The 253,446-nt window shown below is 58.0% G+C and overlaps 4 protein-coding genes and 1 long non-coding RNA gene across 10 annotated transcripts; 1 reads left to right on the top strand and 4 right to left on the bottom strand.

Annotated features, from left to right (window-relative positions):
• Positions 11,501-23,286, bottom strand: DOK7 (docking protein 7). The gene is made up of 4 exons (XM_018049929.1): positions 23,127-23,286; positions 23,012-23,057; positions 13,801-14,031; positions 11,501-11,820 (listed from the first exon to the last, which is right to left on the bottom strand). The coding sequence occupies exons 1-4, from the start codon at positions 23,178-23,180 to the stop codon at positions 11,501-11,503; spliced, it is 651 nt and encodes a 216-aa protein (XP_017905418.1). The 5' UTR covers positions 23,181-23,286.
• Positions 30,934-39,124, bottom strand: HGFAC (HGF activator). Of its 4 annotated transcripts, none has more exons than XM_018049802.1 (14): positions 37,391-39,124; positions 36,717-36,885; positions 36,508-36,607; positions 36,210-36,289; positions 35,541-35,663; positions 35,324-35,455; positions 35,055-35,165; positions 34,806-34,980; positions 34,479-34,600; positions 33,603-33,867; positions 32,035-32,174; positions 31,620-31,760; positions 31,382-31,530; positions 30,934-31,195 (listed from the first exon to the last, which is right to left on the bottom strand). In XM_018049802.1, the coding sequence occupies exons 1-14, from the start codon at positions 38,261-38,263 to the stop codon at positions 31,013-31,015; spliced, it is 2,763 nt and encodes a 920-aa protein (XP_017905291.1). In that variant the 5' UTR covers positions 38,264-39,124; the 3' UTR covers positions 30,934-31,012. The 4 variants fall into 4 exon arrangements, with proteins under 4 accessions (XP_017905291.1, XP_017905293.1, XP_017905292.1 ...); XM_018049804.1 differs by having other exon boundaries at positions 34,515-34,600; XM_018049803.1 differs by having other exon boundaries at positions 36,508-36,604.
• LOC108636239 lies at positions 33,231-46,233 on the top strand. The gene is made up of 4 exons (XR_001918221.1): positions 33,231-33,433; positions 35,273-35,423; positions 36,536-36,597; positions 44,449-46,233. It is a non-coding gene; the product is annotated as an uncharacterized LOC108636239 (long non-coding RNA).
• Positions 39,217-161,562, bottom strand: RGS12 (regulator of G-protein signaling 12). 3 transcript variants are annotated; one of them, XM_018049799.1, is made up of 18 exons: positions 161,510-161,562; positions 129,957-131,900; positions 115,737-115,853; positions 94,346-94,367; positions 59,381-59,550; positions 58,902-58,994; positions 58,120-58,263; positions 56,944-57,123; positions 56,529-56,682; positions 54,834-54,910; positions 52,998-53,192; positions 52,693-52,766; positions 52,155-52,281; positions 50,051-50,147; positions 48,743-48,813; positions 48,281-48,434; positions 46,339-46,770; positions 39,217-39,698 (listed from the first exon to the last, which is right to left on the bottom strand). In XM_018049799.1, exons 2-18 carry the CDS (start codon positions 131,808-131,810, stop codon positions 39,472-39,474), a joined length of 4,188 nt encoding a protein of 1,395 aa, XP_017905288.1. In that variant the 5' UTR covers positions 131,811-131,900; positions 161,510-161,562; the 3' UTR covers positions 39,217-39,471. The 3 variants fall into 3 exon arrangements, with proteins under 3 accessions (XP_017905288.1, XP_017905289.1, XP_017905290.1); XM_018049800.1 differs by having other exon boundaries at positions 39,217-39,695; XM_018049801.1 differs by lacking the exons at positions 39,217-39,698; positions 48,281-48,434 and having other exon boundaries at positions 46,491-46,770.
• LRPAP1 (LDL receptor related protein associated protein 1) lies at positions 174,306-187,490 on the bottom strand. The gene is given in 9 exon segments (XM_018049797.1): positions 174,306-174,785; positions 176,768-176,944; positions 177,486-177,568; positions 178,344-178,502; positions 178,969-179,089; positions 180,026-180,150; positions 182,047-182,191; positions 187,263-187,420; positions 187,423-187,490. Coding segments are annotated over 9 exon segments (1,080 nt in total). The 5' UTR covers positions 187,472-187,490; the 3' UTR covers positions 174,306-174,722.

Raw genomic sequence — 253,446 nt, 5'->3', positions numbered from 1 at the left:
CCTTATCCGTGGCCCGTCATCGTGTCGGGGATGCGGCAGCTGAGTCAGGGAGGGGCCGTCCAGGCCTGGCACAGGCCCCCTCACCACATCCCCACCCAACCATCACTTCAGCATCTTCACGGCCACCGTGGACAGGCTTGGCACAGCTCGGTCCTTGTCGATGCAATGGCTCTGCCATGACCAGCCTGGCCGAAGAGCCCTCCCCAAGAGGCTTGGCCAGGGTGAGCCTGTGGCAGAAGCAGAAGAGCCGTGGAGCACACCTGCCTGCTTGAGGCCCTCTTCCAGGCAGCATGAGCGTCGGTGCCGCCGCCGCCTCCAGGAAGCCCTCCACACTCGCCCAGGCAGCCCTGCTAATGGGTAAAGGACACTACCCGCCTGACCTCTTGACTGTTGGGGCACTTTTCCAAGAGTGGGTCCCCCTCACCCATCTCAGAGGGGGCGTCCAGCCCCATATTCATCAGAGGCCTGCCTTGACTCCCATATTGAATTCAGTCAGGCCCGAGTGGGAACCCCTCCCCACTATGGGACCCCACCCTCTGTGCCCTCGCACCCGCACTGGGTCAGGGCCCCAGGCCTGCGCCACACGACTGACGGGCCGGGACTAGCCCACTTGGGGTCGGGCGGCAGCTCGAGCTCAGAGACGTTGGCCAGGTGGGGCCCTCGCCGAGGACAGCCGGGCGATGCGTTACCAGTGGCGTGTTGGAGCCATGGATGAGCTGGACTCCAAGAGACACCTGCTGGGTCGGCAGAGGCAGGTTGGTGCCACCGAGGCCAGGCAGCTAGGGCCCGCGAGTGCGGGCTCCCGCGGACCACATGCCCGAGAGGGACCTGACTTCTGCCCCTGTGGTGCTAAATGGAGGTTTTTAACATATTTTGCCCGGAGAAACCCGGCTCTACGGGGTGTACTGTGCAAGCGGTGAGGGCTCAGCCCACACCCTGATGTCCCTCAGACTTTACAGACGAGACACACTCAGGCGCCAGGGCAGCGGGCCGGGCAAGGGCACGGGCAGGCTCGGAACCTTTATCTACTTTCTGTTACCTGTCGCTTGAGCGGGAAGCGGGAGAGCCTTGTGCACCGCGGGCGAGCCCCAGGCCCTTCTTGGGGGGGCTCCGCAGGCGGTTAGAGCGTAATGGCGGCCACAGCCAGGATGAAGAGGAGGAAGCCCGAGCCCATAGCTGAGGATGCCCGCGAACACACCGCCAGCCTCACCGGCTTCCACCAGCTCCTCCTCGCGCTGCAAAAGACACAGGTGTCAGCGGCCTAGCGCAGCGTCGAGGGAGCCCGCGCACTGCCCAAGCCGGAGCCCGCGGGCACGGGTGGGGGGCCCAGGACCTGGGTACAGACCCCGCCCCCGGTGGGTTGGGGGAGTGCCAAGGCCTCGTTGAGTCTTTCAGCAGCCAGAAGTGCGGCAGCGCCACAAGGACGTAGACAGACCCAGGAAAGGAGAGCCCAGCAGAGCCAGCAGCACCCTCACCGCCCACCCGGGGAGGCGCCAGCACCACCGCATCAGCTGCCAGGGACCCCGCTGGGCGCGGGCGCTATCGGGGGGAGGGCCCGTCAGGCCCGAGACGAGGGCCGGCAGAACTTTGCCCGCACGCCGGTGTGGAACTGGCTGGAGGGCTCTGCAGTCCCCTGGCCTCCCCGGCGGCACTGGCGCGTCCCGAGCCCCAGAGGACAGAGCCGAGAGCGGCAGAAGCCCGATTACCTGTGTCAGCACCACCAGCCACGCAGAGTGATGGGAAAAACCCAGATAGAATTGCCCGCCAGACACGTGTTACTCCCCCCGCGTCCTCAAAGGTGAATTGCGCAAGGATAGAACCTCTAGCTCCTTGTCGTGGTGTTAGCGCCCGCCGTCTACAAAGAGAGAACAGAGCGCGATAGGAGAGCACCAAGAGCAGCCCATGGGCACCGCAGCCAAAGTCACTCGGCGCCGCTCCGGCCAGGCTGCAAGGAAAACGCCGCCGCCACCACCGCGACCGCCGCCACCGCGGCCCAGTGGCCTCTGCCCCGCGCGTCCACACGAGCCGAAGCCAGTCCCTCCACCGGCGAGTTCCTCTGTCCCAGGTGAGCCAGACGTTGTTGGCTTCAGCACAGCAGGCAGGTGGTGAGCGTGCACCGGGGGGAAAGGGGCAGGCGGGGAGCAGGGCGGCAGGGAGGAGCAACAAGGCCAGGCAGAAGTGAGCAGCCGTGGGAGCCGGGGCCAGAGAGAGGAGGGAACAGAGAGATGGACAGACAGAGAGAGACAGCGCGCGTGCTAGAGCAGCTGGGAGGCAGGCGCTCAGGCTCGGCCGGGCAAGGGCCGTCCGGGGGCACACACAAGGTGCAGGTGGGTCAGCGCAGGCGCCGCTGGGGGATCAGAGCAGGCGCGCACAACGGAGGCCGGGGGCGTCAAGCGTGCAGAGGCGGCCACCAGGAGCAGTGTGAGCCAGTAGGTGTGGGGTGGGAGTGGCGGGGCGTGCGGGTGGGCACAGGGCCAGGGCATCAGAGCTGGAGCTCGGCGTTGCCAGGCAGGCGTGGGACAGAGCTGTTACCTGCTGGCGGCCCGTGAACACGCAGCCAAAAAAGGCCTTCTCAGCCACGGCCATTGAAATTTGGAGCTCGACAGAGGTCTCGCCCCCGTCACGCCGACCATTGGCCAGGCGGAGGCGCGCGTCGCGCCTCCGCACTCTCACTGATCCACGGACTGCGGGGACAAGAGACCCGGCTCAGGCGCGGGCGGCCGCCGCGGACACACGGGCGTGACTGCCGAGGAGCTGGCCCTCGCAGCCGCCGAGGAACAGCCAGGAGGGCCTGCTGGAGGAGGGTGGAGACACCGCGGCGGGCGCTGTGCTCACACTGGACATGCTGCCCGTCACGCACCCCCGCGCCCGCTAACCCTCAGAGAGGTCCTCCTCGGAGCCGCTCAGGCCACCCACTCTGCGGTCCCCGCCCCAACGCTGCCAGGCCTGAGAGCTCCGGGTACTCCCCGCCTCCGAGTCTGTACTCCCGATCCCGCCCCTCAGCCCCATCGTGCTGCCTTAACAGATGTTTCTTTTGCGGCAGCAAATGTTCGCAATCGCTCCAGCTCGGGTGCCCCAACCCCGGGGGCCGTGGGAACACATCCTGCCGCTGAGGGCCCAGGGAGGCGCCGGGGCTGGCAGAGCCCCGCTCTGGGTCTGCAGGCAACGCGGACAGACGCCGCCCCCAGAGCGACCCCGCCTGCGTCTCTCCCAAGGCCCAGCCTGACGGGGCTCCGCCTGGTCTGCCCTCCCGCCCGGCCGGCCCGGGCGGCCGCCCACCTTGAGCACGGTGACGTAGGGCGTGCCGTCGGGCCCCACCTTGCTGCCGTTCACCTCCACGTGCTTCAGCCACTGGATTGTGGGGCTGGGCATCGCTGTACACCTTGCAGTGGAACTCCACGTCGCTGCCAGCACGGCGGTCTGGTTGGCGGGCAGCCCGCCTGGAGGATGGGCCGGGTGCGGAGAGCGCTCTGCGGGGGGCGCGGAGGGCTTCAGAGGCTGCCGGTCTGAGCGCCTCCTGGCCCCGCCCCGCCCCCGCCCGCACGCCCGCGGCCTCACCCAGCACGTCCAGGGTGTAGGTCTGCTGGATTCTGCCAAACTTGTTCTCCACGACGCACGTGTAGTTGCCGCGGTCCGAGGCACCACGCTCTCCATACCAGGCTCCACTGCTGGTGCCGCAGCTGCGGGTGGACTCGGGTGAGCGGACGGGCGGTTAGCTGGTCTGGGCGCCGCCTGGCCCGCCCCGCACCCCCAGCCACCGCGGGCCACCTTGATTCCTCCGATGCGGTGCTCGCCCGGAACTCCTTGCCGTTCTTCAGCCAGGTGATGGATGGCGTGGGTGTTGCCGGCAGCCGGCAGGCGCGAAGCGAACCTGTTGTGCGGCCGGCACCGCTAGCAGCTTCTTGTCCATCCGCTCGGGCCGCGTCCAGTAAGGGGCCCCTGCTGTCCGGGGAGGGAGGAAGGCTGTGGCAGGGTGGGGTGGGTAGAGGCTTGCCTGTCCCTCTCCAGCCTGCTTCCCGCTCGCGAGGGGATGTCAGCCTTTTGAAGACCCCCTCCCAGGGCTGGACGAGCTTCCAATAGCCTGAATGCCACCTCCGGTCACGCGCAAAAGCCAGGTCCCTCACCTTCCTCAAACACCAGCTCCCAGTCGGGGGGTCCAGGGCGCCGCACTGTGACCCCAGGACCAGAGGCGTCTCAGGATCACCACCCACCCAGGCGGGCCCATCAGGGGCGGGCCCACCAACTGGCACAGGGACCAGGCACACCCAGGTGAGGATGCCAGCTCGATGGATGGGCACCCACCTAGCCACCCAGAGAACCCGGAGCCTTGAGGCCGGCCAGGAGCCGCGGGCTTCTGCGAGACCCCAGGCCACGCCTCTGCCCCATGGGTGATAGGACGTCGGAAGGCCCTGCTCCCCACCCTGCCTTCCGAGACGGTCTACCCCCACCCTCACACCCAGCTGGTTTTCTCCTTTGGGGCTGGCAGCCCCACCAGCTGCCAGCTCTCCTGTGCCGCAGCCACAGGGGAAGACCACCCTAGAGTGGGCGGGACCCACCAGGGCGGAGAGAGACAGACAGGGCACCCACCGGGTCCCCACACCCCCAGCCCGCATCTCATGGCATTACAAACTCAGCTCCTCCAAAAGCAGACAGCCCGCCTCCCACGACCGCCGCGCCTCCACACCGGGCAAAGCCCCCTGCCACTTGCTGTTCTAGGCCCAGGTACCTGGGCACTGTCACCCACAAGCTGCCACCAGGAAACCACTAACGGCAGCCCCTTCCCAGTACATACACCTGCGCCCGACACCCACGTCCATGCTGGCACCCCGACACCCACAGCCACGCTGGCCACCACAGGCCACCCTGGCCACCCAGACACCCCGACACCCACGGCCACCCCTTCTGCCTAGGCGATCCCAGGTGTCTCCCACTTCCTGAACCCATCTGCTGCCCCTGCCCTGGTTCACGCACATGCAGCACTGACCACAGCCTGGCTCCCCCAGCCCTGGCCACACCAGTCCCGGGGTGCTCCTGGAGCCCCGGCCCCCGGCCCTGCCGCACACCCACCCCTCACCTGCCCCCAGAGCCCAGGGGTGGGCACCCATCGCCCCACAGAGAAGGAACCCCATGGAGGTGGTCCCCAGGCCTCGGTCTCATGGGGCGGGCGGGGCGGGGCCCCAGTGGGAGGCAGGCCCCAGTGGGAAGGCAGGCCCCCAGCGGGCACCCCTCGCACCTGGAGCCTGGTCTCACCTGTGTCCTCAGCCTCGTCGTCCCCATCTTCGTCATCCCCCGAGGACGGAGCGTCTGTAACGCAGGCAGCAGGGGCGGGCGATGCAGGGAGCGCCCTGCAGCCAAGCAGGACCCTCACGGCCCCGGGCTCCCCGTGCCGCCCGGCCGGAGCGCCGCGCCCTCGCCAGTACCTGTCACGCGCACGCTGAAGAGGCACAGCAGCCGCTGGAGAGGCGCTGGCGGCAGCTGTAGGCCCCGGCGTCCTCGTGGAGGCGTTGAGCACCTGTAGCCGCTGTGGCCCCACCAGGACGCGGTCCGAGGGCGCCAGGCCACGCCGTCTCATCCCAGATGGTGGGTTCCGTGGGCACCCCCGCCGGCGAGCGGCAGCTCAGCTCCACGGTGTCCCCGCTGCCAAAGGCCCGCTCCTGTGGGCTGGGCTCGGGGCCTGGGGCCTCTGCAGGCAAGATGGGGGTGTGAGGCGGGTGTCCCCACGCAGCACCAGACTCACACGGCCATCTGGGGCCTGGGCAGAGGCCGGGAAGCAGTCCTGCCAGCCGTCCTGTAGGGCGGGCCGGGGCGGGATGGCCGTCAGCGGTGCCAGGGCCAACTCTCCTATGTTGGCGACCCGAAGGAGACGGGTGGGGGCCACGCCAGTCAAACGCTGCGTGGACACGGGACACTCCGGAGTGTCGTGAAGTACTCCTCCTGCTTTTTTCCAACCACTTGGAAATGGGCTCAGCATGGCGGGAGGTGGGCGCGCAGTGCATGGCCGACCTCATGGGGACGTCAGGTGGGATGACATGCGGCAGGGGCAGGCGACCGATCCCAGGAGGGGGTGCCCCTCACCCCGGGACCTGAGAACAGGTACTGCCCAGCATAGAAGGGAGCATCCCAAACTTCCAGAACGTCTGGGCGCTAAGAAGACGGAGAAGGCAGCCTAGGGTGGAGGCCCTCGAGGGCCTGGCCGGTCTACACGCCAACCCAGAAGGGAACTGGGACCTAAACTAGGCTCGGCAGTGAGCACCAGAAAGGGTCAGAAATGACGCAAGTGTGGAACCGGGTCTGGCTGGTGGGGTGAAGGGACTGAGGACCCCACGTACAGACGGGGACGCGGAGGGGAGGAGGAGGAGGGCTCCAGGCTCGGCCGGGAGGGCCAACATAGGGGCCCCAGGCCAGGCGGGCAGCCCCGGCCCACCTCCCCAGCAGGTGCCAAGAAGCTGGGCTGGGGGGTCTTACGGATGTCCACTCGGCCCCCGGGCCCTCCCCCTGCCCAGCGCCCACCCAGATCCCATGGGGCCAACAAGGCCCAAGACCCAGGGGCTGACTGCCGCCCAGGTCTCGCTGCCAGGGCGGACAATTGCCTGGCAGCCTGGGCTTCGGCCCGGGACAGGGCTGGGTGGTCCACCGCGCAGACCCAGCTGGGTTCGCCGCACCTTACTTGTCATTCTGCCGACGCGTGGCCTAGATTCGAGGGGCCCAAGGCCTTTGACCTCACCTCGGCCACTCTACCAGGTCCCCACACACACTGTTCCTGCCACCAGCCACGCTAATGTCTGTCTGGAACCCCTTTTCTCTTCCCTCCACTATACCCTACCTTCAGCAGCCAGGCTCAGTTGAACTCCTATTCAACCTGCAGAGGCCCCACTCAAGCTCAGCCTGCAAGGGCCTCCCCAGCCTCCCCAGCCTGTGGCCCTTCCAGGCTCCCCTGCACCCCTGAGGACTCTGAACATCCTTGTCTTCTCACATGGCCTGAGTCTTCCCGGCGCAGCATGGGCTCTCCACTCCAACCCTGCACCCAGGGCGGCACACGGAGAATCCCCTGAATACATTCCCCCCTCCTCCAGACTCCCGGGCTGGAGACCACGGCTCCAGCAGCTCTAGCAGCTCCAGCAAGACCAGCATCTGGACCACAATGCCCACAAGAGGCGGGCGAGGGCTTCTCAGTGCTGGACATGTGAGCACGGTGGTCTCTCCCGCTCCGGAGCGCCACCCTTTGCTCAATTGTTTGCTCTTGTAGTTCAGTGGCTAAGTCACGCCCAGCTGTTTGTGGCCCCATGAAACTGTCCTCCACCATCTCCCGGAGCTTGCTCAGACTCATGTCCATCGAGTCAGAGATGCCATCCAACCATCTCATCCTTACCCAAACTTATGTCCATTGAGTCGGTGATGCCATCCAACCATCTCATCCTCTGTCGTCCCCTTCTCCTCCTGCCTTCAATCTTTCCCAGCATCAGGGTCTTTTCCAATGAGTTGGCTCTTCACATCAGGTGGCCAAAGTATTGGAGCTTCACTATACTCAGTTCCATATATATATTCACTATACTCACTTATATACCCACGAAGAATTGATGTTTTTGAGCTGTGGTTTTGGAGAAAACTCTTGAGAGTCCCTTGAACTGCAAGGAGATCCAACCAGTCCATCCTAAAGAAGATCAGTCCTGAATATTCACTGGAAGGACTGATGCTGAAGCTGAAACTCCAATACTTTGGCTACCTGATGCAGAGAACTGACTCATTAGAAAAGGCCCTGATGCTGGGAAGGATTGAGGGCGGGAGGAGAAGGGGACGATAGAGGATGAGATGGTTGGATGGCTTCACCACCTCAATGGACATGAGTTTGAGTAAGCTCCAGGAGTTGAAGATGGACAGGGAAGCCTGGCGTGCTGCAGTTCATGGGGTCACAAAAAGTCGGACATGACTGAATGACTGAACTGAACTGAACTGAACACTCACTTTGTGAAAATGACTTACAATGCTCGCTGCTCCCCAAGGGGCTGACGAGATGGGCTGGACCCCAGGAGCTGGGGAGGAGGAGAGGCGGAGCCGCAGTGGGCACCAGCCTTGGACTCCGCCGTCCACCACCCGTGGAGTCCCTCCGTAGTCAAGGACCCTGACCCTTGGGGCCACAGCCGGCTCATGGGGGAACACCTTAGAAGTGTCCTTGACAGGACCTGCCGACGTGAGAGATGGGGACTTCCCCTGGCTCCTGTCCTAGAAGCTTCCATTCCCCCTTAGGCCCTGTGCAAATGCCTCCCCAGACCTCCCCAAAGCCTTCCCGGCTGCGGCAGGACACCCGCCCCCTGCCCCAGGTCCACCACTCTCCCTGCGGCTGAGCCTGTCCTGGGCGAAGGGTGCCCCAAATCTCTGCACCACCCCCAATTGCCTGCCCTGCCCCTGCCCAGGAGCCCTAAACACGCTGCTGCGACCACCCCAGAGACAGTGATCTTGGCTGTCCATGTGGAGGCCACAGAGAGCACATGTCCACCCGTAGGGTGCCCAGAGCCACAGAGAGCCCCCTCCCCAACACCCAGAGGGCGCTGACCCCGCCCCCACACTCCCCAGGGCCCTCTCTTGGCAACCAGTCTCTGGTGTCTCAGTGTGGGTAAAGGGGCCAGTGTCCTGTTGCTGCTCTCCGGAGCGGTCTGAGGGCGTGGCTCTAGGGCCCAGGGGCCAGGCTGGGGCCTGCCCTGGGCAGGAGATGTTAATTCCTTCATCCAGAACCTTCCAGAGCCTTCTGGTGACTCTAACCCCCGCTCCAACTCAGGGCCCACAGACTCCCTGAGATCTGAATTCTGACGTCTTCAGAGTTGGGATGACCTTGTCATGGGCTGGATGGTGGCCCCAGAAGACAGGCTCACACCCTGGAGCCTGCGACTGGGCCCTTATCTGGAAAAGGCTCTCTGCAGGTGGGCCCAAGTGAAGGCTCTCAGACCCTCCTGAGTATCGAGGGGCCTTGACTCCACTGACCTGTGTCCCACGTGAAGTGGGACCTCGTGAAGCCAGAACAGACAGCAGGGATGTGGCCACAAGCCTGGGAACACCTGGGACCCCTGGGGACTGGAAGAGGCGGGGAGGACCCGCCCAGCCCCGGCCCGACCTTGATTTGGGCAGAACGGTGAAGGGGCAGGCTGCTGTTCTCAGGCAGGGATGCGCTCATTAGCTACGCGGCCCCTGGGCTGAACCAGCCACCCTCCGCCTAGGAGGCCTGCGTCCTGAGTGGCCTGCTGGCTCTGACCACACACACAGGGCTGCATGGTCCCTGCTCACCCCGCCCTGCGTCACCCGAGCTGGTGACCGTCTACAAACCAGCAGAGCCGCGGCCCCTGCCAGGGCCTGGAGGAGAACGGCGCCCCGTGGGACCCGCCGGGTGGCAGGGTGTCGGGAAAGGCTGGCCCAGCCACCCGCCGCGCCCACCGAGCTCTCTGGCCACCGCTGACCGGCCGGTGCTGGCCAGGGGCCTCCAGACAGTCTGCAGGGGAGAGGAGGACCCCCAAGAGGGACTTTCTGTGGGAGGGAGAACCCGCCCTGGAGCCCTCGGGTCCAGGCAGACCCGCTGGGCCCACCCAGAGCCCAAGGCCCAAACTCGGGCCTTGCACAGAAGCCCCAGCACGGCCGGCCACAGTTCACGCTGTTGGCCTGCCTGCCCGGGACAGGACTCAGCAGCTTGAGTTGCAGCTTCCGCCCTCCCAGGAAGCCCTGCGACTTCTGATGCCTGGAATCATCGACAGTCAGAGAAGGAGCCCACCCACACCAAGAGCTGGAATTTTAAACTCTGAGGTCTCTGGGGGAAAACATCCAGCGGACTCTATTACATTACGTCCGGGCAAATAAAACAGTCTCCAAGGAACCGGTCCTCCCGGCCGCCCCCACTTGAGGGCACACACCAGCGCCAGCCGTGGCCTGCGTCCCAGTCCTCACGGCAGCCACAGGCCACCCTGCCTGAGTCTCGGCCCCAGGAGTCCCACCGGTCCATCCAGGATGCTGGTCTCTGTCCCGCCAGGGCCCCAGCAGCTCCAGGGCCCCTCCGTTCTCAGGAGGGAAGGGCAGCCACACATACCAAGCACACTGCAGCCTGCTGCCCCCCACCGTCCATGCAAGGGAGGGGCCCCCCACCTGCCTGCTGCTCGCACCTCTAAGGTCCAGCAGAGAGGACTCTGGACGGCCTCCCGGGCAGGCCTTCCCCACCAGCTCCAGGCGGACCGGCCAACACCTGCGCTCACCTCTCCTTCCTGCTCGAAACCCCCCAGGCAGGAAAATGCACAGGCTGAGCCTCGTGCAAACTCCGGCTGTGGCGCCCCTGCCAGCCCCGGGGCTGAAGCACCCGCTCTCCCAGCCCGCCTGCACCTCCACTACGTCACCCCTGCCTGCCTTTCTCTGCAGCATCTCAGAGCTTCTAACCTCCCTGGCGCCCAGGACGAGCCATCAGCACGAAATCCAGGGGCTGCAGTCGGCCTGCTGTCTCAGCTGCAGCCCCAACCTGCTTGTTCACCTGTCTGCCCAGGTACTCAGCAGTTTGCGTCTCGTCCCGTCAAAGCCAGGGCCCGCGGACCTGTCCCGCCTCACACCACCCCCGCCCCTTGCGGAATGAGGGCCTCAGACCCAGCCTCCAGTATGACCATGTCCTCAAGCGCGTTCCCTGTGCCCAGAGAAATCCAGGTGCGATCAAGCTCCAGAGCGCAGGGGGGCGGGATGCGCTGGGCCCTGTGGGAGCCCCTGGCTGGCTCTGTCCTCTCCAGGGGCTGTGGGTTGGGGAGCGATCTGTGTTCCTCTAAGAGGGTGGGGAGGTAGCCTCCAGCTCGGAGCCCCGATCACCCTTCACACGAGGGAGGGATCCGTGACCCCCCACCTGCGTCTGGGGTCTCGGGCTGACCGGATTTGGGATGCACAGCCCCCACCCAGGCCGCACCCTCCAGCCCAGCACCTTCGTCATCGAGTCGGTCCAGCAGCAGGCACTTGGCCGGAAAACAGCCTGGGGCTGCAGACAGGCTCGGGCCCTCCAGACAGAGGAAGGGAGGGACTGTCCCCGCCCCCAACAGCAAGTGGAGGCCCACAGCAGCCCCCTTCACTGGGAGAACAGCGGGCTGGGGCACTGGAACATAGCCCCCTGCCGCCCTGCACCCCGAACTCTCCACCCGAGGGCCTGTGCATTCCCCCCGCCGAGCCTCTCCCAGCTGGAGGCTAGCTCCCTGCAGCGTTCACCCGGCCTCGGACACCACCTCAGCCCTGGGCACCACCCCGCTCACTGCTGGGCCCCTGTATTCAGCCCTCATTGCTGACGTCGGCCTGGGTGGGGGGCTCAGGGCCCAGGGAGCCGAAGTGTCCACTAAGCATAGACTCAGTGGACATATCTGTTCTCTTTCTTTCCCAGCTGAGCAGCTCTGAAGCCCTGTGACCGGGCCCTGAACCGCCCCCCGGGTGGCCCTGCACTGACTTCGTGTGGGAGGGTGCACGCTCGCAGCCCCAAGCCCCTGCCTCCGGCCGGGGCTGGGGGCTAAGCGCCAGCCTCTTTGAGACCGCAGGCAGCTGCGGGCCCAAGAGAGGCCAGGGCAAGTGGGATGCCCGGCTCTGGGGCCACGGCCCGGCCAGCAAGCCCACGGCCCACGTACTTACAGAATCCACACCTGGTCCCGCCTTCAAAGATGAACCCGTTGGGAACGGCCCCATAGCGCCGGAGGTCCGACAGCTTCCACTGCCCCGCCACGGCTGGGGGGACGTCCCTGGCCACCACGAGGATGTCGTTGCAGAGGTGCAGGGTGGCAGGGCCGCTCTCCAGCTTGGTGCCCGGAGCCACGATCACGGGGAACCTGTGCACTGGGGCAGGGCGGGGGCGACAGAGTGTTGCTGGGAGCAGACGCAGCCAGGAAGCAGGAGCCCAGGTGTCAGCTCCTGAGGGCAGGGCCACCCGGGGCCAGAGACCCGCCCTGTCCCGTCCTAAGGGGGCCCGCCCTGAGTGCCCCCACCTCTCACCCTAACAAGGCTGGACCAACCCCAGTAAGCTCCGGGAGAAACACACGAGCCCCGGCTGGCAAGTCCGAGGCCTCGGGCGCCTCCTCTGAGAAACCTCCACCCAGTGCAGCTGCTGTGGCCCCATTCCAAAGATGGGAACACGGAGGCCTAGGAGGCCCAGCTTCCGGCCCCTTCTGGAGAGTCCCAGCCCGGCTGCAGGGACACGCAGGAAACCGCAGGCCCTCCCCGCTCCAGTGAGAGGGTCTCCCTGGCACTGAGCATGACAGTTAGCTCCCCAAGACCTCCTCTCTGCCTCCGCTCAGCCCTTTGCCCCTGAAGCCCCTCAGGAGGGCGGTGGTGAGCTCTTCTCGCCTCACAAGCCCCGCCCCAGCCTCGGAAGGACCTTGGAAGAGGGGTGCATCCCAGAACATCCAGGCCTAGGAGCGGAGGGCGGCCTCCCGGCCTGTGCCCACCAGACTCGGGTCCACCCCGAAGCCGAGGGGCCAGCCCCAGCCCTGCCTCCTCCTCCCTCCCTGAGCCCACCCGAGCCCCCATGGTGGGCAGCAGGCCCTGGGCGAGGACCCTCACAGCCTGGCCCCGTGGGGCCGGGGGTCCACAACCCATCACCTCGTCCTGGTGATTTCTATTTAAGGTGCCAGGACAGGGCAGCGGCTGCCTCTGCACCAGGCCCCTGCCCTCTCCCCCACCCCCAACCCTAACAGAAGAGGAGTCACGCGCTGAGCCAGGCTGAACTGGCGGGAACCCCAACGGGAGAACTTTCTGGAAAGGGCTCTTCCCTCCTGCCCCTGCGCCCCCTCACTGGGCCGTCCACACGCATCCCCCACCCTAGATGCCTGGTCCGGGGGCTCCCGGAGGCGGGACAAGCCGCTGACCGCTAGCTGGGCTGGGCTGAGGTGAGCGAGGCCCCTTACTCAGGGTGCAAAACAGGTGCCAAGATCAGTGATATTTTAACGATGATTTAAACAACAAAAAAGTCAATGCATAAAGTCCATGGTGAGTGAAACAGCTTAAACAAAGCCCAGGCTGGCTGTGGCATCGGGGCAGATGCGGATGGGAAGGTTTAAAGACGGCTCACAGACCAGCTTCGCTTTAAGATTTTGACATTTCTGTTCATCATGGGCTTCGAGCTTTCATTTTTAACTGTTTAATAGTGTGTTAAAACACCGTGGCTTTTGAGATAACGCGGGGCTTTGGGATTAAACCGTACACACCGCTACGTGTACGTGAGGCAAGCAACATGGTCCTGCTGGACACACACAGGGAGCTACGCTCGGGGTCTTGCAGTAGCCTGTGCTGCACGAGGACCTGAAAGCAGACACACGTGTGCACACACGCACACGCGCACAGCCGAGCCACCCCGCCGCCTGCCCGGAGCTGACGCAGCCCTGTGAGCTAGCTGCACTTCGATAGAAGATGCCAGCCGTGGGTTCTGATGACTCAGCCGGGGGCCGGCGCGCCTCTGCTCGACCAGCCCGGTGGGCAGCTGGGGGGGCTGGGTCTTGCCCTTCTCCCAAGAGCACCCCATCCTGCACCCCGCACCCCCCCTTGTGGGGCTCAGGGGGGCTGGCTCCTCCTCCCCGGGGCTCTGGGGTCAGGCAGTCACCTGCCAGGGCTAAAGGCCCCCAGGTCACACGGATGTGGCCAAGTTCGGGAGCTCAAGAGGCATCTCCCCCATGAACCTACCATTGTCCCAATCACGGCCGACCAGAGGGCGCTCAACAGGCACTGGGAGTTGCGACCTGGCCTCTGCAGCCCAGCAGTGAGACCCCCTGAGACCCCTGAGGGCAGGCAGAGGCCATCCCCGTGGGCCCTGGGTGCACTCACCCTCACCCAGCGCGTAGCGGATCCGGGCGTCCCAGGCGCACATGGCCTCACGGCTGTCGAAGCCCAGCATGACGGCCTGAGACAGGCAGATGATGGCCAGTGTGTGGGCCAGGCCCTCGTAGGGCAGGCCGGGCTCCAGCCCGCAGATGTCCTCCAGCGTCAGGCTGCTACGCTCCCGAAGCCCCTTGGCACGCTCTGACTTGTCCTTGTAGGCCAGCATCAGCAGGCAGTCTGCAGGGGGTGCAGAGGTGGGGGTCAGTGCAGCCACCACCCCGAGTGCCCGGCACCACCCCCGCCACACCCCAGAAACCCAGGCTCCAGGCACGGCCTGCCCCCAGCAAGCTCTGGGCACCCTGAGCCTCCAGCCCCTCATGCGCAAAAGGTACCCCCACCCTACATGGCCACGGGCCACGCAGGCAGAAGTGGGCTCAGGACACTCCCTGGCAGGGACCCGCCCACCCGGCCCAGGGCCCCTGCATCCCTCCTGAGCACAGGCGTGCCCCGCCCGGCCACAGTCCGGTTTCTGCTGAGGGTGAGGGTCCTGGGCCTGATGTGAACACCTAGATGCTAGAGTGTGAGGTGGCCCCGAGCTCAGTGAACAAGCCCTCTTGTCGGGGCAGGAGAGGGCTGGGGGCAGGCACTGGAGGACCTCTCGGGTTGGAGCACTTCCCTGCCCCGCCCAACACTGGAAAACGCCTCCCTGCAGACCCGAGGGACACTCGGACCCCAGAGCCTGACTCCACACTCAGCTAGGCCAGCAGACGGAGAGCCTGCCGTCAACCCCTGCCCCGTGAAGACAGAGGGTGGACGGCGTGTCCTGGACGCACACTGCTGCGGTCAGGTGGGGGTGCAGCCACAGGCAGACTGGACACCAGCCTGCGGGACGGGCTGGCTCCGGCAAACTCCTGTTTACAAACCTCCAAGGCCTGGGATGGGGGCTCCGCTTCCTATCTGTGACCCTGTCCCTAGTGTTTGAAATGCTTATGTGAGGGAAAAAAAAAAAAAAAAAGGCAAGGCTGTTTTCATTCTCAGGAGAATATACAGAACCCCAGAGCCCACGGAAACCCACCTGCCACCCGAGGGTTCGGGCATGTTCTCTCCAGAACACAGCTTCCTTGGAAACGCGCGGCCCAGCCCAGAGAGAAATTAGTTACTCAGGAGGCATAAAGGGCACGTGTTGTTATGGAAATGCCCCCCAAGTGTCACCAGAGGCTCAAGAGGAGAAAGCCTGGGGAGGCCGTGAGCACAGAGAGACTCCCAGCAAAGAAGCGCGTGGACACCGGGGCAGCCGCGGACGGGAGCCCGGCGTGAGCACAGCCCTGCCACCCACACCAGGCTGCTCCCCAGACACGCCCAGCACCTCCTGCTCCTCCCCCCTGGCAAGGCCGGCCTCTCCCGCTGGTGTCGCTGTGTGGCTGGCTGTCCCGTCTCCCGTCACGCTCCCCACCCTGGAAGGCGAGCTCGCGAAGGCGGTCCTCTTCTGCTGTGACAGTCCGGCCACCCAGCACCGCTGAGGGTGAGGCCCTTCTATCCCAGGAAAGACTGTTTGCTTCAGTCGTGGCCTGACCAGCAAAGGCAGGGCAAGACTGTCACCTCCTTTGTTTCAGGAGTTATGCTCCCTATGATGTAGTCAAGAGCAGGGTCCGTAAACCTTCCTGGGAGAGGTCAGACAGTAACCATATTCCGCTGTGTGGCCCACGCAGTCTCTGTCACAGTTTTTTCTGTTCGTTATTTATTTATTTGGCTGTGCCGGGTCTTAGCTGCAGCCCTGGGGTTTCTGATCTTCCCAGTGGCAGGCAGGATCTCCGGGATCTTTCACTGCGGCCTGTGGGAGCTAGCTCCCCCATCAGGGATCGAACCTGCCCCTCCTGCGCTAGGAGTGTGGAGTCTTCGCTGCTCAGCCCCCGGGGAGGTCCCTGTCACAGCTTCTTAACTGCAAAAGCAGCCGGAGACCACACGCACGGGTACGGCTGTGTTCCGACAACACTTCATCACAGAAGCAAGAGACGGGGTGGATTTGGCTCAGGCCCCGGATTTGCTGATTCTCGGTCTGGAGTCCGGCTTGCCACAAGGGCCCCTGGGTTGCCCCACGGCTCCCTGATGCCTCCTGCTGTCACAGGGGGAGGTCGCCTGCCCTTGCAAGGCTGGTTTGGGGACCTGTGTGCCAGAGCCAACATGTGTCCCCGAGACCCTTCTCCCCCGGCCTATCCAGTCTCCCTGGATCCTGGCTCTGCCTAAAATCAGCTCACAGTCTGCTTCTTACAGAGATTTGAGAATAGACTCGTGCCCTCACCTGTCTGTGGTGGGGTAAATGGGGACGCCCTCAAAAAAATGTGTCCACGTCCTGACTCCCAGAACCTGCAGACACGCCCTCGTTTGGAGAAAGAGTCTGTGCAGATGTAGTCAGGTTAAGGATCTTGATGGATTGTCCAAGGGGGCCCCAAATCTAAAGATGAGAGTCCTCGTAAGAGACGGGAGGGGAGACACCGACACACAGAGGAGAGGCCACGAGAAGACAAGTCACGGAGCGACGTGCCCATGAGCCCAGGAGCCCAAGCAGGTGGGAGAGTGCACCCCAGCGCCTTCGCAGAAGCACGTGGCCCTGCCAACACCCTGAGTGTGGGCTTCCAGGCTTCAGGACAGGGAGAGAGCACATCTCTCTTGTTTCGAGCCCCTGGGTTTGCGACACTTTGTTACCTCAGCCCCAGGAAGCTGAGACACCAGGCGGGTCACTCGTATCCTTTTTCAATATGAACGTAAATGGTGGGGGAGCAGACATGGCTGTGCCGAGCCCCACCTTCTCCCCGGTGGTAGCCGCCCGAAGTCACAGCCTGGTGACGGTGGCGGCAGAGGAGTCACCCCCAGACCCCGCCGTGGTCTCCCACGAGCTGGGGCAGGACGCGGCCCAGGGGAAGGGTGGCAAGCTTGGGGCCAGGAGGGGCCCCGGCCCAGCAGCTGCCCCGCCCCCTCCCCATCGCTCCAGCCATAAAGGGATCCTATCTTTAAAACCCATCCTATAGAGAGTGCTGCTTAGTGAGAAGCTGCTGAAGCAACAGGCGCCAGGGAAACAGCAATTCTCAGGTCTGGGACCTGAGACAAAGCGGGTCTCAGCTGCTCTGCACCCAGGTGAGAGCGCCCGAGCCTCCAGGGGGCAGTGGCCCGACGGCCCGGGACACACGCGTGGAGGATGCAGGGGCCCACACAGGCTGCCCAGCCTGGCTGGGGACCCCCACCACGAGCACCCAGGGCCGCGCCCCTCACACTAGGCCAGCGAGCGAGGTCTCCCGGTCACCAGTGAGGGAGTGCCGCCAGCCTTCCCACCCTGCACCCAAGGTGCCCACTTCATCTCCATGCCAGGCCCCGTGGGCCCGAGGACCCCGCTTACAGCAGCCAGCCTCAGCCAGGCGGCCACCGGGCCTGGAGCCACCAGGACCCTGGGGGCAGGAGCTGAAGCTACCCACAGGGCCTGGAGGGCGGCCTGGAAGGGGCGGCCTGGAAGGGGCGGCCTGAAAGGGGTGGCTCAGGCAGGGGTGGAGTGGGCCGGGGTGGCGGTGCTAAAGGGAGGCAGAGAGGGGCCACCAGGGTGGGAAGATGAAACGAGGTGGTCCACACACAGACACACACACACTTGGTCGCGTGCGCCTGCGTGCTCACACACGCACACCTGCTTGCTCGCATGCACACATGCACACACACTCTGCGTGGGCACCGCGGTGGAGACCGCCTGACCAGTCCAAGCCCCTCGCCTGTAACCAGAGATAACCCCCTCTCCCCAGCTCATAGAGCCTCTACTTTCAAATGAGAACTCCGCAGAGTCGAGGCACTAACACAGCCTCGGCTGGGCATGCAGAGGCCCTCAGCCACAGGCCAGCCAGCAGGGACCATGGCCAGGAGCCAGGCACCGTCCCATCACCGCAAAACACTGGGGAGGGTCTGCCTGTGGACCATGCACGCCCACCCTGGCCTCCTACACCCGCCTGCGCTGAGCCCGGCCAGGGGCAGGGGGCAGGTTCCTGGTGCAGAAAAGGCAAAGGCCCAGCGGCCCTGCTCACCAAAAGGGCCGCTGAAAGATGCCCGCTGGGGCCCCTCGGAGCCCACCCCACCTCCTTTTCTGTGCCCCCCAGCGGCCTCCCTCGCAGCACTAAGTCCGGTTCACTCTGCTCATGAGTGGCCCAGGGACCTGGGGACACGGCCTGGCTTCTGTGCAGCCGAAACCCAAGAGGGGAGATGGGCAGAATGTGGAAAAGGTGGACAAAAAAGCAAACCCTGAGGACGTGCTCTTCAGGGGCCCATAGCGGGCACCTGACGCCAGCAGCTGTTCAGGGGGCCTCCCAGACGGGACACAGACTCCCGAGGGACAGCACGCAGGGAACAGCATTGTGCCAGAGGGAACAGCTAGTGCAGAAGCCCGGAGGCCAGCATGCAGGTGGGGAAGAGCCATCCGAGACGTAGGTGGGGTCCAGCCGGGTGGGTCTGCTGAGCCAGGCCGAGGCCTCATCCCAGCTCACGGGGGCCAGAGAGCTGTCACCAAACAGGCCCAGGCTGGCTGCGTGCGGAGAATGGGCACAGCGCAACAGCAAAGCTGTCCCGGCCAGGGGAGCTGCCGGCTAGGCTGGGCAGAGGAAAGGGGCCCAGGCTCTGCAGTAACCACGGTGACAGTGGGCAGGGCCTTCCCCCTGCCAGAGGCCGGCCAGCTTATGGGACCCCTTGTGGGCAGAGACAGGGTTGAGGGAAAGGAAAGAAGAGGATGATTCTGGATGGGGGCAGGGGGGTACCTGGGGAGAAGAGGGGGCAGCAAGGCGGGTGGGGTTTCTGTTGCAGACACACGAGCCCAAGAGGCCCAAGGGATGCCAGGCGGCCTGCACGCAGGCAGCTGGACACAGGCGCCTGAAGATGTAAAAATAACCATGGGAGTCATGGGCCCCCGGAGGCGTTTACGGCCCGGGGCTGAGCGCCTGGGGGGGCAGCCGGGAAGCTGTGGGCCTCGTGGGGGCGGGGGGCCGGCAGGGAGGACGGAACCGGCAGGGGAGACAGGCGGGCGCCCACCCACGGGGACACGGCCGGAGCAGTGCTGTGGGGTTCAGTCCTCACCGGTCATGGTGACCTTGGGCTGTGCCTTCCGCAGAGCCGCTGGGCAACGGACCCAGGGGCCGCCCGAGGGCTGGGGCTGGGGGCTGCTGACCAGGCCTGCCTGCCAGGGCCCCAGGCCGCCTGACCCACGGGCCTCCGGACACACAGGCCCAGGTCTGCTGCTGATTCAATTCAGGGGGAGAGTGCGCCCACCGTGTGCGTGTGTAGGGTGCCACGGGGCTTCACGGGGCTCCGGGGGGGGGGCTCCAGGGGGCTTCACGGGGCATCAGAGGGCTTCGCGGGGCTCCAGGGGCTTTGTGGGGCTCCAGGGGACTTCGTGGAACTCCAGGGGGCTTCGTGGGGCTCCGGGGAGCTTTGCGGGGCTCCGGGGGGCTTCACGGGGCTCCAGGGGGCTTCGTGGGCTCCAGAGGACTTTGTGGACTCAGGGGGCTTTGTGGGCTCTGGGGGGCTTTGCGGACCCCGGGGGACTTCGTGGGCTCCAGGGGGCTTCGCAGGGCTCCAGGGGGCTTCAAGGGGCTCCAGGGGGCTTCAAGTGCCCCACGGGTCTTCGTGGGGTGCAAGGGGGCTTCACGGGGCTCCAGGGGGCTTCGTGGGGCTCCAGGGGGCTTCGTGGGGTGCAAGGGGGCTTCGTGGGCTCCAGGAGGCTTTGCGGGCTCAGCATACGGGCAGCAGCAGGAGCGGTCAGGGCCCTGGGCCCCCTGCAAACCCACTGCCCATCCACCCTCTGCAGGGATTACCTTGCAAGCTCAGTGAGGACTCACTCTCGTCATGCAATTGGTCAGAGCAGAAGCCAGACCTGATCCGGGGTACTCTGACTCCTGGGTGGACCCAGGGGCTGCAGGAAGCCTGGTCCTCTGTGTCAAGAGTCCATGGGGACCAGAGGGCTGGTCTCTACTCTCAGCCCATGCTTGGGGGCTGGCCCAACCCCAGGACTGAGATAGGACACCCATTCCCGGGGGACACGGCTGGTCCCAGGCCAGAAGGTGGGGCCAGAGCAGGACCCTCTTGGGCGTCACCACCTGGGAGCACCCTCTCCCTCCCTCCCCCACCCCCCCTCACCCCCCGACCCCCCTCTCTTGAAATGTGCCCGCCTCAGCGGGGCTGCCACTGCATGGGGTGGGGTGGAGGCTGGTGGGATGGAAGCTCAGGGGGCTTAGGGAGCACGTGCCCCAAGGACCCTGTTCCTGTGCTTGTCCGCAGGACCCAGGTGTTGCTGAGAGCAGCTGGGCTCCCAGCCTGTGTCCTCTGGCAGGCCCCAGCCCCAGCATCACCTGTGAGACTGAGTCAGGGCCCCTGCCCTCCAGGAACTCAGCACCAGGAGGGAGCGTAGATAGCAGCCCTCCCCAGGACAGGAGCGGCATGGACACCCTGCTGGCCGAAGGGCGGAGCACACAGTGGGGGGCGGGGGAGGAGTCAGGAGACCACACCCACTCAGCTAGGGCCAGAGCCCTTGGGTCACCAGCTCTCAGCCCCGCTGTCTGTAAGGCCCTGCCCGCTCCAGGACTCAGGGTCCCTCCTGCCGGCTTTTCTGGGCAGAATAACGCGGCCCCGGCAGTGCACACGGGAGTCCCTGCAGCAGGGCCTTCGGAGCCAGTGCCCGGGGAGCTGCCTTGGCTGCTCGAAGCCCTTTGCATGCCTCGCCCATGGGTGGGCCACCCTCCAGAGCCCAACCACGGGAGAGCATCTCCCAGCATCCTGAGCCTCGACCCAGGGAGGTGCAGAGAGAGGCTGCCCAGGGCCAGCCGGGGTGGGCCACACCACCCTCCTCTCATGGGGGCCTGGCCCGGGGAAAGGACCCAGACAGGAATCCTCGGTCCAGGACAGAGATGGGGACCCCTGGGGGCAGTTCTCACTGAAGCTTCAGTAAAGACCGTCCCCTCTGCCCATAGTAGTTCCCCTCCCTCTGATTACCTAAACTTTATTATGAGCATAAGTGGTCTTGATTAAAACAAAGCGCAAACAGCAGAGAAGGGACCAAGTGGAGAGGGGCACTCTGTGTCCCCCACCTGCCCAGAGTCTCCAACACCCTCTACTGCTCCCCTTGGGCCCACCTGGGAGGGAAATGATTTCTAAAAGCAAGAGCCCTGGGGTCTTCACGAACAGCAGGCAGGGCGGCCCCTCCTCTCGTTCCCAGGCTCCCCTCTGCTGCAGCTGGGATCTAGGGAGTCTCCGCAGTGAGACCCCAACATGCATGGGCCTGCCCCCCACCCAGGTCCACCGAGGGAGCCAGTCTTCAGGATAAGGGGGACCAGGCAGCTGCACCGCTCACAGCCAGGCCCCCAGCAAGCCGGAGAGGGGCCGGCTCATCGGCTAAGGGCCGGGAGGAGAGACAGGGGAGTGGGGACAGATCCTTGGACCGGATGGGGGACCACAGTGGGGGTCCCAAGACTCTGGGGACCAGGACGTGGGGCGCAGGGCTCACGACGGACAGCAACCCAGAGGGGCACATGGACTCTCCTCCAGCCCAGTCCCCTCCCGCCCAGTCCCCAGGCCAGGTCCTGCCTGGAGCGCCTAACCCTCTTCTCTGGGCACATCCCCTCCAGCCCCGCCACCCTGGCGCCCTGGAGAGGCGGCTCTTCCCTCCGCTTAGGCCCGTGGCAAGTTCCCCTCCCGCAGGGCTGCGTGTGGAAAGACCCAAGAAAGGCTCGACAGCCACAAGTCCACTTATAGACTCAAAATCTGTGGCGGTGAGGAGCCGGTGCCAGAGGGCCCCGGCGTACAGGTGTGTCTGCGGGGCCTGGCCAGGGCACAGCCCTCACCCAGCTCTCTAGGATACAGACACGACACCCACCACCAGGGGCTGCACATCACCACCCGCCCCAGCAAGGGGGACGAGGCCCGCCTGGGGCTGCGCTCCGGTGGGTCACCTTCCCCAGAGGCCCGCACAGGCCCTAGCTCATCAGCCTCCCTGCAAGCAGCCCCCGCCCCGGGCCCCAGCCAGCCCCTGCCCACTCCGTCAACACCGCCTGCACCCCACCTTGACCATGCACAGCCTGGCCAGTGCGGGGATCCCACTGCCTCCTGGCCCCTAGCCCCGCCAGGCTTCCCTGAGCTCCCTGGGACTAGGGTCCCCCAGCACCAGGCACGGGGCTGGGCCTGCGAGACAGGTGAGCTCAGTGAAGCGGGTGCAGGGCTCAGGCCCCTTGGCGGGGACGCTGAGTTCCAGGTAGGAGGAGACTGTGTCCAAGGCCAAACACAGGCCATTGCTCCGCAACCGCAACCGTGCAGCTCCCAGAGCCAGCTCGGCCAACGGATGAGGAGGGGAGCTCCTTGGGAACTGCCAGACACCCCCAGGCGTGCCGGAAGACCGACAGCCTCGCACGTGTGAGGCAGCGTGCACGCACACCCCCAGCAGTGCACACAGACCCCTGGGGGCCTGGGCCAGCTCCAGGGCACCTGTCTCCGGGAACAGCTGCAGCCAACCGGCCCAGAGCCTCCGGGTCGCCGCCGCTCGCTGAGGACCGAGGCTGGAGATGCCCAGCTCCACGTGCCCGTCCAGCCTCCTCCCAGGGGGCACGCTGGCCCTGGGCGGGAGCTGGGACTGGGGGGGGGGGTCCCAGGACACATCCCCAGAGAAGGTCTCTTTCCCCACTCTCTGTTCCAGGGCGGTCAGGCCTCAGCTCCACCTGGGCAAGGGGAGGGGGTGGCGCCTGGGGTCAATCTGGCCGGACACCCCATCTGGATTTGGGGTCAGTGACACAGCTCAGTCCCCACTGGGCGGGGACTTTCTGGGATGCTCCCTGCGTCGCAATGGGGGAGGGGGCCAGAACAGGCTCATGCCCTTTCAGCCCTCTGGTTTCCCAACCCCCTCAACCCCACCAGGTCCCTCTGAGGTCTGGTCAGCCCTCCTGCCAAGGCGGGGTCGGCCGAGGGATCTGGGGTCTGAGACGACGTCGGGGCTCCGGGCCGAGTCGGGGTGCCGGGAGGGTCCCCGCAGGCCGAGGCCGGGGCGCTCTCCGGTTACAGCCCTCGCCCCGGGGCGCCCGCCGCCGGCTATTTCGGGCGAGCTGGCCGGCGCTCCGGGCCTACCGGGCGCACGCAGGAGGCCGCCGGCGGCCGATCGCGCGCGCGCGCGGGCCCCCCCGCCCCGACCCCGCGCCGGCGCCCCGCGCCCGCTCACCTGCCACCGGCGAAGGCTTGCGCAGCACCAGCCACCTAGTCTTCCACTGCGGGGACAGAGGGAGCGTGAGCCGCCGCCCGCGCCCGCCCCGCCCCGCGCCCGCCGCGGCCCCGACCTTCTTGCCGTCCCGCAGCTTGACCTGGCCCTCCACCAGCGCCGCCTCGGTCATCTTCTGTCATGGTCCCCGCGCCCCGCCGCGCCTCTCCCCGCCGCCCCGCGGGCCGCCCAGCCCAGGGTCACTTTCAAAATAGCTCCGCGAGCGCCGTGCGCCGGCCGGCGGGGCGGCGGGCGGGGCGGCGCACGCGGCGGGCGGGGCCGAGGTGCCAGCCCGCCGGTCCTGCCCCACCCGCGCCCGGCCTGGGCGATGCGCCCCCCGCGGCACCTGGGGCCACCTGAGCGCCCTGCCCTCTGGGACTGCGCGCTGCCGAGGCTCGGATCCTGGGGCTCCGACGCTGCTCACCCCAGTGGGGTTGGCTGGGGAGGGGGGCCCCCCTTCCGAAAGCAAAGGAAACGACCCCCGGAAGAGGCATCCGCCCCCGGCGGGCCCCCGTTTGCCAGTGTGCCTCCCTCTAAGCTGGCTTCACCCTCGCGCACCTGTCCCTCCCACCACCACTGAACTGTCACCGGACACCACGGACCGCAGTCAGCTCTGGCCAGGACGTCGCCTCACCCCAACCCGGCTCTCCTGCCTGCTCCCTGCTCCCTTCCAGCCCCTCAGACCACCCCTGCTCCGTAGGCAGGAGGATGGGGGGGTTCATTCCTGTCCCCTGGCAGCAAGGACCTTGGTGCAGACTGCTCCCGGCGGTTAGTGGGGCCACAGTGCCCCAGTCTGAGTCTGGTCCCAGACCTGCACGCCCCGCCACTGGCTGCTAGGGTTGGGGAGGTCCGTCCCTCCAGGCTGCTCCGTAAAAGCCCGCGAGAGCCCCCACTGCAGCGGGGGAGCTCTGAGCCTCGGGTTTCCCATCCTTCGGCCCACATCCCCTGGTCAGCTGCCCAGGTTCTTTGGGAACCCAGGTGGGTCCACTTCTCAGACTTCAGCCCCCGTTTCTGAGACGACCTCCAACACTCACGCCTTTAGGAGCATCGACGAGGCCCCGGGGCCAGTGGCAAAGATAGGCCGGCACTCTGAAAAGCAAAGAGAAGCAGTGTGCCCCAGCCGGGGTCCCACCCTGAGGCGGCTGAGGATCTGGTTGGGAGGAAGGGGGAAGGCTCTGCGGTGTCCTGTTACCCTGAAGTCTGCACGGATAGGAACGCGGATGCGTGTCGTCATCCCATCCAGGTCTTGCCTCTCACAGAGGAGGATCTAACACTCAGAACCGCAGGCACCTCCAGGACTGACCCCAGTTGGCTGAGCCCTGAGCAGAGTATGGGGGCCGCACGGGCGGGAAGACCGCTGGGCTGGGGTCCCAGCTCAGCAACCACCATGCTGCGCACAGAGAGGGCCAAGTCCGTCCTCTCTGTGCACCCCCATCCCTGTTGTCCCTGGGAATGTGAGAAGGCAGGGCCCTGGGTGGGGGCGATGAGCTCAGTTTGAATGTCCTGGGAATGCGTGCCCAGGGTGCGATGCGGAGCAGGGTCATCCCAGGCCCAGGAGGCGCCTCGCTCTCCCCTCCTCCAGGGGCACCGCCTCTGCAGGGCAGCTGCCCGCTCATCTCAGGCCCCCCAGCCGCTGGCCCAGGACAGCCGGCAGTGAGCCGAGCGGCGCTGGGGGCCACCAGCACATCTGCCGCCCCAGGCGCCTGGCACGTGCTCATCTCCGCCGGGAGGGGCGGTGCCCTGCCGCATTCCGCAGCACTGGCCCCAACCCAGGCTCCTGCCACGCCCGGCAGCTGCACCTGCTCCCACACGGGCCCCAGAAAACGCGGGCTGCCGTGGGAACAGACACCGCCCACCGCCCGCTGCCCCCCACCCAACGCCAGCGACTGAGAGGCGGGACCGCCTTCCAGCCTGGCTCGCTCTGGACCTGGGGCGGGGGGACCCTGGCCTCTCGTTGCTAAGCTCCTGCTGTGAATCATGCTTGTGTCCCCAGCCCCCAAATTCACGCTGAAGCCCAACCCCAAGGGGATGGTACGAAGAAGCAGGGTCTTTGGGGGGTGATAAGGTCGTGAGGGAGGAGTGCCCAGGACAGGATTAGAGTCCTCGTGAGAAGACGTGATCTTTCTCCCCACCCACCCTGAGGACACAGCCAGAGGCAGCCATCTGCACGCCCGGAAGAGGGCCCCCACCCCAGACCCCAACCAGGCTGGCACCCTGATCTCTGACTTCCGGCCTCAGCAGCTGTTGAGAACCGCATCTGTTGTTTCTGTCATAGCTGCCTAAGCAGACTCAGACAGTTCCCTCAGCTGTGGCACCAGAGTCGCTGGTAGCAAGCGGCAGAAGCTGACTCTGGTCACTGAGGTGGGAAGGAATCTGTGGGAAGATCGTCAGGCCTCAGGTGGAACCCAGGGCAGGCAGGGATCAGCAGCAGGAGCTGCAGGAGGCGGGGGGCACAGCCATGCTCCAGAGACCCGACACCACCCCAGCTCTGCACCACTGCCTGGCCGGCCTCCACAGCCATAGGCCACGGCTGCTGCCTTCCAAGAAGCCCACCACCACCGTGGGGCAGAGCCGGCTGATCACACAGCCGCGGGCGCTGCTGCTGGACGTCACTGCCGAGGACACTGCCACCACGGCCGGACCCCGTGGCCACAGGGCACGGTCACCCCACCAGTGGCTCTGCAGCCGCGGGACCTGACGTCCGACGTGGCACCTGACACTCGTCAGCCAAGTGAACTTTAACCGTCGCACGACTTCTCTGGCCTGTTTCCTCTCCCGGCCCGACGTTGTGATGATGGGCTCCTAAAGGACCCCTGGTGGCTCAAGGATCTGCCTGCAGTGCAGGAGGCCCAGGGTCAATCCCTGGGTCGGGAAGATCCCCTCGAGACGGGAATGGCAGCTCACGCCAGTATTCTTGCCTGGAGAATCCCATGGACAGGGGAGCCTGGCGGGCTGCAGTTCACCGGCTGGCAAAGAGTCAGACACGACTAAGCAGCTGAGCACACGCCTGAATGAGGGGACGTGTGTGAGCGTCTTTCAGGGTGATCGTGAGGTTTACAAACACGAGAGGACGTGGGGACCGGGGACGGGCTGCCTCGCCTCGTGTCTCCAGCTGCTCGGTGAGGCTGGAGAAAAACACGCAGCAGCTGATCGTGGCAAACACTCCCCGACTCCACCCTGGCGACTCCCTGAGTCGCCCCTGCAGGTCCCAGCTCCCCTCAGGTAGGTGGGGCCACATGAAGGAGTTGTGGCCAGCGGAGTGTGGGCGGGAGTGATGACCGCCACCTCCCAGCCCCGCAGTCTCCTACACTCCTCATTCACCACGTGGTGAGACAGGGTGTTATGGACCCACCTATGTGCCCACTGATCCACCTGCCGAGGCCCTGGCTCAAGGTGACTGTGTTGGGAGCTGGGATCTCTAAGGAGGCAACAAAGGTCAAATGAGGTCCTAAGGGTGGGGCCCTGATCCCACAGGACTGCGGCCTCTTAAGTAGAGGGAGAAGCTCTCTCTCTCTCTTTCTGTGTGTGTCTCAGCACGTGCACAGGGCAAGGCCATGTGAGGACAACAGCAGGAAGGCGTGGAGGGGAGTCTCCCCAGAAACCCACCTCACTGGATCGTGAATTCACCCCCAGAACCACGAGAAAATAAGCTCCCCCACCTGTGGCCTTCTGTCACAGCAGTCCCAGCAGACGGGTACAGAGAGCATGGAAGATGAAAACACTACAGCGTCTCTGGCCTGCATGCCCCTTGACATGTGACCTCCTTCCACTGAGAGCTGGGGTGCGTCTGTCTACCCCAGCTTGGACGAGTGAAAGGCAACGGGGACACTCACATCCACTCTTTCTTTTGAGCCCGGCCTCCACCACGTGAATGGGCCCAAGGTAGCCTGCCAGATGACAGGAGATGTGTGTCCCAGTCACCCTGCCACCCCAGCCAAAAGCCAGTCAGCTGCCACGGGCAGAACCACCTAAGACCCACTGATGACCCACATACAATCCGGGCCACGAGAACCACCCCGTGAGCAAAGCCAGGGACCGACAGGCCCAGCATCGTGAGCTGAGTACATGGCTGCCTATGTGTCATGAGTTTGGGTATCATTTGTGACACTCTCGAGAGCCACTTGGACTGCAGAGATCCAACCAGTCCATCCTAAAGGAGATCAGTCCTGGGTGTTCATTGGAAGGACTGATGCTAAAGCTGAAACTCCAGTACTTTGGCCACCTGATGTGAAGAGCTGAGTCATTTGAAAAGACCCTGATGCTGGGAAAGATTGAGGGCAGGAGGAGAAGGGGACGACAGAGGATGAGATGGTTGGATGGCATCACTGACTCAATGGACATGAGTCTGAGCAAGCGCTGGGAGTTGGTGATGGACAGGGAGGCCTGGCGTGCTGCAGTCCATGGGGTCCCAAATAGTCGGACATGACTGAGCGACTGAAGTGAACTGAGCCGTGACACCAGAGCAGTCTGATACCGAGTGTCTGTGGCAGACTCCAAGCCTCGTGCGGCCCTGGAAGCTCTGCAGAGGAGGAGCCTGGACCCCGAGTTACCACGGCCAAGGGCACCAGCAAGCGTCCAAGCTGAGCAGGGGTCGGCACACAGCAGGCACGAGGAGACAGAGAGAGGCCCCCCCGCGCATCCCGAGTGAGAGCACAGACGAACACTCAAGCGCTGAGCATCACAGGGGAAAGTGATGTCAGAAGAAACAGAATCCACAATTCGATTTTTTCTTTTTTGGCCACATGGATTGTATGATCTTACTTTCACAACCAGGGAGGGAGCCTGTGCCCCCTGCATTGGAAACGCAGAGTCCTAACCACCGGACAGCCAGGGACGTCCCCACGATTTCATTTAAAGCAGATTTCCCAACAGTAGGAACAGAAGCCAGCGGAATACCTTCCAAGTGCTGACAGGAAATAGCTAACGATACATGTGAGATGACACGCCGAGAGCACAGCATGAATGATGTCGTGGCGATGAACGTGGACACGCGGACAGAAACTCACCAAAGTGCAGCCTCCTAGGCTAGCTCAAGAAGAAACAGAATTCCCAGCAAGCCCCAGACTATGAAAAAAATGATTCAGTAGATAAACATCATCCCGTAAATAACACACCGGGGGACTTCCCTGGCGGCCGAGTGGTAAAGGCTCCGCCTGCCAGCGCAGGAGACATGGGTCCCATCCCTGATCTGGGAAGATCCCACTCGTCACAGAGCAGCGGAGCCCGGGAACCGCAACTACTAAGCCCGTGCTTTAGAGCCCGGGGACCACAGCCAGAGAAGAGCCCTCGAAGCAACAAAGACCCAGCAGAGCCCATAAAGAAAGAAGAAAGAGAACAGGGCCAGGGATCTCAGGAGATGCTACCAAACTCTGGGGGAACGGACGACTGGCTGTCTACAGCCCTCCGGTGGACCGGAAAGAAGGGGCAGCCTCTTAAACTCACTCTGTGAGGTCTGAGGGAAGCCCTGCAGACAGTCATTCAAACAGCGTAAGAAAGGAAAATTACAGGCCAATCTCACTCGAAAACATAAATGCAAAACGCTAAACACAATAAAAGCAAATTCTGAAGAAGCTGCTAAAAAGGTCAGTGTGTGTCAGCCAGGGTCCCAGCTGCTGACGTGTTAGGACAATTCAGAGAGGATCTGTTTACAAAGCTGTGGCCTTGGAGGGAACCACCAGCGGTGGTGACTGTATGTGTGTGTGTGTGAGTCGCTCGGTTGTGTCCGACTCTTTGCAATCCCATGGACTGTAGCCCGCCAGGCTCCTCTGTCCATGGGATTCTCCAGGCAGGAATACTGGAGTGGGTTGCCATTCCTTTCTCCAGGAGATTTTCCTGACACAGGGATTGAACCCGCGTCTCTTGCATCGCAGGCAGATTCCTTACCGTATGAGCCACCAGGGAAGCCCGCTGTGATTGTGTAGCCCTGGGCTAGTTAGAGAGACGGGCAACTGCCTCAAGACCTGGGGGTGGGGTCCCTGAACCACGTAGGAGCGTGATCTACACCTTGCGACCTTCAGGTAAGGGATCTGGGTGTACCCTTTGCTGGGATACAGAACAAAACACCACAGCTGCTGCTGCTGCTGCTAAGTCACTTCAGTCGTGTCCGACTCTGTGCAGCTCCATAGACGGCAGCCCACCAGGCTCCTCTGTCCCTGGGATTCTTCAGGCAAGAACACCGGAGTGGGTTGCCATTTCCTACTCCAAAAAGCACCATAGACTGGGGCTTTAACCAACAGAAATTGTCTACTGTCCTGGAGGCCCGAAGTCCAACATGAGGATGTTAGCAGGGCTGGGTCCTTCCTGCCATTGTGAGGACTTGCTCGGGCCTCCGGCCTCACCCGTGGATGGCCGTCTCCCCCTTGCTTCTCTTCACATCACCTTCCTCCCATGTGTGTCTCTGTGAGCATGACTTCCCTTCTTACGGGAACACAGTCATATTGGATCAGGGCCTACTGCGACGATCTCATCTTAACGTGACCCCCTCTCCGAAGACCCTCTTTCCAAATCAGGTCACATTCTGAGGTCCTGGGGGTTCGGACTCCAGTCTATGAACCTGGGGAGGACACAATCCAACCTGTAACACTGAGATCATACCAGAAGAGGGAGCCAGGGAAACCAGCAGCCCAATCTCACGCTCCCCTCTCCCCTGATCTCCTGCTGGGCTCCCCCCACCCAAGGGCACAGGAGCCCACTGATGCAGCCCATCGGGGTCAGCGGACGGGGCACAGCGCGACGTGGGGAGAAGTCCGGAGCAGCCCACAGAAGGTAGCTGGCTCCCTCCCTGACTCAGCACAGCTCGCTCCAAGAATGTAAGGCTGGCTTGACGTCGGACTATCTATAGACGCACGTCACCTCTTTAACGGCTCCACACTCCACACCCGCAGGGAACAGGGTTGGGGAGAGCTCACACCAAGCAAAGGTCTGGGGGCACTGAAGCCACAGCATTCCTGGAGGCCGAGAATGGGCGGTCAGAGGCCCCAGGTCCACCAGTGGGAGCTGCTGTGCCTTCCAGGGGCTGGGGTGCCAGCACTGGCCTCTACCACCCCAGCTGTGGCCCACACGAGTTCCAGTCCACTGAAGGCTCTAAGCCCCACCCACACGCTGGGGCAGCAGGCACCCACTGTGGTCATCTCTATTCCTCTGGCTTTGCCAGGGGGCCAGGCGCCATCCTGGTAATGTCTGATCTTGTCCCGACAACTCTGTTCCCTGCCCTCCCAGCCTCCCCAGCAGCTGGGTGTGGCCATGAGACCCTATTCGGGCAGACATAGCGAAACACAAAATCTGCTGGAGGAGGGGTCCCTGCGGAAACCCGTCCTCTCCTGATAAAGGGGCTGTGGCTGACCACTGGACTTCCTGCTATGGGAGCGAAGCAAAGGTCTCCAGCCCCATCAGTCAGGTCTGAACGCAGTCCTGACTGAGACGGGGCAGAGAGGGGAGGGGTCTGTGCCTACCTGTGTGTGTGACGTCGGGGAGGAACTGGAAAGGACCTCCCCAGGCCTCCACCAGGCCTCCTAGTACGTCAAAAGGCTGAGTGGAGGGGGAGGGGCAGCACGGGACAGAATGTTCTAGGCAATAGTAGGAGCAGGGTGAGCAAGGGGCCTGCTCAGTTTCATGAACACAGGGAGGCCGGGGTGGCCGGAGCAGTTTGGGGGTCAGGGCAGGGCAGAGGAGGGTCTGAGAGCAGTCTGGCTGGGAAGTCTACAGGCCGTGGGGCCAGACCCCTCCCGGTGGGGTCGCAGGCTCCCTTCTCCACTGAGAAAGGGCAGCTGGGGGCTGGCTCGGGGGGACCCCAGCCCCGAGGGCCCGTCATCCACAAAGCTGGGTGGGGGGTCATGGCCTGGGAGGAAAGGCAGGGCTGGGGGGCTTGGGCAGAGGGGCCGGCAGTGTGTGGGGGGGTCTTGGAAACATCTTTATTGGCAGCAAGGAGGGAACAGCAGGACACAAGGCCCCGGGGTAGAGGGGGGCTCAGGAGGGACTCGCGGGTCGCTTGTGGGGGCGAATCCGGTCGTTGATCCAGTCCACGTAGTTGGCCACGCGGGTGTAGACGCCAGGCTTGTTGAGCCTCCCACAGCCGTCGCCCCAGCTGATGATGCCATACAGGTAGGCCACGCCGTTCTTCTCGCAGGCCAGTGGCCCGCCGGAGTCCCCCTGTGCAGAGCGGCCCGTTAGGGCCTGAGACCCACCCAGAAACCGCCCACTCCCCCTCACCCCAGCCTCCCACACCCCAACCCTGAAAGTGCCTCCCCAGGGGTCCAGAGCTGCCCTGGGATGCAGATTCTCAAGGTGGACCCCTTTCGGCTCCAAGCTCCGAGTTGGCGGGCTGTCCAGGCTAACCTGGCAGGCGTCCGACCTGCAGTCGAAGTAGCCGGCACACAGCATGTTGGGGCTGATGTCGGCCCCATACACCTCAGGGCTGCTGCACTTGTGGTCCGCGACCAAGGGGACCAGCGCCTCCCGAAGCGAAGGGGAGTAGCCGCTCACGTCTGCAGGCCGACACGGGGTGTGGGGGTGCTCAGGCTGGGTTGGGCCACCGCTCCTGGGGGCATGACCCTGGCCCCCTGCCCGAACTCACTCTCATCCTGGTGGCCCCAGCCCGCTATCTGGCATTTGTGTCCCGCAGGGAAGGGGCTGCTGGGCTCGGGCAGGCAGATGGGCTGGACGAACTGGGAGCGGACGGCGCAGCGCTCCCCTTTCTTCTCCAGCCGGATCAGGACTGGGTGGGAGAGAGGTCGGAGGTTAGCCTGCCGCGCAGGGGCCGTGACAGCCGAAGGTAGCCACGGAGTCACACGGGTACAGCCCGCGGGGCCGTGGGGCTGTGTCCTGGGAGGCCCGAGGGAACTGCAGACAACCTTCCCCCTCTTCCTCACCTTCTCCCTCCCTCCGCCCTCCCCCAGCCCCTATCTCTCTCATCCCTCCTGGGAGAGTCTGAGGACTCCCCCAGGCCAGCCTGGTGCGGCTCCCCGCACACGGCCCGGGCGGAGCCTCACCGAGGTCGTGGTCACTGGGGTTGAACACCGAGTACAGCGGGTACGGGATGTACTTCTCGATGCCAAATGTCTGTGTCACGTCCGTCGTGCGGTTGAAGAAGTGCTGGCCCAAAACCACGGAGACGCTCTCCCTGGGGGGGCTGTGCAGCAGGGGGCTGGTGGCTGCACGACCCTCGACCCTGAGGCCGGCTCGCCCCTCCTCCAACACTGTGCAGGGCCCCCGCCCCCAAACCCTGGGGAGACCTGAGCAGGGGTGCAGCGGGCTGTAGTGTGGTGGGGCGTGGCGAGCTACGGCCACACCCACAGTCCTGGCAGCACCACCTCTAAGAAGCCAAGGCCTGCGTGAGCCAGGGGCCTCTCATGTGTCCAGGTGGGCTCGGTGCTGAACGGGGCCCAAGTTGGTGCAGGTCCAGGCTGGGGCACGGTTCTGCCCGGTGCCCCTGGCCTGGAAGCAGGGCTTCCTATGACGTCACCCAGGGGTCCAGGAGCCTGAGCACTCCTCTCACCCGCTGGCCCCCATCACACCTGCCCATGAGCACCCTGCTGCAGCCACCTGCTTGGCCCAGGCCTGGGACCACTGCTCTGGGCCCCCACCCGCAGAGGGTGGGTACCTTCACCCGCTGGGCCCCTCCCCTGATGTAAGGAGAGATGCTGGCTCGCGTCCTCCAGTGTGTTAACCACTCCCATCCCACTGCCCACAGGGGAGGCTCCAGGGGGCCTTCCACAGGTCCAGCGGGGAAGGGAGTGGCCCAGGCCACAAGCACTCAGCACAGGGCTGGTGTCAACTGCACACCCCCGCGGTGTAGTCCTTAGGGTGACTGGGGGGGGGTGCTCATTTCGGACTCTCACGCAGCCAGACCCCAGCATGCCACAAGCCCCTGACCCCTGGGATGACACTGGACCCTTCCCCCCGCCCCGAGAGAGCCCCTTCCCCTCAAGGCAGAGAATTTAGGAGCAGTGGATGGGCAGGCTTTTCCCGGCTCTGAGCTCGCTGCTCCTACCCCTGGGTTGTGGTCGTGGGCCTCACACCCTTGACCCCGACCCTGGACGCCAGCCCAGCCGTCCTCCCCGGGCCCCTACATGGGGCCACCTGCTCCTTCTGGGCAGAGGAGGGGCCGGAAGGGGCGGGGACTCAGGGCAGGCCACGCCCACCGCCCCGCCGCGCAGGCGCGCCACCCCGCCCCGCCCCGCCCCACCCCGCCCCGCCGCGCTCCAAGCTCCAGACCAGGGAGCTCCCGGGAGAGGACCGGCCACCTGGACAGACTGGGAACCGCGCCCCGGGGCAGGAGCGCGGCTGGCTCCCGCAGTCTCCCGGCCCAGCACCGAGCTGAGCGCGGAGCCCCACCTGAGTCAGAGGGGCTACGGGGAGCGGAGGGACCGAAGGCCGGGGCTTACACGGGTAAGGCGGGGACGCGCGGGTGATGCTTAGGAGCAGCGGGCGTGTGCGCGGATGGCTGGCGGTGGAGCCGGGACGCAGCGTGTAGGGCCGGGCGGGCGGGCGGAAAGGTGGATGGTTGGAGGCGGGACACCGAGATGGATCGTGGACACTGGGACCCAGGGGCGCTCACCTGTTAGAGAAGCAGTGGGCGGCAGACACCACCCAGCAGGTGTGGACGAGGCTCCCCGCGCAGAAGTTGTTCCCGATGTAGATGGCGGCCAGCCAGGGATGGGAGCCGGGCAGCGAGGAGGAGCCGCCGATAATGCGGGGCCGCAGGAAGGTCCTCTTCTTGTGCCTCTTGCCGCAGGTCTGGCGTCCAGCTGGTCCAGCGGCTTCGGGCCCAGGCAGGGTCAGCAGGGCCTCGGTGGGCGGGGGCTGAATCCTGGCAAGGGATTCTGTGGACACAGATCACTGGATCACGCCGCAGGTCCTGGCTGTGTCCAGGATTCTCTAGGCCTCCAGTGGTTCACCTGCCTCCAGCCCCAGCCTAGGCAGCTCCTCTGAAAGAAGAGCCCTGCTCAGGCCCAGCTCTGCCCTTGGGGGGGTGGGCACAGGACTTACTCTGAGCCTGTTTTTCTCATCTGCAGGATGAGAACTGTGCCTGATCACAGGCTTTGCAGAGCCAGGGTGGCCCAGCAGGCCTGGCAGGGGTTCCTGTCCCTTCCAGCAGCCTGGGACCCCAGAGCCAACCCTGGATGGGTCAGAGAGCCCTGGGGCAATGGGGCCAGAGGGCAGGCTGGCCTCTTGGAGCCGCCTACCCTCCAGGGGCTGACCTCAGGGACACCCAGCTATCCGTGTCCATGGGGACCGTCCGGGCACAGTGCAGAATGCCTGGGCCCCCTGACCTCTGGTGCCGACCCACTGCGTGGCCTTGGTCCAGCCCTGCTGTGGTGAGCCTCAGTCTCCCCATCTCTCAGATGTGCCCGTGGTCCTCTGGGGAGAGGTGGCTGCGCATGGGGGTGGAGTGAGAAGGCCCCAGTGGGGGTGGGGCCAGCCCGGTGCCCACCCTGCGCCTCCCGGGACCACCTCCAGCTGCGCGCACCGCAGGCCGCCAGGCGGCAGTACTCCCAGGAGAGGGCGCTGTCCTTCACCACGTAGCACCAGGGCCTCTCGTCCTTGTCTGGGTTCCTGGTGGACAGGGACAAGTGGGTGGGCGGGGGTCAGAGCCCCTCAGAGGCAAGGGGCGAAGATGGGGATGCCTGCTGGGCGGGGGGTCCTGACCCCCCCACCAGCAGCCTCTGCTCCTGCAGGCGGCTCTGAGCCCCGGCCCCAGGCTCCGCTCCCTGGGCGGCCTCCCGAGCAGAGGGGTCAGGGCCATGGGGACAGTGCTGACCGGCAGTAGGCATGGGGGCCCAGGCCCAGGAGGGCCGCGGCACCCACGGAGTCCACGTGCAGCTCCTGGTAGAGCAGGTCGGAGTTCCAGGGCAGGCATCCGAGGCCTGAGGCCGCCGTGCTGGCCACGCCTCGGTACTCGGTGCCGGTCCCCACGAAGCAGCGTTGGGCAGGCACTGTGGGTGGCGGGAGTGCTGTGAGCCTGGGCCGTGGCCGTGGGGCCCACACCGCTCCAGGCTGGGTGACTCACCAATGTTGCAGAGCCGCCCGGCGTAGCCTGGGGGGCAGGCGCAGACGGTGGTCCCGGTGGCCACGATCAGGTGGCAGGAGCCGCCGTTCAGGCAGGGGCTGCTCAGACAAGCTGGGGGGAGCACTTGGGAGCTAGGCCTCAGCCCCGAGCCGGGGGCGGGGGTGGGGTGTCTAGGCCTGGTTCCCCCGCCAGTGCCCCTCTCTGGTGGCCCTTCCCAGAGCGCAGGCTCAGTGACGTGGCCCGCCCCGCTGGGCCGCACCCTCGAGTACCTGTGTGGCGGGTCCCCTCACAGTGGACCTGGCCCCCCGCGCACTTGCACTGTTCCACGCGGCCCTGGTGCACGCGGGCCCAACGATCGCCCGGCTCCAGGTACTCGTAGCGGCTCTCATCAAAGCACTTTGCTGGGGCGGGGGGGCCAGGAGGGGGCACAGTGAGCCGCTGCTCCCGCCTGTGGCCAGCGCCCTGCCGCCCCGCCACCCCGCTCACCTGTGCCGCAGTCCTGGCCGGTGAAGGCCTCAGGGCAGGTGCAGTGGTGTGACTCGGGGTCCTGTGTGCTGGAGCATGAGCCTCCGTGGAGGCAGGGGCCAGAGGCACAGGGGTCCCGGGGGGCTGGGCACACGCGCAAGGGAGGGGGCCGTCTCAGAGTCCCGCAGGCTTTGGGCCCCCACCCACACCGTGATACTCCCTGCTTGCCAAGGGCCTGCCGCCTTCAAGATGCCCCTTCTAAGGCTCCTCGGGGCGTGTGTGCCCTGCAGGCCTCTGCCCTCCCCACTCCACCCCTGCCCAGCTCTCAAAGCCTGGGCAGGCAGGCCTCTGGCTCCGCATCCAACACCCCAAGAGCTGGACCCCGACAAGCAGCACGCTGGCCCTGGAGCGCCCTGCACGGGGACCTGCGGGGCCCAGCCTGACCAGCAGGGGGCGGCGAGGCCCCAGCAATAGCCAGAGCAGCTCTGTGGCCCCCAGAGAGGGCGGGACCCTGCCTTGTGGGTGGGCGGGTGTTCCCCACTCCTGCAGGCCCCAGGCTGATGGCTCCTCCAGCGCCCAGGCCTGCAGTAGGATGAGCCGCAGACAGGACAGGAGCCCCTACCCCAGCTCAGCTCCGACTCCCCACAGGAGATCACGCCCACCCCCGGCTTCAGACCCCCAGGCACCCACCTGGGCCCCCCTGGGGAGCGGGGTCCTGCACACAGTAGCCCCAGGCCCTGTCCCGGTCATAGTTGTGAGTCGTGGCACACCTGGGGGTGAGGCGGGTGCTGATGGGGGAGGGCACCCAGAGACCAGCTCGTCCCGACCCCGACTCAGGCTGGCTGGCTGGCCGCTCTGGAGCGCTCTCCCGCTCAGGCCCTCACTCGTTCACTCCACCTGCTGCGTGCTGGGCTCAGGCCGGAGTCGGGAGGGCAGAGGGCGGGAGGGCCTCCAGGGTGGACTCGGGGGCGCAGGGACCGGGACCCACCACTTCCTGTGGGCGCTTCCCTCTGCAGTGCAAGAGTGCAGCATGCGGCCGCCGTAGCGGAATGGGAACCTGCAGGGCTGCCCGGCCTCGGTGAGCACTGCTGGGGGGGACATGGGGGTCAACGGCTCCTGCGCCGGACGCCTCCCTGCCCCCATCACCCACCCCACTCCACCCCCCGCCGCCTCCTCCAAGAAGCCCTCCTAACGCACCTGTGCCCCTAGGGCCGTTGGAGGGGGCTCCCCAGGGCAGGGGGGTGAGCCCTCCACCAGGGGGCCCCTCTGTCTGGGATGCTCCCACGGCTGCAGTGCTGGGGGTCACTGAGGTTACAGGGGTCACAGGAGTTACTGTGGCGTTGTGTCCTGGGGGCTCCCCTTGGCTCTGGGAAGGGCCGAGAGGGCTGTGATGGGGGGTGTGGGGCGGGCCCCTCACACGAGGACCTGCCTCAATTTGCATGTCAGCGTCCTCAGGCCTTGGAGCGGGGACCAGGGGACACAGGCCTCAGCTGAATACTGTCCCCTCCCCATCCGCCCAGTCCAAGGAGCCAGGACACCAGCATCACTACCACCCGGGCTTGAATCCTGGGGTTGGGGTCAGACGAGAGCAGCTGTGTGGCTTTCAGAGCCCCCCATAACCTCAGACACGTGGACCCAACAGGCCCAGAGGGCAGGGACCAGCCCCTGAGCCCCCAGGCGGGGGACCAGCAAGTTGGAGCCCCCGGCCTCCTGTCCCCCAGGCCCAGCCAACACGCCCACCTCGGCCCTGAAGGTCCACTTTCCCCATGGTGGGCCCCTCACCCCATCCACACCCAGCCTTGACCTCACCCTAGGACCCAGAGTGGGCCCGGGGGAGCCTGTGGTCACAGAGCCGCGGGGTCAGCGCTCACCCTGGCAGCCTGGGGCTGTGCCCCGCGAGGCAGCAGCAGTAGCAGCAGCAACAGCAGGGCTGGCCTGGGCGGGGGGCAGGGGCTGGCGACCCAGGCCCAGCACCCCATGGCTCCTCCTGGGCTGGCGTGAGGAGCGGCGGGACGCGGGAGCAGGGTGAGGGTCAAGGCCGCCGGCAAATGATTAACCCTGGCTGCCTCCCGTGCCGGGAGGCCCGCACGTCTGCCGTATCTGCCGCCCGGCTCACCCTGCCTGGGCCAGCAGTCCCCTCTTGCCTCCGCCATGCTCTTCCTGGTCCTGACCGCGTCCTCCAGGCTCAGCATAGACGCCTCCTCCAGGAAGTCTTCCAGGATGACGTGGAAGGAAGAGGCCTGGAGCCCCCCAACCCCAGCTTCCGGTCCCCACCCAGCCAGAGGGCTGGCCACTGTGTACTTATGAGCTGTACTACCCAGAGCAGCTGTACGTGCTGGGCCCTTTGGCACGGCCCCATGGCAGGCAGGAGGCCAGGCGCAGGGGAGCGTATGCGCACTGGGGTGGGAGTTAAGGACAAGGCCCCGGACAGGGACCTCCGCCGCCGCCCTCCACAGCGTTTCCATCTGTCCCCTCCCAAGGTGAGCCTGGGGTGGGGCCCCCGTGCAAGGGGAGCAGGGAGGAGGCCTCTCCCCAGCCCCCTGCCCTCCACTGCTCCTGGACCCACAGGGACGCCGCCTCAGGAAGCCCAGGACCAGGACCACCCGCGCCGTCTTGCCTCCCCCATCCCGAGCCCCTGGCCAGGCATCTGGGCCCACTGAGACCCTGCTTGGGGCCCTGCCCTGGTCTGGGGGCACTTCGCTCCCTGACCCATGAACAGGGATGGGGTGTTGCGCCCCAGACATGGAGTTGTTGCGCCAGGCGACCTGTGGCTTGTGACTGCAGCCGTGGGCAGAGCTGCTCGGGGACCCTCTTCGTCAGTTTGAGGGGGTCACGGAGGCCAGGGGGCCCCGATCCCTGTGAGCCGGCTCAGCTGCCGACACGGGGTAGAGGGAAGGGCTGGCCCAGGGTGGGGTTGGCCTGGCGCTGCAGCCGCCTTGCTGGGCACCCCAGATCGCCCTCTCTGGGCCCTCATTTGCCCTCTGTGCAGACAGGAAGCGCAGAAACGGGGGGCACCCAGCTTGGATGTGGTAGGTGCTGGGCCCTCTTCCATGTGGGTGCCCTTGGGCTCAGCTCAGGGCACAGCCCCATGGCCCCGGGGGCACTGAGGCTTAGGGCCCTTCTGCAAGCCTGGAGGGCGTCTCTGTGGGCAGGGCTTTCCACACGGGCTCCGTCCACCTAGGACCTGGGCCCGTGTCACCATCTCTGCCTCCCTCCACCCCGTGCCCTGCCCCCTGGCCTGGCTGCCACTCCCACCCCTCCGGATCCCTGCCTCAGGGCCTTTGCACAGGCTGCCACCCTTTCCCAGGCTTTCTTGGGCAGGCAGGGCTACCCCGACACAGTCACTGCACAGACTGGCCTTGCCAGACCACTTGTCTGAATGAGGCCAGGGTCAGGGTGGCCTGAGGGGTCCCCAGGCAGAGCGCCACCCCCACTGGTGGCCACCCTGAGAGGACGACCCTGCGGGGCCCCTGGCAGATGGTGTGAAGCAGACAAGACATGGCCTGGACGGGGCAGGACCTCAGCCGGCCGCCCACACGCTGGGCCCCGCGCCTCCTTCTGGTCAGCCTTGTCTCCCTGCCCGCCTCTGACCTCGCCCCCTTGAGCTGGCCCCCCGTGACATGCCGGGGCCACAGGGGCCACAGCTCCCTGGGGGAAGGCCTGTGCCCCAGGACCCAGCACGAGGCCGACAGTCGGGTCCGCTCTGACACTTTATTGCGGGAAGGCTGGGCGCCAAGCAGCGGGGGCAGGGCCACCAGCCCTCTGAGCCGGCCCTGGTGGGCATCTGAGGCCAGGCCGCCAGGGGTGGCTGACCTGGCCTGTCCGAGGCCCCCGAGAGGGGCTCAGCTGCCCTCCCTCAAGACCACTGCTCTCCATGCGTGTGTCCCGGCCGGCAGCCCAGGTGCACGGTCCACAGGGTTGGCCGGCAGGGACGGGCCAGCGGGCGGCAGCCTCAGACAAAGGTGGCATGGTGCGGGCTGGCCTTGGGCTTGGCGGGCCCCCCGGGGACGGGGCTTGGGGCGGGGCGTGCCGACGTAGGGGCCCCGCTGGCCCGTGGCCTCCAGGGGGCCGTCCGCACCCCCGGGATGCTGCCGGCTGGCCCCGGTGGCTCGCCAGCGACTCGGTCCACGTCCACGACTGTGCTGACTGGGGGGCGTCGGCTGCCTCGGGCCCCACCTGCTGTCACGGGGAGAAGAGAGAGGCTATCACCCGCCTGTGCGCCCTGGCGGGAGACCCCGGCCACCCTCCTCACTCAGACCCTGCCAAGGGGTTCCCGCACCACCACCCCCTCCACCCCGTGCGTCCTGGGGCCCCTTGGCCTGTGCTCCGGGGAGCACTCAGCAGGTACCCTGAGGAGGGTCCCAGGCCGAGGGGGACAGTGGGCTCTGGGGAGCGGGCAGGGTGAGGGCAGCTGTGGTCCTCAGTGCTGGGGGCGGGGTCTGGGGGTGCCCAGCCTGGGGGGCTTGGTGTGCTGGGACCAGCGGGGCCCCTCGTCTGGCAAGGGGACGCCCAGGGCTCCCTGCCTGGGTCCAGGAGACTGGGAACGGCCCACCTGGCGGGGGCCCCTCCGGGAGGAGCTCAGAGGCAGGGCAGCTCTCCTCTGCCCCACCCTCGCCCCCTTGTTCTCCTTCCCTGGGGGGGCTGTCTGCGGGGCACTGGGCAGGCGGTCGTGACGGGGGCTCCCGGGAGCGCAGAGCACCGGGTGGGGCTGTTGCGATGGGCTGGACCCTGGGAGCAAGGCCCTCCGCAGGCACTCGGGGTCTGCACCCACGGGCAGCGCTGCTGGCTCCTCAGGGCCGTGGCCCCCCTGGCCAGGGCGGGACAGGGGGCCCCCAGGGCCCTCCCGACCTGGCCCCGCCGTGGTCCACCTACCGGGGGCTGACTGGGGGCGTCTCAGCCTCCCAGACCCCGAGCCCCTTCGGGCCCACCTCCACGCTCTCCCGCTCCGCCAGCAAGACCGCAGGCCGAGCGCCCCTTCCTCCAGCCTGCCTGCTGCGCAGAGCAGCCAGGCCCTGACTCCAAGTACCCGCCTCACCCCCAGGAGCTCCAGGCTGCCTGGGACTGCCTTGGAAGCTTCCAGACGCTGCGCTGGGCAGCCACACCTCCCAGCCCACCACCCCTGGTGGTCATCACTGCCCTGTCCCCTTGGCTGGTCCTGGGTGGGGCCCTGGCGGGGCAGAGGTGTGGTCCCCGGAGTCAGGCGGGTGTGGGGAGGGCACAGGGCACTGGGTGGGCGCCTCAGCCTCAGTCCCGACACGGGGCTCCCCAGGTTCACCCCCAGGACGGGCGCCAGGCTCAGGGCCACAGGCGGGACTCCAGGCCCCGGTCGGGCCAGGTGTAGGCGGGGCACAGTGTGTCTGGGGTGGTCTCGGTGAGTCTGAGCCAAGGGCCCGCTGATGTCTGGGGTCTGGGGAAGGTGCCCCGGCCCGGCCCCCAGTGGACAGGCTGGAGGAGGGGGCTCCAGCCCAGGAACACGGGGTCCGGCTCCCCTGACCGCCTCTCCCGGCCTGTGGCGAAGTGGCAGGAGGGGCCCCCATGGCGGGTCAGCATCACACCTCCCAGGGGTGCTGCCCGGCCACAAGTGTCCCACTCGGGCAGTGTGACAAGGTAGGGGTGGAAAGCGGAGACGTTTGCGAGGAAAGCAGCCTGTCTAGGGCTCCCAGGGTCCACTCGGAGCAGCCAGGACTGGAAACTCCTCCCAGACAATCAGTCCTTTGGTCATTCAACAAACATTCCGTTTGGGCCTGTCCCGTGCTTGCCAGTCGGCCCCCAGAGCCAGGAAGCCATGGGGTGGGGCTGGTCTGCCCCTGGATCTGGAGCAGTGGGGAGGGGCAGAGCTGCGCTCCTCAGTTGCTGGCCCCCATTTGGGGCACCTGTCTGGAGCGTTAAGAGGCCTGTGAGCCCACACACACCGTGGGGCACGGCCTGCTCCTGTCAAGCCCTACTCAGACCCTCCAGGAGGACAGAGGCTGGTGAGTGGGGTGGCCCCAGCTGCAGGCCCTCTGGCACCCAGGCAGCTCGCGAGCTTGGGACGGGCACGTCTCAGGAGGGTGGCCGCAGTCCAGGTTCCTCCTGCCGCCCGGACTTGCTCCTCGGAGGCAGCGGCAGCCCCAGGCCTGTGACTCAGTGTCCGGGGCCCAGCCCGAGTGGTGGGCGGGCAGGTGTCACGCCCTCTGTGCCAGGGCCTGCCTGTGGTGACTGCTCTCCTGGCCTCCCCATGACCCTCCTGGCCTCCCCATGACCCTCCTGGCAGGGGCAGAGCACAGAGGACCCCCCACCCCCAGAGCTCGAGGGCCGCTGCTTCCAAGGGAGCCAGGCTGCCCTGTACACGACACTCGCTCCTGGCACCAGCTGGCCCCAGTCGTCTGTCCCATGTCCTCCAGACCGTGCATGTGGGGCCGGAGCCGGAACCCCAGTGCCCACCCCTCAATGCCCTGGGGATCACAGGCCCAGCCCCCGGCCGACTGGATTCTGTGATTCTGACCGGCACAGCCAGCTCCTCCCTGGGGGCACCCTGTTGGAGCCCTCACGGCAGCTGGGACCCAAAAGCCCCTCCCAGGACCCTCCAGGCAGACCCCGGCCAGTGGCTGGTCTGCTCTGGCCCTCGAGGCTCCACATCAGCAGAAGGACCCTCCTTTGGGGGGCCGTCAGGGCTCCCAACGGCCCTGGTGCAGCCTGACCCCTCGGCCACCCCCAGGGTCACTGTCCGGCCTCAGCCTCTGGACCTGCTGGGCCTTCACAAGGCCCCTGCCAGTCCTGGGAACCCCATCCCACTCGGCGCCCTTCTGTGGAGGCTGCCTGGGCCCCCAAGGGCAAGTCAGGGGACAGCCCAACCGAAGCCTTGGTTCGCCCGCAGTCCCCCCAACCCTGGCACCCCACGTGTGTCTGCGATGGGGGGGGGAGGGTGCCGGCTCAAAGCCCCTCTGCAGATCTACTGAGCACCTGCTGGGTTCCAGGACTCCAGCCCATGGCAGCACAGGCAGAGTTGGGGAGGGCCACGCGGAACCCAGGCAGGCAGACCTGCGGGCAGGGCTGCCCTGGCAGAGGTGGCGGGGGTCGTACTACCAGCCACCAGCGGCCCGTGGCTTCCACTGGGAGACATCCAGAGGTCAGGTGGCATGGACCACCTGTGGGGCACTCAGGAGAGACACGGAGAAGGGGACGCAAGGGGGATGGACACGCAGCAGAGACCCAGGGCCAGAGGCCAGGAGGCTGGAGTTGTCCTCACCCATGCCAGGGCCTGGGGACGGGTGTTGGGCCAGCTCGGTCAGCCCCAGGGAGGCCGGGGAGCTGGCTGGGTGGAGACGGGAGCCCGAGACATCTTGCGGGAGGTCCGCTCAGGTCCACCCTGCCCAGGGAAAGGCCAGGGTGCTGTGCTAGAAGGGGGGATCTGGAGAGAGCCCTGGCTGAGGGCTGCCCTCCCGGGACCCCCGAGCACCCACGTGCCCCTGAGAAAGTCCAGCAGCCGCCCTGTCTGCCCAGGAAGCTAGGTGAGCACGGTGGGGGTGCCCCTCTGCAGCCCGGACGGAAGGGCCAAGCTACTGCTGGAGAGGGGACAGCTGAATGGACAGTGCAAAGGAGGTGGCCGGGGCGGGGAGGCACCTGCAGCAGGCACGTGGGGCTGGGGTCCGGGCTGGGGAGACCTGCACAGCCATCCCAGGCAGCAGCCCGCTATGGAGCCAGGCGGGCTTCCCTGGGGGTCCCTGGCCCGGGGCTCCCGCCTCACCTGGGCTATAGCAGGTGAGACACGCCAAGGCTGTAGCTGAGGGGCGGACGGACAGGGGCAGAGGGGCTCCTGGGACTCGGGGCCACCCCGAGGGCTCGCGGTCTGGCCTCTGCACTGCCCAGTGGAGGGCGTGGCCCTGGTGTGGGCCTGTCAGCCTGGGTGACTCGCCTCTGGTTTCCATAGAAGCCGAGTTACTACGCCACAGCGACCCCTGGAGAAGTGACTGCAGGCCCCTCCCACTCTGGGGACTGGATGTGCCTTGGGGGGCCCTGCACTCGGTGCAGGGCGGTACGAGTCCCCAGGGCCGGGGGCTTCCGTCCCGTCCAGTGCTCCTTGGGCTGAGCCCCCAGCGGGGCCAGGATGGTGGCGAGGGCTCCTCGGGGAGGGTAAGACAGAGGCTCGACCAGGACCATGACCCAGGCCCCACCGCCCAGCGCGGCCAGGCAACAGGAGGGGGAAGCCTGCCCAGCGCCTAGCTGGGGGATGGGGGCGGAGGGACACACTTCTCTTAGCCCAGCGCCCGGCTGCAGGTGCCACAGGGTCAAGCCTGCACCCAGGTTATGGCACCCTGCTGAGCGCTCAGCCGGGGGCAAGGCCAGGACCCACCCTGCCCGACACCTGGGGGCGATGGGGTGCTGGGCCCGGCCCCACCACCACCAGTCGGCACTGCAACGGCTCCTCTGCCTGGCCTTGAACACCTTGCTCTCTCCCTGGGAACACAGGGCCCTTCCAGGTGACTCCCACGCCCTTGCCACACCCACCCACGTGGACAGGGACATCTCAGCCCCCTGGCTGAGTGAGCCCTGAGCCCTCTGCAGGGCCCTGGACGCTGTCCTTGGACCTGACACTCGCTCTGTCAGGGCCAAGGACTCACACCCACACCCAGCCAGTGCTCCCCGGGGCAGGACGTGCCCACCAACGCCCAGGGTTTTGCTGGATACCAAAGAGGTTAACAGGACCAAATCCACGGCAGGCCGAGCGGGAAGGCTGTGCCCTGCACGGGCACGCGTCCGCCCAAAGGCCTCCAGCCCTGAGGCCCTGACAGGCTTCTGAACGTGGGCGCTGGGGGCCGAGGCCCACCACGATGGGACCCTCTCCTCGGGGTGGCGCAGAGCTGGCAGCCTGGGCTCCGCCTCTCACAACCTGGCGGCATGGGCATGCTCTCTCACCCTGGACAGAAGGGTCTCGGTGGCCACCCTCTAGGAAGCAGCTCACAGCACCTAGAACTGGGGACGCGCTGCAAACCTGCCAGGGGACCCCAAGAAGAAGCGCACCGGCCTACGGTGTCCGCAGTGCCCCACTGGCTGGGGAGCCCCCGGTGCTGTTGGGAAGCCCCAAGGTGAGTCCGAGGCTCATGGGAGGAGCACCGCCTAGGACACCCGAGGAGGCAAGCATCCAGGGCTACCACCTCAGTGGGGATTGGGGGGCGGTGGGGGTGGCTGCGGTGGTCAGAAGCTACTGCCAGCGCTGGCATGACCCGGGTTCCTCCCCACCAGTGCACTGGGGCGGGTGGGGCGGACGGGGCTCAGATGGCCCTAGCAGTGTGCTGGGAGACGCAGGGACCCACCAGTAACCCTGCCCAGGCTCTGGAGCGAGGAGCAGAAGACAGAGGTCGCACTGGGAAAACCGCGTGGGCTCGACGCCTGAGCGGAGTGTGGAGCCGGGGAGGACGTGGCTGGACCACAGGCAGCCAGCAGGCCTGCGCTCCGGGTTCACGGGGGACGAGGTGGAAGGATCCGTCCGCCTCACGCAGCAGCGCCGGCACCCCCCCACCTTCAGCCATCCGACCGCTAACCCCCGGGCTCAAGGAGGGGAGAGCCATGCTCCCCGCGTGCTGTGTCTGCGCGTCCAGCACCGCCCCTCCCCCCCATCCTGCCCTTATGCAGCTCCGTCTGCAGACACACCCGCGGCGCCCAAGTGTATCTAGAGTGGTCTATTTTCAAAAGCCAGTATATTAAATAATGAATTACACGGAAATGTGCAGTGTTTGCCATGGATTAAAATACATCTATCGTTTTCCAAGGAGAAAATGGGTTTTCGAATGGAGGAGGAAAGAGTTTCCAAGCAGTCCGATGGTCAGACGTAGGGTTTATTTCTCCTGGAGGAGCACAGATGCAGCCGCGCAGGTATGCAGGGGAGACAGGGTCGCAGAGCAGGCCACATGCGAGGAGGCGCCCACCCACACGGCCGGTCCTCCAGAGCCACCCCGCGCACCGAGGCGGCCCACCGCGGCCCGGGGGCCCCAGAGATGCGGCTGCGGGTCCCGGAGGACCCGGCCCAGGCAGGACTCAGGCAAAGGGGGCCTTCCTGGAGCAGCCCACAGGGAAGGTCCGTGCACCCCAGGAGGCGAGGAGCCGCCCCGCGGGCGTGGCCCTCTGCAGGCGGAGCGATGTGCCCCCTGAGCCCCTTCTCCAGGAGGCCGGGGGCCTCGAAATCTAACATTCATGCGTCTCGGGACCGGCTCACGTAACACGTCCACGCTTCCATTTGGCGGAACCGTGCTGACCTCCCGGGTGAGGGAACTCCAGGCCCGCGGGCCCCCACGTGCTCTGACCGATGTGCAGAGGGGGAGCAGTCCCCCGCGGCCGGACCTGGGGGTCACCGTGGGCCTCGGGCTCTAAGCCACACAGGGCTTGCTCAAGACAAATTTTTTTTTCAGTCTTGAGATTAAAATACTGAAAGTGCTAGTGATCTAGATTGTAAAAATAACACACATTTTTCAGAAATCCCCAGGGCCTTGCTTGGTGGTGGCATTACCGCCCCGGACTGGGGAGAGGAGCAGGGGAGCGCCAGGGCCCGGTGGGGGCGCCACTCACGAGCGAGTGCCCGCTGCCCCCTCCCGCCGTCCTGGCCACTCTCCGACCTCAGCGGCGCTGGGTCCTCAGAGAGGGCGGGGCAGCCAGGACAAGCACGTCACCGAGGAGGAAGCACGCTGCACCCTCCCTCGAGAGACTCCGGGCGGGGGGTTCACTTCCCACCGCCCTCTCGTTTTAATTGGAAACTGTGTGGACAACGCCAGCGCCAGGCGGACGGCGTGGGGCCAGCGGGAGGAGGGCAGTCAAAGGGGAGCAGGGGCGGCGCGCCCGGAAGTACCTGGTCTCGGAGGTGCGGCCGCGTCCCGCGGGGCGGGGGGCGGCGGCAGGAACGAGCTGTTGGGGCTGCTGATGTCCCCCTCCCCCGTGAGCGTCAGGTCGGCCACGTGCTCGCCCTCCTCGGTCTGGACGCTGCCGGCCTCCACTTCCTGTGCTGGCGGGCTGGGGGTCCCGGGGGCACCGAGGGGCAGGCTGTCGCCGGAGCCCGGGCTGCTGGCCGGGCTTTCTCGGGGCCGGGGTGCCCGCTCCTCGCCGTGACCCGTCACGGTTCTCGGGCCGAAGGTCTTGGCAGCGGCTGAAGGGGAGGGGGCGAGCCCTGGGGGGCTGGGGGGCAGACGCAGGAACTCGGGCAGCACGAGGTCCTCCTTCCTCAACAGCCCGCGCTGGTCGTCTGCTCTGCTGCTCTGAGCTTTGGAAATGAGCTCAAAAAACTCTGGCAAGAAATCCCACATTGACCAGGTTTTAGAGCGGGTCCCCTCTGGCCCAATGCAAGAGCGTGTCTAGAAAGTTCTGTCCCACTGCCCCGGGGCCTCCCCACCTTCTAGCCTCCACCCAGAGCCCGGGAGGCTGCAGGCCGCGGGCACGGTTCTGGCCCTCCCTGGACCGGCTCTGGGCGCCGGGGCAGCAGCCACCTGGTTCCCTTCTGAGCAGGGGGAAGCCGCTGACCATACACCACGGCCTGACAGAGCCAGGAGCCCAGGTGTCTGGCGCCGGTGAACTTGTGTGCGGGCGTCCTTGGGCACCACTTGGGCCGGTGAGCGATGCCTGGCCCTCGACCCCCTCCTGCAGCCCCGGCACCCCTGGCCAGGTACTGTACCTTCCTGGATGCCCCCAGAACCTTTCCTGTTCTTGAAAGTGGAAGTGTTAGTCGCTCAGTCGTGTCCGACTCTTGGTGACCCCATGGACTGTAGCCCCCCAGGCTCCTGTCCATGGGATTCTCCAGGGAAGAATACTGGAGTCGGGTGCCATGCGTTCCTCCAGATTGTCCCCACCCAGGGGTCGAGCCACGTCTCTTGTGTCTCCTGCACTGCCGGTGGGTTCTTTTAACGGCTAGCTCCACCTGGGAAGCCTGTTCTTACCGGGGTGGGTTCTCAGCTGTAACTCGAGTCCACCATCCCAGGTAGATGGTGTCTACACTGAGTCTTCTTGGGGTTAGCTTAGCTAAGGTTACAGTCTTAGCTTCTGACCAACAAGGAGCCTGAAACCTCACACCTGAGGGCGCTCAGAAGGCGGGCGCTTCGGCGCAGGCGCGGCCGGGCAGCGCAGGAGCTGCGACGAGCCAGCCGAGCGGAAGCGCTGCCGGGTTCAGCCGTTACAGGGCAGCTCAGAGCGGGGCTGCTCCTAGCGCTTCTCTGTGTTACAGGCTTCTGGAGAGAAAGCTTCCCGCCTCCCTGCCTCTCATGCGCTGCCCTCCTTCGTCCTGCGGTCCGGGGTCAGCGTGGGCGGCCAGCCCAAAGGCCCGACACACAGCGTCTCCCCCCGGCCTCTGAACAGGGCGGTCAGCGCAGCCAGGGCTCCGCCTCACCTGGGGCCCGCCCCCGCGAGGGCCCGCCCCCTGGCAAAGGCCCGCCCCCTGGCAGGACCCGCCCCCTGACAGTATCCTCCCCTCGCGAGGGCCCGCCCCCCGCGAGGGCCCGCCCCCTGACGAGGGCCCGCCCCCTGACGAGGGCCCGCCCCAGGGACTCTGAGCCCGACCGCGCTGTGAGGGGGACACAGAGACCACCACCTGTTGCAGCCCCAAGCGGGGGCTCCCTACGCACGAAGGGCCCGGCCCTCGGTCTGAAAACCGGGGCTTTAGTAAGGATACACCGACAGCTGCAGGCCCAAGCGGGTGACTTCTCAGTGTGAAGGGGTCACAGTCACCCCAGTGGCATAACCCAGAGAAGGTTCTAGGGATCCTACGCATTCATGAAAAACGTGCAAGTTTTAAAAAGTACACGTACCCTCTGCTTCGTCCAAATTAATTTTCTGATATTTTTTTTTCCCAATCTTTGCAATAGATTCTTCTCTCTTTGAAAGCCGGGGCTCCCTAGCATTCTTCCCATTTTCTCCTTTAATTTTAATAGAATTAGACTTGCCTAGCGTCCTCTCCTCTCCCTGTGTCAGAAGGAAAGTCAAAGTTCCACTCACGTTGCAGACACGACAGCACGTTCATCAGTTACATAACAGGGGACTTGGAAACAGACTGCGCGGATTTGGACTTTACATGAGTTGCAGAAGTCAATTGCAATAAAGACTTCGTGTGAGGCACACACACCCACCCAGCAATTCCCAGGCCAGTGGGAGCGGGCAGCACAAAGGCGCCCTAGAAGAACCCCCCACCCTGGGGCGCAGGCCCAACTGGAGCAGAGAGCCGCGGGGGCCACCACCCCGAGCATTGCAGGTGCGGGGCGAGGGGAAATTACCGTAGCCGAGTGATTCCTGGAGCTGGCATTTACAGCTGTGCTCTGTCTGACCGGCGCACTTCTCTGTTTATCTGTGGACGCCGAACACAGTTGAGATAGACTTTATACTGCAGTGAACTGCAAACCCATCTCCAGATCAATACAATGACATTTATACATCCTTGAGAGCAAAGCTGCACGGAAGCCAAAAAGGGCCTCTGAAAGGGCCTCCTGGGGACTGTTTGGCACGTGCACCTTTACAAAGTGGGAGGCTCTCACATTCATTACGTGTTTTCAACCAAGGCCACTGCCCCAAGTCAGGGCCACAGGCTGGCCCCCAGCCCTCCCGGTACATGGCCGCTGCTCTGGACCAGGACGGGCCGGCGCAGACCTGCCATCCCATCTGCAGGCAGCATTCCGCACACACCTGCCTGCGGCTGCACCTTCAGACTTACCTGTGCACACAGGCCAGGGGGTCTGACCACATCAGACCCTGGAGGGGGCGCTGAGCACCCGCACCCTGCTCAGGCCACTCGCCCCCAAGACCAGCCGCCGGGCAAAGGGAGAGCGCACTGGACTCTCAGAACCCAGATGGGCCCAGAGGGGTCGAGGGGCTGCGCTGGAGCCCCAAGGGCAGAGAGGCCAGCACAGCGCACGTCACCCAGGGAGTGACCAGCGCCCCACTTCAGAGCTGGGTCAGCCCGGGAAAAGGATGGGGCAGCTCCTGGCACGGCCCTCCGCTTGCCCTGTTCAGTGGACTCCAGGGGGTCCCTGCAGGAGACACGGCCCCGCTACCCTCCGCCTGGGAGGGGCTGAGTGCTCCAGGGAGTGCCGGTCCCTCCAGGTAACCTGACAGCGGGGATCACTCTCCCTGAGAAGCCGCACGGTCAAGGTCAAGGCCAAGGCCAAGGCAGCGAGTGTGGGGAGAGCTCCGCAAACCACTGCCGCCTGGTGCACAGGCCCTCGTCACCGCCCCACCAAGCCCCACCTCAGCCACCGCTGGGCCCGGAGCAACAGCAACGCCCTAGGGTCCCGGGCCCTTGTGCAGAGGATGGGGGGCCCCAGGAGCAGAGCACGTTCCAGGGCGCACTGGGGTGCCCCGGGCAGTCCCGGGGTCTCGGCAGGTCTTGTCGCCCTTCTCCCAGCAGAGGAGACTTGCTCAGCGAGGCCCCAGCGCTCCTGCCCACAGTCAGACGCCCGTCAGGCTTGAGCTCAGCCATGGCGGGGAGCTGCCGGGCCCCGGGAGACCCTAAAGCCATGAGCACCCCTCTGCGGAGGCACGCTGAGACCCGGACAGCAGAGCCCGGGACCCGGCATCTCTCCGCTCACCTTTCCCTCGGGAGGGGTCCTTCTCCTCCAAGATGACCCGCTGTCCATCCAGACTCGAGATGGGGGCCCCAAGGTCCAGGGGCTCCTTCTCTCCACTCTAGAGGCAGAGACGGTGTAATGAGCAGCCCACGCAGGCTGGAGCTCTCCCGAACAACCACATGTGGTCCTTCTGCCAGCAAGACCACCCCAGGCTTGATGGAGTCACACAGGCCTGCTGACCCCAGGTCCTGCCACCTCGGCAGGGCTGCCCGCAGACTCCTGACGTGGAGTGACACGGATCCCAAGCGCTGGCAGGCCTGCCCAAGTGCAGGCACCCTGAGGAACCCACGTGAATGGAGCTACCACCCAGAGCCAGCTGCGGGCTACACCGAGTCGGGTTGAAGACTCGGGGGTGGGGGTCACGTGGTGGCACCACTAACAGCTGTGTCCCCAAGTCAAGCTGGCCGAAGCCTCAGGACCACTCTCAGCCTGGAGGGGGCGACCCCCAGCCCACCTCGCTGGTCCTCAGTGTGCCAGGAAGCGCGTGTGGGGCTTCTTGCCCCTCCCTGAGAGCAGGAAGCAGGCGGGTCTGAGGCCCAGGGTCCTGCCCTTCTCCCCTGGGAGACTGTTTTGTTGTTCGAGTCCCGCAGCTTCTGTCAAAAAACAATCTGAACGTGCAGTCACCCAGCCAAAGCTCCAGCCAAGTGGGAAGCAGACAAGTGGTCCAGGTGGCTCACAACCTCCTGGCCTCGGCAGCCCACAGCTGGGTCCGAGAGAGGTTCCCAGGGCAGCCGTAGCCTCGCATTCTGCCCTCCCCAGTTCCCCCGGCCCCTCCCCTGCAGCGGCTGGACTGCCCTTCTGGCTCAGGCCCCAGCAGGAAGGAGCCCTGCCCACCAGCCAGCCCCCCGGGACAGAAGCCCCACAGCGACCCCATGAGCAAGCTGCCCTGACTCCCCCACTTTACAGACGGCTACAGGCACAAAGCGTTAGCTACGGCTTAGGGCCACAGACAAGGGAGGGCAGGGGGGCCACGTGGCACCCAGGCCGTGCCCTCTCCATCGAGCATACGCTAGACTCTAGATTCTGGGGCAGCGCTCCCCCATCCCCTCCCCCACTGTCCCAAGCTGGTGGGGGGAGCCCTGGGTTCCCCTCAGGACTGGTCCTCTGGCTCACTCCAAAATTTCCAAACAATTGTGGAGCTCATCTCAGAGAAAATAAAAATCCTAAAAATACTTGCAACTGTAGTTCTGATATAGGATATTTTGTAAAGAAAGGAGAACACAGGCCAATGGGCCACAGGTGCGTGCTCAGTCGCTTCAATGTGTCCGACTCTTCGTGACCCCATGGACTGTAGCCCACCGGGTTCCTCTATGCATGGGATTCTCCAGGCAAGAAGTGGTTTGCCATTCCTCCTGGAGCGGGTTGCCACTTCCTCCTCCAGGGGATCTTCCCTACCCAGGGACCTGTGTCTCCTGTGACTCCTACGTTGCAGGCGCATTCTTTACCGCTGAGTCATGGGAAAGCCCCCAGTGGGTCCCGAGTCACATCTCAAAGCAAACACGTGGCGCGTGTGGGGACAGGTCCGAGCCTGCTGGCCCCAGTCTCCCCAGACACCCTCCGGCAACACGGTGGGGCTCTGCCCTGTCCCTCCTTAATTCGCTCACTAAGTAACCCGACGGCCGGCTGGGAAATGCCAGAGCACCAGCAAGCCCTCGGCGTGTGGGCAGCCGGGCAGTTAGCAGGCACGTGAGGGGCTGGTGTGGATGGATCGGGCAGCTCCCGCCCTTGAACTGAGGTCTGGTCAGGTGTGCAAATGGCGGGAGGCTGCAGGATTTCCCTTTGTTTCTTTTCTTGGCCTCCTTGGGCCAAAACCCCCAAATCTCAACCCAAGCCCAGAGGGCACAATGGAGGTACAAACAGCGAGTGTTTCCACTGCAGGGTGAGAAGCAGGTGGGCGCGGGTGGCGACCTCCCAGGGCTCCGGGCACTGCCAGCCACTCCTCACCCCCCTTGCGATGCCGCAGCTCTGTGGACGACTGGGGGCAAACTGCGTCCCGGCAGGCAGGCGCTCGTGGGCAGCTTGGTACACAGAGGGCCCTGGGTCCCTGGTCAGCCTGGTCACTCACCAGCCGGGCCACCAGCTCATTCAGGCGCAGGCCATACTTGGCCGCCACGGGACGCAGCACCTCCGTGACGGGCTTGCTGGGCTTCGCCTTGAGTCCCACCGATCGGTTAATCGGCACCAGATCCAGCCTGGGCAGAGGGGGAGAAACAAGCACACCTCTGCCACGTGTGCGTGCAACCCTCACGCCGACGCTCTCCGTCGAGAGCACAGCAGCACCCACGGTGTCGCCATCACCAGGGAGGCCCAGGTTCCACAGGGAGAGCCTGCGGGGGGCTTCTCCAGGGCCTGGGGGCTGCCAGGGCGGTCACAGCCAGCAAGGAGCGGCCACCCCACGGGATGGCCCTGTGCTGGTGCAGCCCGACGGGGGTCACTGGCAGGGAGCGTGACCCTCTGGCCCCGGGCGCTCCTGCCCCTTCCAAGCTCACAGTGGGGGTGTTGGCCTTCCAGTCCCAGCAGAGTGGAGGCCAGCAGAGCAAGTGGTCAGAAATGGCCCTGTGGCTCCGGAAACCTTATGGAACCAGCAGCTGCGCTTCTCTTACCGGAATAAAGTGCGTTTTTCTAGGCGCAGGTCCCGGGACTCCAAGATGCTGCTGTCCTGGTGCAGCACGAGAGGCTTCGCGCACACGGAAGGGACAGAGAGGGCCGTCAGCGGGGCCGGGCGCTCTGCCGCGGGGGCATGGCGCCGCTGCCGAGCCCGGAGAGGGCTGCCTGCAGAGGCAGCTCACAGCCGGGCCGGGCTCCCGGCCGGGCCTCCGGCAGAGGCGAGTGGACAGACAGGGGTGGGCCGGCCCCCCACGGGACAGGCCCCCCCCCAGAGAAAGGCCCGAGGTCCCCGCAGCCGCACCTTGTCCCCGCCCGCCAGGAAGAGGTCCACGGCAGCCCCGTTGATGCCGTGCCGCTCGCAGAGCCCGGCCAGCACGTCCTTGATGGAGAGCCCGGCCCTGACCAGCACCACGCAGGCCGTCCCATCAGGCAGCTGGATGCTGCAGTGCTTGGCCGGCTTGTCCCGCTCGGGTGCGAGGGTCCTGCAGGCCTCTGGCTGGGGGCAGGGAGACACGGGGGTGGGCACAGGGCGGGGTGCTCGGGCAGGGCGGGCGCTGCTTGCGCATGCGGGCAGGGCAGCAGGGCGCCCCCCGTGCACACCCAGCTCCAGCACACGCGCACACGGCCCGTTCTGACAAATGCACACTACGTCCCCGGGCCTCCAGCCGACACGGGAGGGAGCCAGCACCTCTCTCAACCTCGGGCGCCGGCCAGACAGGCCAACCCTCCAACCTCTGGGTCTAACTCTCACAAGGGTTAGGCTGACAGCTAACCGCATGGCTTTCCTGCTCAGAACAGGACAGGTCTTTCCACTGTGGTTTCTTGGGGCCGGTGGTGGCCTCCCTGACCCACAAGCGCATGGAGCCCCCTCTGGAGCCCCGGGGGGCCACTTGGGGACCACGAGCTGCTCTGCCTGCCTGCCGCTCAGTCTGGGGGCCGCGGACACGAGGCAGGCTGGACCAGCGCTGAGGGCCTGCGGCCCAACCCCTGCTGCTTCTGGTCCCTTTTCTGGATCTTTCTGCCCGACCTCCCAGGACAGGAGGCCTTTCTGGGAGGGGCGGGCTGACGGACAGCAGGGCGAGGTGCGACGGCCTGGCCGAGGCTCAGGGGCAGCAGCACTCGTCCGAGGTCAGAGGAGCATGTGGGGGGAGGCGGCGTCGGGTAACAAGGGCCCCAGGCCCTTCCTCCGGGTGGGAGGCTGGGGGCTGCAGCCTGCGGGGCCCATGGCCCGGGCCCCATGGCGGGGAGCCCTGTCTGCCAGTGGAAGGGGCCGGGGCAGAGCAGGGCTGCGGTGTCTGCGTGGTGCGGAAGAGGCGAGCCCGGGTGCACTCAGAGCCGGGTCGCAGGGCAGGGCAGGAGCCATCCAGCGGCCTAGCTCCCCGGGCAGACCCCAGGTCCCTCCGAGATGCTCCTCCGGGTCCCTGAGCCACAGGAGCCCCACCTGCTGGAAGGGGCTCCCCACACACATCCTCCTAAGGTCTGACCTACCCTGCTCCTCAGGTTCGTAACACACTCTCCTCCTGGGGTCGGAAAATCCCTTTCACCCAAATGGAAAACTAGTCTGTAGGTGGCAGACGGATAGAAAATGGCCCCCGAGTGCCCTCCTCAGATGCACGTGTGACACAGCGGCCCTCTGAAGCCACTGGGCTGCGAGTGCATGGGCTACCTGACAACTCTACCCGGTGCTGCCTCAGCTGGAGAAGGGCGCATCCTACGTTGACCGCTGCCTGACCATTTCAAGAGACTAGGCTCCTGACAACAGGGTTTTCCAAAGCTGGCGTTAGACAGCAGCTAAGAAGCCAGCCGGTCCGCCGACGCCTCCTCCATGTCACTGGAAGTGGGGGCCTGGCGGGCGGCTCAGCAGGGTGAGGGGCGTGGGGCCGGGCAGGTCGGGCACCACTCCCTGTGTATGGGCACGGCCGCGGGGCATCGGAGCTCACGGCCCTGCGGGCGTGCAGACGCCAGGACAAGGACGAGCACCTGCTGCTCCCGTGGGCGTCCAAAGACACGTGCCCGCGAGAACAAAGGCTGGGAAATAAAGCCCGAGATATTCTCGGTGCTCCAGGGCGCCCTCCCACCCATCCCCGCTCCTCCCAGAAGCCCCATGGACAAGGGCGGCAGCCCTGCAGGCACTCACCAGGTCCAGGCTCCCGGCCGAGGACACAGAGCCCTGTGACTCCCGGCGGCCCAGGCCCCCGTTGGCGTGCAGGACGTCTGTGGGGACACGGGCACTCAGGACACGCGACTGCACCGGCCGCACACCTCCTCACTTAACACAGCCACCCCCCGAGCACCCCACACCCCCAGTGGCTCAGGCTGGACAGACGTGCTCGGAGGACAGGAGCCTGGCACCTAGCAGAGCCGGGAGCCCGACCCAGGCCTCTGCTCTGTCTGCGGCCCTGCGCCCCCCACCCCCTACCCCTGCCCCTGCCTCACAGTCCAACACGCAAGCAAGTGCAGGGCCTTGCAGCCCCTCACTCATCCGCAATTGTTAGCTCTGCACGGGCTTAACATGCAGCGGGTCACTGCAGCTTCACCGTCAGCTCCCGGGAAGTCCTGAACCAGCGATGGTCGCACTGTCTGATGTCACTAACGGAGCTAATTATGGTCTGGAAGTTGCAACTACTCTGTCACTGAAAGGCCCTTCCAGAGCACAGCGCCGACTCCCGGATCAGGCCTCTGTGCAGGGCCCTGGGGCTGAGCAGGGGCCCGACTAGACGGAGGCCCCCAGGGTCCATCGACCACCTTCCTAAAGCAAACAGTCAGGCGACCGAGTCAGAACTCCTGGGGAGGGCCCTGGACTCAGGGTTTAGTGCCTTTCCAGGTGGCTCTCTGAATGTCGGGGTGTGGGGGCCCCGGCCTCCTGGGGTCCTGCCTGGGGGCACAGCCCTAGAGAGGCAGGCACGCCCCCATCTCGGGTCCTCGGGGGTCCCTGACCCCACTGACCACGGCGCCCCCATCCCCCAGTCGTCTGCCCTTCCTTATGGTAGGACTGCTGTCCCCGCGGCTCCGGCCGGCCCGGAGCCTGAGGGCCCCACCAGGCGCGCAGCCTCCCCCAGCCCTCCGTAAAAGGGCCGCAAGGCCTGATTCGCGGGCTGCTCCAAGGAGGCGAGCGCACTCTACACACCGCCCAGCACAGCGCAGGCCACCGGCCGCGGGGGCGCCACCTCCACCCCATCCTCAGCTGCTCCCTGTCCGAGCCCCCGATGGGCTCCAGGTCTAAGCCCGGGGACCAGGCCTGAAGCCTCCAGGTTACGTGCTGCAAAATAACCCGCTCACGGCAGTCTGTGGAAGCGGCCCCATCCTCTGCTGCCCTGCCACCTCCTCCCAGCAACACCCCCGCCCCCCTCACCCTCTCTTCTCAGCCACACATGAGAAAGAAGCATGGGGGAAAAGCTCTAGAATGCTGACCTTTAAGAACTGCAATAATAAAGTGACGATTTTGAAAATGCCTGATAACCGAGCTATGGTGTCACATTTTCTTTAAAAAATGACAAAGGCCCACGGACCCCGGCACACCGCAGGAAAGCAAGAGCTGTCTGGGTGGACGGAAGGCAGACGCCTGTGTTTCCCTCTTTTCCCCTGCCTGTATCCTCCAAACTTTCTACAAAGAGCGTCTATGATGGCCCGGGCAAGACGGGGATTGAGTGGCAGGCACGAGGCCCCCGCAGGGCACCCAGGCTGGGGGGCAGGGGCGGGACACACCCCGTGCCTCTCAGAGGACCTGGAGCCGCCCCACGGCCCCGGCTGGCCGCCCCTCGGGCCAGCTCACAGCACAGCCCGTGCTGGCTCCTCCGCGCCCCTGCCCCCCCGCACAGGACACACCACGAACCGTTCGGACGGTCGCCGTGGTCCTTCTTCTTCTGGGAGCGCCCGGTGCTCCTGGTCCGCGACCACGAGAAGAACGCGGCTTTCCGCTTCCTCTCGCTGTCCTCGTCCCCCAGCTCTTCGTTCAGGGACCGTCCTGATTTCGATTTTCCGCTCAACTGCCGTCAAAGGGAAAGCGCTATTAAAACAGTGTGATGCTGCTGTGCTGTTGCAGGAGACACAGGGGAAGGGAAGCAGGGCGGAACGCCCAGGGGGGGCTGCCGAGGGAGGTGCAGCCCCCGCCAGCCCCTCCAGACCGGCAGCTGGCGCCCGCCCCGCCCGGAGCCGCGGGAGCACAGCCAGAGCGCGCAGACGCCAACAGGGACGTCTGCTGTCTGCAGAGCGCCCTCCCAGGGAAGGCCGGCGCACGGGACGGGCACCTTCTTGGGCGTGGACGTGTTGGAGTGGTCCGAGCTGGCGCTGTGCTTGGAGGCGGGGCTGCTGGGGACCTGCTGCGCGTCGGGCAACGGGCGGCCCTCCACCTCCGCCAGGATGCACTCTTGGTACAGCGGGGATTTCAGGAACCGCGTGTAGCTGTCGAACTTCATCAGGTTGAAAATCTACTGGGAAGACACGGCACCATCCCGTCACACACAGAACCGGACCCTCAGGCCCAAGGGGCAGGCCTCTTCCCAGAGCCCCTCGTCTCCTCTGGAAGGGTCGCCTAGGCTCCTCAACATGTGATCACCCTTCTCATAACACACCAGCCCCTGGGGTCACGCTTACAACCAGCCCGTTCCAACACCTACATGAAGCCAGCGCCTGAGGGGACTCAGGACAGCCAAGGACAGTCGTGAAGAACCTTGACTTTGTTAAATAAGAACGAAACCAAAGGCAACGGGAACTTAAAGGAAGTGAGACCTGCCGTGAAGATACCTTCCTCCGGGGCTTCCCTGGTGGCCCAGCGGCTAAGGCTCCAGGGTTCCAACGCAGGAGGCTCGGGTTCAACCCCCAGTCAAGGAACTAGATCCCACATGCTGCAGCTAAGGCCCGGTGCAGCCAAATATATAAGTACATATGAAAAAAGAAAACACCTTTCTCCATTTGTTTTCACCTTTGTGACTAGGCAACAGAAGGAACCTCTGCTGAGGCCAGTGGACAAGTTCTCTGACAGCAGGTCCGCGTGGACGCGGGCTCTGACAGTGGGTCTGCATGGACGCGGCCTCTGACACCGGGGTCCGCGTGGACGCGGCCTCTGACACCGGGTCCGTGTGGACGCGGCCTCTGACATCGGGTCCGCGTGGACGCAGGCTCTAACACTACGTCCCCCACACACTTCTCATCATCGTGATGTCCTAAAGCTGAAAAGATCCAAACACCTAGGAGCTCTGTGTATGTCGATGCCCATGAACCTGTGATCGCGTGCAGATGCGTACAGAGAGGAGCCAACAGACAGGGACACGGTGACGGGTCTTCCTGCTCCAGGTCCTGCTGAACCCTGGCCCTGCGATGGGAGCCCAGTGTGGGGAGGGCACCACTACACTTCCTGCAGGGGGCTGGCACCTGCGGGGGCGACCCTCCAGGACCCCACCCTCCGCCCCCGCCGGGGCCATCACCTGGAGCTGCTGCTCCTTGAACATGTCGGGGTGGGGGGCGCTGAGGATGTCGTCCGCCAGCTGGGCCTGGCTGTCGATGTTGACCGGCGTGGTGGCCTTGCTGCTCAGGAACTTACTGAAGATCTCGCGGGCCCTGTAGGAGAGCTGACGGGGCAGCGTGTGAGCCGGACACACAGACCACACGTGTCTTTCGGGCCTGCCCACTGCTGCAGCCCCAGCAGCTGACATGGCTGCAGGCCCTGGAGACACATCTTGGGACCTGACGACCATCTCTTGGTTGAAATCTGACTGAAAGTGCCAGCTGGCACGAGACTTTCCAGTAAATCGGCTCCTCTCCAAGTTCTGTCCAAGGGCAATCCGAATGCTCGGAAGACCTGGGCTGGGGCTCCTGTCGCGTGGCCCCCGCGGCACTGAGCGTGGGGGGCAGGCCACCTCAAGGCAGGTCGCGCCGGGACCCCGCCCGCCCCACGCGGCCTGCACATGGCCGCCTAGACGGAAGCTCCTGGAAGGCGCCCCCACCCCCAGATTCTCTCCCAGCTCCCCTTCCACACTGGGCAGAAGGCAGCACATGTGCTGAGGAAGCGTCAGGGCTCCAAGCGTTTATGCAAAAGCTAAGTTTAGGCAAAATTAAATATCACATATATTAAGAAACACTCTGAAAGAGGCATTTTTTTAATGGTGTGAAAGTATTTGTGCGTGGACTTTTCAGACCACACTAGGTGTGAACCTCCACTGAAAACACCCGCCCCCAAACCCCCAACGTCCCCGCCTGAGGAACCTACCTCCTTTTTGTCGTGCGCGGGAACATGGTTAAAGTATTCGCAGGCCTGCCAGAACAAAATGTTTTCTTCACTGAACTCCTTCCTTAGAAAATCCTAAGGAAAACACCATTGATTAACCGTCACACAGTCGTCAGAAGAGGGCCAGTCAGTGGCGGGGGGACCTCCCCGTCCTGTGCTATCTCTTCCCCAGTTTACTCTGATTTTCCTCCTTTCACAGAAACCAGAGGTGCCAAGTGCCTCTCCAGAGTTTCCCTAAAGATAAACCAAAAGGCTGGGGAAGCCCGAGGAGCTGAGCATCCCTCCCGAAGGCCAGCCCGGCTGGCAGGCAGCTGCTGAGGGTTCACGGAGGCCCTGACGCAGCAGAGAGAGGCTCCCTCTGACCCTGGAACTGAGTGTCCGGGGCTGAGGCAGGAGGAGGAGACGCCTGCCCTGCCTGCCCAGTCCTGCTGGAGGGGGTGCCTGCTGCCCGTCAGACTCACGGAGAAGTAGCGGACGCCGAGTGGGTCCTGCAGAAGGCGCTCGAAGGACACGGCCCAGCTGGCCACTCTCCGCTCGCGCAGACGCCGGCAGCTCTGCACGCTGGGCAGGCTGGCATTGCTGCTCAGGCTGTGGTTGCTCACGCAGTCCTTCAGGTCGGCGCCGGTCAGCTCTGCGGGCCACACACACCTCGCTCACTGCGGCCCCTGCCCTCCCGCCCGCTGCCTCCCTGAGCCGTGCCCTCTGGGTGGGGGGGAGGCCCACGCTGCCGCTATGCTGTCCGGGCACCCGGGGACGAGACGGAACGCGCCTCCTGCGGCAGAGGCGCACCCCGACAAGGGCACCCCTGGGTCACGGCCGACCTGGCTGCGGGCACCACAGGGAGGGAGCACTGAGTCTGCCGGGGTCCCGAGGCACCTGGAGCCGGGGCCGGCTGATGGTGGGCAGAGCAGAGGGCAGGGGCACAGGCGGGTTCGCAGGACCCGGAGAGGCATGCACGTCACTCAGCGCTCCACGGTGCCCAGCAGGGAGCAGGGCCCACGCACACAACCGCCCGGACCTGCTCTGCTGGAGCCCGACACACAGAACCCCAAAAGGAGAGCTCTGCTTCTGCGTGCACTGACCAGAAACACTCTCGTCACACACGCTGACACACTCACAGGCCGGCTCACACACACACACTGACACACTCCCAGGCCAGCTCACGCACACACGCTGACACACTCACAGGCCGGCTCACATACACACACTAACACACTCACATGCCAGCTCACATACACACTGACACACTCACAGGCCGGCTCACACGCGCACACAGACACACTCACAGGCCGGCTCACGCACACACACTGACACACAGGCCAGCTCACACACACACATTGACAGGCCGGCTCACACACACACACTGACACACTCACAGGCCAGCTCACACACACACGCTGACACACAGGCCGGCTCACGCACACACACTAACACACTCACAGGCCGGCTCACACACACACACTGACACATTCACAGGCCGGCTCACGCACACACACTAACACACTCACAGGCCGGCTCACACACACACGCTCACACACTCACAGGCCGGCTCACGCACACACGCTGACACACTCACAGGCCGGCTCACACACTGACACACTCACAGGCCGGCTCACACACACTGGCACACTCACAGGCCGGCTCACACACTGACACACTGACAGGCCGGCTCACACACACTGGCACACTCACAGGCCGGCTCACATATACACACTAACACACTCACAGGCCGGCTCACACACACACTGACACACAGGCCGGTTCATGCATACACACTGACACACTGACAGGCCGGCTCACACAATGAACACAGGCCGGTTCATGCACACACACTGACACACTCACAGGCCGGCTCACACACACACACTGACACACTGACAGGCCGGCTCACACACAATGACACACAGGCCGGTTCATGCACACACACTGACACACTCACAGGCCAACTCACACACACACGCTGACACACAGGCCGGCTCACACACACACACTAACACACAGGCCGATTCATGCATACACACTGACACACTCACAGGCCAGCTCACACACACGCTGACACACTCACAGGCCGGCTCACACACACACACTCCCCTCCCTCCCTGGGTCTGGGGTCTTGGAAGACCCCATGGTTCCACGGTTGACTGAACCCCAGAGAAGCTCACCCCCCGAGCCAACCTCTGCTCCTGATACACTTCCCCACGTGTGCTTCATCAGATCTGGACAAAACCGAGTGTGGAGGTCCATGGGGACAACTACACAAGACAGAGGCAGCCCACCCCACCCGGCACCAGACCTGCTGCCCCGGGGCGGGCGGCGCTGCTGCGGAGCACCACTGCCGTCACCGCGCAGCGGGGCTGGCCGAGCCAGGGGCGCTGCTAGCTGACAGGACAGCATCCCACCTGCACACCCCCCGGTCACCAGGGGGCGCTGCGGGCCAGCGGTGGCTGCCTGGACAGTAACGGGGCAGGGCTCTCCCAGCGCACTCCAGAACAAACTCCACGTGGCCCAAAGATTCAGGCATGAACGGTGAAGGCAGAGAAACACTGGCAGGGAGCACAGGAGAGCCCCCGAAATGCCGAGTGGGCACACCCAGAGTGGGGGAAAGACTCGGAGTCTCCGTGTGGGAGCACAGGCAGTGTGGTGCCAGGGCTGGCAGCGTGGGTGGGGGGCCCGAGGGCACGAGCAACAGTCCCAAGGTGAGCCGTCCCTGAGGCGGGACGCACAGAGTGCAGTCAACTCCGCGTCTGAGAGCGCGGCTGCGAGAGCAGACCGTGACAAGCTCTCCCTGCGCGGGCACTCAGTGTGTCCAAGCCTGTGGCCCTGCCGTCTGTAGCCCGCCAGGCTCTCCTGTCCGTGGGATTCTCCAGGCAGGGATACTGGAGGGGGTTGCCATGCCCTCCTCCGGGCATCTTCCTGGCCCAGGGATCGAACCTGTGTCTCTTACGTCTCCTGCAATGGCAAGTGGGTTCTTCACCACTAGCGCCCCCTGGGAAGCCCCACAACTTCTCATCTCGAAAGTTCCGCAACGCGTGTGGTGATTCTTTTACAATATATACACATTCTGAACCATCGTTGTACACCTGAAACGAAGCTGTCTGTCAACTACACCTCAACAAAATAAAGTAAATCTCAGTATGTAAAAAACACTGCAAGCAAAGTCAAAAGACAAGCAAGAAGCTGGAAAATACATGTAACATGACACAGTTGAAGGACTAGTTTTCTGTATCTTTAAGAGCAACTAAACATCGTAAGAAAAAAGATCGGGAAGCCAAAGAAAAGCGGGAGAAGAGTGCGGTCAGTTACCAGGCAGGGGCTTGGGAGGACCCCACCCCGTGAGGCCACAGCGATGGGAACCGAGAGCCAGCGTCGGGGCGCGGGGGCTGAGCCAGGAGGCTCTCCTGCCACACTCCACATTGAGAAACGGCTGTCCTCACGAGACAAGCAGTCTTCCTGAAAACACCACGGACTGTGAGCACCGAGAGGCTCTCCAGCTTTCCTCCCTTGAGGGCACGTGGCTGAACTGAGAGCTGAGGGGTGCACTTCAGAAGGTAACCGACCTGAGAAAAGCCTTCCATGAGGACGAGCACGTGAGGACACACGGCTCACAGCTGGGGTGGCTGGGTGCCCGAGCGGCAGGACGGCCCCCAAGGCAGGGCCAGCGGGGCCGGGTGGCGGACACCCGAGCTGTGTGGGCTTCACCCTGGGGGGCAACGATAAGCAAGGGAAGGGCAAGATGGGAGAAAATATTTCCAAACAAGGCAGACGGCAAGGCTTAATCTCCAAAATAGAGAAGCACCTCACACAACTCAACAACAAACACCCGGACCGGAAAATGAACAGAGGCCTAAAGAGACGTTTCCCCAAAGGTGATCTACAGACGGCCTACAGCACATAACGAGATGCTCGGCACCACCAACCACTAGGGAGCTGCAAACCAAGCTTACAAGGAGGCATTACCGCACCCCAGGCGGAACGGCCACCATCAAAACGTCCACGAATGGTGAGCGCGGGGGCAGGTGTGCGGAGAGCGGTGAGCGCGGGGCGGGTGTGCGGAGAACGGTGAGCGCGGGGCGGGTGTGCGGAGAACGGTGAGCACCGGGGAGGGTGTGCGGAGAGCGGTGAGCGCCGGGCGGGTGTGCGGAGAACGGTGAGCGCTGGGGAGGGTGTGCGGAGAGCGGTGAGCGCGGGGGGCGGGTGTGCGGAGAGCGGTGAGCGCGGGGCGGGTGTGCGGAGAACGGTGAGCGCGGGGGGTGGGTGTGCGGAGAACGGTGAGCGCTGGGGGAGGGTGTGCGGAGAACGGTGAGCGCTGGGGAGGGTGTGCGGAGAACGGTGAGCGCGGGGGCGGGTGTGCGGAGAACGGTGAGCGCTGGGGAGCGGGTGTGCGGAGAATGGTGAGCGCGGGGCGGGTGTGCGGAGAACGGTGAGCGCGGGGGGGGTGGGGGCGGGGCGGAGGGTGGTGTGCGGAGAACGGTGAGCGCGGGGGCGGGTGTGCGGAGAATGGTGAGCGCTGGGGAGGGTGTGCGGAGAGGGTGTGTTTGTTGGTGGGAATGTGAGCCGGCGCTAACGTTATGGAGAACAGACTGAACTCTGATTGAAAAGGCAGGTGTGCCCCGATGTTCACAGCACCCAAGACATGGGGGCTGCCCGGGTGTCCTCTGACAGGCGAGCGGGCAGAGAGGATGTGGCGCACACACGCAGTGGAGTTTTATTCGGCCCGTGAAAACAGCAAGACAGTGTCATCTGCAGCAGCACGGACGGACCCAGAGATCGCGGCACTAAGAGACGCAGACGAGACAAAGACAGACGCCACGTGCACTCACCCGTGGAATCCAAAGTACGACACAAACGGGCTTGCCCACGGAACAGACGGACACACAGACACGGAGGACAGTCTTGTGGCTGCCAAGGGGGAGCAGACGCAGCTATTACGCACAGAACATACAACAGACATGACACAAAGCGCTGCACCCAACATGCCAGCAAACCTGGAAACTCAGCCGTGGCCACAGGCCTGGAGAAAGCCAGCTTCCATTCCCAAGGCCAAAGAATGTCCAAGCTACCGCACACTTGCACTCGTCTCACACGCTAGCAAAGCAGTGCTCAAAATTCTCCAAGCGAGGCTTCAACAGTACGTGAACCAAGAACTTCCAGATGTTCAAGCTGGATTTAGAAAAGGCAAAGGAACCAGACTGCCAACACCAGTTGGATCATAGAAAAGGCAAGAAATTTTCAGAAAAACATCTACTTCTGCTTCACTGACTATGCTAAAGCTTTTGACTGTGTGGTTCACAACAAACTGGAAAATTCTTAAAAAGATGAGAATACCAGACCACCTGACCTGCCTCCTGAGAAATCTGTAAGAGGGACAAGAAGCAACAGATACAACCAGACATGGAACAACAGACTGGTTCCAAATTAGGAAAGGAGTACATCAAGGCTCAAGGCTGTATATTGTTACTCTGCTTATTTAACTTATATGAGTACATCACGTGAAATGCCAGGCTGGAAGAAGCACAAGCTGAAATCAAGATTGTTAGGAGAAATATCAGTAATGTCAGATATGCAGATGACACCACCCTTATGGCAGAAAGCAAAGAGGAACTAACGAGCCTCTTAATGAAAGTGAAAGAAGAGAGTGAAAAAGCTGGCTTAAAACTCAACATTCAAAAAACGAAGATCATGGCATCTCGTTGCCTCACTTCACGGCAAATAGATGGGGAAACAATGGAAACAGTGACAGATACTATTTTCTTGGGCTCCAAAATCACTGCAGGTAGTGACTGCAGTCATGAAATTAAAAGACACTTGCTCCTTGGAAGAAAAGCTATGACAAACCTAGACAGCATATTAAAAAGCAGAGACATTTCTTTGCCAACAAAGGTCTGCAGGGTCAAAGCTATGGTTTTTCCAGTACTCATGTATGGATGTGAGGGGTGGACCATAAAGAAAGCCAAGCACCAAAGAATTGATGCTTTTGAACTGTGGTGTTGGAGGAGACTCTTGAGAGCCCCTTGGACTGCAAGGAGATCCAACCAGTCCATCCTAAAGGAAATCAGTCCTGCATATTCATTGGAAGGACTGATGCTGAAGCTGAAGCTCCAACACTTTGGCCTCCTGATGCAAAAAGAGCCAGATGCTGGGGAAGATTGAGGGCAGGAGGAGAAGGGACGACAGAGGATGAGGTGGCTGGATGGCATCACCGACTCGATGGACATGCGTTTGAGCCAGCTCCGGGAGATGGTATAGGACTGGGAAGCCTGCTGTGCTGCAGTCCATGGGGCTGCAAAGAGTCGGACACGCCTGAGTGACTGCATAACCGTCACTGAACAACTGAATAACAACGAACGTATCGAATGGATCAGCAGCGCGGTCCTACTGTCCCGCGCAGAGAGCTATACTCAATATCCTGTGAGAAACCAGCGAACAAGAATATTTCTTAAGAAGAATGGACACGTGTGTGTGTGTGTGTGCGTGTGCGTGTGTGTACATGCTGGTGTGCAACTGGACTGCTTTGCTGTACAGCAGAAATCAGTGCAACACTGCAAATGAACTGCACGTCAATAAAAATACTGGAAAAAAGCATCACATCTACGTTAAAAAATAAGACAAGTAATAATAATAATGGTAACAGAAGGGACCTGGTCCTCCTGGCTGCCGTGGAGAGGCACCTTGAGTGCTGCCCTGGCAGAGGTGCAGCTGAGGGCATGGGTAGCCTGGAAGGTGGGGGGTAGGGGGGCGCAGGCGGGGCTGAGAGGCCTGCAGGCTTGGACCATGGGGAGGGGGAAGAGCTGGGCAGCAAGCCGCAGACCAAGCAGCTGAACCTTTCGAGGGAGTGAGAGCTTCTGCTTGTCAAACGCGAGACGTCTGGATTCCAACACGGAGCAGGCACGGAGCAGGCACACAGGGCGGGAGGGAGACGGGTGCGGGGCCCACACTGCAGGTTTGTGGAGGGACTGGGGGAAGGCGAGGATGAACGCTGAATACATGTTTTAGGGAAATGTGACCCGTACACTGACTCGTTTCTGTTAAGACTCGGCAAATACGAATCGCTTTCCAGGGCTCACAGATCAACAGCTGTCACTTTAAAAGTCTCATCGAGGGCTTCCCTGGTCGCCCAGAGGTAAAGAATCCAGCTGTCAACGCAGGAGACACACGCTGCGTCCCAGACGGGAAGACCCACGTGCCTCAGAGCAGCCGCAGAGCCTGAGGTCCAGAGCCTGGGGCCACAGTTACCGAGCCCACGTGCGGCTCATCGCAAGGAGAGAAAGGCCGGCAGCCACGAAGACGCAGCACAGCCAAAAATGGCTAAGATTCTTTTTAAACTTCTCATCGATAAAGACCTTTACAGTCAGAATAAAAGGAACCTCCTGGCTCCTTGGTGCGGGCTCTGTGGGTCCGCCTTGACGGACTCCTGGCGGGAGCGGGGCAGCCCCCGCGTGAGTCTTAGGGGCACTGCCATTCCGCACCGGAAGATGGGGTAGGGGAGGGGTCGGGGAGGCTGGGGGGCTCCGCCTGCAGACAGAGACCCCCCCGGGAGTCGCTTCGGCTGAAAACTGCTGCTCGCCCGGGGGGTGTAGGGACCCACAAGGTCAGAAAGGGGCCCCATGCCCGCACCGCCCCCACGAGCCCCTTCTCTGTCTGCAGGAGACACCCCCGCGCTGTGGGTTCTGGGACCCGAATGCCTGCTCCCTGGGTCTCAACTCCGGCACCGGGGCTTGGAGGGTGGACGGCAGAGACCCTGCAGAAGCACCCCAGGCCAGGGCACGCCGCCCCCGTGTGCGGACCTCAGCCAGATCTCAGGGAGCCCGCACCCGCTTCAGAGGGGAGACTGAGAGACGCCCGGGAGACACAGCATGTGTGTGCGGGTCTTGTCTCCGTAAGACCTCCTGGTGAGCCTTCACGTGGGACCCGCCGGGCGGGCGCAGAGCCCCTCAAACGACAAAACCCGACAAAACGGACGACAAAACCCGAGCGTGTCCGTGTCCACAACACACACGGAAGATCCCCTGGCCTTTGACATCCATTGTCAAATTCTGAATTTCATAATTCACAGCACCTTTCAGCCCTCAACACACGGAAAACGACGCATATTTGTGGAAGGACTGCCCTTGAACACAAGTGAAATTCCTCCCAGGGCCAGGGTCCCACCCCAACTCCAAGGCCAGTACAGTCTCCAGGGTGTCCGGTATTTGGAAAACCCACAGGCATCCCTCAACCTAAGAGGAAGACTCTGTGGAAGACCCCACCGCCCACCTCCCAGCTTCGCTTTAGAGACGCTTCCTGGCTTCGGTTGGCACTTGTTTTTTTTTCTCCCTTTCAATCAGTTTGAGTCAAAGAAACGCTTTCCTGGTGAGAAAGTTTATGAGGTCTGTCAAATTTGCTGAGAACGGGAATGCCAAGACCCCTACATCGGCTGGTCGAACGTGCAGGTTACGCTCTGGCAAGTTCCTTGAGGCCTGCCCCTGTATGAAAGTTTTGTGGATAATTCTGTAACTCCAGGCCCCCTCCCATCATTATCTCACCAGAACATCTCAGCCACCATAACCTCCAGCACTGTAAAGACTTAAGTCCCAATTCACGGCCACCTGCCTGGGAGCCGACCCCCACCCCGCACACGTACCTGGGACCCGCGCGGTCGGCCTGCCCCCGCCAACCACGACGGGGCGCAGACCAGAGGGACTTTACCTGGGCAGAGCTGGTAAGAGCCACTGTGAGGCCACTTAACCAGATACTTCCAACCATTCACCGCAAACCACCCCTCTGAATCCATACCAGGCTCAGCCGGCACAGCCCCCGGGGCCCCGGGCAAAGGCTGAGGCCACACACGGAGACATTGCTCCTGAGCTCGGCTCCCCGAGGAGGCAAGTTACTGCACTTTCTCCAGAGATGCCCGGCCCCGGGCTGACAAGGGCGAGTCTCTCCCTTCAGCGCAGGGAGAAGGAGGCGCAGTGCACTTACCACAAAGCCTCACAAAGACACATCCATAATTCAGAGCAGACCTTTGGTCCGCGGCTGCGAGGAGCCTGAATTATTCAGCAGGCGGAGCAGCTCCAGGGCTGGAGCTGAAGCCCTGGGGCTTCGGGGAATCCTTTCTGTTAAACCAGCAGTGGTGAAGGGAAAACAGACGTTTCACGATAAAACTCTTATTTCCCTATTAACAAAATTTCAGTCCCATAAACACGAAACCTGTCTGTAATGAGAAGGTGACCACCCAAAGCTCACAGAGTCAGGAATAAGCCTTCACTAGGTGATAAGCAGCCAGCCCAGACCAAACCACTTCTAAACCGTGAGGAGTACTGTGAGGTCAAAGCAAAGCACACATGTGACTGCAGAGAAGGCTCTGTTTACCAACACGGGGGCGGGGGGTCTGCTCCGGACTCTCGGATGGACGCTGAGGCATAAACTGGCTGACAGCCCTGTTATCAAGATGTCAAATCAATCTCAGCGTCCTCCAAGGGAACGATTCGGGGAGAGGCTAGAAGGCCGCAGCCCAGCCCCCGGGGGGCCACCTTCCCAGCACAGCCTTTCTGATCTCACGTTTCCAAGGCGCGGCCATGTGCCAGAGAGGAGGCGGCGGAGCTCAGGAGGGCAGGCGCCCAGTCGGGCCGTGCCCGCCACTTGCCCAGGGGCTCGGCCACGGGTACGGCTGGCACCCCCGGGGACAGGACGCTGACCGAAGCGCAGAAACACCTCCCCTGGCACCCCTCCCTTAGGGCCACCGGTGCCACCCTGTGCGGGCAAAGTTTCCTTCTGGTATAAATTAAAACTTGCAGAGAGTTACAAAGACAGTGAAAGGGCCCTTCTTATACCCTTCACCCCGACTCAGCGGTGTCCACTCCTTCCCTGGTGGCTGTGTGACCTCTCCCCGCTCCTGCTCATTCCCCTCCCCTTATCTGAACACAAACGCTGGTAACTCTTCCCAAACCAGAGATTAAGCTGGAGACAGCGTACCTCTGGGCCCCTGAACACTTCAGTGTGAATTTCTAAAGAGCAGGACATTCCCTTTCATAGCCAGAGCACAGCCATCAAAACTGGGGAAAGTCACACAGCGTGAGAGCCTGTTTCATCAGGGCCCTTTCTGGCTACTTCCCGGTCCAGGGTCCAAGTCAGTATTGCTCAGGGCTCGTGCCTCTTTGAAAGCTGCCGGCCCCTCTGTTCCCGAGAAGCAGACGTGGGCCTGTTACGTGTGCACGCCCCTCAGTCTGGGCCGCCTGGTGTCCCCTGCTGACCTGGCCGGTGCCCCGCGTGGGTTCTCCTTGTGTGTCTCTGCAGGAGAGTGGGGGTCAGCCCATCGCAGGTGGTGCTGCTGCTGCTGGTCAGGGAGCCAGGCTTCTCCACGGTGGAGGCTCTCACGTGGTGGACAGAGCCTGCTCCTGCATTTCAGCATCCAGGGGAGACTTCCTGAGGTCGCCGGTCCTCGTCCACTCAGCTCTGCGAGAGCGTCCCTTCTCCCCACTTGCTACAAGCTCGTTCATCTACAGCATGCACTCAGCGGGCCTGTTTCACCCAACAGCGCATAATCCACAAACACCGGACCTGTTTTTCTTTAATGCTCGGCCTTCCTTCGAGCTGGTGCTTGGTCCTTCTGGTAAGTCCTCAGCATGCACTGAGCGCCTCCTTCTTTTCTGGTAGAAGACACATGTACAGGGCTCATTTTGTACTTTGCCTGCTCCAGCCCAGGAAATCAGTCTTTGCTCCAAGGAACCCAGTTCCTTTCACTGAGGAGTGGTGTTTAGACACCAAGATCTGGACACAAGGGCTACTCATTGCTGCTGGGGAGTTTCATTGCTTCCTGGTCCTTCCAGCAGACAGAGCTAAGAAATACTAACCACATACCCACACGTGCCTATGATACACAGTTCAGTTCAGTTCAGGTCAGTCACTCAATCGTGTCCAACTCTTTGTGACCCCATGGACTGCAGCACACCAGGCTTCCCTGTCCATCACCAACTCCCAGAGTTTACTCAAACTCATGTCCATCAAGTTTGGTGATGCCATCCAACCATCTCATCCTCTGTCGTCCCCTTCTCCTCCCACCTTCAGTCTTTCCCAGTATCAGGGTCTTTTCCAATGAGTCAGGTCTTCCCCTCAAGTGGCCAAAGTATTGGAGTTTCAGCTTCAGCATCAGTCCTTCCAATGAATATTCAGGACTGATTTCCTTTAGGATGGACTGGTTGGATCTCCTTGCAGTCAAGGGTCTCTCAAGAGTCTTCTCCAGCACCCCAGTTCAAAATCATCAGTTCTTCGGTGCTCAGCTTTCTTCACAGTCCAACTCTCACATCCATACATGACTACCGGAAAAACCATAGCCTTGACTAGATGGACCTTTGTTGGCAAAGTAACGTCTCTGTTTTTTAACATGCTGTCTAGGGTAGTCACAGCTTGCCTTCTGGGTGAGCACACAGGTGCACATCTATCTACCCGTCTCTACGTGCTCACACCCACTGAAGCCACGAGTTCACAGCGGCAGCTCAAGCTCCGACCCGACCCCAGGACATTCTTCTTCTCCAGCTCTGTAACTCTGTCCCAGCAGCGGAGAGCTGGGCTCCCGTGATTCTTGGTGTATGTACTCATTTGCTGGAGCACACAAAACGTACTTTAAGAACCGATAAACACACACTTGCCAAAAACAAAACCACTAATGAGAGCTGGGTCTTTCTCTACAGTGTTTGAGATAAGACCCACATACAGTGAAATGTACAATCTCGGGTGCAGGACTCTGAGAGTTTTAACGTCACATCATTTACTTTTTAAAGCCTGTGCTTGCCAGTGAACTGATCCACCCTCCACACCGACCAGACCTTGAGAATACCTGCCACACGGTCCCTGCAACGGTGCAACTTGGCTCTGGGGGGACCCAGGGGCAGACTCGCACCCACGCTGGCCACTGTGGCTCTGGGCGGTATCGCGTGATACGCGGCATGGACTTGAGTATCGTGATGCCTTAGTTTCCCTTATTAGGGAAAAAGTGAACAACTACAGGGCTTGGGCCAAGAGTGGATCTTTACACCGTGCATCCAGATATTGAGAATGTGTCAAAGAAGCTAACGCACTGTTAGTAAGACTCTTCAGACGACCTGGAAGGCCAGCGTGGACTCAGAATTCTGGGCCGTGCCCGAGTCCCGCACCACGAGGCAGAGGCCCAGGAGGGCTGCCGGCCCTCAGCCCAGCCCTCCCTCCCCCGGCCCATCCTCATCAGCCGTGTGCCCGCGTCTGCCCCATCCTGCCCAGGCCCTGCAGCAGTCACCCAGAGCGTGTTCGCTTCAGTCCCCAGCTGCAGCCCTGGTATGCTTTACAGATGTAAAGATGCAGCCCTTCTTTCCTCGAAGAAGCCGCACAGGCAACCTCCGTGAGTGGCCGGGTCACTGGGGAGAAGAGGACACGGGTAAGAACGGGCGGGACAGACCTCAGGTGGCGTCCTGCTTGACCTGATACAGCCTCGGCCAGGCGGCCCAGCTCCTCCCGGTGAAAGGCCTGCCCCTGCTCAGAGCCCTGCTGACGGTCAGAAGGCGTGCACCATCCTTGCGTGCAGCCCCGAGGGCCACCAGACACGTGCGCCCACACAGGAGAAGCCTACGTCTGAGTCCCTCCTGGGGTCAGCATCAGAAAAGTCGAGTTATAACTATTCTGGCAGAGCAAAGCCGCACAAACTCCCTGGGTCTGAAATGACACAAGTCCTTCTGGAGACTGAAATGCCAAGCAGATGGGGGTGAGACGCTGGGAGAGCTCGCGAGGCCGCGAGTGGGCAGAACGGCAACCAAAAAGGGGCAGTGTGGGAAGTGGGGCGACACGCGGAGGGGACGCTGTCGCTTGTCACGTTGAGGGCCCAGGACGCAAGGCTTGGAGATAGCAGCCAGGGCCGCACGTGGCTCCCCACTAACCAGCACCTGACCACAGACGGCCCCCGGGACTCGCCCACAAGAGACAGGGGACGCTTTTCAAAGATGAGCCCTAAGCAACTTCGTTGATTTGAATGGAAAAACTTACATTATTCACTTATAAATTCTTTTGTGAAGTTAATGCATTTCATTTCAGTGATTAAAATCATACACTCCATGAAGACCTCCTTTCATTCAGGTGCCAAGGGCCACACGCGAAGCTCAGACCCCCCTGCTGTGGCCTGACCCTGTCTGCAGGCCACCGCTCAGTGCAGAAGCCCAGGGACCCCAAGTGGGGGCTCCACAAGGGAGACTCAAGCCGGGCGCTGACCCCGCGCTCAGCCGAGGCACAGAGGTCACAGCCACGCCTGGGCCCGGGTCTGCATGGAGATCACGTCACCAGGCACCAGGTGCCCCCAGGACAGGGGCCGGAGGGCCGGCCAGCAGAGAGGGAAAAGGGTGCAGGCCGTGGGCTCACCCGGGTACCCAGGGCAGGTGCCGCCCCTGGCCCCCGCAGGGAGGGCGCTGAGTGCAGAGGAGCCACGCTGAGGCAAGGAGAGGCCGGCTCCTGTCTCAGGTGCAGCCTGTGACGCTGACCTGGGCTCTGGGACAGTTAGATTTCACAAAGCCTCAATAATGAAGGCAGTACGTCAGGTGCAAAACTAGACCACGCTCGCGGCTTTTATGTGATTTTCAGATAAAGCAATCAAATTCAAAAAGTCATTTACCCAGGCTCACAAAATCTGGTCACCAGGCTGGCTCCTGTTCCATGGGGTCTTCAGGCCCCATGTCCCGCTCCCCCCGCCCCCAACCCGGGGAGGCAGGCAGCTCTCCTGCCCCTCCTCCTGCGCGAGGTGGTGCTGACGACGTGTGAGCATCCCAAAGCCCCCGCCAGCCCCCGCCAGCGGCCTGGCTGTCTCCAGTGGGCGGAGCTAAGGCAGAGGTGACCCACACTGAGGTAGCACCTACGAAGGGAGCGGTCTGCAGTCTTCAAAAGCAGCAGGAGTGTGGAAAGCAAGGGCAGGAGGAGGAACTCTTCTCCTGGAGGAGACAGAATAGCCATGGCAACTGAGAGCAAAGCCTGGTTCTGAACCGGATCCTTTCACTGAGAGTTGAAATTTACCACGAATTGGTGAAATGAACAGACTGAGGACAAGACCACAGTAACGTATTGGCATTAAGTTCACAATTTCGACAGTTGTATTTTGATTTTGCAAGAAAATGTATTCCTCTGGAAGAAACTGACTCTAAAGTATTGAAGATGGTAAGCGTATCATGTCAGCAACTTACTTTCAAATGGTATAGGAGTTCTTTGTGCTACAGCTGCAAATTTTGAGTCTAATATAGTTTCTTACTAAAAAATAATTTACATGGTGCAAAAAAGTAAAGGCTAAAGTGCCCACGTGGCAGGCATGCCTTCTCTCCCCGCACCGGCCCTGGGGGTCACTCAAGCCTAACTCGTCCGTGGAATAAGTCAAAATCAGGGCTCTACTACACCAGGAACCAACCATTCTTCACACTGTTGTCCTAAAACTAGACAGGACACTAAGATGGACATTTCAACATATATTTGTTGAAAGTCTGCTTTGTGGCAAGCTCCATCTGAGGAGCAGGAGCCTCCAGCCCAGCTCTGCCTGACACAGGTGAGCCCTGGACGAAGCACCCCCACTCCTCCTGGCTGGGCAGGGCGCCCTTCCTTCTGTTAACACTGCAGTCCTCAGCCGGCTCAGTCGCTCAGCCGTGTCCGACTCTTTGTGACCCCATGGGCTACAGCACGCCAGGCTTCCCTGTCCACCACTGACTCCCGGAGTTCACTCAAACTCATGTCCATCGAGTCAGTGACGCCATCCAACCATCTTATCCTCTGTCATCCCCCTCTCCTCCTGCCTTTAATCTTTCCCAGAGTCAGAGTCTTCTCTAATAAGTTGGCTCTTTGCATCAGGTGGCCGAAGTATTAGAGCTTCAGCATCAATCCTTCCAGTGAATATTCAGGACTGATTTCCTTTAGGATTAACTGGTTTGATCTCCTTGCTGTCCAAGGGACTCTCAAGGATCTTCTCCAACATAATTCGAAAGCATCAATTCTTCGGCACTCAGCTTTCTTTATGGTCCAATTCTCACATTCACACATGACTACTGGAAAAACCATAGCTTTGACTCTACAGACCTTTGTTGGCAAAGAAATATCTCTGCTTTTTATTATGCTGTCTAGGTTTGTCATAGCTTTTCTTCCAAGGAGCAAGTGTCTTTTGATTTCATGGCTGCAGTCACCACCTGCAGTGATTTTGGAGCCCAAGAAAATAAAATCTGTCACTGTTTCCATTGTTTCCCCATCTATTTGCCATGAAGTGATGGGACCAGATGCCATGGTCTTAGTTTTTTGAATGCTGAGTTTTAAGGCACTTTTTTCACTCTCCTCTTTCACCTTCATCAAGAGGATTTTCAGTTCTTCGCTTTCTGCCATAAGGGCTGTGTCATCTGCGTGTCTGAGGTTACTGGTATTGCTCCCGGCAATCTTGCTTCCAGCCTGTGCTTCCTCCAGCCCGGCATCTTGCATGACTTCCCTGGTGGCTCAGACGGTAAAGCGTCTGTCTACGATGTGGGAGACCCGGGTTCGATTCCTGGGTTGGGAAGATCCCTTGAAGAAGGAAATGGCAATCCACTCTAGTACTCTTGCCTGGAAAACCCCATGGACAGAGGAGCCTGGTGGGCTACAGTCCATGGGGTCACGAAGAGGTGGACATGACTGAGCGACTTCACGTTCACTCTGCACAGAAGCAGGGTGACAATATACAGCCTTGATGCACTCCTTTCTCAATTTGGAACTAGTCCGCTGTTCCATGTCTGCTTCTAACTGTTGATTCTTGACCTGCATACAGGTTTCTCAGGAGGCAGGTAAGATGGTCTTTTATTCCCATCTCTTGAAGAATCTTCCACAGTTTGTTGTGATCTGCACAGTCAAAAGCTTTGGCATAGTCAATGAAGAAGTAAACGTTTTTCTGGAACTCTCTTGCTTTTTCGATGATCCAGCGGATGTTGGCAATTTGATCTCTGGTTCCTCTGCCTTTTCTAAATCCAACTTGAACTTCTGGAAGTTCACGGCTCACATATTGCTGAAGCCTAATTTGGAGAATTTTGAGCATCACTTTGCTAGCATGTGAGATGAGTGCAATTGTGCAGTAGTTTGAGCATTCTTTGGCATTGCCTTTCTAGGGATTGGAATGAAAACTGACTGTTTCTAGTTCTGTGGCCACTGCTGGGTTTTCCAATTTGCTGGCATATTGAGTGCAGCACTTTCACAGTATCATCTTTCAGGATCTGAAATAGCTCAACTGGAATTCCATCACCTCCACTAGCTTTGTTCGTAGTGATGCTTTCTAAGGCCCACTTGACTTCACATTCCAGGATGTCTGCCTCTAGGTGAGTGATCACACCATCGTGATTATCCGGGTCGTGAAGATCTTTTTTGTACAGTTCTTCTGTGTATTCTTGACACCCCTTCTTAATATCTTCTGCTTCTGTTACGTCCATACCATTTCTGTCTTTTATTGTGCCCATCTTTGTATGAAACGTTCCCTTGGTATCTCTGATTTCCTTGAAGAGATCTCTAGTCTTTCCCATTCTATTGTTTTCCTCTATTTCTTTGCACTGATCTCTTAGGAAGGCTCTCTTATCTCTCCTTGCTATTCTCTGGAACTCTGCATTCAGATGGATGTATCTTTCCTTTTCTCCTTTGCCTTTTCCTCTCTTCTTTTCTCAGCTGTTTGTAAGGCCTCCCCAGACAGCCATTCTGCCTTTTTGCATTTCTTTTCTTGGGGATGGTTTCGATCACAGCCTCCTGTACCACGTTACGAACCTCCATCCATAACTGGGTACTAATGGCATAGGATGCTGCCAAGACTCCTCACCCAAGTCACTTGACCATTCTGTAGACCCACAGCAGTCACTGTATACAGCATCATAAGAATACTGCGACAAGGGTCTTCCCTGGTGGTCCAGTGGTTAAGACTGTGCCTTGTGGAAAACAAGGGAATTCCAGAAAAACATCTGCTTCTACTTCACTGACTCCACTAAAGCCTTTGATTGTGTGGATCACAATAAACTGTGGAAAATTCTTAGAGACAGGAATACCAGACCAGCGTACCTGCCTCCTGAGAAAACTGCACAGAAGCAACTGAAGTGTACATGGAACAACAGACTTGCTGAAAACTGGGAAAGGAGCACCAGGCTGTACACCGTCCCGCTGCTCATTCAACTCACACGCAGAGCAAATCATGCAAAACATCAGCTGGATGAAGCAGAAGCCGCAGCCCAGACGCAAGAAATATCAGCAACCTCAGGTACGCAGATGACACCACTCTAATGCAGAAAGCACAGAGGAGCTAAAGAGCCTCTTGATGAGGGTGAAAGGAGAGAGTGAAAAAGCTGGTTTAAACTCAACATTCAAAAAAAAAAAAAACTAAGATCACGGCATCCAGTCCCATCACTTCATGGCAAATAAATGGGAAAAAAGTGGAAAGAGTGACAGATTTTCTTGGGCTCCAAAATCACTGCAGATGGTGACTGCAGTCATGAAATTAAGACACACACTCCAAGAAGGAAAGCTATGAGAAATCTAGACAGCGTATTGAAAAGCAGAGACATCACTTTGCCAACCAAGGTCTGTAGAGTCAAAGCTGTGTTCTTTTCAGTGGTCATGTACGGATGTGAGGGCTGGACCATAGAGAAGGCTGAGCACCAAAGAATTGATGCTTTTGAACTGTGGTTGCAGAAGACTCTTGAGAGTCCCTTGGACTGCAAGGAGATCCAACCAGTCCATCCGAAAGGAAATCAGTCCTGAATATTCACTAGAAGGACTGATGCTGAAGCCGAAGCTCCAATACTTTGGCCACCTGACAGGAAGAGCTGACTCACTGGAAAAGACCCTGATGCTGGGCAAGATTAAAGGCAGGAGAAGAAGGGGAAGACAGAGGATGAGATGGTTGGATGGCATCACTGACTCAATGGACATGAGTTTGAGCAAAGTCCAGGAGATGGTACAGGAGAGGGAAGCCTGGTGTGCTGCCGTCCATGGGGTCCCAGAGAGTCAGACACGACTGAGTAACTGAACAACAGGATACTATGTACAACACAGGATACAACCAATGCTTTGTAATGACTATAAACGGTGTATATCCTTTAAAAATTATGAATGAGTGTATTGTACACCTGCAATATATAATACTGTAAATGAACTATATTTCAATTTAAAAAGCAGAACGGGGGCTTAGTTTTATCAGATACTCCCTTTAGTCTCTATTGTGATAGTCATATAGTCTTACCCCTTTAATCTATTCATTCAACATAATCTGCCTATGTGACTGTGATACTACCTTGAAAGTTTAAAGTTGAGTTGAAAGTTTAGTCGCTCAGTCGTGTCCGACTCTTTGCGACCCCGTGGACTGTAGCCCACCAGGGTACAGTGTCCATGGGATTCTCCAGGCAAGAGTACTGGAGTGGGGTGCCATTTCCTTCTCCAGGGGATCTTCCCGACCCAGGGATCGCACCCGGGTCTCCCGCACTGCAGGCGGACGCTTTACCCTCTGGGCCACCAGGGAAGCCCGTGTGGTATTACCTTACTGAAACGTAAATCCCATGAAGGCAGGGCCTTTGTTTTGGTCACCAATATATCCCCAGTGCACAAAACAGTTTTTAGAAGAAAGTAGGAGCTCTAAAAATAACTTTGAATGGATGAATCAGATGCATTCATAATCAGGTGCATTAGTATAAAGTTATTCATAGAATTTTCTTGTAACTTTACTTCTCTGTTGTATTTGATGTTATTTTTGGCTTCTTTCTTCTTCATTCTTGATATAGTCTGCCTCTTTCACTTGGTCATACTTACTGAAGACTTCTTTTTTTTGGCTAATCAGTTATATACTGTTTGTTTTGTTTGCCATTTTGTTAATTTCTAATTTATCCTTATTATTTCCTTAATCTTAATTTGAGTTTGTTATGCTTTCCCCACCTTATGTTTTTATGTTGAAAGCTTATTTCCTATATCTTCCAACTTTTCTTCTTTATAATATATATATTTAATACTACAAAATTTTCTCTGAAAACCACTTTGACTATATTCAATGGTGTTAATGTATAGAACTATAATTATTAAACAGTTCTAAACTGTATTATAATTTCCATTTTAATTTTCTCCTTGACCCATGGATCATTTGGAAATATAGTTTTAAACTTTGAAACATTACAGATTATTTTATATTGCCTTTTTTTTTCAACTGGCTTCTGTTTAATTACTGGAGAAGGCAATGGCAACCCACTCCAGTGCTCTTGCCTGGAAAATCCCATGGATGGAGGAGCCTGGCAGGCCGCAGTCGATGGGGTTGCTAAGAGTCGGACATGACTGAGCGATTTCACTTTCACTTTTCACTTTCATGCATTGAAGAAAATGGCAACCCACTCCAGTGTTCTTGCCTTGAGAATCCCAGGGATGTGGGAGCCTGGTGGGCTACCACCTATGGGGTCGCCCAGAGTCGGACACGACTGAAGCAACTTAGCAGCAGCAGCTGTTTAATTACACTGCTGATGGTGGATGTGACCTGTATGCTATAAACATATTTTTAATTTGTAGGAACTGCAGTTCTGGAGTAGAGTATTGTCCACTTTGGTAGATACTCCATGCACCTTTGGAGGAAAAAGTGTATTCTCTACTGGGTGTAATATGTGTGTGTGTGTGTGTGTGTGTGTGTGTGTGTGTGTATAAAATGTAATATATGTATATGTATATACACATGTAATATAAGTTGTCCGAAACACTCTGTGGTCTATTTCTTAGTTTCTGGAAAAGGTATAGTATAGCCTTCCCCTAAGAATACTTGTCCACGCTTATTGCAGTCCACCTAACTTTGTTGATAAATGAGAGACTCTTATTTTTGGTGCATATTGCCTGCCTTTTTCTTTTTATAAGTTTTTAACTTGAATTATTTTGTGTGATGTTATTATCGCCATACCAATATTCTCTTTTCTTAGAATCTACCCAGGAAAAAGATTAATTTCATTTAATTTTTTCAATCTTCCTGTGTGTTTTAATTTTGAATTTTAAACAATCTAAACAGAGAGCTTTTCTCCTCTGATGCCGTCTCCTCCTTCCATTTGCTCTGTGTCCCGTCCTGGGTTCTTCGCTCTGCCTGGTCCTTCTAGGAAGCTTTGTCCCCTCCTAGAGCCACTTCTCCCGGAGGGGCAGTGGAAACAGTAGCAGGGACGCAAGCATGCACCCAGCAACTCTTAATCACGTGTGAGCCACGTGCTGCTCCGAGGGCGTCACAGCGCCCACAGTGACTCTGCACCGCGGGTCCCCGCGCCCACATCACGGAGGCCTGAGCCGCCCGCACTTGAGCCCCGCCGCGCGGCCCAGCGCCTCTCACGACACCATCCCCAGCCGTCCTCCGCTGCCCACCGATCGCGCAGGTTTGGGCCTCGTCTTTTCTCATGACCTCCCACCACTCAAGCCTCCCACAGCACTAAACCCGCCCGCCGACTGAAGACCCCCAGCTCACACGTCCAGGCCTGACCGCTCCCAGCATCCGCACTCACTCACCCCGCTCTCGACAACACTCCCATCTGGAGCCTGAGAAGTACCTCGAGAGTCACAGGTCCAGAGCAGAGCGTGTCTTCCTGCCCTGTTGCCCGTTTCTCCCGGCCCTGCCCCTCTCGCCCCGCCGACGCGGTGACCGTCGCCCGTGGAGCTCTCTTCGCGGGCACAGCACCATCCTCTCCAGGGCTCCACGGCCCCAGCAGCTCCTTCTCGGCGTCTTCCTGGCTCCTCCCACCCCCCAGACTCACATGAGGGTCCCCTCAGTCCACCAGCTGGGGCTCGGCTCCGCTCCCACATGCAGGCCTCTGGTCCGACCAGGCCCTGCCGCCCGGCTCGGCGAGTCCCCAGAGCCTGTGGGCAGCACAGCCTGCTCCGACCAGCCCAGCCGTCAGCAGAGGCAGACACGGCCTGTCCACTGGCCTCTGTCGGATCGGTCACCTTATGCAAAGTCCCCACAAAGCCTTATACGCTACAAGACCCTCCCTCCCTCCTCTGAACAACCGCGTGTCTGAGGGCGACACACGGGCCTGAAGTCAGCTCACTTCATGCCGGTTTTAGATCCTGATAGAGGCTACCTCATCTAAAAGGGACGGCTTTTTAAAGGCAAACAAACCCAGCCAGATTTGGTATCTACTCCTGGGGGAATGACCCGAAGATCTTTACAGAACAAGACATAATGGAGATCACAAAGGTACAGTCACAAAACATAAACCCCGGCTGTCCCAACATCAGCGTGGCTTGTGCCGCCATTTCCAGCGAAAGCATCACACACAAATCCCAAAAGTCCTGTGTCTCCACCAGCTCACACAGAAGAAAGGTGACTCTGGAAAACCGCCAGCAACCCACTAATGGCTCCAAAACGTGCAAATAAATGCCAAGCCATCTCAAGACTACACAAGCAGACCGCCAAGTGCAGACAGAACGACAGCAACCACGGCAGAAGGCGCTGATCCAACGACAAAGCAGCCAGCGGGACAGGACAGAGGCCAGAAGCAGGCCCGCACATATGTGACTGCCTGAGACAGGCGCTGCGCCTGTCCAGCGGGGAAGCACCGCCTTTCCAACAGATGGAGCTGGGCCACCAGGCTTCACAGTCACCATCAGTCCTTCCAGTGAACAGTCAGCGTTGATTTCCTTTAGGATGGACTGGTTGGATCTCCTTGCAGTCCAAGGGACTCTCAAGAGTCTTCTCCAACACCACAGTTCAAAAGCATCAGTTCTTCAGCACTCAGCTTTCTTTATGGTCCAACTCTCACATCCATACATGACCACTGGAAAAACCATAGCTTTGACTCTGCAGACTTTGTTGGCAAAGTGATGTCTCTGCTTTTTAATACACTGTCTAGGCTTGTCACAGCTGTTCTTCCAAGCAGCCAGCGTCTTTTAATTTCACGGCTGCGGTCACCGTCTGCAGTGACGTTGGAGCCCAAGAAAATAAGGCCTGTTGCTGCTTGCACCTTTTCTCCTCTCTGCCATGAAGTGACGCATGTAAACGGCAACTGTGTGATATTTAATCACCCGGCTGTCAGATACACTCCTTTCTAGATGTGTTACCGACATCTGATAAATCCAAACCGGCCCAGCTGGCGTCTCAGGTCACGAGTGAGGGCGCCCTGCGTGTGTGCCCTGAGCTGCTGAGGTCGGTGGGGGTGCTACGCAGACCCTGACCTGTCCATGAGGGGCTGGCGCTGCCCCGAGGAGGGGGACGGAGCCTGGAGCAGGCAGGGGCGCTGGCCACGTGCCCCGCAGCCTCCTGCCAGCAGCAGGGCACACGCCGGGAGCCTGGCCAGGCCTGTCCGCCCCACGTTCAGCCACATCTCACGGTCGGCTCCTGATGGGAACTCGTCGCTGGTGTCGGCAGATTGGAAGACACAGGAAACCACGTCAGGGTTATCAGGCTTTGCTGCTCTGAAACCTTCGAATGGAAGCTCTGAGCGGCTCACACGGGGATGGGAAAGAGGACCAGCTCTCTCCTGGGCCAGGAGGAGCCACACGCCCGCAGGGCTCCAGGCCGCAGTGAGGAAGCAGGATGATGGGGTGTGAGGTGTCCTGGGAGCTCGTGACCACAGCCTGGGATCGCTGGAGTCCTCACACCTCAGCATCACCACCCACAGACCAGCCCAGCACCTAACTACGCCTCTGCTCTCTCCACATGGTGCTGGACAAGCCAGAACCCCCCCGAGGGGGCAGGCCCCCAGTCCCCTCCCATCAGAGGAAGGGCACTTCCTGGGCCCCCTGGGGTCTCTGGAGAGACCACGCCTCGGTATTCTGGGAGACTTCAGCGCTCACTGTGAAAGTCACAGCAACAGCACGAACGAGCGGGCTGCAGGCCGGGCAGCTGCCCTGACTACCAGGAGCTGAAGGCCTGCAGTCGTCCTGGGCTGCGCCCGAGCTCTGCCTCCGGGAGGGCGACACTGCGGCTCGCCGGCGGCGGTCCGCAGAAGCTCAGAGCGCGCGGGGCTCCGGGGCCGGGCGTGTGCTCATCGCGGGCTGCTCCGTGCCACGCTGGGCGGTGGACACGCCAAGGACGGGCTGTGGGTACGAGCCTGGGCTCTCTGGGTGGCAAGGCTCGCTCTGACACTACAGGTAACGGGAAGTCACTGACGCTCTTTGTGCAAGGAAGCGTCATGACCTGAGGTTTGCTCTGAATTTTACAGGCTGTCATGAGAACTCTGTATCTGGCTAAGACAGAGTAACTGAGACAGGACTTCCCCTCCTGCCGGTGACACGTCACTACAAAACGAGGCAAGACACGCGCAGCAATGGCTTTCCAAGTCTGGACTCTGGTTTCTGGTGGAAATCAACATGGCAAGCCCTGAGCTACCCAGCTGTGTGCCAGGAGGCGCTTTCCACACGTCTGCACAGGGAAGGGGAACTCACGGAGATCACAGCTCTTCACTCAGCAGAAGAGACCAGACAGTAGGGTTAGGCCAGGCCAGGGTTGCTGGATTCGCAGGTGCCAGTAGGAAACAGGCAGTGGAGAAAGCAATCTGGGAGACGCGAGTCTGTTGCTGAATTCTAAGGCGTGCACACACAGGGTGCAACCCTGGGAGGCTGAGAACAGCAAAGCTGGGAGCTGCAGGCTTTGTGCTCCCAGAACTCGCCCAGGGTTGTGAGATTTCTGAGTCCCCAGTAGCTCTGGCTGAATACCTGGCCTTCGAAGGAGACTCCACGTGTGTCAGCCGTAAGTAGTGGGGCTAAGCTTAGAGTGAAAGCTACTTTAGAGCTGTCCTTTTAAAAAGCCTAAAAGCAGTCCTCAAAGGGATAAAGCCAATCCCCAAGTAGCCTGACAGCCAGCTAAATCAAACCCCCACACTCTTCAAAGGAGGATAACAAAATCAAACACCCACTGGAAAATCACTAGCCAAGGAAAGATGCAGAAATGAGAGCCACGCCCAGGGGAGAAATCAGTCAGCAGAACAGACCCACGAAGGACAGCAAGGATGAGTCAGCAGATACAGACCTGAAGACACTCCGAGATGCTGTAAACTTGCTCAGGAGTTCAAAGGAGAGCATGAGCGTATGCGGAGAGAAGTGAAGGGTCACACAAGGTCAGAGAGGGGCTGCTGGAGACAGAAAGCAAACCTCTGAAGTGAGAGTCCACAGGATGGGACCAATGGCATATTAAACACGGCAGAAGAAGAGATCGGTGAACCAACAGCAAAAGAAACTGTGAGACGCGAAGCATATGGAGAAGCGAAAGGGCTGAAAACGAGCAAGCCCCAGTGGCCTGCAGGAAAAGCCCGAGCCCCAAAGTGGGACAGGAATGAACCGTCTCTGACCCTCCATGCCCCCCAAGTGGCAGGCACACAGGACCCACCCAAGGCTTCATAGTCAAGCTGCTGAAGGCCAGCTCGAGAGAAAGCCTTACACGTAGAGAAGGCAGAGCCGGAGGCACTCGCCTCTCTCCTCGCAACCACGGAAGCGCCAACAGAGAGCCCGGGGACGAGCCGCCGGGCCCTCCCCAACCTCAGGGCCAGCTGTTAGATCTCTCCCCCTCGATGGCTTGGGCAAATCAGATTTCCAACCCAATCTGTGTGATACTTCCTCTCAGCAACGCCATATGCATTCTCCTGAGAGTGAATCTAATAAAACCGTCAGACCACGTTGAAGGTTCTTGGGTAGAAACCTTCAAGCATTTAAACCAACATTAATTATTTTAGTAAACTCTTCACTGAAGTGGAACATGTACCCCAAAAGGACACAAACCCTGAGCGAACGCTCATGTAAGGGGGGAACTCGGGCTGCGTGCGGTGGGAGGGCTGCAGGGTGACCGCTCCTGACGGGACACGTGGCCACTAAGCCGTCGTCACACTCTCCAAGCCATGGCTCCCTAGGAGACGCCGCCGCTCGGGAATCAAACGGACCATCCCTTGGATCAGAAGGACACACCCGTGTCCAGGTAGGGCCTCCAAGGAAAGACAGGGAGTGGACAGGAGGGACACAGAGGGGACCACCTCCACGGTGACTGCAGTGCCGCGCAAGGAAGGCCTCAGGCAAACACACCCAAGTGTCAGCCAGCATGGTTTCGGGGGCAAAGTATGAGGTCACTGGTTTATGACTTCTGAACTTCGGTTTGCTGGGAACAGTATAAATAATTACTAATAAAAACTCTCTAGCAGAACTGGAAAGAAATAAGCACATTGCAAAGAATCTTGGCAGAAATCAAGATTCCATGTTTCTAAAAACGAAAATCTAAGTCTGACTCGTGTTTACAAAATGCTTAGTACTTCAAACCCTATAAATACACTATGTTACTCTGGGTATAATTTTTAGGTTCAAAGCAAACCATAAGGAATGTGACATATTAAACCAAAATAAAGACGTCTGCTTTAAACAACCCCTCTCACACAGCAAATTACAAATTACCATTCCATCTCTACTATTTAGCAAACATTTTTGAAAACGAGCAATTAGGCTGCACTGTTTTTCTGACGAGGAAAATATGAGCTCCCCAGGATTCTACACAAATCCTACCACGGCACTACCCTGAAATCTCACATTAGTTTTCCTCTTTTGCAGTGTTAGGGAATGCAAATTCACTTGCAAAAACACGAGAGGCTGCAGTACCTGACGTTCTGAAGAAGGGGGCAGTTTAACTCCCTCAGTTATTAACAGGCATGCGGGCCTCGCTTCCAGGCCTGCCACAAGAGGCCAGGACGCGGCCTGGCCAAAGGGCTCGCTGCTACCTGCCACCCACCCGGCGGGGCAGGAGAGCCAAGACACCGACGGAGGCTCCAGCCTGTGAGCTTCCCTCAGGTGCGGGAACGCTGCTCGCTGTGTCACCGGGCTGGGGCACAGGCGGCCCACCAAGGAGCTGCGGGGGAGTCGGCCCTTTCCAGCAAATGACCAACGGCACCAGGAGCTCCTCTGTGCGCTGACCTGGTGTCTCACACGCGACAGTGCTAAAGGAAGGACCCTCTAGCCCAGCACCCGAAATAATGAGCCCCTTCTGGAAATCAGAGTTTGCTGTGAATTTAAGGCACAGGGGGAGCGGGGGGAGGGCTGGGGCTGGACTCGGGCAGGTGGCGGGAAGCACCCCCAGCCTGGAGGTGGGGAACAGGGACCCTCAGTCGGATCTGACCCAGATTCTGCTCAGCTCAGTTCCCTGGGTGTCCAGCAGGTCAGGGAGAGGGCAGAACCCTGGCAGACGGGGCCCAGCAGCCAGGCCCCTGAGCTGGGTGCAGTCCCGGCCAAGCGCGTACAAGCTCTCTGGGGAGGACCTAGGCCCTGCAAGCGCTCGACGCGGACACTCACCGCGTGGCTCCTAGAGGAGCGGGAGGACAGGAGGACCGGGAGCACCACCCGTGACCACCCACTGTCCTCTTCCGCTTCCTACTAAACGTCCTTTCAAGACAAGACCAAACAAGCCAGCAGCCAGCAGCCCCCCGGGTGAGTGTGGGCACCTGAAGAAGAGCCAGACTGCTTCCCGGCGGCCAGCACCGGTGGGCCGGAGCACAGGGACTGCAGATCAGCCACCGATCTAGCAAAACAGCCAAAACAGAGGGCATGGTCTGAGGCCATTAGCTGCAAACAGTGAAAAGAGAAAAGGGGAAAATGCCAAGGAAAGGAAAAACATAAGAAGGTGCTGACAGGCTCTGCGTCTGACCCATCCCCGAGCCCCTGGCAGGCGTCCTGGGGAGCAAGGCACACCAACAAAACCCTAAGCATTCCAATCACGGCGAGAGAACAGGAATGATGGGGAAAGTCAAGGACACACCTTTGTGTGCAGAGCCCAGCTGTGCTGAGGGGCTGGCAGAGGCAGGAAAGACAGCAGCTCAGCGCTGTGGTCTCTCTGGGCTCAAGAATGTCTGTGCCAGAAAGCACAGAGACAGGGGCTGTGGGGCCTGCTCACACCCACAGACGGGAGGACGGGCTGACAGACGGGTGACAGGTGGGTGGACAGGTGGATGGATGGATGGATGGGAGAATGGATGGATGGATAAGTGGATGGATGATGGATGGGTAAGTGGACAGATGGATGGATGAGTAAGTGGATGGATGGATGGGTAAGCGGATGGATGGGTGGATGGATGGATGGATAAGTGGATGGATGGATGGGTAAGTGGATGGATGGGTGGATGGATGGATCGATAAGTGGATGGATGGATCGATAAGTAGATGGATGGATGGATGGATGGATGGGTGAGCCGACAGATAAAAGAAGGTATATAATATGCAAAAAGCAAACACAAAGTCTGGTCTGGAAGAAAACATAGCCTAAAGAACTTTAGAAATTTTTAAAGAGACAAGGAATACCAGACCACCTTACCTGTCTCCTGAGAAACCTATATATGGGTCAAGAAGCAACAGTTAGAACTGAACATGGATCAGTGGACTGGCTCAAAATTGGGAAAAGAGTATGACAAGGCTGTATATTGTCACCCTGTTTATTTAACTTCTATGCCAAGTTCATCATGCAAAATGCCGGGCTTGATGAATCACAAGCTGGAATCCAGATTTCTGGGAGAAATGTCAATAATCTCAGATATGTAGATGATATCACTTTAACGGTAAAAAGAGGAACTAAAGAGCCTCTTGAAGAGGGTGAAAGAGGAAAGTGAAAAACCAGCTTACAGCATAGCATTTAAAAAGCTAAGATCATGGCGTCCAGTCCCAGCACTTCCTGCAGAAGGGAAAGCGTATTGGAAAGACAGCATATTAAAGAGCAGAGACAGCATTTTCTGTCAACAAAGTTCCGTCTAGTCAAAGCGATAGTCCTCCAGTGGTCATGCATGGATGTGAGGGGTGGACCGTGAAGAAGGCTGAGCACCAACAAATCGATGCTTTTGAACTGTGGTGTTGGAGAAGATTCTAGAGAGTCCCTTGGACTGCAAGGAGATCCAACAAGCCAATCCTAAAGGAAATCAGCCCTGAGTGTTCACTGGAAGGACTGATGCTGAAGGTGAAGCTCCAATACTTTGGCCACCTGATGCGAAGAGCCAACTCAGGAGAAAGACCCTGAGCTGGGAAAGACTGAAGGCAGGAGGAGAAAGGGGCAACAGAGGATGAGATGGCTGGGTGGCGTCACCCACTCGACGGACATGAATTTGAGCAGGCTCTGGGAGACGGTGAAGGACAGGGGAGCCTGGTGAGCTGCAGTCCAGGGGTCACAAAGAGTCAAGACATGACTGAGCGAGTGAGCGACAGCGAAAGCAAAGGGAAAACGCGCTCTGCGAGGGGAAGGGGGAAACCGGAGACGACGGGACGAAGCGGGGGAGAGTCAGTGCTGCTGCAAAGCAACTGAAAAGCTAAATAAGGGGGGGCAAGGTGCGCCTGAACAAGCAGACTAACGGCACGGAAACCACGTCTACAGCAGAGCTGCCTTTCAGTTCACATTTGGGAACGCGTGTAAGGATTAAAGATTTAAAAAAAAAAAGAGAAAAAGAAAAAAAAGATAAAAAAAAAAAGAACTGCCTTTCAGTGCAGCTGACGCACCTCCCTGAAGAAGAAGGAGCACAGCACTCTCGGCTCCCAGGAGCTGGCCCCGGGCGGCGGGGCGGGGGGGGGAACAGAGCAGAGCAGCTGAGCGTCTGAACTGCTTCACGGTGGCAGCGCGGCCAGGATTTGGCTGACGTACCTTCCCAAAGAAGCACCACACTCTTGGGCTCCCAGGAGCTGGCCCCGGGGGGGACGCAGCAGAGCAGCTGAGCGTCTGAACTGCTTCACGGTCGTAGCGCAGCCAGGATTTGTCGGAGTCCAGCTCCAGCAGCCAGGGATTCAGCCTGAAGGGGTGAGCGGTGTCGGCCAGAAACCGTGGCAGCCTCTCGGTGCTTCTGGACTGCCTGTTCATTTCAAGCCTATGATTCTCTTTTATACTTTTACAAAAGCATTAGGTCAGAGGTTTGACATTTTCAGTTCCCACTGACTCAGATTTGTTGTCTCCATAAATCACTGTTGCCCCTCAAAAGGAGTGTCTGCCTCAGCGATTCTCTTATCTACTTTTTTTTATGTGTCTTTGTGAATACACTGTAACTCCTGCTAATGTCCGGGCTGTATACCACATTCCTCAGTTTATTTCTTATCTTTCTAAGTCCTGTTTGCCCCTAGTATCCTAAGCTCACTATTTTTTAGAAAGGGCTTCTAGCTAATAATATCTCAAAAGTCCCTAATTTTTATAAGCTATAGTAGAATATGTTAACATTACAACATTCTTTAAATCTTTAGCTTCTGCTCGGACGGTAAAAGCGTCTGCCTATGATGCGGGAGACCCGGGTGCGATCCCTGGGCAGGGCAGATCCTCTGGAGAAGGAAATGGCACCCCACTCCAGCACTCTTGCCTGGAGAATCCCATGGAAGGAGGAGCCTGATAGGCTATAGTCCATGGGGTCGTGAAGAGTCGGGCACGACTGAGCGACTTCACTAAGCCCTAAATTCAGCAAACTCCTTTGCCGTAAACACTTCCCTCACAAATAGGCGTCAGGTAGCAATCCCTCCCACGGCCTCAAGCTGTGGCCTGCGTGCTCACCCTGGAACACTCTTTTGTAAAAAGAGTGCTGAACAAATGTCAGTGATTAATTTTATGAATTATTCTCTGAGCACAGCTGCAGAAGGCTTTGTACTTTCTCATGCTCCTCTCAAGAACAATAAGCATCTTAATATTTTTTTCAGTCAACTCAGTCGAGGAAAGGAAAAAACAAGTCAGAATCACAAAGCTTAACTCCTTCATCCCGGGTCCGTGCCAGCGGAACAAAGAGAGGGGGTTACGGCCGTGCCTTCGTTTTGTCAGTAATGCCTAACGCGGCTCCCGACAAGGATTCCTTCTGGAGGCTTGCAAACCTATCTGGAAAAAGATTAGTATCCAAAATATACAAGGAACTCATACAACTCAATAACAAAAACCCAAATAATCAGGTTAACAATGAGCAGAAAACCTGAGTTGAACATATACTCCAACAAACAAGACACACACATGGGCAACACGTGCAGGCAGAGACGCGCGACGCCAGCAGTCTCGAGGAGACGTAAAGCGGAACCGCCACGAGGCGCCACTCACAGCCATTAGTGGGCAGCCGTGTCTGTTATCAAGCAGACCAGAGATAGATGCTGAAGAGGGTGTGGAGGAAAGGGGACCCCCAACACTGCTGCGGGGAAGGGCGCGGGTGCAGCGCGGGGAAACAGTCGCGAAGTTCCTCAAAAAACTCAGAACTAGAACGAGTATGCGATCCAGAAATTCCATTCCTGGGCATCCACTCAAACGAAACAGAATCTCAAAAGCTATATCACCACGCTCACTGCAGCATTACTCACAACAGTCAAGATACGGAAACAACTTCAGTGTCCACGCGTGAATGGGTGAGGAGATGACGGCGTCATAACACTCCTTCCCAATATTCCATGAAAGGAATGTTATTCAGTCTTCAAAAAGTAGGGAATCCTGCCTGTGCAACAGCGTAGATAAATCTGGAGGACATGCTACAATACAGCTCCAACACGGAAGGACGCATGCTGCACGCTAACTACACCACTCAAGTCCACGGAAGCAGCGGGCAGGACGGCGGTTGCCAGGGGCTGGGGCGGGGGACGCGGAGATGCGGGCCGCGGGATCAGAGTTTCCGCTGTGAGAGGAGGACCTGCGGCGCGGTGGCTACAAATAACCACGGTGCTTTGTACACTTGTCTGCAAGGACGGCCGGCCTCCGCGGGCCCGCGTCACACACAGCAGGTACCGCGTGCGGCAGCAAGGGTGTCAATCAGCTTCATCGCAGTCATTCTGCCGCCACGTGTATGTGTATCAACATATAACATCATACACCTAAACACACCATCTTTTATCAATTATACCCCTGTAAAGCTGGAAAAAAGCAAAATAAAACAATTTTTAAAAGGGAAAAAGAAAGCCTTGTGCAGGAAGAGGCTGCTGGTATCAAAGGCGAGTCAAGATGACGTGCACGGGCGGGCAGCGAGCAGGATGCAGGGCGCTGAGATCACCCCAACCTGCTTGTCTCCAAGGGCATCTCACAGCCCAGGTTTACGACAGGGTCCTGGTTACCGAAAGCATCGTCGGCTTAACCCGATACACCCAGCCACACTCCACATGGACCACGACCACCAACGATCCTAACCAGCTAGCACAGCGCTCAGCCACCAGGTCCGAAGGAACGGGTCAGCACGCGGTGCCCCCAGACCTCGGCCCCTCCCCGCGTCCTGGGCCCCTGGACCACGCCGGCTCAGGCCAGGCCTAGCTCACGGGGCCAACGCCGGTGCCCCTCGCTGGGCGACACCCCGGGCTGGGCGGCCAGACTCCTCGGATGCCGGGGGCCACGGAGCCCCGTGGGGCGGCCTTCTCGGCCTCTTCTAACCTGCCAGCCTCTTCCTCACTCCCTGCCACTTGACCAAAGCTGCGCTTCGTTGGAAAGAGGCAGATGGAGAGGGCAGGGCAGGGGGTACACACAAACTCAAAGAATGTCTCCGCTCAGAAAACAAACAAGAGCTGGAGGACGCACGTCTCTGCTCTCGGGTATTCTTCCTGATTTCTGAAGGCCCAGTTTCTGTTAGAACAATAATCAGAAATGTTACAAAGTACTGCTGATTCGTTTATGGCACGGAGCTCACAATCTACCCCGAAACTATTCGTCTGTTAATCAGAGGTGGTAAACTGCGGCTTCTGGAGAAAGCCAAAGGAAACTGCAGGCGTCCCCGTGGAAGCCGGCTGCCTCGGGTCCCCTGGCCTTGGAAGCCGGAGTATCACCAGAGGGTGGGCTACACCCTGCGAGTCCAGAGGACCCGTCTGCTGTTGCGTTTACAGAACAGATTCTACCGAGCTTGCCTGGTTTTATAAAAGGATATTACTAAGAAGGCCACCATCCTAACGGCCTAGTGGCTGCGGCAGCCATGCAGTAAACACCTTAACTGCACGCTCACTCGACAGACACTTCCTGTGTGACTGCTGTGCTGGGGGCCGAGGACAGCCCTGAAGCCACCGCACAGAGGTCTCCGTCTCCGGGTGGAGGGAGCAAACAGCGACACAGACAAGCCACTAAACGACAGGACCTGGTCAGCAGTGTCGCAAGGGGCGGCAGCCCGGGCTGACCCTCAAGCGAGGGCTGGGTGGCCAGCACAGCACGTGGGGGGCTCCCCCGGCTGGGGAGACACCGGCAGCAGATGGCGCTGTGCGAGGCCCCCGAGGCCCCCGTGTGTCCGAGCACCAGGGGAGTCCTGGGGAGGAGGCCTGCCCACCGGGTGGGCAGCGCCCAGGTCAGCCGTGAGGTGGGCTGAACCGGGGAAGGAAGTGGGAGGCGCCAGGCTGCAAGAGGCAGAGACAGAGAAAGGTGGGGAGACCCTGGGACCGGTGTACTTGGAGGCCAGAAAGGTCAGGCCGGCATGTCTGCAGCAGCTGGAGAGGACACGCTGTGTGGACGTGTCCCCAGGTGCCAGAGCCACGTCCCCAGGGTCACAGCCAGACCCGTGCCTGCAGATGGGCACATCCACACGAAAGCTCCCGAAAGCCCCCAACTGCCCAGCCTCAAGGGGCAGGTCCTGGGACGGCAGGGACAGTCAGCCCTTCCAGGACGTGGGAGCAGGGTGGGGGGCATCCCGGCAAAGCCCCTCAGTCCAAAGTAGGACAAGAAAGAAAGAAAGCAGGAGAATGAGCTTCTGCTGCAACAAGGCTGCCTTGCAGCAAAGCCCAGGTCCAGGCGCTACAAGGCTCCTTCCCCCACGCGGGAAGGCTTCTCCCCTCCGCCCAAGCTTCTGCCTGCCCCGGCGCTGGGGGCCCCATCGCCGCCTGCCCCGGCGCTGGGGGCCCCATCGCCGCCTGCCCCGGCGCTGGGGGTCCCATCGCCGCCTGCCCCGGCGCTGGGGGTCCCATCGCTGCCTGCCCCGGTGCTGGGGGCGGCAGTGTGGATACACGTTTGGATGATTTGCACACAAGGCAGATCTTTGCATTTTTAAACCTCGCTCAAGGGCTAGAATGTTCTTCCTGATCTAGAGGCAGAATCTGCCTCCTTGACTCAGCCCAGGTCCTGGTTTGCCCTCCACAGAGACTGACCTCTAACCCTCCATACAGGGTGGTCTCGGGCTTTGGGCCCCTCTCCTCCAGAGAAAGTGAAGACACACTTCAGGTTGACAAAGACTGCAAACACAGCATTGTCCAACCTCCTTAAAATAAAGCCACGAAACGAACAATATGCCAACAACAGACACAGTAAAATCACAACGTGTGAAATGAGCCCAACAGGCAAGTAAGCCCAGTGATCTCACCAACAAGGCTGGCTGAACACAAAACATGAAGTGTTGACTTATTAGTCACTCACACCAGACAGGATGACTAGGTGGGGGCCGTCCCAGCCTGTGAAAAGGCCGCTCCCCAAAGCCGGCTCCTGAGTCAGGGCAGGACACGTTTCCCACGGTAACTGTGTGCTCCTGGAGCGCCAGGCCCCAGAGCCGGAATCTCCTGCTCGGCATGAACGTGAGACGTCTCTGCGTGGAGACACGTCCGAAGCTCCAGCCTGGATCCTCTCACTAGCCACCGACCACACAGGGGAAGACGACCCCAGGAAGCAGGTGTCGGGAAGTGAAGGGTCCCGGGTGGGGCTGGGACGTTCGGATGGGAGGGGAGACCCCAGACCCTGACCCCCGCCTCTTAACTCGGTGTCTGTGGGACCCTCTTTCTGCCCAGCTGCTTTTACTTGAAAAGATGGCAGAACATATTTAGCAATACATACTTCCTAGGATGGACATGTAAAATGAATGAGATCACTTTTTCTCCTTATTTATGATCAGAAAAGAAACTAAAGGTGGGAAATAATAAAAGTGGGGGAAAACTCATCAGAACACATATACTCGACTGTCACCTGCAGCCCCTGAACCTGAAGGCGGCCTTGCCTGGCCCTGCTCTCCACAGAGGGGCTCACGGAGCGGGGGCCGTCCCGAGCAGCACCGGGCCTGAGTTACGGGAAGAATGATGGCGGGGAGGGGAGCCCCCAGGGCGGGGGCCACGGCCACCAGCCGGGACCCCACTTCCTTACAGAGGACATGGGGCCGTGAGTCTGGGGCTCCCACACTGAGCAAGTTTGGACTTCCAAAGACTGTAAAAGGCAGTAAATAATAAAACGCTACAGGGTTCCTGTGTCTAATGCTGACAGGAGAAATTTTAACAGATGAATAACGCTTAACATGTATGGTTAAACTGAACATACTAAATAAACTTCTCAAACGAATACATTTCCTGCAGAAATGAATGCCTTCTTCCGGAAAAGCTGATGAGCACACAGGAGGAAGGCTATCGTGAACAGAGCGCTGCAGGGGCCACTCGCTGCAGGGGCCACTCGCTGCTACCCTGGGTCTGGTGACGCCCTATTTCCTTTCATTAAGGACGGTTTCCCACTCCTAGCTTAAGTCGATTAAATGACAAGACTATCAGCATGCATTCGGCAGGTTAACATAATTCCTTTTGCTGGAAAAATAAATCTACAACCTTTAGGACCCATCTGGTCTCGGCGTCAGGTGTCAGCGCGTTTCTCGTACTTCCCACGGCTGGACGGACCCTGACAGGCAGAGCGAGGCCGGTGGCACTTCCTGGTGGCTCTGCGCCCACCCGCCTTCTACCCACCAGCCACCCTTTCTAAGGCCCGGGACTGAAGTCAGCAGTTGTTGGACAATAGAAACCGAGAAAACTTGGTTTCTCTTCAGCTCACAATAAAGAGAGTAAACCTGACCCCAGGACTCCCCAGCTCTGGCACTTCTTCGCCCCCAAAGTTGGCATATAAATGAAAATAATATGCTGATACATTTTACATTTTAACAACCTGTAAGATTCAACTCTCAATAGACAGAATAAAGTCGTTGAAAACACGTAAAAAGAAACAAGCCTGTGAGCATAAGGGCTTTTACAAGCGCTGTAAGTAACAAGGGACTTTCGGGAGAAAGCCTCCAGGTCCGTCTGGAGAGTTCTTTAAAACTCACTGAGCCGAAGGGACGCGGGTTACATCAGAGGAGTGACTCGAGTGAGACAGGAAGCCGCTGGCCGCCTCCTTTCAGGCCAGTCCTAGCAGGAGAACCCCCTGAACGGAATCACTTAAAGGCGGAAAGAAAGCTCTTTCCTCTTTGTCCCACAGGTTCCAGTCACCTACTGAACTTTTCCTAAGAAACGGGAATTCAGCCACTGGGCGTCTCGCCGAGCTTCCAGAGCCGCCCCAGGCGGGCGAGCGCTCTGAAGCCCGGCTCGCTGGTCCACAGGCGGCTCCGCCACGCGGGCGGCAGGTCTCTTCTTGCCCCCACGGGATGCGTGGGGACGAGCCTGACGCTGTCAGGACAGCACGTCCTCAACAGACGGCTTCCCAACCACGGTCGTGGGCCCGGGGGTGACGGCCCCCCAGCGGGCCCCGGTGAACCACCCCCCATCCCCCAGAGGTGGAGACGCCGAGAAGATGACGTTAGAGTGGGTCAACAGCAAATACACTCCACATTTGAAACTTCGTTAAAAATAATAAAAAGTAGACATTAGAAATTGTGACTTACCACCATCGGACACAGTTGCAGACTGAAAGAAAAGAGAGAGAGACATGAGTTAATTGGGCCTCATGACCGGTCAGAAGACAGCACGTCCACGTGAGGAGTGAAGCCAGCCTCTGGCCGAGCCCGTTCTGGGAGCAGGTGCCTGGGCACGGCCGCCTCCCGGGGCGTGGCCCTCTGCTTCCTGGGTGAGCCCCGCCCCACCCCCCGGGCCAGGACAGGGGCCGGGCGACCGTCCCCTTCCTCCCTGGAGAACAGATCCTGGCACGCCTGACACCGCAGGCTTCGTAACCACCTCGGAGCAGCCTTAGAGGTCGGGCTCACCAGCCCGGGCTTGAGTCTGCCAGGCACACCCAGGCCCAGGAGGCAGGCCTGCCCTCTGTCCATCCAGGGCGAGGCGCGGCCCAGGGCACCTGGCGGTCCTGCTCCACGCTCTCACCCCAGGCCCACCCAGGGGCAGATCCGCCCTGGTGGTGTTGGCAGAGGGGTGCTGGCTTGCAGCCAGCCTGGACCTCTGACCCAGCCACCCTGGGCAGGCAGGTGGGGACAAGCCAGGCCTGGAGGGAGGAGGTGGCGGAGAGAGGTCCTGGGACAACACGCAGGGTCCCGAGAGCTCCAAGCAATTGAGCAATTCTCTGATGGGGACGGCTGAGCAAGTCCTCCTGAGAACGCAGTTCTGAGGCTGCGACCTAGGGAGGGTGCCTGGGATCGTGGAAGGAGGGCCTCCAGAGAAGTCAGGAGAGGGGAAGGGGCCTGGGGAGGCAGCACAGACACCAGGGAGCCTCCCCGCGGGAAGGCAGTGGGTGAGCACCTCTGTGACGAGTCCTGGTCACAGCCCAGGCACAGCCTGGCAGGCCAGAGGCAGGCAGGGCCCCACGGCAGCCACGCAGGGCCTGCAGGCCTTGGGGCAGCCAGCACCCCCGGCATCTCGGCCCCGCAGTCGTGCCCTGAGAAGAAGCCTGCTGCAGAAGCCGCAGGCCTCGCACGCCTTCCTCTCTACAGAGCAAGGGGAGACCAGAGAGGAGGACGTGGAGACAGGGGGACCCTTCCCAGGTCCGGGGCCTCCCTAGTCAGCGGGGGTCACGTCTCAAGACCTCCAAGGCCAAGAGCAAACAGGTGAGGAGGAGGTGCCAGACCACTGCTTCCAGGGACAGCCCCAACCTGGGGCTAAAAGCCGGTGTTCATGGCCGAACTGTGGAAGGAGTGTCAACTGCACACCCTACACGCTGTCTGGCCTCCCTGTCCCCGGTACCACCACCCCCCACCTGGAGGACGGGGGCCCTCACCTCCAGGGGCTCACCCCTGCCCAGCCCGGTGAGCCGCCCTCCTCCACCTGGGGGCTGTCCTCCAGGACCCTGCCCTAAGATCGGGTTCATCATGGCTTCACACCATCTTGAGTCCTGGGTCACAAACACTGCACAGGCTATGGTGGATCCAGCTTTTAAACCTTCAAGACCCCAGGGAGCCAGCAGCCCCTGCACAGCAGGGTCTGTTCTCACTGGAAAAGTGGGGGGCCCCTCCCCAGGGTGAATGAGGGCTCACGGACGCTGTCCTCCTGCCCATGCTCACCACAGTCACCTACAATCCTGGGAAAACTCAATAATATCAAAGGCAACTCACTCCCTGAGACTGCGAGAGGAAACTGCAAGGCCACACACAAAAGCAGAAACACCATCAATAATAACTTCTGAAAAGCAAGTCAGAAAATGTAAAATCCACCAACGTGAAGGACGTGGTTCACTCCATGTATAAAGTGAAAGTGAAGTCGCTCAGTCATGTCTAACTCTTTGCAACCCCATGGACTGTAGCCCACCAGGCTCCTCCCTCCTTGGGGTTCTCCAGGCAAGAGTACTGGAGTGGGGTGCCATTTCCTTCTCCAGGGGATCTTCCTGACCCAAGGATCGAACCCAGGTCTCCCACATTCCAGGCAGACGCTTTAACCTCTGAGCGCTAAAGCTGAAGTCTCAGGCTTTAGCAGACTGGACAAAATGCAGTAAAAAAAATCTCTACACACATCCCCCAAATGCACGAAGATCCCGGAGAGAAGAGTGTCCCTGAAGCTGAGAAGGTGGCCGGGGAGCACAGGCTGTCCATGGGGAGGCTGGGCCGGCTGGGCAGCGGGGACAGGGCCAGCAGGGCAGGCCCGTGGCTGCAGAGGCTCCGGAGGGGGGCCCTCTGGTACAGGGTGAGCAGATCCAGGTAAAGGTCCCCAAACGTGCTTTAGAGCAGCTTTCGATTTACAGAAACATTGTGAAGCGAGCATAGAAACACATCTGCTTTCTAACACAACACTGCTCCAAAGGAAGCAAGGGCCCCCTGCAGGAGGAGCGGGGAGGAAACGGAGGCCCGCAGGGCTGAGGGGTGCATGTCCCCTCACTTGGACGCTCCCAGGGTGAAAAGCCCCAGCTCCACAGCCACAAACACAAACGATCTGGGAAGAAGCGGCCCGGCAAGGCCCACAGGAGCTCCAAGAGCATGAGCCCACCTGGAAATGAGCTCAAAACGCCCCCAAGCCCAAGGGAAAACCCCCTGAGAAAGAGCCAGCAGAAACAGCAATGAACAGAATCTCAGATACTGCAAAGGGCAATGCAGATGTCGAACGACTATGAAACTGTGAAGACACAAAGGTTTCAATAAAAAAGGGAGAAGCAGGGTGGTAGATTTAAAAATAATCCTACAGGATGATTGACAATGAAATCTACAATTGTTGAAATTGCAGAGAGGTGCTCCGCAGAAGGGTTGCCAGAGATCGGAGACTGGAGAGAAAACCTGGGAACTCAAAGACGACCGGACAGAAGTGCCCTGACGGCAGCGCAGAGGCGGCCGAGAGGGGGCCCGCCGGGGCGAAGCTCTGCTGCGGACCTGCGCCCAGCGCCGCGGGCCGGCCCCACCCCGGCCCAGGGCTCCCCCAGGACGCCCACCGGGAACAGGCTTCCTGGTCCAAGTCTCAGTTGCTCAGCATTTTCCAGGAGGGGCTCAGAGTCTGTAAGCCACAGCCTCAGATTACGTACTTCCTTCCCTTTCTGAACTTTGGGCAACTGTGCCGAGAGGACTTCCCAAGCACTTGGCACCTGAGGAGTCACAGCTGGTGGCCCGTGTGTGTGTGTGGTAGGTGTGTGTGTGGTAGGTGTGTGTGTGGTAGGTGTGTGTGTGGTGGGTGTGTGTGTGTCTGTGTGTGGAGTGTGGTGTGTGTGTGTGTGTGCTGTGCGCTGTGTATGTGATGTGCGTGTGTGTGGTATGGTGTGTGTGTGGTCTGTGTGGTGTGTGTGTGTGTGTGTGTGTGTGTGGTATGTATGCGTGGTGTGTGTATAGTGTGTGTATGTGTGTATGCTCTGTGTGGTGTGTGTGTGATGTGTGTGGTGTGTGTGGGGGGGTGAAGGTGTGTGTGTGTGGTGTATATATGGTGTGTGTAGTGTGTGTGGTGTATGGTGTGGTGTGTGTGTGTGGGGTGTGTGTGTGTCTGTGTATATGTGTGTGTGTGTGGGGTGTGTGTTGTGATGTGTGTGGTGTGTGTGGTGTATGGTGTGGTGTGTGTGTGTGTGTGGGGTGTGTGGTATCTGTGGTGTGGTGTGTGTGTGTCTGTGTATATGTGTGTGTGTGGTGTCTGTGGTGTGTGTGGTGTGTATGGTGTGTGTAGTGTGTGTGGTGTATGGTGTGGTATGTTTTTGTGGGGTGTGTGTGTGTGGTGAGTGTGGTCTGTGTGTGTGTGTGGTCTGGGTGTGGTCTGTGTGTGCGGTGTGTGTGCGGTCTGCGTATGGTGTGTGCGTGTGTGTGATCTGGGTGTGGTGTGTGTGTGGTGTGTGTGTGGTCTGTGTGTGGTGAGGGTGGTCTGTGTGTGTGTGTGGTCTGTGTGTGGTGTGGTCTGTGTGTGTCTGTGTGTGCGGTGTGTGTGTGCGTGCGGTGTGTGTGCGGTCTGCGTATGGTGTGTGCGTGTGTGTGATCTGGGTGTGGTGTGTGTGTATGTGTGTGTGTGGTGCGTGTGGTGTGTGTGTGTGTGTGATCTGGGTGTGGTGTGTGTGTATGTGTGTGTGTGGTGCGTGTGGTGTGTGCAGTGTGTGTGTGGTCTGGGTGTGGTGTGTGTGGTGTGTGTGGTCTGTGTGTGCGGTGTGTGTGTGCGTGCGGTGTGTGTGCGGTCTGCGTATGGTGTGTGCGTGTGTGTGATCTGGGTGTGGTGTGTGTGTATGTGTGTGTGTGGTGCGTGTGGTGTGTGCAGTGTGTGTGTGGCCTGTGTGTGGTGTGTATGTGCGGTCTGTGTGTGTGCGCGGTCTGCGTATGGTGTGTGTGTGTGTGTGTGATCTGGGTGTGGTGTGTGTGTCTGGTGTACACTCAGGGCCCCCCGGCAGGGGCTGGCATCCCCGCCCATGCTGGCCTCTGCCCCGGGCCCCTGAGGAGAGGCAGGCTCCCCGGGGTGGCCCCTGGCAGCACGCGCTGGAGGGCTGGCCGGGAAGCAGCCGCACAGCCCCCTCCTCACCGCCTCCCGCCGTCTGCTCACGACTTGCTAACCTGGCGACTGTTTCCGCCCCCCTGGACGGAAAGCCTCGGCCTCCTCCAGGTTTCACACTCCTGGAGAAGCAGGTGACGACGCCCTCCAGACCACCTGCCGTCTAGCCTCTGCTCTGCCCACCAGCACACACCTGGAAGGCGCGGCCGGGACACCTCTGAACCGACATCTGACGCCCGGAAGGGGCCTCTGGGTCCCTTGTCGGCGCCTGAGCCCCGGCTCTCTCGAGAAGGACGCAGAAGCAGGCTACGGAGCGGGCACGGGGCTTCATTATGACCGGAGACGAGGCTGGAAGAGATGACACAGGCCCGCACGGGCGACAGGCGCCCTCGCGGGGGGCAGGTGGCCAGCGCCCCACGTAGGAACGGATGAGGAGGTGCAGGCCCGCATCTTGCCGCAACAGCCGGGGGAATGCAGCGAACCCCCAAGTCGTTTCTATTGGCCTTGGGACTGACATGCCCAATTCTGACCAAATCACCCTTTTCAAGCCTCGCTTGCAACACTTCAGCACTTCTGAAGTGAGGCACCCCCAAGTTTCCTGGCATTCTTAAACACTTTCACAAATTAAAACTTCGCACTGTGAAGCTGAAGTTGAAGCTGGCTGGCGGTGTTCTGCTAGGCAGCATAATCTGTATTAATGACGTGTTTTCATTAGCCTGTCCTTGCGTTCTTCCCACACTCCCATGTCGGCATGCTATTCTCATAACAAGGGCAGCCGCAAACAAGAAAAAGCCGCTAGCTAAAAGGTTTGAGAAAGTGAGCATTTTTCTGTGCTTAAGATTTAAACACAAACCATAACTAAACAGCTCTGAAAAGGTCTGTGGCTCCCCAAGCCTGGAGTTTACAGTAATGTAAATACATTTGTTTTTAAAAACTTTAAAGTATTTTAGATAAGTAATTTAAGTTCAAACAATTTCTATTTCTCAGGTCAGCCTGACAGTTCAGTGCTAACTGATTGGGATTTATTCCCAGCAGGAAATTCATCTGGACCACACACACACGTGGATATTTTATTCTGAATTAACGTTTTGAAAGTTTCAAATTATTTCCATGAAGAATGCTGATTTATCAAGGCTGATTCTGTTAGTAACATTCGGACAATAGCAGTTATTAAAATATATCATTTCATAACTACTTAGTATATAGGAATACAAAGTTGTATACATTTTCAATTGTGAGCCAATGAAAAAATTTCCTACCTTGGGCGTAAGAAATATTAAACACCCATCTCTGACTCTTAAATAAGAGACAAAGGCCTGCAACTTGCCCAACGGTACCAAACATTTTGAGAAAAAGAAAAGAAATTCAAATAATCCCAATGAAAAAAAACCTTAAGAATTCAACAATCCAATCTGCATCTAATTTATATTCATTTTGCCTTTGAAAGGCTTGCTCAACTAAGCTTTAAGACAATTCCCTGCTGGACAGAGCACAGAAGAGAGCAGGGCATGGGCTGGGGGACAGGGAAGACCCCCAGGGGTGGGACAGAGGGGCATTGAACCAGGGGGGCCCCTCTGCTGGTCCCCCCCAGGCGCCCGCCTGCCCTCTGCGCCTTGAGCGCAGGGGTCTCCACACTCGGCCACGACACTCAAAGGAGCCGTGAAATCAGTTCAGTGGGTTGTAAGCAGCATTTGTGGGAAAAATGGGGTAAGATGGACTAGACCAACATGAAAGGCTCACGTGCAGGCCAAGAAGAGGCACTTAGTTCAAACCCCGACTCTACCACAGGGGGTGCCCGTGACCCAGAGGCCGCGGCGACAACAGCCACGGCGCCACGGGTGCATTCAGCGCTGCCCAGCGACAGGCGGAGCGGCCGGGCACAGGGCGGCGCGGGGACAGGCAGGGAGGCCTGCGGTCAGAAGAGGCAGCGCCCAGCTCAGAACGGGCTCTGAGCCTCCCCTCAGTGTGCGCGTGTGTCCCAAAGAGCTCTTCAAGCCCCAATAAAATCAAGAGAAATTGAAAACCCACAATCACAGCATTTTCCTAAGAATTTAACAGCTAGTATTTCTGCCCTGCCCTTGGAAAAGCCCCAGATCACTCATTACAAAACCTTTAAAAGTCCAGAGTCACACGGACGAAGAGGCCCGCGGGTGCCACGTGAACGCTGCGGGCTGGGGGCAGCATCCGACTTTACACGAGGACCCTCTGGCCTTCCTGCCACATGAGGACAGAGACCTTCCCCACCAGCTGGCCTGGCTGCAGGAAGACCCGCGCCCCACTGCATGGCCAGGGCGGGCATCACAGAGGGCACGTCCCTACAGACAGCAGGACACCCACAGCTTGGGTCAGCATACACACAGGCCCGGCGGGTGAGCTGGCACCGCACAGCCTGGGGCAGACCTGCTCGTCAGAAGCACCTTTGGCATCAGCAGCCACTGACTGCGGCTAGAGACCAGGGCCCCTGGCAGCTGAACTCGAAGCCCAGCTTCACGACATGCTCTCATGAAGGCGAGACCCAGTCATGGGGCAGGGGTGGGGGTTGGGTGGGGGCGCTGGCCCTGGGTCAGGGGCACAGGAAGTGGGGGGATTGCTGGGACACCTTCCACTGCTCAGCCAAGCCCAGGCTCCTACAGACACGGGGTGCCCACCGCTGGAAACCTTCCGCTCGGGCACTCGTGCCCAGACTGGAAACCAACCCAGCAAGTTAAGGCCCTGCCATCCAGGGCGGGGCGGGGGGGCCGGAGTGCCCCAAAGCGCATGGCATGGAATTAGGGGCCCCAGAGCCCCAGGCAGGCGAGCAGCGTGAGGTCAGATGGACTCAGAGGGTCTCGGAGGGTCGCGCCCAGGGGCCCGCTGACCTCCGGGGTCGGGCCTGAGGCAGGAGCAGGCTCATCCTGCAGGGGCACATCCTCGTCTTGGGGTCTGCAGAGGCAGTTGGGAAGGGCGGCCCCTGGGTGGCAGTTGGGACACAACTGCCAGACGAGGTGAGCCCGGCCTCCACGTCTGCCCGACAACAACTGCTGTGGGCAGGAGGGGAGAGAGGAGCCGCCTGCGGGCACGCAAGCAGACCAGAGGCACGACAGCGCAGTCTCCACGGGAGCGGCGCAGGGAGAGCCCAGCTCAGGGTGACCGCCTCTGAGACAGAAAGGGGAAGACGTGGAGAAAGGGGAAGACAGCAGCTCCCCTCAGCCTTCCTCTCACGGGGACCAGAGCCTTAAAAGGTAAGAAAGGCGTCTGTGCAGCCCACAGACCAAGGGGCAAAGCAGCCGGTCCGGACGGACGGACATCTCCCCACCCCGGGCAGCTCTGGGGTGGAGAGGCCTGGGGCGGGTGGGCCCGAGCCGCTGGGGTGCCCTGCTCGAGGGGCTGCCTGCTGGAGCAGCCCCCTGACCCACAGCCCCCTGACCCACAGCGCTCTCTTCCCAGCGCTGCCCGGAAAGGCCCCGGGCCACCTGGAAGAGACGCCAGTCCTGTTTCTCACCATGCAGCCTTCTCAGTCCACGTGCCACCCAGAGCCCAGCACGCAGAAGCACAGCTGGCCGGGGAGAGGGCCACACATGCTCGTCACGTCCGACCCTTGCACAGGCCGCCTGAGTGACAAGCCCGCCGCTGCACGACGTGGCCCAACTGTCTTCATGCCCAGGATCCATGGGACTGACTGACCTTCCAGCCCAGCCTGGCCACCCGAGTGGGCACCCCAGGGGCTTGGACGTCTCCGCCCGGCGGGCACAGAGGACGCTGACTGCGGGTCTGGCCGAGTGAGAGCAGAGTGGGGTCAGGTCAAAGAGGGCAGTGCCCAGGCGGTGCCTTGGGGCCCAGACCTTGAGAGGGGGGCCTGCCCCTGTATCCCAGTGGACAGTGAGAAACCCACCAGCGGCGGCAGTGCCCGGGTCCTGGAACTCGACAGCCCTGCATAGCATGGGCTCGGGGCCCCAGACCGCTTGGGCCGGGCAAGTTCTGTCCCCGCCTCCTGGACAGCAGCCTGGCCACAGTGCGGACGGCCACGGCCCCGCCCCAGCAAGCTGGTCAGACACGGCAGGGGGCTCCAAGGTGTCCACGGAGAAAGCCCACCTAAGCTCTCTTTCTTCCTGCAGCAAATCCTCCTGACCCGAGGCTCGACAGGCACGTCCCCCTGTGCAGTGGTTGAAATACGGTGGATTGCCTGGGACTGGCAAATGGGCAGGTCCTAGAGTCCAAAGTCGGCTCCACTGCACCTCGTGCCTACAAGACGGGGACACCGACGGGCTGATGGCAGTGAGAGCCTCGGGTCACACCCCGAGCGCATTTCAAGTGGTCCTGGGAGACGCCTCCTCTCAAGGCCCACGGGTCCTCCTCTCCAAGGTGAAAGACGCTTCCAAGTCACAGTCCTTCATAGTCACGGCTTTCCTTGGGCAGGACAGGGCACCCCCGCTGTGACGACGGACAATCTGAGGCTCAGAGCCGCCAAGGGCAGGGGCCCCTCCCACACGGCCACCCCAGACCACTGCCCTTCACCTTGAGACTTCTCTCTCGAGGACTGAGCTGGAGGCCACAGCACTTTCTGTCCCCTGCCCCCTGCCCCTGGCCCACGGGCAGAGCCAGCCAGCCCCTCAGGACCGCCCGCCACCCCACCACCTTCCTGAAATTTTCTGTTGCTTAAAATAGGACCACACCAACCAGACTCGTTCACACCCTCTGCAAACAACTTATTCGCTGGGTTGAGCATTTGCAAAATTTCAAAATGAATCCAAATCATTTATGCAGGCAAATAAAAGGCAGATTTCTAGTAATTTTTCTTTCACTCAAAATAAAAAAACAACCTTTTCTAAAACTTGCCTCTATATACTACGGGAATGGAAAAGCAGCTTGCATGTAATACGAATTAGTAACTGGTTAACCAGTACGTGTGTATGGGACCCAGTATTTCCAAAGTTCACGTTCCAGAGAGACAGGAGTGGCAAACAGGAGCCCAGCACTGCTCCTGCGGGGACGGCCAGAGGCAGCAAGCAGCAGGCACGCCCGTAAGCATCAAAGCAGCTCCCCACCCTCTCGAGGGAGCCTTATTAGCACAGAGTTCTCAAAATACACATGAAAAGTATTTTTAAAATCCATTCACACCTGCCCTTCCTTCATAGGCACAACTCTGGACCTGTCCAGCAGACCTACTTCTATTTCCTATCTGAAAAGCCGACACAGTCATGTTCCTAAACCCAGCATCCCACCCAGGCACCTCTGAGAGAGCAGCTTCTCCTCTCCTCTCTACAGAAGGTTCTAATGAGATGTCCGGAGATCACGCTAAGATGAAACAGCTCTCAGCAAAGGATGAATTTAAACTGGTCCCCGGTAACTAGGGACAATCTCCCGTAAACAATCGGAACGTAGTTTCGCCTTTACATCAACACAACGCAGCCAGAGAGAAAGGTAAAGTGTATTCTTCCCACTCTCAAAGCTTTTAAAAACGTTTTACAGTAAGCTCACGTTTATAAGCTCAGATGCCAATCAATCAGCAAATAGGCTTGCCAGTAGTTTCCTGTGCACGCATGTGAAGAACCAGCTCGTCCCATTTTAAAATACTACATACACCACCAAGTCACTGGGCTGTACACCTGGAACTAACCCACTGCAAATCAATTTTCTAGAAAAAGAAAACTATACTTCAACTCTTAAAAAAGAAAAAAAAAATGTTATAAAACAGCAATTTAAAAAGTAAAGATGATTGTAATACAGCTATGTCGTCGAAATCTAAGTTCACTCATCTTCCAGGTCTGTTCCGGTCACTATGGTGAGGACGACAGACTGCCGCTGCTTCACGTAAAGAGGTTGAGGGGACTCAGCGTGAGGGACTCCCAACCCAGCCTCACTCGGGGTGCGGGTCTGTGGCCCCAGGGCTGGGCTTTTATCACCTCCATGGGACACACTCCAAGCTCTGCGATGCAGACACGAGAAAACCTTTTTCAAAGTTCACACTTAAAAGCCACCATTCACTATCAGGCTGAAAATAAAGCTGTAACCAAGACGCCAGGCTACCTCAACAATTCTGTAAGCGACAAAAACATCTGGAGTGGCCTACCTGCTGGCTGTTTAAAACGTGGGTCTCCTCCAGCGACCCTTTCTCCGAATTCATCCTAAGACCGGAGGACTTCCTACCCACTCCAGGCACGCAGCTCTGAAACACAGCACTCAGCCTCGCCGCACGCCTGTGCACGTCAGAAAGTTTAAAGGCATTTCAGATGAAGTTCCATCCGCTCCCTCCGTCGCCCTGGCAACGGGACACTGCAGGAAGCCGCGGTCTGCCGGGATTCAGGCTCTATCTCAATTGTCTCACACAAAGAAAAAAAAAAGCCATTTACATAAATCATGCCATGAGATCATTTTTAAAGTATTTCCTCTCCCAAATCAGAAGAATAAAACTTCAGCTGATAGGGGCAATTTCTCAGTCAGCACAGCAGCTGCAGAGAATTTGTTTTCTAGCCGCGTGGTGCAGGGTGCAGCCTTAATTACAGCCGCCGACGGGTCTATTATCAGCTCCACGTGCAGGCGAGCGTGGGCCCAGCCCTGAACGGTGGGCTCCTGAGACCTGGCCCCAGGCGGGCCCCGGCTCCACCTCCGGCTTGGTCTGCTCCCACCACCCCACACGGCCTCAAAGTGAGGGAGCCACGGCAGGTCCTGTTTTAACTTAAAAGGGAAGCAGGAAGAGAAAGAGCCCTGTGTCCAGAAGCGAGGGAGCCCTGCAGAGCACCTGCTCGTCTCTGGACGTGCGGGCACCAGGGGCCTCATCCAAGGGGCTCTGGGGGCACCCTGCCCAGAGCTGCGGGTGGGCGGTGGGGGGGCGGCCTGGGGCTCCACCGTGCTCGACCTTGGGGGGAGAGCGGGAGTGTCCAGTGCACAGACTCCACGACGCCCGCCGTGTTTACTGCAGAAGCGCAGGGCGCGGCCCAGACGGCTCGCAGACAACAGGCTGCTCCGGCCTGGCCTCCTCGGCGGTTCTCACATGATAAACACACGGAAGCGGGAGTGGGGAGCAAGCTGAGGCCGCCACCGCCACCCGCTCCGCCTCAGGGAGCACGGGAGGGCAGCCTCTAGCAGGGAGGACACTGGGGGCCGTGAGGGCCAGCGAGGAGGCGGAGGGAGCAGGGAGCTGGGGGGCAGGGAGGGCACGGCTGCCCCGCCCAGGAAGGGGGCCCCGAGTGCCTGCCGGCCTAGAGGGGCCTCAGAGCCTTTCCTGGGCAGGGCCCCGTCTCTAAGGAAAGGGGGTGCCCTCCGGCCCGCCGAGGTCCCCTTCACGCCCGTGGTGGCAGGGCTGAGACACAGAGTGGGACACGGTGATCTCCTTTGCACTCCCTGGCCTCCCCTTCCAGCACGCACACACACACCACACACGTCCACAGCCACACGCGCAGAGGAAACCCACGGGAGGGTTCTAGGGGGTGACCCTGCGGTTTTCATGGGGATCAGCCGAGCCCCTGACTTGGTGACCCTAACTGTCCTCCTCGCTGACTTCCGAGGGCCATGCACTAATTCACAGGGTTTGGGGGAAGGCAGTGACCCCTCGCCAGAGCAGAGGACAGCAGTCTGCAAAGGCCCCCAGGCAGAGCCTAGCCAGACTAACAGGGACCAAGAAGGAAAAGAAACTATGGGACAGGCCCCGCCCACAGGCACAACCTCCTGGGACAGGCCCCGCCCACAGGCACAACCTCCTGGGACAGGCCCCGCCCACAGGCACAACCTCCTGGGACAGGCCCCGCCCACAGGCACAACCTGGTAACAGCGTCCGGAGCTCCGCCGCTCAGGTCCCCACTTGGTCTGTATTTTCACTGTCTTGCACAGACGTCCCTGTGAGCCTGCACAAGCAGCAAGGCGTCACTTCACACGTCTTTTTATCACATTCAGCCCGAAAGGTGGCCCAGCCCTGCCAGGTCCACGTGGAGCTGTGCGCTCTGGGCTCCTCTGTCTCTCTGGGGCTCTTTCTGTCTCCCCTTTGGCTATCAGTTCGCCCCTCCTCTGCTGTCCACAGGGCAAAGAGAGGAAGAGAAGAGGTGAGAATCGGGCCACAATGCCCCTCTGCCAGGCGGCACCCTGGGTGGCAGAGCCTGGCGGGCCTCCTGGAGCTACTGGAGCAAGGGACCAGACATTCTGGGCACCCACCACACTCACCACCGCGTCCTGGTGGTGTCGACCCATCGCCAGATGGGGGTGGGCTCAGAGACGGGGTGAGAAGTCCAGCACAGCCCCTAAGAAGCCTGGCAAGTGCCAGTGGCATGGAGCTGTCCAGCTTGGTCAAGAGGACAAGGATGGACAACCTCAGAGAGGCCCCTGGCTCCCACCCCTCCCAGAGGAGGCGGGCCCCTAACCTGAACCAGGAGGAGACCAGCGAAGGTCAGACCACCCACTCTGGGGGATGCCCAAAACTTCCCGAGGAAGAGGAGGGCCGTCCGCAGTGACCATGGTGACCATCGGGGGAGGTGCCCGGGAAACCAGCCTCGCCCGCCCCCAGCTCCTCCCCGCAGGCCTCCTGCAGCCACCTGGGCTCAGCTGTGAGCCCCGGGTGAGATTCTCCAGTCTGAGTTGAGACACCTGACCATTCGCCGTCTACTGGCCCAAGCCCCCCACTCCCCAAGCCCTCCCCTCACCCAGACCACCGTGTGGCCCCAAACGTAATCCTAAGGGCCCCTTCCTGCCCCAACGTCCCTCCTGTTTACTCTTGGCAAAGCAACCGAGGGATCCTTTCTAAAGCCGACTGCCACCCCTCGCGTCCACCCATCCGGCCGGGAAGCCAGTCCTCCGCGGCAGGGTTGGCAGCAGTTTCGCGCAGGGCTGTCCACACCCAGTCGACGTTCCATAAACAGTCCCTGAAGGAGGAGACAAGGCCCTGGGAGGCCCTAGCGTGTGCCCCTAAGTCAAGAGGATCTCAGCGAGAGGAAAGATGGCTTCCTACGTAAAGAATTTAAAGAGTATGCTAGCACGGACAGACCAAAATAAGCAAAATCCCAAGTTGAATTTTCCTAGAAAGAGCAAAGCAGCAAAAGTAAGAAATAGGTAAAACGAGCTTGTTTCGAAATGTCTGGGGAGATTTCACCCCAGACCATGTGAACTCTAAATTGCCCAGAGTGCCCCAGAGGTGAGCCAGGGGCTGGAAGGTTGAACCTCTCCGTCAGTCTCAGATCTGAGGTCCAGCTCGGGGTCCCCTGCCTTTGTTTTGGGGGTCATCCCCACAGAGCTCACGTGAAGCAACTCACTCGACCTCAACACCGGCATCGGAGGGACCACGGAGAGCCACCCTCCTCCCAAAGTGCCCCTACCCGGCTCCCCCGCGGGGAGTCTGGACTCGCTGCCCCGGGAGGGAAACGCATGGCCTCAGCGCCCCCTGCTGTCCAGACTGGGCACTGCCAGTCCTGTCACAGCTCCTGGATCCACTCACAGGCGGCCCTTGGCGGAGGGAGCAGGCGCAGAGACTCCTGCCCGCGGTCAGCAGAGGCCCACCCGGATCCACACACAGCACGGCTCAGTGGGGACGGGAGGGCCGGCTCCTGGGGGCTGGGCTCCAGAGCCGCTCCCCCACGCCTGCACTGCTCAGCTCTGATCCCCACACCTGGCGCCCCCTTCAAGGCCCTGGGCACCTTGAAGATGTCACACAGAGGCGAGGACCTCCCTCCGAGGCCGGCTGTACACCTGCGGGCAGGGGCGGGCCTCTGCTGACCCAGTCTCCTGCCCCACCTCTCAGGTCCCCGTCTCTCGGTGACCGTCTGCCGTGGTCAGGACCACAACATACAGAAACTCACCTGTTGCTTCCACACCTCCTGTCTCAGGATCCCCCCAGGGGGAACCCCATACACCCCCACCGGCCAGCAGCACCTCTCCTCTCCCTGGCCCCACCCTCCTGCACACCCCCCTGAGGCTCCCGACCCCTCCTGCACATCCATCTGAGGCTCCCTCCTGGCCCCACCCTCCTGCAAACCCTCCTGAGGCTCCCTCCCTGTCCCCTCCTGCACACCCCTCTGAGGCTCAAGGGCTGCACTGCCCACTCAGCACTCACACGCCCAGAGGACACACGATCGTGCATGTGGCACTCCCGGGAAGCTACCCGTTCAGAACAGAGAACAAGCAGAGCCAGCGTGAAGCCCACGCGGCCCCACAGGTCACAGGGAAAAGTGTCATCGGTGCCCACTTCTCTCTATGGTTCTGCACTGGACATGCCACCCCGGGCCACAGCTACACGGACGGAGCGTGCAGAGAGTTCTGCAGTGCCTGCCCGCCCCGCGGCACCTGCCTGTCCATCCCGAGGTGGCTGGGGCATCAGCCCAGCCATGCTGCAGTGGAGAGGCGGCCTGTGGCGATGCTGCCTTGAGTTGCTGCCTGCCCCTTGATCCACAGGCTGTCGTCTCAGAAGGCAGGGACTCTTGTGCCTTCAATGTCGCTGCGAACAGCGGACACTCACGCCCACTAGGCAAGAGTCCGGCTGCTTCACATCCACACCAGCATGTGCACGGGCCACGGGTCTTTCCATGTCGGACACTCTGCAGTGTGGACCTCACGGACTGCCGTTCGCTTCCCTGACAACTTCTGTGGTTGGATCCACCAGAGCTGGGCTTGCCCCTGGGAGTCATCTCTCATCAAAGGCCGGTGTGCATCTCTTTCCGGCTTTGCTCTGCTTGCTGGGCGTCATGGGGACACAGGGCCTCTGAGGGTTGCCGCACTCGTGCCCCCATGCACCCTAGGGATGGGGTGCTGGGATGAAGGTAGGTTCTGAGCACTCCTGGGTCAGAGTCCATCTCGGCATTTACAGTTTGTGTCCAGCTTAGAAAGTCTTTCCCTCCCCAGCACCACAAAGATGAGCGTCTACTTAATCCTCCACTGACTCTCGCTTTGCCCTTCCCAGGAAGATTTCCGACACAGCTGGATTAACTCTGTCTGCACAGCACGGGAGAGAATCCAGCTTCCCTTTCTTTCCCTCTTTTTCCACGTAGACCTGTCCTCACCGCAGCACCACTGAAAGACCACGCCGTCCCGGCTCTGCACACAGCCGGCATGTCCACAGGCGTGAGTCTGTCTCTTGCCCTCTCTGCTGCTCCGCTGTCTGTCTCTCTGTGTACTGACACTCACACGGTCTTCCCCGACTCTAAGTTCATAAGTTCTGGAGGCTGATAGAGGACGTCTTCCTAACATTCCTCTTCACCAATGTCTTGGCTACTACACTTGACCATCTGCATTTCAACAAATTTTTTAGAATTATCTTCTTAAGCTCAACAAAATCACCTGTTGGGATTCTGATTAAAATTACATCCAATCTATACATCATTTTCTAACTGTATCTACAACTGACTTTTTACATTTTTTTAATTGACTGAGGGCCTTCTTTGCTGCTCATGGGCTTGCTCCAGCTGCAGCGAGCAGGGGCCGCTCTCTCGTTGCGCAGGCTCCAGCATGCATGGGGTTAGCCGTGGCGCACGGGCTTAGCTGCCCTGTGGCACGGTCCTTCCACACGCCACAAGGGATGGCACCCACGTCCCCTGCACTGGCAGATGGATCCTTACCCACTGGGCCACCACGCAAGTCCCACACAGCTGACTTCTGTATGTTGATCATTTATCCAGCAATCTTCCTAAATCACTCATTAATTTCAGAATGAACCCATAGATTGTTTCAGATTTTCCATGTCACAACCTCATCATGCGAGAATGATAACATTGTCATTTTCCTTTGCAAGGTTTTAAACTTCAGTTGTGCTACACCAACCAGGACTTGCAGAAAACATTTAAACTGAAATGGGAGTGACAGATATCCTTCCTCATTCCTGCTCCCAAACGGAAAGCTCAAGTCTGAAGCATGCCATGGTTTTTTTAATACCCTTATCAAATTAAGGAAGTTCCCCGTAATCCCTATTTTGTTAAGGGTTTTTTTTCCTTACCCACGAACAGATATTGAATTTTACCAAATGCCTTTCCTGCTTCTGTTAAGATGATACATGATTTTTCTCCTCTACTCTGTTAATGTGGTAAATTACATGACTGATTTGCAAATGTTAAAAACACCATGTCCTTAGAACAAGCATGAGGCTGGACCAGGTGACGTGCCGCTGAGGACCCTCCGCGTCTCTCACCGGTGAGCTGCCCCGTAGCTCTCCTTTCCTCTGTCTGTCAGGTTTGGGTTCACGGCTTTGGCGGCCTCGCACAGTGAGCTGGGAAGTGACCCCTCTTGACCAATCCTTCTGTTGGTGTCTGCTAGCTTCCCGCTCCGTTCATTTCTGCCTTGACTTTCATCGTTGTCCAGCTTCTACTGCCTTTGTGTCTGTGTTTTCCTAAGCTCCTGACATACTTCCCACTATTCTTCATTTCTAACATATGCAATGAAAAGCTATGAATGCTCCTCTAAGTACACTTTTAGCTACATCCCACAGGCTTAGACGTATCTTCCTTATCACTCAAAATATACTCTAATTTCCAAACTGGTTCTTTTCTAAACTCTGGACCTCATGACGAGCGTGAGGCACCTTCCCTTTGTTGCCGGTTTCCGCCACACCTATCTGTGGCCGAGCACAGGCTCCAAGTGAAGAGACGTCCACGTCTGCTGAGACTTGCTTTCCGGCCCAGCACCCGGTCAGCTTCACGACACGTTCCCGGGGGGAGGACACCTTTGCTGGGTGCCTCACACACACAGGCACTGCGGGCCATGCTGGTCAGACCCTCTACTTACTGAGTGCTCCCTGCTCACCGCGCCACTCACTGAGCAGGGAGGGCGAACGCCTGCTCTGGCACAGACTCGGCCGGTTCTGCTCCTACTTCTGTGGGTTTCTGCTGCAGAGGTGTGGAGACTGTGTAACAGAATGCACATGAAATTTACAAGGGCAGCTCCCTGCGCCCGCCGCGATGACGCCCGCCGCGATGACGGCTCCTTATCTGTCTAAGAGCGGCTTTGAGGTCACTACAGCTCCACTACCCTGCTTCTGCTCAGTACCATGGGCATCTCCTCTCCCGCCCTTTCCCTCACATTTCTCTCCTAAGTGTTAGGGCTGCCCCTCGGAAGCAGATGACCAGATTTCTGATGCTGCCGCGCAGTCTCTCCTTCCTAGCTGAGCTGTGTGACCCAGCAGCAGCATGCCTGGACTGAGCCACCCGCCGGGGCTGTCTGTCAGCCCTTCCTGCTCTCTGCCCTTTGTCTCCCGTTTCCTCCTGGCTCACCTGCTTTCACATTCAATATTTTCCATTATTCCATGCTTTCCTTCTGCTGACGTAAACTGCGTTCATCACCTTGCTGTCTTACATTGCCCTGGGGGTCACGTGCACCCTCACCTTGTGCAAATCAAATTCTGATCGCCCCCCATCCTCTTCCTAGAGGAGTGGGCACCCAGAAACACCTGACCTCCATTCACCTCCCAGCGCTCAGCCTGCTATGCTGTAATTTAATTTCACATATTTTCAAACCAAACACAGCTATTCTTGCTTTACGTGGTCACTGCTCATTTGAACGGGCCTATACTTTCACCGTTTTATCGCTCTATCCTGAGCGATCCCTCCTGGGTCGTCCTCCTCACCCCAGCGTTTAGACAGCCTTCTGTCGGCCTCTCCCAGCAGACCCAGCCCAAGACACTGGAGTCCTGAGGGTCTGGAAGTGGACCTGGACCTGGCCTTGTGTGGAGGAGCCGGGCCGGTGGCAGACATCACAGAGGCCCTGGTGGGGCTTCTAACGTGCCCAGGGTGCTTAGGACCCAGGGGCAAGAGGCGAAAGCCAGTGCCCCTGGGGAGGAGCCAAACAAGGCTGGGAGGCCGGAAGCAGACGCAGAAGCAGACAGTCCCAAGGCTGCCCGGCTCACCCACCGAGAGGTATGGGGCAGAGGGGAGGATAGACAGACAGGATTCCTTTGAAACAGCCTGACCAACGTCATTCCTACACTTTGAAGTCTTCAGGCAGAAAGGTGCAAAGATTCAATCCTGTCTCTAACGCACCAATGGGACAAGAATAAGAGGTCCAGAAGTGGGGGGAGACCGCAAGCTCCGCGCCCCGGAACCTAAATTTAGAACTCTCTCCCTGCACCTGGGCTCTCATCTGTGAACCGGGACAATCAGAGGGCAAGGGCGGCCCTCGGTCAGCCACGCGGACGCCGGCCGGCCCCTGGACGTTCATCGAGAAGAGTGAGCACTGACCACAGGGCCCACACTGCTTCCGCATGTCCAGAAGCGGAACCTGCGCCACCCCAAGCCGCTCCGCTGGCTCCTGGCCCCGGGGGCTCAGGCCCCTGCAGAGACCGTTCTCCCAGGACGATGCAGAGACAACGCCTGGCCAAAACCCCCGAAGGGAGAATGCAGGCTCAGTGGAGGGGCCCCTTCTCAGGACCCCGGAGCCCCGAGGCCCTGCCCTGGGGCCTGTCCCAGCCTCGGGGCCTCACAGGGCCGCCCCACAGCTGCTCTGCTCCGACCGCCCAGTACCAAGTGCCGACCACCTTGCAGCCCCCCGCTGCCCCCAAAGACCTCCAGAATCAGTCCCTCTCTCATCTGGACAACAAGATGATGTCCAGGCCCTTTCCAGCTCTAACAGCCAAAGATTCCAGCTTCCGCATCAGAACACAAATTAACTTTCTGTTTTAAGCAAAAAGAAACCCCATAGACAATTTATTCCAGATAACTATTATTGAGTTTGTAAGAAATTATCTTGCAGTCTATTTTTAAAACATCACTGAGCTCAAATAGACAGCTGCGTGCTCATATTCATAACATCACTGGCCGCATTAATCAAAGATGGGAGCAACCCCAGGGGCCTTCGTCAGAAGGATGGATAAACACAAAGTGTCTGTCCACACAGTGGGACGTTATTCAGCCTCAAAAAGGAAAAACATTCTGATGCCTGCTGCATGGATGGGTGAACCGTGAAGATGCTAGGCTAAGTGAAATAAACCAGACACAAAAGTCAATTCCTGGAGGCAGAAAGCAGGCAGGAGTGGGTGCCAGGGGCTGGGAGGAAGGGGGGCTGAGTGAGTCATGGGCACGTTCAAAATGAAGTGAGTGCTTACTGCCTTGAGCTGCACACTTAAAATGGCAAATTCAATGTTCTTTTCTACCACAATTAAAATACACACATATACACACATGTATACACACGCTAAACAAAGGTGGAAAAAAGTCACAAAGATATTTTCAAAACATTTATCTGACAAAGGATGTGTCCCCAAAATGTAAAGAACTGCTGCAAAATCTATTTTTAAAACAATTAAATAAATAAAATAGAAATTTAAAAACTAGGAGGACATGAATAGGCTACTAATTGAAAACAGGGAAAACTCTTATAGCCAAAGAGCCCATGTTGGAATGCTCAGCCTCTCTCACAGTCAGTGAAATGCCAATTAAAATGAGCTGGCATTTTATTGGCACAGGAAGACTTCAGTTCGACAGTCCCAGGCGTCAGTGAGCAGCAGGGACACGTACCGCTGGTAAGCAGACCCTGGATGGGCTCTGATACCCGTCACAGCCACCTGATACCCGGAACGCCTGCCGCCCACCGTCCACTGACGACCTGTTCAGAGAAGCCTGTCCCGACCTTGCGTGGAGGGCCCGGCAGCAGCAGAGTGGAATAAAAATCGCTCATAACGGAATGTCGCATAACCAGCAAAATGAACCAAAACTACAAGGCAAAGCTTGGAAACATGGCAGTGTTTTAAAACTGGCAGAATAAGATATGCAGTGAATTACATTTGTGAAAAATTTTAAAACACACAAAATGAGCCAGTTAAAGGACCATGCTGCCAGGGCTGAGGGCAAGCAGGGAGGGGTGAGCAGGTGGAGCACGTGGGGCTCAGGGCAGAGCGGCTGCTCCGTGTGGCACTCTGATGGTGACCGCGTGCCCTCTCCACCCGGCCAAACCTGGATGACGGCACCAGGGGCGGGCTCCACGCAAGCCTGAACTGAAGCTAAAGGTCACAGACCCCGCACAGCACGCACGCGGAACTCTCAGTACTTCCTGCTAAACTTCTCTGTAAACCGAGAACTGCTCAAGGGGCAAGTCTCTCCTTTTTTCAGTGTCACAGATCAAAGAGAAGAGCCACACAAGGGGACACCGTCAGGACCTGTGGCGTAGAGCCAAATCTTTAAAAGGGGGTACGAAAGGGAGCAGGGTCCCTAGAGGCCTTCCTGAGACACACCCTCGTGTGCCCCCACCTCCTGTTTGTAGAAAAGCTTTCGCCTCCTGGCTTTCCCCTAGTCCCAAAGAGCAGATTCAACCGGAGAAGTGAGAAAGCTCAAAAATGAAAGAGAGCCGTCAAGCAGAACAAAATAGCAACAGGTTAGCCATAAAGCGGAGTCAAGGGCCTTCAGCTTTTCCTCAGGGCTGCAGCTAATATCCTGAGCCATGTCCTTGAGCTGTTTTGCAGATACTGAAACCCTCGCCAGGAGGAAGATGTGAACTGCATGCTGCCCCCCAGCACCTAGACCCCAGACCAGCTGGAAGCAGAAGGCGGATGGCTGAGATTCCCATAACATCACCTAGTTACCTCACCACCAACCAACCGGAGAGCTGCCCGTGAGCTGATCAAGTGCCCCGTGAGCCCCTCCCCTGAGCCCAGCAGGAGTCCAGGCCTTCTGAGCATGAGACGCCCGCTCCCCTCGTCTGGGGCCACAGTAAAGGCTGTGCGGTCCTTCCCCACAACCCAAGTCAGTGGATGAGCTTTCCTGTGCATCATGCAAATGGACCCAAGTTTGGCTGAGTAACAGGTCACGACAGGGCCCAGAGGGCTCGTGTGTCTAGAACACTGTGCCCGGCACGCAGAGGGCACAGGCCTTATCATGACTCTGCTGAGGAGCAGAGGAGAGGCCGGGAAGGGCTGAGTGAGGAGGGCTGAGGCGGGGAGGGGCTGGGTGTGAACGAATGCTCGCCTTGAAGATCAAGGTTATGGGAGAGGGCGGGGGCAAGGGAAGGGTGGGAGTCAATGGAGATTCAGATGCATCATTTCTGAAAACCTGGAGAATAAAGAAAGAAACACTCAAGTCACGTTACCTCAAGATCATCGAGGGAGCGGGTGATGCTCAGCCTCCGGGACCTCCCGAAGGACCTCCGGCTGGAGGCGCGCGGAGCTGGGGGCACGAGTCCAGTGCCCCGCCCGAACTTGGAGCCCTGGAACAAAGACAAAGACCTGTTACCTGCTTGGGAGAAGACCTTGGTTCCGCCCAAAGCAGGGCGCCGCCTGGAGAGATAAGAGGAGGGGAGGCCTCCAGGTCAATCTCATTGTACCTGAGTCACCACAACCGGGAACACACAGTGGGAAAGGGTCACCCAGAGGCCCCGAGTGCTCACTCGGCCGCCTGCAGCTATGCGTCCAGAGGACGACCCCAGCCTCAGCCCCAGGCCCACGGGCAAGGGAAAAACACAACGCGCGTGTCAGGGAAAGCTCGGGCAGGTGGAGAAGTCGTTAGTGATACAGCCTGGTTTTCGGCAAGTTTGTGCTTGCACATAATTTTATAAGCGTTTTAGGAAATTAGAAAGTCTCAGGACGTTCAGCTGGTGTCTGAAGACCAAACCAGCCCCGTGGCATGAAACAACCAACCATTAACACATCTCATCCTTTCTCTGGGAAATGACCAGAATTAATTCACTGCCATTATGCCAGACATCTTCCCAAATGTGGCTCAGCAAATAAGCCGTCACGTTTTAAACATAAAAAGCATCACAGCTGAAAACCTCCGATTTCCTGGGTGCGCGAAATCCTAAGTGACTAGCTTCAGGCACAGAAGGAGCTGCAAGTTTCTAAACACGTCGAAACCTCGGGTGCTCCGCTCCGCACCTGCGCAGGGACCCCAGGCATCCTGAGCAAAGACAACACGCGAGACTTCCTTGAAGCCCTCTGCGCTGAGTTTCTGCACCACCAACCTTGCAGACGCACTCGTGCCCTGCTGAACGCATCTCTACCGGGGACAGAGGTCCAAGCAAGGCCGTGCTGCAGACACTGAGCAGTGAAGGCTCAGAAAAGCCACCCAGAGCGGAGCGTGTGAGCTGGAGCGAGAGGAAATCCTGAACTAAATGGAAAGAGAGAGGAGGGAGGGAGACAGAGAGGGAGACAGAGGCAGAGAGAGGACGGAGCTGACTCAGGGAGAGGAGATGCAGAGACGACCAGGACTCCTTGGACTCATCGTCACCAGCAGCAAAGGGGTCCCCGGGGCAGTAACGCGGCACCACGCGCTCCTCAGCCCCCGCGTCCCAGCAAGAGCCCGGGAGTGGACACGTCCCCGCAAGCGCGTCCTCATCTCTACGCCTGCACTCCAGGCGGGGTTGTGCCGCCAGCCTGCCCGCCAAGGTCCCTGGGCGATATGATGCCCACGGGACCGCCGGGCACGGGCCTCAGGGCAGCGGGGGGCAGGGAAGCGGGCCGTGAGGGTCCCGGGCCAGAGCCAGACCCTCGAGGGCCCGGGACTGTCACCCTGAAAGGGAGCGGCCACGGAGCCATGAAGAAGTGAGGCTGCACGGGGCGGGGCTCGGCCTCTAAGGAGCCAAGTTGCCCAGAAGACCTCCTTGTCCCCAGACGGGCCTGGGACCCACCACGCTGCCTCCTGGAGGCCCGAGTGTGCTCGGGGGCCTGGTCTCCAAGACCCTCCGCCACCCACCAGCCAGGGGTGAGCCTGTGCTCCCACCCGCGCTTTGCTCCAGGGGACAGGCACTGGGCCGGCCCAGCGGGGCTCTGTGACGCTGACGGACCCTTTCGGGCTCTTCCCTTCGTCCCGAAGGCCCCTCCTCCCCCCCACCTCCCTCTCCCACCCCAGCAGCACCCCGGTTCTCTGCTGGGCCTTGCCAGCAAGTTACTGACATACTCTTGAGCAATATTTGTCTAACCTTTTCAGAAAATAGGCCCCGAGCTGAGTCTGTGTGTGAGATGTATTGGAATCCAGCGACCCCTTTGCAGACCCATGCCCGCTCCCCGGCCCCGGCCCAACCCCCTGCCCGAGTACGGCGCACCCTTTCGAGAACCTCCTTCAGCCCTGTTTTCCATAAACAGGCCCCCCTGGGGGAGGCGGTCCTGAAACCACAGGCCCCCAGCGCGCCCACCTCCCCAGCAGGGGCTGCGGGGCCTCTGCTCTCCGTGCTCCCTTCAGGCCTGCGGGCCTGTGAGGGGAGGCACACTGACTGAAGCCGCCCACCCTGGCCAGGCACCATCGTAACCATCTGCATGAGCTGTTTTATGACAGGACATCCTGATAAGGAATACGGAACTAATAAGCCACCACCAACCGGAAGAGTTCGGGAAAGGCCTAAAGGAGACCCCGCATGTCCGTCCACTTCCCAGAATCCCTCTCGCTAGCATCCACCTTGGCTGAGCGACGCGTGCGCCACCAGGAAAGACGCTGAATTAGAGTGATTGGCCAAAGACCACCCGGAAACTAATCCCATCACCACAGAACCCGAGACTGTGAGCCACGCGGCAGAGCAGTTCTCCTGGGCTCCCTCACCCTGCTGCTCTCCCCCGGGTGCCCTTTCCCAATAAAATCTCTTGCTTTGTCAACACATGTGTCTCCTCAGACAATTCATTTCTGAGTGTTAGACAAGAGCCCAGTTTCAGGCCCTGGAAGGGGTCCCCCTTCCTGCAACAGGCTGAGGGCCGCCCCAGCCTCAGCTGACGTTTGGTGACCTCAGCACAGTCCCCCAAGGGCCACCTTCACATCCAGATGGGGTCCAGAGCAGATGGGGCCCAGAGCAGGGAGACAGCCGGCAGGGTGAGGGCAGAACCCGGCTGCCGCCCACCCGCCGCCCGCGGAGGGGCCTCTCGTAGCCCACGCAGTGAGCCGGCCTGTCCAGCCTCCTTGGCTTGCAGGTGAGAAGCCGCAGGCAGAGAAGGGCCCGCTCAGAACCGCAGGGGCCAAACCGGCTCTTGTCTCGACGGTCAGAGCCAGGAACGCCCAACAGAAGGGTGGAGACACGAGGCCAGCAGCCCCGGGGGGCAGGGCTGGCTCCCCACTCGACAGTGCTGGGCACGTGGCGGGCGTTCCGTCCGGGAGCACTTGGGGAACAAACCCCAGCACACGGGGCCATCTAGCTTTCAGCAGAGGCCAGGTCCGATGAAGGTTCCCCAGGAGACCCTGAGGAGCGAGGTTTCCAGCTGACGCACCTCTCTTGCTGAATCAGGCAGCGTCCAGTCAGAAAGCAAAGCCACCCCGACTGCCTCACAGAGCATCCCCGTAAAGAACCGCCAGGCAGGCAGCAGAGAACCAAGCGGGCAAAAGGGACCCACGGTGCCAGGAGGCCGGGGCAGCACAGGAAGAGGAGCTGTCGGAGCCCGTGGGCAGACGCGGGGTGGGTGCGGCAGGACCCCGGCCTCGCACTCGGGCCCTCGGGGGCACGGCGACAGCTGGTGTCGGGCAGAGAGGCCCGAGGAGGCGGGGAACCGCACACTGGACACGGGCAGCGGAGAGCACTGCAGGCCCCCAGCTGCTGCAACCAGAGCCGGGCAGCGAGCCAGCTGACCCGGGGGGAGGGCGCAGAGCCCCTCCCCGAGCCCAGCACAGGAGGAGGCCCCGGGGCCGAGGGACGAGAGCCGAACGGGGCTCCTACAAACTCCACCGTCAGGAAGAAGTCTGAGCCCAATATCCAATCAACTTTAGAACCAACAGAACTGCATTTCCAACATGGCCCTGGGCAAACATGCAGAGGTGAAGTCGGGGGATGTGAGAGCTGAGGAAGGGCCCCTCTTCCCTGCAAAGCACCTTCTCAAGAAAGAAACTGAGACTGGGTCTCCTGCTCAAGAAAGAAAAGAGCAAATGTGCTTCTTCTTGTTCAGTCGCTCAGTCGTGTCCGACTCTGTGCGACCCCATGGATGGCAGCCCCTCAGGCTCCCCCATCCCTGGGATTCTCAAGGCAAGACGTGTCCTACTCTTTGTGACCCCATGGACGGCAGCACACCAGGCTCCCCTGTCCTTCACTCTCTCGAGGACTTTGCTCAAACTCACGTTCATTGAGTTGGTGATGCCATCCAACCTCTCCATCTCATTCTCCAGCCACCTCCTCTCCTTTCGCCTTTAACCTCTCCCAGCACCAGGGTCCACCTGTAGACAATCCTTAGATGGGAATACCTGACCACCTTACCTGTCTCCTGAGAAACCTGCTTGCAGGTCAAGAAACAACAGTTAGAAAGTGCACAAAAGGACAGTCAAATACAGACAGAAAATTAAGGAATATGCTTTGTTTAGTCAATGAGGTCTAAGAGGCAGTCATCAAGAGTGAAAACAGACACTTGTTTAAAAGAGAACCACGGCGTGTGTCAGAGCTTCCAAGCCAATAAAGGAGGTGATGAAGGAAGCAAGGAGGCCAACAACAGCCTTGAAAACAAAACACAAACCAGGCAGGGAAGGAGAAGCCAAGACTCACAGACAGCACAGGGCGACGCCACGGAGCCAAGACCACACACGGCAGCGATCTCGCTCGCGCCAATCTTACTCCTGAGCCTTGGAACATCACACTGCATCAGGGTGAACACCCAACCACCTGCCACTCATAGTAACAATCCTAACACATGAGAAAAAGGAAAAGTTTATCAAAGACAGAAAATGCTGACTCAGAGGAGGCTTGTGTAGCTATGTAAAACAGACAAAACAGGTTTCACCTCCAACAGAGGTTTTTAGATAGAAGATTCAATACACCAAAAAGAAGGGAGGAAAATGCCACCATTGGTTTTATGACTTTGTGAGGTTTGAATAAACTTGACACCAAAACTAAACAACGAGAGAAGGGAAAACTGCAAGACAGTCTCAGTCTAAAGCGCCGGCGCGGAATCCCACAAGAGCTCCAGCAGCCAGAGCCCGCAGTGGAGAGAGACAAGCCCAAGCGAGGCTTACCTCAGGGACGCACGCTGCGCTCAACATGTAAACTCTATCACTATACTATAGCATATCAGCATTTTAAATGAGGAAGCCCATTTGATTGTCTCAATGAGTGCAGAAGAACCGAAAAAGAAAGACTAAAACTCAGCACCCATCCATGATGACAAGTATTAACAGGCAGGAACAGAAGCAGCCCCGGCAAGGCAGCCGCACATACAAAGAAGCAAACCCACTGTGCTGTGAAACGTCGCCAACGATGACACGTACAACTTTTATGCATGTACCGTTAATAACAGCGACAAAATATACAAGGTGTCTAGAAATAAGTCTGGTCAAATACTCTAAGAATAATGCAGTCAACAATGTTTATGAAGGCAACTATAAGATTTTACTGAAAGAAAATAAAATCTAAATAAACGACAAGAGACACCACTTTCATGGATAGGATAGGACACAGGATATTTCATCCTGGGCATGCTGTCCCAATAAAACAATCAGTAGCAAATTTTTTTTTGGAGAAGTTATTAGCTGATTATAAAATCTGCATAAAAGAGCAAGGCTCAAGCAATGCCAAGATCAAATAGGCACATCAGATACAAAGCTACGATTCTGAAAGAACACTGCGGCTGAGGTACCGACAGCGGAGGTCAGAGAACCGAGACCCACACGTATGTGGGCACGTGGCACACGGCACAGGGCGCCACGGGGCCTCCCGAGAGCATGAATTCGGTGCTCCAACCAGGCGTCCACACAGAGGAAGAAATTAACTTGTCACCCACTTTCTGTGCCATGCACAAAAATCAACTCCATAAAATGTTAGGGGAAAAAAAGGAGAAAATCTTTCAGAGCTCAAGACAGTAGTGAATGTGTTAAATCAAAAGTGCAAGAGAAAGGTGACAAGCTGGAGAACAGCAAAGTCAAGGACTTCTGTTCATCAAGGCGACAGAGCGCATGGAACACTGAGAGAGCATTCAGGGACCGTGCGTAGCTGGCAGAGGTTAGCAGCCAGAACCTGTAACTCCTGCCAATCAGAGAAGACGACCCAGCAGCAAAATGGGCCACGTTTTCAGCAGGCCCCTTAGCAAAGACGAAACCACACCTTTGTGATCGAGGGAATGCAAACTGAAGCCACAACAAGGTGCCACTTTACAACTAATAGGTTGACAGAACGTGGAGGAGCCTCACAAAGGCGAGCTTCGGCAAGCACGCGGGCAACCTGAGCTCTTAGAGGAGTGGGCGCAGGGATGTCGGGAAGACAGCGTGCTTCTGCGTGGTGAGGGCATTCCAGCCAACTCTACTGAGCTCCTGGACCCGTCTGGGGGCGTGCAGGACACCGGACGCGGTCCTCACCGCTCCGGCCCGGGGCAAGGACTGGGCACTGCAGCCACACCAGCAGCGCGTCCGTCAGTGATTCCATCCGCGCCTGCCCCGGCGGCCGTCTACAGCCGACACGGAGGAGCAGAGACCAAGCTCACCACTCGGCCCTGCTGCAAAGCTCCAAAGCCGCCCTTCCGTTCTCTGGACGACCCCGAGAAATGCCTTCATATGCACACCTGGAGACGTGTCCAGGGATGTTCACCAAAGCGCTGTCTGTCACTCTGCTAATGGCTGTGTGTGTTTGAGTGTGTGTGTGGGTGAGTGACTGTGTGAGTGTGTGTATGTGAGAGTGTGTGTGTGTGTCTGTGTGTAGTGGTGGTGGAATACTCACACAATGGGTTATTTTATAGCTAACATGACGAACTGCAGGTGAAGATACTATGGAGTGATATGCAGTATTAGGAAACAAGTTACAGAGCACTGTGTCATAAAGCCACTTTAAGCTTCAGTTCAGTTCAGTCGCTCAGTCGTGTCCGACTCTTTGTGACCCCATGAATCACAGCACGCCAGGCCTCCCTGTCCATCACCAACTCCCAGAGTCCACCCAAACCCATGTGCATCAAGTCAGTGATGCCATCCAGCCATCTCATCCTCGGTCGTCCCCTTCTCCTCCTGCCCCCAATCCCTCCCAGCATCAGAGTCTTTTCCAATAAGTCAACTCTTTGCATGAGATGGCCAAAGTATTGGAGTTTTAGGCTCAGCATCATTCCTTCCAATGAACACCCAGGACTGGTCTCCTTTAGGATGGACTGGTTGGATCTCCTTGCAGTCCAAGGGACTCTCAAGAGTCTTCTCCAATACCACAGTTCAAAAGCATCAATTCTTCGGCGCTCAGCTCTCTTCACAGTCCAACTCTCACATCCATACATGACCACTGGAAAAACCATAGCCTTGACTAGACAGGCCTTTTTTGGCAAAGTAATATCTCTGCTTTTTAATATGCTATCTAGGTTGGTCACAACTCTCCTTCCAAGGAGCAAGCGTTTTTTAATTTCCTGGCTGCAATCACCATCTGCAGTGATTTTGGAGCCCCCCCAAAATAAAGTCTGACACTGTTTCCACCGTTTCTCCATCTACTTCCCATGAAATGATGGGACCGGATGTCATGATCTTAGTTTTCTGAATGTTGAGCTTTAAGCCAACTTTTTCACTCTCTGCTTTCACTTTCATCAAGAGGCTTTTTAAAGCTTAAGAAAAGCAAAATTAATCAATCTGGGATTCAAGCACTTCAAACCCTTCTGATTCTGGCCACCTAGCTGGGAACACTTTCCCTTCTCCTGTCTAAAGCCGAAAAACAGGAGGCGGCGGCCCTGCTATGTGCCGGCTCCCTTGATGCCCGTCCGCTCCACCTGGGTGTCCTCCCGTCTCTGCGCTCCACACGGCGTCCAGCTCCTCTGGAAGCCAGGTCCAGGAGGGGCCGAGCGCTTCTACCCCCAGCGGGGAGCACGGGCTGCATGAGGTCGGAAGGACCACCTCCAGCGGGACGAGCGGGCGTGGGAAGCCAAGGGGCCCAGCATCCCATACCGGCGTGCTGTCCCGGCATCCCGCCGCCGCGTCCCTGCGTCCCAGCATGCCATCCCCAAGTGCCATCCCTGCATCCCGTCCCGGTGTCTCCGCGTCCCCAAGTCCCATCGCCGTATCCCATGACCGCGTCCCCGCGTCCCATCCCAGCATCCTTGCGTCCCGTCCCTGCGTCCCGTTGCCACATCTCATCCTGGCGTCCCCACGACCCCACGTCCTTCCCGGGGCAGGGCACGTCCACCAGTGGGCAGGCAGGGCGGGACGGGCCCTGTTATCTCCCAGACCAGCTGACTCTCCCCATCGTTGTCGGCTTCCTCCACCACTGACTCTCAGAGAGCCAGGCGACGCTGAGCAAGTGTGCTGTTTACAAGGCGGGGAGATCAAAGCTGCTCTTTTTAGAGGCAGTTAAATCACCGGGCCTCGCCTGGCCTTTTCAGTATTCTCTAGATTTTTTTTTTTTTATATAGTCTATTTTAAAACTTCCTCTCATTGTACTAGAAGAGAGGTCAGTCTGCTGAATCCCATACTGTCCTCCCGGGAGGACGGATGAGCCTGTCCTCAGCAAAGCCCCAGGAGTACCGATACTGCTTCTAGCACCAATCCTCACTTTGATCTTAATAAATAAAGAATTACTAAAATAATTTTAAGTTTTTTCTTCAAATGCATTCTTTTTAGTTAAGTAAAACATGTTCAGATTCCCATAATACAAAATCAAAACAACAAAAAAATAAAATTCTAGTGTCCGGAACCCTTCCCAGTTTTCACCTACTGCCCTGGGTAACCGGTACTAAGTGTCTCCTTTCAGTTTCTTCTATATGTTTACATATAAACATGTGTACGCTTTAAAATGCACAGGTTTATTTGGGGGGTATTGAAATGCTTTACACAAAAGCAGGACCATGTTAAACGCGCGTGTGTGCCCGGCTTTCCTGTTCCCTGCACCGTGAGGGCTATCCCCATGGTGGCGCTCCCCCCACCCACCTCCCACCCGGCTGCACACCCGCCTCCCGTGTAGCAGGGGCAGCCACGTGATGAGGCCAGGCCCATGAGGAGCAGCATGAGGGTCCCCAGCCTGGCCTCCACGCCCCCCGCCCCCCTCCCCCCTCCTCAGACCCCCCTCCCGCCCCCCACTCCTGCAGACCCCCCACCCCTTACTCCTGCAGACCCCCCTCCCCTACTCCTGCAGACCCCCCTCCCCTCAATCCTGCAGACACCCCCACCCCTGCAGACACCCCACCCCTGCAGACCCCCCTCCCCCCCACTCCTGCAGACCCCCCTCCCCCAATCCTGCAGATCCCCACCCCTGCAGACTTCCCTCCCTCCCCCCCAACTCCTGCAGACCCCCCTCCCACCCCCTACTCTGTCCCCCTGCAGGCTGGAATGTGGACAGGCGCTGTCTCACCCCTGCGCAGCGGCTGTCTTCAACCTCAAGTTCAAGCACAGGCACACGGGGGACCACAGAAACTACACGCCTGGAGGAACATGGCTCCTACTGACGGCGGCGCCTCCATGCCGGCCCTGGGCAGCCCTCCCAGGCCAACCAGCGGAGAGCACAGCTCCGCGGGTTCAGGCCACGTGAAGTCCTGTGTAACAGACTGAGACTCGTCACTTGTACATGAGCGCATGACAGGGGAGCCTGGTGGGCTACCGTCTCTGGGGTCGCAGAGTCGGACACGAGCGAAGTGACTTAGCAGTAGCAGCAGCAGCCTACCGCATGAAAACACACCCGTCTTCACTCCACTGCCAATAAGCACGTTTTATTCACTCATATTTCGGTGATGACCACTGCTGCCCGTTTGGAAATGACTCACCCTTGAAAGCCTCCCCTCCTGCATCGCCCGAGCCTCTCTGGGGCAGCTGACCTCAGACACTGGCCTCAGGACACCTGAGAGGTGTCTGCCTGCACAGGCAACAGTCAGAAATGCTTTCCCTCCAGGCTTCACAGCAGAAAGGGTCCCAGAAAGCCAAGGTCTGGACTGAGCCAGCGTACACAGGACAAGGAGACAGCGACAAAGCCCGGGTAGAGGCGCGTAGTGAAGGGAGGGCCGTCTGGGCCCAGAGGCGACAGGCCTTGGGGGCCAACTGGTGACCGAAGGCGGTGATGAGAGTCCTGCTAACAGCTGGCTTCCTTCACGCACACAGAATAGAAAGGCTGTGTGCCAGGAGATCCAACGGGAACATTTAACACAGAGAGCTGTTGAGCATGCATGGAGGCAACCATGAGCACCCGAGGGTGGAGGGGAGAAAGAGACAGAGCGCGCGCCCCTCGAGGGCCCCTCCCAGCCTGGGGTCAGGCCTGCTTGCCCCCACTGGTCACAGGCTACCCACTCAGGGGCACAATCGGCCGAGGCGGCTGAAAAGAAGCTGGTGAGAAGTCCCCTGGGGCATGCAGAGCTCCTCGGGGCCCTGGAGGGCCGTGCCCGCCTGGAGCTGTGCTGGCAGAGCAGAGCCCACCTGTCAGGAGCAAAGGCCCAGGCAGGTGACAGGTGCCCGGCTGAGTGACGGAGGCTCCACGCGCCCCGGGCCCCTCTGCGAAGACCGAGACTGACCAGCTCCAGGCACGCGGGAGAACCTATGCGCGGTCAGCCGCTCACCTCTAAGTGAAACAGGCCAAGGCCTCGAGGCCACATACAACAAAGAAGGCCCTGGACCGAATTCGCTCGGAAAAGCCACTTCACGAACATCAGCAAACACAAGGACTCTGCATGGGGACGGTGTGGAGGGGAGGGCAGCAGAGGGCCCAGGGGCGGGTGGGGCCGGCGTCCCAGGCTCTCCCTCCCAGCACTGAGCACTCAGCGCCTTCGGGGGCGTCAGACGCTGGAGCTGGGCTGTACGGACAGCACTCTGCCTACAGGGCAGTGCTGGTTCCCGCGGTGCCAGCGTGGCCACGTTCTCCCAGGGCCCTCGCCCAGGGGCAGCCTGCTCCCCAGCAGCCAGCGCCGCCCCCCAGCCCGCTGCCCCGCGGGCCTGCCCCTCGGGGCACTGAGTCCCTGCCCTCGCCCCCTCCACTGCTGCCTCCGCAGGGTTCCATTCACACTCCCTTGGCGGTGGGCCAGCTCTCGTCTGGTTCTTCCTGGTAACTTCTTCCTGTCCAACCTGCAGGCGTGCTTGCTGTCTCCGGGCCGGACCCGGAGGACACAGCCTGACTCTGCACAGAGTAAGACACTGAAGCCACAGTTTCCACGGAGAGGAACTGACAGCGATTCCGGGCACCGCCTACCCAACCTCCGCCATCTCTGGCATCTCTCCCTCCCACGCCTACCGCCTCTTCCTCTTGGCACTTCTGGCACTTCCGGCCTCCATCCCTTCCTGGCCTGTCCTCTGCTGATGCAGACAAGCCTCACGCCAGCTCAGGCCAGACCAGGAGGGACACCAGGAGCCCCAGCTTAGGACCCTGGAAGCTTCACTACATTTTTGTTCAAAGTGAAAGAACATTAAAAAGAAGTCCAAGACCCTCCTAAGTACAGACCACTGATCCCTGACAAAGGGTCAAAGATAATACGAGAGAACAGTGACAGTCTTTTCTACAAAGGGTGCTGGAGCAACAGGCATCCACAGCCAGAAACTGAATCTAGAAAATTAACCCCTTCAGAAATCAACTCCAAGTGGATCACAGACGTTGGTGTAAAACAAAAAATCAAAAAACTCCTAGAAGATGGCACAGGAGAAAACCTAGATGACCGTGGGTTCAGTGATGTGTTTGGCACAGCACCAAAAACACGATCCATCAAAGAAAGAATTGATAAGCCGCTGGACTTCACCAAAATAAAGCACTTTTACTCTGTGAAACATGGTATCAAGAGAATGAAGACAACTCACAGAAAGGGAAAAAATATTTGCAAAGGACACATATTATGAAGGACCATTATCCAAAACAAAGAAACAACTCTTAAAACTCTACGGTAAGAAAACAATCCACCCAGGACTCAGGGCTCCCCCGGCAGCCCAGTGGTTAAGACTGCACGCTTCCAGTGCAGAGGGCGTGGGTCTGATCCCTGGTCGAGAGAGACTAAGACCCCATGTGCCACGCAGTGTGGCCAAACAATCTGATACAAAATGGGGCAAAGGCCTTAACTGACACCTCACCAAAGATACCCGGGTGACAAGTAAGCACAGGAAAAGACATTCCACATCACATGCGTCACGGAGATGCAAGTCAAAACAATGAGAAACCACTACACAAGTGTCAGAACGGCAAAAATGCCGAACACTGACATGCAATCGGGGCCAGAACACGAGGTGACAGAAACTTTCATCCTTGCTGGCAGAAACGCAAAATGGTGCAGCCAGTTTGGAAGATACTTTCTTACGAAGCAGAACACACCCTGAGCCCACAGTTCAGCAGTCTCACTGCCTTGGCGCTTACCCACAGGAGTTAAAAACTTACACCCACACAGAAGCCTCACACAGGTGTTTAGATCAGCTTTATTCAGAGCTGCCAGAACCTGGAAGCAACCAGTGTGCTTCAGGAGGGCAACGGATAAATACGATGCCTCCAGACTACGGAGTATTGTTGGTGCTAAAGGAAAATGAGCTGGCGTGCCATGGAAAGACAAGGCTTTTACTTAAAGGCACGTCACTGAGTGAAAGAAGCACTCTGAAAAACCTATCGGCCGTGTGCTGTGCTGGCATTCCCAGAGAGCGGGCAGTGCAGCCGGTACAAGCCTGCGCGATGGCCCGGGGCCAACAGGAGGGAGGGAGGGGCAGGCAGAGCACGAGGGGATTCAAGGCAGTGCAAACACTCTGCATGACCCACAGTGGTGAAGACACGGCCTTATACATTTGCGCAAGCCCACAGAATACACACCACAGGAGGGGCCCCAGGAGAAACTGTGGGGTCCGGGTCTGCTGATGATGACAAGGTCCCCCCTGTAGGTTTTTCAGAGTGCTTCTTTCACTCAGTGACGTGCCTTTAACTAAAAGCCTTGTCTTTCCATGGCACGCCAGCTCATTTTCCTTTAGCACCAACGGGGACGGAGGAGAGGCTGTGTGCCTTTGAGGACAGAGGAAATGCCACACCTTCCCCTCACCTTCATTACAAACCTAGATCGGCTCTAAAAGACAGTCTCTTGAAAAACAGAAAGAAGCCCAAGGTTTGAATCATGAACCTGCTTCATCCTGATGGCTGACCTCAGACAAGTCCTTAGCCCCTGCAGGACCAGTCACCTGCCTGGACAAGCACAGCACCACTGGCTCCAGGTCCCTGAGGTCAGACCCCGGTCCCAGAGGAGCTGAGACCGCATGGAGAAGGACGGGGCCGGCGGGCACTTCCCACCAAGTGGAGAAATATCAATAACCTCAGATATGCAGATGACACCACCCATATGGCAGAAAGTGAAGAGGACCTAAAAAGCCTCTTGAGCAAAGAGGCAGAGAGTGAAAAAGTTGGCTTAAAGCTCAACATTCAGAAAACGAAGATCATGGCATCCAGTCCCATCACTTCAGGGGAAATAGATGGGGAAACAGTAGAAACAGTGTCAGACTTTGTTTTTTGGGGGCTCCCAAATCACTGCAGATGGTGACTGCAGCCATGAAATTAAAAGACGCTTACTCCTTGGAAGGAAAGTTATGACCAACCTAGATAGCATATTCAAAAGCAGAGAAATTACTTTGCCTACTAAGGTCCATCTAGTCAAGGCTATGGTTTTTCCAGTAGTCATGTATGGATGTGAGAGCTGGACTGTGAAGAGAGCTGAGCGCCGAAGAATTGATGCTATTGAACTGTGGTGTTGGAGAAGACTCTTGCGAGTCCCTTGGACTGCAAGCAGATCCAACCAGTCCATTCTGAAGGAGATCAGCCCTGGGATTTCTTTGGAAGGAATGATGCTGAAGCTGAAACTCCAATACTCTGGCCACCTCATGCGAAGAGTTGACTCATTGGAAAATACTCTGATGTTGGGAGGCACTGGGGGCAGGAGGAGAAGGGGATGACAGAGGATGAGATGGCTGGATGGCATCAGTGACTCGATGGACGTTGAGTCTGAGCGAACTTCGGGAGATGGTGATGGACAGGGAGGCCTGGCGTGCTGCGATTCATGGGGTCGCAAAGAGTCGGACACGACTGAGCAACTGAACTGAACTGAACTGAAGGGACTCACACACACACACAGTCCAAGCCTGCCCTGAGCTGTCTGTGGCCCACTTCAGCTGGCATTTTCTCGTAGCAGCACCTCCTGGGTGGAGGAAATGCTGCGGGGAAGCTCCCCATCCTGAAGGGAGCAGGCTGAGCATCCAGAACCTGCTCCCGTGGCACCCGCCCCAGCAGGAAAGGGTGGGAAGCGGGGAGAAGGGCCTCACCCCGACCGGACACTCACCGCCCCTCCACCGCCACCTGTCCCACCCGACAGCCGCCTGGGCCCCACCCAAAGCCTGGGTGAACCCAAGGGAGGTGCCATGAGGCCGCCAGAGGCCACCCGGGCTGGGCGGGAGGAAGTGGGCCGCACAGGTGCCGGCGTCCGTCAGTGACTGACCGAGTCGGGAGCCATGCTCGCCTCCCTGCCCCTCCCTCCAGGCTCACCTTCTTGTCCTCCTTGGTCTTCCTGGCACTTCGACGGGGGCCGAGGATGCTCTGCACGCCAAGGGCCTTCCTGGCCCAGTCCCTGTGCTGGGCGCTGGGCGGGGGCTGGGCTGGGCTGCCCTCCACGCGGTAGCGGTCGGCGGGAATCTTGCTCATGGGCGGGGGCAGCGTGCCGCAGTTGACGCTGGACCAGCCGTCCGTGGAGTCGGTGTAAGACTCCTGGTCGCTGACGTGCCCACACTGCCACTGCCGCAGCACGTGGCCCGGGAGCCACCGCTGGCCGGAGCCACTGCTAGGGCCCACAGCGCCCCTCCGGGAGGGCGGCACTGGGCACCTCAGGGGGGCAGGGGGGCCCTCCGCGTGCGGGGCGGGCCCCAGGTGCTTACTGAGGTCCCGGCACCTGTCAGCCTGCGGGGTGGCCTCGAACGGGGCCCCCTCGGGGTCAAGACAGAAGGCCCCATTCCAGGGGGCGGCCCAGGGCTGGGGGCCCCTCCCGCCCGTGCCCTCCCAGACGCCGCTGCTGGGGCCGTGCCTGCTGGAGGCAGCGCCCAGGTCCACCACGAGCACGCGGCTGCTCCTGTCCTCGGGGCTGAAGTTCCCGATACCGCTGTCGCTGTTGCTGCTGGTGCTGGTGTTCTGGTGGGCGTCGGCGTCCCCGTCGGCGAAGGCCCGGGCCCGCATGCCCTCGATCAGCTCGCCCATGTCGCGGTAGAGCACCGAGATGAACTGCAGCACCGGCAGCGAGGACGCAGGGAACTCCAGGCAGCCGTTGGTGTCGGGGTCGGCCGTGCACTCAAACCCGAAACGCCGGGCGATGCCCTGGTGGATCTTGTGGCTAAACAGGTCGGGGTCCACCATGAACACGTGGCAGGACGTCCGCAGGACGCCGTCCTCCTCCTGCGCCAGGCTCCCGTCGTCGCCCGCCTGAGTGGTCACCAGCCCGAAAAACCTCCTGTCGTCTGGGCACACGGCGCTGAAGGCCAGCCTCTCGGCCGGGTAGCGGGCCAGCACGGCCGCCTTGTCCGTGCACAGCTGCACACAGTCGTGCATGACCTGCATGGCCACCAGCGAGTGGATCTTCTGCTCGGCCCGCAGGCGCCGCAGGCAGCCCCGGATGGCCTGCACGCTGTCCGACTCCAGGCTGCAGCCGGCGGACGGCAGCTCGATGGAGCCCAGGTAGCCCACGACCATGGCCACGTTGAGAATGCTTGCATCCAGCCCAAAGTCCTCAGGAGCCTCCAGCCCGGAGCCGAAAGCAGAGCCGTGGTTCCCTGCTTTGGGCGTCTCCTCCTTAGAAGGCAGGCTGGGATGCAGATTACCTGCACTCTCGTGTGCAAGGTCACACCGGCCGGCGGCCGACTCTGAAAGCGACCTCTGCTTCAGCTTCAGGGGCTCAGAGCTGCTGGCTCGAAGGCCAGGGTTTTCAAAGATCATGTTGAAAATCCCTCCCGACTGCATCTCCTCAACAACCCTCTCTGCCCTGTTTATTCCTAAAGCCTTAGAGTCGAGCTTGGGCTTCAGCCAGCCTCTTCCTTCGTAAAAGCCGACCTCCTCGTCACTGGAGCAGGACTCCAGGTGGCCGCCGCCCTCCGCGATCGCCATGTGCAGGACCCCGGAGCATTTCCCGATTAGCTTCACCACGTCTTCGTGGGACGCTTTCTTCACGTTGATCTCGTTGACGGCCAGGATCTGGTCGCCGGCGCGGAGGCCCACCAGGTCGGCGGGGCTGCCCCTCAGGACGCAGCTGAGCACGCAGGGCGCCTGGCCCGAGAGCGTGAAGCCGTAGCCGGCGCGGCCGCGGGCCACCTCCACGCTGCGCAGGCGCGGGGGCGCCGGGTCCCCCGCTCGGAGCATGGCCGCCGCGCCCGGCGCATCGCTCACCCTGCCGGCCGGCCCATGGCGCGAGGCTGCCGCCAGGCAGCGCGGTCTCCTCGGAGGGGCGCCCTGCGGAGGAAGAAGAAGAGAGAGCTGGTTGTTGAAGACCGCACCCTGTTCGGCGTGCTCGCTTAATCACGAACGCACAGCTCCCAGCGCAGCCGCCGTGGGGCCAGTGCGCAGGAGGGGCACGGTCGCTGTGCAGCCCAAGGGCCCCCTTGAGGGGCAGGCCTGCTGTCCTTCCGACCCCCACCTCGGCCCACCCCACTCCCGGTGTGAGGAGCAGAAGACTCCAGCAGAAGCTGCCCCCTCGGGTCTGGACGCGGAGAGGCGCGTCCTGGGACCCCCAGCGCTCCAGTGGGCCCCCACCCTGCCCTGGGGGTCGGTGCAGAGCCCAGGGCAGAGCAGCCGCCCTTAGTCCAGCCTGGCCTCCGTCACCACTGCCGTCCACACCAAGTCCGCCCCCAGGAAGGGCCGTCCGCTGGTTCTCTCGTCCGCAGCCCTCTCTCCAGTAATCGATTTGGAACAAGGCGTGGTGTGGAGAGAATACCCCGGTCTGAAACAAGTCCTGCAGGATGGAGGCCACTCCGCGGAACAGACGGGACAGCGCGGAGAGCACAGCCATCTGCACGCCACTGTCCCACGGGGACGACTGCACGGTGAAAAGGGCTGGCTGTCACCAGAAACAAACCCGGGTCGGGGTCCCCAAGGCCACCCCGGGCTCCAGCAGGAGGACGCGCGGACCGGGCACATGGGTCCTCTCGGCTCCGATCCATCACAGCCAGAAGCTGCGAAGCAGAACCAGCGGGGGACGGCGTGGGGTCCAGGGGCGACGGGCCCCAGCTTCCAGAACCCCGTCCCGAGGACACACACGGACCCACAGAGACACATGTCCCCAGGGAAGCTTGTCACAGACTCAGAGCCGGCGTTCTTCCTGGGGGCCGGCCCTGCGGGCCCCTCTGCTGGGCAGACACTCAGTCCAGCCCCAGGGGGGAGGGTGTGAGCACAGACGGAGCAGGCAGGCACTGCCACAGTGGGTGGTGGGGGTGCTGGGGGCCCTCCCGACACCCCAGCTCCTGGACGCCAGCCCACACGTGGGCCTCTCGGAGGACGGCAGTCAGGGCTGCTGGGAGGACCCCTCTCCTCACAAAACGCTTTAAAGATCACTTCCAAAAGCAACGCACTGAGTAAATTATACTGTGAAGATCCAAGACATAATAGAACATGTTTTTTTAAAGAGTGTATGTTTTTTAAACAATTGTTTTAACATTGTCAGAAGAAATTCTCAGGTCTCGGGAAACAGGTTCCAGCAGCAGAAGCCTAACACAAGGTAACTGAAGCGTCCACACCAGACAAGTGAAAGAGCTGGGCAGAATGGAAAGCACGGTATCACAGGACGGGAGGCGCAGCTTCAAGGGTGACGGAACAATGGTCTGCAAGACGGGTGTTTACCTATTCTATGATGAACAAAGCATAATTTATTTCTAAAGTGAAAGTCGCTCAGTTGTGTCTGACTCTTTGTGAACCCATGAATCGCAGCACACCAGGCCGCCCTGTCCATCACCAACTCCCGGAGTTCACAGAGACTCGCATCCATCGAGTCCGTGATGCCATCCAGCCATCTCATCCTGGGTCATCCCCTTCTCCTCCTGCCCCCAATCCCTCCCAGCATCGAAGTATTTTCCAATGAGGCAACTCTTCGCATCAGGTGGCCAAACTACTGGAGTTTCAGCTTTAGCGTCATTCCTTCCAAAGAGATCCCAGGGCTGATCTCCTTCAGAATGGACTGGTTGGATCTCCTTGCAGTCCAAGGGACTCGCAAGAGTCTTCTCCAACACCACAGTTCAAACGCATCAATTCTTTGGTGCTCAGCCTTCTTCACAGTCCAGCTCTCACATCCATACATGACCACTGGGAAAACCGTAGCCTTGACTAGATGGACCTTAGTAGGCAAAGTAACGTCTCTGCTTTTGAATATGCTATCTAGGTTGGTCATAACTTTTCTTGCAAGGAGTAAGCGTCTTTTAATTTCATGGCTGCAGTCACCATCTGTGGTGATTTTGGAGCCCCCAAAAATAAAGTCTGACACTGTCTCCACTGTTTCCCCATCTATTTCCCATGAAGTGATGGGACTGGATGCCATGATCTTCGTTTTCTGAATGTTGAGCTTTAAGCCAACTTTTTCCACTCTCCTCTTTCACTTTCATCAAGAGGCTTTTTAGTTGCTCTTCACTTTCTGCCATAAGGGTAGTGTCATCTGCATATCTGAGGTGATTGATATTTCTCCTGGCAATCTTGATTCCAGCTTGTGCTTCTTCCAGTCCAGCGTTTCTCATGATGTACTCTGCATAGAAGTTAAATAAGCAGGGTGACAATATACAGCCTTGACGTACTCCTTTTCCTATTTGGAACCAGCCTGTTGTTTCATGTCCAGTTCTAACTGTTGCTTCCTGACCTGCATACAGGTTTCTCAAGAGGCAGGTCAGGTGGTCTGCTATTCCCATCTCTTCCAAAATTCTCCACAGTTTATTGTGATCCACACAGTCAGAGGCTTTGGCATAGTCAATAAAGCAGAAATATATGTTTTTCTGGAACTCTCTTGCTTTTTTCATGATCCAGCGGATGTTGGCAATTTGATCTCTGGTTTCTCTGCCTTTTCTCAAACCAGCTTGAACATCAGGAAGTTCACGGTTCACGTATTGCTAAAGCCTGGCTTGGAGAATTTTGAGCATTACTTTACTAGCGTGTGAGATGAGTGCAATTGTGTGGTAGTTTGAGCATTCTTTGGCATTGCCTTTCTTTGGAAGTGGAATGAAAACTGACCTTTGCTGGTCCTGTGGCCACTGCTGAGTTTTCCAAATTTGCTGGCATATTGAGTGCAGCACTTTCACAGCATCATCTTCAGGATTTGAAATCGCTCAACTGGAATTCCATCACCTCCACTAGCTTTGTTCATAGTGATGCTTTCTAAGGCCCACTTGACTTCACATTCATGTCTGACTCTAGCTGAGTGATCCCACCATCGTGATTATCCGGGTCATGAAGATCTTTTTTGTACAGGTCTTCTGTGTATTCTTGCCACCTCTTGTCAATATCTTCTGCTTCTGTTAGGTCCATACCATTTCTGTCCTTTATCGAGCCCATCTTTGCATGAAATGTTCCCTTGGTATCTCTAATTTTCTGAAGAGATCCCTAGTCTTTCCCATTCTGTTCTTTTCCTCTATTTCTTTGCACTGATCGCTGAGGAGGGCTTTCTTATCTCTTCTTGCTATTCTCTGGAACTCTGCATTCAGATGCTTATATCTTTCCTTTTCTCCTTTGCTTTTCGCCTCTCTTCTTTTCACAGCTATTTGTAAGGCCTCCCCAGACAGCCATTTTGCTTTTTTGCATTTCTTTTCCACGGGGATGGTCTTGATCCCTGTCTCCTGTACAATGTCACGAACATGGCAAAGGTCATGAGGAAGGAGCCTTCAGCATACGCAAAGGCAGGATCGAGCCTCAGGAAACCCCCTGTTCCCGAGCATCTACCCCCAAAACCAGAGTCTGCCTACTTTACTGTTTTATGCTCTCACCTACACCTCTGACTTTACCGGGGGCTCTCCCCCATCACCTCTCTCGGAGAAGGAGTTAACCTACAGCTCCAGTTAATAAAAATTCCTGGGCGTGACAAGAGTGTTTCAACTTACGAACTCCTCTGAAGGTTACGTAGCCTGCCTGTACAGGTTCGTCCGGCCACATGTGATTCTTTACAGCCTCCCACCCTTGAAAGGCACGAGATGTTTTAGACTTACTAAAGGCAGATTCTTTTAGGAAGTTAGAAATTATTAGTATAGTGGGTTGATTAGGAATTATATTGGTGAAGGGTTTTTTCATTTATTGGGCCAATGTTTGCTGCTAAATCCCCTGCCCTTATACATGTTAATAAATATATAACTAGCATATAGGAGAAATAAATATTAACATTTAAATTAATCATGTTAACCTTAGGTAAGTAAATTCCTTTCTCAGTTGTAACCCACTACACCCTCACCCTATAGGAATGCAACTGATCTGGTACTTTTGGAGGGTGGTGCCTGGTTTAAGAAAAATCACTCCTGAAAAGTAAGTTTTTGGTTATCAGAAAGAAAGGATCATAAAATGTCAGCAGGCCTCATGGCCAGAAGATGATGTAAAACCCCTAAAGACCTTTATGTATACTTTTATATGAAGCACCTGATTTTGATAAAGGTAAGGACTGCTGACCCCCGCGTGACTTAAAATTTCCATTTGTCTCTATGTGTAACAAAAGGTATATAAGCAAACCTAAAAATAAAGAAATCGGATCAGTTTCTGGAAAGACTGATTTCCCCGTGTGGTCGTTTCTTTCCCCTTCTGGCTGAATTCCCATCTGGAGCGTGGATACTCGGCAAACTCCTTGTCTTGGAGTTTTATTGGTATTCCACGTAAACCAAGTTATTCAGCCTCTTTTCCTCCAGTAATATTTCCTACTACACTGTCCTTTTCTAATCTCTCTTTGTATCTGTAATTAAATAAGTTTTTTCCTAGGACGCCAATTCCATCTCCCCTTGGAACTACCCTGGATCCACCAGGGCTGGACCCTGGCAGGAATCGAAGCAGGGTCACCTGCACTGCAGGTGGATTCTTTACCGACTGAGCTATGAGGGAAGCCCCAAACCACCACATTATTTAATATCTAAGTGATGCCAAATTAATCATTCACATATGACTGGAATTAATACCCATCACTGAAGGGGTGTTTCTCAGTCTGCCGTGCACGGGGCTCCGCTCTCCCCACCGGGTCTCCTGAAGGGGTGTGGGCTGAAGCACGCCCCAGGGGTCTCCTAAAGGGGTGTGGGCTGAAGCACACCCCAGGGGCCTCCTAAAGGGGTGTGGGCTGAAGCACGCCCCAGAGCCCCCCACATCCGGATCCTGGAACCTGTCACCTCACGAGGCCAAGGGGACCCTGCAGATGTGAAGAGGGGAAGGGTCCCGGGAGGGAGGTGCCCCTGGATTCACGGGGTGGGGGAGGATGTGACCACAGGGTCGTCGTCAGAGGGAAGCAGGAGGTGGGAGTCAGAGAGAGGCCTTGATGAGGGCAGCAGAGAGCAGAGCGCTGGGCCTGGAAGGTGGAGGTGGGCCCCTGGGGGCCTCCAGGAGGGAGCAGCCCCTCCCCCACGCGGGCTTCCCCAGAGACACTGATTCTGGACTCCTGGCAGCACTGTTCTGAGAACTTTATAGTTGGGAAGGCATGTGTGTAAGATGTCACTGTGATGTAGGTGTGACTGTTATTCCCATTTTGCAGATGAGGAAACAAAGGCACAAAGAAGTAACTTGTCTTCAGCTGCAGAACTACTCAGCGTCAGAGGTGGGCTTGAACCTGCTGCTCTGGGCTTCCCCGCTCCCCACACAAAGGGCTTCCTAGAGGAAGCGGAGCAGTGCTGGGAGGAGACCACCAGCAGACCCCTGCACCTCAAACTCACCCCCAACGCCACCGTTTCCCAGCAGGGACCTCCAGCCACCACCCTGGCTGCTGACGCCAACACCTGCCAGGCACCGCCTCCCCCAGACACCCCCCAGGGACACACACACACACACAGCCCCGGAAACACACCAGATGCACGCTGACCGCCCTGTCCCCCAGCCGCTCGCCCCCCAGTCCATTCCAGCCCTGCTCCACGGCCACTCCCACGCACCTGCCTCCCCCAGCCGCAGGGCCTGAACCGCCCGGGAGGACCACAGGCAGCTGTGCTCATCGAGGCCACCACCCAGCAGCGCCCTCGCCCAGCTTTCACCCTGAAAGGGCCCCTTTCCATGCCCGCTGGTGTCAGTAAGGCCTGTCACCTGTACATCGGTGTCACCAGCAGCCTGCCACGCACTGGACGGGGCCAGACACAGGGCTGTCAGAAGGGAAGTTCCCTTCCTGCAAAGAGCCCTGGTCAGGGGTCGAGGAACCAGAGGCCCCCATAGGAGCAGCTTCTGAGGGTGTCTGCAGCCCCACCGGCAGCTCCCGGGGGACCCGGGAGGCATCCCCCCCCCCCGACATCACGCTCCCTGCAGATCGCTGCTGCCGGCTCCCCGTCCCTGTCCCCTCTCCCTGAGGACCCGCTTCCTCTCTGAACACAAAGCCCCCACGTGGGTGACCCCATGGCCTGACTGCCTGCTGAACTCTCTCCTAAGCGCCAACCCCATTTCCTGAGCTCTCAGCCACCTGTCACCCAAACACAAACCTGCCCCTGCGCCCACCCAGCCACCCAGGCCGTCCCTCGTGCCCAGCCCTTTCGTCCCCCTGATGCCCCACTCTGGGCCTTCTCCACGCCTCTGCTTGCGCCTGCAGCCCTGCTCAAGGTCACGCATGTCCACCCACTCCTCCTTGGCCTCACGCTGACCCTGCACCCCGGAGATCCCGCTACAGGGACCCCCCGGCCACCCTGCCTCTCCTACCCACAGCCGCTCCCGCCGCCCTGCCTGCCGCGCCCACTCCAGTCCACCGGGCGTGAGCCTAGGAACGCTCCTGCCCGCCATGCTCCTCTCCGAAGGCACACTCGCAGTCCTAGGGCCCTCAGCACCCCTGTCAACCCTGACACTCTCCCCCAGCCATTCACGACCACCCAAACCCACTCGGGGGCCCAGCTCTCCCCTCCCTGTGGCCTGTCTCTTCCTTTACGGAGAAGACAAACCCCACCAGCCCACCCCGCGCCGACCAGCCCTCCCCCGGCAGGGCGCACCCTTCCCTATCCTTCAGGCCAGCATCTCCCCTGGACCCTCAACACCGTCCCCACACCTCTGGGTGGGGGACGGACACCACCTGCTGGGGTCTGAAAATGCCCAAACCTCTCTAAACACGGAAGGAGTAAAGGCCTCCTTCCCCGGGGCCACGCTGCCACTCCCCTGGGCAGCTTCTTAAGGGCTCGTCCGTACTGGGGTCCCAGCCCTTGGTGCCTCTGAGCACCTCTCACACCGGCCACCGAGGACCACACGAGCCAGCCCAGCAGACACGCTGGGTCCTCTCCCCCAACCGCTCAGCAGATTCAGCGTGCGCACGTCCCACCAGGCTCCTCCACGTGGCTTCTCTCCCCTCCCCCGGCAATCACGCCCACCCCAGGGAGGGTCTCCCACCTTCTGCTCTCCACCCGCAACTCTTGGGCAAGCTCAAGGGCACCACAAACTCACCAGTCAAAGCAAACCCCCTTCCCCAAACCCACCCCCGCTCCGTGACTGGCCTGCCACCAGCTCAGTCGCATAGCAGGGGGGGAAGCAGGGTGGCCAACACAAGTGGGGGCTCCAGAAAGACTCTCAAGACCCCGATCAGGACTGGAGATTCACACAGATGCATTTTCAACTGCAGAGGAAGGGACTCTTCTGAATGCATTCTATGAACCAGTACCGCCCTGATACCAAAACCAGACAACTATATCACAAGAATAAAAAAGGCCAATATCACTGATGAATATAAATGCAAAAACCCTCAACAAAATATTAGCAAACTGAATCCAACAACACATTAAAAGGGATCGTACACCATGATCGAGTGGGATTTACCCCAGGGATGCAAGGATTTTCCAGTGTCTGCAAGTCAATCGTTGTGATAGACCACATTTACAAATTGAAGGATAAAAACAATATGACCATTTCAATAGACACAGAAAAAGCTTCTGACAAAATTCAACATTATTTATGATTAAAAAAAAAACTCTCCAGAAAGTAGGCATAGAGAGAACCCACCTCGACATAATAAAGGTCATACATGACAAACTCACAGCGAAGATCGTACTCAGTGGTGAAAAGCTGAAAGCATTCCCTCTAAGATCAGGAACAACGTAAGGATGCCCACTCTCACCCCTTTTATTCAACACTGGCTTGGAAGTCCCAGCCACAGCAATCAGAGAAGAAAAAGAAATAAAAGGAATCCAAACGGGAAACGAAGAAGTGAAACTTTTATACTGAGAAAATTCTAAAGACACCACCAGAAAACTAGAGCTCATCAATGAATTTGATAAAGCTGCAGCATACAGAATTAACACACAGAAACCTGTTGCATTACTATTCACTGACGATGAACTATCAGAAAGAGAAACTAAGGAAACAATCTCATTTATACGTCACATCAGAAGGAATAAATAGTTATCAATAAACCTACCTAAGGAGGTAAAAGACCTGTACTCAGAAAACTATAGACACCAATGGAAGAAAAGGAAGACGACACAGACAGATGGAAACAGGTACCATGTTCACAGACTGGAGGAGCAAACACTGTGGACATCCCCACGCTACACAAAGCAACCTACAGCTTCAGTGCAACCCCTACTAAAAGGCCAAAGGCGTTTTTCACAGAAGTTAAACAAGCTTAAATTTTCTGTTGAAACAGACAAGACCCTGAATACCCGAAACAATCTTGAGAAAGAACAACAGAGCTGGAGGAATCACACTCCCTGACTTCAGACTAGACCACAAAGCTCCAGGAGTCGAAACAGCACGGTCCTGGCACAGAAGCTCACACACAGATCAGTGGAGCAGAACAGCAAGCCCCGAAATAGCCACACACACTCATGGCCACAGCAAAGGAGGGACGGACACACAGGGGAGAAGAGAATCCCTTCAGCGGGGCTGAAATAACTGGAGAGCTTCAGTGGGTGAAATTAGAACATTCTCTAACACCACATACAAAAATAAACTCCAAAAGGATTAAAACCCTAAGTGTAAGGCCAGAAACCATGAGGCTCCTACATGAAAACACGGGCAGAACACTCTTTGACATAAATCACAGCAATATTTTTAATCTGTTTCCTTAGCAGAGGAAACAAAAGCAAAAATAAACAAATGGAGCCTAATTAAATTTAGAAGCTTTTGCACAGCAAAGGAAACTATCGACAAAATGAAAAGATAACCTACTGAATGGGAGAAACTATTTGCAAACGATGTGACCTGTAAGGGGTTAATATCCAAAATATACAAACAGCTACTATAACAACATCAAAAAAAAAAAAATCTGATTAGAAAAGCAGGTGGAAGACCTGAATAGACATTTTTCCAAAGAAGAAGTGCAGATGGCCAACAGGCACATGAAAAGGCGCTCAGCACCGCTAGCCATTAGGGAAATGCAAGTCAAAGCCACAGTGAGATGCCACCTCACACCTGTCAGAATGGCCATCATAAAAAAAGGACACGAATAACAAATGTTGGCGAAGACGGGGCGGAAAGGGAGCCCCCTGCACTGTTGGTCACAGCGTGGATTGGTGCGGCCACTGTGGGAAAGAGCATGGAGGCTGCTCAAGACACGAAGCATTGAATCATCGTGTGACCCGCCCCCCCCTCCTGGGCATGCGAAGGCGAAAGCGGCGCAGTCGTGCCCCACTCTGCGCCCCCATGGACTGCCCTTGGGGTTCTCCAGGCCAGAATCCTGGAGCGGGGAGCCTTTCCCTCCTCCAGGGGATCTCCCCGACCCAGGCATTGAACCCAGGTCTCCTGCGTTGCAGGCGGATTCTCTACCAACTGAGCTAGCAGGGAAGCCCTCCTGGGTATATAACCCCCCCAAAAAAAAAACTCTAGCTCAAAAAGACACATGCACGCCAATGTTCACAGCAGCACTGTTTACAAGAGCCGGAACACAGAAGCAAACCAAGTGTCCAACAACAGACAGACAGATAAGGAAGATGTGAATGAGGGAAATCCCGCCATTTGCAACAACATGGGTGGCCTTGGAGAGAGACAAGTACTTGTCACCTACATGTGGAATACATTTACATTACAATGTCACTATATGTGGAACCTAAAACCTGCAATAACCAGTGACTATAACGAAAAAGCAGCAGACACAGAGAATGAAACAGTGGTTCCTAGCGAGGACAGGAATGGGGAGGGGCGACACAGAGGCGGAGGGCTGGGAGGCACAGAGCGTTATGCACAGAATGAACTACAAAGACGCATCGTACAGCACAGGAACACACCCCGTATTTTACAAGAACTATGAATGGAATACCACCTTTAAAACTGGGACTCACTGTACTGTACACCTGCAACTTACATGACCTTGTACATCAGTTATACTTTGACTAAATTAACAATTTGCCCCGCAAAAAGCAAAACAAGAAAGATGCAGCCTCAAGCAAAGGTCGTCACGGACAAGGAGCAACCGTGCAGAGTCCGCAAAAATCCACAAATAGCCCAGGGCGGGAGGACAGTCCAGGGCCACGTCCACAGTGGAGCGGGGCACCGTGGGAAGGGGAGAGGCCGGGAGGACGGGCCCCGGGGAGCCGGGAATGCGCTCAGCGACAAGCCTCTCTGCTCGTCGGTCACTGCGGGGCCCGTAAGGCAGCCTGGAAGGGGTTCCCAAATGTGTAGTGTGTGTTTGGGGTTGGATGACTTAAATTGTAGATTATGTAGAAACACAAAATTATCCCTGGAGAACCTTAGACAGAGCTGAAATCAAAGCCAGGCTTTAGCGTTTGGTGGGATGTTTGACCTCATTTGACTTAAAAAAAAAGAGTGGGAAAGGAAAGAAACTGGAAGAAATAGCAGAGGGATCCTATAGGAGTTGCTCGGCGGTTCATCACAAGTGCCAAGCCACAGCTTACGCCACATCTCCAGGGGTGCCTGCACCAGGCTGCTCCGGCACCAGCAGCTGGTTACCACAGTGCCAGGGAACACTGCTCCAGTTGCGGGTGGACGGGTGGAGGGCTGGAGGGAAGGACGGATGGGGAACGGGGAGGTGGACGGGAGAATGCAGGGATGGCTGGGGAGGACGGGGGAACGGATGGGGAAGAACGGGTGGGGCCACTGCTGGCAGAATGGAAGGATAAGTGGGCGTGTGACGGACGGAGGAACGGGTGGAGGAGGAGAGGATGGATGGGGACACGGATGAATACGTGGATGTGTGGTGGATGGCGGACAGAGGAGTGGATGGGGGAGGAGTAAATGGATGTATGGATAGAGGGATGGATGGGGAGACGGATGAGTAAATGGACGCATGATGGGTAGGGGATGGAAGACGGATGGAGAATGAGAAGACGCGTGGGGACACGGATGAGTGAGTGGACGTGTGGACAGAGGGATGGACGGGGGACGGAGGACTGGATGCATAAGCGGGTGGACACAGGATCGGAGAGCGGGTGAGCAGGGGGTGGAGAGCGGGTGGTGCAGGGACTGACTGAGTTCATTGGTGGTGGCCACAGTTTGCCCAATAACACCTGCTTGCCTCGTTGGTCCAAAAATTAATGGACCTTTTCCCAGAGCTACAGACAGACAAGAACCTTCCCATTCAAAGGGCCCACGAAGCGCTAAGCAGGGTAAGTGGAAAAGTCCCCCCAAACCTGCAGAGAGAAAGGTCTTGCGCGAAGCATGAGACCCTGCCAGCAGGTGTCTGAGGACAGCAGAGCCCACCCTCCAGGTGCTAGGCCCCCATACGCGGGCCAGCAGGCAAGTGGAGGCCGCGGCTGGGCGTTCAGCCCGGGGCACACCGAGGCTTCGTGATAGCTGTGCTATCGCCGCCCTCCGCCAGGACTTCAACCTGTGGCAGCTGTGAAAGGTGAGGCGGTCAGAAAAGGCGGATGCCCAGCATGGCCACTTGAGTGTTACGGTCGAGCACGGGGAGGAATGTGAGCCTGCGGCCGCCCGCACCGGCCATCAGGAGGGGCCCCGCCAGGAGCAGAGGCCGCTCTCAGCAGGGCTGGGCCCAGGCCCCACGCACACGCTGCCAGAGGCACAGACTGAATCCGCCAGACAGACGGAGTGCTGCGGGCAGTGCCCCCAGACCCACCGTCCGCTCTCTGGCCGGCGGCCACAGCTGGGGCCTGCCGGGCTCCCCATCCCCACCCCGAAGGACTTCTCAGCCTCTGCAGCAAAGAAGGAAGGACTCTTTTTAAAAGGCCCTCTGGTCAGGCAGTATCTCCTGAGTGCAGAGTTTCACCCCTCCCCTGAAAGCCAGAGGTGCTAAAATAGCCCTACTGATGGGTGACTGCCCACGTTCACCCCACATCCGCCCCACAAACTCGTAGGAGGCCTTTGCCGGGCAGATCTGTTCTAGGAAGTGGAAGAGAGACATGGGTCTCTGCCGGGGGCCAGCGTGAGGAGCTCCGCCCATGGCAAAGGTCATGAGGAAGGAGGCTTGGCATACGCAAAGGCGTGCAGGAAACCCCGTTCCCAAGCATTTACCCCAAAACCAGAGTCTGTTTTATGCTCTCACCTACACCTCTGATTTTACAGGGGGCTCTCCCCCATCACCATTTGTCTCGGAGAAGGAGTTAACGTGCAGCTCCAAGTCAGTAAAAATTCCTGGGCGTGACAAGAGTGTTTCAGCTTACGGACTCCTCTGAAGGTTATCTAGCCCACCTGTACAGGTTCGTCCAGCCACATGTGACTGTTTACAGTCTCCCAACCTGAGAGGCACGAGATGTTTTAGACTTACTAAAGGCAAATTCTTTTGGGGAGTTGGAAATTATTAGTATAGTGGGTTGGTTAGGAATTATATTGGTGAAGGGTTTTTCATTTGTTGTGTCAATAATTGCTGCTAATTCCCTGCCCTGGGTGGGACTAGTGTGTCTCAGGTCAAACCTCTCTGCTGACAGACTAGCTTGTGTGACAGGATTATCCATACTCCTGCCACTAGCACATGATTGTTTACTACCTCTCAACCATAAACAGCACAGAGAGTTTGGAGTATTTTGAGAGTCTTAATTAGCATAGGGCTTTTCTCATTGTTGAGTCAATGATTGCCGCCAGGCCTCCATATCCTTAGGCACCTGGGAATATATTAATCAATGTATTTGGAATATAGAAAAGGAAATATAGTAGTTTTTGATGTTAGCAATACAAGACTTTTTGAGTTAATGAATTTTCTCTTTTATAATAGATCACTGTACTTTGTTATAAATCACTGTGTCCTTGCTATGTAAAAATGTAACTTTATCACTATCTTAAGACTAAATAGATCTTAAGGGGAACATTGGTGAAAGGATTTTCATTTGTTGGGTTGATGTTTGCTGCTAAATCTCCATGTTCCCTATGCTTATAATGAATATAACTAGCATATAGGAGAAATAAGCATTAACCTTTAAGATTAATCATGTTAACCTTGGGTTAAATAAATTCCTTTCTTGATTGTAACTCACTACACCCTCACCCTATAGGAATGTAACTGTATTTGGAGGGTGGTGCCTGGTTTAAGAAAAAACACCCTTGGAAGAAATAAGTTTTTTGGCTATCAGAAAGAAAGGATCATAATATGTCAGCAGGTCTCACTCATGGCCAGAAGATGATGTAATACTCCTAAGACCTTTTTATGTGAAGCACCTGATTTTGATAAAGGTCAGGACTGCTGACCCCCGTGTGACTCTGTATTCATCCCTATGTGTAACAAAAGGTATATAAGCAAACCCAAAAATAAAGAAATTGGATCAGTTTCCGGAAAGACTGATTCCCCCATGTCGTTTCTTTCTTGCTCCCCATTTTTCTGGCTGAATTCCCACCTGGAGCATGGATGCTATTCCACATAAACCAAGTTATTCAGCCTCTTTTTCTCCACTAATTTTCCTACTACACTACCCGTTTCTAATCTCTCTTTATATCCGTGATTAAACATATATTTTTCCAAGGACGCCGACTCCATCCCCACCTTCCAATCACCCTGGATCCACCGGGGCTGGACCCCGGCAGGACTCAGCCAGGGGAAGCCCGTCCTGGGGAACCCATTTTTTAGAGGGGAGCCTGTCCTGGGGGAGCCATCCTGGGGGTCCACCTTCTGGCTGTACCAAACAGCTGAGACAGCACAGCAGGCCGCTCCAGTCAGGGCCCTGGACTGTGGAGCTGGATGCTGGGGGCCCAGCCAGGCCATGTCCTGTACAATGGAGACCCCAGAGCACCTTTCCTGGGGGGCAAGTGAAGGCCAGGCTCACTCTAAGTCTTCCACCGTCTGAGGAGCCACAGGGCCTGGTGGATAACAGGGGACCCACACAGCTCCCCAAGGGCAACAACTGGCTTGGGCCCCTCACCCCTACACCAGCCTCGCCTGCACCCTCCACTCTGGAATGTCCCTCCCAGACCACCCGCCCTCCACAGGGCCCAGCACCAGCCCAGAAGGCAGGTGCTGTGCGGGTGTGGGGACCTGCGGCTGTGCGGATATGCAGGTGTGTGGGCGTGGGTATGCGGATGTGCAGGAGTGGGGACACGTGGGCTTGTGGAGGTGCGGGTGTGTGGACGTGCAGGTGTGCAGGAGTGGGGACGTGTGAATTTGGGGACATGTGGGTATGCGGATGTGCAGGAGTGTGGATGTGCGGGTGTGGGGGCGAGCGGGTGTGGGGACGCAAGGTGTGGGGATGTGCGGGTGTGCGGGAGTGGGGACGTGTGGGTATGCGGATGTGCAGGAGTGTGGATGTGCAGGAGTGCAGATGTGCGGGTGTGGGGGCGTGCCAGTGTCCAGATGTGCGGGTGTGGGGACGCAAGGTGTGGGGATGTGCGGGTGTGGGGGCGTGCGCGTGTGGGGGCGTGCAGGTGTGGGGACGCGTGAATGTGGGGGCGTGCGGGTGTGCAGATGCAGTGGGAGGGCTCTCCGTCCAGGTCCTGTGCCCCCTGGAGTGGGAGGAAGTGCTCGGCCAGCCCCCGCAGAGCCGGGAGCAGTCCAGGACTGGCAGCACTCAGTATTAGGATTTAATGACTTCAGTCCACAAAAGCTAAGTTTTCTACAAAGAACAGATATGACCTTTGCCGTGAGGAAAACAGCTGACTGAAAAGGGCCCGGGTTTTGATGCGCAGGCCCCATCCTCAGCCACACCCAGCCCCCAGACGCACACAAAGGAAGGCGGCTTCTCTGCAGCCCCAGGTCGGTCCTGACCCACCAAGGCTCGGGAACCCGCCCTGCTGTGGGGTCTCAGGAGACACTGCGTGAGCTGGGGGTCGCAGGAAAGCAGGTGCCAGGGCAGGGGGTGGGCTGCCCCCTCACGCCTGTCAACCGCAGGCTGGACCAGCACCAACTCAGAAAGGAGGGGGAGGGAGCGGCGGGCACCACGCAGGAAAAACCTGGAGGAAGCCCGCTCGGGCACGTTCCCAGGCCCCCGAGAGGGAAGTGGCAGCCCACCTCACTCCGTCCCCAGACCCCAGCACCTCATCACCCCGGCGCCCCGAGCCAACCTGATAGCCCCAACGGCTGCCAGCCCAGCCGCCCAGCCAGGTGGGCCTCATGGAGCCCCCCGCCCCAGGGTCCCTGCAATCATCCAAACCGAGAGCCGCAGGGGCCATGCAGGGGGCCAGGGCCACGCGCCCCTCTCCGCTCAGGTCACCTGCCTCTTCCGAGTCCTGACCTGGACCCTGAGGGGTGTCCTGAGGCTCAAGGGCCAGAGCAGGCGGACACGCCCCCGCCTCTTCTGTGCACGACCCAGGCCTGGCGCACGGGGTGTCCGCTCAAAGCCGCCGCGTGTGGGGACAGCTGTAGAAGACGGGCTGGCTGTCCCTCGCCGACAGGAGCCCACGCAGAGGAGGGCTGGCCTCAGCGAGCTCTGCTGGAGACAACACCGCGGAGGTGTCATGGGAGACCCCCAGAGGTCTCAAGCAAGCGCTGTCCGCGGAAACCCGGCAGTGAGAGCTGAGTCACAGGGAGGACAGGATGAAAGCAGGGTGCCAGCCCCCCAGATCCCACCAGCGGGAGGCAGGCTGAGGAAGCAACTCAACCGCAAACGTGTGCGATCCTCGTGAGGCAGGAAGGCGGAGCGCCAGTGTCCCCAGACCTTCGGATGGGGGAGCTTCCAGCACGTCGGGGCTGTGCCCCAGGACGCCTGCACGTCGCTTTTGAGGAGCATCTAGGAGCTCATCCCCTGTCTGTCCCAACACCGCTTACTGCTGAGGGGCAGGGGCTGGGCGCCGATCTCTTCAGCACAGGTCTAGGGAGGAGAGGAGGGGCGCCCCGAAGCGGCACGCAAGGAGCCACCACTGGAGAGCCTCCTACCTAAGTCTTGGGGGCGTGTGTCCTGCCTGTGGGAGGGATGAGTCACTGAGGCTGGACAGACAGGCGGCCTCCCAGGGGCCCCAGTGATCCTGCCCACGGTCGCCCGCTCTTGGCAGGCCCCTTCCCCAAGGGCAGGCTCCACGAGGGCCCCCTTCAAACCAACTGAACATGCAGATGTGAGGCAAGGTCGCTTTCAAAGGCTCCCTTGCTCACCCCTCCCTCACTTGCTCCGAGGAAGGTCAGCTGCCAGGCGCTGAGCTGCCCTCAGAAGCCGCCCACGCAGCAAAGAAGGCCTCTCGTGCCAGCCAGCAAGGCCGTGAGGCCGGCCAGCAGTCACACGAGTGACTGGGGACACGGATGCTCCGAGGCCACCAAGCATCGTGATGGTGAGCTTGGTCCTCCGCCCCGCTCCCGGCCGTCACCCCGACGCCAACCTCGTGAGACCCGGCATGGAGCAGTCAGCTCAGCTGCAGCGGGCTCCTGACCAAAGGGACTGGGCGACATAAAACACTAGTCTGTTGGGGGTGGTCTGTCACAGGCAGCAATAACTGACGTGCTACCTAATCCAGTAACTGATGTGCTACCTAACTCCAAATCAGGAAAGGAGTACATCAGGGCTGTATATTGTCACCCTGCTTATTTAACTTCTATGCAGAGAAACACTGGACTGGATGAGACACAAGCTGGAATTAAGATGGCCAGGAGAAATGTCAATAACCTCAGATATGCAGATGACACCACCCTTATGGCAGAAAGTGAAGAACTAGAGCCTCTTGATGAAAGTGAAAGAGGAGAGTGAAGAAGTTGGCTTAAAATTCAACATTCATAAAATTAAGATCATGGCATCCAGTCCCATCACTTCATGGTAAATAGGTGGGGAAACAATGGAAACAGTGTCAGACTATTTTTTTGGGCTCCAAAATCACTGCAGATGGTGACTGCTACCATGAAATTAAAAGACGCTTGCTCCTTGGAAGAAAAGTTATATCCAACTTAGGCAGCATATTCAAAAGCAGAGACATTACTTTGCCTACTAAGGTCCATCTAGTCAAAGCTATGGTTTTTCCAGTAGTCATGTATGGATGTGAAAGTTGGACCATAAAGAAAGCTGAGCACCAAAGAATGATGCTTCTGAACTGTGGTGTTGGAGAAGACTCTTGAGAGTCCCTTGGACTGCAAGGAAATCAAACCAGTCCATCCTAAAGGAAATCAGTCCTGAATATTCATTGGAAGGACTGATGCTGAAGTGGAAGCTCCCAATACTTCGGCCACCTGATGCAAAGAAAACTGACTCATTTGAAAAGACCCTGATGGGGGGAAAGACTGAAGGCGGGAGGAGAAGGGGCGACAGAGGATGAGCTGGTTGGATGGCATCACCGACTCAATAGACATGAGTCTGAGCAAGCTCCGGGAGTTGGTGAAGGACAGGGAGGCCTGGCGTGCTGCAGTCCGTGGGTCGCAGAGAGTCGGACACGCCTGAGCGACTGACCTGAATCCGATGCATGGATGCTGTCGCTTGTTTTTCCCCATTCCTGCTGCAAACGCTGATCTCTAAGCAGCAACGCACTGATTAAGCATTCTTCCCTCAATTCTAATCTGGGAGGAGCTGATTAAGGGAGTCATGCTGCATAAACCGAGATGAACTGACTGGAAATGGGGGGATTGGCTAATAAAAGCTGTTACTATCAGATGACCTGGCCAATCGGCGTCTCACAGTCCCAGCTCACCGAGGAAGAAACCAAGGCTCGGGCTCCTCGCCTACAACCATGACCAAAGACGAGAGTTAGGGTTCAGCTCGGGGGGACTGACTTCAGTTTGGGCTCTTGACCCTGGCTGCCCCCCCTTTTTACATCAGCATGCGAGCAAATACCAGTGTAGAAGCTGACCTCCCCTGAAGCATTCTTGCTAACAACAATTATCCACCTGCTTCTCAAACGGCCTGTCTCGATTCCTAGGGAGCTTCATCTCCCACGTTGGAACATTAAGTCCAGGAAGCAGGACAGCAGCTCCCCAGATGACTGGGATGCACGGCTGTTGAATAATTTACAATGGAGTGAACAGCATGCAACGTGTAAAGCGCCCGGCTTTGCGTTTGGTGATCATGCAGGCTTTTTTGTGAGGGTTCCTTTTAAAGGTCAGTTTTTAAGGTTTTAATACTTTAAGCCCAGAGATACCAAGAGGCCAGGCTGCAGAGACGCGGAGCAGATGCCCTGGGTCGGTCCTTGGGGGGCATGTCCATCTCAGCTCAGCAAGAGCCAGGTCACAGCAAGGCAGCCATGTGCCCACAAGGGATGGAGATGCACCTATGGCTGAGTGCTTGGCAGAAAACAACAGAATTCCGTGAAGCAGTTATCCCTCAAAGAAAACAAACCCGTGAAACAGTGAAGTAGCTCTTGGAATCAGGAGATAGAGCAAATATAAACAATCAGGAAAGAGGAGAAAAAGAGAGGAAACGAAAGACTGCACACTTAAGAATACAAAACACCTCAGGAAAACGGGAACACAATTACTACTCTCGGTCGGATACTGCTAAAAGGACGTGGAATTCCAGAAGTAAGGCAAAGTTGAAGACCTACAGCGACGCTGATGCCATACTTACCGCCTAAAGAGAGCCTAAGACACCAGCTTTAAACTCATCCAGCTCCACTTCCCTCCACGAGAAGACACCGCAGGGCCTCTGCCTCACACTGTGCTTCCTCCTCCCTCCGAGGGACGGGCGAGCGCGGCTCAGCTACAGAGGAGGGGGCCACCAAGCCTGCGCGCCCCCGCAGCACGCAGAGCAGAAGGGCCCCGGAACCGGACACCTCCCGGGCGGCCTGAATATTTCATCGCCGTCCCCGGCGCCCCTGCTACGCCAGGCCTCACCCAAGCAGCCCCGCTCGCCAGCCCTCTGCCTTTTCTCCAAGCGGAGAAGAGAGTCTGGACTTAGCAGAAGAGACACTTCTAAATCACAAAGGTCCATGTTACTCGCTCAGATGTATTAGTGTTACGCCTTTCTGATTCTGATGCTATATAAAGTTTACATTGTGAAAAATCCACATGGTAACCAATGAAGAGAAGCAAATGTTTGTGATCTCTCTCATCTAAAAGAAAAACAATAAAAGTGTAAAACACTGCAAATCAGCTATGCCTCAACAAAAAATTTAAGTTAAAAAACAATTATTTTTTAAACCTAAGACCTCTGACGAGCAGGTGCCCCTGGATGGGTTGGCACAGGCACTGAGGGGCCAGACTCCTGCAGCTCAGGGGACACGAAGATCCCATGCTGTGGCCAGGTATCCATGTCCATAGATACTGCTCCCGAAAACACGGGCGTCACTGGGGACCAGGGACTCTCGCTAGCCCTGGGCATTGCGCTCCCGAGCACACGGGTGTCACTGCAGACCAGGGACCTTCTGCTAGCCTGGGCATCATGCTCCTGAGCACACGGGTTTCACTGTGGACCAGGGACCCTCTGCTAGCCCTGGGCATCGTGCTCCCAAGCACACGGGTGTCACTGTGGACCAGGGACCTTCTGCTAGCCTGGGCATCGCGCTCCTGAGCACATGGGCGTCACGGGACCAGGGGCCCTCTGGTAGCCCCGGGTACCACGCTCCCGAGCACACGGGCGTCACTGGGGACCAGGGACCCTCTGCTAGCCCCAGGCACCATGCTCCTGAGCACACGGGCGTCACAGGACCAGGGGCCCTCTGCTAGCCCTGGGCATCGCGCTCCCGAGCACACGGGCGTCACAGGACCAGGGGCCCTCTGCTAGCCCCGGGCACCGCGCCCCCGTGTGCCGGGCGTGATGGGGACGCGGGGATGCGTGCGCTCTGGACTAAGTCTTTGACTCCTGTCACAACAAAAACACTCTCTACACACGAAGGAATTTCATAAAGGTCTCAATTAAGGAAAGAAGCAGCTTCGCAGAAGGCAGGCAGCCAGGCGGCCAGACAGGTGGGAGCCGGCAGGGCTGATCGCGGCCAAGGTGGGGGCGGGGCTGCTGGCACCTGCAGGAGCTCACACCTGCGGGCCCCACCCCAGATGCCCCCAGGGCCCCGCCCAGGCCTCAGTGCCACCTGAGCAGGCCTAGCGTCAGCACCCATGACCATCCTGCACGCTCACTGGCTCGTCCACCCAGGAACCGGCCAGGGGCCGCTGCGGCGGCAGTATGCATAGTCAAGTGACCAGTGATGGCCTGTCCTCCAGGGCCGGCCACCCTGTGGGGCAACAGGCCAGTGCGACCGCACTCGGATGCTGGGAGCACAGGAGGCCCCGTAGCCCTGACCCCATCTGCTTTAAAAGCTGCTCTTTCCGGAACCTGTCCCCCCACCTCCCTCCGCCGCTCCCTGGCTCAGTCTGCCCCGTTCCCCACCTGCCCCAGACCCCTCAAGCCTGCCCGCCCACCACGCGACAGTCGCAAGAAGCAGCAGAAACATCAGCTTGGGCCCATGAGCCACAAGGTCAGGACACATGGAGGCCGTGAACCCAGAGGCCTTGACGGTCCAGAAGCACTATGCCAACCAGGAGGCCCCTCGCTCCTACCCAGCCCCTCACCCGGCCCCCCACGGCCAGGCCTGAGTGGGAGGCGGGTCCAAAAGCGGGTGCCGAGCTCCTCCAGCCGTCGGAGGGCAGACCCCACCCGCCAGCTCCGGGCTGGCTCTGGGCACCAGCCTGGCCGAAACCGGCTGGGGAAAGCAAGCAGGACAGGCGGAAGCCACAGCGTCTCAGGGTCCACAGCTGATGGGACTTCAGGGACATTTCTGACTCCAAAAACAAAATCTGCTTCAATAACCTTGAACCACTGCAGCTTACACCGCCTCAGATTCCCTTCCCATTAGTCTTTGACGTTCCCTTTTTATCTCTAGTAGTTTGCCGCTCAGTCGTGTCCGAGCCTTTGCGACCCCATGGACTGTAGCCCACCAGGCTCCTCCCTCCGTGGGATTCTCCAGGCAAGAGTACTGGAGTGGGTTGCCATTTCCTTCTCCAGGGATCTTCCCGACCCAGGGATCGAACCCGGGTCTCCCGCATTGCAAGCAGACGCTTTAACCTCTGAGCTACCAGGGAAGCCCGGTATTTATTTCTGTTTGTGGTTTTTAAACCTGGCAAAGGAAGGATATAAATGAAGTTACTGGGTTTAGCAAACAAATATAAAGGACATTCCGTTAAATTTGAATTTCAGATAAAAAGACAAATAACTTTTTACTCAAAGTAGGCCCCAAATATTGCCTGGCAGGTTTTATCTGACAAATCTAAGTACGAAGACGGCCCCGTTTCAGGCCTCCTACAGGACACTGCCCCCCGCCTGCTGCATGACGCAAGAGGGAAAAGCCGCGGAGCGCTGCACTGTCCTGACTCCGTTTTCTTCAGAGGGGCGGACGGGGGGCTTCTGCAGCCTGCATCTCCCTCTGGCGCTCTCAGGGAGACACGGGGTCCCCAGTGCCCACGGGAACCCACCCAGGAGGCACGGGCGCAGCAGGGCACGTGGCGGGAGGCACGTGTCCACCTTCCTCCGCCCCCACCCACCCCTGCCCGCAACCCCACAGGGCTCCTCATGTTCCAGGTCCACGGTGTGCTGGGCTGACAGTGGCCCCAAAGTCGTCAGGTCTAATGCGCAGAGCCTGGAAGTGCCCCGGTGGGGAAAGGGCCCTGCAGACGGGCCTGCAGGCAGGTTCTGAGAGAAGGAGGCCGTGCTGGCTACCCACGGGCCTCCGTCCATCACACGCGTCCTTGTAAGGGGGAGCAGAGGGAAAGGGGGCCCGGGGAGGCCATGTGAAGACGGAGGTGGGCCCTGGGGCCCCAGGAGCCTCCGGAGGGCGTGGGCACGGGTGCGGGCGGGCCCTGCCCACACTTCAGGCAGGGATCTGCATCCAGAAGAGAGAAAAAACCTCCACATCTGAGGCCCCCAGTTGGTGGTACTTTGTTACGACAGCCGCAGGGCTCAGGGGCCTCTCCAGCCCCCGCCGCTCAGCCCCATGGTGCGGAGCAGCCTGGCTCCTCAGGCCCATCCCTCTGGGCCAGACTCCAGGCCTCAGGGGCAGACGGCGGTCTGGGCACCTCATGCTGCCCAAGTACCTCCAGGTAAAATGTGTCCCAGGCCGGGCTCTGTGGAGCCACAGGCTGGCACCAAGTAGGGGCTGGACGCAGATGCGCCACGGGTGCCCACCCGCTCAGAGCAGCCAGGCCAAGGGCACCAGCAACGTCCCGCAGGCCACATGGCCACCGGCGTCTCACACTCGCTCCCCTAGCTCACCCGCACGGCAGTCTCTGCACTAACCACGCTTCACAGACGGAAACTGGCACAGAAGGGCAGTGCTGAGGCCGGGCCGGACAGCAGGGCGGGTGAAGGGCGGGCACCCAGGGCAGCGATCTGGGCTGGGCCGCTCAGCCCACAGCAGCAGAACCGACCCGTCAGAGGTCAGCGGACAGACGCCCTCCTGACCCTCGGCGACCTCACCGGAGGGGGACAGTGAGCGGCACACAGGGCCACCGCGCTCACCGCGCCATCTGCACCCCAGGCAGGTGCGTGGGGAGCGCAGCCCTGGGCGTCCACCGGCCCTGGAGGGCTTTCTCCTGGGCTACAGTGGTCACTCCCTGGCTCCCCACTTCTCCAGACCAGCAACAGTTCAGCTCCGAGGGCAACGCCCAGACCCGCAGGTCCCCCAGTGAAGGGAGAGCCTCACACGGCCTCCTGGCCCGGCTGGGACACGCTACACAACCCAACCACCGCGGGGGCTGAGCGCAAGGGGGCGGGTGGACACCGGGGGTGCTGTTCCCTGCAGGAAGAGGGCCGTGTGGGGTGCGGAAGGGCACTGGTGTCTGGGCACATCCGGGGCTCAGCCGGACGCTGCACTCCTCCAACTTCGGGCACAGCACTCCTCCAGCTTCGGGCACAGGACCGAGTTGGGCCCGGAGGCGGCTGCAAAGGGAGGGGCATCTCAGTATCTCAGACAGGAGGGAGCTGGAGAGAGGACGACCCGAAACCTGGGGGTAAACTCTTCCAGGCCCTGGGGAGCCCTGAGCCCCCCGGGCCGGGAGACTATGAGGGGCCAGCAGCCCCAGCACCCCAGAGACCACGGCGGAGCCGCCTGGGTCCTCACAAGTCAACCCGCAGGACAGACCAACGCCTTCAGGACAGAGAGCCACTCCTGCGGATGCTGTGATGCCCAGCGCACAACCTCGTACTAGAGGCTCAGGGAAACAGGAAGGCATGACCCAGTCAAGAGACAAAGAGGCCAGGGGAGCTGATCCTGAGATAAGCCAAGAGCTGAAGTCACAGGTCAGGACTTTGAAGCAGCTAGGACAGTGTGTTCAAGGATGCAGTGGGGACACAACCACAGTAAACAGGTGGCCTATTTCAGTAGAGAAGTGGAAACTATTAAGAAAAAAGAAGCAAGTGGAAACTCTAGAAATTAACCCTACAGTAATTGAAATTTTACAACTCATTGAAATGGACTTAATTTGGATTGCAGATGGAAGAAAAAAGAAAAAGAAACAAAAAATTTTAAAATTGGAACCAGGCCTGAGTGCCCTGGGAGACAATAACAGACACGTAATACAAGCACCAGGAGGAGAGAAGCGGGGCGGGGGAAGCATCTGAATACACCATGACGAAATCTTCCCCAAGTTTGGTAAAACAAAATCACAGACTTATTTATCTAAGAAGCTCAACCAACCCTGAACAGGATCAAGTCAGAGAAAACCTTCCCAAGGACATCACAGTCCAAGCACTGGGGGTCAAAGACACAGACAAGAGCTGGCGGCAGTGTCCCCACGTGACACACGGCGGTTACGACGGGCTTGACACGACGGCTGACTCCACCACAAGACGGAGCGGACCAGTCAGAGGGCCGGGAAGAGAACCTGGACTCCAAGCCAGCAAAAAGGTCCTTTAAAGTGGAACAGAAATGAGCACGCTTCAGATAAACCCAAACTGGGAGGATTTGTCACCAACAGGCAAGAAATGCTAAAGGAGTGTTCCAAGCTGAAGAAAAATGATACCAGATGGAAAGTCAAACCTATACGGAGGAAGGGAGCACAACAGAGACGGCGAACACTGGGTAAACGTTTTAAAACTATGATCTTCCCTCTTTCAATCTCTTTAAAGTGCACATGACTTTTTAAAGCAAAAACTGTAACAGTGTCTCACGGCTTAGAGCACGTGCAGATGTAAGACGGACGAGGACAAGTCGCTCAAAGGCGGCACAAAGGGAGCGTGCGTTACTGCCGCAGCACACGGCACTTACATTTCAGCTAACGTGTTGCAAAATTAACCCGAAACAGACGGCAAAAAGTTAGGATAGGCGTTTCAGACCACTAAAATGATGCCAAGACGCAGTACTAGAAAACACGTGTGTACTCATTACAGACACACACACACTTGGTACACGCACCCACAGATACAAACGTGCCTCCCTGTGTGAGCACACACAGACACACATGCACTCAATTAACCCAAAACAAGATAGAAAAGGGAAAGCAGCAACAGCAAGAAAAACGTAGGGCAAACGGAAGCAAAGTGACCCGAGTCGGCCCTGTTAATATCCACGTGGAACAGAGCGAAGGGAGAGTGAGGGGCAGGCGGAGTCAAGAGGAGGCCGGAAAGGCGGGCCAGACGCCACAGGCCCTTACAGGTGAGCGACAACCACCTGGGCGCGCCTCATTCTTCTGTTTACTCTGTCTGTAGCCTCATATCTTCCACAAGCAACACTTTTTAATTAGTATTAATAGTGTTCCAAATATTATCTATAATCAAGTGGGCCTTAGGAAGCATCACTACGAACAAAGCTAGTGGGGATCGTGGAATTCCAGCTGAGCTATTTGAAATCCTAAAAGATGGTGCTGTTAAAGTGCTGCACTCAGTACGTCAGCAGATTTGGAAAACTCAGCAGTGGCCACAGGACTGGAAAAGGTTACTTTTCACTGCAATCCCAAAGAAAGGCAATGCCAGAGAATGTTCACACTAGTATACAATTGTGTTCATTTCATATGCTAGCAAGGTAATGCTCAAAATCCTTCAATCTAGGCTTCAACAATACACGAACTGAGAACTTTCACGTGTACAAGCTGGATTTTTAAAAGGCAGAAGAACCAGAGACTGGTTGTGTCCGACTCTGCAACCCCACGGACAACAGCCTGCCAGGCTCCTCTGTCCGTGGGATTCTTCAGGCAAGAGCACTGGAGTGGCTGCGTTTCCTCCCCCAGGGGACCTTCCCGACCCAGGGGTGGAACCCGCACCCCCCACCTCCCCTGCGCTGGCAGGCAGGCTCTTCTCTGCTCGCGCCTCGAGCGGGGCAGGCATCAAGCAGGTCAACAAGAGGAGGAGGGGGACCAAGGCTTAGGCCAGCCCCAGAGTTCCAGCCTCTGAATAAAGGGGGTTCCAGGGAGAGCCCGGCACTGAAACAGAGCAAAGCACAGGGAACAGGCCCAGCCTAGGCTGAGCAGGCTGCCTCGCCCACTCGCGATGGGGGCACGCCGTCGTGCTCTGACGGTCCAGAGCTCAGGGAGCAAGGGCTGCTCCTGGGGGCCTCCTGGAGCCAGATCACAGAGAGTCGCCAGGGCGTCTGCTTCCCACCAGAGCTGGCAAAGTGCCACGGACCGCACAGCAGCGGCTTCGACATTCTGAGAAAACACGCCTCGGGGGAATTCTATACCCAGCTAAACTACAAGTTAGCTGAAAAGCAATTTTCAAAATCAAGAGCAAAGGAAAATTCCAGATGAGGCTTCTTGGCTATCATGAACATGCGCTTCCACAGAGCCAGGGTGAGCCCAGACTGGGAAGAGAGGTCCTGAGCGCAGACACCTGTGGGCACGCCGGGGCCAGGACAGAGCAGGGCAGGAAGCCGGACCCGGAGGCCAGGGGCCACCACAAGCGGGGAGCCATAGGCCTGCACAGGAAAGGGCCTGTGCTCCGGCAGCTCGCTCCAGAACAGACGGGCGAGCAGCAGACGCTGGTGTAACCAGTGGTGCAGCGACTGAGCCAGGAAATGAGGGAGGGAGCGTCACCGCCTCGGAGGGGAGAGCCCGGGTCCCGCACCTTCTAGAGAACTCACACACACAGACCAAGACAGCAGCTTAGCTGGCAGGAAATGCCTGAGGAGACGGGAGCTGGGGTGCCTGCCCAGGAGATGCGGACAGCAAGACAGGAGAGCGCCTGGCGTCTTCATTCTTTAATCAGTAGGCTTAGCTCCCCATCTAAGTGTCCTAGAAGGGTGGCCAAGACCACAGCAAGGGACAAAAATGAGACGTAGGGAAAAATAAATACATAGCAGCGTGTGTCAAAAAAAAAAGAAAGTCAAGGAGGGACACGTGGGATATCACCTGATGCCAGGGCTGGGGATGGAGGAGGGAGGGAGGCCACAGGAAGGACAAGCCGGGCATCTCCTTTGCCTCGAGCCCACGGTCTCGGGGTTGAATCTGCTGAACCCCCAGGAACCACAGGGAAGCTTGCTTGTTAAAACTGAACGTGCCCGTGGTTTGAGCGTACTTCGGGGACTACAGCTTTTATTTTCTTTTTCTTACATTATTTATTTATTTATGTAGGCCGCACCGAGCAGCATGCAGGATCTTGGCTCCCCGATCAGGGATGGGACCCAGGCCCCCTGCAGTGGAAGAGCACAGTCCTAACTGCTGGACCACCAGAGAAGTCCCTGGATGGCCAAAGGAGCAGGTAACCACCACCCCTAAAAGTAAACATGAGCGATCCGCCAGCCGGGAGCACCAAGCCAGGCTCATCTCCTCCCAGGGACTGCTGCGGCCTCTCCTCCAGCGCTGGGCAGGGATGCACGAGGCGGCAGCAGCAGCGTCCCCTTGGGGGCGGGGGGCAGGGCAGGGTGCGAGACAGCTGCTCCCCAGACCACGACAGGAGAGACCCCAGTTCTTGCAAGAGTGGCCAGGGCAGTCCACAAGGACACCAGGCCAGAGGCCCTGGAGCTGTGAACGCCCCCGCACAGGCAACAGGGCCTTGGCAGGCGTGATGCCGCTCAAGTGCCTGTGCAGGGAGAGGGCCCAGGTTCCACATGCAGGCGTGACCATGCGTGTCCTCTCGGGAGGGACGCAGAGCGAGGAGCCAGGACAGAAAGAGGGAAGCAGGAGGCAGGGAAGGATGGCGCGGGCTGGGTGTAAGGGTGTCCCCGCGAGCCGAGAGGACGGCCGTTTCTGCTTTTAAGCCACTAGGCTGTGGTCCTTTGTTGCAGCTGCCACGGGAAACTCATACAGGTGTTAACCAGAAAGTAAAATGTTTCTGTGAATTCCACCAAATTCAAAGGAAACGCAACACGCCATGGCTTCACTGTGTTCGGGTACTCGCTGGACAGCCTGTGTCGAGTCTTAATGATAACACTGTTCTTCCTTCATCCTGACTCTCGCTTGACCCACTTCAGAGAAAGGCAAGCGTCTAAAGGCAGTGTAATCAGAAAGCGCCTGTGCTCTCTGCTGCAGGAGCCCTGGACCTCCCCGCCTCCCCCGCCCAGCGCGCCCTGCAGGCTAGCTGCCTCCTCGGACAAGGCCAGCCGGTCCTGGCCTCCCAGCCTGCAGCTGCTCTTCTGCCTGGTCGCTGGCCCTTTCCTGGACGCCCTCCTCCTAGAAGAGGGGGAAAGGAGCCTGCCCTGAAGCCTGGGGTGCCGGCCCACCCAGCAACCGCTGCTCACCTCCTGACCCCGCACAGGATGCCACCACCCACCCCGCCCCAGGTCTGCTCCACACGCCAGCCCACGTTCCCCTCTCCCAGAGGCGGTCACCCAGCACCGGGGTGGACACCTCAGCAATGGGCTTGTCCTCGTCTGAGGAGCATCCCTGAGGCCCAGGCCGCGTCTCCAACCCACAGCCAGGACCTCTAGGCTCAAGAGCACCGGGTTGGAGGACATTCTGATGAAACGTCCCACTGCGACGATGAGTCCCTAAGGCAGGGTTTTAAACACCTTCTCTCTTCTTGCTCATTGCCTGCTGCCCAACGCCTATCCAGGCACTTGTCTCAGACCTGGGGTGGGGGGTCTCCGGAGGAGCAGTTCCCTCTCTGCCAGCCTCACAATCCGTCTGAGGGTCCCACGGCCTCACAGGCGCCCTTTAACCACAGCACGTGACACTGATGGACACTGACCACTCAGATCCACTCACAATCCTGAGCAACCCCATGGTTACAGGCAGGTCCTGCTACAAACCCAGCTCTGCAACAGGGAAGCCGAGGCACAGAGCGTGGTCGCCTGCCCTAGGGTCTGTCTTCACCCACAACTCCAGGGCATTCCGTCTACACCCGCAGCTCTGGGCCACTCCGTCTACACCCACAGCTCCAGGCCATTCTGTCTGCACCCGCAGCTCCCGGCCACTCCGTCTACACTCTATACCCACGGCTCCGGGCCACTCCGTCTACACCCGCAGCTCTGGGCCACTCCATCTACGCCCACAGCTCCGGGCCATTGTGTCTACACTCTACACCCACGGGTCCGGGCCACTCCGTCTACACCCGCAGCTCCAGGCCACTCCGTCTACACTGTACACCCACAGCTCTAGGCCACTTCGTCTACACCCGCAGCTCTGGGCCACTCCGTCTACACCCGCAGCTCCAGGCCATTCTGTCTACACTCTACACCCACGGCTCCGGGCCACTCCGTCTACACCCGCAGCTCCGGGCCATTCTGTCTACACTCTACACCCACGGCTCCTGGCCACTCCATGACACCGCAGCTCCAGGCCATTCCGTCTACACCCGCAGCTCCGGGCCACTCCGTCTACACCCGCAGCTCCAGGCCATTCTGTCTACACTCTACACCCACGGCTCCTGGGCCACTCCATCGACACCCGCAGCTCCAGGCCACTCCGTCTACACCCGCAGCTCCGGGCCACTCCGTCTACACCGCAGCCCAGCATTCTGTCTACACTCTACACCCCGGCTCCTGGCCACCCATCGACACCCGCAGCTCTGCCACTTCGTCTACACCCGCAGCTCTGGGCCACTCCGTCTACACCCGCAGCTCCAGGCCATTCTGTCTCCTCTACACCCACCTCCGGGCCACTCCGTCTACACCCGCGCTCCAGCCATTCTGTCACACTCTACACCCGCTCCTGGCCACTCCCGACACCAGCTCCGGCCATTCCGTCTACACCGCAGCTCCGGCACTCCTCTACACCGCAGCTCCGGCCACTCCAGTCTACCACTCCGGGCACAACTTCAGGTTCTACACTCCACAACTCCAGGACCATCTTCTGTTCACACTCACAACTCCAGGACCATTCTGCACACCATCTCCGGCCACATTCCTCACACCCAAAACTCCGGGCCACCCCGCCTGCGCCCGCAGCTCCGGGGCCTCGCAGCGTCCCCAGCCCCTGCCCTGGGCCGCAGCTCGGAGCCCGCACCGGGAAGCCAGCACAAGGCTGCGTCGCGGCGCCGCATTCCCAGAGCTGGGGTCTCGGGAGGCGGCCTCTGGTCAGACAATGCGGCCGCTCGGGAGGTCGGACAGGAAACTCGGGAGCCCGTGAGGACTCGGCCCGCGGCGCCCGCCGTCGGTGGGCGTCGCAGGCCCGCGCGCTCGGCCCTGCCTCGATCCCGAGCCCTCGGGTCCCGCGGCCGCCCCTCCGCCCGGCCGGAGTCGCGCTGGGGAACAAAAGGAGGGCGGCGGCGGCCGGGCGGCCCGGAGGAGTAGGACCCCGAGGCGCCGGCCGCCCCCGGCACTCTCCGCTCGGCCGGGCGGAGCGGGCCGCGGAGGCCGCGAGCGCGCGCCCCTCAGAAGAAAGAAAGCGGAGGCGGGGCGCCGGCGCCCGGCCTGCAACCTACCGGCCGCTCGCTCTCCGGCCGCGATCCGCTCCGCCAGCGCGCGCAACGGCCACAGCCGCCGTAGCCCGGGGCCGGGAGGGGCGGGGCCGATGAGAGGGCGGGGAACCTGCGTGGGCGTGGTCGAAGTGGGGGCGGGACTTGTGGGCGGGGCCTTTGAAGAGGTGGTCCATCCTTGGTGGGCGGGGCTGTCCTTGTCTGGACCAATGAAGGGAGAGGTCGAGTAGGGCGTCGCGGTGGGCGGGGCCTTGGCATGTCCGTGAAGGAGCTGGACCTCCAGGAAGGGAGTGGGGCGGGCTTGGCCTCCAAGGCTGTGGGCGGCTCTCAGGACGCGGCCGGTGTGCGCGGTCTACTGGGCGGGGATGGGGCGTCCAGTGGACAGCATGAGGGAGGAAGGTGGAAAAAACCGAGGACGGAGCCCGAAGGGGCAGATCTGGAGGGGCGGGGACGCCCCCCAGAACTGGGGCGGGACTTCCGCTGCCCGCGCGAGGTGGAGGGTCCGGCTCTGGCTGTAGACGCCCTGCGCCCCCCCCAGCCAGCGCCGCCCGTATCCCTCCCGCCCCGGGTGCCCTCCTACGCCCTCCACCCGGTTTCCGAAGGCGCGCTGACACTTCTGCGCCCCACATCTCGGGGTCCCCGCCCCCTCCTCTCGACAGCCTTCCGCAACCTTGAGGCTCACCAGACCCTATTCTGCCTGGGACATCATTTTATTTTTGAGGAAGGGAAGCGGAACGGAGTGTGGTGTCCCCAACAGCACTCAGCCACCCCCTAGTCCCCCAACAAGAGGGAGTGGGCAGGCAGGCCAAGCAGGTGCCCAGCTCCACCCCGCTGTCCTGGAGGTCCCAGGGGCACCTGCTCCCTCCTCTCTTCCTGAACCCGGCTTGTTCCCAGGAGGACCATCCAGGGTTACCGTCCCTCCCACATCCCGTTGTCTTCCTCCTCAGCAATCACTCCTTTGGAAATTCCGATTACCGCTAGTCACTGACCTGATAGCGACCTGCCAGAGCATTTGCAGGAAACAGTCGGCTGGGCATTTACTGTACAAGCCAAGAGTAGGAAAGATTTAAGCTCAGGACTCCTGGCTGGTCAGACCTTGACTCTCAGTTGTTAGGCTGGCCTCAAACCTGGCCAGAGCCTCCTCGCTTGTAGGATAAATCATCGCAGACAGATATTAATACACCAGACATCGCACTTCAAGCCCTTTCACTCACGGTAGAAAATCAGAAAATCTTACCTGATGCTTCGTCCTCCCTTCAGTGTTCCCAAAGCGGCAGCAAAGGGTAAACTTGGCACTGCCTGGCTTGTTGTCGGACATGTCTTCCCCTTATATTTGCAAATGAAATTCCTCAGACAGAATCCTGGATGTGACCTGTGTCGGCAGGAGTGTGTTGACCAGTGGGAGGGACGAGCTCTGCCCAGCAGAGGGCAGGAAGCGTGAGCTTTCAGGCACTGAGGCCAATGGTCTCTACAACAGCACAGCTACGGACCATATCCCCCCAAAATTCACGTGTTGAAGCTTGTCCCCGAATGTGACGGTATTTGCGGTGATGAGGTCATGAACATGGAGTCCCGTGAACAAGATTAGTGGCACATACAAGAGAGACCCTAGAGAGCACCCTCATCCCCATGGGCCACAAGAGAATACAGACCAGAGACACCTGTCTGTGAATTAGGAAGCAAGTCCTCACCTGACAATGGATTTGCGCACGACTTGACCATAGAATTCTACCCTCCAAAGGGTAGAACTGAGGTAGAAACCTCTGCTGTTTCTGGCCACCAGTCTGTAGTATCATTGGGTAGCAGTTAGCGGGGTGGATGTATGATCTTCCAGAAACGCCTAGATTCGCTTGGCCAACCTGTTCACTGAGCCAGCAGGGAGCACCAGGTGCCACTTGTCAGCTGGGGCTGTTATGACAGACACCACAGACTGGGGGCTGAGACAGCAAGTGTTTATTTCTCACATTTTTGGAGCCTGAAGTTCCAAGATCAAGGTGCAGACGGATCCGCGTCTGTTGAGGGCCCTCTCCCTGGTTTACAGACAGCTGTCTTCTCAGAAGGTGGAGATCAGAGAGAGAGGACAAAAGCTCATATCCCTTCCTGTGCCGTTCTTGGTCGCTTAGTGGTGTCGGACTCTTTGCAACCCCATGGATTGCAACCCTCCAGCTCCTCTGTCCATGGGATTCTCCAGGCAAGAATACTGGAGTGGGTTGCCATGCCTCCTCCAGGAATCTTCCCAACCAGAGATCGAACTCAGGTCTCCCCAGTTGCAGGCAGATTCTTTACCAGCTGAGCCTCCAGGGAAGCCCGTCCCTTCCTGTAAGGGCACTAATCCTGCTCGTGGGGACTCCTCTCTCATGGCCCGATCACCTCACTAAGGACCGCCCCCAACACCATCAGCCTGGGGTCAGGGTTTTAACACCTGAATGGGGTGGGAGCGACAGTCCAGAGAGCACAGCTGCAGCTCTGACAGCCTGCATTGGCCAGGCCAGCCTCGCAAAAGGCTGGGCAGCTGAGCCAGACAGTTCTGCAGCACAGACCCTACACCCAGCCCAGAGGATGATCTCGCCCTGGCGTGGGTCCTGGCTCCACTCCAGCCTTCCAAGGCTGATGACTGGGCAATGAGAGGCCTGAGAAAGAAGGTCCTGGGTTTCGCTTCTCATCCCTTCACCAGGTCAGATTGCTCCAAGTGAAGCTGTTCACAGGCAGCCCAGAGACGACCTGCATCACTGGGCAGAAAGCCAGGCACTGTGCCAGCTCTGGGGACAGCCTTGTGTGCCCCTCCCGGCCTGCTTTCAACCGCCCTCCCACAGGCTCTGTGCTCTAGGGAGCCCTGGCTGAGGCTAGCAGGTCAAGTATAACCCTTCCAGAAGGCAGGCCGCCACTAAGGATTTTGGAACTGCATGCCCACCCTGTGTGAAGGACCCTGCTGCTGGTGTGAGTGATGTGAGGGCAGGACTCAAGTCCATGGAGACCACTAATGCCTTTATTCATGGTCACTGGGCCAAGATGCAGGCAAGGCAGTGCCGGGATGTGTGAAAATTAACAAAGGGAAATCTCACTTAAAACAGAGCTGGGGGAGCTCCCTGGTGGTCCAGTGGTTATATCACTGAAAGGTATGCACGGGGGCCCGGCTGCTCGCTGCACAAAAGCCAGTAAACAGGCCAGGTTGGTGGAAATGAAAGTTTGCTTTATTTCAGATGCCAGCAACTGGGCAGGAGGCTGGTGGACATCTATCCAAAGGCTGACTCCCCAGACCCCCTGACAAGCAGGGGGTGAGTGCATTTAGAGACAGAGTAGGGGGGGCGGTTATATGCAGAAACAGCAGTCAACTCTAACAGTTCAGATCAGTTCAGTTGCTCAGTCGTGTCCGACTCTTTGAAAACCCATGAATCGCAGCACGCCAGGCCTCCCTGTCGATCACCAACTCCCGGAGTTCACACAGACTCGGGTCCATCGAGTCCGTGATGCCATCCAGCCATCTCATCCTCTGTCATCCTCTTCTCCTCCTGCCCCCAATCCCTCCCAGCATCAGAGTCTTTTCCAATGAGTCACCTCTTCGCATGAGGTGGCCAAAAGTACTGGAGTTTCAGCTTCAGCATCATTTCCTTCCAAAGAAATCCCAGGGCTGATCTCCTTTAGAATGGATTGGTTGGATCTCCTTGCAGTCCAAGGGACTCTCAAGAGTCTTCTCCAATCACAGTTCAAACACATCAATTCTTTGGTGCTCAGCCTTCTTCACAGTCCAACTCTCACATCCATACATGACACAGGAAAAACCATAGCCTTGACTAGACGGACCTTAGTCGGCAAAGTAATGTCTCTGCTTTTGAATATGCTGTCTAGGTTGGTCATAACTTTCCTTCCAATGAGTAAGCATCTTTTAATTTCATGGCTGCAGTCGCCATCTGCAGTGATTTTGAAGCCCCCCAAAATAAAGTCTGACACTGTTTCCACTGTTTCCCCATCTATTTCCCATGAAGTGATGGGACCGGATGCCATGATCTTCATTTTCTGAATGTTGAGTTTAGGCCAACTTTTTCACTCTCCTCTTTCACTTTCATCAAGAGGCTTTTTCGTTCCTCTTCACTTTCTGCCATAAGGATGGTGTCATCTGCATATCTGAGGTGATTGATATTTCTCCCAGCAGTCTTGATTCCAGCTTGTGTTTCTTCCAGTCCAGCGTTTCTCATGATGTACTCTGCATAGAAGTTAAATAAGCAGGGTGACAATATACAGCCTTGACGTACTCCTTTTCCTATTTGGAACCAGTCTGTTGTTCCATGTTCAGTTCTAACTGTTGCTTCCTGACCTGCATACAGATTTCTCAAGAGGCAGGTCAGGTGGTCTGGTATTCCCATCTCTCTCAGAATTTTCCACAGTTTATTGTGATCCACACAGTCAAAGGCTTTGGCATAGTCAATAAAGCAGAAATAGTTGTTTTTCTGGCACTCCCTTGCTTTTTCCATGATCCAGCAGATGTTGGCAATTTGATCTCTGGTTCCTCTGCCTTTTCTAAATACAGCTTGAACATCTGGAAGTTCACGGTTCACGTATTGCTGAAGCCTGGCTTGGAGAATTTTGAGCATTACTTTACTGGTGTGTGAGATGAATGCAATTGTGCAGTAGTTTGAGCATTCTTTGGCATTGCCTTTCTTTGGGATTGGAATGAAAACTGACCTTTTCCAGTCCTGTGGCCACTGCTGAGTTTTTCCAAATTGGCTGGCATATTGAGTGCAGCACTTTCACAGCATCATCTTTTAGGATTTGAAATAGCTCAACTGGAATTCCATCACCTCCACTAGCTTTGTTGGTAGTGATGCTTTCTAAGGCCCACTTGACTTCACATTCCAGGTTGTCTGGCTCTAGATGAGTGATCACACCATCGTGATTATCTGGGTGGTGAAGATCTTTTTTGTACAGTTCTTCTGTGTATTCTTGCCACTTCTTCTTAATATCTTCTGCTTTTGTTAGGTCCAGACCATTTCTGTCCTTTACTGAGCCCATCTTTGCATGAAATGTTCCCTTGGTATCTCTAATTTTCTTGAAGAGATCTCTAGTCTTTCCCATTCTGTTGTTTTCCTCTGTTTCTTTGCATTGATCACTGAAGAAGGCTTTCTTATCTCTTCTTGCTATTCTTTGGAACTCTGCATTCAGATGCTTATATCTTTCCTTTTCTCCTTTGCTTTTTGCTTCACTTCTTTTCACAGCTATTTGTGAGGCCTCCTCAGACAGCCATTTTGCTTTTTTGCATTTCTTTTCCATGGGGATGGTCTTGATCCCTGTCTTCTGTACAAATGTCACGAATCTCATTCCATAGTTCATCAGGCACTCTAGATCTGATCAGATCTAGTGCCTTAGAATCTATGTCATCACTTCGCACATGTACAATCATGAAGGGATCAAGACCATCCCCATGGAAAAGAAATGCAAAAAAGCAAAATGGCTGTCTGAGGAGGCCTCACAAATAGCTGTGAAAAGAAGTGAAGCAAAAAGCCAAGGAGAAAAGGAAAGATATAAGCATCTGAATGCAGAGTTCCAAAGAATAGCAAGAAGAGATAAGAAAGCCTTCTTCAGTGATCAATGCAAAGAAACAGAGGAAAAACAACAGAATGGGAAAGACTAGAGATCTCTTCAAGAAAATTAGAGATACCAAGGGAACATTTCATGCAAAGATGGGCTCAGTAAAGGACAGAAATGGTCTGGACCTAACAAAAGCAGAAGATATTAAGAAGAAGTGGCAAGAATACACAGAAGAACTGTACAAAAAAGATCTTCACCACCCAGATAATCACGATGGTGTGATCACTCATCTAGAGCCAGACAACCTGGAATGTGAAGTCAAGTGGGCCTTAGAAAGCATCACTACCAACAAAGCTAGTGGAGGTGATGGAATTCCAGTTGAGCTATTTCAAATCCTAAAAGATGATGCTGTGAAAGTGCTGCACTCAATATGCCAGCCAATTTGGAAAACTCAGCAGTGGCCACAGGACTGGAAAAGGTCAGTTTTCATTCCAATCCCAAAGAAAGGCAATGCCAAAGAATGCTCAAACTACTGCACAATTGCATTCATCTCACACACCAGTAAAGTAATGCTCAAAATTCTCCAAGCCAGGCTTCAGCAATACGTGAACCGTGAACTTCCAGATGTTCAAGCTGGTTTTAAAAGGCAGAGGAACAGAAATCAAATTGCAACATCCGTTGCATACCTGCACAGCTGCCTTGATCCCTCTTGGATCGCCAGCTTCCTCGTCTCTTTCTCACCTCTGGCAACCAGGTTCATCTGTTCCACACGTTCAGTTTTTTTTAAGATTGAACATATATATGAGACCATATGGCTTTCTCTCTGTCCAATGCCCTCTTAGGTAGTCCAAGTTGTCACCAATGGCAGGGTTTCATTTCTTAATGGCCGAGTACTATTCCACTTAGGACTAAGCTTCCCTGGCGGCTCTGGTGAAGAATCCGCCTGCAATGCACGAGACCTGGGTTGGGCAGACCCCCTGGAGAAGGGAAAGGCTACCCGCTCCCAGTGTTTCTGGCCTGGAGAATCCTCTGGACTGCATAGTTGCAAGAGTCGGACATGGACTGAGCGACTTTCACTTAGGAGGCTGCACCCATTGACAGCAGTGCACAAGGGTGGTCTTTCTCCACACCCTTGCCGGCCTTTGGTATCTGTTGTCTTTTATACGATTTTATTTTTAAATTTTTGGCTGCACGGGTCTTCTCTGCTGCAGGGACTTCTCCCTGGAGGGGCTGCCCTCGGCTTCTGGTGCCTGGACTTCTCATTGCAGTGGCTTCCCTGTTGCTTAGCACGTCTCCTGGGAGCGCAGGTTTCCGTAGTTGCGGGGCTCAGGCGTTGTGGCCGCCGGTCTTAGTTGCTGCGTGGCACGTGGGATCTTCCCAGACCAGGGATGGAACCCATCTCCTGCATTGGCAGGCCGATTCTTTGCCCCTGAGCTGTCAGGGAAACCCTGTTGTTTTTTTAGTAATAGTGCTTGTGATATGCGCCAGGTGACGTCTCATGGTCTTGTCTCATTGCCTTCAGAGAAGGCAATGGCACCCCACTCCAGTACTCTTGCCTGGCAAATCCCATGGACGGAGGAGCCTGGTAAGCTGCAGTCCATGGAGTCGCTAGGAGTCAGACATGACTGAGCGACTTCACTTTCACTTTTCACTTTCACCCACTGGAGAAGGAAATGGCAACCCACTCCAGTGTTCTTGCTTGGAGAATCCCAGGGACGGGGGAGCCTGGTGGGCTGCCGTCTCTGGGGTCGCACAGAGTCGGACACGACTGAAGCGACTTAGCAGCAGCAGCAATGGTTAGCCTTAAATTGAAGAAAGTAGGGAAAACCACTAGACCATTCAGGTATGACCTAAATCAAATCCCTTATGACTATACAGTGGGAGTGAGAAATAGATTTAAGGAACTAGATCTGATAGACAGAGTGCCTGATGAATTATGGACGGAGGTTCCTGACATTGTACAGGAGACGGGAATCAAGACCATCCCCACGGAAAAGAAATGCAAAAAAGCAAAATGGCTGTCTGAGGAGGCCTTGCAAATAGCTGTGAAAAGAAGAGAGGCGAAAAGCAAAGGAGAAAAGGAAAGATATAAGCATCTGAAGGCAAAGTTCCAGAGAATAGCAAGAAGAGATAAGAAAGACTTCTTTAGCGATCAATGCAAAGAAATAGAGGAAAACAACAGTATGAGAAAGACTAGAGATCTCTTCAAGAAAATTAGAGATACCAAGGGAACATTTCATGCAAAGATGGGCTTGATAGAGGACAGAAATGCTATGAACCTAACAGAAGCAGAAGATATTAAGAAGAGGTGGCAAGAATACACAGAAGAACTGTACAAAAAAGATCTTCACGACCAAGATAATCACGATGGTGTGATCACTCACCTAGAGCCAGACATCCTGGAATGTGAAGCCAAGTGGCCTTAGAAAGCATCACTACAAACAAAGCTAGTGGAGGTGATGGAATTCCAGTGGAGCGATTTCAGATCTTGAAAGATGATGCTGTGAAAGTGCTGCACTCAATATGCCAGCAAATTTGGAAAACTCAGCAGTGGCCACAGGACTAGAAAAGGTCAGCTTTCATTCCAATCCCAAAGAAAGGCAATGCCAAAGAATGCTCAAACTACCACACAATTGCACTCATTTCACACACTAGCAAAGTAATGCTCAAAATTCTCCAAGCCAGGCTTCAGCAATATGTGAACCATGAACTTCCAGATGTTCAAGCTGGTTTTAGAAAAGGCAGAGGAACCAGAGATCAAATTGCCAACATCCATTGGATCATCGAAAAAGCAAGAGTTCCAGAAAAACATCTATTTCTGCTTTAGTGACTATGCCAAAGCCTTTGACTGTGTGGATCACAGTAAACTGTGGAAAATTCTGAAAGAGATGGGAATACCAGACCACCTGACCTGCCTCTTGAGAAATCTGTATGCAGGTCAGGAAGCAACAGTTAGAACTGGACATGAAACAACAGGCTGGTTCCAAACAGGAAAAGGAGTATGTCAAGGCTGTATACTGTCACCCTGCTTATTTAACTTATATGCAGAGTACATCATGAGAAACGCTGGGCTGGAAGAAGCACAAGCTGGAATCAAGATTGCTGGGAGAAAACATCAATAACCTCAGATATGCAGATGACACCACCCTTATGGCAGAAACTGAAGAGGAGCTAAAGAGCCTCTTCATAAGAGTAAGAGGAGAGTGAAAAAGTTGGCTTAAAGCTCAACATTCAAAAAACGAAGATCATGGCATCTGGTCCCATCATTTCATGGGAAATAGATGGGGAAACAGTGGCTGACTTAATTTTTCGGGGCTCCAAAAATCACTGGATGGTGATTGCAGCCATGAAATTAAAAGATGCTTACTCCTTGGAAGGAAAGTTATGACCAACCTAGATAGCATGTTGAAAAGCAGAGACATTACTTTGCCAACAAAGGTCCATCTAGTCAAGGTTATGGTTTTTCCAGTGGTCATGTATGGATGTGAGAGTTGGACTGTGAAGAGGGCTGAGCGCCGAAGAATTGATGCTTTTGAACTGTGGTGTTGGAGAAGACTCTTGAGAGTCCCTTGGACTGCAAGGAGATCCAATCAGTCCATTCTGAAGGAGATCAGTCCTGGGTGTTCTTTGGAAGGACTGATGCTAAAACTGAAACTCCAATACTTTGGCCACCTGATGCGAAGAGCTGACTCATTGGAAAAGACTCTGATGCTGGGAGGGATTGGGGGCAGGAGGAGAAGGGGATGACCGAGGATGAGATGGCTGGATGGCATCACCGACTTGATGGAGGTGAGTCTGGGTGAGCTCCGGGAGTTGGTGATGGACAGGGCGGCCTGGCGTGCTGCAGTCCATGGGGTCGCAAAGAGTCAGACACGACTGAGCGACTGAGCTGAAGTGAATGGTTAGTGATGTTGAGCATCTTGTTGTTGCTTCTTTCACTGCTGAGTAATACGAGTTCACACGTTTTGGACATTAACCCCTTCTCAGGTGCGTGGCTCGCCGCTCTCTCCTCCCATCCTCAGGCTGTCTTTTCCCTGTTAGTGGCCCCCTTGCTGTGCAGCAGCATTTTGGTTTGGTGTAGTCCCACTTATTTACTGTTGCTTTTGGCGTCAGGTCCAAAACATTATCACCAAGACCGACGTCAGGGAGCTTACTGGCTGGGTTTTCTTTTAGGAGTTTTATGGTTTCGAGTCTGGCATTCTTTAATGCATTTTGAGTTGATTTTTGTACCTGGTGTAAGACGTGTGCTGACTCGCTTCATTTGCATCCAACTCTGTGACCCCGTGGCCTGTGCCCACCAGGCTCCTCTTGTCTCCAGGCAAGAACACTGGAGTGGCTTGCCATGCTCTCCCCCGGGGAATCTTCCCGACTCAGGGATCAAACCCACGTCTCTCACCACCTGTGGCCCAGTTTTCCCAGCGCCATTTATCGAAGGGGTGATCCTTGCCCCACTGTGCATTCTTGGCTCCTTTGTCACAAATTGACTGACCACCTAAGTGGGGTCTGTTTCTGACCTCTGTTCTGTTCCACTGATCTGTGTGTCTGTTTTACACCAGGCTCCCTGGTGGCTCAGGGGTTAAAGCGTCTGCCTCCAATGTCAGGAAGATCCCCTGGAGAAGGAAATGGCAACCCACTCCAGTATTCTTGCGTGGAGAATCCCATGGATGGGGGAGCCGGGTGGGCTACAGTCCACAGGGTCGCAAAGAGTTGGACACGACCGAGCGACTTCACTTTCTTTCACTTTCTATACCAGTACCATTATTGTTGCTAAGTTGTGTCCGGCTCTTTGTGACCCCATGGACTGCAGCACGCCAGGCTTCCCTGTCCTTCACTATCTCCTGAGTTTCCTCAAACTCTTGTCCGTCGAGTCAGTGATGCCATCCAACCATCTCATCCTCTGTCGTCCCGTTCTCCTCCCGCCTTCAATCTTAACCCAGCATCAGGGTCTTTTCCAATGAGTCAGCTCTTCGCATCAGGTGGCCAAAGTATTGGAGTTTCAGGTTCAGCATCAGTCCTTCCAATGAATATTCAGGACTGATTTCCTTTAGGATGGACTGGTTGGATCTCCTTGCAGTCCAAGGGACTCTCAAGAGTCTTCTCCAACACCACAGTTCAAAAACATCAATTCTTCGGCGCTCAGCCTTCTTCACAGTCCAACTCTCACATCCATTTATGACCACTGGAAAAACCATAGCCTTGACTAGACGGACCTTTGTCAGAAAAGTGCTAACTCTGCTTTTCGATATGCTGTCTAGGTTGGTCATAACTTTCCTTCCAAGAAGTAAGCATCTTAATTTCATGGCTGCAATCACCATTCAGTGATTTTGGGAGCCCAGAAAAATAAAGTCAGCCACTGTTTCCCCATCTATTTCCCATGAAATGATGGGACCAAATGCCATGATCTTCGTTTTTTGAATGTTGAGTTTTAAACCAGCTTTTTCACTCTCCTCTTTCACTTTCATCTAGAGGCTCTTTAGTTCCTCTTCCCTTTCTGCCATAAGGGTGGTGCCATCTGCATATCTGAGATTATTGATACCTCTCCCAGCAACCTTGATTCCAGCTTCTGCTTCATCCAGCCCAGAATTTTGCATGATGTACTTGGCATGTAAGTTAATAAACGGGTCTTGTCATACTCCTTTCCCAGTTTGGAACCAGTCCATTGTTCCACGTCTGGTTCTAAGTATCCATCGGCAGGAACATGTTTAAAGCACCTGAGAAAAGCCCGAGAGAGGCAAGTAAGGAGCTGGGTGTGGGGATGGGCCCGGCCCGGTAGCCTTCTGTGGGCTCACACGCGAGCACCCTTGGCCAGGGCCCGGGTCCGAGAGCTGGGTGTCGGGAGGAGCGAAGTGTCACCGTGATGCAGGCCCACTGTAACCGAAAAACCCCATGGGGGGAGGGGGGGCGGGGGCAGCGCTTAAACAGCATTTACTTCCAGTTCTGGAGATTGGAAGGAGAGGTCAGCTGCGGGAGGTCTGGTGGGGCCAGCCTCCTCTTCCTCACTGTGTTCTCACGTTGGAGGAGACCAGGGTGCTCCCCGAGGTCTCTCCTGTAAAGGCACTGTTGCCCTTCATAAGGACCCCACCTTGTGACCTGATCACCTCCCCAAGGCCCCGCCTCTGGGTACCATCACCTTGGGGGTTAGGTTCCAACATGGAGGTTTTGGGGACACCCTAAGTGGCTTGCTTTAGGAAAGGAGTGCTGGGGGGCCCTGCACTTGGTGAGCTGGCACGGGTCCCCGGCACTCGTGGGGAGCCCGCCGAGCCGCAGGCACATTCTTTGCTCGGTATGAACACTGTCTGCCCCAGATGGTCATCGCGAAGCCACGGTTGCACAGAGCAGCCGCTGTCCGACCAGGGCCTTCACCTCACCCACGGCCTCCAGGGCAACAGCGACGGGAGGGCCCGGTGCTCCTCTGGCACGTCTGAGCCCAGGAGCAGCCTCCAGGCTCTCGGCTCCTCTGACGGTACACTGAGTCCCCGTAGCGCCCATATCCTGGGCGGACCCTGCACCATCCCCAACTGCGAGCCCACGAGGGCCAGGAGGTTCCTGCAGAGAGCGTCTCAGTCCCTGAGTTTGTGGCTGGGGGCTCTGACCCCCCTCAGCCCCTGAGCACCCTGGATGCCTGGGCTCCACCCTGGAAGCCAAAGGTCCTCCTTTGTCCTCAGTTGGCTGTCCCAATGCAGCGGCCACAGCCCTGCCCGCGGCCTGGCTACGGCTGGGAGGGACACGGCAGTGGGCAAAGTGGGGGGCAGACGTGATGTGAGGGCCCGGGTGGGTCTCTGGGGCTGAACAGCCAGGCCCAGCTACCTGGGGGTGGGGGGGACCTCCTACAACGGGGCCCCCTCCCTGCTCTTCCCGGCGCCTTGACGGTCCGGGATGGCTGCCTTGGCCTTCCTTCTAAGACCAGCTAACAGGGCATCTGCCCCTGGGGTGCCAGTGATGACAGCGAGTCAGACGTGGCCGGGAGCAGGACACGGCACCCAGCAGAGTGTCTGGGGCCCTGGGCCCTTGGCAGAGGGGCCAGGGAACAGTCCGGAGCGCTCGGTGAGCCGTGTAGACTGTTGGGCTCCCTCACAACCCCGACCCACAGGGGTAGGACCTCATGTCAGAGGCCAGGGTGCTGCTCCGCCACCCTGGGAATTCAGCGCCAAGCCAGAGAGGCCCAGCCAAGCCCACCAGCCCTCCTGTATCTCCCACCACAGAGACTGGGGGCGCGGGGAGGGGGCGGGAGAAGGGCCTGGAGTCTCCAGGCCCAGCAGACGGAGTGAGGCGGGGCCAGTGACAGCTGTGACCGCGAGGTTTAATTAAATACTGTCACGTATTTGTAAGGACCCCTGTACACAGCATTTCCAGTGGCAGAGTCATAGGATTTCGGTGCAAACCGTAGCCTTGTAGCACAGTGGCCACCACTCCACGGGCAGCTGGGAATTGCGTTCTGGACACAGCAGGCGGCTGGCTGTCAGGCAGGGGGCGCGGGCTCGTGGAGCTCCTCCTCCTGGCCCCGGGGCACCCGCGGCAGTTCGTCCGCCCTTCCGGCTATGGCCCCTCCTGACCAGTCCCCTCTACACCTTCCCTGAGGTTCTGGGGGCAGACAAGTGACTCCTGAGGGCCTGGGCCCCTCTTCGGGAAGCCCAGGCCACCGCCGACTCCTCCGTGCGGCTGGCTGCGCTGCGGAGCCTCGGAGCTCGCCGTGGCCTCAGAGCTCGTTGTGACGGGCCCTGGAGATGCGGCTGGACAGGTCCTGCATGTGCTTCTTCACCTGCAGAAACAGCGCAGGCCGGTCACACAGGAGAGCTGCGCACGACCCGATACTCAGCCTACCGCGGCAGAGTCGGAGCTTGGCAGTTTGCTTTCCAAGCGCCTCCTCCCCCGGCCCCCATCCATAACTCATCAGATAAACTATCGGAGCGGCTCATTAACCAGAAACAGCCTCTGGGGAACCCCATGAGTGGCCTCTCTCCCCACCCCAGAATCCTCACTTCTTGTTTCCTTATGAGTTTGGCTAAAGGTTTATCAATTCTGTTTGAAAGTAAGGCCCCTCAGTTGTGTCTGACTCTTTGCGACCCCATGGACTGTAGCCCATCAGGCTCCTCCGTCCATGGGATTCTCCAGGCAAGAATACTGGAGTGGCTTGCCGTTTCCTTCTCTGGGGATCTTCCTGACCCAGGGATGGCACCCGGGTCTCCTGCACTGCGGGCACACGCCCGAGCCCCCAGGAAATTCTCTATCTTTTCGGGAAAACCAGCTCTTCGTTTCATTGACCCTTACTGATTTTTTAGTCGCCTTTCTCCCCTTCATCCGCATCTGCTCTGGCCTTCACTCCAGCCCTCTGCTGACTCTGGGTTTGTCTGCTCTTTCTCTGGTTCAAGTGTAAGGTCAGGTTGCTTGTTCCGTCCCCGAGGTGGGCTTATGTGGCTGCAAGCCGCCCTCCTGGAGCTGTTTCTGGGCGTCCCCTAAGTTTGGGCCTTGGGAAGGTCATCTTCTCCAGGCCACTTCTGATTTCTTCCTCCGTTTCTTCAGTGATCCACCGATTGCTTAGGAGCCTCCTGTGTAGCCTCTGTGTTACGGCTTTTGCAATTTCCCCCCCTTGTAGTTTAACCCGAGTTTCAAGCTCTGTGGTCTCAGGGTGCAGCAAAAAACCACGACGCCGACGACAGGCAGTGAATGAAGACCCAGCCCGACCCTGGCTCCTCGGGCTCTGTCCTCATCACAGCGGCGGGGGCCTCAGCGGCCTCCCAGGGCCTGGCTCTGCCCTGCTCCCCGGGCACACAGAGCCCGCGGGGAGGAGCCCCCTGGGCTGGCGGGGCCCTGGAGCAGGGCAGCAGCTGGGGCTTCCACAGAGCACCGTTGCTGAAGCTTCTCTCTTCTTCCTCTCGTCACAGCGGGGTCTGGCTTCTCCCCGGTCGTCCCCTCCATTCTGGTATTTTCCTATCCTCCCCCTCCAACTTACCCTGAACAGGGAGGGCGCCCTGTACAGGAGGCACAGAGGAGTCCCTGCAGATCCCGCTGCGGGCCTGGGCTCCCCGGTGCACCCACAGTGATGCCCATGCCTGTGCCGCTGGCTCCGGGGAGGGTCCACGACGCCTGCCCCTCGCTCCCTCACTGAGCCTGAACCCGAGCCCCCTCTGGAGACGGGCCCTTCACGTCTCAGTGCCTGGGAGGTGCCCTGAACTGTGGGACCACCACCGATGACCAGCGGGAGGCCCTGCTGGGTCAGGTGCCCCAGCGAGGGGACTTCGGTCTCTACGTCCTGCACGTTCTCTCGGATTCTCAGGTCACCCCACTGAGGGCATCCGCGAGCCCCGAGGGGCCGCACATGGGGAGTGACCCTGTGCAGGCCGCCTGCTGCGGTCCGTTTTCTGTGGCACCGAGTGTGGAACCCACATGTCCCAGGCCCGAAGCTCCTCCGCCAGCTCCTGTGGCCACTCAGGAGCCCCCAGGGCCACCGGGCAGCTCTCAGGGGTGAAGGTCACTCAGGACCAAGGGCGGGACACACGTCCCAGCTGTGCGGCTGGAAGAGCCCGGCTCTGTCCTGCCTGCCGCCCCCGTGGGTGTAGCTACACCAAACTTCTTGCTGGTCACCTGGTGGAGGGCCCGGAGGCGGGGTCGGGGGGGCGGTGGGAAGGCCTGGGAGGCCCCTGTCCCACAGCCCAGCCCCGAACCCCTCAGGGCTGTGCAGCCCCCGCCAGCTCCGTGGGTGCGGGTGAGCTGCGGGGGGCCGACAGGCGGCCACACACCCACCTTGTAGCCCAGCTCCTTGGTCTTCTCCTCCAGCAGGGCGTACCGCTCCTTGTTGCGGGCGACGTGCTCCTGGTCCCCAAAGCTCTCCACGTGCTTCAGCTTCTGGTGAGAAATTTCTAGCTGCTTCTGGTAATGGTTGTGCTTTTCAATTTTAACTTCAAAGTGCTTGAGCTCCTCCTGGGATGAAATTGAAACAACTCAACCTCCGCGACACGCCTCCCCCACACACCCACCACCTTCGGCTCTGCAGGCCCCCAGAGCGCAGCGCCTACCCCGCCCCGCGCTCCCGTCCAGGGAAACAGCAGCCTCACAGCCCCAGGGCCCGTGCCCTTCCCTGACCCCTGACCTGTGGTGCCTCTGCCACGACAGGACCACGTGGAGGTGAGTGACCCCAAGACCCTCCCTTCCTCTGGGCCCAGCATGGGCCCTGCAGGGCCTCAGGGGCGCCTCCATAACCTTCCCAATCCACTTGTCCTAAGAGCCCACTCTTCACACCCGGTGAGCCCCAGACTCAGCCTAGAAACACAGTGTCCGCCGCTGGAGGCCGGCTTTGTCCCACACGGGCCACCAACCAGGACTCGGGGCCGCGGGGGGCGAATGGAGACGGTCCTGTGCACAAGCTGGTCTGTTCTGGTTGGAGAAGAGGGCCTTCTCCGAGTCTTTAGTGCGTTCACCAAGGAGATGCTGCCACCCCACGGGGCTGGGGCACCACCCTTACCCGGAAGGACTCCAGTTCCTTCTCGGTGAAGTTGGCTGACTTGGCCATGTCCCAGAGGTCCAGCACCCGGGGCTCCATGAACTCTGCATGGGAATGAAGACGGGCTGTGACTCCTGCCTGGGACGCCCGGGGGCCCACATGCCACCTGTGCAGGGCACAAGGCGTGTGCCAGCCTCCTTCAGAAGCATTCCTTGCTCCCGCGCTTAGCCGGCAGCTCCCAGGTCAGGCCGCCGCTCCCCAGGGCGCAGGAGCCGCTGCTCGAGTGAGCAGAGGGTGCACTCCAAGGCTGGGGGATGCCTCTGACTCTGCGGGGTCCCCCCACCCGCAGCTCTAGGCTGAGGCTCAGGCTGCTACCTGTCCTCACAGCTCCGGAGCAATGGAAACCAAACAGAGGAGACCCTTTAGTCAGCGCTCGTCAGCCGCCTCCCTCCAGCCCTGGAGAAGGCTGGGAGCACACGGGCCACGCGGCTGGCAAACCCCCCACACCCCCCGCAGACCTCTCCTGTCGCCCGGGGCTGCAGGAAGAACTCCAACAGGAGGAGCCTCGGTCTAGGTGTGCGGCCCCCGGAGGGCAGGGGCTGAGGCACTGAGGCCAGCCTCGGCCCCACCCCTCCACACGGCCAGGCCCGCGGGGGTCCCTGGTCCCCGGAAACTCAGCAGGTCGGCACAATGGTCCAGGCGCCCCACCACGGCGGGCTGAGCGAGCCCAGGGCGCCCGGGTTGGGCTGAGGAGCAGGGAGCCCGTCTCGCGGCCTCGACGTGCCCCTGGGCGAACAGCAGTGGCCGCCCCGCGGTCAGCGCTCGGTAAACGGAGGGTGGGGGAGCCAGGACAGGTGTCACAGCTGGGTGGTGGCTCACCAGTCTCGGCGCCGTAGCCCTGGTGGCTGACCCTGCGCAGCCGGTCGAAGCCCTGGCCGATGCTCCGCAGCCGGTCCTTCAGCTCCGCGTGCCTGCTCGCCAGCGCCTCCGCCTGCACGCCACTCAGGTCCACCGGCCCGATGGCATTCTCGTGGCTTTCTGTTGGAGCCAGGCCGGGGGGCCTGTGAGGGGCCGGCCTGGGACTCTGCGCCCGGCCCTGCTGACTCCAAGGTGGGCCCCGAGACCACCACCCCTTGGGGGGCCACCCCCGAGGCGACAGGAGAGGTGGCCGGCATCAAAGCACCGGTCCGTCTGAGCACCCGATGGGGCCCGAGACGCTGACGTTCCTGCTCGGAAGCCGGGAGGCCTGAGGGCATGGAGCCGCGCCCCGCCCCGAGCCGTGTTCTGGAACATTCTGGGCCCAGGACTGCCGCGGGGAGCACCTCTGGTCCCGCCCCTGAGGGCGTGGCCTCCCCCCCCCCCCCCGCCCCTCGCCCTGTTCTGGAAGGCTCTGGTCCCGGGCTGCCGCGGGGAGCACCTCTGGTCCCGCTCCTGAGGGCGTGGGCCCCCCCCCCCCCCGCGCCCTGTTCTGGAACATTCTGGGCCCGGCCGCCGCAGGGAGCACCTCCGGTCCCGCCCAGGGTCTCCAGCAGTGCGTGGTACTCCTGCACCTTCTCCTTGTGGTGCTGCAGCTCCCGCCACAGCTTGTCCAGCTCTTCGCTGGAGAACTTCCCGGAGGTCTTCGCCTGGAAGGGCAGCGCCTCCGGTGAGCGCCCCGGGGTGCGTGATCACCCGAGCCAGCAGGCCCGGTGTTCAGCCTTTACCCACGTTACTGCGGGGCAGAGCAGGAGCCCAGACCTGACTGCCTCCAGGGCGGATGGCGGGGAGACCACCCAGTGAGCTGGGCATGAGGATGGACCCCAGCAGGACCCTGGGCCGGGGTCGGGGCCAGGGGCAGTCCTGGCCACTCCCCAGGGCATCGCCCCACTTGCCCAGGGGTGGGGGTGCAGGGTGCAGACAAATGAGGGAAGAACGGATCCTGAGCTCAACCCCGAGGAAGCCTCCCCCCTCCCCGCCCCCACCCCTAAAGACCAAGGATGGCGGGTCCCAGAGAGGAACCAGCAAGCGAGAGAAGCCCCCCACGGCTCCCCGACCCCGGCCACGCTCACAGAAACCATCCACAGAATCCAATCGCAGATCACACACAGATGACCCCGAACACGGGTCTGACCCGCGGGGGCCCATTTACGTGCAGGTCATTTTCAGAAAAGCACTGCACCACTACGCGATCGGCAGTTGGCTGCCTCCGCAGAGGGCTGACTCCCAGTTACACGCGGATGCTCCCTGGGCAGGGAACGGTCAGTGGCCCCGTCACACGCCTTGTTCACAGGTCGACAGTACAGGCACCAAGTGAAAAGAGCCGCTCGTGACACCCTGAGCCTGCGTTTCCGACCACAGGTTCGCGAGCACGCTTGGTAACGCGCGCGGCTCAGGCCCGCACATGCCACAAGGCACTCCGTGCAGACACGCGTTGCGAGCTCCTGTTCACAGTAGCAAGCATTCCAGGTGGGGCAGACACGACACTACAGGCCAGCGGGGCCGGGGAGGAGCGCCTGCTGGGTGAGGCCAGCCGCCCCGGGCAGGACGCCAGGGCAGAGGGTGGCTCTCGAGGCAGAGGGTACCTTGTGCCACAGCTTCTCCAGCCGGGGATCCTCCAGGCTCTCGTCGTCGGGGCCGTGGTCGACGAAGTTGCTGCTCACGACCCGCGAGTCCTTCCTGCCGTCCAGACCGTACTTAGCCAGGATGACTAGAAGGGAGCAGGGCGGGGTCAGGGTGGTGGTCTGGGGGCTGCACCCTCCTCCACCTGCCCAGGACCTGGGGAAGAAGCGGGGACCCGAGGCTCCCCGCAACCCCCGCGTGGCTTTCGGCCGACCCTCCACCCCCTGCTCTGGGTGGAGAGCCGCGCACAGGCCTTCGGGACCAGCTGCACAGGTTCGCCTGTCGAGGGGCAAGCTCCAGCTGGGGTGGAAGTGGACAGGCCGCATGGGCAGGGGCAGACCCCCCCACCACCCATGTCTTTATCTGGAGATTTCTAAAGGCGGGATCTTGCTGTCAACAGCTTCCAAAGTAAAGTTACTAATGGCAGTGGAGCCGGGGGACACTGGCTTAGCCGCTGCTGGCTGGTCACTGCAGGCCAGCGACCGGCTGACGTTTCTCCAGAGCTCCCAGAACGCAGCGCCCACCAATGGCCTCCTCATCACACAGGGACCTGCATCTCCGTGCCGCTGTCTCCACACAGCGCAGGAGGGTGCCTGGGGAGGTCTGGAGGCAGCTCTCTCCAAAGCGGGGCTGGGCTGCTGGGTCGGCCCTCGACCCCTGGATGCCCCTCCCGGTGTCTCCGCCCACTCCCATCAACCATCGGCGCCCCCCCTCCCCCGCCCCCCCCTTGCTGCTCAGAGGGATGGGGCGCCCAGGCTGTAGACAGGACCCGCCCTCCAGGCTTCACTCCAGGGCTTCCCAGGGGCCTGGGCTTCCTCTCCCCTGCCTTCCATTCCCGGCGTCCTCATTGAAGCCGAGGCTAGCTGGCCTCTGACCCCCAGCCCCTCCTCTGGGCCTGACCCCATGAGCACTGGATACTCGTGGTCCTCAAGGGGCCCGCAGCCCCCTGTGCAGCCCCCGAACCCAGCTCCTGGCCTTGGGCGCCGCCTGCTGCTGGAGGCACCCTGGGCCCCGTGCAGCCTGAGGTCACCACGTGGGGCTAAACTGCCCTGTCTACCCTGCCTGGGGGCTCAGCCCACAGGGGCCTTGAGTGAGCCGTGGAGAGGCTATGCTCCTGGTGTCCAGCCTGTGGTTTTTGAAACATTAAGAACCCATGCGTGACCCTCTCCCTAAACTACAGAAGCCCTTCACCCAGCAACGGGAGCCAGACCCACAGGAGGTGCAGCCTGTTCGGGGGGCGGGTCTGCTGTCAGCCCAGCCGCCAGGCCAGCCCTCCACGCCAGCTCCCCGAGACGCCAGGCACGGGTGACCACCGTCTGCAGGGCGCAGGGCAGACCTGGCCACCACCACTGGGTCCTGGTCTGGATGCCACACTACGTGGACACCTAGGTGTGGCATCTGCCTTGTAAAGGGGCTGGGTCGGCTGGGGGGGTGGGTGGGATGTGGGGTTTTGGGGCCACACCCAGAACATGGCCGGCCGCTCAGGGAACACCACCCCCAGATCGGCAGGCCCAGCTCAGGCCCCGGCTCTCCAGGCCAGCTGGGTCTCCTGCCAGGTCACCTGGGCGCCCACAGAGACCAGTGTCACCCAGACAAACAGGGCAGCCTGCCTGGGCACAGCCGTGCACCCTGAGGGCTCTGCTCTTCCCGGAGGAACAGACCCCAGGAAACCCCTCCTCCTCGTCCAGGTGACTCCAGGCCGCCCCGTCGTCTTCCCGGACCAGACAGACCCGGGGCTTTGGCCGCTAGGAGCTCGCTCGGCCAGACGCCCTTGCCCTGGACCCCCTCCCGCCGGCCAAGGCCCATTGAGGGCAGCCTGACAGCGGCACCCGCCTGGAGCCGAGGGCCGCCCTGCAGGGCTCAGGGTCACGGGGGCGGTCCTGACTCTCGTCCTGCCCGCAGACCAAGTCGGAGCAACAAGCTGGAGCCTAAGCCGGGGAGATTGCTGCCCTTGGCCAGAGGAGAGAGGAGCGAGGAGAGGTACCGCCGAGGCTGCGGACCAGCTTCGCCTCTTCCTCCCCATCCTCATCCAGGCCCTCAGCCTTCAGCTTCTTCCACTTGAATTCATCCCGTTCTTGAATCTTCAGATCGGCGTGGAGGTCGGACAGCTTCAGAGGAGGAAGATTGAGCTGCGGGAGAAGAGAGGACGCCTGACCCCCAGCTGCATTGTGACCAATGACAGCCCGGAAGAAACTGACCTCGGAGAGGAGATGCCAGGAGGAGGAGCTGGGATCCTGGGCGCTCAAGATCCCGCTTGCGCTCCCGCACGAGAATGTCAAAGGGGCCTCTGTGCGCAGCGTGGAGCCCACCGGCCCTTAGGCCCCAGACCCACCCTCCAGCCTCGGGGGACACCGTGTCCTCAGGGAGCCCCGGGGCGTCAGCGGCCCGAGAGCATAGGTGCTGGGCAGACAGGCCGGCTCGCTCTCCAGCCTTGGCAGACACCGGGTCCCCAGGGAGCCCTGCGGCGGTGGCGGTCTCCGGGGCGGTGGCGGCCTGCGCACAGGCGCTGGGGAGACAGGCCAGCTTGCCCTCCGGCCTGGACCCCGGGCGCCTGTGCACACCTGGGCGCGGGGACGCAGGCGCACGGACACTGGGCTCGCCGGAGAAACTTCTCCCTGCGTGTGTAACTCGGATGAAAGGCAAACCGCAAGGACTGGAGAACAGGTCATATTTACGGAACACTTCCGGTTAGACAACAAGACACAGCTACGGCTCCCCAGGGTCGCTGCCCGTGCTGGGGGCTGACGGAGGGGCGCTGGGCCTCCCTGGATACGAGCTGCAGGGCTAAGAAGGGCCCTCCGGCTCCTGGCAGAGGCAGCTATGGCTCAGCCGAGGGCACCTCCTCGCTTCTGAGCCAGAACCAGCATGTGAAGGCTGTGGTCAGGCCCGTTAAACGTGCAACTTTAAAAATCAACGCATTAGCACGCCTGGCAGACACCTGCAGCCTTGAAGCGTGGGCAGGGTGACACGGTGAAGACCGAGGGCTGCAGTGTGGGCCCCCCTAGGCAGCCCTTCTGTGCGCCCCCCTGTCGGCTCCCTGGGGGGGCCCCACTACCCCAGGTAGGCACGGGCGCTGGAACCTGACCCCATACAGCCTGCGTGTCCTGCAGGAAGGGGACCCTCACGAGGCCGGGCTTGGAGGCACACGCGTGTGCGTGCCTGCGCATACACAGGAGCAGGAAGGCGGAGGGAAACCTCTCGGGGCTAGAACCTTCAGTGGGAGCAGGAAGACGGTGTGGAGAGGAAACTGAAGCTGCCAGGCAGGGTGAGCACTTGCGGCAGAGGTGCCGGGGCCCCGCTCGCCCCGACTTCCCTGGCTGTCCGCCTGCCCGGCTGGGCAGACACTGGGCAGCGTCCTGGCTGCCCCCCTGGAGGTGCTCTCAGTTGGGCCCTCGCCTCCGCTCCCGTCAGAGGCCCCAGGAGGGCAAGACCCTGCCTGGAGGACACGGCTGCAGGTCCCTGGGTACTGGACCCTTTCTGCTGCTACTGGAAGGGGGGCGGGCGTAATTTCCTTCTCAGAGAGTTGGATGCTGGTGACGGAAGCGCCAGCAAGGCCTGCATGTCGCTTCTGTGCGCTGTAACCGTGGCAAGGCTGCTGAGCAGATCTAGTGACTGGGCAGCGCTCAGGTTTTCTACAAATGAAAATCACATCATCTGCAAACAGAGCCTTTCACCTCTTCCTTTCTGATCTGGATGCTTTCTTTTTTTTTTTTTTTTTCTTTTTCTTGCCCGGCTATTCTGCCTGGAGCTTCCACTCCTTGTTGAATAGAATAACCTAATTCTTAAACAGGCAAAGGACTTGAATATAAATTTCTCCAAACACCACACATGAATGGCCAAGAGGGACATGAACAGACCCTCCAGATCGCAGATCATCGGGAGGAATGGAAACCCCACGAGAGACCGCCTCGCGCCGGTTACAGGTCGGTTACTCTGGAGAATGGAAAGCAGCCCCTGCTGGGGGGTAACAAAGGGAGCCCCTGCGGGCGACTGGTGGGATGCAAACGGGCACAGCTGCCGAGGCAAACAGCGAGGAGGCGCCTCAGAAACGGAGACAGAGGTGCGGTGCGACCCAGCAACCCCCGCCGGGCACTGACCCAGAGGGCCTGAAGCCAGAATCTCCAAGAAAGACCGGTGCTCCCAAGCTTCCTGCAGCACCAGTCACAACGCCAAGACACGGGAACAGCTCAACCAAGATGTCCATCGAGGTAAGGAAAATTCGGGACAGACACACAGCGGACTACGAGCCTCAAAACAGAAGGGGAACTGGCCCTCTGTGAAGACACAGGCGCTGGGGAGATAAGCCAGACGTATCTGCAAACACTTCTCCACAACAGTGCTTAACACGAGGGGCGGAGAGTGGACAAGAGGCAGACGAGAGTGAATGAAGGGCTGGTCGAAGGGCGCAGAGTCAGCCGTGCGTCTCGCTGCTCAGCGTGACCCTGGCAACCAGACTGTACCTATCTGCTGTTTAGTCACTCAGCTGTGTGCAACTCCTTGTGACCCGTGGACTGTAGCCCTCCAGGCTTCTCTGTCCATGGGATTCTCCAGGCAAGAATTCTGGACTGGGTTGCCATGCCCTTCTCCAGGGATCTTCCCAACCCAGGGATTGAACCTGGGTCTCCGGCAAGGCAGGCGACTCTTCACCACTGAGCCACATGGGAATCCCATTTAAAAATTTGCCTAAGTGGGGGGTGGGGGGGGTGGGGGGGGGTGGGAGGGTGTCGATCTTAGGTTCTTACCGCAAATAATAACAAACAAACAGCTCAGGAGAATATTTGGGAGGTGGTGGGTGTGTTTGTGGGCCTGTACACTTATCTCCAAACTAATTAACGACATAGAACTTTTCAGAGGTCAATCATACCTCAAAAATGGTAAAACAAAACAACAAAAAGCCAAAATCAACAACCAACCAAAAAAAAAAACTCCTGGGACCCAGTGTCCACGCACAGTCAGCTCTAGCCACAGCCCTGCACGCCGACCCTGGACCGAGGTAGGAGCCACACCCCGGCCCACAGAAGGACTGGCGAGAGACGACAGTGGACGCCTTCTCCCACCCTGAGCACACGCCATGCAAGACACACCTCACGTTTAGAAAAAAAGAAACGTGATGTTTTCAGTCAGTTCAGTCGCTCAGTCGTGTCCGACTCTTTACGACCCCATGGACTGCAGCACGCCAGGCCTCCCTGTCCATCACCAACTTCCAGAGTTGACTCAAACTCATGTCCATAGAGTCGGTGATGCCCTCCAACTGTCTCATCCTCTATCGTCCCCTTCTCCCGCCTTCAGTCTTTCCCAGCATCAGGGTCTTTTCTAAGGAGTCAGTCCTTTGCGTCAGGTGGCCAAAGTCTTGATGTTTTCAGAGACCAAATTATCCCAAGAACAAAACCAAAAGGCTAAGAATCAAAAGTGCCTCATGCTGGCCCTGCCTCCTGTCTGGGCTCGGCTCTGGGCAGGGAGTGCTGACCCTGGGACACAGGCCCCCTTGCGGGCTCCTGCCACCACCCGAGGAGCTTCTGGAAGCTTCACCGGCTAGGAAGGCTGGGACAGGCCAGCTTGTATTCCACAGGTCTGCTCAGGGAGCCAAAACATGATGCCACCGGGCATGAACCCCACCCTGAAGACCTGTGTGCTTCGTTCAGCAGAAAACACCTGTACATGCAGTTCGAGAGTTTCAGGGCCGAGAGGCCCAGGAAAGACATCTAGGCCAAGGCCGGCCCGCAGTGCTGGGGTTTCCAGAGAACAGAGGAGGCCCTCTCAGACAGCTGTGACCTGAGACTGACCAGGTCAGCAGTGGACTGCACACGGGGGCGGGGAGGGTCACTGAGGCGCAGCTGGAGGGCGGGCGACGGCCAGGAGGCGTGAGGAGGCTGGCAGATGCAAAGCGGCGTCTGGACAGACAAGACGGGGCTGACCAGCACGGCCCTGCGGGCAGGAGGGCTCTGGGCAGGTTCGCGGGCACAAGCGCCCCTTCTTCCAGGAAGCCCTCCAGCCTCTCCAACCCAGAGTGCTCTCTCACCAGGCAGGCTGCGCAGACAGTGGCCCTGACAGCTAGGGACCCCGAGCTGAATCCTCAAGGGCACTGGCCAAGGAACAGTGCGGGGCCTGGAAGCTAAGGGCCTGGGGGTATCTACTGGGCCCTGACCGCCCCGCAGGTGGCTCTGTCCCATTCCTCCCCCACCTTTCTTCCCCCTCAGTTTCTTTTCTTTTCCAAAACTTAGTCCTCACTTGGCTCTCTTTCAAGGACTCAGGAATGCTTAAAACTGGAAGACTGGAGCTGATGAGACTCCATTTGAGAGATGAAGACAGGAGGCCCAGAGGCTGGGGGAAACTTGTAAATACTCATTTCTCGAAAAACACCCCGCCTGAAACAGCAGGGACTGTTATGTTAATGAGGAAGCTGCTGGCAAGCTGCCTCCAGGCGGAGTGACCTTAGGGGCGTCCTTTGCCCTCTGGGCTTCGAGGAAGGTCGCATTCAGTTCACTTGAGTCTTAAGTTTCAGGTGTTATCCTCCCACCACATGTGAAAGTGAGTCGCTCAGTCGTGTCCCACTCTTTGCAAATTCTCCAGGCCAGAATACCGGAGTGGGTAGCCGTTCCCTTCTCACCACATCCTCTCACCCAATTTATTAAGAACCTGTCTGCTTCCAGGATTTCTGTATCCCTGACTTGTCCTCATGACCAGCATCACCCATTTTCTTGTTTCTCCATATAGGGAAACACAATGTAGAAAAGGCAAAAACCTGCAAGGCAGGAGACCTGGGCCTGCCCGCTGGGAGGGAATCTCGGCCTCAAACTGACCGGGCAGCCCCTCTGCCCAGGCCAAGGCCTCCTGTCTTCACCTGTTATCACCAGGCCAGGGTCCCTGTTCCCTGATGAAGAGTACAGGCAACGTAGTAAGAGCAACTCTCACCTGTATGTGCGAGCGAGTCTGAGGCTGTCAAAGGCTCGAGGCCCCGGCCAGCAGACCCCCGAGACGGAAGAGACCCCGGCCCGGGCTCTGCGGACCCCAGGATCAGAGGACGCCCTGCCGACCCCCGAGAGAGAAGAGACCCGGGGCTGCGCCCCGCGGACCCCAGGATCAGAGGACGCCCCGCGGACCCTCGAGACTGGAGACCGGGCCTGCGCTCCGCGGACCCCACGATCAGAGGACGCCCCGGCCCGCGGAGCCCCGAGGTGGAGGGAGCTGGCCGCCGCTTACCCGCTGGGCCTTCTCCCACAGCTGGTTCAGCTTCTCCATGCGGAACTCCGCCGCGGGCTCGCGCTTCGAGGGCGGCGCGGGCTCGTTCTTCTCCCGCGAGTACTTCCCGGCATGGCCTGCAACAGCCCACGGCCCGAGGAGCAGCAGCAGCAGCAGCGCGGCGGCTGCCGGACCGCGCGCAGCCCAGACAAGAGCCTCCGCGACGCCATCTTCCGCCTCTAGACGCAGAGCCCCGGGAGCTGCGGGAAAGAAAAGGTCGCGCCCCGCCCACCGGGCTCGCCCCGCCCACCAGGGCCCGCCGCGCTGCCTCGTGGGAGTTGTAGTCCCTCCCCGGGCGGCCGGCCCAAAAGGAGGCAGCGGGCGGACTACAAGGCCCGAGGCGCCCTGCGGAGGCACGGCGCCGGGGCGTTTTCTAGGCAACCCGACCACGGCCTGGAGTCTCCCGGCGCCTCTGGGGCTGAGTGTGGCTCAGTTCAGTTCAGTCGCTTAGTCCTGTCCGACTCTTTGCCAACCCACGGACTGCAGCACGCCAGGCCTCCCTGTCCATCACCAACTCCCGGAGCTTACTAAAACTCATTCCATTGAGTCAGTGATGCCATCCAACCATCTCATCCTCTTTTGTCCCCTTCTCCTCCCGCCTTCAATCTTCCCCAGCATCAGGATCTTTTCCAGTGAGTCAGCTCTTTGCATCAGGTGGCCAAAGTATTGGAGCTTCAACGTCAGCATCAGCCCTTCCAGTGAATATTCAGGACTGATTTCCTTCAGGATGGACTGGTTGGATCTCCTTGCAGTCCAAGGGACTCTCAAGAGTCTTCTCCAACAGCACAGTTCAAAAGCATCAGTTCTTCAGCGCACAGCCTTCTTCATAGTCCACCTGTCTCATCCATACATGACTACTGGAAAAGCCATAGCTTTGACTAGACGGACCTTTGTTGGCAAAGTAATGTGTCTGCTTTTTAATATGCTGTCTAGGTTGGTCATAGCTTTTCTTCCAAGGAGCAAGCATCTTTTAATTTCATGGCTGCAGTCACCATCTGCAGTGATTTTGGAGCCAAAGAAAATAAAGTCTCTCACTGTTTCCATTGTTTCCACTGTTTCCCAACATCAGGGTCTTTTCAAATGAGTCATTTCTTCACATCAGGTGGACAAGGCACTGAAGTTTCAGCTTCAGCATCAGTGCAGCTAGGGCGGCCCTAGCAGGGACGGGAGACTGCTGGGGGCTATAGATGGGTCAGAGATCTGATCTCTCATCCTGGGTTGACCCCCACAAGGGCGTTTTCCCCTCAGCTTCACGGAAAGAAGAAACAGTTCAAAACTCGAGACTGTGTCTGGCTGACACCTTAGCTTGTTTCTGTGTCACCTGCCTCGGTGTTGAGCCTTCACTGTCATTATGAACTCTGGAAATTTGCCTTGGCTGGCACCCCACCGTACATGTCTCTGTCAGGAAGCCTAGATACCCCCTCCCAAGCCCACTCCTGCCCAGGGAGCCACAGGTGTTCCCGCCTCCCCAAACCTTCCCCCCGCCCTCTAGCGAGTGCCTACACCTCAACACCAACTTTAAACTGCACCCGCTTCTCCCCCCCGCACTGGTTCTGCTATTAGAGATGTCTGTGTACCTGCTCTCTCTCCCGACCTGCTGTATTCTAGTAAACAAGCAAACCTGAATACAGCCAATGTGCTAGGGCAGCTCTCCCAGCGGGGAGACTGGGGGCACGCAAAGAGTGGGAACCAGACGGCGGCCTCGAGCAGCTTCTGGGGTCAGGTAGAGGCACCCACGGGGGTGCTTTGGTGCTTCGAGGCGGAGCCGCGCAAGCCACGTCTGGTGAGGATGGTGGACCGTGCCTGAGAGGCAGTGCCCCAGGGAAGAGAGCCAAGCGTAGCTTTCTTGACATGAGAGAAGCCACTGTAGGCCTAGGCCGTGTTGCCATCTCAGCCTGGCCACAGCGCTGGCCTGTGAGGAAGAGCAGGCCTCGGGAGTGAATGACTTTAAGGAAACAAGAGCACGTGAGAGCAAACAGCTATTACCAGGCCAGGGAAGTAATTTAACAATTTAACCGGAGATAACGCGTCAGTCCTGGCAGTTTAGTCTGTACGTCGTGTCTGACTCTGCGACCCCATGGGCTGTAGCGCTCCAGGCTCCTCTGTCCATGGGATTTCCCAGGCAAGAATACTGGAGTGGGTGGCCACTTGCTTCTCCAGAGGACCTTCCTAACCTAGGGAATGAATCCTGACCTCCTGCATAGCAGGCAGTCTTCAACATATCAGGCAGATTCTGTACTGCTGAGCCTCCAGGGAAGCCTCACATCAGTCATAGAGACTGCCAGTTCTGTTTCCGAGATAAAGAATAGTCTGACGCATACTCTCTGAGCTGTCGAACAGGGTCCAAACCCCCTTGGACAACTGGCCCCCAGACTAACTGGCTGCCAGACCACTGACGATGTTGATCTTTGCTGGCTTCAGTCAGCCAAGACCCTGGCCTCTGTCAGCCTGGGATGACGCTGCCCCAGTGCTATGCTCCATTCCTCTGTGCACAAGCCTTTTCACGAGCGTGTGTGCTCCCGCAGCTTGAAACTTCCCCCATTTTGCTGTCCTGGGATACACTGCTTTGGGAAGTACCCCCGAAGTTCTCCTTACTCGCGGCAGATAATAAATCATTCTCCCACTTTTTGATTTGATTGGTTTGGCTCGATACCCACTAAGAGGTGAACCCAGTTTCTGGGGGTAACAGGAGGGCATTCCAAGTGGAGGGTCCATGAAAGGAAGGGAGTGGAGAAAACCTGGGCATCTTGGGAGGACCTGGAATTTAATTACTTAAAAAGAATTGAGGCTCTTCCACTGCCATTTTAAATCCAGCTCCATACAATGCTCCGCCGCCGCTGCCGCTGGACGCAGACTGGGCGCCAGCACCCTCTGCCGACAACTCCGCCGCTACGGAAGTCGTGAACAGTGCAGCAACAGAGAGGAATTCGCAGAGGGCTCCAAGGCCAACGCGGGCAGGGGCCAGCAGGATGCCGGCAAGGTGTTTACTGGAGGCTGGAGCTGGGCTACAAGCAGGAAAGATCTGACTATTTGTCTCGATTTGGGGACGTGGTGGACTGCACGGTTAAAACAGATCCTGTTACTAGAAGATCACGAGGATTTGGATTTGTTCTTTTCAAGGATGCTGCTAGTGTTGATAAGGTTTGGAAACTGAAATAACACAAACTGGATGGCAAATTGATAGACCCTAGATGACCAACCTGGATAGCATATTCAAAAGCAGAGACATTACTTTGCCAACAAAGGTCCGTCTAGTCAAGCCTATGGTTTTTCCAGTGGTCATGTATGGATGTGAGAGTTGGACTGTGAAGAGAGCTGAGCGCCAAAGATTTGATGCTTTTGAACTGTGGTGTTGGAGAAGACTCTTGATAGTCCCTTGGACTGCAAGGAGATCCAACCAGTCCATTCTGAACAAGATCAGTCCTAGGTGTTTATCGGAAGGACTGATGCTAAAGCTGAAACTCCAGTACTTTGGCCACCTCATGCAAAGAGTTGACTCATTGGAAAAGACCCTGATGCTAGGAGGGATTGGGGGCAGGAGGAGAAGGGGACGACAGAGGATGAGATGGCTGGATGGCATCACTGACTCGATGGAGGTGAGTCTGGGTGAACTCCGGGAGTTGGTGATGGACGGGGAGGCCTGGCGTGCTGCGATTCATGGGGTCAGAAAGAGTCAGACACGGCTGAGTGACTGAACTGAACTGAACTGAACTGAGAAGGTCCAAAGCTTTAAAGGGGAAGGAACCCCCCCCCAAAAAAAAAAGGTTTTCATGGGTGGATTGAGCCCAGATACTTCGGAGGAACAACCGAAAGAATATTTTAGAGACTTTGGAGAGATTGAAAATATTGAAAGTCCTGTGGATACAAAAACAAATGAAAGAAGAGGATTTTGCTTTATCACATATACAGACGAGGAGCAAGTAAAGGAAAAGTGAGCTGGACTTTGTCTCTTGCTATCTGTGTTATGACTCAGTGCGGATGTGTGTTTATACAAACTTTATTTGTATGATTATATGTTAAACCTCAAATAAATGCTTCTTTATGTGATTATTTAAAAAAAAAAGAATTGAGGCACAGTTGATTTACAATGCTGTGTTAGTTTCAGGTCCACAGCAAAGTATTTTAGTTAGATATGTGTGTGTGTGTGTGTGTGTGTGTATACACTTTTTCAAATTTTCCCATAATAGGTTACTACAAGATATTGAATATGGTTCCCTGTGCTATACACTAGGTCTTCGTTGCTTATCTATTTATGTATTATTGTGTATAACTAATAATCCTGAGCTTCCAGTTTATCCCTCCCTGCCTTTTCCCCTTTGGTAACCATAAGTTCCATTTTCCATGTCTGTAAGTCTATTTCTGTTTTGTAAATAAGTTCATTAGTATCATTTTTTTAAGATTTCACATGTAAGCGATATTATGTGATATTTGTGTTTGTCTGACTTACTTAGCACGATAATCTCTAGGTCCATCCATCTCGCTGCAAGAGGCATCGTTTCGTTCTTTTTTATGGCTGAGTACAGCACCTCCAGAGACAGAGGTTGAGGTGGCTGGATGGCATCACCGACTCAAGGGACATGAGCTTGAGCGAGCTCCGGGAGTTGGTGATGGACAGGGAAGCCTGGCGTGCTGCAGCCCACAGGGTCACAGAGGCAGACACGACTGAGCGACTGAACTGAACTGAACGGCGCCTCCTGTGGCTCCAGGTAAAGCGTCTGCCTGCAGTGCGGGAGACCAGGGTTCCATCCCTGGGTCGGGAAGATCTCCTGAAGAAGGGAATGGCAACCCATTCCAGTATTCTTCCCTGGAGCATCCCATGGATAGAGGAGCCTGGTGGGCTACAGTCCACGGGGTTGTGGACAGGACTGAGCGGCTAACACGTGGCATTTAGCTGTTCCAGAAAGGGCTTGAGGTGCCTGGAATCAAGCTATGATTTGCTGGGTGATGGACGAATGGATGGATGGAGGGATGCGTAATGAATTCTTCCTTTGTCCCCAGCCTGGTCCTAGAATATGCTGTCTTTTTTCAGCCACAAGATGCCACAAAGCCCTTGATGGTGATGGGCAGAGGGAAAGATGGTGGGCATCTCATATGGACTTCAGGTCCACAGCGGGCCTGGGAGCGACATCAGCCATCAGGGCCTGCTGAAGGGGGCCGGGGAGGGGGTGGGGTAGAGAAGCGGCTCTACCCTCCTTTTCCAGGCTCCAGACAGCTCTGTCCCCGCGGTGCCTGCTGCTGCGATGTTTCTTCAGGCTGCAGCTTCCTGGTCCAGGGCTTGGGGGCTGGCCTGGAGCCTCTCCAGCCCAGATGTGCCCTGCGATGGGGCCGCAGGGACCCCTCCCCTGCTTCCCCTGCCCCCCTGTTCCTGTACCCTTTGCTCTGCCCATGGCCTCCTGCCCTGGCAGCCCCGGGGAAGCACCTCATCTGGTCCCTGGATCATCGCTCAGCACCACATTGCTGCATGAGGACGATTAACCTGTCTGTTATCACCTCCTACTCAGTGACTCCAACACGGAACTCCTACCAGGCCGAGCTTGGCACAGAACAGCAATTACTGAAAACGCATTTTAAAAAGTTGACGTTTTTGTAAGAGTTCATCCTCCCCCACCTCCATCCTTCCCCAAGGAGACCTGCACGCAGGCACTTTCCGTGTGACTCCCACTTCGCGATGATGCCTGCTGAGGTGCAGGGAAATTGGCTCTGGGCCCAGCACACGCACCCCCTGAGCTGACCGGGGCTCTGGCATGAGCCCTTCCAGTGTTCTGTGTGAAGTCCTCAAAGCTCTTTGCGTAACCCAGACACTCATGCTGCATCAGTTTTGTGTGTTGTGACTATCTCCTCCCATCCTTGGGCTTGCTTTCACTCTTTTGATGGCCTCTTTTGATGTACAGGCAGCTTAATATACCTGTAACGATCAATATTTTCCTTTGCTTGTTACTGCTTTCGTGTAAAGCCTTTCCAGCGTCAAGGAGATGAGTACATCCCACATTAGCTTCTAAAGACCCTGTGGCTTTGCCTTTCACGTTGGAGTCTCTGCTCCGCCTGGGACTGATTCCTGAGGATGGCTTTAGGAGGCTTCCCTGGTAGCTCAGACGGTCAAGAACCTCCCTGCCAATGCAGGATACATAAGAGTTAATTCCTGGGTTGGGAAGGTTCCCTAGAGTGGGAAACGGCAACCCACTCCAATATTCTTGCTTGGGAAATCCCATAGCCAGGGGAACCTGGTGGGCTACAATCCAGGGGTTGCAAAGAGTCGGACACGCCTGCGCAACTTAGCACGGCACAGAGCACTGGGCTTCAGGGCGGGCAGTTTTCAGAGCGGAAATGGGTCGACCACGTTGTTTGCAACGGTAAGCGGGCACCATGAGTTGCTTCCTTTTCAGAAATGGGAATCTTAGGAAACGGACTTGGCCAGAACTGCTGTTTAGGGCACAAGAAACTAGCTGTGCCCTAGGACAGTGCCCTAAGGTACGGGCCCTCAAATACAAATATCCGGTAATCCAAACTACATAGATAGAGCTGTTGTTGTTGTTCAGTTGCCAAGTCATGTCTGACCGTTTGAGACCCCATGGACTGCTGCACACCAGGCTTCCTTGTCCTTCACCATCTCCCAGAGTTTGCCCAAGTTCATGTCCATTGAATCGGTGGTACCATCCAACTAGTGACTCCCAAAAATTCTTTTTAAACAAGATTCATCCTTTCCTCCATGTTGAAATGGTTCTTTGATGAGATTAAATTCTCAAGTCATCAAGCACCCCATGGACAGAGGAGCCTGGCAGTCCACGAGGTTGCAAAGAGTCGAACATGACTGAGCAACTAAGCACAAAATGTATGCACATAGAGAAGAGAAGAAAGTGTTAGTCACTCAGTCGTGTCCAGCTCTTTGTGACCCCATGGACTGCAGCCCGCCAGGCTCCTCTGTCCATGGGATTCTCCAGGCAAGAGTACTGGAGTGGGTTGCCATTCCCTCCTCCAAGGGATCTTCCCGACCAAAGGATAGAACCCGGGTCTCCTGCGTTGCAGGCAGATCCATTACTGTCTGAGCCACCAGGGAAGCTATCTATACACACTGCGTGGGATAGGGGACCACGTTCTATGTGTCCTAAATCTCAATAAGAGAAAATGCATTTCAGGCAGCCCTGCTGGGAGAACGGCAACAGCATTTCTATTCCTTCTCTCAGACGTGACATCACATCGCCATATGCCGAGATAACTGACAAAGATGTGACCAGGTCATACCCGGAAGAGTACGATGGAGATGAACCAGGCAGCTAGTTAATAAAAACATCTTGTTTTTTCAGCTTTTGTGTGTTTGTCGGAGTTTTAAGTTGTCTTCATTTTTTCTCGCTCTAAATGAGTGTCCGTTTCACACCTCACCTTGTCTCTGTAACTCTGCATTCTCTTCTGTAGAGAGAGCCCCAAGCCGTGTGAGCTTCATGCCCCATGAAGCTCCCTGGATCCCACTTGCCACCTGCCTCCCGCCAGCTGGGCCGGGGTGGAGGAAGGACCCGGCAGAGGCTGGGGAGTGTGGGGGCCGTGAGGCCTGGCGTCATCGCTGGACGGGGACTTGTGCACTGCAGGGGCAAGACAGAACCTCCTAGAATCCTGCTTGAGGGTGGCCGCCTGCAGCGCTCCATGTGGCACCTGGCGCAGGTGGGCCGCGACAAACCAGAGCTCCCACGAGGTCACCCCATAATGTGCCGCTCTCTCTCACACCCTGCCCTTGCTTCCTTCCTCCCTTCCCCAGGGTGGGGCCCGGTGCTGGGTGTGGGCTTGGTTTATAAAAACCTGAGCTGGATGAGGCCTGCGCCTGAAGGAGGAGGAGTCAGACAGGCTCCCTGTCTGGAGAAGGAGTCAGAGATGGTAAAAAGGATGCTCTCCAGATCGTTAGTTCTCGACCGGGGAAAGTTTCCGCATCCCCCCGGGGACAGTTGGCAAGGTGGTCGTCACCAGCCAGTAGAAAGAGGGAAACCAGCCTCTCGGGGCTGGAGGCCAGGGATGCTAGGGGCAGCCCCACCCTACTATCCAGTCCCACCTGTAGAGCCGGGGGTGGGAGGGGGGCCTGGTATTGAGCAGAGGTGCTGACTTGTCCCAGGGCTGGGGCGATCTCGGGGATCTACGGGTTTCTGCCGTCTGGTGGTCAGGGAAGCAGCTGGGAGTTGGGGTGGGTACAAGGACTCCTATTCCCATTCCACAGAAAGACAGGGTCCTGGAGGGCTGGGTGCCCCTCCGTGCCAGTCCCACAGCTCAGGGTTTGCATCCCCATTACTCTGCATCAGAAAACACCTCGTATGCGGAGAAATTCAGCCTTCCAGATCACGTCCTTATTTCGTCCTCCCGTGCTTCCAAGCATCTAGAAGGAAAGGCTTTTGTCCCCATTTTGCAGATGCAGCTGGTGAGGCCGGGCCAGGAGCAGAGAGCCCAGAACTGCCCCCACCTCCTGCCGCCGCCCACCACAGGACTCCCCCCACCTGCATCTCCAGACCCGGGCCCACCCCAGCGAGTCCGGAATCTGTAACCACAGGTCCTGGAGGCCTTCTGAGCTTGTCCGGCGAGATTCCACGGTGGGATCGCTAAGGTTACCTGTTTGGGAAGATAATCACCTTACTGAGGCCTGAAGGACCTCTTTGCATTTTTGAGGGGTGGTCACGGCCAGGCCGGGCTCCCGAGGAGCTCTGAGCTGCCTGCTGCTGTGTGTGAGGAGGGAGCGGAACGTGGGATGCAGCATGGGTCCCCCAGCGTGCCTGCAGGCCCAGGCTCTGCACACTCGAGTGCGACACCCCTTGTGTGGATGAAAGAGCTACGGCTCAGAAAGGAGCCCCAGCCCCTGGCTCCCTGGCTGGCCAGAGGCAGGGCTGAGCGGCCCCTGGCCTGGCTGTTTGCTGGGGTGGGTGTTGGCCTGTCCGGCGGGACAGGACGCTCCCTGGGGGCTGGGCGTTCGTGAGCAGGGGACTCCTGGCTGCTGTCTGCCTCCTGACTGTGCGGCGGCCGTTCTGACCCGGCCTCTTGGCGCCTCCACCATTTGCTTGCTGTGTGAGGGGCTGGGCTCTGTCCCTGTCCGGCCGGTCCTCTCCCACAGTAGGGGGGCTCCAGTGAGAATGGTGCGTGGAGTTCCGAGAGGAGGGGGATCTGAGCCGGCCTCTGGGCCCAGCCAGAGTCGCTCCGGGATAGGGAGGGCCTGGAGATAGGAATGTGTAGCTCCCAGGGGGGGCGGTGCGGAGCCCCCTGGGGTGGGTGGGGATCCGACTCCCTCAGGCTGTTCAGTGACCTGTGAGTCAGGCCCAGGGCCAGAGGGGAGGGGTTTGGAGAGGGGAGGGGCTTGGCCTGGTTGGGAGTGGGACAGCGGTGTCCTTTGGTTACTGGCTGAGTTCTCTCTCTAGGAGGGTGTTCCAGCCTCCTCTGAGTGGAGGATGGGGTGTTGGGGGTGGGCGACTGGCTCTGGAATGTGGTGCCTGGGCCAGACAAGGTAGGCAAATATGGGTCCTGAGATAGGGACGAATACCATATAGTTCCAGTAGTCGTGTACAGATTGAGGGTTGGGCCGTAAAGAGAAAGATCCTCCGGTGGCTCAGACCGTAAAGCGTCTCCCTACAATGCGGGAGACCTGGGTTCGATCCCTGGGATGGGAAGATCCCCTGGAGAAGGAAATGGCAAACCACTCCAGAACTCTTGCCTGGAAAACCTCATTGACAGAGGAGCTTGGTAGGCTACAGTCCATGAGGTCGCAAAGAATCAGACACGATGGAGGGTTGGGCCATAAAGAAAGCTGAGCACCAAAGAAACGACGCTTTCCAACTGTGGTGTTGGAGAAGACTCTCAAGAGTCCTTTGGACAGCAAGGAGATCCAACCTGTCTATCCTAAAGGAAAGCAGTCCTGAATGTTCATTGGAAGGACTGAAGTTCCAATGTTTTGGCCACCTGATGTGAAGAGCCAACTCACTGGAGAAGCCCCAATCATGGGAAAGAAAGGGGTGACAGAGGATGAGATGGTTGGATGGCGTCATCAACTCAGTTCAGTTCAGTCGCTCAGTCGTGTCCGACTCTTTGCGACCCCATGAATCGCAGCACGCCAGGCCTCCCTGTCCATCACCATCTCCCGGAGTTCACTCAGACTCACATCCATCGAGCCCATGATGCCATCCAGCCATCTCATCCTCGGTCGTCCCCTTCTCTTCCTGCCCCCAATCCCTCCCAGCATCAGAGTCTTTTCCAATGAGTCAACTCTTCACATGAGGTGGCCAAAGTACTGGAGTTTCAGCTTCAGCATCATTCCTTCCAAAGAAATCCCAGGGCTGATCTCCTTCAGAATGGACTGGTTGGATCTCCTTGCAGTCCAAGGGGCTCTCAAGAGTCTTCTCCAACACCGCAGTTCAAACGCATCAATTCTTCGGCGCTCAGCCTTCTTCACAGTCCAACTCTCACATCCATACATGACCACAGGAAAAACCATAGCCTTGACTAGACGGACCTTAGTCGGCAAAGTAATGTCTCTGCTTTTGAATATACTATCTAGGTTGTTCATAACTTTCCTTCCAAGGAGTAAGCGTCTTTTAATTTTATGGCTGCAGTCACCATCTGCAGTGATTTTGGAGCCCAAAAAGATAAAGTCTGGCACTGTTTCCACTGTTTCCTCATCTATTTCCCATGAAGTGATGGGACCGGATGCCATGATCTTCGTTTTCTGAATGTTGAGCTTTAAGCCAACTTTTTCACTCTCCTCTTTCACTTTCATCAAGAGGCTTTTTAGGTCCTCTTCACTTTCTGCCATAAGGGTGGTGTCATCTGCATATCTGAGGTGATTGATATTTCTCCCGGCAATCTTGATTCCAGTTTGTGTTTCTTCCAGTCCAGCGTTTCTCATGATGTACTCATGAATCTGAGCAAACTGCAGGAGATAGAGAAGGATGGGAAGCTAGGCATGCTGGAGTCCACGGGGTCGCAAAGAATCGAACATGACTGGGTGAACAACAACTGTTAGAGGGGTCTTTCCTCCCAACTTTTCACATGCAAGTTTCAGACTGAAACTCCAGGCTGATTCTACAGTGAGAGCTGGTGGGGTGTGGTGTCACTTTGTAGCTGTACGTCAGCCACAGCGGGCATCTCTGCAAACACTGCACAGCAGGCTTTCCTGAGAGCCGGGTGTGAACAGTCACACAAGATGAGTCCTGGGGGAACCTGTACCCCAGCTGCCACCTCCCCGACGGGGACTCCCACAAAGGCCGGCGGAGGAAGGCGTCTGGGTGGCCGTTGAGTGGGAAAGGAAGCTCGTCCAGACTCTCCCCCTGCAGCCTCTGCTCACAACCCCTCCTGGTGTCCTGGAGGACAAGGCAGCCCTGTTGCCAAGGGCTCCCCAGCGGCAGCTATGGCAACCCGCTTGGGAGCCAGCCTGGTTCCTGGAGGAGCCTCAGGCTGGGCCTGCCCCATCCCTGGCCTGGCACCTCCTCCTCACCAGCCTGGTAAGTGCACGGCCCCCTCTGCCCTGGGAGGGAAGGGGGTCCCCACCGCTCACCCATGCCAGAAACCCCCATGGCCACCTGAGTCCCTGGGCCCCTGCCAGACCCCCAGAAGGAAGCAGAGTCTGCAGGGGTTACCACCCACCTGGCCCATGAGAGCCAGACTAACCCCTGGCACTCTCTCCCTTGGCCCTGACCTGCCTGGGGCAGGGGGTCGGAGCCTGGTGGGGTCCTTCCACACTGGGGGTCCTGGGTGTGTGGGAGGGTCTGGGGTTCTGCAGGGGAGACACGGCAGGCCCTTCATCTGGGACATCACACAGCGGAGGGAATGGGGTAGAGCCCAGGATTAAAATGGGGAGACATCACTGGGCTGGAAAGCAGGGAATCACGCAGGACCCGAACGTGCAGCTCCAGGGTCGACACCCGCCTCTGGGCCGGTCCTGCTGTGTGTCTGCTCTTGGGGCCGCCTCTGGACGTGTGCCTGTGTTGGGGGTGTCCGGCTAGTGCCTCCCAGCCCGTCTCCATCGTCCTCCACTCCCCACCTGGTCAGTAACGCTCTCTGTGTGTTCGCTCTGTGCTGCTGAGTGCACCCGGCCCGCCAGCTTTGCCGTTTCCCGCCCTCCAGTGCTTACAAAGCTGAGCAGGGAGCCAGCCTGTCTCCCCGGCTTGTGGGTTTATTCGCTCTGTGTCATTGTCTGACGACACATTTGCTCTCCTTTTCTGTTGGGCCAGGCTCATTCCCACCCTTGGTAAGTTTTCAGTTAGTTGCACTGGCTGCCCTCCATCCCTCTCTTTCTGTGGGAGGAGCCAGCACAGTTCCGCCAGGAAACCACGTGTGCCCCCCGCTTTGTGTACTCTCAGCGTCTGGGGTTGCTGGCGATCCTCGAAGGCCCAAGCTCGTGGCCAAAACACGCCAATCTCTGCGTCCCCTTCACATGGCCTCCTCCCCATACCTGTGTCTTTTTTTCCCTTCTTATAAGGACACCAGTCACCTTGGATCGGGGCCCACCCGAATGGAGTATGGTCTCATTGTAACATGAGCGCACCTACCGAGACCCTACTTCCACAGCAGGTGTGGGGCTCAGGGCTTCAGCCTAGATTTTGGAAGGGGGGACACTTTCAACCCACAGGTATCTTTTAGAGGTGACAGAGGATGAGATGGTTGGAAGGCATCATCGACTCAAGGGACATGAGTTCGAGCAAGCTCCGGGAGATGGTGAAGGACAGGGAGGCCTGGCGTGCTGCGGTCCACGGGGTCGCAAAGAGCCGGACACGACTGAGCGACTGAACAGCAACGCGATTCTAGACATTGTTCTGACTCTTCTGACGTTCGATGGTCCTGTTGAGACTCTACTGCCAGCCTGGTTCTCCTCCCCTGATAAGATGCTTGTTCTTTCTGTCCAGTTGCCCAGAAGATGTTTTCTCTACTTTCCAAGCCAGGTTATTTACCAGGCTGCGTCCTGCTGCTGACCGTTCTGTGGTCAGTAAACCCATGCACACAGCATGTACTTTGATACACAGACGCGCAACCTCAAGAAAGCGTTCCAAGGTATTTCAAGAAAGCCTTCTTGAGCAATTGTTCTAATACTCTGATTATTTTTTGGTGGTCACCTTGCAGGACTCCAATTATGAGCGTGTTTTAACTCTTTCCCTGCCTTTTATGGTTGCCATTTTCTCTCGAATCCTGTCTAATCTCTTCCTTATTTCTTCTCATCTGTTCACCTGTCCCTTTACTGTGATTTCCATCTCTCTTCTCTCCTCTTCTGGAGAAGGCGATGGCACCGACTCCAGTGCTCTGGCCTGGAAAATCCCATGGACGGAGGAGCCTGGTAGGCTGCATCCATGGGGTCGCTAAGAGTCGGATACGACTGAGCGACTTCACTTTCACTTTTCACTTTCATGCATTGGAGAAGGAAATGGCAACCCACCCCAGTGTTCTTGCCTGGAGAATCCCAGGGAAGGGGGAGCCTGGTGGGCTGCCGTCTATGGGGTCGCACAGAGTTGGACACGACTGAAGTGACTTAGCAGTCTCACCTCCTCGTGAAGTCATCGCTTTGTTTCTGAAATGGTTTTGCCTTTCCCTCCATTTCTTCCCTGAATTACGTCGGTTCCCGTGTCAGACTCCATGCTGTTTGCCCACCTGCCCTGGATCGCAGTCTTCCTTCAGAGCTGAAGTTCGTGTTGGAGATTCAGGTGCCGGGGTTGCTGGTTCTGACGGCAGTCACCTGCTGAGACTTCACCTGTGGGGCCACAGTGTGGTCCTGTCACTCGCCTTCACGTGGCGTGCTTTTCCCTGGACGTGCAGATGGTTCCTGCCCTCAGTGCAGTGCGTTTCTGCCTGGCATGTGGATGGGCTCCGCCTCAAGGTCCTGCTGCCCTGCTGAGGGTGGTGGTGGTGCTGACAGTGGCCCTAAGGCCCTACTGGCCCGCGCCCGCCAGCTCAGCCCGACTTCATCCTTAGAAGTTCGAGAGCAGCCCACCCGACCTGTGGGGAGAAGGCGGGACGGGGCTGCCTCTGCAGGGGTGGCCACACCGGACGGTGGGTGGGCTTCGGGTGACGGGCAAGCTTGGTTGCTTGATGGGGTTTGCATCTGCTGAGCTCTGTGGGTGACCCAGTGGAGGTTTGCATATCTCACTGCTACGGGGTGAGTCGTGTCCCCCCGTCCCCCCAGATTCATACGTGAAGCTCCCAGCTCCTCAGAATGCGACCTTATCTGGACACAGGTCCCTGCGGATGGAATTAGTTAAGATGAAGTCATACTGGAGCAGGGTGCATCCCGAATCCACTTCTGACAGGCATCCTTATGCAGAGGGGACCTGGGGACCCTCCTGTAGACTCGACTACAGGGGGAAGGCCATGTACAGAGGCCCCTCACCATCTCAGAAGGAACCTGCCCTGCTGACACCCTGACTGAGCACGTCTGGTCTCCAGAACTGAGACAATAACCTCCTGGTTCCAGTCGCCCAGCCCGCGGGACTGTTTATGGCAGCCCCGGGACTCTGCCATCGTCTCTGGAGACCCTGCTTAGAACTCTTAAGTGTGAATTCTGTCTAGATGTGGCGTTTCCTGACGTCTCCATCAGGAATGTGGACAGGGAAACCAGGAGAGTTTGTGGCCGGAAAGTGGGAATGTGGAAGGAAACCTCGGGGACAGAGGGAGGCTGGTGCCTGCCCGGAGCAGGGCAGAGTGAGTTTAAACAGCGATGACGGGGCCTCCCAGGTGGTCCAATCCTCCGGCCTGTGCAGGAGACATGGATTGGGCCCCTGCCTCGGGGAGACTCCACGCGCCGCAGAGGAATGAAGCCCGGGAGCCACGACCACTGATGCCCGAGCGCCTAGAGCCCTAGGTTAGTTGAGCTAGCCCAGATTAGGCTAACCCAGAGAGCTGAGCGCCCGTGGTCCACAGCAAGGCAAGCCCCTGCCGCGAGAATCTCACTGTCCGAAACCGGAGAAGAGCCCGCTCAGTAGGGAAGACCCAGCACAGCCAAAAATAAACAATTAAGAAACCCAAAGCATATCTACAAAAAAATAAAAAGCAGTGACAAGGATGTCCAGCGGCTAAGACTCCGTGCTTCCACAGCAGGGGCGTGGGTTTGGTCCCTGGTTGGGGAGCTAAGATCCTGCAAACTAGAAACAAAACAAAACAAATAGGCAGTGACTCTGTGTGTTGGAAGATTTTTGTGATAAAATGTTGATTAAAAAGGTTTCACTAGATACTCCGGGTGTCTGAATAATCAAGTGTAAAGAAACCTTCAGGAGAGCGTGGGCTCTCAGTCGGCGCTCAGCTCCAGGTCCCACGAGAGCACGCGCCCGCCCCTGGCCCGGCATCCCCCTGCAGAGCCCCTGGGACAGAGGTTGCCAGCCCGGCGGCTCACCTCCCAGCCAGCACCCACTTTGGGCCCCAAAGGGTTCATGAGAGGGGCACCTAGCTCAGGCCTGTCCGAGAGCCTCAGCGGGGGTCCGTCCCACCCTGGTTGTCACAGTCTCCTACCTCACGGAGAGCCGGGGTGCGTGTCCCCTCTGGGCAGGTTGACGCTGCCGTAAAGAGAACATCACAGACAGACCTTAAACAGACGTTCACCCCTCAGTCTCCCAGAGGGACTGCAGGGTCAGGCTCGGTTCTGGGGAGGCCCCTGCCTGGTTCGTCCTCACAGCCTTTCTGGGGGTGCACACGGTGAGCGGGGCTGACAGATCTCCCCTCTGATCCCAATCAGATGAGGAAGCTAATCCCTTACAGGGCCCCATCCTTGTGACCTCATCTGACCCCCGTCACTCCACAAGCCATCACACGGGGGGTTAGGGTTCCAGCGCATGAACTTGGGGGGATACAATGAAAAGTCCACAGCAGGGGGGTGAGGGGAGAGGAGGGGGCGGGAAAGGGGCAGAGGGAGAGGGCCCCCCACCCGGGCAGCCCCAGAACTCCCCTTCCCTGGGTGGCCTCTGCCTCAGCTCCCTCTCTGATGTGGTTTTGTCCCCTTGCACCCTGGTCCCCTCCCAGCTGCAGGAGGAACTGCCTGGGCTGAACACTGGTGAAGGGGGTGTGACTTCAGGAAAGGCAGAGTTGTGGGCGGTCCCCAGGGATGCTGGCAACGTCAGCAAGAGCAGTAGCTCCGTTCGTTATGGGTCAGCCTTGTGCTGGGACCATGTCTTCCTGGCCATTCCTGCTCCGTGTCCTCTGTGGGGACAGACCCCAAGTTTTACCTGGCAGGGTAGTTGGTTTGGATAAAAGGTACAACTCCTAACCTCCCTCCCTGGCAGCTAAACGGGGCCAAGCAACTGCATTCTGGCTAATGAAACAAAAGAGGAAGCTCTCTGTGAGACTTCCAGAATGGCTGCTTGGAAAATGAGCCGACTCAAATGGGACTCCTGGGAGGGGCCCTTCCTGCCCTGTACTTCCTCAGCTTTCTTCTTCCTGTCCTGTGGTCTTGATGGCCGGAGCTCCAGCAGCCATGTTGGACTATGAAGTGGGTTGGGCATGGAAGCCATGCCCTGAGGATAGGGAAGAGCAGACAGCAAGAGTCTGGGTCCCTGAGGACACTGCAGAGCCGCCATGAGTCCCTGGACTTGTCAACCTGAGACTTTTTTTTACCTAGGAAGGAAGCCTCTATCTTGTTTATGCCTCTTTTGTTCGGATTGCTTACGTGCAGCCAAGCCAAGCCATGATGGATATATTATTGCCAGTATTCGTCATAACCCTGACCACTTGTCTACCAAATGACAAATGGAGGCTCAGAGAAGTGAAGACACTTGCTCAGGGTCACACAGCTGGAAGTGCTAGGTAAGCCTTGAGTAGAGAGAGGGCATCACCCAAGGACACCTTCATGGAAGACAGGTGGGTGCAGACTCTGAAGTGCCCCTCCTTCTGGCTGGCAATGTCTGCATTCCGGCATCAACATGACTCTGACCCCGGAAGCCTGGGGTGCAAACAACATCCTCCTGGCAAAGCTTCCCCATGGGTGGCGTGCATGGGAGCAGAGCCACAGCGGCCTGCCCTGGGGGCTCCTGCAGCTCGGGGATGTGGCGCGGAGGGAGGGCTCCTGGAGAAGAGAGAACCCTAACGGTGGAGTCACCTTCCAGCCTCGATGGGGGGAGGGGCGCGTTTAGAGGTGCCTGCTCTGTGGCTGGAAGGGAAGGACTTGCCCTGCCTGCGCTTCCTGCGCACACCTGGTGCGCACGTGTGTGTCTGTGTGTGGCTCGGTTCTGCCCTGGAGCACCTGCTTCTTCCCACGTCCTCCTGGACTGCAGCCCTGCACCAGGAGCGGTGCCATCGCTGTGCGAAGCCCTCGGATTCTTGCACCATTCATTCGTTCAGCGGCATTGAGCACTCGCCTCGGACCAGGCCCCTCGCTTAGTGCCAGGAGGAGGCTGGGCGGATGGCGGCCGGGCTCTCGCACAGCCCAACAGTTTCGTGAGGGACGTGGGAGGGGCCGACTGACGCGTTTGAACTGTGGCGTTGGAGAAGACTCTTGAGAGTCCCGTGGACTACAAGGAGATCCAACCAGTCCATCCTAAAGGAGATCAGTCCTGCATATTCACTGGAAGGACAGATGCTAAAGTTGAAGCTCCAACACTTTGGCCACCTGATGCGAAGAGCTGACTCATTAGAAAAGACCCTGATGCTGGCAAAGATTGAAGGGCAGGAGGAGAAGGGGAAGACAGAGGATGAGATGGTTGGATGGCATCACTGACTCGATGGACATGAGTTTGAGTAAACTCTGGGAGTTGGTGATGGACAAGGAAGCCTGGGTGCTGCAGTCCATGGGGTCGCAAAGTTTGGACAGCAGATGCAGGAGGGTTCTCTTGGGGGAGGGGTGCAGCGCAAGACCCCCTCCAGCTTCCCAGGGGAACAACTGTATTCCAGTTGGCTTTGTAAATGGCCGCACAGAATCGAGCCTGTTCAATGCCACCGTGAACTGTGTGTTGGTCCTCGTGGCCCGAAATAGGAGCCGATAGGAGAGAGAAGCTGTGAAGTTTGCCCAGGAGGAGCCTGGAGGCAGCACCCAGGCCTGGGCTGTGCTGTAGACTCCAGAGTGGCTGGAGGTGGGGACAGGAGGCTTGTGGGGGGTCTTGGTCTGGGCGATAGGACTGGGGGCCATCTCAGTCCCTGTGACGATATCTTGACTGGCTCTAGAATACCACTCAGCCCCTCTGTCTGTGCCCTGCCCAGGGCTGGTGATGCAGGGACAGACAGAGCACAGTGCTGAAGCTGCTCTGCGACCCATCCATCCTTGCATCCGCCCACCCACCTCTCCGTCTTCCATCCATCTACCACCCGGCTTCTCCCTCACTCCCTCCCTTCCCGCCTTCCTTCCTTCCTTTACCCACCTCCGTTCTGCTTCCGTTCTTCCATCTGCTCATACCACATCTGTTCGTCCATCTGCCCATCTATCCATCTCCCATTCAGGTGCCACCCCCCACCTAGCCCTCCATCCCTCCTTCTTTTCTTCCTTCCACCCTTTCCCCATCCTGCATCCACTACCAAACGGCCATCCGTCCATCCAGCAGAGGTCGACATACCACCCGCGATGCCAAGGTGCTGGGGGTCAACCACGGGCCTGCTCTGTGCACTGGGCTTCCTGGCGGGGAGGCAGACGCTTCAGAGGTTTCGATGGTGCTAAGTGCTGCCGAGGAAATAAAACAGAGCCATGGGGTAGAGAGTCACCGGGGTCTCCGAGGGGACCAGTGATCACTCACGCTTCCATTGTGAGTCCTGAGCCCATGGAGAAATAAGGCAGGAGCGGGGCATCTGAGCCACTTTTACCAGGGCCGCCTCCTCCCCGGGCACTGCTGCTGCTAAGTTTCTTCAGTCATGTCTGACTCTGTGTGACCCCATAGACGGCAGCCCACCAGGCTCCTCCGTCCCTGGGATTCTCCAGGCAAGAACACTGGAGGGGGTTGCCATTTCCTTCTCCAGTGCATGAAAGTGAAAAGTGAAAGTGAAGTCGCTCAGTCGTGTCCGACCCTCAGCGACTCCATGGGCTGCAGCCTTCCAGGCTCCTCCATACATGGGATTTTCCAGGCAAGAGGACTGGAGTGGGGTGCCATTGCCTTCTCTGCCTCCCCGGGCATGGCAGGGAATTATTCTGGGTTGTGTGTGTGCTCAGTTGCTAAGTCATGTTTGACTCTGTGACCCCACAGACTGTAGCCCGCCAGGCTCCTCTGCCCATGGGATTCTCCAGGCAAGAATACTGGAGTAGGGTACCATTTCCTCCTCCATCTAAATGCAATCACAAGCATCCTTAGAAGAGCGAGAGAGACCAGTCAGAGGAAAAGGTGATGTTACGAGGGAGGCAGAGGCTGGAGGTGGAGGAGGGCCACGTGGGAGCCGAGGAGTGCAGGCGCCTCGGGAAGCTGGGGAGGACGCGCTTCTCCCCTGAACTCTGGAAGGAACCACCCTGGGACACGGTGGCCTCAGCCCAGTGAGATCCCTTCGGACTCCTGATCCATGGACCATAAGAGAATAATTTCGTGTTGTTTAGAGCACTGAGTTTGTGGTCGCTTGTTTCAGCAGCAAGAGGAGATGGACTCGGCTGCTGAGACCTTCGAGTTAAAGGCTGTTGGGGACAGGAAATTCACACTCAGAGGAACACCCCGATGCTGACTCACTGACAAAGGAAAAGGGGAACTATAGGGTGGGGGTGTCGGGGGCCTGAACCCAAGTGATGCAACCTAGCATCACCTGCAAAAGGACAGGCAGATGCCATATGTCCCCGTGGGGTGTCCCAGCATCCCTTAGAGTGTTGGTGCCCCTGCTGAATTGGCCCGTGGCCAGCCCAGATGGTGCTGTGTGCTACAGAAACCAGCCTGACTCTTTCAAGGCTGTCAAGGTCATTAAAGGAAAAAGCAGACACAGGAACCCAAACTCCACGGATCTTCCTTGTTGGATCCTGGGTCAAAAAATGTGGCCGGAGAGGACACTGGGAGAAGTTTGAGTACTGACTGTGTATTAGGGGGTTCTTGTGTTGGTGCTAACTGGTCTCACGGGCGCACGTGTGTGTGCGCGTGCCTGTGAGGAGGGAGTGTACGGGCATCACTGCTATTCTTGCGTCTCTTTCCTAGGTTGTTAATGCTCCTAGTTAAAGCGTTAGGAAGTCCCTCCCCCAGCTCTAGGCCCAGGGGCTGGTGCTGACCGGGAGGTGGGGGATGGTGGTGGGGAGGGGGGAGGGGGGAGTGGGACGGGGGTGGGGACGCTGCTCCAGGGTTCCTGGTCCCCGTGGATCAGCTTTTCTTCCGGGAAGGCTCCCTGGTTCTCAGGACAGCTCAGTGCCCTGAACCCTGCTGTTCCTCCTCCATCCTCGCCGGCCTGCGGCCTTTAGGTTCCAGTTTACTTTTGTGACCTGGGAGGGTCAATGGCTGTCGTGGGGGTTCCCTGGGGGCCAGGACACGCACAGCGAGGAGGATCAGGGTTGAGACAGACCAGAGTCAGAGGCGGCCCCTGTGTTCTGGGGCGAGAATGGGGAGCCACGCCTCCTCGGGGAGGGGATTGGGGAAGCCACGCCCCCTCGTCGGCTGAGGACCAGGGACGCTGTTAGCGTTGGGTGGGCGGGGCCATCTGCCTCTACCTGCCCCCACGCTGAGTCCTCCCGAAGCCGCAGCACCAGCTCGACTGAGCGGCGTGAGCCTCTCCACCTGCTGACTCCATGGCCAGGGTTCTTTCTCCTCAGCGCCGCCACTGGGGCCCTGAACATGCCCGCACTGTTTTCTAGTTTAGAAATCTCGGTGACAAATGGCGCGTTGTTACAATGTGGAATTCCTCATTCCAGCAAATTCGACCCAGTGAACTTGGGTGCTCGATGAAGGAGGGAGCTTGAAGCCCAGCGCTCTGCTGGGGAGGCGAGGAGGCAGTGTCCACACCGCCTGATGGACCAGGGTCTTGTGTTCAAGCTCATCCTCCAGTGCAGGCAGAGACGCTGAGGAAGAGGAGGCTGTTGCCAGGGGAGCCTTGGCTGCTTAAAAACCCTCAAAACTTAAGTGACTTAAAACACCAGCAACCCGACATCCCTGATGGTCCAGTGGTTAAGACACCATTCTGAGGACGTCCTGGCGGTCCAGTGGATAAAGAATCCGGCCGCCAATGCAGGGGACACGGGTTCGCTCCCTGGCCCGGGAAGATTTCCACACCCAGTGGAGCGACTGAGCCCGTGCACCACGCCTACTGAGCCCACGCTCCGCAACAGGAGAAGCACCGCGACGGAGAGCAGCCCCTGCTCATGCTGCTAGAGATAGCCCAAGCACAGCAACGAAGACCCAGGGCTGTCAGCGTAAGCAAATTAAAAAAAAAAAAAAAGACTTCGCTCTTCCAATGCAGGGGGTATAGGTCTGACCCCTGTTTGGGAGCTAAGGTGCCACACGCCACCCAGCAAGGCCACAGTCAAACGCACCAGCGACCTCATTCAGCTCAAGACTCCTGGGCTAAGTGCACAGCTCCTCTGCTCCCAGCGGGCTGGGCTGGGCTCTGCCCTCAGCCGGTGGCACAGCTGGATCTGGGTCAGGTACGTGGCCTCTCTCCTGTGTCCGGGGCTGCGAGCGCAAACCCCAGGCTCTGGAGCTTTCCAAGCCTCCTCTGGCATCACAGGTGCTGATCCCCTTTGGCGAAAGGGGCAGGTGGCCCAGCAAGCCATCAGGGATCAGAGAAGCCGCCCACACAGTGGCCGCCCTCACCAGGCCCTGCCCTCGTCACGCCATAGACACTTCCTTGTGCTGAGCCACCTCCCAGACCACACTCTCTGCAGGGACAATAACCTCCCCCGCCCCTCCACTGCCTGGCCCCCCTCCCCCTCCCTCCCTCTCCTTTTTCCCCTCCCCTCACCAAGTTCCCCACTGTCCCTCTGGGTTGGGAAGCCCAGCGCCTGCCCTGGGGTGGTTAGTGTGGAAGGACTGCCCCACAGAGCTGGCTTCCCAAGGTCAAGCATGCCCATGCTCTGGGCGTTGGGAAGTTCAACACAGCTGCACACAGCCCAACTGTGAAGGGGACACTCGCTGAGTCACAGTTGTCAAGCGTGGGTCCCGGGGGTATCTCAGGTGGGACCCCCCTCCTCACCTCCTGCCCTGGCACAAATAGCCCCTTTCTTCCCTCCAGGCACTGCGACGTGGACGGGGGCGGTGGGGTCAGCCTGGTCTGGCCATCACACTTGCTCCAAAGCACTGTCGGGGGCCAGGCTGGCCCAGTGTCTCTAGACGCACCCCTGGCCTGGTGCCATCTGCTCCAGAATGCTCGCTTGAAGACCAGTGGCCCTATGTGGGCATGGAGGCCAGTGTTGATCAGATTGACTGCCCAGGTAGGGGGCTGGGTCCCCAGGTAGGGGAGGGTCTCTGGAGGGCGGGTCTCTGGAAGTCCGGACCCTGGAGGGACCTGGGATCGCTCGAGACCCCAAGATGTGTGTGGCTCTGGGTCTCAGCTTTCCCGTCAATAAAACCAGGAAACTGGGCCCAGTGGCCCGAAGCCCCCCTCCCAGCTTGAGGCTGTGCGTTCAGCTGTGTTTGTGTCTGGAGGAAGCAAACCCAGAGGGGGCTCCATTGGCCTGGGCCCCTCTGTCCACGAGCTGGTCACTCATCAACCTCTCCAACCCTGTCCCAGCTCCTAGCAGGGCATCTCCTGGCCTCCAAGGTGGGAGAATGAGCCTCACCCCACATCCCCCACCCCAGGCAGGGGTGCAGCGTGGACAGGACACAGGCCGGGTGGGGCCCCGGGTGGGCCTGACTGTGGTCTCAGCTCGACCCTGTCCTGGCTGTGGGACCAGGCAGGCCTCTCCCTTGGCTTCCTGGTCTGCAGGTGAGGTTTCAAGCCACCCACGAGGCGTGATGCCGGCTCGCTGACCCCCCTCCAGGCCTTCCAGGGAAAGCGGCCTTCTGCTGGGGCTCAGACCAGCCTCGGATCCTGTGGGCAAGCAGCTCTGTCTCGGGAGCAGCTCACTGGCTAATGCTTGATTTACAGTCAGAAGCACCGAAGTGTCTAAAAGCCGCCTTGGGCCCCTCCCGAGTCTCTCCATCCAGGCTGGGCCCAGCGCCCATGGACAGCTCCCTGGTTGGGCTGCAGGTCAGCGAGGGTCAGTCTGGAGGCAGAGCCAGCTCCCCGCAGCTGCCGGCCACCCCCAGACCCAGAGGTGCAGGACCCTGTCTCACCAGCCTTGCTCTGCCAGAGGCAGGCTCGTGGGCCCTGCACCCGGGAACCCCCCCAGCCCTGCTCCTGAGGCCCCCAAGTCATAGCAGAGGCCACCGAGGGGTTGCCCTGGGCCGTGAGTCCCCTGACTGGCTCCTTGTAGGGCAAGGGGGTCCCACAGCCCCACTGGGCTGTGCAGGAGGGGGCACTGCCTCTCCTACCACAGGGGCACCCGGCCCCCAGAAGCCTGGTTGGGGAGATTCTGCCATGAGGGCTCCGTGGATGCTGGGCCCAGAGCCCACTCCTGGGGCCTTCAGATTTGAAAAAGGGGCTGCCAGCGGCTCAGCCCCACCCAAACTCATGGTCAGAAAGGCAGAGCCCTGGGGAAAGTGAAGTGAAGTCGCTCAGTTGTATCTGACTCTTTGGGATCTTCCCAACCCAGGGGTCGAACCCGGGTCTCCTGCATTGCAGACAGAATCTTTCCCATCTGAGCCACCAGGGAAGCCCAGGAGCCCTGGGGAAGGAGGCGCCCACCCCGCCGCTGGGGCTCAGGGAGGCAGCGAGGAGAGGAGGCGGGAGAGGGGCTCCCCCTGGCACCTCCCACTTGACCCCCTGCAGCTGCCCAGGCCCCCGTGCTCAGACCGTGGCCCTGAGCCCAGGCTGGAGCCGGGCCCTCCCAGGCCCCTCGTGCTTTTACCATCTGGGCCCCAACTTACCCACCCTGAGGCCCGGTGCTGTGTGCTGGGCTAAGTTGCTCAGTCATGTCCGACTCTTTGCGACCCCACGGACTGTAGCCCACCAGGCTCTTCTGCCCATGGGATTCTCCAGACGAAAGTCTAGAGTGGGTTGCCTTTTCCTCCTCCAGGGCCTTGACCACTGGTGCCACCTGGGAAGCTGTTCCCTACGACAGCAGCACCCTTCCCCCAGCTCTTGGCTTGATGGCACCTCCTCCAGGTTGCCCTCCCTGACTACTGCAGCCAAACTGGCCTTATCCCTTGACCAGACAGTGGCTGCCTAATTGATTCCTTGCAGAAAGACCCAGAATCCTGGAATCCCATGAAAAAGCATTAGACTCACAGAAATGCAGGGCTGGCTGGGAATTCATAGACCTCACTGACCCTCGGACTCTTCAACCTGCCTGCCAGGTGGTCGAGTGGCTTCAACTCGCACACTTCCAAGGACGGCGAGCTCACCATCTCTGGGGCCATGGGTGCCCATGGCCACCTGCCCCACTGGGAGTCTGTCTTCCTGCAGCCCCACCACCCACCTCTGCACGCGCGGGTCCCACAGAGCCGCCCGCCCTCTTGCCTGGTCTTTATCATCATCTGACTCCCTTTCCTGCCCCTGGGTCCCCAACTCCCCTGAGACCGGACCCTGCCAGGCCAAGTCGCCTCCAGGGAGCCCCGTTAGCCTTATTTGTGGCAGAAAAGGTCAGCTGGCTCTTGGGAAATGTCAGAGGACGGGTCAGAGCTGGCTGGAGGCAAGGACCCGTGAGGCGCTGTCACTTTACGCGTCTCTTTCCTTAATCAGTCGAGGAGAAAAACAAGCAGCGAGGGGTTTCCTATAGCAACCACTGGTGACAGAGCGGCTTCTCCCAGTCCAGCTGGCCCCCAGGGGGCGAGCTTGGCCAGTGGCTGCTGACCCTGGCCCCAGGGGCAAGTGCCGTGTCCTGGGGTGTCACTCCTAGGCACCCGGGCTTGGCTTGGGAGGCTGGATGGCTGCTGCAGGCACAGCCCATCGGCTCCATCTGTGCCAAGATGCTCGCGGAGCAGATGGGGAAACAGCCTGGCAGAGGGGCAGACGCTCAGAGAGGGTTCTGGGAGGGGTGCTGGTCCCCTTTATTTGTCTATTTTTGTGGGATCTTGGCTCCCTGACCAGGGATCAGACCCTTGGCAGTGAAAGCAAGGTAACTTCCAACAAATCATCTGAACTCCAAGCTTCTGTGTTTACTGCGTCCACCAGCCTCCCATCCCGCCTCTGTCGCTTCACCCAGCCCCCTGCCCCTCCACCCACTCAGGCCCTGCTCATTTATCCATCCCCCCACAAACCAGCTGAACATGCTTTTCCCCACATTTCCCCCAGTTGAGCTTCCTGCCCCTCCATCCACCTCCTGGTGGCCTCATCCAGCCATGCGACCCTCAATCTGCCCACCACTGTTGACCTGGCACAAACCCACCTCCTCCACTGGCTCTCTGCAGGGCCACACACCCAGCTGCCCCTCCTCCATCCACAGCCCCTCTCCCCGTCATGCACCCACTCGCTCACCTCCTACACACACACCTGATCCCCCACTCCCCACCCACCTGCCCTACTGCCCACTCACCCCCACACTCGTGAAACTTGTATCCCCCCACATACACCCCTGCTCTGATATCCGCTCGCCAAGCCGTCTCTCCACCACATCACAGTCCCTCACCCACCAAGTTATCCGAACATCGCACAGCAGTGGTGGGATCTTAGAAGGCTTGTCTGCAGACTCCAATCCAGTTTTGAGATTGTTGTCATCCGATTGGCATCTTCTGAGTACCTGGGATGTGTGGTCTTACCAGCAAGGCTATGCTCCTCGTGGAGGGTTTGATAAATGCAAAATCCAGTAGAGCTTCTGGGCCGGAGTTTGTGGGTGTGCATCAGAGGATGGGGATGGGAATGTATGGGGTCAAGGGCTGAAGACTGGACTCAGTTCTGAAGTCCTCGTACATAATAAAGCATAAACTCTGGAAGTTCCCTCTGTGCAGATGGAAGGATCATCAAAGCACCAAAGCAACCTAGAGATGGAGGGGCTAGTATCTTGCAACCTCAGATCAGCAGGATAATGGCCTCCAAAGCTCTTGGTTGTTTGCTTAGTCAATAAGGAATTTAAACTCAGAAGTGTATTAAGAATTAAGTATCAGTTCAGTTCAGTCACTCAGTCGTGTCCAGCTCTCTGAAGCCCCATGGATTGCAGCACACCAGGCCTCCCTGTTCATCACCAACTCCTGGAGTTTACTCAAACTCATGTCCATTAAGTCGGTGATGCCATCCAACTATCTCATCCTCTGTTGTCCCCTTCTCCTGCCATCAATCTTTCCCAGCATCAGGGTCTTTTCCAACAAGCCAGCTCTTCACATCAGGTGGCCAAAGTATTGGAGTTTCAGCTTCAACATCAGTCCTTCCAATGAACATTCAGGACTGATTTCCTTTAGGATGGACTGGTTGGATTTCCTTGCAGTCCAAGGGACTCTCAAGAGTCTTCTCCAACACCACAGTTCAAAAGCATCAATTCCTCAGCACTCAGCTTTCTTTATGGTCCAACTCTTACATCCATACATGACTACTGGGAAAACCATAGCCTTGACTAGATGGACCTTTGTTGGCAAAGTAATGTCTCTGCTTTTAAACATGACAAATTAATGTCTCTGCTGCCCAGGTTGGTCATAACTTTTCTTCCAAGGAGTAAGCGTCTTTTTATTTCATGGCTGCAATCATCATCTGCACTGAGTTTGGAGCCCAAGGAAAGGACGTGTGTCACTGTTTCCATTGTTTCTCCATCTATCTCCCATGAAGTGATGAGACTGGATGCCATGATCTTTGTTTCTGAATGTTGAGCTTTAAGCCAACTTTTTCACTCTCCTCTTTCACTTTCATCAGGAGGCTCTTTAGTTCTTCTTCACTTTCTGCCATAAGGGTGGTGTCATCTCCATATCTGAGGTTATTGATATTTCTTCCGGCAATCTTGATTCCAGCTTGTGTTTCTTCCAGTCCAGCGTTTCTCATGATGTACTCTGCATAGAAGTTAAATAAGCAGGGTGACAATATACAGCCTTGATGTACTTCTTTTCCTATTTGGAACCAGTCTGTTGTTCCATGTCCAGTTCTAACTGTTGCTTCCTGATCTGCATACAGATTTCTCAAGAGGCAGGTTAGGTGGTCTGGTATTCCCATCTCTTTCAGAATTTTCCACAGTTTCTTGTGATCCACACAGTCAAACGCTTTGGCATAGTCATTAAAGCAGAAATAGATGTTTTTCTGGAACTCTCTTGCTTTTTCGATGATCCAGTGGATGTTGGCAATTTGATCTCTGGTTCTCTGCCTTTTCTAAAACCAGCTTGAACATCTGGAAGTTCACGGTTCACGTATTGCTGAAGCCTGGCTTGGAGAATTTTGAGCATGACTTTACTAGCATGTGAGATGAGTGCAATTGTGTTGTAGTTTGAGCATTCTTTGGCATTGCCTTTCTTTGGGATTGGAATGAAAGCTGACCTTTTCCAGTCCTGTGGCCACTGCTGAGTTTTCCAAATTAGCTGGCATCTTGAGTGCAGCACTTTCACAGCATCATCTTTTAGGATCTGGAATAGCTCAACTGGAATTCCATCACCTCTACTAGCTTTGTTCGTAGTGATGCTTCCTGAGGCCCACTTGACTTCACATTCCAGGATGTCTGGCTGTAGGTGAGTGATCACACCATCGTGATTATCTGGGTCATGAAGATCTTTTTTGTACAGTTCTCCTGTGTATTCTTGCCACCTCTTCTTAATATCTTCTCCTTCTGTTAGATCCATAGCATTTCTGTCCTTTATTGTGCCCATCTTTGTATGAAATGTTCCCTTGGTATCTCTAATTTTCTTGAAGAAATCTCTAGTCTTTCCCATTCTATTGTTTTCTTCTATTTCTTTGCGCTGATCACTGAGGAAGGCTTTCTTATCTCTCCTTGCTATTCTTTGGAACTCTGCATTCAACTGGGTGTATTTTTCCTTTTCTCCATTGCTTTTGGTTTCTCTTTTCACAGCTATTTGTAAGGCCTCCTCAGACAGCCATTTTGCTTTTTTTCATTTCTTTTTCATGGGGATTGTCTTGATCCCTGTCTCCTGTACAATGACACGAACGTCTGACCATAGTTCATCAGGCACTCTGTCTATCAGATCTAGTCCCTTAAATCTATTTCTCACTTCCACTGTACAGAATTGTGTAATGATATCCGCTCCACAGTACTGATATTTTTGTAGGAAGGAATCTAGGTGTCTGATATTATAAGCATTTATGATGTTCGAGGGAATTTGAACAATCAGGAGAACACGTCAACTTTTTAACTCAGATTTAAAATGTATACTTAGTTGTTTAACTTAAACTTATGATCTCAGACCTCCGCTGTGGCACGTAGAGTTTAGTTTCCAGACCGGGGATCGAACCTGGTTCCTCTGCAGTGGGAGCACAGAGTCTTAGCCACCAGACTACCAGGGAAGTCCCAAGAAGTTATCTTTTTAGATTTATAAGAGTTACCTAACATATTGGGAAGATTCATTAGATAAAATAAAGTACATGATGTTTATGAATGTAATTATATTTCTGAAGATGTTTTCCTAAGTAAGTTTGATCATGGGACATAATGTTAATCAAAGAACCCCTAAAAAGCATTTTGAAATTTGTTAGACTTAAAAGTATTATGAGATTCAGTTGAGTTTAAGGGAAGGAAAAAATCTAGGTTTCTGGTTTTGTAACATTAATAAATGAAAATTTAATGAAGAAAATGGATTTCTGGATAGTTTTCCTAAGTAAAGAAAGCCAGCTCGCAGACCTAGAAGCAAAGTCACGTTAACACCAGCACCCACTCCTCCTCCTCTTCAGCCGTCTACCCCGTCACCCTCCATCCTACACACCCTAGCCTCCTGTCCAACAGCCCTATAAGCCTCCCACCTGCTCATTCACGTACTCACCCGCCCACCCATCCATCTGTCCATCAGCCCACCCTCCCGTTCAGCCACCCACCCGTTCATTCATCTACCCGTTCATCCAGCCAGCCAACAACGCTGCCTAAAGGACCTAATAGGTTGCAGACGCTAGAAAAAGTACCCACAGCTAAAGCGAGGCCCCTTCTGGACCACAGGACTTGTTGATGCCTGGGAGGCCCTGCCCCGCCTCCTTCTGCCCTTTCCCCTTCCTCGTCCTGTCTTGTCCCCACCGTCTGGGATCACGGTGCAGACGTAGGTGTGTGTGGCCCAGATTCAACCCCCAGTTCCTCCTTCTGTGTGATGTTGGCAGTGGAGCTCACTGAAAGAAGCCTTGACACCTAAGGCTCATAGTGAGGGCTCCCAGGGTCCGGGGCTCCTGCCAGCCCTTGGTCAGAGCTGCCCCTGTTGGATCTGTGGCTAGGAGCCCTGCTGGACACCCCTTGACCGGGGTGTGTGTGTGTGTGTGTGTGTGTGTGTGTGTGCACGCGCACGCGCTCAGGGGCTGGGTTCACGGCAGTGATGGGCACAGACAAATGGACAGTTGCAGCCTCATAGGAGCGACGAGGCCGTGAACTTGGTCTGTAAAAGGATGGAAAGGAGACAGCTCTCCATGAGGGACAGTGTCTTCGGCATCAAGGGGAAGATGACCAAGCCTCCTCACAGCCCCCGCCCGGCAGCCCCCTGCCCAGTACCGCCCTGCCGGGCCTGGACTGAAGGACGGCCCTGTAGCCTCCCGGGAGCATGGCGTGCAGGGAAGGAGCAGCCCGGCGCTCACGTCTGGGATGTCGGTCCTCTTGCCCTGTCTGGTGATGCGGTGAGGGCTCTGCCCTGTCCCAGGAGTTCAGCATCTCCCCAGACGTGTGTGACCTGGCTGCTTGAGTCCCCAGGGCCCTGTGACCCTTGGCATCATGTGGAATGCTGTCTCCTCCATGTTTACAGTGATGCCCCATACAAGGTCACAGGTGTGGAGCCCTTTATCAAGATCACAGGACAAAATTTTTCTAAATGTCCCGTGGACATCTAATAACAATGTATGAGATCAAAATTTTAAATATGTTTGTGTAGGACATAAGATTAATATAAATTAATACAAATAGAGGTCTATTATATTTAAATTATTAATGATATCATTCAAGATACTCCTATTTTTATTTTTTCTGCACTTGATAAAATATTCTCAGAGAAATGTTAAAAAAAAAGATCACAAGACAAAAATCTAGAACGGGCCAAGCCCCATACCAGCTACTGGCATGAGCCTCCAGACCTAACCCAGCCAGTTCCCTGACCCCATATTAATTAGGTAAAACACCTACCCTATTACCCACCCCAGAGCATCGTAACCAGTCACCTAATACCACCCTTCCAGTGGGAATTTTCTCTGTCTTGAGAATATAAAAATTGGCTGCAAGTCTGCGAAAGTGTTTGGCTCTCCCTGAGCCAGCCTGCTGTTCTAACAGTGTCTCCCACTCTAATAAACTTTGTTCTCCTCTCACTTGGTCTCATGTCTGGAAATTCCTTTCCAGTCCACACCTGAAATCCTCTGTTCAGCCCGGCCCCACGGCAGATCCCACCAGACACGGAGGCCTCAGGGCTCCAGCTGTTCCCCGTCTACGGCCGTCCCCAGGACCACAGAAGGTCCCCTGCCCGTGGCCACCCGGCCCCACCGCCCACCCTCCTGCTTGGGACGGTCCCCGGGGGGGGTGGTGGCCCCTGGGTCCTTAAGAGTCTACGCTTGCTGGGTGCATGTGAGTGTGTGCAGAGCAAACGCACTGGCTGCAGGGAGAAGACACTGCTTGAGCTCCTATTGTGTGCCAGGCTCCAGCTTGTGTGGGTGGTAGGGTCCGGGGAGGTGGGTTTTCAGAAAAAGGGGGGAGTTGGGAGAGAGGGAGGGAGCACCCCCTGGGGCCGAGTGAAGCAAGGAAAAAAAGTGGTGTAAGGACAGTGGTGTTGGAGGAGACCCTTGAGAGTCCCTTGGGCGGCAAGGAGATCCACCCAGTCCATCCTAAAGGAGACCAATCCTGGGTGTTCACTGGAAGGACTGATGCTGAAGCTGAAACTCCAATAATGTGGCCACCTGATGCGAAGAGCTGCCTCACTGGAAAAGACCCTGATGCTGGGAAAGATTGAAGGCAGGAGGAGAAGGGTAAGACAGAGGATGAGACGGTTGGATGGCATCACGGACTCAATGGACATGGGTTTGAGCAAGGTCCAGGAGTTGGTGATGGACAGGGAGGCCTGGCGTGCTGCAGTCCGTGGGGCAGAGAGTCGGACACGATTGAGTGACTGAATTGAAGGACAGAAAGTTGTGCAGCCGGAGGCCTGGGGACTGGAGGAGGACAGGGTTAGTGGGTGGGCTGGGGAGGCGGTTTCTGGAGCGGGAGGGGCAGCAGGATTCCTGGACTTGGACATGTGGCTGCCAAGGGAGGTGAGATCTGGAGGGTTCGATGAGACTTTCTCCCTTTAAGAGGGACTGGAGGTGTCCAGTGAGTGCTGCGGGCGGGGTGGTGGGGGCGGGGTCTGCAGAGGAGGAGGGAGGGGTGGGGCTAATCACTCACTGGCTCCTTCACTCATTTCTAGACCCTCCTGCCCCCTCCCGGGGAAACTGAGGCCGTGAGGGCCTGGGAGTGGCCCTGGGTCACCCGACCAAAGCGTGCACACCCAGCGCTGGACCCGGGACCCACGGCCCCCTCCACACAGGCAGGCCCCTCCCGGCCAGGCGGCTCGGTCCCTGGCGCTGCGACCACGCAGGCCTTGGGGGACGGGGGACGGGCCAGGAGGAGGCCCTTCTGCAGGCCACTGGATGTTAACTGGGGGGTGGCAGGGGAAAGGAGCAGGGGTCATGTCAGCTGAGCTTGGAGCGGGGTGGGGGTGGGCCCTGTCTGGCTGTAGTTCCTCCGGTGGGGGCAGACGGCAGACGGAGCCCCCTCGCTCTTTGGAAGCCCTGACTCTACTTCTGGGGCAGCCGGTTCTGGCTTCCGCGACAGTGTCTCCACTGCAGGGATGTCCCTGGGCCCGTGCGGCTCTCTCGTCTGTGTCTGAATTTGCCGTAAAGGGGGCCACGCGGTCGGATCCCTTCGGTGCCTAGCTGCAGTGAGGCTGGCGTCAGCTGAGGGTCACTGGCATCGCCGCGTGCGCCCTGTGATCACAGGAGCCACCCTGCCGCACGCTGGGAGCACAGCATTCTGGCGCCCGGGTTCCGAAATCTCACTTACTGAAACGCCCAGAAGGGACTTGCCGTGTCCACGGTCCTCACCCCTTCAGCTTCCCTGGATTCCCGGGCGGGTGGCTGAGGGGCTGGGGCCCAGGTGCCCTCTGAGCCTGACCCACGCACGCTCCGTGTCCCGCCAACCCTAGGGTCTGTCCAATTTCAACACTTTGACAATGTCCAAGAGGCCTGCCTGTGGTCCATTTGCATTTCCTTAAATATTTGTGATGCTTCCCTGATAGCTCAGCTGGTGAAGAGTCTGCCTATAATGCAGGAGACTCTGGTTTGACTCCTGGGTCGGGAAGATCCCCTGGAGAAGGCAGTATTCTTGGGCTTCCCTTGTGGCTCAGCTGGTAAAGAATCCACCCGCAATGCGGGAGACTTGGGTTCGATCCTTGAGTTGGGAAGATCCCCTGAAGAAGGGAAAGGTTACCCACTCCGGTATTCTGGCCTGGAGAATTCCATGGAATGGGGTCGCAAAGCGCCGGACACGACTGAGCGACTCTCACTTTCGTTTCCACGGACTTCCCTGGTGGCTCAATGGTAAAGAATCCACTTGCCAGTGCAAGAGACACGGGTTCAAGCCCTGATCTGGGAAGATTCCCTGGAGAAGGAAATGGCGACCTGCTCCAGTATTCTGGCCTGGGGAAGGGCATGGACCGTATAGTCCACGGGTCGCGAAGAGTCAGACACGAACTGAGTGACTTTCACTTTCCCTTCAAGTATTCGTGAGGGCAGCATCTTTGCTTGTGTTCATTTGCCATTTGAATTTTTTTTTTTTTCCCCTGAAGCACCTGTTCAAGGCTTTACTCCATTAAAAAGATGTTTTTGGACTTTTCCTTAGGGAATAGTCAAGTTCTCCATATCTTTCCTAATGAATCTTTGCCGGTTGTCTGTGCTGCAAATGTGTCCTCCCAGCGTGGCTTATCTTTTCATTTTCTGTGTGGTGTCTGGTGACCTGAAGGGACTACATTTTAATGTTGCCCAATTAATTCTTCCTTCTCTTTATAGTTTGTGCCCTTTGTGTTCTGCGTAAGAAATCCCTCCCTACCCTGAAGTCATCGCATTTTCCCTCTCTGCCTTTCTGAAAGATCTGTGGATTTGTCATTCATAGTTCAGTCTTTAATCCACCTGGTATTGCTTTTAATTTAGTACCTTTTCCCCCCTCTGGCATTGAAGTTTTGTGGACAGTGTGAAACAGGAGTCTCATGAATACTTTTTCCTCTCTGGATAATCAGGTCTATAAACTGGCTGTAAGGAAAGGCCTGCCCTTTGTCCACTGGTCCCTGGGACCAGCAAACAGGGGAGGTTGTATTTCCCTAGTGTAGGCGGTGCGCACGCTCTGGTTCCTCAGCGGTGGCTTTATTGCAGCTTTAAAGGAAAGCTTGGTATCTGTAGGGCGGGCAGGCAAGCCCTCCTACCGTGTTTTTCTTTTTTTTCCCCGTTTCCTGCGGCATGCCAGCTCTTAGGTTCCTGCCCAGGGATTGAACCTCTGCCCCCTGCGTTGGAAGTATGGAGTGCTAACCGTTGGAACATCAGGGATGTCCCCTACCTTGTTATTCTTCAAGAGTATCTTGGCTAATCTCGGTAATTTGTGAATCAGATTGTCGAGTGCTACACACACACAGAGGAGATTGTGATCGGCACTGAATTGACCCTACAAGTCGTTTGGGGACTTCTAATTCACATACATGTTTTGTTTTTTATTTTTGCAGTAGGACATCTTAACTTTTCCTGTTATTAACATTTGGCCGGGCCGGGTCTTTTCGCTGTGCATGGGCTTTCTCTAGTTACGGTGACTGGGGACGACCCTGTCGCGGCGCGCAGGTCTCTCTGTCGTGGACGCGGGCTCCGGGGCCTGAGGACTCCGGGAGCTGCCGCACTTGGGCTTATTGGCTGTGGCGCTCGGGCTTAGCTGCCCCGTGGCTTACGCAGCCCTCCCGGACCAGGGGTGAACCCATGTCCCCTGACCTGGCAAGTGGATTCTCAGCCCCTGGGCCGCCAAGCAAGTCCACATGTTTGATTTTTAAACAGATCTGTTTTTCCTTCTTCACTAATTTCCTTTAAGGACATGCAAAAAAAATGTCCGTTTCTTTTCTGTTTATACTGGCACATATTTTGTGTTATTTCCAGGATTTCCTGTCACCGGTAATACTAGAGATGGTCTCCCTGAAGGATAATCTTCTGTGCCAGCATGGCAGAGCCCTGCACCCAGATACCCTGGTCAGGACGTTTTGCTGCTGGAGCATCTTCGGGGTGAGATTAGTGTCCACACTCCTGGGTTTGGGGGGGTCTCCTCCAGTCTGTTAGGCCTTGATAGAACAAAGAGTGCCCTCCCCCAGGAAGAAGGGCTTCTGAGCCTGCCTTTGGACCTGAACTCAACCCTTCCCCAAGTTTCCAGCCTGCTGTGCATCCTGCGATCCTGGACCCACAAACCTCCACCCCCATGTGAGCCAACTCCTTGAGACAGACCCCTCCCGGTGAATGCAGGTGGTGCCTGACTGATGATGGCGAGACTTACAGCTTTTCTACCTTCAGTCGCACCTTCTATCAGAGGCTGGGCCATGGCCAAAGCTCCTGGTCAGCCTGAGATCAAAAGGTTGACAACCGACACACTCACAACCCCCCTGGGCCCAGAGGACCGGTCTGGTTTTCACTTTGGGTCGAGTATCCAGTGAAGTCCACGAGATGGCCAACACTTCCTTATGAAACAGGCCCCGGGGACTTCGAGGGGTGCAGACGTGTGCGTCCGCTGTAGGGACGCACACTCCCTCCCTGGCCGGGGAACTAAGATCCTGCAGGCTGAGCGGCGCGGCCAAAAGAGAGACAAAAAAAGAAAGAAAGAAAGACAACTGTAGGGTCACGTCAGCTCCTAAGCACGTTTAGGAAGACGAGATGAAGCGAGGATGCTCTGCAGGGGAGGAGGGGAGGAGGGGCTGCGTGACCTTGACCTTGAAGAGGAGCCGAGTCTCCTTCCGGAAGCCCTGCCCAGGCTCAGTATGGCCGGAGCCAGGACAAGGGGAAGGTTCCTGTTGCCCCCGGGGGGTGGGGTTTGGAGGTGGGCCCCTGGCCGCCGCCTGCCTTTCCCAGGGGGCAGCTTCTGGCCTGGCTCCAGCTCCCGGGATGTCTCCTGACCCTTTGCCGCCCATGCGGCTTGTCCGCAGCGGGAGGTGAGGGGGGTCCCTGGGCCAGCCAGGGGACGGGTGGGTCAGGCCAGCTGGACGGCCCTTTGCTTAGCCAGTGCAGGGCATCTGACCAGGCTCTGCATCCCTGGGTGTCGGGAATGGCGGGGGCTCCCTCTCCTTGAAGCAGACCAGGGCGCTCGTGTGGGTCTGGGTGCATCAGGGTGGTGGTACCTGGGGTGAGGGGGCCGGCAGCGCCACCCGGGGGCCCCGTCGGGCCAGGCCTCGGCTGCTCTGTGCCGTGGGGTGTCTTCCGTGAACGCCTCCCACGAGGGAGGGCTCCGGCTTTGTTGTTTCAGCCGTTTTGGAGAAAACTCTCCTGAGATACACCGCACACAGTCTTCTGGGTATTCAGTTCGGTTCAGGGGCGCGATCGGGTCCGACTCTCTGTGACCCCACAGACGGCAGCATGCCAGGCCTCTGCATGTCGGCTCACCCCTTTCTGACGCCTCCAGCTGCCTTCTTCACCCCTCGAAGTCCCCGGACCCTGTTTCATAAGGAAGTGTTGGCCGTCTCATGGACTTCACTGGATACTCAGTGTGCCGTGGAATACACTGCTGGATTTCCCCTAGAGCTCCTGGTCCATTCATATTCGATGCATTTCTGATACACTGAAGTCCACAATTTCTGTTTCGTGCTTCTTATTTGTCCACTGATTCTGTGTATATCTTCTTCCCTTTCTGGCCTTCCTTTACTTCCGTTCTCCTGAGCTTATTTTAGAGAGTTTTCAAGCAAACAGGAAAGCCGAAAGAACAAGCCAGTGACCACCTGGATGCCCTGCAATTAGATTTGCTAGTCATTACTATTTTGCCATGTAAGTATAAACATTCATATACACGTAGACCTACACACATAGGCATACATATGAGGCAAATTGCAGACACAAGCATATGTGTATATGTACATGCATATGTGTGCTAACTTGCTTTCTTTTAGAAATTTAAAATTAAAAAAAATTTTTATTTGAAAAATCTTTTATTTAAATTGAAGTACAGTTGCTTTCACTGTTGCGTTGGTCTTGGGTGTGCTAATTGCTTTCTGAAGAATGCTGCACGAATCGACGCTCCCACGGAAAGGCTGCTGCTGTGAGCTGTGCGTCATGCTGGGATTCGTGACCTCCAGAGGAGAGGGTTTTGATCTGGGGCCAGAGATGAGGCTTGACTACCTGGAACATTTTGTGTAGCGGAGTTTTATTCAAGTATAATAGAGACAGGGAAAGCTTTTGACACAGGCATCAGAAGGGACGGAAAGAGTGCCCCCTGCTAGCTTGTCCCAAGGTGTTTTAGTTCAGTTCAGTCGCTCAGTCGTGTCTGACTCCTTGCGACCCCATGAATCCCAGGATGCCAGGCTTCCCTGTCCATCACCAACTCCCGGAGTTCACCCAAACTCACGTCCATCGAGTCTGTGATGCCATCCAGCCATCTCATCCTCTGTTGTCCCCTTCTCCTCCTGCCCTCAATCCCTCCCAGCATCAGAGTCTTTTCCAATAAGTCAACTCTTCGCATGAGGTGGCCAAAGTACTGGAGTTTCAGCTTTAGCATCATTCCTTCCAAAGAAATCCCAAGGCTGATCTCCTTTAGGATGGACTGGTTGGATCTCCGTGCAGTCCAAGCGACTCTCAAGAGTCTTCTCCAACACCACAGTTCAAAAGCATCAATTCTTCAGTGCTCAGCTTTCTCACAGTCCAACTTTCACATCCATACATGACCACTGGAAAAACCATAACCTTGACTAGACGGACCTTTGTTGGCAAAATAATGTCTCTGCTTTTCAATATGCTATCTAGGTTGGTCATAACTTTCCTTCCAAGGAGTAAGTGTCTTTTAATTTCATGGCTGCAGTCACCAGCTGCAGTGATTTTGGAGCCCCCCAAAATAAAGTCTGCCACTGTTTCCACTGTTTACCCATCTATTTCCCATGAAGTGATGGGACCGGATGCCATGATCTTCGTTTTCTGAATATTGAGCTTTAAGCCAACTTTTTCACTCTCCTCTTTCACTTTCATCAAGAGGCCTTTTAGTTCCTCTTTACTTTCTGCCATAAGGGTGGTGTCATCTGCATATCTGAGGTTATTGATATTTCTCCTGGCAATCTTGATTCCAGCTTGTGCTTCTTCCAGTCCAGCGTTTCTCATGATGTATTCTGCATATAAGTTAAATAAGCAGGGTGACAATAAACAGTCTTGACGTACTCCTTTTCCTATTTGGAACCAGTCTGTTGTTCCATGTCCAGTTCTAACTGTTGCTTCCTGATCTGCATACAGATTTCTCAAGAGGCAGGTTAGGTGGTCTGGTATTCCCATCTCTTTCAGAATTTTCCACAGTTTATTGTGATCCACACAGTCAAAGGCTTTGGCATAGTCACTAAAGCAGAAATAGATGTTTTTCTGGAACTCTCTTGCTTTTTCGATGATCCAGCGGATGTTGGCAATTTGCTCTCTGGTTCCTCTGCCTTTTCTCAAACCAGCTTGAACATCAGGAATTTCATGGTTCACATATTGCTGAAGCCTGGCTTGGAGAATTTTGAGCATGATTTTACTAGCATGTGAGATGAGTGTAATTGTGTGGTAGTTTGAACATTCTTTTGCATTGCCTTTCTTTGGGATTCATGTCTGTTAGAAAGCTATTAATCAGATAAGAGAGACACCTCAAGGCTGAGGCAGCCTCACCAGGCCCCTCTCCCACAACATGCATTTTTGAGACAGGATGGAATGAGGTGTGTCATCCCCCAGCCATAAAACAATTGATACGAATACTGGTTTGTTGAGCTATTATCAGCCCAAGGTTTGAGAAAAGGAAAAAAGTTAGTCTTAGGTGGAATCATTTTGAAGAAAGGCAGATACCAAAGCAAATACATAGTTTCATTAGCATAGTTTGAGAAAAACATTTGCATAAGAAAAACGCATTGTTAGCTCAAGGCAGAAGCAGGTGTCTTCCACACAGAATTAAAACAAGCCTGTTTTAACTTTGTGTGTGTGTTCTTGGTCACTCAGTCGTGTGTGACTCTGAGACCCCCATGGACTGTAGCCCGCCAGGCTCCTCTGTCCATGGGGATTCTCCAGGCAAGAACACTGGAGTGAGTTGCCATGCCCTCCTCCAGGGGATCTTCCCAAGCCAGGGATGGAACCCAGGTCTCCCGCATTGAAGGCAGATTCTTTACCGGCTGAGCCACCAAAAAGCGTCTGCCACCGGCAGTTTGTTTCCTCCTGCTGCTTGGGGACCTCTGGCCTTCCTACCAGCCACCCTTTCATCACCAGTGGTGTGTGAACAGTCAGGTCATTACACATCCCTGCCAGCATTTGATATTACCCTGGTTTTGCTGGGTTTGCCAGCCTGGTGGGTGTGAAGCACTCTCTTATGGTGGGTTTAAAAAAATCTATTTGTCTGCACCGGGCCTTAGTTGCAGCACGTGAACTCTTAGCTGAGGCATGTGGGATCTAGTCCCCTGACCAGGGGTCGAACCCGGGCCTCCCGCATCAGGAGCTCGAAGTCTTAGCCACGGGACCCCCAGGGAAGCCCTTCACTGTGGCTTTACTATGCATTTCTCAGGTCATGCACAAGGGTGAGCCTCTCGTTTCCTCTTTGGTGAAGAGCCCATGTGTTCACGCGCTGCTGGTGGGCCTGCCTGCAGCTGCCCCTCTCTCTCCTAATTTTTAGGGTCTATGAAGGAGGAAACAAACAGAAGAGGCTCAGTCTTGAAAGCAGGACTCCATTGTGGGCCAGACTGTGGACTTTGAGCTCTATGCCCTGTATCTGTGGAAACGACATACCAGCTGGAAAACCAGACCCCCAGATGGAAGAGCCCCAGGGCTTGTACCTAGACTCTCCGTTGCCTAAAAAAATACCCTAATTATCTGTGTAACCAAATAGAACCATACATTCTATTATGCTTATTGGGGTATGACCACAGGCCTATCGATAATTGTCCACTGTTAACTACCTAGGCTTAAGGCATACCAATCATGGGTTTAAGGCATACGAATCACGGGTTAACTTTGATTGTGTCTTTCTTTTCCTTTGTTCAGACTAGTTTCAGGGAATTTGGGGAGGTGGCTTTGGGCACGTACACTTACGGTATATAAGGTTTTCACAAAAACTGGTCGGGGTCCTTGGCTAAGAGGAGACTCTGCCCTGGGCCCGCCGGTGTAGTGAACTGCACGCCACTGTCTGCATCGTCCTTCTGAGTGGGTTTGTTTCCCGGAACGCGTGGCTACAATTACACTCCTGAGTTCTGGGAAATAAGATACTGGATCTTTTGGTGGTTTAAGGCTGTAATCGAGGGCCTGAAAGACTCCCCTATAAAGCGGTATAGCATTAAAAGATGCTTTAGTTTGCAAGCAACAGAAATGCTACCTAAGTGAACCCATCAGCTCCTACAGCAGACCAACCCAGTGGGACTGGCAGCTTCAGGTGAGGCGTGCTCCAGCAGCTCGACAGTCACCCGGGACCCAGTCCTTAGCCTCCGCAGGCAGCTTCTGCAGGGTTGGCTTGCCCCAGGGCTGCCTCCCATTTCTGTTCTCGAGCTGTCTGCCAGCAACTCCCGAGGTGACGGCTCTTCGTCCACACCCACCCCGAACTGGCTGGGCTGATTTAGCTCACCTGAGCATCCTGGAACCAGTCTCTGTGGTTGGAGGCTGGGACATTCAGATTAGGGTAGAGCCAGCTTCCTGCAAACCACGCGGGTCCCCAGATGGAAATCAGGGCAGATGGGTGGGGTGGGGTAGATGCTGGGGCTCGACCAGTCAACTCCCACATGGCAGACGTGGCCTGGCGTGCCTGGTGCTGGCTGCGGTGGCCACTGAGCAGCCCTTCTTGCTCACGCTTGGGTGTGTGCCCGTGTGCCAGATGGTTGAGCCTCCTGGAAATCTGAACTGTGCGTAACTATGAGATTTCTTCTTACAAATATTTTCACAATGGAAGGACAATATGGAAGAGGAGCACAATGAACACCTGTGTCCCCCACCTGGTCCAACGGTTACCAGCATCTTGACATATGTGTTCTTTCTCTCTGTGACTCTTTCAATATTTTGCTGAACATTTCAAGTAAATTACAGACACAGGGATACTTAATCCTAAATACAGAGCCATCATGCCACCATCACGCCTAAGGAAACTGACCATCAGTTCTTAAATATCACCTAATATCCTGTGCAGATAGAAAGTGCGCCCCCAAGTCCGTTTCGTAGCTGTTAGTGTGAACAAGACCCAGCCGGGTTTCCTGCCCGGCCTCACTGGCTTGCCTCTTTGGCATCTTTTCATCTGCAAGAGTCTTTCTAGATTCAAAGTTTGGGGTTAGAACCGGAGACTCTCCACACGTTTTCTCGTGACGTTCATCCCGACCGGCTGGTCAGGCGTGGACGGCGTCCCTACCCCGGCACGGTCACGCGCCCCCGTGTCTCGGTTTTCTCCCTGAATGGGCAGTCAGGCACGAGTCCTTGGTAAGCGGAGCCTCCCTTTCATTCTCCCTCAGTGGGCTGTGTTCTGCTGCTGTTCTCCAGACGCAGAGATGGGAGGACGTTGACTGTCTTTGCTTTTAGTCTCTTTTCCTGCCGTCTCTGTTTTGATAGAACATTTAAAAGTTCCGATCATTTCCTTTTTGACTTATCTAGGCCTCTTTAAAAAATGTTTTAGCCATTTTCCTGAGGTTGACAATAAACCTTTTTAGATGATCCACGCGGTTGGGTCTGGACTGTTGAATTGTGCCCCAGGTGGCAGTTATTTGACTGGTGGGTTAGCTGCAGGGGAGCGTGGTTTTTTTCCCCATGAAACGTGGTCCAGGCCCAACTCACCTGGTCTTTCTAGCCCCCAGTCAGGGGCGGGTGCACACCGGCCAGCAGGTGGTTTAAAACCTTACCCACCTAAGTGAGAGGCTGAATATACAACTGAACACCGGCCAGAACGTGTGTGAAGGCAGCGCTCTGACCCCCGGTCTGCAGCCGCCTACCCAGGGAGCCAGCCTGCTGTGAGCCTGAGCTGCAGGACAGACAGTCTCCAGCGACAACCCAGAAGCCGGACAACGACCCCGGTGACAGTCAGCCAGGACCCGATCAATGACGGCCGGCCTCCTTAATTGTCCTGCTTCTGACTCAGGACCAACCTACCTGGCCCTGAGCCGTCACCTGGGGCGCCCCCCTCTAGAGCGTCCCCAGCCCCCCGGCTCCACCAGGCACCCTGAGCCCCCCTGTTTCTCCACTGGGAAGCTCACCCAGTCATCTGCCCGCCTCTGGGTCTCTGCTGAGTGATGAGGCCGACCCCCGGCCCAGCCAGCTCCCACCAGACCGCCTCGCTTTCTGGGTGGGGGTCTCCGCTTGGCTCCACACCCCGTCTCAGAGACCCCTGGGTCTCCCGGAGGCCGGGTCTCTCCAGGGCCCTTCAGCAGGAGGGAGCGGCGCTGCGAGGGACACCCACGTGGTGGTCCATCGCCAGCCTGAGGGAGGTGGCTGAGGGCTCAAGGGCCAGTCTGAGGGTGGCCTGACCGTCTCCTGAACACGGAGCCGAGGTGGCCACGCAGGCTCAGGCGGCCCCGAGGAAACTTAACACCGACGGCCTCTCCGCTCTGGAGCCTCGAGTCCGAGATCGAGGGGAGCAGGCCAGCTCTGTCTGAGCCCGGGAGTGGGGGGCACTCTGCTCCAGGCCCTTCTCCCAGCTCCAGGGGTCCGGGGCCCCTCTCCCAGCTCAGGGGGTCCCTCCCCCAGCTCCAGGGGTCCGGGGGCCCCTCTCCCAGCTCCAGGGGCCCCTCTCCCAGCCCCAGGGGTCCCTCTCCCAGCTCAGGGGGCCCCTCTCCCAGCTCAGGGGGTCCCTCCCCCAGCTCCAGGGGTCCGGGGGCCCCTCTCCCAGCTCCAGGGACCCCTCTCCCAGCTCAGGGGGTCCCTCTCCCAGCTCCAGGGGTCCAGGGGCCCCTCTCCCAGCCCCAGGGGTCTGGGGCCCCTCTCCCAGCTCAGGGGGTCCGGGGCCCCTCTCCTAACCCTGGGAGCCCCTCTCCCAGCCCCAGGGGTCCCTCTCCCAGCTCAGGGGGCCCCTCTCCCAGCTCAGGGGGTCCGGGGCCCCTCTCCCAGCTCCAGGGACCCCTCTCCCAGCTCAGGGGGCCCCTCTCCCAGCCTCAGAGGTCCGGGGGCCCCTCTCCCAGCTCCGGGGGTCTGGGGCCCCTCTCCCAGCTCAGGGGGCCCCTCTCCCAGCTCAGGGGGTCCGGGGCCCCTCTCCCAGCCCCGGGGGCCCCTCTCCCAGCTCCGGGGCCCCCTCTCCCAGCCCCAGGGGTCCAGGGTCCCTCTCCCAGCCCCGGGGGCCCCTCTCCCAGCCCCGGGGGCCCCTCTCCCAGCTCCGGGGCCCCCTCTCCCAGCCCCAGGGGTCCAGGGTCCCTCTCCTAGCTCCGGGGGCCCCTCTCCCAGCCCCGGGGGCCCACTGGCCAAGCAGGCTGCTCCTTGGCTCTGCACGCCTCGCCATCCCTCTGCCTTCACACAGCCTCCCTGCTGTGTGCACATCTGTGTCCAAATGTCCCCTTTTGTAAAAGCCATAAGGGGTGAGAGCCCACTCCAGTGAGCCTATCCTAACTGGTGATGCGGCCGTGACTCTGCCCAGCAGGTCACATTCTGAGGGCCTACGGGTTAGGACCTCCCTCTCTAGAGTGACCCAGCCCGTGACCACACACCCGCTCCTTCTAAGCCCCTCTCGTAGAGCTCAGCTGCATGGCCAGACTTGGCTGGAAGGGGGTCAGGGTGCATGGTCCAGCTGGGACTGCCCCAAGGCAGCCCCAAAGCAGAGCCTTCTGTAGGCAGGGGGTGGACGCTGCTGGAGAGGCCTTCCTGGGAACTGACCAAGCTTCCAGCCCTGTCCTCGGGCCTCACACACACTGTATCCTCTGTTCCCTCAGCCCCAGGCAATGGGCGAGTGAGTGAGTGAAAGTCATTCAGTTGTGTCCGACTCTTTGCGACCCCACGAGGTTCTCCAGGCAAGAACACTGGAGTGGGTTGCCATTTCCTTCTCCAGGGGATCTTCCTGACCCAGGGATTGAACCCAGGTCTTCAGCACTCCAGGCAGATTCTTTACCGTCTGAGCCACCAGGGAAGGCCCAGGCAATGTAAAACTGTCCCGTTTTACAGAGGAGAAGACAGAAGGTCAGAGAGGTCTGCACCCAGGCCGTCTAGCTCACACATGGGGGGGATGGGAACCCCGGGCTGCTGTGTCTCATCCCCACCCCACCAATGCCTCCTTCACAGGCTCCCTGGGGCGGCCGAGCCAGCGCCCAGGACCCCCGCGGGGGGAGCGGCTTCCTCGCATCTCATTTGCGTGCGCGGCTGGGAGCCGGGGCTGGGTGCCCGCTGCTGGTGCCGAGAGGGGCGTCTCGCATCCGTGTGCACCCCTGGCACTTGGCCTTTTCCTTGAGCTCTCAGGTGACTGTCAGGGAGTGAGGGTGCTGGGTCGCCCCTGGGCAGGGCTGCTGTGACTCCCAGGAGGAGGCCCTGGGCAGGGAGGGTCCGGGCCTGGCCGCATCCTCAAGGTGTGTCCCCCAGGGCAGAGGGGTGGCCCACCCGGATCCTGGGCCTGCGTCCCGGCTTGCCCTGTGGGCTCGTCCTCTCAGCCCATTTATCCGCATGGTTTTGAGGGTCTGAGAAGGTAGCCACTGGGACAGGATTTGACCTGGGTCTCTATCTGTCCCTGGTGGCTCAGAGGGAAAAGAGTCTCTCTATAATACAGGAGACCCAGGTTCGATCTCTGGGTCAGGAAGATCCCCTGGAGAAGGAAACGGCAACCCACTCCAGTATTCTTGCCTGGAGAATCCCATGGACAGAGAAGCCTGGAGGGCTACGGTCCATGGGGTCGCAGAGGGTCAGACACGATTGAGCGGCTGACCCTCTATCTGTCCTTGAGCGGCTGCTCGTGGGGACAGCATGGAGGCCAGAAGTCGGGACCAGCCCGTGGGGAGCTTGCTGAGAGGCACTGAGACAGAGAAGGGGGGCCGTGCACTCCCTGGATTGGCCAGGGTGGGCGTATGGCACGTGGGCCCTGCAGGAAGGGACACTGCCCTGTGGGGTCAGGGGGAAGTGCCAGGCGGGACTTCTGTGCCCTTTCCGAGGGGGCTGTGGGGCTGCCATGCCCTCCAGCAGCCCACCACGGTGCCCCTGCCGGGTGGACGTACAGAACAGCCCCTCCTCCAGGGCCCCCACCTGGGACACCCAGACCCAGTCAAGGGACAGCCCCTAACTAGGGGGTCAGCACCCTCAGCCCACAGACTGCGGCCTCTGCTCCACTGGCCCCGAGAAGCTGAGGTTCGGCAAGGCCATGGCTTCCAGAAGGTCCAGCATCACCTTAAGGACAGGGTAGGGGCCATTCTGGCGCTTTGCCGCCGCCTCCGGCTGTGAGGGCAGGAGCCGATGACTGAGTGCTGAGCAGTCCGGCCTTGACAGGTCTTCTCTGAGAGGCAGTAGAAGGCGGGGAGAGCTGTGCTTGCCAGGACCAAACCCAGGACCAAACCCAGGGAGCACGGGGAGGTTGCCATGGCAACTGTGGAGCTGCAGGCCCTGGGACTGACTCCTGCCAGGTTCCACGAGACCGTGACGTGGAGCTTTGGTGGGTGTGTGTGTGCACGGCTAGGTGCCTGCGTGTATGTAGGTGAGCGCCCTGTGTGTGCCCGTGTGCCGGCACGCGTGCTCTCAAGTGGGTGTGGGCACAGCTCTCCCAACCCCGTGTGCGGATGGGGGATCCGGCAGGTTTTCTGGGCGACTTGTCTCCTCCCGGCAGGCTGAGGCTGCTCAACTTTGACCGTTTTCTATCTCCTTGGCTGGAACCTGGGGAGGTGGGAAGGTGAGTCAAAACGGTGAAGGGGGTGCTGTGCTCTGCTTAGCCGCTCAGCCGTGTCTGACTCTTTGCGACCCCGTGGACTGTAGCCCGCCAGGCTCCTCTGTCCATGGATTCTCCAGGCAAGAATACTGGAGAGGGTTGTCATTCCCTTCTCCAGAGGATCTTCCCAACCCAGGGATTGAACCCATGTCTCCCGCCTTGCAGGCAGATTCTTTACTATCATAGCCTCCACGGAAGCCCGTCTTAAGGCATAGGAGGAGTTATTCCCTTTAGGGCAAGAATTCTAAAGGAGAATTTTCTTCAAGCTTTCTCTGGAGTCTAAAGAATACTGTGACCGCACTGTCAAAAATCATGTTTTTCCGTGGTCGTAGTTTTATAGCCAAAATTTAGACCAGATAGTGCTCAGATTGGCCCTGATAACCAAGCGCAGATTGGTGCCAGCGGGCATTGTCCGTCTGGGTAAGTGGGGGGTCTTGGTCAGCCCCAGGCTGCTGATTACAGGAGAAAGTCCTGGGCCTAAAGGGACGTTAGTCCATTTTCCTATCCTATGTCAATAAAGATCTAATATTTTTAGGCCAGTTTTTCTGATCCTTGGATCATACTTATAGGTTGGCCAGTCATTTAAAATGTTTTCCGAGGAGTTTCCAGGTGGGGCGTGGAGACTTACAGGAAGCGCTTCCCATATTAGCTCGCGCAGCTGGAACCAGATATCTGCACACTCAAGCCAACCAAACCAAACCAAACCAGAACCTTGCCATCCGGGAGTCACACTCCAAATAAAACAAGGCACAGAGATGCCCAGAAATCAAAAGCCAAGTGGCAAGAGTGCCCCAAAAGAGGTGGGGCCAAAGGACAGGAGCTCCTCGGAAACTGGAGGCCGCTGGCAGAAAGGAGAAAGGAATAGATGGGTGGACCACACGGGGAGTCCCTGGACAGCCTGCTGGGTGGGCATTTAGTCAGTTCAGTTCAGTCACTCAGGCGTGTCTGACTGTTTGCAACCCCACGGACTGCAGCACGCCAGGCCTCCCGTCCATCACCAGCTCCCGGAGCTTGCTCAGACTCATGTCCGTTGTGTTGGTGATGTCATCCAACCATCTCATCCTCTATCATCCCCTTCTCCTGCCTTCAATCTTTCCCAGTGTCAGTGGGAAAGAGTTTGCAATGAGTCGGTTCTTCACATCAGGTGACCAAAGTATTGGAGTTTCAGCTTCAGCATCAGTCCTTCCAATGAACACTCAGGATTGATTTCCTTTAGGATGGACTGGTTGGATCTCTTTGAAGACCAAGGGACTCTCAAGAGTCTTCTCCAACACCACGTTTCAAAGCATCAATTCTTCGGTGCTCAGCTTTCTTTAGAGTCCAACTCTCACATCCATACATGACTACTGGAAAAACCATAGCCTTGACTAGATGGACCTTTGTTGGCAAAGTAATGTCTCTGCTTTTTAACATGCTGTCTAAGTTGGTCACACCTTTTCTTCTAAGGGGCAAGCATCTTTTGATTTCATGGCTGCAGTCACCATCTGCAGATTTTGGAGCCCAAGAAAAGAAACTCTGTCACTGTTTCCACTGTTTCCCCATCTATTTGCCATAAAACGATGGGACCAGAAGCCATGATCTTAGTTTTCTGAATGTTGAGTTTTAATCCAACTTTTTCAATGTCCTCTTTCACTTTCATCAAGAGACTCTAATTCTTCCCCTTCTGCCATAAGGGTGGTGTCATCTGCATATCTGAGGTTACTGATATTTCTCCTGGCAATCTTGAGTCCAGCTTGTGCTTCATCCAGTCCAGCGTTTCTCATGATGTACTCTGCATAGAAGTTAAATAAGCAGGGTGACAATATACCTTGACGCACTCCTTTCCCGATTTGGAACCAGTCTGTTGTTCCATGTCCAGTTCCAACTGTTGCTTCCTGACCTGCATACAGATTTCTCTGGCGGCAGGTCAGATGGTCTGGTATTCCCCTGTCTTGAAGAGTTTTCCATAGCTTGTCGTGATCTAGTCAAAGGTTTGGCGTGGTCAATGAAGCAGAAGGATATGTTTTTCTGGACCTCTCCTGGTTTTTGGAGGATCCCGTGGAGGACATTGCTGACCACGCCTGTCTCCAGGCCTTCGGGGGCTGGCGTGTCCTGCAGCGTCCTTCCTGCGCCTGTCCACCTGCTGAGCTCCTGCTCATCCTTCAGGGTCAGCTCAGGAGCCGGCTCCTCCCGGAGGCCCGCCAAGCTCCTCTTTGCAACCCCATCCCCTCCCTTTGCTGCAGCGCTCACGCCTTTCCTTCTGTCTCCCTCTCTGCTCAGCGCGCTTCCAGAGGGTAGGGGGCGGGGTCAGGGCTATCTCCCCAGGCTCCAGCGCCCAGCCAGGATGGATGGCCCGTGGGCTCCCAGGAGTGACAGGAGGCTCTAACTCCATATCCAACCCCGTCTCTCTGAAGCCCAAAGACGCCTTCTTCCTGGTGGGAGGGGCCCTTGTGCCTTCCTCTGCCTCTCTGTTTTGTTCCCCAGAAGCAATCTCCGTGTCTCCTGCCCTCCCAGCCCAGAGCGCCTCCCCTCTGAACATCCAGGGGAACCACTGGCTTGGAGGGCCCAGACAGAGCCTCGGGGTGTCTGATAAGGAGGACTGCTCACAGACAGGCTGAGATAAGAAAAGAAACAGTCATTTTTTGGCACCTTCTTTAAAAGAAAACAACAGCATCAATATGTTAAAAATAAACTATTTTTACTTTAAAAGGGCAAAAATAACCCAAACGAACACGGAGCTAATGAAAAGGGCTTGGCTGAAAGTACTGGAGGCTTACTCATAGCTGTCCGCGGATGGCAATAATACAGACTGGGGCGGATCCGGTAGGGCTGGCTCCTTGCTGTGCACCAGGGACACGGTTCTCCCCTGGACACATCACGTGCGCTAACGACAGGCTGTCTGCCACGGGAGAGGGGGATCTGCACAAGCTGGCTGTGGTGGGGAGAAGTCAGGGACGGCTTCCTGGAGGAGGTGACCTGTCTGCCCAGAACTTTGAGGGGCATTCCAAGTAGAGGAAACGCCTTGGAGAACTACCCAGGGAGTGTGTGTGTGGGATCCATGGGTAAAAGGGACGTCCATAAATCAAAGACCGCTGGGTTCAAATTTCACTTCTTTCCTTGGGAGATGTGAGCGCAGGCAAGCTACAATCTTTCTGGGCCCAGTCTCCTCATCGACAAGTGAGCAGTAAGAAAGCATGGGAGGCCAAGCTGTAGCACAGTGGGGGGCTCCGTCCCTGCCCCGAGACCGGCAGCAGGGTGGGCCCCGAAGTCGCACGCATGGGGGCAGCCCAGGCTCTGGCCCAGCCACGCCCCGGTCCCTCCCAGGATGAAGATCAACTTGCAAATGCGCATTCTGCGGGAGCCCCGAGCTTCATCGCTCATCAGCCGCCATCCCTGCGGGGCTGTCCTCAAGCCCTGTCTTTCCGTAAGCCTAGGGGCGGGAGGACCCTGCAGGGCTGACCTCCTGGGCACTCTGAGCTTCAGGCTCCACCAGCCAGACGGAGACTGGGCTCCAGGCTCCCCAGAGTGAAACAGTGGGTCCCGGGCCCCCTGCTCCCCACTGCCTGCCAAACACTCACCTGTACCCCAGGAGGGGTCAGTGTGTTCGGGAATCTGGAGGAGTCTTGGCTCCCCACCCCCACACCACTGGCCACCCTGAGCCTGTTACTGGGAGCAAACTGCAGAGACTGTACCCATTGCTTTTTTTTTTTTCCCCCAAACTTTAAACTTTTTATTTTGTATTGGGGTATAGCCGATTAACAGTGTTGTGATCGTTTCAGGAGACCAGCAAAGAGACTCAGGCATACATGTACAAGGATCCATTCTCCCCAACCCCCCGTCCCTTCCAGCCTGGCACATAACACTGAGCAGATTCCATGTGCTGTGCCGTAGGCCCTTGGTGGTTGTCCCTTTTTAATAGAGCAGTGTGTACATGACCTCCCTGCAGTCCCTGGTTATCCCCGCCCCCCGGCAACCGTAAGCCGTCTCTGTCTGCGCGTCTTCCCTCCCTTTTGTAAGCTCATTTGTGTCATTTCTTTTTGGAGAGGACATCACACAACACTTCTCCTTCTCTGTCTGGCTTACTCACGCAGTGTGACACTCTCCAGGTCCATCCGTGTTGCCGCAAATGGCATGATTTCATTCTTTTTAATGGCCGAGTAATATTCCATTGTATATACGGCGCTCATTGTTGCGAGGCGCTGGACAGAGCCAAAGGATGGCGTGCTGGGCGTGGCTGTGGGGCTCAGTAACTGTGGCAACCGCTCCCAGGTGGCACTGCCCCTGACCCATGCAGCTGGGAGGCCACGGGGCTGGGTGGAACCAAACTCAGACACAGGCCACCCTCTCTGGGGGCCGTGTTAGTCTGCCCTGGGCGCGGTAACCAAGAGCCACAGGCAGGGTGACTTCAACCACAGACATTTATTTCTCACGGTCCTGAATGCTGGGGATCTGAGGTCAGGGTGTGGACAGCTCGGTTCCTCCTGAGGCTTCCCTGCTAGGCGTGTAGATGGCCATCTTCTCTGGCCTGTTCCTCCATGTGTGTCTAGGTCCTGATCTCTTCCCAGAAGGACGTTGGTCATGTTGGGTTAGGGCCACGCTGATCACCTCCAAACACAGTCACACACTAAGCACTGGAGGCTGACATGTCAGCGCATGAGCCTGGGGACGCGATTCAGCGCAGAGCAGCTCTTCTGCGGGAGGGAAGGGGGCTCTCTCTCACTTCGGCGTCTGCTGCTTCTGGAGTCGGGGCCTGTCTCACACCTCTCGGTTGCTCTTGTCTGCTCAGCTGGGCCAAGGCCAGGACGTGTTACTTCCCCTCCTGCCCTCAATCTACTTTGGCTCGTGAGACCCCAGACTCCAATCTGCCTGAGGTCTGGTCTGAGCAACTCCACTGGCCTCTGTGCACCAGAGGGCCTGGCAGGCTCAGGCTGCCCCTGCCTCGTGCCCGTCTGCCAGCCTCTTGAAGCTCAGTGGTCGGCAGAGCGTCTGGACCAGCCTGGATGGTAGGCTGGCTCCGTGCCATCCCTGTAGGCCGCTGGCAGGCGGCACCTTCTCTTCCTGGCCCGGGACACAGGGTGGTGTGGGGCGGCGGGAAGCCTCGGGGTCTTGTGTCCCTGAAGATCCCAGCAGGAGTGGACAGTGCGGCCCTAAGGCCGGGAGCAAGTGGCCATCCCCCCATGAAGGAAGGTCCTCTAGCTGCTCCCCAGGAAAGGGTCTCCTCACGCTCAGCCATCCATGCGCGCTCCTCACTGTGGCTCTTGTCTGCATCCATGGACCCACCAGCCCTGGGTGGGCTTGTGCCCTCAGAGTGGGCTTGTGCCCTCAGTGTGGGCTTGAGGAGCCGGTCAGGCTTAGTGGGATTCGTTGAATAAATGAGTGAATGAATGAGTGAGCAAATGAATGAGTGAGCAAGTGAATGAATCAATGTGTGAAGTGAATGAGAGAGTGAATGAATGAGTGAGTGAATTAATGAATGAACAAATGAATGAGTGAATGAGTGAATGAGTGAACAAACGCATGAGCAATGAGTGGCTGCTGAGTGAGTAAATAAATGAGTGAGTGAGTGGGTGGGACTGAGTGGACGTTTGCGTTTTATGATCTGAGGGGATTGGAAGCCTGCAGCTCCTCCGTTTTGTTAGTTCCAGGAGGGCCACTGACACCCCGAGTTCTGTGCGCCGGCCCACGGCCCCGGCCAGACGGGACTGGCCTGGGGTGGGGGCCGGGGAGAAGAGTCACCGTGCACAGGACACAAACCCGGTGTGGGGGGCACAGGCGTGAGCTCACCCGCTGTGTGGCCCTGGTCGGCCACGGCCCCTCTCTGTGCTTATTTACCTGCAGAGCGGCATCTTGACAAGGTTGTTGTGAGGATTAAATTACTGCACGGGCACGCATGTGTGCCCAGGACGGTGCCTGGCACGGGGAAGGTCCACCAGGGGCCCTGGTTGTCACTCTCGGCCAGGCACTCTGTGGGCTGCCTCCCGCGTCCCCAGCTCTGGATCCTCTCGACGGCCCGTCGGCTGCTCACCACTTTCTGCCCGTGGCCTCTCTGCTCATCCTTCCAACTCCACAGGGCGCTCCTGCCTCACGGCTCCCGGTGTCCACTTGGCTCACTGCCTCAGCCCTGGGGTCTCTGCCCACAGGGCACCTCCTTCTGTAAAATGTGTCATCTAGAGGGAGTCGAGGTGGCGGCAGGGGAGTTTCTCTTCTTGAAGGCCCTGGAAGGCAGGTCCCAGGCAGATGGGGGATGTCCAGAGGGCAGAGGGCACCCGGGAGTCTCCAGAGCCTGGGTCATGAATGCGTAAAGATCTTCATGACCCAGATAATCACGATGGTGTGATCACTCATCTAGAGCCACACATCCTGGAATGAAGCCAAGTGGGCCTCAGGAAGCATCACTATGAACAAAGCTAGTGGAGGTGATGGAATTCCAGTTGAGCTATTTCAAATCCTAAAAGATGATGCTATGAAAGTGCTGCACTCAATATGCCAGCAAATATGGAAAACTCAGCAGTGGCTACAGGGCTGGAAAAAGTCAGTTCTCATTCCAATTTCAAAGAAAGGCAATGCCAAAGAATGCTCAAACTACCGCACAATTGTACTCATCTCACACACTAGTAAAGTAATGCTCAAAATTCTCCAAGCAATATGTGAACCGTGAACTTCCAGATGATGTTCAAGCTGGTTTTAGAAAAGGCAGAGGAACCAGAGATCAAATTGCCAACATCCGCTGGATCATCGAAAAGCAAGAGAGTTCCAGAAAAACATCTATTTCTGCTTTAGTGACTATGCCAAAGCCTTTGACTGTATGGATCACAAGAAACTGTGGAAAATTCTGAAAGAGATGGGAATACCAGACCACCTGACCTGCCTCTTGAGAAACCTGTATGCAGGTCAGGAAGCAACAGTTAGAATCGGACATGGAACAACAGACTGGTTCCAAATAGGAAAAGGAGTACATCAAGGCTGTATATTGTCACCTTGCTTATTTAACTTATATGCAGAGTACATCATGAGAAACGCTGGGCTGGATGAAGCACAAGCTGGAATCAAGATTGCCAGGAGAAATATCAATAACCTCAGATATGCAGATGACACCACCCTTATGGCAGAAAGAGAAGAAGAGCTGAAGAACCTCTTGATGAAAGTGAAAGAGGAGAGCGAAAAAGTTGGCTTAAAACTCAACATTCCGAAAACTAAGATCATGGCATCTGGTCCCATCACTTCCTGGGAAATAGATGGGGAAACAATGGAGACGGTGGCTGACTTTATTTTTCTGGGCTCCAAAATCACTGCGGATGATGATTGCAGCCATGAAATTAAAAGATGCTTACTCCTTGGAAGGAAAGTTATGACAAGCCTGCTGCTGCTAAGTTGCTTCAGTCCTGTCTGACTCTGTGCAACCCCATAGACGGCAGCCCATCAGGCTCCTCCGTCCCTGGGATTCTCCAGGCAAGAACACTGGAGTGGGTTGCCATGTCCTTCTCCAGTGCATGAGAGTGAAAAGTGGAAGTGAAGTCGCCTAGTTGTGTCCGACTCTTAGCGACCCCATGGACTGCAGCCTACCAGACTCCTCCATCCATGGGATTTTCCAGGCAAGAGTACTGGAGTGGGGTGCTATTGCGTTCTCTGAGACAGCATATTAAAAAGCAGAGACATTACTTTGCCAACAAAGGTCCATCTAGTCAAGGCTATGATTTTTCCAGTAGTCATGTATGGATGTGAGAGTTGGACCATAAAGAAAGCTGAGCACCGAGGAATTGATGCTTTTGAACTGTGATGTTGGAGAAGACCCTTGAGAGTCCCTTGGACTGCAAGGAGATCCAACCAGTCCATCCTAAAGGAAATCAGTCCTGAATATTCATTGGAAGGACTGATGTTGAAGCTGAAACTCCAATACTTTGGCCACCTGATGGGAAGAACTGACTCACTGGAAAAGACCCTGATTCTGGGAAACATTGAGCCAGGAGGAGAAGGGGATGACAGAGGATGAGATGGTTGGATGGCATCACTGACTCAATGGACATGAGTTTGGGTAGACTCAGGGAGTTGGTGATGGACAGGGAGGCCTGGCGTGCTGCAGTCCATGGGGTCACAAACAGTCGAACACGACTGAGTGACTGAACTGAACTGAACTGAACTGAACTGAACCGAACTGGGGCAGGGAGGGCACAGCCAGGCCTGGCTCAGCAGCAGAGACTTTCCAGGTGGGCAGTCAGCCCAGGGCTCGGTCTCGAGGGCAGTGGGAGCCACAGAGGGCTGTGGGCAGCATCAGGAAGGAGTCAGAGCCTCCCCGGAGAAGGTGGCTGCTGGGGGCAGGCAGGCCCAGCATGGGCCAAGGTCGGCAGAGCTGGCAGGAAGGGCATGTGCAGATGGCGAGACGCTCAGCGGCGGGGGCCGTGGCAGAGGCCATCTGACCTCGCTGGACGCAGAGGAGCCTCTTCCCTCTGTGTACACGCTGGGGTGGCCCGCCGGCCATGGTCTGCCAAGAGCCTGCTCCCCTCCCTCTGCCCAGGCCCGCGGGCACTGTTTCCCCATCTCCGTGGAGGGGACCTGGGCAAGGGGACTGAGAGCTCCGTGTGAGTGTGTGTGTGCCTATCGGTGTGTGCCTGTGTGTGTCTGTGTGTGTGTCTGTGTGTGTGTGTACCTCTGTGTGTGTCTGTGTGTGTGTCTCTGTGTTTTTTTCTATGTGTGTGTCTGTGTGTGTGTGTGTATGTCTCTGTGTGTGTGTCTATGTGTGTGTGTCTGTGTGTGTATATGTGTCTCTGTGTGTATAAGACAGGAGACTGGGGGGAAGGAGGAAGGAGCAGGAAGTGGGGTGTCCCCCATGTCAGCTCTGACCCCCGTATTGGTCAGGTAATGAGCTCCTTGCCCAGGGAGGCATGTAAGCCCTCCTCCCATCTCCACCTCCCTCCTCCCTTACTCCTTTCCTCTTGAGGGGCTCCTGACGTCTGGAAAGCCCCCGCCATCTCTGGCTGGGCTCTTCCCGCCTCGCTGTCTGCACAGGGGCAGGGCCTTGTCCTGTGGCCCCTAGGCAGTGAACACCCTGAGCAGGGAAGTCTGGAGGCTGGCCAGGCAGCCCTGCTTTCCTGATCCTGTCTCTGCTGGGATGTGGCCAAGCTGAGCAGGCAGGGAGGGGGCCTCTCGCCCATGGCCCCCCTTTAGCTGGCACGCAGACCCTCGTGTGACCCTTGCGGTTGTGCCAGGCACCCTGGGAAGGGAGGGTCCACCCTGGCCTCTAGCAGAGGCAAACCATGGAGAAAAGACAAGTGGGAGAGTCTGCCCTTCTGTGTATGGGGGTCCCTGGAGGGGCTGGAAACATGGGCTCGGGGAGACTGAGGCTGGGCAGAGGGGCCCTCACGCCCAGCCTCCCCTCAAAGGCAGGAGGTCTCCTGCTGAGGATGGAGCCCCTGCCCCTTGGGAGCCCAGGGCCTGCGAGATCTGGGGAGCATGGAGGCTCTCACGGGCGGGACCACCCTGGGCTCTGGGGAGGCGGGCAACAGAGCCTCGTACAGTACCTGGGCTCAGGGACAAAGGGCCACGGGGGTCCAGCCGTCCACCAGGCCCATGCGGGCCACTGGACCAGCTGGGCAGTCCCTTGCCTGCTCCCAGCAAGCAGGGCCCGGTGTCGGGGGCCTGGGGGCGCTGGGACCCCGTGGTGCCAAGGGTAGCTCTTGCCCGGTTTGAGTTTGTTTAGAGGGTGTGGGCCGGGGAAACGGTTTCAGAGGTCAGGACCTGGGCCAGCGGTCCCTGGGGCATCACCCTGCGTGCATGATGGACCCAGGGCAGGCACGGCTTGGCCTGACGGGGGGGATGTTCTCTGCTGTCCCTCCTTTGGGCTCTTCGGCTTAGAGCACCCAGTGGGGCCGCGGAGGGGTAGGTGATCTCAGCAGGTGCTCCGGGGTTCAGGTGGTTGGGGGCGTGTCCTGCCCACCCCACCTGGGCCCTCGCTTGCAGGGCCCAAGGCCCGGGCCTGGGCAGCTGGTCCGGTGGTGAGGGAGACTGCCCTGCTGGTTGCCATGGCAACTAGCTGCTTCTCTCTCCTGCGAGGGAGATGAGCCCGGGCCATCTTAGTGGACCCGGTTCCGCCTCCAGCTGGGGGCACAGACTCCAGGCTCATGGGGGAGCCCATGCTCTGGAGGGCCAGGCGTCTGGGCTGAGAAGCGGACGACAGCCAAGCTCTCCCAACATCGCCCGGGCCAGGGTCCTGTGGGATCGCAGAGCGCCGATGGCCTGGGGTCCACGGTGGACTGTCCCTGCCTGGTCCCTGGGGCGGGGGTGGCTCCGGTGGAGATCCTCCCCTCCCCCCACCACGCGGAGTCTGGATCACAGATTCAGCCCCTCATCATTGGGGTCACAGAGCTGGATTCATCCCTCTTGTCAGTGTCTGGCCCCCTGGCTGGCAGTTTCACAGCCGGAAGCCAGGCCACGTCCTTGGACACCTGCTCCCTCAGTCCTGGCCCCCGCAGGGGTCCCCGGGGCCAGAGAGTTCCCTTCCAAGCTTCGTTTTCATCTCGGCCTCCCCCTGGCCGGCCCGAGTCAGGCCTCGGCCATCTGTCCTCTGGGCGATGGCCTGCGGTCGCCCCCGAGTCGCCCCCTCTGACACTCCGCCGCCCTCGCTCTGGGTCACTTGCTGAGAGCCCCTTATCACCCCAGGACCGGGGCCAGGTTTCTTCGGCTGGGATGGCAGATGGCACCCTTGGCACAGCTCTTCACTCTGTCCTGAGTCCAAGCCCTTTGCCACCAGACTGCTTTCCTGATGGAAGAAGGAGCGGGCGTCTGGGACCCTTGGGGGGCGGCTTTTCTCCTCTCCCCCGTTTCTCGGTCACTGTCCTGGGAAGGGCAGCCCGGCCAGGCCGCCGGGCTTCGGGGGGATGGGGAGCACGTGGAGCAGACCCAGACCCACACGGCGGCTCAGAGCTGGCCTCGCTGCTCAAGCCCAGCCTTGATCAGCCGACAGAAGGGCCGGGCTTGTCTGCCAAGGAGGGCGTCGCCAGGCAGTACCTGCGGCACTGCTGACAAGGCCTCTGAGACCTCGGTTCGGTTCAGTTCAGTTCATTCGCTCAGTCGTATCTGACTCTTTGTGACCCCATGGACTTGGAGTGTCTCCAGAGCCTGGGTTGTGAATGCGTAAAGATCTTCACGACCCGGATAATCACGATGGTGTGATCACTCGCCTACAGCCAGACATCCTGGAATGCGAAGCCAAGTGGGACTTAGGAAGCATCACTATGAACAAAGCTAGGGGAGGTGATGGAATTCCAGCTCAGCTATCTCAAATTCTGAAAGATGATGCTGTGAAAGTGCTGCACTCAATATGCCAGCAAATTTGGAAGCCTCTGAGACCTCTGCCCCACCCCAAACGTCATCTTCCCCAGGCAGCCTGCACGCTGGGCACTACCCGTGCGCCCACGGCCACCACTGCCCAGAAACGTGCAATGATTACCCCTCACTCCACTGTCCGCCCCCGCCCCGCCCCATGTGGCCAGAGCTCCAGCCATCTGGAATACTTGAGACCAAGGCTCTCTTCTCTCCAGCTGTTCAGTGCAGGAATGGGAGGAGGAGGGCATGGCTTGTGGGATCTTAGTTCCTCCACCAGGGGTCACACCCACACCTGCACTGAAAGCTCAGAGTGTAACCACTGGACCCCCAGGGAATTCCCTCTGTGTTCTTTGAAGAGTCAGAAATTGATTGCAAGCAGCGTGAGAGGAAACCACATCATTCCCCAGACGAGGCACAGTTCCCTGGGGCCCTGAAGCTCCGCAGGGGCTGTGAATTCCCTGCCCCTGGACTGCTTCCTCAAGGGGATGCCGGGGCCTCAGTAGAGCTCCCAGGAAAGAGCCCGAGGTCAGCACCCCTGGACTGATTTTCTCAGGAAACAGATTAGAGAGGACTGCAAAAGAGACTCTTGGAGGGCACAACAGAGCCTTGTGCACCAGGACCCAGGAGGAGCAGTGACCCTCCAGGAGCCTTGCCTGTGGGGGTCCGAGTGTCTCCGGTGAAGGCGTGGGTCTTCTGCAGGGAAGAAGTGGTCTGCTGCAGGGTTGGGGGCCCGGACTGCAGCAGTGGGTGCCTGGGATCTTCATTACCTCCACGTAGTTTGGTGCCAGGTAAAGAGCAGGGAGGGAACACAGCCCCATCCATCAACAGAAAGTTGGACTAAAGATTTACTGAGCATGGCCCGGGCCATCAGAACAAGACCCAGTATCCCCCTCAGTCAGTCTATCCCATCAGGAAGTTTCCATAAGCCTCTTAAACTTCTCCATCAGAGGGCTGACAGTGAAAACCACCATCACAGAAAACTAACCAATCTGATCACATGAACCACAGCCTTGTCTAACTCAATGAGACTATGAGCCATGCTGTGTGGGACCACCCAAGACAGACAGGTCATGGTGGAGAGGTCTGACAGAATGTGGTCCACTGGAGAAGGGAATGGCAAACCACTTCAGTATTCTTGCCTTGAGAACCCCATGAACAGTATGAAAAGGCAAAAAGATAGGATACTGAAAGAGGAACTCCCCAGGTCATTTGGTGCCCAATATGCTACTGGAGATCAGTGGAGAAATAACTCCAGAAAGGATGAAGGGATGGAGCCAGAGCAAAAACAATACCCAGTTGTGGATGTGACTGGTGATAGAAGCAAGGTCCGATGCTGTAAAGAGCAATATTGCATAGGAACCTGGAATGTCAGGTCTATGAAGCAAGGTAAATTGGAAGTGGTCAAACAAGAGATGGCAAGATGAACATCGACATTCTAGGAATCAGTGAACTAAAATGGACTGCAATGGGTGAATTTAACTCAGAGGACTGCAGGCAGGAATCCCTCAGAAGAAATGGAGTAGCCATCATGGTCAACAAAAGAGTCCAAAATGCAGTACTCAGATGCAGTCTCAAAAACGACAGAATGATCTCTGTTCGTCTCCAAGGCAACTCATTCAATATCACAGTAATCCAAGTCTATGCCCTGACCAGTAACGCTGAAGAAGCTGAAATTGAATGGTTCTATGAAGACCTACAAGATCTTTTAGAACTAACACCCAAAAAAGATGTCCTTTTCATTATAGGGGACTGGAATGCAAAAGTAGGAAGTCAAGAAACACCTGGAGTAACAGGCAAATTTGGCCTTGGAATGCGGAATGAAGCAGGGCAAAGACTAACAGAGTTTTGCCAAGAGAACACACTGGTCATAGCAAACACCCTCTTCCAACAACACAAGAGAAGACTCTACACATGGACATCACCAGATGGTCAACACTGAAATCAGACTGATTATATTCTTTGCAGCCAAAGATGGAGAAGCTCTACATAGTCAGCAAAAACAAGACCAGGAGCTGACTGTGGCTCAGATCATGAACTCTTTATTGCCAAATTCAGACTTAAATTGAAGAAAGTGGGGAAAACCACTAGACCATTCAGGCATGACCTAAATCAAATCCCTTATGATTATACAGTGGAAGTGAGAAATAGATTTAAGGGCCTAGATCTGATAGACAGAGTGCCTGATGAACTATGGACGGAGGTTCATGACACTGTACAGGGACAGGGACTATCCCCAAGAAAAAGAAATGCAAAAAAGCAAAATGGCTGTCTGGGGAGGCCTTACAAATAGCTGTGAAAAGAAGAGAAGCAAAAAGCAAAGGAGAAAAGGAAAGATATACGCATCTGAAAGCAGAGTTCCAAAGAATAGCAAGGAGAGCCTTCCTCAGTGATCAGTGCAAAGAAATAGAGGAAAACAATAGAATGGGAAAGACTAGAGATCTCTTCAAGAAAATTAGAGATACCAAGGGAACATTTCATGCAAAGATGGGCACAATAAAGGACAGAAATGGTATGGACTTAACAGAAGGACAAGATATTAAGAAGAGGTGGCAAGAATACACGGAAGAACTGCACAAAAAAGATCTTCACGACCCAGATAATCACGATGGTGTGATCACTCCTCTAGAGCCAGGCATCCTGGAATGTGAAGTCAAGTGGGCCTCAGGAAGCATCACTATGAACAAAGCTAGTGGAGGTGATGGAATTCCAGTAGAGCTGTTTCAGATCCTAAAAGATGATGCTGTGAAAGTGCTGCACTCAAGATGCCAGCAAATTTGGAAAACTCAGCAGTGGCCACAAGACTGGAAAAGGTCAGTTTTCATTCCAATCCCAAAGAAAGGCAATGCCAAAGAATGCTCAAACTCCTGCACAATTGCACTCATCTCACACACTAGTAAAGTAATGCTCAAAATTTTCCAAGCCAGGCTTCAACAATACATGAACCGTGAACTTCCAGATGTTCAACTGGATTTAGAAAAGACAGAGAAACCAAAGATCAAATTGCCAACATCCGCTGGATCATGGGAAAAAGCAAGAGAGTTCCAGAAAAACCTCTATTTCTGCTTTAGTGACTATGCCAAAGCCTTTGACTATGTGGATCACAAGAAACTGTGGAAAATTCTGAAAGAGATGGGAATACCAGACCACCTGACCTGCCTCTTGAGAAACCTATATGCAGGTCAAGAAGCAACAGTTAGAACTGGACATGGAACAACAGACTGGTTCCAAATTGGGAAAGGAGTACGTCAAGGCTGTGTGTTGTCACCCTACTTATTTAACTTCTATGCAGAGTACATCATGAGAAACGCTGGGCTGGAAGAAACACAAGCTGGAATCAAGCTTGCCGGAAGAAATATCAATAACCTCAGATATGCAGATGACACCACCCTTATGGCAGAAAGTGAAGAGGAACTAAAGAGCCTCCTGATGAAAGTGAAAGAGGAGAGTGAAAAAGTTGGCTTAAAGCTCAACGTTCAGAAACAAAGATCATGGCATCCAGTCCCATCACTTCATGGGAAATAGATGGGGAAACAGTGGGAACAGTGTCAGACTTTATTTTTGGGGGCTCCAAAATCACTGCAGATGGTGATTGCAGCCATGAAATTAAAAGACGCTAGCTCCTTGGAAGGAAAGTTATGACCAACCTAGACAGCATATTCAAAGGCAGAGACATTACTTTGCCGACTAAGGTCTGTCTAGTCAAGGCTATGGTTTTTCTAATGGTCGTGTATGGATGTGAGAGTTGGACCATAAAGAAGGCTGAGCACCAAAGAACTGTGGTGTTGGAGAAGACTCTTGAGAGTCCCTTGGACTTCAAGGAGATCCAACTCAGTCCATCCTAAAGGAAATCAGTCCTGAATATTCATTGGAAGGACTGATGTTGAAGCTGAAGCTCCAGTAATTTGGCCACCTGATGTGAGAGCTGACTCATTGGAAAAGACCCTGATGCTGGGAGGGACTAGGGGCAGGAGGAGAAGGGGGCGACGGAGGATGAGATTGTTGGATGGCATCAGCGACTCAATGGATGTGAGTCTGAGCAGGCTCTGGGGGTTGGTGATGGACAGGGAGGCCTGGCGTGCTGTGGTCTGTGGGGTGGCAGAGAGTTGGACATGCCTGAGCGCCTGAGCAGCAGCAGCTAGCCCGCGGTGTCTGGTGTGACGATCTGGGGAGAGACGGGAGGAAACATGCGCTTTTCCTTGAGTCTGGAGGGTTTGCTTGTGCTGCCACGCACAGAGCTCCCAGGGTGCTGAAGCACCCGGTCCTCCCCGTCGAGGGCCCTGAACACCTTGCCACCTGTCTTGGCAAGGGTCCCCCTCGCCCAGGTCATGGCGAGTTGGACACTCTCCTCCCCTCCCTCCATGCATCCCCTTCCTGGCCCTGTTCACTCCAAAGGTGCCGCTTGCTCCCTGTCTTCCCGGGTCTGCCAGCCCCTCCTGTGGTTCGTACTCTGGAACCTGCCTGCTCGATGGAAGAGTGGCTCTGGGTCCAGGCAGAGTCTCGGTGAGCGGGGGGCCGATCCGCTTCCAGGCTGCGTGTCCAGGTGAGAAAGGAGTGATGGGCAAAGCGTGCTGGTTGGCACGGGTCCCGGCGTCCGTGGAGACTCAGCGCATTTGGCCCTTGTGCTGGGCTCACCAGCCCTGCCGCTTGGCAGCTGGCATTGTTTCTGGCTGGGCCAGGTTTGGGGCCTTAATTAAAAATGTTCTTGGATCGCTGCCTCCTGCTGAGAATGGGAAAAGCCAGATGAAGACCACAGCAAAACAAATACCATTTGTTAGAAGGCTTTGAGTGGCTGCTGGGGCCCCCAGAACCCCAAGCACGCAGGACACGCTGGATGGGAAAGCAGGGAGGTGAACAGGCTGATGGGGCTTACTAGGGGACGCTAGTGCTGAAGAACCCGGCTGCCAGCGCAGGAGGCGCAAGAGAAATGGGTTCGATCCCTGGGTCGGGAAGATCCCCTGGAGGAGGGCATGGCAACCCACTCCAGTATTCTTGCCTGGAGAAATCCATGGACAGAGGGGCCTGACAGACTGTACTCCATAGGACTGCAAAGAGTCGGACACGACTGAAGCGACCTGGCATGCACAAAAGCACGACCAGGCTGGCATGTCTGTGATGGCCTCCAGCAGACGGGGGTAGGGGGCTGGGGAGGGAGCAGAAGAATGCAGCAGAAGCAGTCTCTGTAGAGACATCAGCCAGTGTTTGCAGACTAATGAAATGCTCGAATCTGCAGATTTCAGAAGCACAATGACTGCCAAGAAGAAAGACAAGCACTCCTGGCCGATCCCGGCGAAGCTGCGGGAGAACCCAGGCAGGAGGGACGGGGCTGCAGCGGGGGTGAGACTTTGGTGGGAGGCCTGCAGGTAGCAGGCAGGGTGCCGGGGGCGTGCAGGGAGAGTGGAGAATGGCAAGCCCCCGTGCGGGCAGCCCAGCATCCCCTCCAACACCCACAGGGGTGACAGCCAGCAAGTCCTGGAGGGCCTGCAGGGGCGGGTGGATGGCAGCGGTGGCTGGTGAGGGGGAGGGCTGGGAATCAGAGACACTGACGGCTCTCTGGCTGCTGTTCCTGCCCAGCCTGGGTGACCTGCCCTGGCTCTTCATTCTGCCCGAAAGCGGCCACACGACCCATCCTCACCTCCCCAGCCACGACAATCACCCATCTGTGGCCTTCTTGCTCAGTCTTCAAGACGCAACTCAAGCACCACCTCCCCCAGGCAGGCTTCCTGGATGCCCTCTGTCCTGCAGCTCCAGCACTGCCCTTGGGCGTGGTAGTCGCACAGGATTTGACCTGTAAGGATACAGCCTATTTGCTATGTTCATCTTCTGTCTCCCTACGAATACCAAGTATTTGAAGGCAGGCTTGGATCTGCAAGCGTGTCCCGGCTTTCTCTCCCTGGTACTTGACCTCCTGCTGGGGAGGAGGTGGGGCAGCAACCTGGCAACAGGTGCCTGACGCTGGGTGAGCTGTGACGGGATGGGGAAGAGGGTGCGGCAGAAAGGTGGGGACCAGCCCTCGCAGTGGAGCCGCAGGGCGGGAAAAGGGGCCGATCATCGCCCGGATTCACTTCCTGCTTCACCACAGCCTCTGCCAGGCATTCCACTGTCTTTCCCAGTCTTCATTCTGTGTGGTTTTCCCTCAGATTTTCTGTAATTGGTCTGCAAGTGGGAAGCACCCAGGCTGCTGTGTTTGAGGCAGACAGCCCCTCGGAGAGCGGGCCCTGGGCGGTGAATTCCCATGAGCAGGCGGGGCTCAGCTGGGTGACGTGCACCCTCAGGGCGACGCTGGCGTCCTCCGGCACACCCGAGGGCTGTCGCTTCCTGGGCGGTTGTACTAGTCAGCTCAGGCTAAGCAAGAAAGTACTGCTAACTGGGAGGTTCAAACAGCAGAAATTTATCTTCTCACTACCCTGGAGGCCGGGAGTCTGGGATCAAGATGCGGACACGCCGGTTTCTTCCGGGGCCTCTCTCCCTGGCTTGTAGAAAGGCATCCTTTCTCTGGGTCCGTTTGTGCGCGTCTGTGTCCTAATCTGATAAGGACACCAATCAAATTAGATTAGGACCCACCCCAGTGACCTCGTTTCACTTCACTCACCTCTTTAAAACCCCTCTCTGAGCATAGTCACATGCAAGGTCCTAGGTGTTAGGGTGTCAGCATATGGATTGGGGGCACACTTCAGCCCACCAGCCCTGGCAACTCAGCTGGTAAAGAATCCGCCTGTAATGAAGGAGGCCTGGGTTCAATCCGTGGGTTGGGAAGATCCCCTGGAGAAGGGACAGGCTACCCACTCCAGTGTCCTGGCCTGGAGAATTCAGGGTCACAGAGTCGGATGCGACTGAGTGACTTTCACTTTCTTTCTTTTTTCAGCCCATCAAGCTGGGTGCAAGGTTCTTGGGCCACAGTGAAACGTAGTGATGGCTTTCAGTGGCACAGAAGGAGCAGGGAGTGTGACTGTCAGCCCCAAAGGCACTGTGGCACGGTAGAAGGATGCGGGGGTCGCCTCTGGAGCCCAGACACAGGGTCGCCTGATGGCGGTGGGTGCAGGTGAGGGGCAGTCCTACGATGATTCTCTCCCCAGTTTCCCCGGCGTGGGTCACGCGTCTGATGCAGGGGCTGGTGGTTCTGTGCACGTGGCTCTCTCTGTGGATGGCTTTCTCTTCAGCAGGAAGTCTCAGGGTCTGTCAAAGGCTGCTGGCCAAACAGCCTTTCAGATCAGGAGCATTTTCAAACTCCCAAGTTGAATGCCAAGCATATTTCTCTAGTCTCTTAAAAACTGCATTAGCTCTTCCAGCTATGGGCTTATGCCTGCTGACAGTTCTGGCTCTGTCTCATGTGTTCGGCTCTTTAGTGCCTTATATTTATTTTTATTTTAAACAATACATTACTTCATATCCGTCTTGCTCCAAAACTTCTGCATTTCTAAGTGGGTGACTTTTCTGCTTAAACTTTTATTGTTTGTAGATTCGTCACATGGTGATAAGGAAACAAGAGCTGTATAATCTTCTGTCTCCAGCACTGGTTGAGATCCACGTTCAGTCCACGGGAATCTGAGTGTGCCCCCTGCTGGGTGCCCGCCTCGCCCACCTGCTGGCTCGTCTCGGCCTGCCGCCCTTGCTTATCTGGCCCACAGAGCAGACCTCGTCCTGCCTCCCTGCAGGGATAATCATGTTCCTTTCCTCTGGTGTTTTCTTGCTGTCTTGGTCAGCTCACAGATGTTTCTTATCACTCTCCGTCTTCGTTTGCATATTTGAACAATGTAAAAATGGCCCCCCATGTTCACATGGAGTGTTTTTTTGCTATAAACTCAATGTTTCTTGACTAACGCAGCTTTCTGTATTTTTTTTCCATCTGTGCTCTTTCTTATCTTTTAATTTTATGCTCTCCTGAGTTATTGTGTTTTCTGATATCTCTCATATGTAACAAGACATTGCAGCATTGTTAAAAAAAAAGAAGCAGAAGTCCTGACATGAGTTCTTGACATCGTTTTAATCCTTTCCTCCTTCCCTTTCCTTGCGGGGCTGTAGTTTCTTTTCTTTTCTTTTCTTTTTTAGAAACTGAAGTACAGCTGATTTGCAATGTTGTGTTCGTTTTAAGCGTGTAGCACTCTAATCCGGTGAGTCACTCTTTCTCGGACTCTTTGTCTTAGAGGTTATTGTTTCTGTTTTGTCTTTTTCTGTCTACAGCTTTTTCCCTTTTAGGAAAGAATATCCGTTGGCATGGTTTAGAAGGCAGACATCATGCTTTTTATTCTTTTTTTTTTTTTTAAACAAACAGTCCTAAATGTATGTTTCTCTGATAATCAAAATCTAAAGAATAACTTTTGACCCCCTTCTATGGAGGACAGAAGGCTTTCCCTTTCTCCTTTTTTTTTTTTAAAATTGCTTATTTTTATTTTTAAGCATTTTTTGGCTGCTTAAGATCCCAGCATGCGGGATCTTAGTTCTCCAATCAGGGAAGGAATCCCTGCCCCCTGAAGTGGAAGGCAGGCTCTTAACTGCTGGCCCACGGGGGAAGAACCTTCTCTTGCTCTTCATCCGTTCTCTAAGTGCATCGAAGTCCTCAGAACCTGGAAACCTCACTCCTCCTGCTTTAACGTTTAAATCACCCCGAGGTGTTAGAGGCATTCTGTTTGGTCGTCGCTGTTGTGCTAATAACTTCGTTTTAAATCAGTGTCGGCAGCAACGCTCTCCCCGGCGGGCAGTGCTCTCCTTCTCTTCTTTCTGCCTGGCTCCCACTTCCCCGACACGCGCGCTCTAGCACGACACCTCCTCGTCGCATGATTTGAAACAGATCCCGTGGGTCTGTGAAGAATCACGTTGGTGGGGGCATCTTTCTGATCTTAGGTCCTGATGCTTCCTACACAGACGTGCCGCCCTCTGGCAGCCTTCATTTTGGTGGGAAACGTGAGTGCAACTTGCCTGCAGCTTCTTTCAAGATCACCTACTCATTTTTCCTCTTGGGAGGTTTTCAGACTCCTCGATTTTCCGCTGGTCTTAACCAGAACTAACACCGGTGTTCAGATATCTCTCCTCCTAGTGAGGAAACCCCTTCTACCGGGAGAGTGTTATTCTTCCCAGTTAAAGGGATCCTGGACAAGCCCCCAAATGTTGTGCCCAGAGTCCGAGTCCCCAAAACTGAGAGAATAAGACATCCACAGCAATGCAAAAGCATGAAGGGGTTTATTGCTAGCTCGACCTAGGGCTCAAGTCTCATCCAGCACAGTGGAGTCTTGAGGAGAGCCCTGAGCTCTGAATCACATCTACTTTTATACAGACGGTCTTTGTTCCTGTAGCAGCATAGCTGATTGGTTAAACGGTATGGGCGCGCGGGACTTTTAACCTCCCATCCCTGTCCGGATTGGCTCAGGTCCGGCACGGGCCGGGGGGCTACCGGGATTTTTTCGGATTGGTCGAGCTACACTGCCTGCGGGAGTTCCCAGTGCCTCAGCTTTCCTAGAGACTGACCCTCAGGCCTAGCCTGCCCCTTAGGGCCTGTCCTGGCTCCAGCTTGGTCCTAACAGCCTGGCCACATTTTGCTGCTCCGTCTGAGCTCTCGCTTCTCCCTGCAGCCTTCTTTCTGGGCGTTTCTGCCGCTTCCTTTCCTGCCTCCTTTGGGAGTTCCTAGTAATTGGTGTCAGGCGATGCGGGACCAGAGGGTGAGACGGCTGCATGGCATCACTGATTTGATGGATGTGAGCCTGAGCAAGCTCTGGGAGTTGGTGATGGACAGGGACGCCTGGCGAGCTGCAGTCGGTGGGGTCGCAAAGAGTCGGACACGACTGAGCGACTGAACTGAACTGAACTGATGTGAGACCACCATCCTCCCTGGCTTCTTGCTTCCATGTTTTTCTTTTCTTTTTCGTTTGCATTTTGAAA

Source organism: Capra hircus, chromosome 6 (assembly GCF_001704415.2).
Source record: "Capra hircus breed San Clemente chromosome 6, ASM170441v1, whole genome shotgun sequence".
Classification (NCBI taxonomy): domain Eukaryota; kingdom Metazoa; phylum Chordata; class Mammalia; order Artiodactyla; family Bovidae; genus Capra; species Capra hircus.
The sequence above is the reverse complement of the archived record's forward strand: the minus strand, read 5'-3'. Positions and strand labels throughout refer to the sequence as shown.

Excerpts from the sequence above, each read along its gene's own strand:
- DOK7 (XM_018049929.1), bottom strand. The coding sequence starts at position 23,180 with ATGACCGAGGCGGCGCTGGTGGAGGGCCAGGTCAAGCTGCGGGACGGC. Across the intron at positions 14,032-23,011 it reads CAAGCCTTCGCCGGTGGCAG|ACTGCCTGCTGATGCTGGCC; the intron begins GTGAGCGGGCGC and ends CACCCCCTGCAG. Across the intron at positions 11,821-13,800 it reads CCGCTACGCGCTGGGTGAGG|TGCACAGGTTCCCCGTGATC; the intron begins GTGAGTGCACCC and ends GCCCTGCCCCAG.
- HGFAC (XM_018049802.1), bottom strand. The coding sequence starts at position 38,263 with ATGTCTGGGGCGCAACACCCCATCCCTGTTCATGGGTCAGGGAGCGAA. Across the intron at positions 35,664-36,209 it reads CGCTCCCCAGGGGGGCCCAG|CCCCCCGGGACCCCTGTGCC; the intron begins GTGGGTGCCTGG and ends GCGTGTGCCCAG. Across the intron at positions 31,196-31,381 it reads GCAGGTCGGACGCCTGCCAG|GGGGACTCCGGCGGGCCACT; the intron begins GTTAGCCTGGAC and ends CGCTCTGCACAG.
- RGS12 (XM_018049799.1), bottom strand. The coding sequence starts at position 131,810 with ATGCTCCGAGCGGGGGACCCGGCGCCCCCGCGCCTGCGCAGCGTGGAG. Across the intron at positions 58,995-59,380 it reads TCGGCGTCCGCTACTTCTCC|GATTTTCTAAGGAAGGAGTT; the intron begins GTGAGTCTGACG and ends TGTTTTCCTTAG. Across the intron at positions 54,911-56,528 it reads CCACGGCGACCGTCCGAACG|ACGTCCTGCACGCCAACGGG; the intron begins GTTCGTGGTGTG and ends GTGTCCCCACAG.